Source organism: Xiphophorus hellerii, chromosome 3, assembly GCF_003331165.1.
Source record: "Xiphophorus hellerii strain 12219 chromosome 3, Xiphophorus_hellerii-4.1, whole genome shotgun sequence".
Classification (NCBI taxonomy): Eukaryota; Metazoa; Chordata; class Actinopteri; order Cyprinodontiformes; family Poeciliidae; genus Xiphophorus; species Xiphophorus hellerii.
In genome coordinates, this window is record NC_045674.1 from 25,984,073 (window position 1) to 26,272,430 (window position 288,358).

At 39.4% G+C, this 288,358-nt stretch overlaps 5 protein-coding genes and 2 long non-coding RNA genes across 14 annotated transcripts; 2 read left to right on the forward strand and 5 right to left on the reverse strand.

Moving 5' to 3' along the window:
• The first annotated feature begins 6,237 nt into the window (after positions 1 to 6,237).
• On the forward strand, positions 6,238 to 63,475 carry znf236 (zinc finger protein 236). Of its 3 annotated transcripts, none has more exons than XM_032558759.1 (32): positions 6,238 to 6,341; positions 8,823 to 8,929; positions 11,825 to 11,989; positions 12,067 to 12,245; positions 15,082 to 15,212; positions 16,893 to 17,065; positions 21,156 to 21,278; positions 22,896 to 23,069; positions 23,567 to 23,744; positions 24,100 to 24,372; positions 25,380 to 25,583; positions 25,687 to 25,819; positions 28,025 to 28,285; positions 28,393 to 28,625; positions 29,330 to 29,431; positions 32,445 to 32,587; positions 32,852 to 32,955; positions 33,740 to 33,891; positions 34,075 to 34,251; positions 36,761 to 37,055; positions 38,516 to 38,619; positions 39,276 to 39,713; positions 40,080 to 40,216; positions 44,013 to 44,241; positions 44,333 to 44,488; positions 46,110 to 46,268; positions 48,138 to 48,295; positions 49,759 to 49,887; positions 50,125 to 50,319; positions 51,840 to 51,969; positions 55,135 to 55,308; positions 62,586 to 63,475. In XM_032558759.1, exons 1-32 carry the CDS (start codon positions 6,290 to 6,292, stop codon positions 62,714 to 62,716), a joined length of 5,499 nt encoding a protein of 1,832 aa, XP_032414650.1. In that variant the 5' UTR covers positions 6,238 to 6,289; the 3' UTR covers positions 62,717 to 63,475. The 3 variants fall into 3 exon arrangements, with proteins under 3 accessions (XP_032414650.1, XP_032414652.1, XP_032414651.1); XM_032558761.1 differs by having other exon boundaries at positions 36,767 to 37,055; XM_032558760.1 differs by having other exon boundaries at positions 32,445 to 32,584.
• Positions 63,476 to 68,035: 4,560 nt separating this feature from the next.
• On the reverse strand, positions 68,036 to 87,200 carry mbpb (myelin basic protein b). Of its 5 annotated transcripts, XM_032559612.1 has the most exons (7): positions 86,835 to 87,200; positions 77,638 to 77,742; positions 77,442 to 77,468; positions 76,085 to 76,114; positions 74,232 to 74,303; positions 74,009 to 74,027; positions 68,036 to 69,436 (listed from the first exon to the last, which is right to left on the reverse strand). In XM_032559612.1, the coding sequence occupies exons 1-6, from the start codon at positions 86,952 to 86,954 to the stop codon at positions 74,025 to 74,027; spliced, it is 357 nt and encodes a 118-aa protein (XP_032415503.1). In that variant the 5' UTR covers positions 86,955 to 87,200; the 3' UTR covers positions 68,036 to 69,436; positions 74,009 to 74,024. The 5 variants fall into 5 exon arrangements, with proteins under 5 accessions (XP_032415503.1, XP_032415507.1, XP_032415502.1 ...); XM_032559616.1 differs by lacking the exon at positions 76,085 to 76,114; XM_032559611.1 differs by lacking the exon at positions 74,009 to 74,027.
• On the reverse strand, positions 79,220 to 86,828 carry LOC116717931 (uncharacterized). The gene is made up of 2 exons (XR_004338844.1): positions 79,781 to 86,828; positions 79,220 to 79,556 (listed from the first exon to the last, which is right to left on the reverse strand). It is a non-coding gene; the product is annotated as an uncharacterized LOC116717931 (long non-coding RNA).
• On the reverse strand, positions 87,000 to 162,170 carry LOC116717928 (myelin basic protein). Of its 2 annotated transcripts, none has more exons than XM_032559609.1 (4): positions 161,853 to 162,170; positions 131,115 to 131,173; positions 112,166 to 112,247; positions 87,000 to 87,443 (listed from the first exon to the last, which is right to left on the reverse strand). In XM_032559609.1, exons 2-4 carry the CDS (start codon positions 131,157 to 131,159, stop codon positions 87,145 to 87,147), a joined length of 426 nt encoding a protein of 141 aa, XP_032415500.1. In that variant the 5' UTR covers positions 131,160 to 131,173; positions 161,853 to 162,170; the 3' UTR covers positions 87,000 to 87,144. The 2 variants fall into 2 exon arrangements, with proteins under 2 accessions (XP_032415500.1, XP_032415501.1); XM_032559610.1 differs by lacking the exon at positions 161,853 to 162,170 and adding an exon at positions 157,607 to 157,741.
• Positions 162,171 to 193,017: 30,847 nt separating this feature from the next.
• Positions 193,018 to 209,406, forward strand: galr1a (galanin receptor 1a). The gene is made up of 3 exons (XM_032559422.1): positions 193,018 to 194,474; positions 194,572 to 194,637; positions 205,650 to 209,406. Exons 1-3 carry the CDS (start codon positions 193,806 to 193,808, stop codon positions 205,968 to 205,970), a joined length of 1,056 nt encoding a protein of 351 aa, XP_032415313.1. The 5' UTR covers positions 193,018 to 193,805; the 3' UTR covers positions 205,971 to 209,406.
• Positions 209,181 to 210,183, reverse strand: LOC116717800 (uncharacterized). Its single transcript, XR_004338809.1, has 2 exons — positions 210,064 to 210,183; positions 209,181 to 209,526 (listed from the first exon to the last, which is right to left on the reverse strand). It is a non-coding gene; the product is annotated as an uncharacterized LOC116717800 (long non-coding RNA).
• Positions 210,184 to 221,950: 11,767 nt separating this feature from the next.
• On the reverse strand, positions 221,951 to 234,491 carry LOC116714292 (DEP domain-containing protein 1B-like). Its single transcript, XM_032554771.1, has 11 exons — positions 234,345 to 234,491; positions 231,894 to 232,159; positions 231,492 to 231,636; positions 231,043 to 231,170; positions 230,814 to 230,944; positions 230,672 to 230,719; positions 230,271 to 230,411; positions 230,016 to 230,182; positions 228,590 to 228,766; positions 225,659 to 225,841; positions 221,951 to 224,430 (listed from the first exon to the last, which is right to left on the reverse strand). Exons 1-11 carry the CDS (start codon positions 234,390 to 234,392, stop codon positions 224,266 to 224,268), a joined length of 1,599 nt encoding a protein of 532 aa, XP_032410662.1. The 5' UTR covers positions 234,393 to 234,491; the 3' UTR covers positions 221,951 to 224,265.
• Positions 234,492 to 288,358: the final 53,867 nt, after the last annotated feature.

The following is a 288,358-nucleotide window of genomic DNA, read 5'->3' on the forward strand; positions in this document are numbered from 1 at the left end:
TTAAAGTTTCTCACATGGGTTGTGAAAATCAGTGGTGTGTGGTGTGGATGGGTGGAGGATCCATGGGGAAAATGCTATAATCTGCAGTCAATATAATCTACAAAGCATGGAGGAGAGCAGAGACAGTTTAGTTGTACTTTTTTTTGGGTTTGGAAGTCTTTAGGTCTCCCATATCAGTAATCAACCCACAAGGCACTTGGCGTTGTATACGTCTGCATACCACTAAAATGTTTATTTGCCAAACCTCAGATAAAAGTCACATCTTTTTCCAAATGCCTCATTCATATGTTAATTCTTGCATATTTATCACTGTATTCAAAATAAATTCTCTACCAACAAGGCTCAGAATCGTGACATCTTGGTAGCATACTCTGAGTGATAAGCCTTGCCTTCTCGGTCCCCTGTGAGCAGGGCCACTAGGGAGAATCGTCATGGTGACCACGGCTGTCAGATGGTGTTACCATGAAGCCGAAGAATGATCAGCTTCATGGATCCCGACAGCGCTCCCTGACAGCACGGGGTGGGGGGACACCAGGCCACACCTGGGAGAAGAAATGCTGGCAGAATGTGAAATGTTATTGAACAAGGTCGTTCCAAGGGTCACGTCAAGACCTGTCCGCTCCCGTCTCATCCATCACTGAGGACCACTCAGCCACATTCTGGAATAAATATTTACATACGATGCATACAGAGAAGAAGTGTGTTTATGTTTTCCTTCTGTCTGACATTAAATTACGCTAAACCTTTTACTGTTTTAGGTCCGATAGGATTTGGTATTTGAATTTGCTAAGTTTTAGAATAAAGACACATTTTTCCTCACAATTTAAGAAGTTCTCTAGAATTTGGTGGCATTCCCTTTTACACTGTATGGTTTAAGTCAAATGTGTTGGATCTTGTACTGCAGGGTTCTCACTACAGTTTGTTGGAATTTTGGTCCATTCCTCCTAACAGAAGTAGTGTGACCGAGTCAGGTTCGTACAGGTCGCCTTGCTCACCTACAACTTTTCAGCTCTGCCCACAAACTCTCTATTAAATAGAGATCAAGCCTTTGAGATGGCTACTCCGAAACATTGACTTTTTGTCTCTAAGCCAACCGTAGAGTGACTCCCTTCACTCTACGATAGTCCATATATCCAATATGGAATATCTTCCAATATGGAAGATGGATATCTTCCAATATCCATTTGGAAGATCTATTTGTGCTAAGGCAATATTTCCACATGATGTTCTTGATGCAACCTTCACAGACGGGATGTTGTGATCAGACTTGGAAGCTTCCCCCCCCTTTCCTTCATTGTGGTCGTTCACTTCACTTTCAGTTTCATCAGACCATTGGACATGTCTCCCAAAATGAACACTGTCTGTCCACTTGCAAACTGTAATCTGGCTTTTTATGTTACTTTTGGAGTGATGGGTTTTTCCTCACGGAGTTACCTTGTATGACAGGTTAACTCAGGGTAACTAGTTTCACTAGCTGCACTTCCATTGACCATTTAATTGCCCAATTTGACATGTTGAAAGTAAATTTGATTAATGGAAGCAGGCCAATTAAAAAAACAACGTGTTTTTTCCACTAGGGTGAGGTGGTTGGCTAGCCATATGGAAATTGATTTATTTCACAAAGCTGCAATGGAAACACTTTTTTTTTTACGTCACACGAGTCACATGAGCTACAACCGAATATTACTGCTAGTGCAAACCATGAAGTAGACCACAGGAAGTAGTTTGAGGATCATGTTACTGCATGATTTTTAATGACTTGTATTGTGAAAAAGCATCTTAAGCCAGCATCTTTAGATGGCAGTCTGGTTTTATTCTGGGACTGAGACGCACATTTTGAACCAAAGATTGTTATCGTGTTTATGACTGCATTCCCATTTGAATAAGTGAAAGTGGTATGTTTAGTTATCAGCAAGACCCAAGAATGAGCCAGACTCAGTTCCTCTGTTGCTTTTCTAATGTCTTGCCTGATTTCTTCTGATTGTTCCATGATCTCAAACAAGCCAGCACTGAGTTTGAGGTGCTGCTTCTGGATTCACCCACAGAGGTGCCTCTATTTACCGTGTAAATATAAAAAAAACAAAATCTAACAATTAAATCTTCACATAGACTCAACGACAGTTGCAATAAAAATTGTAAATTTTTATTAAATTTCCATCTTTTCAGTCAAATAAAAGCAGACCCCAAACATAGATACATTGTCAAAAAAACAAACAAACAGTGACACTACTCCCCCATGCTCTCTCTATCTTATGGTTTAATAAATTACATGAATCAACCCCATTTTTATTCGTTTTGACCTGGATGTTGTTTACAATCACCAAACCAAATGAGGGAGTCTCTGTCATGAATTTCATTCATTCTTTTCGTCTGAGGTTTGTGAGGAGTTTTCCAATTCCTCAGAATAAGTCTTCTAGCCATGACACATCCAACCACTACAAACCATTGCCAACAACAACAACAAAAAAACTTTCTAAAATTCCACTAACAAATTTTGTAATTTAACCAGAAGCTTATAAAACCATAATATCACCATCTGGTCGTTCTCAAATGATTTAAAGACATAGTTTGCTTTATGTAAACTTCAAAGATTGAAGAAGGTAATAAAGGATTTCCTCTCTTGATATTGCAGCATTTGGGGAAAAAGAACTACTTTTGATACAGACCAAAAAAAAAGGAACAGTTTAGTTTGATATAATGTGACAAATAAAAAGATTGTGCATCCATTTTTTTTTTATTGCAACTTATGTAAATATCAAGTTTCAGTGATAGAATACTTGGTCTGGATTTTAGAAAATGATTACAATCTGAACCAAAAAAAACCCAGTAATGTGGTCTTTCAGACCGGTAATGTTTCTTTGAACAGTCTAATGTCACCGAGGTACGAAATCAGGTGATAAATCTTTAATTCTGTTGGCCTTTTTCACAGGATACCTCATCTGCAAAGTGCTGCAAACAAGCACCCCATTTCTAAGTCTGACTCACGTCTAGCACCCGGCCTTGTGGAAAAGACCCGACCGGTATCACTGATGTCAGGGCCAGCTGGTGATGCTCGTTAACATGAATGACAAGACGAGCAGAGGGACGGGGGCAACAGCTCGCTCGCTTGCTTTTTGCTTTCTCTCTGCGTGTTTTTCCCAACATGAGACATCAACACATCTCCAGTTCCTGCTGGCCCCACTCCCAGAGCTCATGACAATTGCAATGATTGATCTCCCTCCTCTTGACTGCGGTGCAGAGGGAAGAAAAGAACACCACAGCGCCGAAAGAAAAGGGAAAGGGAGGAAAGAGGGGTGTGAGAAGTCCCCACAAGGTCAGAGGGATGTCCATTCCTTTTGTTTTGGTGCGGGCAGATCGGTGGGCGCGCGCAACCATGGAGGCCCCGTTTGAATAACCTGCGGCCCAGCCAGAGGAACAGATGTGCTCCCAAAATGAGTGTGAATGCTGGTTTACTAATTTGCGAAGAGTGAAGCAGCTGACTTTACCTGTTTGGAAAATGAAGAAAAACACAGGCGAGAGTCACCTGTTGGATCTTATCTCAGAGGAAAATGTTGCTGAGACAATCAGGCTCTAACAATGTGATTTATGTCCCGCAACATCCACATCCACACAACAGATGGGCGTCTATTTATGGCCATGATAGCATGCTCAAGTTGCATTATTGTGTGGCTAAGCATTTTTTTTTTTTTTTATCTGCTCTTGCAGTATAGGCTCATCTCTGATTGGCTGTTTCTTAAATATATTGCTAAAATCCAAGAAGGGATTAAGCAAGCCTCAGTTTGAAAACCAGATTTGTAGAACTTCTGACGCTTTGAAATCTTATTATTTCTCAATCAACGTCAAAAGAGTTCAGACCGAGGTGGAGATTCCATTTCTAGCAGAACAAACAACCTAACTACACAGACTGAGCTACGATGGACTGGTTTCAGTTCATGCACATGATGTGTTTGACTAGCAGAGTCAAAGCCTAGAACTAAATTCAAATGAGAATGTGTCAAGGCTTGAAAATTGATATTTAGAGATGTAGTCAGTTTGCTCGAGCTGTTTTACAAAGGAAAAAAGCATAACGAGACAGGCTGGCAAGTGGTGCAGTTGTTGGTACGTTTTGCTACTTTTTGCATAATCTATTTGTGCATCTGCAGGTTGTCTTCGGCCATTCTGGCTTCTTCCCACTGTCCAAAACATGCATGGTAGGTAGACTGGCCTCTGGTGAATTGTCCACATTGTACCTTACCACTTTCCAAGTGACCACTGGAGATAGGCAGCAGGTCTGTTGATGATCATGAGCAGATAAGCAGCATAGATGATAGATAAGTGAATGGATAATAACCACAACAAAGGCAATTCTACAAACCATTGACCCTTTTCAGATTTGGATTTGTAAAATAGATTTAAAACTTTGCATTTTCCCTCCACTTCAAAGGTATGCACAAAAATATGTTGAGGATCGTGATTATGTTGTGGGAAAATGTTAAGGGAAACAAACCCTCAAGGGAGTGAATACTTTTGAGAAGCACTTTTAGCAACTGTGTGACATATTTTCCTGCAGGCTATGCCTTTTTGTTTACTCTGTCAAGTGTCTTGAGTGTGGAGTTCAGTTTGCACTGTAGGCCTTGCAACAACAATATTTGTGGAACACACCCTTGGGATTTTCTATGTGGCGTTTGCGTGGATTGTTCTGCCCATGTATGTTTTACAAGCACACAGCACACCAGACGAACCTTGTTAACGACTGGCAAAATCACCAGCAGCACACCCTTGTTCACGTTCCCTGCTGCCTGAGGTAAACCAGCCACAGCACCTCAGAGAACAGGATTCGTGAGCAGCAGGAAAATCCTACATCACAAGCAAAGTCTTCTTAGTGGCATTTCCAGGATTGTTGTCAAGTAAATGACCTAACTGGTTTAAAACTCACTGCCTCCCTCTGCTGGTGATAAAAGATAGTGACGTCAATTAGGGATGTCTTAAAAAAAAGTCAATTGGAGTTTGTCTAAAATTGGATAATAGCTAATTGCCATAATTTATTTTAAATTGGTCAGAAATACACAAATAATACATTGAATCTATAATTATTAAAATATGTTTCTGAAACGATTTATTTGATGATAGGTTAAAATTTCCATCACACCCACTCTTCAAAGTCATTCAGCAGCACTACACATGCTCTACTCCTCATTATTGTTATTATATTTCAGAATTTAACATCTGATTATATTGTACTGACATGTAAATAATTATGTAAACTTTACAAGTTACATTTTTACACTGAAATATTAAAAAATATATATTTATTTACATAGTATTCATTTATGAGCTAAAACAATGAGTCTGCATTTTAATTAATGGAATTAAATGCAATGTTATTTATCTGAAGCAGTTATTGGCAAGGAAATAACCACTGATATATTTATCAATAAATCTATTAAAATATTTTTTAACTATGGCATAGCCTATGTGAATATTATTTTCAGAATTTATTTTTTACATTGTGGCACTTTTTGCTCACCCTATGTTCTACAGTACACAGAGATGAACAATTGTACACATAATTTGATGAAAACAGAATTGAATGAAAATATTTTTAAATATGCATATTTCAAATTCATTTAAGAAATTTCATGTTTAAGTTGATCTTTTTTCAGATAAATGTATTTATTTTGTAATTTAACTGTATTACAACAAAAATATCTTTAATGTATTATATTGTATGACTGTGGCACTCTACTCATAGTAGTATTTGTGAGTTGAAACACATCAGAAAATGTTACTTTCTCTTACTGATAAAAACCCAGTTAAAGAACTCATGTCTCCCAATTAAATAAGATTCTTTAAGTTTCAAACACACAATTAAGAAGTTATTGTGTCTAATCGAAAAGCTGTAGAACACTTAAAAAAATGCTTTTCTGAATAAAGTTTTGAATAACATTTGTATCTACATAAAGTTCGTGTTAATTTTCCTTTCAGTAGCCTATAAATATCAAAAGACTTTAAGATAGCTTTCATTTCTTTGATCTTTGAAGTGATCCCATCCCTCTATGAGACCATATTTGAAATTTGAACGTCATTCCCAAATATTTCAACAAGCGCACTTATTTATAGTATAACTATATGCTCATCTCTACAAAGCTTAGCGTGTTTCTGAAACTGCATGTACATTGTGACAAACAGTAGATGTCTCTCTACTCCGTGTATTTGAGAGCCTTCATTGAGTCGCTACTGTCTACAGATGACCGAATCGCCATTTTGGAAGCGAATCGTTCACAGCACAACCGTCTTGAGCACAGGAACTATGCCGCGGGGCCGGCCTCGCAAACTGAACCTAGATAGAAAGGACGAAACAGGTAACAAGTACCAAAATGCAAGAAATAAATAGCACTTATTATGGGCTATCCAAAAAGCCGGGTATTATTTTGCCAAGTATCTCCGCAGCCTATTTATTAACACTTGAATGTAGTGTATATAGTCCCCGGATATAGTATTGCGTGTGGGCTTTGCTTTGTGCGGCGAAGGAGTGATTGAGGCGGAATGATATTAATAACGTTTCGGTGGCTCTTCTTATTGGCTTCCAGTGTAAATTGGTGTCCGCGAGGAGCGGAGCAAGCTGTGGTACCGCTTAGTGTTGGTTAGAGTTAGCCTTTTTAAAGGTAATATTTGTTTATACGGAGTTCGTTGTTAGCCTAATGTTGCTAACTAGCTCGCTATGCCACTATTAGCATCACAGTTAGCACGCTAAACTGTTTGCCGTGGTTAGTTTGTTGCTGTGGAGCGCCGTGGTGAGGCTTTCCAGGTTCTCATGGATTCAGCTCGTTACAAAAAAGTTGTACCAGCCTCAGTTGTCACACCGTGATAACATAAATGTGGAATTGCATTAGTTTAGTCGTCATTTAAGGGTTGTATCTGACGACATGCATTGTTATGGTACGTTTGGCTTTTCAGTTTAAGTGACACGTTAGAGAGGTGATGCAAAATTTAAAGATATAGTCAAATAGACATCCCACGTTAGTGAATACATTAAGATGCAATCGCTTTGCCCGACCAACCTGTTAAAAAAGTGTCGGAAAGCAGCTAAAGTGGGCGTGTTGCACCCGGTGAAGAACTGATACCAAGTTGAATGAGTTCCACCCAAACAGATGATTTGAATAAAGCGATACTCAATATTTGGAGTGCTATTTGTGCAGTTTTTGTGAGCAAGAACAACTATAGCAATAAACTCCATTCACACGTAGACTAAAAAATATTCATCCCGTACATTTAAAGCAATCGTTTAATTTTTCCAACATGCTCTGAAAGAAAATCTAAACCTTGTTGAGTAGCCTTGCTTGAGTCAGGAACTGAAGATTAGTGATGGCACTGAGTAGTTTTATCTTTAGTCTTGGACCTTATTGTAAAAGATAGACATCTAAAAGGGTTTGTCACAACAAGCAAATGCTGTAACACCAATAAAGGCTTATGGTATTTCTATTGCTTATTTAGAGGGGTGTTTGAGATGCTGTGTTTGTTAAAATATAATATTTTAACATGCTTTATCATTTCCAACCATTTTTGGCTGGATCAAGATCATATAAATGTAAATCTGCTTAACATTTTTGAGCCCAACTCCATATAGCATGTTAAAAATGTTAGGAAGTGCAATTTGGTTTAAAAACAAATCAGTTAAGACGCAACAATAGATACATTTTAATACGTGAAATAAGATTTTTTAAAAACCCCTTGAAATTCTAAGAAACATTTGGAGGCACAAAAAAGCCTTCTTTCAAATGTATATGTTTCTGATCGTTTTTAAAGGTGAGAGAGAATTTGCCAATCTGATTGTTTCAGACTGTTACAGATAATTTTTGGCCTAATTGAACAAGATCGCTTACGGTTAGTTTTTAGCTGTTATTTGTGTTGTAGTAGTCGGAAAAGCTTTGACCCTAGGACTTTGCACACACCAGTGTGTGGTGTTAGCAAATCTAAGCTTTGACCAATGCCAGAACAGGCTTTCAAAGAATTGCAAAATCAATTTTGATATTCAGCATTAGCCAATAAATATACACAAAAACGGGTGCCATGTTTTGTACGTTTTTTACAGTAGTTTAAGTAAGAGGTCTAGCTGATGCATTTTGTATCATCTTAGAGGTGTGTAGCGAGGAGGAACACATAAATTTAGAGGAGAAAAAAACATAACTTTCTCTCATTCTCTTTTAGCTAAAATTTACCTGACATTACTGTGGGAAATGCAAGATAAACTGAATTGACAGACTTTCTTAAAGTTTAGATGATTTCATAAATTGGTAGAGGTTTTCACTGAAAAAACCTGAGATGTCCAAGGATTGAACCTTGAGGCACCCCCTACACATTATCTTTATTGAGGATAACTAAAAGTTTTCTGTGGCCACAGTAGAAGATCTATCCTGAAAATCAGATGGAAAAATGTTCTTGGAAATGCCAGCCCAATTATGGAGATACATTTGATCAAACCCAGTGATACACGCTTGATACTGTCCCGCAACAGACACTTGCTGTTTCTGTCCCTGTGCTGAGGTTTTCAATAAATCCAGACTGGTATATTCCTTAGTCATTTCTAGTAGAGAAAGTAGTTTATTGCTCAATAAAGATCTTCTCTTCATCCTTGAAAAGAAAAGGAAGTCTTGAGACTTCCTTTTCGAACTAGGGTCAGATCAAAACGTTGTACTTCTCTTTGGTAAAGTACGCATCTAGTTAATTTAACAAGTAAACATGCTGTCTTTGCCGCATAGATTCATGTAAAAGGCTTTGCATCGCAAGTACTTTATGTGTTCTTCAAAAAGCCTCTTGAACCGCCGTTTCTGTTTCTCTTACAGGTTTCAGTGATGGGTCGCGGGAAAAGAAGTGCACCATTTGCTCCCAGACCTTCACCAAAGAAAGCAAGCTACAGAAACATCTCCGTGAACATGAGCTTAACGATAAGGTATAGCCGCATCTCATGAAGTGTGAGCATTCAGTTACGGGACTGGCCTAACCGTGGGAAAACCACTTGTCTTTTTTAGGTTTGCTCTAAATGCTCTGGGTGATTATTTTGGTAAATATTCACCATACATTCTTACTGGAAAATTTATTTATTTCAATTTAGGTTTTTACGCCTTGACTTTGTAGTTATCATTTGATCATACATTAGATTGCTAAAGTACTTATATCCCCGAGGGGGGTTATGATGGGGCCGGGGCCCACTCATGAATAATGTAGGCCACCCCAGAGAATCGTGTTTTAGATTTTAGATCGACAGACAGAGTCATCTTTTTCAGTCAAGACATAAATGTAAAATCTAATAAACAATCTTATAAAATTAAAAATGCATTTGTAGATGAAGTCACACCCACAAATTCTATCTTTTTTTTTTAGTTGTGCCCCTCACATCTCTTAAATTAATAGTAAATAGAATAGTCCTTTATTTTTCCCTCTGTGGGAAATTTAAGTGTATTATTTTATTCAAAACGCACGTAATAATTGATAACAGTGCTTAATAAAAATAAAAACTACTACATAAAAATTGAACAGTTGAAGGAAATATTTACATTCTTTAAAAAAGATAAAATTGTACCGATAGTGAATCTGTGAAGTGTATATTTATATTCAGGCCCTGAGTCAACACTTTCTAGAAGCATCTTTTTCTGCAATTACATGGGGAAACCTTTCCAGCTTTGCCCGTCTATTGACACTGAAATGTGGCCCACAATTCTCTACCACAGCTTTTGTAAAGTCCACCCTGCATTTCTTAGCAAACTGTACAGCAGGGCAGTATTTTATTGGTGGTGCTACATAAGAGAGTTCTGCTCTCACTGCTTATCGAAGATGTCTGTGGGGGAGTGACTTTGAACTGAAGTGCTGATAAATAAGAGTTGCTTGAGACTTGCTGTGTATCGATGAAAAGTGTGAGAGTGCTGATGTGCCTTTTTGTCAACTGTGAGCTATCACAGTGGCCACATAAACAAAGGAAGAGGGGATTGTCATGTGTGATGTATGTGTCAGTAGCTACCTGAGCCACTCCTACGGGCTTGATATCACTCACTCGGAGGAAGCTATACCGTTACGTGCAGAAAAGCAGCATCTGCTCTCTCTGTTTTTCAGTACCACTCTGAAATAGAGTGGTCAGTATTGTATTTTCGTATTATAGCTCTGACTGATGATGACAAGTACTATTTTTACAGGACTGTTCTGCTCCACTTGTATTTTCCTGAAACAGGATTTCTGTAACCTAAGGAATCCTTCTGACCTTGTGAAATGTGTACACCGTTCAAAGAACCTGTCCTGGACTTGTTAGGCTATTTCAACTCTTTGGGAATTAGTCAAAGGGCGTGTTCACTTCCTCTTTTATTCCCCGAATGTTGTACACTCCTTTCACTAGACTGCAGCAAAATGCTTCTAATTTGTGTCTTCGTATGGGTTGCATATGTATCAACCATCGTTTATAATACAGTATTTCTGAGGGCTGTTTGCTGCTTCCGAATAGCTAACTACGTGAGACCCCATCTAAAAATGCTTATTCAAACACCAAATATATCTTAATATGTATTGCTTGCAGTGGAAACTGTCTTACCACTATCGCAGAAGCTAATGTCTACAATCTTCCTTATCTCCGCTCTGACTGGGGCTGCCGTCAATCAGCGCCAAGGAAAATAAATGGCGTTCCTTGATTGGTAGCTTTGCAGATCTCAGCCAACAGCAATTCAAGGAGCAATGTGCCTAGGTAGTTCAGCTTTCCAAGAGGCATTTTCTTTTGAATATTTAAGATATGCTCTAGGAGAAAGTCCACAAATAGGCAAAATTTCCATGAATAAATAGTGAATAGTAAACCACAAATAGGCTGGGGGTTTAATAACTTGGCTGTATTTAGACCAAAACAAGATTGATGCAAATTTGTGACAGTTGTCCAAAAAGAAACAAAGACAACCTTTCATACATAAAGCACTTTTTAAATGATGCTTTGATTTATTAAATTAAACCTCTTCCACCCCTCCCCCTAAAAAATATAATTACACCCCTTGCTAAATCACATAGATCATAAATTAATGATCTATGTGATTTAGCACATAGCACATTTTTATTTAGGATTCAATTGAATGGCCAGAGTTGAGTTGTTGGAGACAGTGTTGAAAATCCTCCGTTTAGTCTCATCCTTCAGACAGCCTTGCAGTGACTCGTTGAGTCAATCCGGCTCTTCATCTCTTTGGAATCCATAATGTATATTTTTTTAATAGCTTGGCATACCTTGATCCATTTAACTGGCCAGCGGCAACTTTTGCCCTGGGGGTAAAACTTTGTCGTGTCGCATTTAAGTTTTGATCTTCCTCTTTTCATGAACAGCAACGCCCCTTATTCTCTTCCTGAATGCTTGACATCAGGTCCTACTCTCAGTGGCTCAGAAAAACTGCTTGATTGTCTGATTGTTATTCATGTAAAAAGACAGTAATAAAACCCACTCTCCCACTTTGCTTCACATGTACTTATCTGCCTTTTCAAAGGGAAGGACTCCATTTGATTTGAATTCTCTCCAGGCTGAAGAGCGGCAGCCTCGCCGTCTGTCTCTCTGACTGAGACGCAGGAGTCAGTTTAACTGACTGGATTCATAAATGAAGTCAGCCGACCCCACAGATGGAAAGGAAAATTAGTTTTGGTGCCACTTTCACCTCATTTAAAATGCTGCTGTATTATTATTATTATTTTTTTTAAGATACATTTACTCTATCGACTCTTGTCTCTTCCACCTGTTAAGGCAACATGAACTGATTCAGGAAGGAAAACTTGCGAGACTGCTATTGGGCTGCGCTATTGCTATCACATTACAACCTCTGCCTCCTCTCCGCAGCCTCACCGCTGCGACCAGTGCCCGCAGACGTTCAACGTGGAGTTCAACCTCACGCTGCACAAGTCCACACACAACACGTCCGACTTCACCTGCCCCGTCTGCAACAAGAAGTTCTCCCGTGTCGCGGGCCTCAAATCCCACGTCATGCTGCACAAGAAAGAGGAGGTGAGCTCGCCTCCTCCGGTTTGCGTTCAACGCCAAACTTGACTGGTTATTGTTTCTGAGTGCTCTGCTCTTTGCAGAACCTCATCTGCGCGGAGTGCGGCGACGAGTTCGTCCTCCAGAGCCAGCTCTCGCTGCACATGGAGGAGCACCGGAAGGAGCTTTCGGGCATTAAGGTGTACACCTGCAAAACCTGCAGCAAGGAGTTCAAGACGTTTGTGCAGCTGAGGGAGCACACAAAGAGTCACGTCAAGATGAGGTAAGCCGAGCTCAAAACTAAAGCGAGTTTAAAACTACAGATGCACCTGTTCACTTTTTTTTTTTTTTTTTTTACCCCTCCAGGGGGTCGTTTTGTGGGCTCTAGTGTCCCTTATATGATAGTAGGCTGACAGGAAACAGGGAAGGAGAGGGGGGAAGACATGCGGCAAATGTCGTCGGGTCCGGGAGTCGAACCCGCGACGGCCGCGTCGAGGACTGAAGGCCTCCAAATATGGGTCGCGCTATCCACTACGCCACCACGGCGCGCCCCCCGTTCACTTTTTTCACTTCCGATACTGATCCAGATACCCGAGTCTCACCGATACGATCCGACACAGAAAAACAGCTGAATTGACTTAAAATGTTTCTTTTTTTTAAACACAGACTAAATGTAGTGAATTACAAATGTATTTGATAACTCTGGACCAGTACAGTGCACTTAAATACAGCAATAGCTTCACAAGCTTGGTCAAACATGTAAAAGCTGCACAACTTTAATTTGTTCAACCAGCGCAAGTAGGAGTATAAAAGCCAATGTAAAATAAATAATAAAGAAACATGAATGGATAAAAAAATAGGTTGACTACCTTGGTCAAAGATAAACTGTAGCAAACTTTCAAATGGATCAGAAAGTGCAATTAGGAATTTAAAATATGATGTAAAATACATAAAAAAGCATGACGGCGTTCAGAGCAAAAAGCATAGAATTAGACTCAATAGATCTTCCCCTTTGGATTGGACACATTTTCACCGATACACGATCTAGAATTTGTTTCAACATTGATACAGATATCAATATCGTATCGGTGCATCTCTATTTAAAACTCCATTAATTTAAATCTGTCAAGTTTAATAACACTTGCCAATGTCCCTCTCCTGAGTTCTGATGCGTTCATTAAATTTAAATATTTCCGAAAACGTAACTTGTTTCAGTAAATCAATTCACCAAGTGATACACATTATATAAGTGAATTGGTTTTCAAGCCTTTATTTCTGTTCATTGTGATGGTTTTCTGCTTACAGCTAATGAAAACATTCAAGACTAGAGTATCACATCAGACCAATGAAACATTTTGTAAGTGTGCTCTATGAAACGTGTTTCATGCGGTTTCAAAGGTTCTCTTCAGAAGGTACTCCTAATCTCACAAATGAGACTCACTGTCATTCAAGTTATTGAATATGGCGGTACATTAATGTGTGATTTATTTCTCTCTTCATAATGTTGCGATAAGCTGTAAACAGTTTATGATGCCATCCTGAGAGCTGGAGGGCATCTGAGCCCATAGATACTTGTAATTCATCTTGAGTTTTTGACATATTACAGCCACAAAAGTTTGTACATCTTGTGCAAAATTAAATTATGTACATTTATTATTCTAAACTTTTTGAGAGCCACAAACATTACGTGACGTTTTTCTGCAAAAGAGCATCTTATAATTTTGTTAAATATATCTACCGTAAGTAATTTGTTGTAATTTTTATGACCACTACTTTGTTTCCATTTTTAGGTCTTAAAATAAAGGAAAACACACAACTTAAAAGGAATAAAAGACAAATATAAGACGAGGATGGATAAATTGCCTTCCTTGTGACATTTATGATGTTTGTAGATGTTTGTAGAAAAATATGCAAATATATTTTCAAAAGTCTATAAACATTTTCCTGGTGCTTTGAGTGTCTTCCTATTGTAGAAATTCAATGTGATTATTCCATGGAAAAAAACGGGAAAACATGCCAAAACTTCCCTTTAATTTTATCTTAAAAAGTATATATATATATATATATACATATATATATATATATATATATATATATATATATATATATATATATATATATATATATACAAAGTGGTGAATAATTGCAGAATATGAAAGAAAATTTGACAAAAATCTGAAAAGTGTGGTGTGCATTTAAAATCAGCACCACTGAGTAAAGACATCTGCACACCGTGCACCACCATCCTGTGGCACAGATAATGTTTTGGGGGGAAAAACGGGATAATAATCCCGTTTTTCAGTTGTGAAGTTAGTTGTATACAGTTTTTAAAAGCATGTTTCTTTCTTTCTTCAATATTACAAATATGTGCTAGTGTGTTTTGTTCTGCCACATTAAAACATCATTCACCAATCATGGTTTTTAGGGGTGTGAATACTTTTGCAAGTCACTGTATGTTGTCCAGCAAGAACAACATGTTTGCAGAGTAGCTGTGCTAAAATGAGCTCTGGCAAGCAGTAGTTCTGCTTGTTAGCTGTTAGAAATGAGAAAGTAAAACAGAGAATTGGATGGCGCTGAACTCTAGACTTTGCTGAGCATTTGTTTGGCAAGGGAAATTCAATTTGTTGCGACTTGTACATCTATTGTTAGGCTGGCTATTATGTTAGTTCAGCCTTCTTATCGTCCGTGTGAATGCAAACAGAAGAAATGTCCCCTCAGGTATGTGTTCTTTTGGAAAGCAATTCTGGGTTGATATTCTCAGAGTCCCCTCACCAATTGGGTCTAAAAAAGTGCCTGATACAGTGCTAATAAATTTAAACAGGCTACCGAGGTGCCTCACAAAAAACAAACTGTCTTTTAACCATTTTTTTTTTTAGCTTGTGTTAGCATCTAGCATGTCAAGTTATGTAAATAATTAAATCCAAGCAAAAGATCCTGCTTACCCATTTTTTTTCTTTTTATATTAGAGAAAACCAGAAATCAGTATTTGCTTTAAATGGACTTAAAATACTAATGACTGATTGAAAGTTAATGTTTTCTTTGTCAGTCCCGCGGAAGGTTTTTCAAACTGAATGCCACCGAAAACCGCTTACCAATCTTTATATGCTTTTTCTTCAAAGGGCGCTGTCCTCTAGCTCCAGAAACTATAAGAAAAACATCGACCGCAGCGGGTTCACAAACAGCTGCCATCACTGCGGCAAGGCCTTCAAAAAGCCCAGCCAGCTTGTCAGGCACATACGAATACACACAGGTGAGTGGGGAAGCATAGAAACTCGGTAACCTCTGCGCTCACACATCTCTGATCATTCATTTTCAGGAGAAAAAAGCCGCAGGAAAATAGGAGTATATTCATTCACCCACACATGGTGTTTCTCTGAAATGATGAGCTTTCAAGTGTGTTTTCTGTATTGAAAGAAGGATTTATTTCACTTTATTACAATTGAATAAAATGTACTTTATTGATCCCCAAAAGGGAACTTGCTTATTTGTTGTCAAGCTTCTCTATTTAATGTATTAGATATTAGTAAATACAAATATCACCATTAGTGATATAAAATTTATAAAAAGAAAAATATACATGAGTGTCATGTTATAAGTAATTTAAGTATGATCTAAATATAAAATAAATAAAATGCTGTGTATGTACATGGAAATATGTTAATGTATAAATAAATCTACAAAAGAGCCCAGAGTAATCTTGGACTTCAAGACACTCGGGGCGTTGTATAATCAACAACAAATTAAGCAGTTTAACTCAATGTTCTGAGCAGTGGAAACTCTTAAAGTGCCTTGGGAGTGTGCATCAGCGAGACAGCTCCTGTGTGCCTTCTTGTTCACCGTGGTAACAGAGAACAACCGCTGGAGGCGGATTTGGAACAACATCTCAGGGATGAAGGGAGGAAACTGTGTGGGGATCTCCACAGACGGCTGCTTTAAAATGCTGTTGTGTAAACTCCATCTTAATATCCAAGGACTAGTCTGAATGTAACCGGATATCTGGGAAAAGTGCTGCCAGAATTCCTTGTGCAGTTTGCTCAGTTTTTCTGCTCATGGAGAAACACTCCCAAACCCTGCTTATAAATCTCAATCCCTTAAACACAAGTAGCTGCAGCAATGCATTATGGAGTATGTAGTATGTGTTGATAAGAGGTAAATTACCTACTGGCAGGCCGTTTATAATAGGTGGTTAAATCAAAGTTATACACTATTGTGTGTTGGTTCAGAGCAAGTTTAAAGGGTGTGTTAATACACTTTAACTAGCTGCACGTCTTAGAGTGTGGTCCAATCAACCAGATGTATTTTAGCTTCTGATTTATTGCTTTAATTGAGAACTCCCTGAACATAAGCTCAGCCTTCTGCCATGTGAGGTTTGAGACGCTGACACAAATAGGAGATGTGGCAGTTTGTCTTCTTGATTGGAGTCTTTTATGTCCCCATTAATGCAAATCTGGGCAATATCCGACAGAGTAGTCCTGCTCCCGCATCAATGATATTTCTCCCTGACAAAACATCTCAGAGTTAGCCAACTTTTCCTATCCAGGGGTGAAAGACGGCACATGTCTGATCGCTCATCTGCGATGCAAAAAAGCTGGGCGGGCAGAATTTTTATGCGCTGCTTCAGTTGCTCTAAGGGACGTTCATCTGTCTGAGTTGAGGATGATGCTGCCGGCAGCAGCTTTCATCCACATGTTGATTGTCTAGGTGTTAATGGGTTCTGCTCCATAAGCAGCGGCTGTTGAAGCTCAGCATCCAAATCAGCCTGTCAGTCGATGAGGTCTGGAGCTGCTTTGGGATTTCTGCAGAAGCTCCAGCTCTGACTTTTCTCCCATAAAGAGATGCTAGTTATGCTATCGTTGTTCCTTTTGCGTCAGAAATGATCATACTGATGGAAATTATTTACTGTCTGAACAGATTGTCTTCTGAGTTTCAGGTGAAAGACCCTACAAGTGCACCCATTGCAACAAGGCTTTCAACCAGAAGGTGGTGCTGCAGACTCACATGGTGAAACACACGGGAGAGAAACCTCACATGTGCATGTTCTGCCCAGCATCCTTCTCCCAGAAGGGCAACCTGCACTCTCACGTTCAGAGGGTTCATTCTGAGGTAATGCCACCGTACCCACTTCCTATGTGAAACTGAACTGATTCACTTCATCCTTTTTTTCGTCTGTTTTTGTCATTTGTTTAAAAAAGATATACCCGAAAAAGCTACCAATTTGAATTGTCAGGTTGAAGGACACCATCATGCTGTGTACCACAATTTTCTTGATTCTATTTAGTGCAACAAAGTTATAAAAGATGCATCCTGACTGCATATCATAAAATAATTGTTGTTACGACTGTTTAGGAAGATCTTCTAACACACAAAGTAAAGTGCCTGCCTTCAGGTCTGCAGCATTTTACTTTTACATGACTGCTGTGCAACACATTCTCTTGTTAAGTTCAAAGAGGGAAAGGGAAGTTGTGCTTCTTTCTTCTGCATTTTTATTCTTTAATCCGAGCATGACAAAATCCAAGCTAGATTTGCCTGAACTTTGATGATCTGTCAGCTTTTTCTTGGGAAGCGAAACGGGGATTAAGAGGTCAGCAGAGGTGTCAAAAGTATATCCTAGACGCTCCTGAAGAGCAAAATCAGCCCATGAGGATGTTTTCCCCACTTTGAGTGAAGATTCTCAACGTTGTTAGTGGTCGATGCCACAGTGCGAACAGGTTCAGTTTCATGTCAGTGTGACGCACCACGATGGTCTCCATCTGTCGAAGAGAAATAGCATAATTTGCTAAAATGTAACACTGAGGTTCAGTCTTGTGTGATAGCTGATGTGGAAATTTGAAGTGCGTGTTGTAATTTCCTGCAAATAGATGACTTTGCTTGAATATGCTTTTTTCTCTTTAAACTCTGCTTCTTACATTTGAGGAAATGATAGAAATTTGAGAAGACAAATTTAAGGGCGCACAGCTTCACACCAACTATTGTGTTTCACTTTGTGTTTCACTAAACTAGTATGAGCTACAAGCCTAGTATGAGCTAGGCTTGTAGCTCATACTAGTAATATCCATGACTATGTCTGATATTAAGAAATATGTTACAAATATAAAAAAAAAGAATCAAAAGACAAGACATTTAAAAAACAGCTTAATAATGTAACACACAAAAAAAATCTAACTCTGACATCAGCACATAAAACAGTGGCCACCTACCAGACTTGAGAGATCATATGGCATTATTGATCATATGGGATTTTCTGCTAGTGGATTTGACTGCTACTACAGCTAGATTACATCCGTCCATCCATCCATCCAAATTCAGGACTTATTTTCACCATTACTGCCATGAATGTATTTTTCCCATAGTAGCAGATAACAGGCCAAGGTGAGTGGATTATTTCAAGAAGGCAAAACAGCAGGGCCATTTAAATAACACATGCGATTTCCACAAGAGTGCTTCAGCTCTCTTGTTTCAGAGAGAGTTTGCAGTTTAGGATTTGCCGGCCTAATTGATAAATTGGATGCAGGTGTTTTTCTTGCCTTAGTAGCCATATTGAGAGCCCCGGAAACAGTTTCCTGTTTGCATTTGATTAAGTGCTGGTGGTTCTTCCAGGAATGTCGAGGCAGTAATATTTTCACACTTGAAGCAAGAGCTCAGAAGCTTTTTCACCAGAACTACAGGGGCTCCATCAATAAAAGAATAAGAAATCCATTATGCAGATAATGTGTTTCCTGTTTACTCTTCACCTGAGTCATCCCGCCCTCACAGAGGGATGTGGTAGTGCTGTACTTTAATCAGTAATTACATCTGTTACATCAGTCTGTATTTACTGGTCTGATAGGACAGTGAAATAAATTAAATCAAATTTTCCTCAAAGATTTTAGGGCTGAGTTATTGAATTAATTGTCACCCAATTTAGTAATTGATTTTTAGCTGCAGTTGCATCCTCTGGTACAAATGAGCATGCGTACACTGAAAGGAACGCTATGTTATTGCATTTTAGGGAATAAAATATTTATTGTCCTATTTTTAAAAGGAATTTAAGTATTTTTTTTGCATTTTCTTGTGCATTTCCGTTTACAATTGCCAGAAAAAGCGATATAACAGTTGATTGCTAACCCTACTAAATTTGGTTAATCACATTTAAAGAGCATCATATTTTATATCCAGCCCAGTCGGTATGGATAGCTTCTTCCCTTAATAAAGGGAAATGATCACTGCTTTTTTTGTATTTATTCCCTTATGAACACTAAAGTGTGACAAAAAAAGTTAAAATAAATCATAAATGTAGTGGGATACACTCATGGCGCTGTTCGCAGGGCTCATATTATGAACTTAAAACTATACAGTGGCTAGACTAAATGAAGTCTCCTTTTATGGCAAGCTCATCATACCTCTAGTAATGAAGCAATATATCTGCCTCTCTGTAATGGCCACTTAGTATGTTTCTATTACACAGTGAAACCATGAATTTATTTAGCACAATTTTATCTCCTGCTTTTCAGAACAAGGCATTTCTTATGGAACATTTAGTTCATACTTAATCTATTGTTTTCTCAGCATCTGAATTGATTGGATCGGTGAAAATAGAAAAAAAAACGTTCCAGACATTGATAGTTGGTTATTTGACATGTTACCTTCTTGCTTTTTTTTTTCAACCCTCGCTTTGACGTCACGGCAACCACCATACGTGACAAATGCTCTTCCTACGCCCAGCCATGCTCGTTAAAAGTATTTGTTTTACATTTTCACACAGTCTTAACTTAAAGCTGCAAACCTACAATCAAGTCGGTGAGAACACCCCACCGAGTGCCTTTGCCCACTCACTCCAAACACTCTCCCAACGTCTTCCTTTTGGTTTCCAGAGTGCAGCCACTTTACTTCAGAAAACTTTCCCGGCTTCTGAGAGCAGTCTGTCCGCTATCACAGATGTTTTCCGTTTCGATCGTCACAAAAAAGCAATCAGCCCCTTTTTCAGAGTGGTGTGCTCAGCAGTTTTTCCTCCAAAGCCCATCACTTACTCATCATTTCAGGTGTTGATGTCAAGTTTGAAAAGTGCTTCCATTCAAAAGTAATTTTCTCTGTCTCACTTCAGCAGCACATCTTACCTGCTGATTTCGGATTTTACAGCTGGAAGGCGGAGCCTTAGAAATGGCTAAAGACACCAATAAAACATGAATAGTTTTAGTTTTAGTGATTGACTGAGCCGTAATGTACACTGGTAACAATGCACATAAAAGAATTCTTGGCAAAGTAAGAAAACTAAAGCAGATATATTTGTCCTTGGAGAAATGTAGTTTTCCTTCTCGGTAAACATTAAACCTGACACATCACAGTTGCTATAGCTTGCACATTCCCTAGAGTATTTCCCTAGAGATGCCATAATGAATGGATTCTCACAGCAGCCTTCACTTTTGATTAACAGTTGACCAGAAGCCCTCCTCTAACCTCTTTAAAAAAATTAAACCCCTGGGTGAACACACTGATTGTGCTGCAAAAGCAAAATAAAAAAAGGAATTTAAGATTTATTGTCCTGGCAGAATTTCCCATTAGTCAAACATTGGCTATTACCAGGGACCTGAAGATAAAATGTCACATAAAAAAAAGAAACACCACACTCAAAAAGAACTCAAAAGTATCCAGTTGAACAACTTTTGTGTATTCCATTTAGCTTTCCTAATATCTGCTCTAAGTCTTGCTCTCTCTCACTCTCTTGCAATCTGATTAAACCCCAGACATATTTCATATTTGCATTCTCTTTGCTTTCTCTAATATCAGCTCTCTGAATCAACTTTTTACAATAACAATTTCCATATTGTGTCGTTAGCACATGTTAGGAGTTACATATGGGGCAGGCACTGACAAACAAACAATTGGATTTTCCTTTTTTTTTTTTCCAGACTGTGCAATTCTGGTGAAGTGCTGATTTCTCTGTTCGCCTGTAGTGCTTAATATTAGTCTTCCTTCAGGATTAGAGTGTGAAAGCAGCAACGCAAAGCTAGCTCATTATCAAGGTTTCAAATAATTTCCAATTCACATTCCATCAATAGACCAAATTTTGTGTCTTTTTAGACTTCAGGTCTCCATTTAGATCTCCCATAATCATACATTTCCCTTTGAAGTGCGTCGCATTAAGTCACAGAAAGGAATATTTAAAAGCCATTCGCAAGCAGTAACAGAGCGCATGTGTATTCCTTTTATCCCACAGACCAAAGGGGTACCTCTGTTTCCGTGCATGGACTGCAGCTGTGTATTCAAGAAGCTGGGGAGCCTGAATGCCCACATCAGCAAGATGCACATCTCTGTGATCGAGGTGCCGTCCAGCACGTCGGTAAGACAGCCGTATGGAGAAAACACGGGTAAAAACCTTTTCATTCAGTGTTCATCAGATAATAAGCACCGCCTGGAGGTAGAGATACTTGCATTAGTCCAATAAGTGGAATCTCAGAGGGAGCAAGAGGTGAGTTCATTGTAGACTTAGCTTTATGGGTCAGTCCCACTATATTTTTAGAAGCAAATGTACATCTTAAGTGAAGTGTTGTCAGAATATTCGGAGCAGCTTTCATAGACACAAACCTTTGGGACAAAATAGACTTCATATCAGGGTGCATTCATACTAGCCCTGTTAATAGAACTCTACTCTGTCTGCCTATAAAGTTCAGTTCATTTTAGGAAGTGTGAATGGGCAGTCAAACTCTGATGCGGATCACGCTGGCGTACCTAAAAACCTACTGTAGGTCCCTGGCTAAAGTGAACTGTGGTGTGGTTCAAATGTTTATGTTAATGCCAAGTGAACTGGAGACCGCTCCAAACGCAGGAAGTGGACGGTAGTGCAGGGCATTCTGTGAAAATACAGCCAAAACAAATGCTCAAGACTAGTGCTAGTGGGAGAAATAACTCGTGATCTTTGAGCAAAGTCAAAAGAGAAATCTTACAACAGCTAGAATGTGACGCCACTCCATTTTTGTTGACATTTTTTGAACAAGCAAGAAATTGCACTCAATGTCTTGTTCTGAGGTTTGGTGTTGTTTCCTTCAGTAGTTCTTGGTGCAGAAATCCACAGGCGAGGAAGTAAACAGGATTTTCATTTAGCTTGGTTCGTTTTACACGGCGCAGTGTGAAAGCGAACCACACCAGCTGAAAATGGAACAAATGTTGCAGTTTTGGTCCCCAGTCAAACCGAGTCTATCGGACTATCAGGTCTTAAAGCACCCTTAGACTTAGACTTGAGCAATGACTTTATTGTCATTTTTGTGTACTGGAGTACTCAAAAAGCCACTGAAAACAATAAATATAAATATGAACAGTGTTTGTTGCTCTGTAGAACGTAACTCTATAATGTCATTGATTGTGTAAAAACTTTCACAATCTGGTCTGAGCCCTATACTGAAATATGAAGCTATATTTCTCCTCTTCAGTATATGTGTCTATCTTATTAATTTTATTCAATTCACTGCATTTTGGCTACTTATTGACAAATGCATCAATTTTAAAATACTCGGATGGGTGCTGGGAGTAAAAAAAAAAACAAACATCCAGATTGGGACTTCCTTAGTTAAAGAAAATCTAAATTGTGTCTCTTTAAAAAATGGCCATTCTATTTGAATATTGTGAATAATTTCACGCAGATTATTCAAACTGTTTTTATTTGCAGTTAAATGATGTCAGTTTAGCTACCACAAATTAAATTTGTTTATTTAGATTTAACTACAGCCTGGTGTTTATTTTGTTGCCTGTGTTTGCGCGCCAGTGATTCAGACATTGGCATTCTGCTCAGTAATTCCCCGATCCTCGGCTCATTTTATGCTCCGGGGGTTCCTTAATAAAACTTAGTCAGCCATCATACTCTGGCCTCTCTCGGTCCTTTCGTCACGTTGCGCTTTCCTTTTTTTTTTTTCCTCTTTCTCTCTTTTCACTCTTATTCCCTCTCTATTTCATCTGACTGCAGGAGACCGAGACAACAGGTCAGACTGCGGGGGGGTCGGAGGGTGGCGAGGGGGTGACAGATGTCATCCAGCAGCTCTTGGAGCTGTCGGAGCAGGTCAGTGGGGAGACGGCTCAACCTCAGCCTCCGGAGCCAACTATTGCCATGGAAACTGCAATCAACCAGGACATCCTGCAGGTGAGTGAATGGCAGCCACACACATTCAGGATAACAATTAAGAAGTGGAAGGGCCTGGTGTAAAACATATCATATCTATTATTGTATGCTTTATCATAGCAAAGCACATTGAATTATGAGATAATTCAGTGTGCTTTTCTGTAGTGATTGTACGGCAGGGTTTCTCACTGGAGGGGAAACTTCAATCATGCAGTGGAGAAGGGAAGCACATAATGAATTTCCTGCAGAAAGCTTCATCCGTGGCTGCGGCCGTAGAGTTAATAGAACTCATGCATGACAATGTAATTGGATGCAATTATCACTGTGCTTTGCATTGGGATCAGGGCTTCATTTTCATGCCTGGATATGTTCCACTTTTGCAAACCATATCCAAAAACGAATGAAGAGATGATAAGAATTCTCCACTATGACGTTGTGGATTACAGCTTATCCTCTTATTTTTACTTATGACTGCTTTTTGAGCTGGGTTTGGCGGGGCTGTTGTTCTGTGTTTGCAGCAAGCTTTGGAGAACAGCGGTCTGAGTGTCGTCCACCCGCAGAGTGACGCCCCATCCGGAGAGTCTCAGAATCCGAGCACAGAGGGCACCGCTTCACAGAGCAAGAAAGTGGAGTTCCCAGACAAATCACTAAGGGAGAAGAGGAGGAGCATTTTTAAGAAGCCTATACAAATGCCAGGTAGGCTGGAGGTGAAGGTGGGGGTGTGAGATGAGATTTATTAAATTGTGAGAGCTACTGTCAGAGGTCTTCAAAGCTTTCATAGCCAAGAATTCATCTCACGTATGACATGAAACAGCTGGAAATACACATATAGTGCGGTATTTATGGTATTTAGTTGTTTTTGTTCTTTCAGGATGTCCTTCAATTTAGCTCCATTCATCTTCACATCAGCTCTAGCCAGCTTCCTTGTCCTTGCTAAAGAAAAAGCATTCCTGCAGCATGATGCTATTCCAACCATGTTTCACAGTGAGAAAGATATTCATTTAGCATGAATATCTTTGAAGAGCTGATTCAGTTGTTTGCTTTGCTACAGGCTCGATCAGGGAAGAGGACGGTGTGCGCTGGCATGGCTGCCCTTACTGCGCCAAAGAGTTCAAGAAGCCCAGCGACCTCGTCCGCCACATTCGCATTCACACCCATGAGAAACCCTTCAAGTGCAAACAGTGTTTCAGAGCTTTCGCAGTGAAGAGTACCCTCACAGCGCACATGAAGACACACACAGGCATCAAGGCCTTCGAGTGTCAGTGCTGTCTGAAGCGCTTCTCCACTTCAGGCAGCATGAAAGTGCACATGCGGCTGCACACAGGTGAGGATGGCGGCCCGTCTCATGGAGTGGTCACACTTAAAGCCAGTGCTAAGGCTTTTATTTAACTGCATACCGTCTAAAGGCCACACTGTAGATCATATTCAGTTCAAGCATCTGTGGAAACCTCTGGTATGAGTTGATAAAGCCGGACTTTCAATGTCTGCCTTTGTGTTTGTTCTGTGGTTCTTTATATGCTTCCTTTCAGGATTTAATATTTTCTGGTGATGTCTTGTCAGTAAACATTTATCAGATTTATAAATTTTTTCAGGGTGTCCGTGCATCATTAAAAAGTCTCAAATTCACGTATCTAAAATTAAGGAATTAAGATGTTTGAAATTTTATTTTTTTTTTAAAAAAAGGTAAGTTGGCCTTAAAATACGTTAATCACAGGTCTTACATTTTATAGTGGCAGGACTGTTTATATTCTTCATTGTTTTTTTTTCTCGTGGGACTTTTCTGTCATTCAACCGTTTGAGTCACTTCTTCATTGCATTCTGTGACTCGAGGCAATTGAGGTTACTGGCAACTAACTGCTAATATACACATGCTAGCTAGCAAATATATATTAGTGGCTATATTAGTAGGAACTTTTGGTTTTTGCAGTGAAAATGGAGGGAGGAGAAAAACTAGCTAGCTATATAATAAAAAAACTAGCTATAACAAAGTAAGCTAGCTAGTTAGCAAGCTAGCTTTCTTGCATCTACTATGGTTTAAGTGTAAATCTATTGCAGTTTGACCGGACAACGTTCATCTTCACCATTAAATCACGTCTGTTGCCAGCCCATATGATACTATGTTTCTTTCGTACATTTCTGACGTAATACAGAACTTAAATTTCATTGATAATGAAATTTAAGATTTAGAAAAGGTTTTAGAAAGTTTTAATTTGGACTGGGTTGACCCTGCAGAGACCCTTTGTTTGTTATTGCTTTTGTTTCAGATTAATAACTAGAGTTTGTCTGTGGGTTTTTATGTAACGTGACTACTTTTGCTCTCCGTGTCCTCAGGCGTACGTCCTTTTCCCTGCCCTCACTGTGACAAGATCTTTCGCACATCCGGTCACAGGAAGACGCACATTGCGTCGCACTTCAAAAGCCTACAGCAAAAGAAGAACAGATTTCAACGGAAAGCCAACAAAGCCAAAGCCTCCAAGAACATCCTACCTCTGCCCGACATCCCCTTGCAGGAACCCATCCTCATCACGGATTACGGTGCGAACACTTTGTGAATTTTGCCGGTCATAAATGTGTGCATGCTCACCGTTGCACCTTCACGTGGAAGACTTGAAGGTTTTGTGTTCATTTGTTTGACCAGGCCTCGTCCCCTCCCAGAATCCCCGCCTTGCTTTTCAGCAGTTCCTGGAAGTTGTGGGCAACGACAGGCCTTACAAGTGCCAGTACTGCAGCAAGGCCTACAAGAAGTCAAGCCATCTAAAACAACATGTCAGGTATTGTTTTCCTCTTTTATTGTGTTGAGATCCTCTCAACATTGGCAGGATGATGCCATGAATTCCTGAACAAAACTGAAGGGGAACCAGCGAGATGGAGCAGAGTGAAATGGGATGGTGATGCAGGTGACAAATTTGGGTGGAACAGTATGACAGCACCAAGGGAAATGAGAATAAATTGATGTGGAAGGTGGAAACAGAATTGTCTGCTAGTAGATGGTGGAGAAGCAGATAGGATTTACTTAACGTTTGGTAAAGAAAGTCTCCCCTCTTTTTTTCCCCAAAGAAAAAAACAAACATCTTTGAAGTAAACTGGTGATTCTCTCCAATTTTAGTCTTTCTCTTTATGTGTTCCGTCTTCTTGAACTGTGTTTTAACCTAAAGCTTTAACACAGCGCCTTCCAAAAGTATGGATGCCCCATTAAATTTTCTTTTCTTTTTTTTGTAGCTTAGAACTGGCATTATGTAAAATCAAGATTTTTTTCTTAATAGCTTTATAATATGTTATATTGTTATTCACTCATCAAAAACATACCTGGAGTGTTGTTTTGATTATTTCATGCCTGTTCGCATACACAGCTCCTCCAGACTAGCGGCAGCAACAATTAGCAAACACCTGGTGGAACTGTGACTCTGCTGAGCTGATCATATAAACTATTTCTCAGTCCATCGCTCCTAACAACGGTTGTAAATGGCATCAGTGGACCAACGTTGCTGTGATGACTTTCTGAAGGCAGTGTCATAGAGAAAGTTTATGATTCTATGTGAAAAATAAAAAAGATATGAAAAAAGACATATCTATATGAAAAAGACTTAGGCAAATGTTTGTTTGGGTTGATTTTTCTTTCTTTAGTAAATTAAAGCGTCTTTTAAAAACTCCCTTTTGTATTTGCTCATCGTATATTTGTCTTATATTAACATTTTTTAGAAGATCTGAACCATATAACCGTTCAAAAAAAGCACAACTTTTTCCCAGCTCTGTATTACTTTGGTAGCTGTGAAAGATGCTGGAAGGATAATGACAAACCTTTTTTGCCTCTCGTTTTATAAAAAACGTGCCCTGACACAGCAAAGCTTTTTTTTTTTTTTTTTTTTTTTTTTGATGTTGTGGTTGTTTCCGTGGCAACACTATCTTGACAACACATCCGCTTTGATTTTAAGCAGAGCTTTTCATTATTCTACAGCTGTCAGTGTTGTGCTGATCTGCTCCCTCTTGGGGTTTCCGTGTCTGTATGTGATCATTTTCATCTGATACGACTCAGATCCTTCTGGAGGAGCTTAGACATGTCCGCAAGAATAAATCCCTGTTTGCCTGGACGCTTGGCGGAAGTCTTTTAAAAAAAAAATAAAAATGAAAAAAAAAGATTTCTTACATCAGTCGTATCAGTTTCAACTAGATAAGTGGTTACACAGAAACAAAACAAGAAAAAAAAAGAACTGTAGGCCTTATCAGCTATCGCCATGCATGTCAAACAATGTTGCTCCATGAGCTTTGAGCCGACTGGAACTTGGATAAATAATAGTAAATAAAGGCAGGTACTGTTAGTAATTTAAAAGGGCATATCTCAATCAGTATTATTTGTCCTCTATGCTAATCTAAGCAATTAAGGTCAGACATTTTGCCGATAAAGTTCCAAGATAATAACGACATTAAAGTTACTAAATTTCAATGCGATGAATAATTCACAAACTCAAGGGCAGATTTATCTGCAATGCACATTTAAAAAAAATAAAGTTGTGCAGAAGTGTGTCACAAGGCCGACACAAAACTAACGAGCAAGATACCACCGCGAAACATTTTTCAAAAATCCACTCTGTAATGTAGGCTGCCTAAAAGCAGGAGCGAATGAAAACAAAGTAAAAGTTCCTTTAGGAGAAATGGATTAATGGGATTATGTCTCAAGCAGAAGATTAATCCCTACACCAAGAGGCAATTTCTTTCGGATCACCGATTAACTGTAAATGCCACCACGTTAAATATTAATGGGGACTTGATTAATGTCAGCTAAGTAGTACGTTGCCATGACATCCGGACTGCATTGTCTTGGAGGAGGCACTGGAGAACAGTTTGCGCACAACTGATCCGGTTGTTTTCCAACATTTCATCCATTCACAACCTCTGTCTGGCCGAGTCCCACCGCCATACACCATGTAATTGGTGTATGAAACTATAGTTGCGTTGACATTTTGCTCTGTTTGTCCCAGATCTCATACAGGAGAAAGGCCGTACAAGTGCATCCAGTGCAGTCGAGGTTTCGCCTCCTCTGGAGTCCTCAAAGCTCACATCCGAACTCATTCGGGCCTGAAGGCGTACAAGTGTCTGGTGTGTGACACAACGTTCACCACCAGCGGGAGCCTCCGGCGCCACATGACCACTCACAGCGAACTCCGACCTTACATGTGCCCCTACTGCCAGAAGACGTTCAAGTCGTCACCCAACTGTAGGAAGCACATGAAGACGCACAGGTTTGTGGGTCCTCGCGGGTTTTTTGTTTGTTTGTTTGTTTGTTTGTGTGACCCTTTTGAGGATTAGTGTTGTGCTCTGACTTTCTGCTATCGTGCTGGGAAATCAGGTATGAACTGGCCCAGCAGCTGCAACCACAGTCAGGAGAGGATCCGCTGGGAACAGGCGCCGTTACCCATGACATGCCTGTGGAAATGGAGGCGGAGTCTCTTCAGCAGGCTGCCACTACTGCAGCAGAGCAGCAAGGCATGCTGGGACTGGGCCAAGCAGAGGTTGTGAATGGAGGCCAGCAAGTAACACTCAATGCCCCTTTGGCTGACCAGGCACTAGTTCAAGGCGAAGGTAACAGCAGAAGTAAAATGTGTTTTTGGAGAAAGAACAAAGAATTATGAAATAGTTCTAAATGACATTTATATAGAATTCTTTAAAAAATAGATAACTACATTTAGACTTGTTCTCTCTTTAGTAACTATATCAGTCTATTTAAACTTTCTTCTGTGCAGTTGATAGAGATTAGAAAAAATATGTCTCTGAAGTGTTTCAGCACTTCATATGCCAAAGAAGAGTGACTATTAAAACATGAACTGGTCTCTAACAATAATTTGTAGGGTCATCACTGTCACCCTGGATCAAATGAATCAACTTAACTGGACTGTTGAGGCTCATTGGCTATTATTAGACAGCAAGTTTTTGTTTTTCTCGTCTCTCTCTGCTTCACTTCCTGCCCGGCTACTAATGAATAAATTGTACTAGTGCAGCAAAAAAAACTTTATTTTTCTTTCTTTTATATTTTAAAACTAGCCATATACTGAATATGAAAATGTATGCAACAATTTTCAAATTTTTATTTATAAATTTTTTTGAAAATCATTCATTATTTTCAACAAGACTGAGACCCCTCCCTGAACTTTTTTATGGAGTTTAACAACAGAATTCAGTCATATCAACTGCTGTGTTAGCAAATGTTTATAGTCGAATATTTAGAGTGTAAAAGTGCCCTTAAATCATTTCCTAAACTAATGTTTTTTGCATCTTTGCTCTTGCAGACTCGTATGTGACCACTCAACATGCTTTGCCGCAGAATATCAGTCAGTTTGAGACACCGACACTACCTCAGCCTACCTTTGACCAGCAAAGTCTAACACAAGGTAATTCATGTCATTCACGTTGTCTCCACTTTCATCCTGAAGGTTTGAACATTTTTGGAAATTATTTATGTTACATATTTCTTGCTGTAAGCTTGTTCACCATTAAACATGCCGCATGTGTCTCAACCGGCGCACCTTAGTAGATTGGAATACCATCAAAAGGTCAATTTATTACAATATTTCAGTTCAAAAAGTGAAATTCTTATATACATTAATTGCAGTGTTATTCTTCAAGCCTTCATTCTGTTATTTTTCATGTTTACGGCTTACTGTTAATAAAAGTCCAAACATAAGACTATTGAAACGGATTTTTAATTCAGAAAGTATCAGCTTGACATTTGTCCAACAAATGGTTACTGAAACCTTGAACAAGCCAGGTAAGTCTCAAAAGGACATTGCTCAAGAATCGTATCTGTTTAGAGCGCTGACTACAAGCTTATTATTAAAGTTAAATTAAAAATGGGGAGAAGTCATAAGGTAATATCAGCATAACAAGCTAGTAGTGGTGTGGACCGTGGCTATAGTGAGTTTATGTAATTCCTCTCTCTTCTGACAACCTTAATAGAGATAGAGATTTTATTTTCAAACATGACTTGGCATCTGCCTACACTGTTGAGTTAATACTATAATCACTAAACCACACACCTGATTTAATTAGAATGGAACTGATTTGCTTTTTTGGCCAGAAAAATAACCTGACATTACATTGATGATGGAATATTGTTTTTTTTAGCTTCACTATTTTTAGGACAGAGGTAGACATAACAATTTCTATAATAAATCTTACCATAATTTTGAACTTTCAACTGGGAAGCAACTTGTTTCTTGTTATTCATTAGTCTTTCTTCTCTTGCATACAAAAATATATGATTTTCTTTCCACCACATTGTCACCAAGTTGCCACCCTCCCTACCAGCACTTCTTATTTCTGCCCAGTCTGAAAACACAGCTTGGTCTGATGCTACAAACAATTTAACATTCGGTCATCAAACATTTAGCAGATAGGTCCGTCTTTTTCCCCTCTCCCAGGATGTAGTGTGACCTTCACATCTAAGCAGAACAGATGGGAGATCTAATTGGCTAAAGGAGAAAGACACGCGGACCGGTTTGCCATCAGATTTTGAAGGGCACGCGTCTCGTGTATCTGGATAAGAGGGGCTCTTGAACATCAAACCCTGCTTTAGCCTGTTAGCGTGTCACTCCACGCCGTCAGAGCTGGAGTGTTGTCATGTGCTGTGATTGAAGTGTTGCTATTGATGACATGAAGCCCTCTGGGTCACTTGTGGAAACCCAGCATTATTTAGCCACTCACAGCAGAATCTCATTTGGTAAGCTGGTTTATATCCCCAGGTTTTACTGGTGCTTGGATCATGCAGCATTTGGAGTTCACATGTCGCTTCAAAATTAGCAGCTCTTCAAAAATTTAATAACCCCAAAGAGACATGAAAGACATTTTTTTTAAAGCAAACACCTGATTCCTAGAAATAGCAATCTATAAGTTATAGTAATAGGTAACAAAAATCATTTATTGTCATTTTATATCAAAAACTATACAAATCCCTCATAATAAAACAACATTTTGTATCCAATATTGATAATGTAGCGTCTATGATGTCCATCGTCAAGTAAAAAATAAAATGTAGGATGAGGGGCGTTGTTTACAGAGCTCCTACCATTTTGGAAAACTTGGAACAATAAGACTGAGAAAATTAAATTGCTGTATCCTTGGAGATAAATATAAATTGAACGTGGATATTTTTGGATACTAGGGCCTAAAAAGACGAGAGATAACATCAAATTATTACTATTTTTTAAACTTATTTTTCTCTCCTACCTGTTTTAGGTACAGCAATTTACATTGCGATCATAAATGGAAACACTGCCACTAAAAATAATTAGTGCAACAACATATACCTAAACTACATGAAAATTAGGACCGATATCAATATCCAAAGTTAATTTTGCTGTGGCCAATAGCCGATATTTACAATACTATTTATGTCATATATACAGTATGTCCCTACAGTGAAAACATAACTATGCTGTTACCATTGCCTCTGTTAAATACAACACAATCCTCCACTATCATTGTAATATGCCCTAATACAAATAAACACAATTGGCAACCAGATGGAAACACAGTGGACCATTTCCTATTCAGTATTTATGGGTTGTTCTATGGAAAGTAACTAATTTATTTGTGAAAAACTCGCCTGTGTGTTAAGCAGCATTACTTAGGCCTGACATTTGCACTATATTGATTTTCTTTGGTGATGGCTGGCTGTATCATCAACAGCCGACATACACCGTTTTCCAAATTATTATGCAAGTGATATTTTCTCAGATTTTCTTAAATGGTCAATGCAAATGACGGTCAGTATAATTTTCAAGTCATGAACTATTACAGTATAAATCAAATTTTACTGAACAAAGCTCCCCATGAGAACAGTATTTTTTTCAAAAATAAAAAACTCAAAATGCACTGTTCCAAATTATCATGCACAGCAGATTTTCTAAACATTTTATGGATTATAAAGAACATTAAACGGTCATTGTTTGAGTGTGCAGCATTAAGTGGTCACATGTACTAAAATCAAAAGCTATTTCAATGAAAAACATCTTAACAGACAGAGTTACATGTTAACATAGGACCTTCTTTGATATCACCGGCACAATTCTTGCATCCATTGAACTTGTGAGTTTGTGGAAAGTTTCTGCTTGAATTTCTTTGCAGGATGTCAGAAAACCTTCCCAGAGCTGCTGTTTTGATATGAACTGCAATCTCACCTCATCTTCTCTCTGAAATTAATTATAGTGATTCAAAGAGCCCTGACACACAATACCATCTATAAATTTAATAGCACAACAAAAAATTTAATTTTTATGACACTTAAATCCAATTTGCATAATAATTTGGAACACGGTGTAAGAAAGACCATAGATATTAGCTTCTGTGGTTGTGCTAAGAACGCGATTATTCAGGAAATAAACGTTCTCTACTTCCCACACCCAGGCTTCACCATACCCGAGCCGAGCTACAACCAGCCCCAGTTCTCCGCTGTTCAGCAGCTGCAGGATTCCAGCACACTGGAGTCCCAAGCTCTGTCTTCCAGCTATCATGCTCCAAACCTGCTCCACGTCCCCAGCTCAGAGGTTGTGAGTACTCAAATTCTGTAAAAAAACAAACAAACCCAAAAAACATTGTTTATGTCTTTAAAAGCCTTTACATTGTTTAAAAGCCCTTACATTGTTTTGCTTCAGAAACGGTTGAGTGAAGCTGTTTTTTTTTTTAGCTAAATCTCATAGGAGACTAAACTGTTTCAAAAAGCATGTAGTGGAATTTTCCCACATCAGTAAAATATAATCTGATATATTTTATAATTGAGTTGTTGATGTGTTGGTTTTTCTTTGCCGCTGCAGTCAAACGGACTTCTTCAGGAGAGCAGTCAAGGTGATCTCCAGCTGCCTACAGAAGCAGCAGACTACCAGGAAGATGGTGAAGACAACACAAAGAGAGCCTACAGGTTCGTTCCGAGGATCACGAGAAAATCCAAAAAGTTGATGATTCCGAATATCTGGGTGTTGTGTCGAATTTCCAACTTAAAATTGAAGCTTTGGGGAAATTTCTGAAACTGTAAAGTCAAAATTTAACTGCTTGTGTCTAATTAGATCATGTTTCTGTGCATATAATAAATTATATTTGCATGGTGTAATGTTGTCATAACTTGATGATCCCATATAATTAGGCCTCAAAAGTCTATCTTTTCAATAGACTTGAAAAGATACTTGAATAGGAATCAGACCTGTGGACCCGGGTGTGAAATCGACTCGGTTTGCTTATTTTTGCTGACTGTAAAAAAAAATATATATTTCTGGATTTCACAATATAGGCTTAAATTTAGAAAAGTCTAATCACTGTTTAAATTTCTTTTTCACAGTGAATAAAATGAATAAAACATGAGAAAGACAGAAGTCAGCGGATCTGATGTGTGAATAGCTTCGAATAGAAGAAACCTTCAAAAACAAAGAGCGATTGCCTCTGCAGTTTTCATTCTCACTTGTTCAATAGTTGCTCATTGTTCTAATGACTGGCTCTCTCCTTGCAAACATTTTATTTCAGCAACAAAACAAACAAGAAAGAAAGGCTTTGTTTTACCAGCCGGCTCCTCTGGAGACGGGAGATAATTCCTCCTGGCTGAATTCGTCTTAAATTTACATCCCCGAACACTCTGTTCTCATCCATGTTGCATTAAGATTACCTGAAATGATAAATAATTCTTCCCAAACCTGATCCTCCTGTGTCTTCAGATGCAGCTGGTGCTCCAAAGCTTTCAAAAAGTCGAGCCATCTGAAGCAGCACATCCGTTCCCACACCGGGGAGAAACCGTACGCATGTCACCTCTGCGGACGAGGTTTTGTTTCCGCTGGAGTGCTGAAGTCCCATCTCAACACACACACAGGTGAGCTTTCTTTTTAAAGGTGGGAAAACTTTCCGAATCGTTTGTGTATCAAACAGAGATGGCTGTTCTGGAATCCCTCGATGTTATCAGGAACCTCATCAAATGAAATCTGTTTTCTAATTTAGGTTTCAAATACCTAAAAAACTTAAAACACTCAGCTTTGCTCTCACCTCTGCCTTACAGGGATGAAACCGTATAAGTGTGACGTTTGCGAAGCTTCTTTCACCACTAACGGAAGTCTCAGTCGGCACGCGTTTATCCACAGCAAGTCATTCAAATGCTCCATGTGTAACGAGTGCTTCCGCTCCAGTCTGTTTTGTAAAAGGCATATGAAGAAGGAGCACGGTGTGGAAGAAAAAGGTAAGGACGTTGAGACCATATCTGGATTTCTCAACCCTTTATATGATTTTTGTTGTCACAGTTTCTCACATTATGCTCCTTCTCAGTAATTTAGATTTATTTTCATAGGTTTTTTTTCCGCAACAATAATAATGTTTGAAGTTGTATTAGCTGTGTTTTTTTTTCACTTGTGATACAGTTACATACTTAAGAATATTATTAAAGGATTTTATGCACTAGTGGAACATAAAGTCATGCACAATTGCTGAAAATGTAATATAATTTATAAAATATAGAAATATAATATAATAGAAAATAGAGGGCTGGGACTTTAATGCATTCATGTGAATTAATTCATTCCATAGATTTTGAATTGTTTAAAACTTTGACGCAATTTATATGTTGTGGCCGGATCCTTTGTATTTGTGCGTTTCTGGTACGCCTGTGAATTTGACGCGCAAGCGACAACCGAAAACAGCAGCGATGGATGCCAAAGCTGCATCTCTTGACACACTACATGAAAAAAAAAATCAATCTAATGGCACAATAGTCTTCTAAAGACTACAGTGAGAAAGTTGTGCTAAAAGGAGTTCACGTGTCACCGAAGCGATTGAAGCCTAAAATAGCATCTCAGTGCTAAGCATGTTCCACAGACATTCCCAACGCTAAAGTCAGCGTCGACAATCCACACTTCTAAAGAAATATATTTTTCAGAGGTCACATGAGTGATCAGGCATTCCTGAAAAACCTGGACGCTGAATGAACCTGATGATTGAATCACCTAAACAACTGATCAAAACCAATGAATATCTTTGTTGTGGTTGCCACATGTTCAGTATGTTTTGCTAGGATATTCCTTTAGAAGTCGTGTAAGGTAAGTCATCAATAAACAGAGTTGTTCAGTAAATGTCAGGATAAATCCAGGTGTTATGTAAAACTTTCAGAGGATTATTAGAGTACTTTAGAAACCAAACATCACCATGAGACCTATCAACATGGAAGGCAGGTCAGCAATACAGCTGCTCCTGAGTTGATGGTCAGTCAGTTTTATACAATCCAAAGACTTATCAACAAGATTATAACAATTGGTTAGTCCACAGGATGACATAACTTGTTCCTGTCCCCAATAGATACTCCAGTAGCCCATTATCAATTACAGATATTCTCAGTTGTTTCGGCGCATTTCTTGAATCATCCTCGACATTTGCAAAGCATCCCTCGAAACAATTCATACAGACAGCAAGGATTACCTGCAAAAACTAGACTCGTTCTCAAAGTCCTTACTTCATCTCTCAAAAGTAAATATTTGTCAGTGACAAATATTCAGTGCCTCAGACTGACAAACCCTTGTTTCATTGAATACAGATCAGTGTTAAGTCAGTGAAATGATAAGTCATGCTGTCAATATAGCAGGGTACTCCTGAATGGATGTTCTGATATAATCTATGGTTAACATTTTATTGACAAGTACTGTAAATTGTATTTGTGGGAGATTAATGGCAAGAGACTGTACAAAATTCACATTTTACTGTAATTTGTTGACATGCCTCGTCAATGTGACACAGAAAGGAAAAGACAACTCTACAGAGCACTAAGAAAAAATATAAGACAATTTCTTTAAGGAAAACTGTACATGCAGTGCTGTAGGAATTACAGTGCAGTTTTCCTACACTTCCCATTTTAATGCAGAGGAAAAAGAAAAGATCTTCAATGAAGTACAGGATTGAGGAGTAGGATGAGAGGAACTCCATGAGAATCTTATTGTGGGTCACAAACTTATGCTTAAATGTTGTGGAGGTCAAGATCCATAACTTGCCACAAGCAATTGAAAATGTCGGCCATAGCAACTTGCATGGATGTTCAAAAGCATCTGCTTTTGCTTTTGAACATCAGAAACAAGAAACTGCGTTCTTGATGTGCCCAGGTGACACAACCAATTGAAGATTGAACAAGCGGCTTTGAGAATTTCAAATCTGTTCTGAGAAATATACGGAAGCGACTGAGTAAACCCGTAAGACTGTGTGGACTTTTCTGAGAAATGCACTGAGGGAATTATGCTCTCTGTGTGGCTCAGTGTGTGAGTCCACATCAGATCTTTAAGCTTCAGCTGTGCGTGGTGTCAGCCAAATTACCAAAGCTGTCTTCCAGTGTAGGCAGCTGCACTGAGATAACGCCCAAGCTGACCACGTCACTCTGTCTTGACCTGTAGAAAAAAGTACCGTGAAACTGTGGGATTGATAATAAAGATAAAATGATGTGATGTGAATGAACATTTGATGCTTGGAGCCATATTTGAAGATACTTTTAACCCTTTTCATGCGGTTCTCAGCGGAGTCTGTGTGCCAGTCAACTCATTTAAGTTCAGTTCACGTGACTGAAGAGCTTCACATTGATGCTGCACTCCATCTGTCTCTCATTTACCCTTTTTTGTGTTGTTCTGCACCGAAAAGAAACAAAGGTAGACCTTGAAGCAAAGGGTAGGCATGTTCAAACTTCAGGAGGTTGCACTGATGGTTCGCGCGTCTGCCAGTTACAGATTTTGAGCCTCAAGATGGGGAAGACGACGACGAGGACGGAGATCAAAAAACGTCTAAAAGGAGGAGTTTGGAGATCATCACTTTCACCGAGGAGCAGGCAGCCGAGCTGGCCAAGGATCCCGGACAGGAGGCCTCAGTGTCGGAGCGGATCCTCGCCCAGTCGGCGGCCGAGAGGGATCGCATCAGCGAGATCAAGGACAAAGCGGTGGAGCTGGAAACCGAACCCAAGTTTGCCAACTGCTGCAGTTACTGCCCCAAGAGCTTCAAGAAGCCCAGCGACCTCGTCAGGTAAAGGTCACACCTCTGTTTCTGGGCATTTTCCTGTTAAGTCAGAAGGACGTAAGCTTTTGTGGTTGTTCCAATACTTCAGTGTAAAACTTATAAACCCTCAATCAAATTTCAAAGTATAAATAGCTTGAGAATTCCGGCAAACACATCGATTGGGAGAAAGATGAATCCATCTCAGAGATGGACAGTTTTTGGTGTGTAATGTGTGTCTTAACCCCAAAACAAAAAGCAAAAGTCCTTGATGAGATGCTAGCTGAAATTGCTAGCATCATTAGCCCCTTGGAAGCAAGCAGTGTTACTGACGCTAGCTAAAAGACTGATAGAAAGAAACTGTCTCTCCAAAAGCACAAAGTAATTTGCACATGTACTCAGGAATAAATGCCACACCTTTTGGAGGCATTTCAGGCAGAATAAATACAACTAAAATGTAAATCTTTGGTCATAACAAGAAGTTATGTTCAAAGGAAAAACATCAAACCCAGCTGTCAGGTAAAGGGTTGGCAGCTTCATGATGCGTCGGTGTTTTGCTTCAGGAGGGATGGGTGCGCTTCAGGAAATAACGTTGTATAGAAATATTGAAGCACCAGTCTGGAATTTAAGCTGGAACATCAGCTTGAGTTTTCCAAATGAGCAACAATCCACTCCATAAATCCAAATTAGTTACAATACAGGTTTAGGGAGAAGGTCAAAGTCCATCACAAACTCTTGACCTCAGTCTAGAATAAGTTGCAGGCAACGTTTGCCAAATCATTTTAAGGCTCTTGAGGAATCACCTTGTTGGAGCAAGGTATTGTTTTAAACCTCATCAACAGTTGTTTTGTTAAACTAGTGTTCATTTATATGAATAAACAAACTAAATGGAATAAATTGTGCCTCTACAACAAGCTGTTGTTATCAAAGTAGCAGAACATTTAATCTAAAATGGCTTCAATGCATATGTCTGTTATTGTTTCGCAAAGATACCAGCTTTGTAACGGTTGTCTTTTACTTGCTGTCACTTCGGGGTTATTTTGTTTGTTTTTTTCAAAGATTTTTTTAGCTCTCTTTGATCAATTGAGCTACTTTACCAATTATATTGTTAGAAGATCTCTCTCAACAATTTTAGAAGTGGGTAAATAATCCTTAGCGCCACATTTCCTCATCGCAAAAATATTTTGGTGCTAAAATGAAAAACTTTAAGCTCCTGTTTCATGTTTTTGGACAAATCCCAAATTCCTCTGTCAAGACTTGCCTTCAGGCTGTTTTCCTTTAAAAATGCTACAGTGAGCCGTATTTCTCCCTATATTTTCATTTGACTCAGAGACTTGGCAGTTAGTAATAACTTTTTTCTTGTTTTTCATACCTGCTCTTTTTTTTTTTTTTTTGCTGTTATCTCTTTTTCTGTTTTCGCTGGCAGATACAGTGCCTCGTATCTGCCAGCGAGTTATTCTGCATGTGACTAAATCTGATTTCCTATTTAGACACATCAGGATCCACACAGGTGAAAGACCCTACAAGTGTGACGAATGTGGGAAGAGTTTTACGGTGAAGTCAACCCTTGATTGCCACGTGAAAACACATACAGGTAAAACACCAGTAAGGTGTGCGTAGCAGGGGAACAATGCATTAAAAATGATGAGACATAATTATGCAGCATTGGAAGGTTGAAGGTGATTCTAGCCAATTCTGAATTATCTTTAAAAAATGCAAACGGTAACAGAATGTTTTTTTACTATGCCACACATAAATAAAAATTTTTTTAGTTTGTTATTTAAATAACCAACAATTTCTTGGTGCATCTCTCAAAGGCTTTTTACACATACAGAATAGCTTCACCAGTGAAATTCTGAATAATCAACATTTTATTTTAAAGCGTTGTTTTCAATGAAAGAAATGGGCCTGACTATCACAATGTGTTTTACTCACGCTCTAATCAATAGCTTAAGGTGTATAACTTCATCCTTTGGGCAGTACCTGGTGTTTGGATTGTTAAACACAATATTTCAAATATTGTAGTTAAAATTGAAGTCAAAAGAAGAAATCCATCAAAGTGCCGAAGCCATTGTCTTCAGCAGACTCCCAAAACAAAGGTTGTCCTTGTAATTTTCAGGTTGCAAAATATTTTCAACTTTTACAAAAGGTGAGCAGTGCAAAGGAAAAATGAAGTCTTTTCACAGACGTTTGATTTCAAAGAAGCAAACTCGATTTTGAGCAGCGATTTGATTTGCATTATTTTGGCAGGTCAGAAATTGTTCAGCTGTCACATGTGCAACACCTCCTTCTCCACGAAGGGCAGCCTGAAGGTGCACATGCGCCTCCACACGGGCTCCAAGCCCTTCAAGTGTCCCTTCTGTGAACTGCGCTTCAGAACCTCGGGCCACCGCAAAACCCACATCCAGTGCCACTTCCGGCCCAACAGCGACAGCCGCAAATCCAAGCGCTCCTCCGCCGGCCACTCCAGACACAGCCAGGACTCAGGAACCAGGCAGACGGGGGGCTCCGGTCAGAGCCAGCAACAGGCAGCTTCGGAGCCGCTTCAGCCTGTGGGTCTGCTGCAGGCGCCCAGCTCTGACCCCAGCATTTACCTTCCGGCCAGTCAGGTTTTGAGCGGGCAGTTCGACCAGAACCTGCTGCAGCCAGGCCTTGTAAGCCAGGCCATCCTGCCAGCCTCTATGTCAGGTGGGTGTTGTTGATAACAACTGAACAATGAAATGCATTTTGTTGAAGGAAAATGCTTTGCAGAGCAGATATAAAGCACTTAATGTGGAATTTGTTACAAAGAATTGATCTTATCCATTTAAGCATGGCATCTTAGCTAGGGGCGATATGTTGCATTATCCTGAAGAGTCACTTTTATATTGTACATCTCTACTCTGTGATATGCGGCTCAAAATTAATGCTCTAAAGGCGCTGTGTGAACACACAAATCTTGCCAAGTATTTTTAGTCTGATTTGTAGTACACTTGAAAAAAGACAAAACTAACTTGCAAGTAACACTGTAAACCTTTCCAACCCTGTAAAGTTGTACCTGTGTACGTGTTTCAGCTGCGGGAGACCTCACCGTTTCTCTCCCGGACGGCCTGACCACGCTGGATGGCATCCACCTCCAGCTGACCCCGGCCAGCCTGGTGTGCCCCAACGTGCAGATTTCTGGCATCGACACGGGCAACATCACTCTCCAGGTGACTCATCTCCCAGTGAAACCGCATGTGCTGTCCCACAGACCTACAGCAGGCAAACAAATGTTGCTCAGCAGCAATTTATTTTTGGTAGAACGTGTAGCTTCTGCTTAGAAAAAAGGTTTTGTTTTGAAAAGTCTTGCTCTTCTGCAGTGATTTTGATTATTTATGTTGGGGGTTTTTTGTGTGACAAGTGCACCCTAAGAGTTTTGTTCAGTCAGTTTAGGAAAGTGATTAAAGTTTTTTTTTTTTTTTACAGAACACTTGCTCATCAGGAATGGAATCCATTCAGATTCATACACTGCAGAAAATGTGTATTTTTATATTGATACGCCTCAATGGTTGGGGAAATAAAAACCTCATGTACTAAATAGAAAGGATTTTTGAGACTTTGGACCCTTGGTATTCATGGGGTTAGAGGACATGACCGTCCTGAAATCCAATAACATTTGTAGCAAAAACATACGTCTAACACCAATGTGTTAGACATCAATACTGCATTGGGCTAATCTGTTGATTCTGTTTTGGATAAACTGATTAATATTTGGATAGCGAAAGATGCTTAATAGGAGATTTTTATTAATTTTTTTACAGAATTTGAACAGATTGAAGCTAAAACTACGACGAGTTCTGAGTAGAACATATTTACATTTTTTTTTTTATCTTAAATGGCATCCACCTCCAGCAAAAACAAAATATGGTTGTTTTTTTTTGTACAGTTTCGGCTTAATTAATGCTTTATTGATTTTTTTTCTTTGTGTCTGCATACACCAGTTAGTGGTAAATCGATTGCTACTCCAGCTGACGATTATTTCAGCAATCTCGATTAATTCGATTCAACGTTTCAGCTCGAAAAATATATTTTAAAAAATGTACTTTTTTGTGTGTGGTAGTTTAATATATTGTTTAAAACCTTTATCTGTTTGACATTTAGTTAGCAAATTACATCATTTTTTAAAATATTATTTAACGTACCAGCTCTACATAAAGTGTAGAGGAATGTAAAGTAACCCTCTTTACATTCTCACATCGTCTGTAGAGCTTTTGAGGACACTGTCGCTCAGAACGAGTGAAGGTTCGGCATCTCACTGTCTGACACATGATTATGTGATTATGTGTCGTTTCGGGGGGGGGAGGAGGATTAGATCCCACCTTCTGCGATTCTGTGGATGTCGTAAAAGCAGCGAAACTGAGAAAAACAAGGATTGCTGCCTCCCACGCAGGCAGCATATGAGATTTTGTGCGAGAGATGTTGTGCCAAATGTTTTACTCTTGAGGTTACGAGACATTTAGACACGAGCAGAGTTTTCATAATATGCCTCTATATCCCACCACTCAGGATGATGTGGGGGACTTAAGATGATAAGGCAGACAAACGAAAGCAGACAGAAGGGACGTGCTTGTGAATTAATACGAGACTTGAGTGGACACGTCGGAAAAGTAAACTTGTTAGCTGTGTTCATTGGTTTAAAAGTGGAAACTTTGTCTCAAGAAGGAAATAGGGATGCACCGATTCACTTTTATCACTTCTGATACCGATATCAGATTTTTAAACACATAATGTTTCAAATGTATTTGCTAACTCTGCACAAGTAGAGCACACTTAAATACACAAACGGCTTCATAAGTTTTGGTCAAACATGTAAAAACAGCTTTGAACTGTTCAGTCAGTGCGACACGGAGGATAACAGCCAATGTAAAATAAATAATAAGGAAACTGAAACGGACACAAATAGTAGGTTGACTACCTTGGTCAAATCTGTCAAGAAAACCTTGAACAAACCTTCTTTCAAACGGTTCAGAAAGGAATTCTGAATATAATGTAGAATAAATAATAAAGCATGACATCGCTCAGAGCACAAAGAATAGAATTAGACTGAATAGATCTTCCTTTATGGATCGGGCACATTGTCACCAACACCTGAGCTATAATTTTTTTCATAATCGGGACCGATACAGATATTAATATATCGGATCGATGGAGCTCTACCTGGAAACAGGCTCAAGATTGAAATAAAAAAAACCCAACTTTCTTTATTTTGTTTTATGTTGTAATTCCAACGAACGATCGTCTAATGCTTTGATTTTTGAGACTGGTTGGTTTTAAGGCGGTGGTTATTCACCACCATCTCAAGCGACAGTTTAAAACATTTAAACCTACTATTGGATGTTTTCACAAGTAGGAAAGAAGATTTGCTACATAGTGAAGATGTGAACCAAAAGCTTTACCCAAACAGATACTTAAGGCGTAAATAACTAATAAACACAACTTTATACATATTCATGTTATTTATTTATTTTTTTAAGAGATAAAGTAAATTGTATGATATATTTCATGTGCTGAAATAGGTCCAAATTATTGGTTTAGTCATTTCAAATCACCTTAAAACTTTCTTGGAGTTGTGACCTTTCGGGATGCTCTCATGTTATGGCTCGCCATTTCCTGTGATTGTAACTAACGTTGCGCAGCTTTTTATAGCTGATTACAAATAATAGAAATTCTACATTGCAATATATTTGTTTCTTTCTAAAGGGTGTTATACTGTATATATACTGTATATATATATATATATATATATATATATATATATATATATATATATATATATATATATATATATTATTCTTAATCCTCTCAAAAACCATTTAGCCTATTAAGAGTCCCAACGTAGCTCGGTGCGTCACAACCCCTTCCTGTACTTCCCTTTTATACAAAGGAGACAAAAAGCGCTCCGGTTTGTGACCGGAGCGCTTTTTTTCATTGACGTAATTTTTGTTGGTTCTTCACTTGGAATTCAAATGCTAAAAAAGACCATTAGGCATGACTCATTTTGTGCTCGAAATACACATTTTTAAAGCCGTGCGCAAGAGGAGCAAGGTTATTCGTCTGTCTTTCTCCGGCTGTTGTTAAAATCTAAAAAAAAAAAGAAAAAAAGGAGAAAACCTGAAAAAGAAACATGTGCTCACGCTTTATTTACACTTAAATGTACCCGCCCTGCAGCTGCATCAAACACTGCAGGTTGCTGGTAATAACACAAGGTAGTACATTCAATTTCCGATGTGTGATTTGTTTCTGGGTATAAAACCCTCAACACAGAGCTGCATCTCACGTTTAGCTGTTGATATATTCTTTGAAGACTCACATCTGATTCTTCAGTGACTTTGAAGGGTAAAGCACTTGGCTTTAGTGGAAAAAGGTCTTGAGATTGACTTTTTTACCTGTCTCAGATATTTGCTGATTTAATAAAATCATTAAAAAGTTTTTTTTTTCTTTAAACCGTAACTGAATTCGAGCTTTTACAGAACAGGGGATGAAGACAAAGACTGTGTGTAATGATATGTTGCTATAACGCAACAGCGGCTCCGAGCATCAACTATCTTAATGGTTAAGATAGTTGATGTTCATGCAAATTTTCCACTGTATGGACCAACTCTGGATTAAGATTTAGCAATTGTTTCTATTTAAAGTAGAAGGTCTTAATTTTGTCACTCTACAGAAGGTGATCAAAGTTATGAAATGAGGTAGGAAAACGCCTATTACAAACTTTAATGTATTTTATTCACATTTTTTGAAATGGGCGGGAAAGCGATACTCGCTGTTAATGTAGAAAAAATCTGATTACTCAATCAATGACTGTTAAAACTTGTGTATATTGTTGTCCAGACACCTAAAGGTTCTAAAGAATAATCCCAGAAACAAAAAGAAAATTGCTTACTTTTGACAGAAATGAATCTTTTAGTGCTGAGACCAACAGTGGTTGTTACCCCCGGTAACGTGAGGTGATGGTTTCCCACGCAGATCGACCCCGCCCTCCTCCAGCAGACCTTACAGCAGGGCCTGCTCTCTCAACCCCTGAGTGTCGACACCAGCCTGGTCTCTCACTCCGCCAACCAGCTCATGTCGACCTCCGACCCTTCGGTGTCTGCCAACGTCGTCATCCACCCTCTGACCAGCCTGTCCTTGCAGCCGCCCACCATCTCCTCCCCCCAGGTCTCTATGGCCGGACTGCCTGAGCAGGACGTCACGGGTAAAAGCTAGAAGAAAAAAAAAAAATCTAATCGTATGTCGTTTCTTTTTTGAGCTGAGTGACAATCTGTGCTTGAACTTGCTTCGCGTAGGCCCTCAGGACCTGAACCACGTCATGAGCAACGCTGGGCTCGTGGCGGGAGCCAACAGCAGCCAGGAGATCACTCTGACCATCAACAACTCCAGCCTCACGCAGGCCCTCGCTCAGGTCCAGGCTCAGGCCTCGGCGGCCACGCTCACCATATCAGGTATGAGCCGTCAGCTAGAGTTCTCACGAGCTAATTCTGCTCCAGACAAAAATAACAAGCAAGCCTGGACTAAAAAAAAAAAACAAAAACATTCCATACAGAGTGTTTTTTTTTTGTTTTGTTTTTATTTTCATTTCCTTTCTCAGCCAAAACACACTGGTGGGAAATGAGAGAAAAAAACCCCAGTCTTGTCTTTTCGATGGTATTTGCTTCCCAGAATTGAATAAAAAGCAGCAGAAATGGAGTTTTGAGCTGTTTTTTTCCCTCCTTCTCTACTCATCTTTGATGTTCTTCACTGGCTTTCTCTTACCTGGAGGTATACATCTTCTATCAATGAAGTGAAAACATCTGTCTCCTGTCTCTGTTCCCTCTTCGTGCAGATAGAATCTCCTTGAATGAGATGAATCATATCCTGTGGGCGCTATTGAGCGTCTCTTATTCAGCCTTCTGATTTATTTTTGCGCGACTCTAATCTTTCAAACTAAGATGTTTCATCTTCATCCTTTTTGCCGTGCGTTTTCTTTAAGGAATACAGAAGAGTTTAGAGAAAATTCTGTTTTCTGATTAGTCTGAACTATTGCTAGGAATAATCAATAAATTATTGATTTATAATAAACATCTTCCGTTTTCTCTTTTTTTGCATAATGCATGTTTTTCCTAAAAGCAAAGAAGCAAAAAGAAAATCAGGTCATGCTGTATTGTGGTTAGGTTTGGTTACCATGAATATGCAGTTAATAGATTGATTTTCATCCAGTTTTCTGCAAGAGTTAATAATTCATAAGCAAGTTTTCACTGCTTTTAAAAGTTTTAAAAGAGCTTTTAAGGTTTATATACTTTAGGGGACGATGATATGGAGTTAAAATTTTAGGGTACTATTGTGATAATGATATAGGTCATGTTAAAAAAAAAGATTACCAATTTTTTACTTTAACTGTTTGACAGCGTTCAGAGTGCCACAAACACAAATATTTTTTTTTGAAAATCATTTGAAATAGGCTTGTTCACTATGTCATTTATTTAAAAAAAAAAAAAAGGTGCAATTTGTATCACTAAACTCCACACAGAAACTGGATTTAATCACATTTTCAAATGAACTGATATTTAAAGATACTTTTTTGGAACAAACAATAGAGCAAATACCAAAAACAGCATTTCTGATCATACAGCAAGTTTTGTTTTTTATTTACCGTTAACTGAAACTTATGACAGTGATGAATCAAAATAGTGCATGATAAATGATAAACGATGCATTAAATGTCCATCCCTGACACGCAGCGATTTTAAATTGACGTTTGGTATCACTGTCAATTTAACATTTGCTAGTGTGTTGCAAAGGAATCCTGTATTTGTAGTGAGAAAGTGCAATACTTTTGTGAAGTGACGCAAAAAATAATAATGATAAAAATCACCACATGTCCCATATTAGGCCCAGTAGTATAAAGCTAAAGACCGCAGTGCAAGAAACAAAATGTTGCCCCACCATCTGGAATAAATACATTTACATTAAATGGTTTTAAATTAGACCTGGGCGTGCATGCAGAACAAACACCTAAAGCTGTCTTTGTTCAGAATTATATAACAATAATGTGCAATTGCAGTATTTTCCCAAATATCTTGGCAGGTCAAGATCTGCTCCCCCAGCACGGCAGTTCCAACGGCGCAGAGATGAACGGCAGCATCAGGCTGGCCTCGCCACTCAGCAGCCAACCCACCAGCGCAACCATGACCATCACCAACGACCACCTTCTACCTCAGAGCCCAGCCAACACCGGGATGGCAGGTAAGCTCTTTTTAATAATAATAATAATAAAGACTTTAGAGTACGTTTCAAACTTTGTGCGAGGATATTCTTTGAGCAGCGCCACCTTATGAGAGATTCAATTCCCTCCAGATACGTTTTGAACAATCAGCATATACAATTCAGAAGAAAATATGAGTTACAGCAACACTTAATTTCTCTCTGGGGTCGGTAAAAGTATTTTTTGAATTTGAATTAAATTGAATAAACTCAACGTTCAGACATTGGAATGTGTGTAACTGAGTTCTACGTATATTTGCATGTATAAATTATATTTTTTTTCTGTAAAGAGCCTCAACACAACCTTTTTTTTTAAACGTTTTTTATTATTTCAAGCTGAATTGAAGGTTTTAATTAAATTTGATTAATTAATCAAATCAGTTCATTCATTTCAAAAGAAAATATAAAGTGGTGACAGCTGAGCTGAGTTTGAAGGGAGGAAATAAAGGTTTTGCGGACGTTGCTGTAGGGGAAATTGATTGAGGTTACCACCTTACATTTGCCTGATTTGCTTGTCACCTAAAGACGTAATCAAATTTCTATGCTAATATCTCTCTTTATCAATTACCTTCCTCTCTCAGCTCAAGTGGGGGAACAAAACAACTTCCCCCAGACACTGAGAGTATCTCGTCTTTTGTTGATTAGACGGAAGCCGTGTTATCGCTCTGTATGCAAATATGGTTCTGACAGCTCTGTGACCGGGGAACGGTTCTGTGCCGGGCTTATTTATTCAGTTCAAATCACAGTGGAAAAATGACAGGGGCTCCTCTGTGGCCAAAGCAATTTAGCACCTTTTGGTTGGAGACAAAAGCAGCAGAAGAGCCTGAGGGTGAGGACATAAGAGCAAAATGGGCAGATATTTTTTGTCATTACAAAAAAACAACAATAACAACAACAACACCAAAAAAACTCTTACCGCAACATGTCCAACGCTCGGCCCACATTGTTGTTAACATTTTGGAAATTTTACAGTTTAACATGGAGGATTGTGTCTGAAACAATGAAATTATCTCTTATTTTGGAACCTTTCTGGTTGCATAAGCTGTTATCTATAATGGCCAAGTCAAGCAAAAGGAAGATTGGATGTTGTAAATGCAGAGCCTTACGAAGCCATTCGCCCCCTTTGAATGGCACTTTTTGTTGCTGAAAATGTCCTATATAAATAAAATTAGCTTACCTTTGACGGTTTTCGCATTGCAACCACACACATTCACGGTATCCTATTTGAATTTATGCGACAGAACAACATGAATTAGTACAAACCTGTAAAGTAGAAGGAAAAGGTTGATTTGCAAATGCAAGTCTAAAAAATGCAGCGTAGCCCCTTTACCTTTGCTAGCTAGAAAGGGTAAGAGTGGACGATATGGCTAGCTGGCAACAGAAAATGCTAGCTAGCTTACCCCTTATGGCGTTTTACATCCATAAGGGTACGTCCAAATGTCTCGCCTCTCTGCTGGACGACTTTTGTCTTTGACACCGGCGCACTTCTGTTGCCATTCCATACGAAGCTGCTTTCATTCAACACTAGAAAGCTTGACGCTATGTTGATTAAGACAGTAGAGAGCCACACTGAGTGTGCTGCCAAGATCTACAAACAGACCCCAGAAATGTCAAATAGTTTAGATCCCACACCTTAGAAAGATTTAAAAAATAATCCTTACAGCTGCATTCAGTCTGACGGAGCTTAAGGTGTTTTACAAGTACTGTCAAGAAAAAATGTACGAAATTGGTCATCATGCCCAAAACCACTTTACAGCTGTTATTGCAGTGCAACATTTGTCATCTGAACTGTGTTTTTACATGCGATGGTAAGTGAGTCGCTCATTTTCCCCTCTGTGCCATTTCTTCCAGTAACCAGTTTGGCTCCCAGCACCACTTTGTCCCATACTGCTGCATCCAAGAGCTTGGTGATGTCAACAGGGGGTGTGGCCAGCGACGGCACCGTCACCCTGACCCTCACAGACGCTCAGGGCATGCTGGACGGTGTCACTCTAAACCTCAGTGCACAGGTAAAAGGAACATGAACCGTACTTGTGTGTATTTGTAGAGATGTGCTCTTCCAGGGTTCCTGGGTTTTGATTCAATCCAAATATTTGAATTTAAACATCTGCAGATGTCGGTATTTTCTCATCTAAAAGGATTTTTCTTGAAAGTTGAGTGTTGGTTTTGTTCTCGGGTATGACGTAATCAGAGTAATACAAACACTTTGTTATTCTGCTGTAATTTGTGTCCAAATCTTCTCCTGCATCTCCATTTACAAACTGATGACATGATTTGCATCAGAATGATTCTTTGATGCATACATTTAAATTTTTGCTTGCATTAAAGCTGCTGAATCTGAACTTGAGCTTATGAATATGATGCCTGTTCTCTGATTAGCCTGAGCGAGTGTCTCACTATGCATGGTCTTCTCGAAAGCTTAGATGTGATTAACTCAGAAAGGGCATGGATTTCTTCAACTCCCTTAGCTGAGGGCAGAACAAGCAGCGAGGTTGTTTAGAAGGATCTAATCTAAGGTCAGCCTCCTTCAAAGATTCAAAAGGAAAACAAGATAGAACTTCTCAAACAGTAGCAAGGTCCCACATACAGCTTTTCAGTGTCCTGAATTTGATTTTGAACCAGTGTCGTGTGCTTCCTCCAGAAGAATCTCAAACACCAAAACTGTTTTCCTCTGGGATGAACCATGACCAGTAGTGAAACCGAAGACAAAGAAACAGAAAGCAAGGCAGTGAAGATGGGCCGCAGAGGCGTCCAAGGCTTTTACCATCTAGCTAGTGGCTTCTTCTTCCATGTTGTGCAACACCCCTGTTGCTACCTTGAACAGATGGAAACGGATGTTGGCTCTCACTGATATTCAGCGGGACGAGAACCAAACCTGTTCTGAAATGAATGTTCTTTCTGGGTTACCCTGTCACTTCCATGCGTACTGTTAGAAGATGGTGTGAGAGTCTGCGCACCAGCTTTCAAACTCCTTCCACTTTTTGCCCATACAGGAAAGGATGTTGCTGTGATTTCTTCTGGTAAAGATGGCATCTGTCTTTAACCATGAGACTCTGTCCCTTAACAATCCAGCAGAGTACTTTTCAGTCTCCCTTGCCTGTGGTAGCTTCTTCCTGTCAAACTGAGACTTTTTAACCTCTAGCTGGTGAAGCAATGCTCCACCTTGTTGGCCAGAGAATGTCGGGGTCATTGGATTGGGGTGTGCTAGGCCTTTTAGGGACTTTTATTAGTCATTAGCGCTGTTAGTGGAGCTGCCATTGCCAATCGTCAGTCTGGCTCATTGACCGAAGTATGATACCCGATCCACAAATTACATCACCATCAGGTCAGATTGTGATTTTGGATTGAATTTATCCTGTATCTAATTGTTAGTGATTTTAAAATCTGAGCAAGATTCAGCCATTTCTATGAAGACACGTTTTTTTAAATTTTTTAATCAGATGCTTTACAAGACTATCTTTCCCACATTTAGGGTCAGACGTTTCCTGGGGTACTAAATGAGACTGGTATGCCGGGACAATCGTCCAATTCAAGCCAGCAGGTCTTACTGGTCAGCCACCATTCCCAATCCACGAATGGGGCATCTGACAATGGATATTTTGTAAGTATTGTTGTCCTTCGCACAATTTGAGGAAATGCCTAAATGCATTCAATTTCATTAAATTGGATAACACTTGATTAAATCTAAGGAATTTAGCTCCAAACTATAGAAAATCACAACATGAGTGTCATCAACATCAACAAAACCTTCAACGACTAGATGAGAGCGGACCCTTTTGGAGAATTTCCCAATGCAGTGATGAAATGTAAACTCTAATGCACTCTGTTATAAATCCAGAATCCTGCTGATGGGGGAAAAGGTGGGAAGGACTCCCAGTTGGACATGGAAAGCAGGAACCAGTGTTATTACTGCGACCAGCTGTGCGAGAACGCCAACACGCTGCGGCGGCACTGCAAACAGGCTCACGGCAAGGACCGCTGCCACGTCTGCGGCGTCTGCAAAAAGGCTTTCAAGCGAGCTACACACCTCAAGGTCAGAACTGCGACGCACAATCGGCTGCTTACAATCGAGCGTGTCTTTCATTTAACGCAAAGACGCGGAAGAAGTGTTGAAGAATTGTTCCGACTCTGAAGATTTCTCTCCTGGTGACAAAACATTGAGCACAAGTGGCATTTTATTTCCACCGACCCTTCCTCTGTGGTGAAAGCGCTGACGGAGATGTGAGGGTGGAAGGAGGAGGACGCAGCTTAAAGTTCAGGCCCTTTCCCTCCCACGTGTCACTTCTGTTACGCAAAGGCCACAGAGCAACAGGTTTTTCTTTTTGCCTTTTGTAAATGTGTCCCAACAAATGGAGCTGCACTGATTTATCACTATGACTAATGGAGCTGGGATTGGGTGAATGTCACAGTCAGTGACTAAGCCCTTTTCCTCTTCTGGTCCCCTGGTTCCTCATTAGCCTCCATCTAAAACTTGGATGTATACTTTAGATGGTGGGAAGGATAAAACAGCGCTGCTGTTATTTGTCATGTTGTAATGCCGTGGGAAATCAATTGCTGTTTGGTTTAGAGAAAATTGAAAACATGAACGGGATGTTTACTTTATTATTATTATTATTATTATTTTTTTACCTTGGTCGTTTTCTGCGCGAGCAGGCGGCGGAAGATGGATTTTGGGAATGTCAGCGGCCTGAAAAATGAGAAATTAAACCATTTCTCAGTGATAGATCATATCAGGCACTCAAATGTCCCAAAGGCACGGGTTCCAAGATATTGAATTACTTCGGATGTAACGTAAGGTTTTTGGAAGCGGCTTCATTTTTCGGAGATCTTTTCTGCAAGATTGATGACGCTTCTGTCCCAGTGTGACAATTGTTTACAGTCATTATGTAGTAGCCGTAACAACTAGCTCAATTTCACATTATGTTGGCTCAACTTCATAATATTTTGCTGCTGGCAGTCGTTCCATCCTTCCCAATTTTAAATTCTGGATGCGGTCTCTGATAAATCTTTCTCTTTTTGGGGCGAGGAATGAATAAAGTTCAGTCCTAAAAATCAATTTTTCTTAATTTTTTCATAAGCACCGCTTTTTATTTATTTCTAGCTTAAACACATTAGCCAGTCACAATAAGCAATTACAATTTCAATGTACAATTTCTATTCTGATGATTAACAGTTTTTGAAGGGCAGTTTTGCTTAGCGATGCATCAAAATCCATTTTGTTTATGGTTTGGATTCTAAGTGTTTTTTGTTTACATTTTATTTTCCATTTTATTTATTTTTGGAAATTTCAAATATCTCCCAGTTCCAGTGTTAAGTGTTCTTCACAAAATTAGAGTTCATTCATTCTAATGTTTGAGAGGCTTGCATAACAATGCCTCTATCAATATACTACTTGAAAACGACCTTAAAACAATTCAATGCAATAATTACCAGGACACTTTATCGTCCAATAAGATCTGCTATCACGACGTGCCTATGCAGACGCTTTAATTTTGACAGTTTAAACACAGTTTTGCAGGCACATACATTATGCGTTCATGATTTGGTCTGCAGGAACATGAGCGAGTGCACCAGCCGGGCCCCTCACCCAGCTCCCAGAAGCCCAGAGTCTTCAACTGTACGTCTTGTGCGAAGGCGTTCGCAAAGCGCAGCCAGCTGGAGAGACACAACCGAACACACACAGGTGGGAGGAAGTTGAAGTTTATTTTTCACTATGTAGGTCTATAAAATTCACTGTAATGCCAAATGTATTTAAGCAAGGTCCCTTGCTGTTTCAAGGGACCAGTGTACGAATTAAGTAAGGAGTGTGAAAAATCTGCACTGCTCTTCAGAGTTCAGCCTGGTAGAACACCTTATAAGGGCAGAGATTGCGCCTCAAGCTTTGTGGTCCAACATCAGAGTCTGACCTTAAAAATGCACTTCTAGAAAAATGCTCATGAAGCTCCTGTTGCTTTCCAGGAGGGTTCAGGCTTTAATGAGTACAACATCATATTCACCTACATGGATTAAGAATATGTATGATTAAAAGACATTCATTGCTGGGGGTGGGTGGAAAAGTCCTAAGAAATCCAGTGCAGAAAACTATTAGGCTTAAAACATTGAAGTTTATAAACTTGAGCTTTTCTGCAAAACAGAATGGCCATTAAAGTTTGGTCGAACTTTACAAAATGGGGGAAAAAAATTACTTATTTGAAATAATTCCTGGTCATCATTTGTTTAGTGTGAAAGATGAAGCCAAGGAAACAATCTGGCGATGGTTTCATTTTTAGTCGCTCCGCTTCCAGTGTATTTATTGTGCCTCTAAAAAAACATTTCAAACTTAGAATATTTCAAACAACTGCCCTGTTGTTTAGGCAGCAAATTAATTAGCGTGTGATTTATTTCAAATTAAAGATTAACTGTCTGCAATAACAATTTGCTGCAGCAGCAGCTTTTGAAGTGACATTACTGTCCCGCTTATCAAAAGCTAAATGATTTATTAGCTAAATAGTCTATCTAATGAGCATTTCCACCTTTTCAATGGGGCTTATTGAGTTCGAGGTAAGGACACAGTAAACGCTTTAATGTATCCAGGATTTAATGACAGGAGTTTTAAAGTGATTACATTTTTTTTTTTATTTGTTCCGGAAAAACTTCTGATTAAGCTCTAATTCCCGTGCTTTTCATAGCAAAAATCTTAATGACGTTTTGGTCTCCAACAAAATCCCAAACGCCCCAGGTTCTTCTGGATACAGTGATGTAGTTGAGTACTTTGTGGCCAGGACAGATTGATCTCTGTCTCGTTCCCCGACGACACCAAACAATAAAGACTTCATTTGTAACCTTCGTCTCTTCTGATGGAGTCTGCTGCAGAGCTCCTCAGTCAGTATTCTCACCAGGCAGATTCTGCGGCGCTGTTATGTTCAGTTTCGATCATGCTCAAGGTAAATCATTTCTAGCCACTCCGAAGCTGATGTAAGAGACTGAGAGGTAAATGTGTAATTACAAATCTGAAGAAGACCTTCACCTTGTTGTCTGAGGGTGCTCGAAAAGAGAGTGCGACTCAGGTGATCCTGGCTAATCATCTCCTTTATACTGTAGTTAATTTGTATTAAAAAATTGCACTGTGCCATTTTGACATATGTGATAGAGCACAAAACTGCTTTAATTTGTGGGTGGATAATGGCTGGTGGTTCAGACACTTATTAGCAGTGAAGTAAATATATTTAATAATATTGTTCCCAACGTTTTTTTCCTTTTGTACATGATTGAAAACTTGCGCGCTGCCTTTTAAAAATAATAACACAGGTGGATTATTCAGCTCATTGGAAATAACATAGTTTGTGTCATTACTTTCTAAGACAGAGCAGCTAAATGGTTGAATTAGGAGCTGCTGGATATGTTGGAAAAGTGCAGTGGTGGTCACCGCTAACTAAAAACTTAGTCGCGCTAACACTGAAGCACTACACCAACAAGGTATTTGGCGCAAGCTAACATTAAAGAGCTAACTTGAATTTAAATTATATCCGAACTTAAGCACCAAATTAATTTGACATAGTCCTAGAATGCCCTTAAATATTGTATTTGTATTTACATCTTGTTCTCTACTGTCTCTGTTTTATTTTGGTGCTGTAATTTCTGGTTTGAAATAAGGTAAAAAAAAACAACAACAAACAAACAAACAAAAAAAACAACCAAGTAAATTAGCACTTTGGAAATTATCCTAAAAAAATAATTTAAGAGAAGCTAAGCTTGCTAAATGCTTTCAAAGTCAGCAAAAGTGCTACATAAATTAGCTGTTAGCAGGTTAGCAGAGCTAATGTTTTGAGGGGATGCTAGATTAGCTATGAGCCTTAACAGCTAATTTGTGTAGCTATTAATTTGCTAACTTCAGAAAACATTTAGCGCATTTAGTTTCTCCTCAATTAATTTTTCTGAATAAATTCTAACTACTTGAAGAACTCTGAGCAGTCAATAAACAAAACTTCAACACAGACAAACTTTTTTCAACTGAAGTAAACCAAGTAAATCAGCACTTTAACATTTATCTTGTGAAATGTATATAGGAGACACTAAGTTCACTAAATGTTTTCAAAGTTAGCAAAAGCGCTAAACAAATTAGCTATTAGCGGATTAGCTGAGCTAATGTTTTGAGGGGAAGCTAGATTAGCCATAATGCGCTCACCACTGAAAAAGTGAAATAAAATTTCACATATTTCCAAACTCTGTCAGTAATTATAACTGACTTTAACATTGACACATAAGTTGTGACTGTGTGTAAATAATCATGCCTTTCAATTTCAGTTTGTTAAACTAAAACCCCTTTTCCTTATTCCTAGTTACAAAAATTTATGCCAGACCGAAACATAAGATTTTCATAAAAATACATAGAAAAAAAACAACGTTGAAACATTGCACATCAACGCTATTTTGATGTTTAAGGAATCTTAAATGTGGACAGACATCTGTGGGGAAGGAACTGCTGTCTCATTAAAGCTTAATCCTGATGGCAAACTTCTTGGTGACTCATTGTTGACTTAATTATCCACTGAGATGGAGATCAGATTCACAAGTAAAGCACCTCTCAACAGCCTGCCAGTTTTCAAAGTTTAAAAACAAGTTTTGCAATTAGAATGTTATGAGAACTTGGAATGAAAAGTGCTGACTGACATCTCAAACCGTACAGTAAAATTGTTTCTGTCTTACACTGTGTCACATATTCAATATTTTCACGGCCGGCGAATTTAAACGCAGCGGCTTAATCGGACCGACTTGCAAATCAGCACGCTCCCCTCCCCGTTAAAAACATGTTTGATCATCTCTGACGACGACGATGCTTATTCATCTGGTGTCTGCGCGTCCGTTGCAGGCGAGCGGCCCTTTAAGTGCAGCCAGTGCGACAAGGCCTTCAACCAGAAGAGCGCTCTGCAGGTCCACATGGTCAAACATACGGGAAAGAAGCCCTTTAAGTGCGAGGTGTGCAGCATCAGCTTCACGCAGAAGAGCAACATGAAACACCACATGAAGAGATCCCACGGATACGGTGAGCAGCTGAATGAGCAACGGTGATGGAAAACTCAAACATTGTCCCTTTGTTTTCTTTTGGTTTACTCGGGTCCAGAGTTTTTCAGGGCGCTTTTTCATCTGCCGCAAAGCTTGCATCTGTTTGTTTGTCCTGTGGCCACAGTTCTCTAATATTCATCCCTGTTTACACTGAAAACCAGACGGGTCCTTTGAGCCCTTTTAGACGACAGAGTGGGAAAAAAAAGCGCACTCTGCGAACCACCGCCTCCTCTTAGAAGCGATTTCAATGGCGCTATCTCGAGGCTTCTATAAATCACAGAGCCGGGACGTTCTGCTGACAGACAGGTTCACCCATTGCTCATGTTAAGCCTCCTCTTCTGCCAAGACATGATTTATTTTTTTTTATTTTCTCCTGACAGCGTAACAATTAAGATTAAGGCTGCGGGGGACCTTTTCTTAACCCGCATACGCATGATTATTGATCTCATGCGAGCATTCGGCCTCGGCGTCTAACGCTTATTGAAGATGACTGGTGGCGTAGAGCGGAGATATACCTTCTATTTTTAAAGTAGCTTGACAAAGTGCTTCGCTCAGGGGCGCCGGGCGGAGTACGGTGCGGACAATTCAAAATGTCAAGTTAGAGCTGCAGTTGTTTAAAGTGACACCGATAATAAGGGGCCAGACTCCTCAAGGATTAGAAGATGCTGTTTTCAATTTTCCCAGGTTTTTTCCACAGGCATGGATGTCAGGATTTGCAGGAAGGTAAATAACGTTGCCTTGAGGAAAGCTCTTGTGCCCCTAACTCGTTAAACCTTTAATGCATGAATTATGGTCTTCCTCCATGTTTTTAATTTTTTTTTTTTTAGGCATGGAGGGAGCATTTCACAGGGTCATGCAGGACGGCACGCACTTACCACTCGAAATGCTGGTGATAAACAATTGAGCAGTATCAAAGTTGGGTACAAACCATATAAAAATACATAATTGACCACATGTTTGAGCATTTTCTAAAAATGTTCACCACACTTTTCCCTCCCTCATCAGACCTAGAGATTTAAAGACAAGACTAATAAAAACATGCCACGTTTTGTTGGAGAAAATAGTTGTTTAAGTTTAAAGCAAATATACACTACAGACCAAAAGTTTGGACACACCTTTTAATTCAATGAGTTTCCTTTATTTTCATGACTATTGACATTGTAGATTCACACTGAAGGCATCAAAACCATGAATAACACATGTGGAAATATGCACTAAACAAAAAAGTGTAAAACAACTGAAAATAGCCCTTATATTCTAGTTTCTTCAAAGTAGCAACCTTTTGCTGTGATTACTGCTTTGCACACACTCTGCATTTTCTTGATGAGCTTCAAGAGGTCGTCACCTGAAATGGTTTTCACTTCATAGGTCAACCTGCCCTGTCAGGTTAACAAGTGGGATTTCTTGCCTTATAAATAGTCATGAAAATAAAGAAAACCCATTGAATTAGAAGGTGTGTCCAAACTTTTGGTCTGTACTGTATATCGGCCCATCGAAATTAAACTGTCAGCCTCAAAGCAGGCCGAGATCAGAAGTAAAGCAGCCAAAAGCATTACCCTTCACTGGCAGCATTAAGAAAATAAAGGTCCATTATTGGACTGTTTTTGTTGATTAATAATTCCCCCTTTTAGTACACAGAGACCTAAATATATTAGTTATTGTTTGGCTACAGGAAGTTAGCATAATCCGTACGACATGCTGGCTCTCCATGAGCCTGTTTGCTACGCAGCAGCCAACATTTTTTCCAACAGACCCTGTCAAACTTTTTATCCTCTTTCTGTAGTAGTACTGTCATCCAAAATGAAACTTTCGCAAAAACCTCAACGTTTTTGAGGCTGACAGTGAGCTGACAGCTCATATTTGTCACTTTATGTAAAAGGTCACGTTGCTGTCGTCCCGCTAAATCCTTAACCCACCTGGATCTACAGGTCAGATGTCATTCCTCTATTAAATTGATTCCTCTGAACACAATATACGGTAACTCTTGTCAGGCTGAACACTCAGACGTTTTCCAGATGGATGGAGGAGGATGTGCCACTGTGAAACCGAGCACACAGCAAGTTAGATACATAGGAATAAATGCTGAGATGATGATTTTAGATTTTTGTGATAATTTGCATATATTGTTTATGTTGCGCACCCTTAGTTAGGGTAACCAAATCGTGCTTTTATTTTTTTAAGTATTAAAAGGAAACATTTTGTAACCAGATGTTTCCTTACACCTCATGAAAAAAGACGTAACTCAGACTTTTACCGTTTGGTCAGTTTGAATCGATGAAATATTTTCAATTTGCTAAATTTCAGAATGAGAGAAAGATTTGACTTTGAGCATTTTTATTACGTTCTTAAAATTCAGGAGTTTGTTTGGTTTTGGTGCGACCTGTACGTTATCAAGCGACAATGCCCCGCAGTTCCAGCAATAATTGGCAAACCTTCTGCTTTTTCCTCCCCTTTTTCATTTCACTTTGTGTCTAAAATTTTCCACACATTTTCCACTGATCCATTCCAAAGCCCTTAAAGTACCTTGAGTTGTGTCATTCTTACTGAGATTTGCACGTTTCTCCCTTGAAGCTTCTCACAGCTTGACTCTGCCAGACTTCGACAGCTAACTTCCTCAGTTTGCTCAAATCTTTCTGACTGGCTTCTCTCTGCACCGACTCCCATCACTTTTACTTTAGCGAGTTGTTATTTCATTGGAAAGGAGATTGTTCACAACAAACCAAAATATTGTTCCTTTGAGATTATTCACCAGTTTAATTGAAAAATTATTCTAGATATGATACAAATATATGTATATATATATATAAAAAAAAGATAACTGCAATAATACAAAGCACAGCATCTAAAGAGCAGTTTAGCATTTTAGCAGATGCTTGCAGTCCTGTTAGCCTAAATGCAACAGTTGAGAAAGTTCATGGAAGAGACGTTCCTGCTCCTGCAACAACACTGAAACAGATCCTGGACAGAAAATAGAGACAAAAGCCACAACGCAACAACATGAAGCCACAATGCAAAAAAGAAAAACTTACAACGCGACAACAAAAAGCCAAATTGTCTTGATTGGCCCTAATCGGTAATATCCCATCAACAGCACAGTTTGTACTGGAGTCTGTTACTGAGTGAAGGACGGCTCAAAGTTAGCTTTCAGACTGCAAACAAGCAACACCTTCAGAAGCTAACAGGAAGGCTGAAGTCATTCTTGGCATGCTTAAAAATGACTTTAACCCTTCTCAATAGGAAAATCTGCATTGGCATAGCAATAAATAGCTGTTTGCATGTTTCCGTTTGTATTTTGGATTGTTTATCTTTGCACCACTCCACTCTTCAGATTCTCTGTCAGATTCACCTCAGAAACGCTGGGTGGGCCTCTCCAAAATGTCAAACTATTTTCCAATTGGAAGAGCCGTGTTCCCTGCGTGGGGGTGTGGGTAATTTAGGGCTTAACAAAAGCAGCTCATTGATTACATTCTTTTGTTTTCATCTCGTCCTTTAATCGTGGTCCGTCTTGTTCAGTCATTTTGTTGAAAGAGTTGCAGTCGGAGGAGCTCTGTCACTGCTGATGCTTCATGCCACACCACCTTGATTTGCATTGATCTCTTTCTTTGGCTCTTTTTGATTCCTGTTCGGATTTAAGGCGCCGTATGTCTGATGAAGCAACGCAGCCCCCTAACACACCTTACTCTTCTCTCAGTTTCCCAGAGGGAGTGGTGGCTTTCTTCTTTCAAAGGCCTTTTCTTGAATCGAAGCCGATGTGACTTCACTTGGAACTTTAATTTTGTTTCTTCTCTGCAAAGCTTGGCGTGTGGATCACACATTGCGACACGTCAGAATACACACGGGAGACTCTGCCACTGTCTCAGCCCGTCCCCGTCTCTGTTGATTTCTCTTGATAGTACTTCCACGGAGCATTTTCACTCTTGTTTGTCAAAGCTTTTTTCCTCCGACTGCCTTTCGTGTTCGCTTTGTTTTTCTTGGACAACTTTCCGGGTCGCCTGAACACTTAATGAAACTAGAAAAATTGGCGTTTCCTGTGAAAATGCTGTAAGCTGAACTTTTTTTTTTTTTCGATCAAATTTGCAGAAGCATTTTGAAGCATATAGTTGCCTTTTCTGCATGACAAGTTACAAACAAAAGTTATTTTGAACTTTGACTTCTGTCAAACTGCTTTTTTTCCCCCAATATGTTGATGGATTTGTAGGTTAAAGTAAAATCTTAGGATTTGAACCAGTAAAAAAAAAGCAAAAGCACAAAGGCAGCTAAAATCCAAAACATCTTTAGCTGAGTTTTTTTTTTTTTTCTTTAAGAAAACTACTTATTGCTGCTAGCCAAATCTTTGGTCTCAAATTACAAACAGGACGTCTTATGTCTTTCATCCAATAATTGATTTGTTTAGCTCCCAATGAAAACAAACTAGCTGCAGCGAGTTCAAATCTGAAAGTGCAAAAAAAAAAGTATGATTGTTTAAATCAATCTCCCAACTTCACGAATGAAAGCCTGACCTTCGAATGACGCTCCATCGAAATCCTTTCAAAACGGCCCGATTTCTCAAAGTGGAAAACGCAGTCGGGCTTCTCCAGCCGAGGCGAGCTTTAACTCCGCTTTCACAGGAGGAACAATAAAGACATTGTTTCTCCACATGTTTCGTTGGAATTAAAGCAAAATGCTTTGGCTTTAGCTGAGCCGTGGATGGATGCAGTTAGAGTGAAGGCTCTGCTGAATAACTTTCTTGTAAAAAAAAAAAAAAAAAAGAAAGAAAAAAAAAAAAGATGAGTTTGCTGTAGTTGTTTTCTGAGGCTTGGAGCATCCTGCACCCCACTGCTTTCAGTAATGGCTCTGCGGGAGTCGCTGCAGAAACACAGTTCAGTACTCGCCATGCTGGGTTTTCTGAGGCCGTTCTCTGTAGAAGCCGGATTATCTTGTGTTTTGATTAGAAAACGGAAGGGTTCTTACTACAAGGCAACCAGTGCGACTGTTTTATTTCATACAGAATCAGCTTTATGCACAGTAAAAATACCGGTGTTAACTTAACTCCAACAAAGTGACTGTGTGTGTGTCCACACTGGCTGGTGTTAAAATAACATTTGTGAACGTGTTAAAAGATTGACAGCCTTTTTCGTTTTCAATTAAGACCAGACATTGTTAAATATTCAACATTACCGGGTGTCTCCTTGATATTACAGTGTTTTTGGTGTATGGCGTTAAAAGTAACACCCACACCTAAGGAGAATGTAGAGGGGTCAATGAACCTGACAGTCACGTTTCTGGACGGTGGGAGGAAGCCGGAGTACCTGGAGAGAACCCGGACAGGCATAGGGAGATCATGCAAACGCCACACCCAGGCCGGGAATTGAACCTGGGACCTTCTTGCGGCAAGGCAACAGTGCTACCAACTGCGCCGCTGTGCCTATTTGCCTATTTAAGACATTTGGTATTTATGTTGAATTAAGAACGTGAATCTTTTTGGGTAATCTCACACAAAATGCACAGCTTTCTCGAGGTAACGAACAAATAATTAATAAAAAAAAAAAAAGAAGAAAATCCCACATCCTCTTAAGAGGCTTAACATTAGCGGTTTGAAATGGTGGCTTTTTAAATACACACAAAGTGGAACGCACTCTGAAGCGTCGGACGTGTTGGATGCGCTCGACGCGTCTGACGCTCCAAACGCTTCAAATCGCGCCACGCCGGACGCTCAAAATGCGCCTCAACGGGCCCCAACGGGCCGTCAACGCGCCTCCACATAGACTTTGAATGTAAACTAGATGTAGCTGACGCTCAAACCGTGTTTGGGGTGAACGCACCATAACACGAAGACGTGGCTTAAGCAACACCAACCACTTAACACTTGAATTTAACAACACAAATATGACTTCTGTCATTGGCAGTGTTATTTTAAATCTGTGCGGTGTGAAAACACCCACACTTTGTATTTAACACTACACCTAAGATTTTATCACTGGCATTTTTACTGTGTAGAATCAGGATTATGTGCACAAAATCTTAATTTGACTATGGTTTCATGCGTCTACAGAAGTGCGTAGAACGCGCGTAGGAACTGCAGTAAAGCAAATGTAAAATATTTGATTCGGCTCTGCTGGGCGCACACACACGTTTCAAGGCTGTGTGCAGCAGGAACAGGAAGGCGCATAAGCACATCATGTACACGGACCGAAATTTTAGAGGCATAAGTGTTTGTCGACTGCAAAGAGAATTAACGTGCAAGTGCTTCAAACTCCCAAAGCTCGCTGTATCTCACTGCATGTTGAAAGAGATCATTTTATTTGCGCTCAGGTTAAAATAACCGAGCGTGAGAGCCGATTGAAAATAGGGTGTCCAAATTGAAGGAGCCGTTTCAACGGTTTCAGCGACGCAAATCAACAAATAGGTTGTTGTGCTTGGACAAAGATAAGTACGTCAGAAACATAGTTTTCAATCTGTGCTGTAGTTTCAATGTAATTTAGTTTCCTTCTGTATTCAACCAGGAAAAGAAAACCGACCAAAACAAATAGATTTTTTTTTTTAAATTGGACGTTCATTGACGTGGTTGAACAAAGCAGCCAAGAAAACCTTGGAAAGGCTTTGAAAAACCAGGAAATGCCCTTCTGTGCCACAGGACTCTTGTAATCATGTGTCTGTTTGGAGTTATCGCTTTTCCTTGCACTCGTGTTTTTCTGTTTGTTTCTGTTATTCTCTCTCTCTCTCATGCTCCAGAAACATTGCCAAATTGTGAGTTTTGGAGAGTTTCAGATGCTCCACAAAGAGACGACAAAAGCGACTCCCGTTGTGAGACTCCATTCAGAGTGTGGCCCCCCCGCATTATCGCACAAGCGCCGTCTGAACCTCTCAACCCCGAGCCAAACTGTTATTTTATCCTAAACTGATTTTAAGTCGAACGATTCCCGCCGTATTTACAACTTACAAATGAGACCATTTGGCATCCATCATCTGGTGGGAATGGTGTGCTCTGCGCACATTGTGTTCTCATAGGGAGAGGAGGCTTAAAAAAAAGGAAGAATGTGAAATATTAAAACAAATGTTTCAGCAAGGAGAGGAAGATTGCTTTTTGACAGATGGTCTCATTTGCTTGACAGCCTCGATCAAATCGCTTTCAGAGCTGCCAGTGCTCCTCTGCCGATGAGTGTTAACCGGATTCTCTTCCGCTTTACAGAGCTCTTTCTTTTTTGTTTTCCCCAGGGAACTATTTTACTGGAACTGTCATGCAAATGTGCTCTGATTTGGGGTTTTTTTTTCTTCCAGCCACTACAGGTCAATTACAAGACGTGTCCCTCGGCGTGGACGAGCCGGCGCCTCGGGTGGAGGTGTCTCCCGAGCTGGACCTGGAAGTGGTTCCGGAACCCACCGGAGACTGGCACACCGTGTTCCCCTGACTGCGCTCGCAGAGTTTCGCAGCAAAAGTTTGCCGAACGTCTAGCTGGGGATAAAAAAATTCAGACTTTTTAAATAAGTTCCATTTAGAAGGGCGTCTTCTTGCTGCTTTATCACAATTAGCGGTGAAGTGAAGGGAGCGCGCGCCTCTCCCGCTTCGCCGGAAGGGTTTAGTGACTTTTATCTGTTGGGCTGCTCTCTGATTATCAAGAGGTGTGGCTCAATCAGCCAGAGCTTCCCGGAGAGAGATCGGCGCTCAGCAGACGGATGCCCGACCATCGACGAGAACAGCCCCCCCAGAGAAACGGAGTCGGCTCTCTTCAATACCGATGTAACAGAGAGACGGGAGGCAAGCCACATTCGCCGTCACTGCCGACCGGTTACCACTGGTTTATGAAATATTTGTCACTTTTGCTGACATGTTTATACTGTAAATACCACGCCTGGAAGTGATGTCATTTTCAGCTTGTTTGAAGAAGGAGGTCGACCTCTCGGCGATGTCATGCTTGAGTTTGCGGCTGTGTCGTTTGGACCGACATCGGCAGCTTATTTACCGTAGTTACAGCAGCGTTGTAAATACTGTAGCTAGACGGCGTATATTTTCTGAAAAACACTGTGAAAAAGCGGATTGTTTGCATAAATGTAATTTTAGCATATTGTTTTCAAGTAAAGCCAAGATGGTACTCCTTTGTTTTGTTCTTTTTTTGTAGTTTTATTTTCTATTGGTGACTTAAAAAAAACCCAAAAAACTAATTAAAGGACATTTTCTATAATTGTAACTTGTTCTTTTTGCGGTAAAGGAAAGTAAAATGTGGCAAAATGTCAAACAAGACCACAAGCCAGCTCCATAATGATTGTGCTGAGTCATTACAAACTGAAGTGAAACCCAGCCATTAATTAAATCCAGCTCTGTATAAATGCAGCGGTTCTGTAAAGCTCCCAGAGCTGTGGCAAAGAATGTTAGAGAACAAGCAGCAGCACAAAGACTGAGCAGATAAGACAGGGAGAAAGTTTAAAGCAGGGTTGGGTCATAAAAAAATAAAATTGATGTATCTAACATTGAGGCCTTAAAATGTCAATTTTAAGTAAGTTGCCCTTAGATAGGTTAATCACAAGTCTCAAATTTCTGTTTACTCTTATATATTCAATGTCTTTTTTGTATGTCCCATAACAATAATCACAGGATCTTTACGATTAAGGGTAATGAAGTTACCCTAGCAGATCTTTGCTGCTTTCTGTGACTCAAGGCAGTTGAGGCTGCCGGTAAATCCCTGCTAACATACTTTTGTTAGCTAGCTAGCTAGCTTTTTTGGATGAAGTTTGTACACTTCTGTGGCGATATAGGTCTTTTATACCATTCATGATGGTCTTAAATTTGAGTTGGTGAAACAATGCAGAAACTCTGTACCGATACACGGCCGACCACCTTAACCTGCAGGCCGGGTAAGGAAAGCATGGATCAAAGAAGAAGCCAACTATGGAGCAGCAGCTGTGGAAATTCACTCATCAGGTGGGAAAAACTACTGGTTGGCCTTTTCTATAAAAAAAAAAATAGGGTCAGATTTGTGATCCTTTTGGGTGAGTGGCATGAAGAAAACATATTGCTGAAAAAAATCGTTAAGAAATGTTTTGTAGTTCTACACAAGCCATTTTGGGAACACAGTAAAGAAGAAGGTGATCTGGACAGAGAAGCCAAACGTAACATTTTGACCTACATTCGAAACCAGTGCTACTTATTGCCCTGAACACCCCCACAGTGACACATGGTGGTGCCAGAATTGATTGAAAGATGGATGGAGCCCAATACAGGGTGATCCTGGAGGAAAACCCTGCCAGAGGCAGCAAAAACACTTGAGTCTGTGAGGGAGAAAATAAGTATTTTCAGAGAAATGTGTTTCTCAGTATTGATTCAGAGGCTGAATACAAATACACATCATACTTTTGTTGAGTTTTTTTTTCTCCTCAAACCTTTGAAGACAAACCTTTCAGTTTGTCTTCCACTTTATAATTTTTCTGATGTGTGTTGGCCTGTCACATAAAAATCCCATTACATGTGCATTTAAGTTTGTTCAGAGGCTGTAAGTACCTTTCCCACAGCACTTCATAAATTACAAACACATAAACACTGGAAAACAAAATGCTAAAGAACTCTTTCTAGTCATGTAAGAGATTTTCTCTGTAGCATCCGTTCACTGTCAGTGTGTTTTGTCGGTATGGCTCTCAAAGGTTTGCGTGAATAAATAACCTGTTGTAAGCCAGCATGTTTCCTCTTGCTGTACTGGTTCTAGCTAGTTTGGCTAAGCTAAGCTGTGGTTCTGACCACTGCTGTGGTTCTGACTGAGTAAAGTTGCTCTGTCTCCAAGTCATCTGCTTTTTCTCAGTGTGTCAGTCACTAAGCTTCAAGCTTAGTGGTTCAGATGGGGTGAGTAATTTGGAGTTTTGTTTTTGTAGGATGTGACAGTTGTTCTTGCCTCACAATAACATGACCATTCATCCACGAACACCTGGTGATTACATAAAGCAGCAGAGCAAAGTCAGTGAGATAATTATGCCCTTGCATCCTCAAATAATTTTTTTTTTAAAGTCTGACGAAGCGCAAGCTATTATTACGAGTCCTCCTGGCTACGACTGCTTCAAACTTGTTGCGTCTATAACTGAGCATTTACAGTCAGCTAGCTGCCTTTGTTTTGAAGTAGAAGGGAAATAGTTCTTTGTTTGTCCTGTTGTGTTGACAATATTGACCTGTAAAGACTGGACTGTCGGTCCAAACAACACTTGGCTCAAGAACCCCAGCACCGCTTCTAAGGCCTACAACAACATGCTAACTATTAGCTGCAACTGATGCTAAAGTTAGCCTGTTTTAATACATTCTTAGCTGTCTTTGCTCCTGTTCGAAATAAAAACTGCTTGGGATATTCATACCAATAATAATAATAATCTTTATTGTCATTATAGAAAAAAAGTAATAAGTTACATGGATTATAACAAAATTGGGTGATAAATAGGGTATTTAATGCCCTTATAGCTACGAATTCTACACTAAAATAGAAATTATTTAAAACATAAATTTGACATTTCTGAAACATATTTACTTTCTGAAAACAAAAAGATTGTCAATGTTTTCTGGGGGCGTTTATAGAAGCACCTTATATTCACCAAAGCAAGTATATCGCGATACACTATTGGTCAGACCTGAACTGAGACTTTCAAATGCTTTGTAAAAATAAAACACAAAATTCATCAATTATTTCTAATTTGTAAACAAAACAAAAAAAAACGTAAAGTACTTTGTACTTCATTTCTGATTACAGGGAGCAAGGAGAACTTTTAGAGGTGAAATGTTGGAAAGTTTGCTCTCGCACTTTCAACAACAAGGAAGCAGTCTCTGCCCCTTCATCCATCGATCCGTCTGCTGTGCCTCCACATCAATCCCTGTTGGGAAAGGAAGCTGTGGAGAAAGAGAGGAGGGAAAGAGACGTCTTCTCACAGCAAGCTCCAGGTCTCTGTGGACAAAGGTACCAAGTCTCTCTTCAAAACTGTACGAACATCTTACTTTTCAGCAAGGAATTACAGTTGAACCCCGTATCGTCCGTACTCCTGACAGATTTAGGTCTTGGAGTTACGGGATAGAGATAATAACATTATGAAGTGAGTCAGCCACAGTCCCAACTTGTGTCAGAAAAACTATAAAGGAAGCTTATTATATGTCGCTCCAATATGATCAGGTCTAAATATTCAATTGAATTCTGAATATATGTCAATCTTGTTTTTATACCTGAGCACTGGTTATCGGTCCTTATAGGGTTGCGTCTGTTGGAGCTTCTTTACCTGCAGGCAGTGTCGGAAACCTGGTCGCTGCCTTGTGCCTTAAGGTGAAGTCTTAGAGTTAAGTTGCGTTCCTCTGTCTACGGATGTGACGCGGCGTCCGTTGAACCTGTACGGTTTTATATTCCGATGCAAACATTCAGGATTTTGCACACCCCTTTTTGGTGAATTCAACCGATCTTTGATCTATAAAACCGTCCCGACATTTCTCACTGGAAAAGAGGACTAATTACATTCGTGGTGACATGACTTTTCTCTCTTGTTCAAGGTCAAAGGTGCAGTTTGGAGCTCCTCTTTCTTCATCCTTTCTCACGAGTCATGATTGCTTCTACGAATCCGGAGAGAGAAATTCACTTGCTAACTATGCGCCGCGAAGAGCGCTGTTCTTGGAAGATGGCGTACTATTTGCATTAACTTGGCCACTTCCTTTAAATGTGGGCACAGTCCACTAACTAAATCCACATTTGGCTTTTGTGAATCAGACATTTTGTCTGTTTCATCTTTCTTCGTAAAGCTCTAATTGACAAAGTGCTCAATTAATAATAGATATTTTTTCCTCTGGAGGAGCGATGGATCTTCGCAGCTCCAGAGGTACAATGGATCTCCTGACTGCGTCTCTGATTAATGCTCTTCCTACCCGACCCTGTCGGTGGACTGAAATGTGCGGCTTGGTTTGAGGTGCAACACCGTTTCCACTTTCAGATCATGGACTGACCATTGCTCTTTGACCATTTTAAAGCTTGCTTCTCTACGGCTTCATCTCTGGCTCTGTCTGCAGCTCTTCTTGGCATCCAGGAAACTATTTGGTTCTATTTAACCAGCAAGTTGACATCGTCCAAAGGGAACTGGTTCATATGTGGGGGACTGAAGGCAAGACACTTTTCAAATCTTTTATTATTATTTTTATTCATTTTAATTCTGTCACTTCAGTATTACATAAAATCCCATCAAAACGCATTTGTGGTTTTAAGCTATTTCAATGTGGTTGAATATTAAGGCGTTTATTTATGAAACCAAGATAAAAACTCCTTTTTTGGACCTCTGTGTAATACTTAAGATGATTTAGACTGAATCGTCTAGAGCCGAGAAAACTAAACTCTCGTCGAGACGTATTCTGTGATTCATTTGAACTGGAGTGGTTGATGTTTTTGACAGCAGATCTGAAATGAAAGGGACTTCAGTTTCGGCTGCCGCTTCCACTGGGAGCCTTTGTACAAGACATGAAAATGCATGTCCTCTGATTATTCTTTAGCCAGAATAGCGAGCGCTCCTCTCCATCCGCTGCAGCTGAGGAAGCTCGGCATAAATAATTACCGCGCGAGTCACGCACTCTGGCTCCACGAAAGGAAATATGTCGTACCTTTGACCCGACCCAGTAACGTCACTTCCTGTCGCTCGCTATTTCCGCTTCTCGTCTTTATTTCAAAGCTCTGGCCTTTTCTGCCAGTCATTTTTGGGAGAAAGAAAAAAAAGAAAAACTCTGAAAATACAGATGGTGGGGTTGGTTTATGCGTTTTTAATTTTTTATTTTTATGTTCAGTTAACAGGCCAGTCATGTTTTTATTACACGTACAGTAATAAGGGGAGTTGTTTACATTCATTCATGGGATCCATTCAGCAAAAGAAAAGGAAAAAAAAACAACAGAGATGGAGCATTTTTTTAAAAAAAATCATTGGTCTTTGTTTTTTAACACAAAACTCGACACATTCGTAAGGAAAACACTTTATATTGTGTCATTACAGAGTTAATCACAGAGCACCTTTGTGAAAACTGTGTGTTGCTCTCTTTCTTTATTCACTCACCAAAAGGAAACACAGCTAATTGTTGTTTTTTTGGGGGGGCAGTCGGGAGGAAAAGGCACATTTCGGGAACTGAATTTAGCTCTAAGTGTGCGACAGAAACACGGCCAGCAGCAGACGACACGGAAGCATTGAGCACGTCTCCGACATTAGCGTTCAAACTTCACTATCAAGTGACGCGGTTACAGACGTGGGAGGAAAACGTCAAATGTTAGTGAACTAAAGAGGAAATATACGTCTCAGTTTCTTTTTTTCCCCGCGCAAAACTACCAGCTAGCTTAAAAGTTAAAAACATTACATTCATAACAGGACGCTTCACGCGAGGGGGTGAGGGAAGGAAGCACGTGAAAAGACGACGCTAGTAAAATAAGGATAATAATAATAAAAGTTATTAAACTGTTGACAACGCGATGCTTAGAGGAAATGTTCGAGGTAATGACGCGGACAGAAAGACGAGACAGAAAACGACTCCTTTTTTTTAAGAAGAAAAAAAAAATTATTATTATTATTATTATTATTACTTCCAATCCAGAAGCGACCTGGTACTAATCAACCAATCAACAAGCGGCATTAACGGTCAAGTCAGCGGTACTTGCACCGGCCTGCGTGACCCTCAGCTGATCCCGGGACCGCTTCGGGGGTCTAGGCCACCGTTCTGTTAGAAACCCAACAAAGACGAGACTGGAAAAAAAAAAAAAACGTAACCCGTACACACAGGAAGAAAGAAGATCATTCAGGCTGGTCACACGTTGAGCGGCTTCAGGATCTCAGATATTTCACACTTTGCACGACGCTTGGCGGTTGGGAGGACGAGGAGGGCGAAGAAGAGATTGTGTTGCTGTCTGATCAGCCGAATGAGCGTTTGTTTTTGGGGGGCGGGAGGGAAAAGAGGGGTAATAGCAAACATTAGGGTGTTAAAAAAAGGCAGCTCAGTTTGAGGGGATGACGAGACTTTCTCCGTTTTTCCTTTTTTTGGTTTGCACCCCCCCATGATGTGCTCTCAAACATCGACCCTCTTGGTGTTGGAAGGCGTTTTTTTTTTTTTCCGGGGGCGGGAGGGGACTTCAGCGTTTGGCTGGGGAGGCACTCCTGCTACCCTGTGAAACAAACAACACAGAGGTCAGTACACATGAGCAGGAGAAGACCTCCAATCTGATGTTAGTGGTCTGCTCCATCTTGTCCAGCTCTGTGGTCAGTTTCTAGAAAGGTCTGCCATGGCATGTGAAAGGAAATGCAGGTGATTATTATTGCGAGCAAATGATTCCTGCTGATGGGGATTGTTGTTTAGAGTCATTCCCCTCAACAAAAGAAGAAGAAAAAACAACCAAAAAAAAAAAGAAGCTGAGTCTATAATTGCTTCCCGAAGAACGCGTTTCTCTCCGGTTCATCAGTTCGCTCATCAAGCCTGAGAGCCGTGCTCAGATGTCGTTGAGTTGCTCTCGTCTTTTCGGCGGTTATCTGCTCTCCACCTAAATGAGATTATGGGATCCCAGCGCGGCCGGAGCAGAAACCAGATATTTACATATGCTGCGTGTTAAACCGTAGCTTTACTGACTGACATTAAATCGAGCAGGTTTGTTGTTGTTCCAGGACAGGATTACCCAATTATTTTTCTTTTCTTTTTTCTGAGTCAAATGTTTTTTGATTTCCTCCTTCCAGCTTCTTGCATTAGTTTGCTGTAAGTTTTTATTTTATTTTATTTTTTTTTTGATTTTTTGCACTTACACATCGGCTTTGTTGTCCTTTAGCCACTTTGTAACAAATAGGGCGGCATGCTTTGAGTCGTTGCACATCTGGAAGCCTCAGTTGTGCCCAATCCAAAAGTGTTCTGCATAATATTGCTTCCTCCTGATGCAATCTATTTTGGGAAGTGCACCAGCCCCTCGTTCTGCTCGTTTCAGGTCCCCCCCCCCTCTAAACCACTTTTTAATCCGTTATTTTTCTGTCATGTAGGAAATGGGAATAATTTTAATTATCTCAATTCATCTAAATTAAGAAGTTGTTTTCTTCTGATTGAATGTCAGAGGGTGTATGCAAATAGCTTTGTTTCCAGCTTAAAAACAGGAACAGGGACTTTTTTTCAGTTTTCAGAAACTTTCAACCATGTAGACTACTTTTTAAAAGAAAAAAAAAAATCTATATATTGTGCAACTGGGAAAGATAAAAAGGCGTAGTATCTAAACCACGGACTGCAGTTTGTTTGATTGACTTTTAATCTGCTAAAGATCTCCCAGAGAGCGTGATACATATCAGAGCTTTACTTCTCAAAGCCTCGAGATAAAGTTTCTCTTTTTAAGTAAGACGTAGCCAAGAGTCACGGCAACGCTGCATGCTCAATAAAAAATTTTTTTAAAATAATTTAAAGGATTCAAGGATAACTGTTCCATTACTCAGCCAAAAAGTTTTAGATTTAAACTCCCCCGAGGGAATAAAACGCTGGAGCTGAGGAGGATCTTGCATCGTGTTTCACGATTAAGCTGCTGCGTTGGAATAGCTGCTGCATATGACTCGAGGTTAATCATACTGAAACTTTTTTGTATATATATTATTCAGTATTCAATGAAAACCTAAAAAAAAAACTGCTTGCCGTTCAAGGAAAACAATGCAGCAACTATTACTCGAGCTGATGCAGAAACCACTGCCAGTTACATTTCAATATTTGACTCCATCCTTCTGTGGACGGCAAAACAAAAGCCCCCCGTCGAAGGCGAGCGGTCCAAAATGAGCGCGTCTGCATTATTTGGGGCCACAAATCAAACCCCTTTTGTCAGGCCAGATGTCCGCAGAGAGAGGTTATTATCTGTCGTGATTATATTCCAAAAACAAAGAGACAGAATGAATTTATTAATTGGATTAGCGGAGCTGTTTAGACTGCGAGAAAGACTTCTGGAGCCGTTTGCGTATGGATGAGACATTTTGGTTTAGTAACATTATCTGGAATTAGACAATAAAGCTCGAATTCAGCTTTCGGTACTTCGTTACATAGGAAAGGTTTAAAGGTGTGCGCTCTTAAATGAATAGGAAAAAGTAGACTAGAGTGCTGTACTGAAAACACAAAAGCTAAAAGATGAACAAAGTTATCGCTTATTATCTTTTAATTAAAAAAACTGAATTAAAACAGAGGCACTGTTATATTGAAGCTGTTTTTTTTTCCTATTTAAAATTGCTAAAAAGTTTTTCCTAATTATGAGGAAGACCCAGGGAATTTTCTGAAGACTGAAAAGTGATGTCAACGTTCATGAAAAGATTATTAATTCAATTGCTATAAACCGATGAGGAGAAAACTAACAGAAAGAGTGATAGCGTATGCTTGAACTGGACCAATGCGTGTTGTTTTATAAAAATTCTGTTTGTCGATCGTTTTCAGTCAATGAAAACTTCTCTGCTTCCCTGTTGGTGTCCTTCAAAGTTGAATTTTTTTCATTTCGTTTTTTTTCCTCATTCCCTCCAGGCTTTGTTGTTTCCCACGCTCTCACAAAGACTCGAAAGCAACAGCAAGATGCAAGGCAGAAAGATTACACAAATGAGACAAATCTTCACTGATTTCTTAAGAACTCGACCCACATCGTGGGACGCTCGCTAACTTCTCGCACTGGACCGAAGGCTGAAGACGCAGCTTTCATTTCAGTCATTTCATCTGGACTCCATTATCTGTCCTGAAGGGGGGGAAAGGAAATTGAAAAGCTACAGCGCTTTGGAGTTAAACCTGCCGCCAAAAAGCTTCAATGAATAGCAATTGAGCGTGAAGCAAAAGTCAGGACTGGAGTGGGCTGCATTCTGATTTATGTTTAGCATTATGTGGCAGAAAAGGAATAAATGACTCAAACGCCTCGGAGTCCACACCAATTAGCCGAACTGGAGAGATTTAGAAGACAAAAAAAAAACCCAGTCATCTTTCATCTTCCAGATTGATTTCATACGTTTCGGCTCAGATGCTCAGAGTTTAGCCTCTGCTATAAAGATGGAGCCTTTGGGAAATTTGGATTTCTCCATCCGCCGATGATTTGCTATACCGACGGAGTCGGCGGGGCTTTAAAGCTTATAAGGAGCTTATAAGGCGTAGAGAAACAGGCGCTCATGAACTCGACAGAATGACGCAAATGGTAATGATATGAGAAATTGTTTGAATGTTGGAAGACTCCGGAGCTCAAGCGTACGCTTTCCCGGTTTGCATCAGTGCGTCATTCCAGACTTTAAATCGTCCACCTTTTGGACCTGTCCGCTTTTTACTCTGGTGAAATGTAAAACGTAAAGGCACGTTACAAAAACCTCGTCTCTCTATTTGACAAATAAACATATTTCATCGTTTGGCTGTGATTATTGGCTGACTTGTCCAGGATCTACCCAAACCTTTATGTTAAGCTAACCGTTGCCAGCTAGCTTTACACTCTTGTGTTGATATAGAGCAATCAACAGCAAATGGCTTTTTTGTTTGTTTGTTGTTTTTTTTTGATAAAGTACCTTTTAAGCTTTTAGATGCTTTGTGTTAACGGAAATCGTTGAGCATCAGATCAAAGTTTTCAGTGGATAAAAGCAAAGTTTGTATTTATTTTGTTTTGTGTGCTTAGTTAGCCATGTCGATACTTATTAACAGATTTGAATATATTTGCCATTGCCTTGACAACCGACTGGATTAGAGGCCATAGACTGAATTGACCAAAACGTTTATGCAGTGCCTGCATGAAATAAATTTGTCTCACAAGTTTAGAATAATTCGGACCAAACTGTGTCTCACAAATGAAAATCTTTTCTCAAAAATGGTAGATAAATGCAAAATATTTATTTTTAACTCAGCTTTCTGCTTTCTAACCATAGTAAAGTAGACTTTTGTTGTGCCCAAACCTGCTTTTCATTACAACGTATCTCAATACAGCAAGTGCTTTCAGAAGTAGAGTGACCTAAATTTTATTTTTATTGCAAAAAAATAGAATAATTGTTTTAGTTTTCTTTTTCCAGTGGAGCTCAAATTAAATTATGAAAGTGGTTACCTTTCTTTCCATAACGAAGAAATGTTAGCCATTTCAATCACACAATGTTTGAAATGCTAGCCACGCTAACGGCTCACATTTCAGGTTCATATTTTCACTGACACTACTCTTTCACACAGTTTTTTCCACGCACATTATTGTTTGAAATTGTTTCTGGTGCTTCTAAAAATACTCCACTCAAGACTTGGAAGACAAAAACTGGACACAAATGTCCAAAAGGTTCGTTTTCAAAACTTTCCCCTTTGTGTTTTTGCTAACCAAAAGCCAAAACTTACATGCAAGAAAAGTGAAACGATAAAATACGTCGAGCATCCTGGCAGCTATTGTAAAAAAAAAAACAACCAATGAGTACCCGTGCATATCAGTACTAGATTATGCACACACATCAACAATGCATAAGCTGCACCTTCGCAGTGAAGCAGCAGTGTGTTTGTTAGCTGCAGCCAGCCTGGATCCTCCTCACCAGAACTGGAAACTCGCATCGTTCAGCGCGATTATATCAGTGACGCCATAAAGCTTGAAAGATGCCCAGCGATCAATCGCGTGTCTAAAAGCCTCTCATTATTATGCTTCTGGTTGCTGTGGCGATGACATTATGATGTTTTCCAAGCGAATCAATGCTGAACAAATGCGCAGCGAGTTAAGCGCGAGGAGCCCCTCCATCACACGGTATTTACTCACTTTGCTGCTGATATCATCACTGAGGCAGAAAACGAAAATGGAAAGACAGAGGCAGGAGCATCATTAGGGGAGAAATATGTACTCTTGACGCTTTCATAATTAGGAAAAGAAAAGCAGTGAAAGGACATCATAACTTTTATATACTAAGCAGTACAAAATCAAACAAACAAAAAAAAAAAACAGGAGAAAGTAACAAAAAGATTTCTCTTCTTCTTCTTCTTACCATTTTGAAGATCCTAGTCAGGGTGCCTTTGCCGTCCCCAGCGCTGGCCTTCTTGCTTGACTTCTGTTGGCCCTGGCAGGTGGAAAAGAACAGGAATTCAAGTGTGTTAAATAATAATAATAATAAAAAACATAGTATTTCACACATTGTTAAGGGACTGAGGTGTGGCTGACCTTTTTTTTTTTTTTAAGAGAGCCGTGGATTGATTCATAATTCAACCCAGAGTTTCCGTATTAATCAGGAAGCAGCTAGAAGGCGGAAACGACTGATCCTTCACTAGAATATTCTGAAGAGTGACGGATTCGTGTGTTCTCCAGCCACTCCGGTTATTGATTAGGGTGAAATCCAACTGCGCCCCAACTTTACGGAATGATTGCACCGCAACCCCCTTTTAACATTTCTGGTGTTTGAATTATGCATGAGTCTGGAGGCTGCAAAGGAGCAACAAAGTGTAAAAGACTCAGGGTGACGTAATTAACTGACAACTTTTGTGTCCAGGAAAGATGACCATGGCTATCAGAACCCGTTCTCACTAAATTCAACTTTCTGTAATTCCATTTTTTTTTATCTATTTATTTTTTAGGTGTCCTAATTTATGCAAAGCCATCTGTGCGCTCAAGGAATCACTTTTCATTGTCAATGAGAGCATGAGTGCATCTTCAGAAATCTGATTATGGTCAAAAATCTCACTTATTTCATTAATTCGAATCAAAAAGTCAAACTCGTGGAATAATTGCACCTGGAGTGACTTAGTCAAAAGGTTTATGGATTATGTCTAATGAAAACCCCCAAATTTGGTCTCTTGGAAAATTTTAATATCATGTAAGATCAATATATATTTATATATATTAATCCAGAAATGTTGTTAATAAACCAAACTTGAGTTTTCCAGCAAATAGCCAGTGAAACCCGACACAAGGAGGGTAAGCCACAAAGAAGCAAATGGTTCATAGAGAGCCATATCCAACTATAATAATGGAAAGTTTAGTGGAAGGACAAAGTGGAGGCATGTTTTCTTTCAACATATCGGATCTTGTTCTTGCGATACAGCCATTCTTTTGAAAAATAAAGATATTTATAAGAGGATCAGTTTTTTAGCTGATTCATTGATTTTCCCTTTCAATGACACAGGGGTAACAGAGGGTTAAAACCAATTCAAATGTGACAAATAAAGAAAAATTTTCCTCTAAAGATGGCAAACATAACCTTCCAGTAGGCAAAAAATAATGATTGTTGCCGATTTCTGAGTAATTCTGCGCCAGACGAGCGAAACTGTCCAAAAAATGTTCGATGAGGCAGTGCAAGCAAAATGTAAGTTTACATAAAAAATTTAAATCCCTTAATATATTTATGTATTGATACTATTATTAGGACGTAAAATAACCAGGTAACGAGTGCCAATAAGTTTTGGACAGTCCCTTAGCAACGTCTCCGTTCTTCGTAGCTATCAGCCTGGGGCCACATTCACAATCACAACGGTGTTAAAAGACGTGATGCTGCAGGTGGAGGCCACAACAGAGGAACCTTTAGAATGACATAAGTACCATGAAGAAGCGAGTAACGCTGGTATTAACATCAGAGTCGTAATGTGGAAACGTGAGACTGCACCAGTCGCAGGATGACAGTGATATAGTTTCACCAAAGTCTGGGATTAAGGTTTTTATCTGTGATGCATGGGAAGATTAGGAAGACTTAGTGGGGAATGGAAGGAAAATGTAAGAGCAGACGCTGGCGTCGTGCTCGAACGGTTAATTAAGGAGATGAGGTGATTTGATGTTGAAGGAATGAGTCTTTTATTTAAAGGCAAAAAAAAAAATTCTGTCTGATCTTTCGGCCATTTTCAAACCACCTACCAGGCCCATCTTGGCAGCTAGTCCCCTCCACTGGGAGTGCGGAGAAAGAAGAGGCAGAAGGGAGGAAGGGAAAATACAGAAACAGTGTGTTTTGGTGCAAAGGTGGGATGGAGAGGAGAGGAGTTGAGTGGTTGAGGAAGGAAGGGAGGCAGAGGGGAGAGTTCAGGTGGGACATGGAGGAGCAGGAGAAAAAAAACAATGCAGGTGTTCACATCGACACGTGGTGCATCAGATCACATTTGGAAGGGTTGGTATGGATGGTTATGTAATAATAATAATAATAACATTTTTTCGCAAGGTCTTTTAAACTGATTTTGATTACAAATATGTGATGGATGCTGACATAAACTCTAAATGTTTTGTCTCTGTTCCTCCCTGATGAAAAAAAGGCAGAATTCAAGGTCAAAACTTTAGATTGAACCATTAAAAAAAATAAAATAAAATGATGTGCAGTCAGTGCCATCGTAAAACCTTCCCTCCACTTTTTTCACATTACAATCAAAAACTTCAAATGCATTTTTGTAAAAGGCCAACACAAAGTCATGCAAGTGAATGGGGGTCAAGCCTTCTTTTGTTCCTACACCTCCCAGTCAAATCCAGTACAACCAACTGGAGGTAAATCCAGTCAAACTGTGAAAGTTTTAGAAGTTTGTTCCACAACAAATAGCCATATGAAGACATCTGGGAGGTTTTACATGGTGGCAGTCACAGCCTGAGAGAGAGAGAGAGCCAGCAACCTATTATAAGTTTGATGTTTAATCAAACATCCTAATAAAGAATAGGTATGGCACCACCCAAACATGGCCGACCACCAAAATGTAACTGGGCATTTTACAACCCAGAACTAGACAAGAGGCCTGTGGATACTCTGGAGGAGCTGTAGAGACATGTGGCTCAATAGAGAGAGCTGAATACACGGCAGAACCATAAGAAAACCTCGCCTCCCATGAGGGTAATAACCCTGAACCATTTTAGAATTATGTCCCATTATGGCCTCAGTCAATGTTCAGACGTAAATCTGTGGCCAGATTTGATATTTTCTGTTCCCAGATGGTCCCTGTCCAATCTGACAGCAGACGGGTTTTTACTGCTTGACATAAGTCGGGTCTAGCAGGTCTTGAATGCAAATGGACGCTGTGGTTATCCGTTTTTTATTTGTGGAAGAGATGTGAAAGCCTCGTCATTTTTCTTGTACTGGTCCGTCTAAAATACCTTGAGCTGTGTGGTCGTAATGTGGGAACATCAATACTTTTGCAAAGCACTGTATAACTTACCTATCAGGAAAATACCAGACTTTGTTTTTTTTTTTATTTCTATGTGATTACTTGTAGCGTAATAAAAAGTAAAGCAGACTCACCCTAGATTTAGGAGGGGCAGGGGACACCTGAGGAATAGTTAAGAGCAGACAGTAAAGAAAAGAAGGTTTTGAGTTGGTGGGAGGCAAAGAAGACAAAGACAACCAGCAGAGGCAAAGCGTGGTCGGGTAACTGTGCTGGGGCTCTCTGAACCCGAGAGTCTCTGAGGGTTGCTCAGAGGTTTAGCTCGCTACTCACGATCGTGCGGAAGAAGTGGACCACGGCGTTCTCGGCTCCGCGTTTGCGTGGCGAGGTGGCAGACGCTTTCTGAGGGGCTGGAGAGAGAGCACCTCGGAAAGAACCCTGCGGAGAAAAGCAGAGGAGCGGCCTTGAACACGTCTGGGGTGACATGTTGGCTGTGCTAAAGGCACAGGCGCCGATTCCGATTCCGGAGCGCCCGCGTGTGCCAGGCAACCCACACGCGTCATTTGTTTGCCAATGACCACGGCAACAACTCAAAGCAAGCATGGTGAGCAGAGACATAATTTGGCACACATGGATACAGATGCAACGGGCAAATCTTATACCTAAAAACTCGAGAATACATGAAATACAACAAGAGAATGTTGCTTCTGTTGCATTTGTAGCTTGTCCTGTAGCTGAATACAAAGTGCACGACAGATGTGTGTATAGGGTTGCATACCAGGAATCCCTGAATTGGTTTGAAAGAAAATTGTAAAGATTAATAAACTGCTTGATATGAAGTGAGGAAGGTACAGAGCGGTGGACTAAACTATCATCCGTTCCCTTCCTGATTGCAAAGGTCAACCGGTGGTCCAACAGGTGCAAAGGTCACTTAAAAATGAAGAACTTCCACAATAAAGTCTTCAGGTTTTCATGTTTTCTTCTGTTAAATGTGGAACTCTTTGGTTTTTACGTCTTCAGACGGCTTTGAGACTCCTTTATATCTGGAAAGTCATGTCAGTCTAAGAATGGTCCTGAATGTCTTCTCTGTTTAAACGCAATTGAAAGAAACACAAGATCAAGCAATGCAATCATATATATTTACATTTTGATGCTCATTATAACGCAAGGCAGTCAGATTCAGGTTGTAATGATCAAGATCTCCATCCGTCTACTTTCACTAAGTCAGCAAACTGATATCAATTTTAAGGACTGTAAGAAACTCTGAATCTGGACATCAAAACTCAAACAAAAAAATGTTTTGAAGCTTTACTTTTCTTTTTGAAATTATACTTTTACACCCTTGCTTCCTCAAAGCTCTAAAAATGAAAACATTTATGACACAATATATTTTTCCTCAAGAATGTAAATATAAACTTCAGCCTTCACTTTACACAACATTTCTCTGTGTGTGTGGAAATGTCAAGAACCTGCTGCAATACTCATTCTGAGAATTTTACATTCATTTTATGAAAGGTCAGTAAAGAATTGTTTAAGTGTGGGAATGACAATCTTCCTTCTTACAGCAAAATATGAAAATATGTTTCTCAAACAGATTATGAATTCTTAAAAAGGCATAATGGGTCTTCCTCTGACTCAATCTTCTCTCTGTCTTTCTTCTGGACGGGACTCAAACGTCCCAGTGAGGCGTTGGCGTTTTACTGTTACGACCTTTCCCGTTTAAGCGACATCATTTTAATTGGGTTTTGTTGAGACATCAATCTTGTTATAGCGAGAAAGTCTCTCACGATCAAGAGATACTGCTGCTGAATTTATGACCAACCTCTGGGAGTTGAACACTTCCATATTAGAGTCGTCAACGTCTTTTTGTTTTTATTCCTCCCCCCCCCCCCCCCCCCCCCCCCCCCCCCCCCCCTCCTCCTCCAATTCCATACAGTCTTAAGTGTTAGGGAAGAAAAGTGGTGGAAAACAAAAGATATTGAAGGAAAGCGAACGAAGAAGTGAATTTAACATTAGGAAGTGAAAGTAAATGAAAGTTGAAATCAAATTGCAACGGTTGGCTATTAAGAAAATGTAATTTCATTGGGTAAACGCCCAAGGGATGCAGACCGCTCTATCTAGTTTAAAAAGAAAGGTGGGAAATATTATGAAAAACAACTAAATCCCCACAAAACACATGATCTGACCAATTTTTATGTAAAAGGGATCAACACAGTCACAGGTTTGCGTCAAGTGATTAAGTGGGGGTTGACCTTTTTTTTTTTACCCCTCCAGGGGGTATTTTTGTGGGCTCTAGTGTCCCTTATGTGATAGTGGGCTGACAGGAAACAGGGAAGGAGAGGGGGGGAAGACATGCGGCAAATGTCGTCGGGTCCGGGAGTCGAACCCGCGACGGCCGCGTCGAGGACTCAAGGCCTCCAAATATGGGTCGCGCTAACCGCCACGCCACCACGGCACGCCCCAAGTGGGGGTTGACCTTTAACCTGTTCTTTAGCATTGTATATTAAACAGGCATATGAATACCCATAATTACACATTTCTAATCATTCTTGAGTCGCTATGTAATCTATTTCATTAAATTGATTAAATAAGTGTTCACGTCTTCCTACCCGTTTTCAAACAGAAAAGTAGTGGTAAGCTGATTATTTTTCTATGAACGTTTCCTCTTGTCCTACTGATCACTTGTTTTCTTATTTTTTTTTAAAAAAACCTGAAATAAATAAAGAAATAAATATGAAATAAACCTACAGGCTACTAGGTGGACCACACAGAAAGCTGCTCTGTTATTGTGGAAATTTACTCTGACGTGTACTTTCCGTTCGTCTCGTTCACGACCGAGGGACGTAAAACAAACAATTACTTTTAATACGCTGATAATGCTGAAAGCTGGCGGCCGCGGTGGCTCTGAATAGAATTTATTTCCATTAATTCATTGAAGTCAGTAAGATTAATGACAGAGGAGTTCCACCCAGCTTACTGTCCAATATTTGGCCAGAACCTATTAAAAATGAATCTCATTGGTACCAGTGTTAAACCCATCAGCTCTCTTACCGCTGATGGGTTTAACTTAACAAAGAGACCAATTATATATTATGAGGGGGGAAAAAACAACTTTTTAACTCATGCAAACTTTACAGAAACATCAGGTGTAACACTTAATACTTCTAATACCGAAACCTTTCACGTCTTGTCACCTCGTGTATTTCTGTTTCCGACCGGAGCATAAAGGAACACGCGTGTGGGTTTTCTCATAATTTCGTCCCAACAAGGTTTCAGCCGGACGGGCCTTTATTTTCACGGACAAAAGCGAGTCTGCTCCATCTCCGGGTATTTTTGGACACCAGGGGAGGGTGAGGCCGGATTTAGTTTTGTGGGAGCTGAAGGTGAGTGCACAGCAAAATCAATGGAGTGTCCTCTGAAGTCCCGGATACCGGGAGTTTATTTGTAGCGAGTCTGTGTGCGTGTGTGTGTGTGGGTGTGCGTGTGTGTGTGTGGGTGGGTGTGCGTGTGTGTGTGCGTGGGGGTGGGGGTGTGTGTGTGTGTGTGTTGAGGGTGGGTTATGATTCCCATCCATTACCTCACTGCTGCCTGACATCAAAGATGTTTAAGGTAGTAGAAAAAAAGTGGGGAACTTTCACCGCCATCACTGCTATACACATTATGACACGCGCACTCTGAAACCCGGCCAGCCTTTTATGGCTGTTTTGAATTTGGATCTAAGAGGATGGGAAATATAAAAGAGAAAGATGGAGAGGGGGGGAAAAACACCATCATTCCTCGTTATTAGAACTATTTCAAATATTTCTTTGCCTTTGACGTTAGCGAGCGAACTCCAGCTCTGTTCCACAGAGATCCCTTGAAGATGCCATTTTTCCATAAGTGCTCTTCTGCGCGAGTCTTCGCCTGGCTAGGTCCGCACACGCAGAAAATGATGTGGAATGGGAGACGAGGGGAGGAAGAGCTCCGAGAAAACGGTGGTTTTTAAGAAAGCGGAGAGAAGAACGAAACAAGACATCAAATAGTCTCGGAGGAACCCCGCCCGAAAGCCGCCCGCCTCGTTTGAAAATCAGCTGTGTACCTTTGAAGTGAATAGCCGCGTGCTGCCTTGAGAAGCAAAAACAACAGTTTGTTTTGGCCTCGAGAGCGTTCAGAAATGTAGATGGAAGCAAACAGAGTGTGAGAGTGACAGCAAGATGCGCCGTGGTATTTACAATAGTACAATCTTTGGTGAAGGTTTAATCACAAACCAAACAGGAAATGGCCGTCCACCTAAACTGAAAGGCCGGACAAGTTGACGGGTATTTTTCGGATGATCTAAGGTTTTATTGGGCGTAAGCAGAATTTACTTGAAGACCCACTCTGCCATTATAAGACTTTTATGTTTTCTTTACAAAAAGATCAAACAGAAAAATGTTATTTCCTGGGTTACCTACTTAGAATCTGTTAAGTGTTTCTATACAATGCTAACATAGCATTGTACATGTGGCAGAAATTTGCAGATTGACATTAAAATGACTAGTAATGTAACTGTGAAACTTCTTCTTAGTAAATATGTATATATATATATATATATATATATATATATATATGTATATAACTAGTTTTTATAAATATCATGCAGTACCAATAGTGCTCAAAATGCTCTTTTTAAATGTTTTGCTTGGGAATATGTTTTCCCACTTTTTTCCCTTCAGATACTAAGCGAAGGGAATGAAATGGGTTTCGACCCTCATTTAGTTCTAACCTTCCTGTCTTTATACACCCACAATTTTATTTTTATTTAATGATCTCCAAGCATCTGAAGTGAAGCTACAGGTACAGCTACACCTGACTAGGAGTCTGCTTTATTATGGATGATTGTTTTAAATATTTAATCCAAAGATTAGATGATGACATTTTGCTTCATACCAGTTCTCTCTGCTAGCTTCACTTCCTGAATACCGGTTAGGTTGGGATGTAAGATTTAGCTAACGTTCCAAAGCTTTGTGTGTTACCCTGAAATGCCAAACAGAAAACTTCATTGTTTTCAGACGTCAATTATTCACTCCCAGCCTAACTTTTTTCTTGTGGCTGTTTACTCTGGAAGAATAATACGGCTTGTCTACTCTGACTGCTAACTCTGCCGTGTTTAACATTTATCACAGCTGCCTTTTGTTTCAGAGGAAAGAAGAATAAATTCTAGTTGAGCTAGACTTTTTGTTCAACCCACACACACACACGCACACACACCCCCACCCACACACACACACACAGAAATCTGCTGCAAAAACAAAATCAACAAAAAAGATTCATCCACAAATTTTGCCGATACATCTGTGTTTTAAAAGTTCAGTAATAAAGTTAAACTAGAACTGGACTTACAAACTTTTACATGCAAAGTAACTTTAAACTTTAAACCCTGATGATAGATAGAACTTTTGTAGACATGAAAAATTAATATTTCAATATCTCATAATAGTACGAATGCAGTTCTAAGTTATTGTACCAAAATGAGTGGGAGAATTTTGCTGCGTACCATCCGTCAGCTTAATCATTTTAATAAAATCTGCAGAACAGGCAAAAGAAACTTTAAAAAGAAAATGTTTTTGAGACATCGGGGTGGGGGGGGGGGGGGGGATGTTTTCATGCTATTCATTGAATTTGTTTTGCTACACCCTGATTAGTTATTCAAGTAAAACGTCTCTCATTGTTTCCAAAGAATTGAAGTTTCGAAACTGCAAAAAATGTGCACTATACCATTCCCATGGCTTAAATGTGTTAATATAACGATGCAAGAAAGATGAAGCAGTCATATTTCATACTCATACGCATCATACTGGGAGAATGTCATGCCAGCACGTCATGTGTTAAATAATGGAGAACTTTCTCTTTTTGATTCACCCTACATTAAATCACAGTTCCTCTCTCTCTCAAAAAAAAAAGATTTAAATTTTTTTATATGGCGTATTGCTGAAACTGAAAAAAAAAAAACCCACGCTGCAGCCATAACAGCACTTTTGTTGGAAACTTGGACACTTCTGCTCTTTTCAAGTGTGACTGATAAAGCCGAGCAGGGCTGGCAATAATTCAGTAATTCAGCAGTATGAGTCATTTTATTTATTTTTTTAGTTTGCATTTAATTTGCATAAAAATAGATGTGAAATTCTTGCCTTTTCTTTATCATTATGCAGCAACAATTTCCCGGTGCACTCCATCTGTACGAAATACTGAAGTGACCAAATGCCTTTTTATATGGAAAGACTTGCAAACTGCATGCATCTAGAAACTGACTGAACGTTGATTTGAAGTCTGTATAAACTTAATTTCTGGTCGCCGACGTTTTGGGGGAAATCGTATCCCAGAATCTTTTGCCCTTCTTTTGGCACACGAGCTCCAATTGCTTTCTCTCGTTTCCTGGCAATTTCGTCTTTAGGCTCACACAAACAAGCAGAGGCAATCGCCCATTACCGAGCTCTATCAGAGTGGAGATAAACAGTATCTCTGCTTTCCATTACAGCCACTTTGTTCTTCTTTTTCTTGCTGCGAGGGACAGAATATATTTAAACTCATTAAGTCTCAACCACAGAGATGGCGAAAGGCAAAAAAACTTGTCTCCAAACCAAAAGAAAAACAACAGCAACAAATGGAAATTAGAGGGTTTTTTTTCTGGCAAGTTGTTAGCTGTTAATGATTTTTATCGTTCCTTTGTGGTAAGAGAAGACAAAACACATCCAGGCGAGTGACAAAGAAAGCAAAAAATAAAACAAAGAGAGGCGCCGGGGGTTGTTGTTAAAGAATTTTAATCAAGCAGTTTAACCCAAACAGAAAAAACAAGATTATATCAGGAACAGGTCATCGATCGCCACGGATACAGACAGTTACATGACCCCAGAGCAGAGTTAGAAAGCGTTACAAAAAACAAAACTAAACAAAAAAGCAGCTCACAGATTGGGTCAGAGACATTTTAACCTGAGGTGAACAAACTGATGATGAGGGGTCGTCAACTCCCTCATCCAAGACACTGGGGTTAGATTACAGCATCACAGAACTGCGGGAGAGCTAAAAAACAGCCTGACGGACGCAGGAATCAATCCTGGATTTCACTCTGTACCTGTTGACAAATTGTGAATCAGGTTTTTCGAAAGAAAAACAAAAATCCAGTCATTTTTCAGTCTTTTCTTTCTGCTTTAGTAGCTTTAAAATCGCCCCACTGATCTCGAACTCGTTGGCGTTTAGCGTCAGATGTCCCTGCAGACGCTTTACGTTCTGAGACTGGCTGTCTTCGCTCATCTTGAGTGAAATATCTCTTAATAAAATAACTAAAAGTGGCGAAAAACATAAAAAAGATAGGAGAAGAAACCCCGTGTATCCACATGCGGAGGTTGGAAGGAATTAAATATCACTAAAAATCAACATGCAGATTTGTCATTTTGGTGACAAACACTGGCACAACTTTCCTCACTAATACTGCAGCCTATGATGTCAAAGTGTGTGGTTAAGGATGTGTTTGTGGCTCGACAAGAGAAAATACCTGTCTCCTTGATTAAAACTTGTTGGAGAAGTAAATGTTTGCAGCAGGAAGACAGCGTGGCTATTTATTCTGTTTGCTAGAGGCAGCAGAAGTGGGCGAACCTGTCAGTGACTGAAGATTTAAGAACTCGAAGGCAAAACCTTGGTGAACGCAGCGCCGCCGACGTGGATCGGTTCATTTGAAAAACTTTCATCGTTACAAACAGCAGCACGGCAAAAAGTAAGAACGTTTCCACCAGCAGTACTGATGAGCTTTTTTCCCCTGAATGTCTCGACCCACAGCTGTCTCTTAAAATCTTAAAAAAGCAATTTCCTGATTCTTACACAGCGGGGCGGTTCACAGCTAGCATAAGGCGTAGGAGGAATGCATATTTTCAAGCTGGTTTATCTGCAGCGCTCTGATTCGCCAGATGAGGAAGCAGTTAGGCATGGGCCGGTCAAGCTGCCGCTCCGCCGGTTGCAAGAAAACAGCAAAAACAAAACAAATGAAGGCTACTTTTTTGGTCACGATTACAGAAATTAAGAGAAAATCAGCTGTTTCGGGAGCAAAAAACAAGGTCTGTGGGCGGAAAACGAAGGAGCCCCACCCATTTCTCCTGCAGGAGTAATGGGTTTAACTGTTTGAAGATTTAAAAAAAAGTCATGAACAAAGTGAATCTACAAACGACAAGCTACGAGGGACATATCTAAATCAGCTGACAGCAGGCTGAGCAGCAAATATCCACTTCTTATACTCTTATTTCACTTTTTAAAAAACAAAATGTATATTATTTTGCAACATAACCTTGAAAACTTCTACAAGTGTAATTTTAGTGGGTTTTGGCGCTCTATTTTTGCTCAAATCCATGAATTAAACTCAAAATGTAAACATTTTCTTCATTCTTACTGTAATAATGACAAAAACATATTTTAAAGTAGATATTTCTATTTGACTTAATGCGGTCCTACAGTGAGAATCTCAAACCTGGCCCATGCCTAGGAGACAGCGCGTGATCAGAGAGAATATTTCTGTAACCTGCAGAGGGCACTGCTGAGCGCCCGGCCCACAGAGGGGGCGGAGCCAGCAGGTCTGCGCAGACCGTCGCTGTGCCAACCAGTCCATCATGTCTGGAAGCAGAACTGGCAGGGCGCTCCGTGCCAGGAGCCCGCAAAGCATAGCATTTTTCTGTTTTATCTCAATTTTTTTTTTTTTTTTTTGATAAACTCTCTAAATAAAAATTATTTGCATTTTTATTTTACTAGTCATCTAAGAAATAATCACAGACTCAAAAACCCCATGATTAGCTTGTCTGGGAAAAATAAGTTAATCTCTTCTCCCCCCTTACTTTATAGAATAATCTTTCAATATAATTTCACAAAAAAAGAGAGAAAAACACAAAGGGGCTATAAAAACTAATCTGCATTCAACACAATATAAATATTTTTTCGTTGATCATTGTTCCAAGCATAACGTAAGCACTAGCTGAGAAAAAGACATAAACAGCATCAGCAGAAAACCTCCCAAAGCAAAGCGGTGAAATAATCCCGACGGTAATCCACTCGTGTCGCGTCTCAGCGACAAGCGTCCGCTCCCAAGATTTAGGATTAACAAGTGAGGTACCGGAAGTGAAACCCAGCTGTTTGACAAATACTCTACTTTCACCTTAAAACCTCACGACTTAACAAAAGACAAAAAAAATTGCTACAAGTGTCAGTACCATTTATGTAAAAGAAAAACTTTAAATGACACAAAATCATGCCGACTACATGGAACGTAAAAGAAGGCAAACACCTCTGGTAAAGTCACTGTCCCGGGTCCGGTCAGCACCGGATGATGCCACACTTTGCTTCACCGACAGTAAAACCAACACAACAAAAGCATGTCGCGAGAAATTCTTACAGAATGCGTCACACAATCCAAAGTAAAAGAAAAGAAAAGAAAAACGTGGTTCTGGGAGTAAAATCAGCAAAAATAACCAACATACACAGAAGAAGGCCCCCCCCAGCCCCGAGAGGTTGGGGCCCCTCCCTCCTTTCCTCACCTTGCCCTTCCTTTTCTTGTCCCCTCCAAAGAACTTTCCTATCTGATCCAGGAGCCCGGGGTTCTTCTTTCTCCGGCCCAGCCCGAAGGCGGCCTGCGCGGAGCTGCTCGCAGATGCCATGGTTGTAGAAGCGGTTGGCGGTTTATTCGTATTAGTCGAATCTACTTTTTTTTTTCGTCACTCTCTATAATAAGAGAGCAAAGCTCAAAAGAGTGTTGGGGTAGAAGAAGAAAAAACGAGAAAAAAGAAAGTAGAAGGGAAACGAGCAACCAAACGGTAAAATAAAAAATAAAAATAAAAAAAAGTCAGCCTATTCTAAGTCCTGCTCGGGGCTCTCCGACCCGCACTCCGACGCCGCTCCGCTGTGCTCCTGGATGGTCTGCAGCTCGTCCGACTCCGAGGGTCGCTCTTTGAAGGTGTTGTCCTCGCGGCCCGGGGCATCTCGGGAGAAGAGGCGGACCAGGTGGGGGCGTGGCGTGGCGGCGTCAGGGTCAGCTGTGCTGGCCGGGCTCCAGGGCTGGAGGGGGCCCTCAGCGCCCGTGGAGTCAGTCACCGCCGGCTTCTCCGAGACGCAGCCATTGTTCTGCTTCGCATCTGCCTCGACCAGGCCTGCGCAGAAACAACAAGGGTCATCTATGGGCTCGGGCCCGCATGGCACACAACAAAACCCGGAGCGGCACAAAGGGAGCCTTATTTAACTTTTTTTAACATTGCCGGGCCCTTCCTGCTGCAGTGGAGACCAGAACAGCTGATATTTGATTTTTTTTTTTAATCTGGAAAGACGCTCAACTTCTCAGCTGGACAGGCATGTAGCTACAGTATGTTGCCTAGGCAACATATTTACAACCAGGGTTATGTTTATTTAGGTAATTTTTTGGGAAGAAATGTACTTTTAGGAGTACTTTTTGCTTTTATTTCAGTATTATTAATATGAAGTATCGCTACTTTTACTTGTGTAAAATGTAAAATTTGTTTTAACCAAAAATTCACCAGACACACGCCTGCAGTTTTGTTCAAGTTTCAAAACTGTTATGTTGAAAGAAATTCATTTAGAATGAAAAAAGTTTCTTGGCTGATTTTGTTATTTTGTATTTATGTGATTTCTATGAATTATTTTCAATCTGGTCCTTAAAAAAGCATAGTTTCCAAATATTTTGTTCTGTCTGATGATGTGACTTTAAAATATTAAACGGTTGATGTTTTGATCATTTACTCAGTACTTGAACAACCTTTTTACCAAATACCTTTTCTTACTCCTACTTGAGTAATTTCTGCTTTTTACTTGTAAAAGTATATTGAAGTAGTGATACACTTACATGAGAAAAACCTTTGGGTTTTCTACCCACCACTAACACATCCGCTCAAATTAAAACCACAAACTTGCACATAGGTTTGTGATAGAAATGCTCAAGGTATTACATTAAAGAGCACAAGTAAAAAGATATGTAGTTTTGACAGTTTTTTCTCTAATAAAAAGCTCAAAAGTGTGACATACATTTGTTTTCACCCCTCTTTACTCTGCTACTCCTAAAAACAGATGGACCTAAACTGAGGTCCTTTAGTTATCACTAGAGCTGTCCTCCAAAGATGGTCATGGTAAAATATAAGTTAACACAACTCATTAAAACGGTATTTGCCATGCTCATGTTTCTGATTGGCTGAATGTGAAATTTATCAAGCTGCTGTCCTCCAAAAGCTAGCATAGCAGGCGCAAAACAAACACGTTTCTGTCAAGAAAAGGACCGATGGGTTCGTCCAGCAGCACTGCAAAATAAAAAATAAATAAAAACCTAAGAACTCACGGCCAACTAAAATCAGAAGGTATGAAGCAGCATTTATGCTACCCGAATGTTATAAATATTGAATAGTGGATGAAAGTGAGAAAGAAAAACACTGGGCGGTCACGGAGCGGAAAAGTTTGTTAGTGTTTTAGGTCAAAGCATAAGTTACTCATTGAGCCCACTCAATGTCGATACCTAAGAGGACTCTCGATCCAATATGACTCATCCTGAGTTACTTTATAAAGAAGAATGTCAAAACTTTCAGCCTGTAGAGTCACGACCTGATAGAGACACACGGCTAAAGTCTGGGACCTGTAATTGCAGCAAAATGTGGTTCTCATTTGTATTCAGCCCACTGACTGTCACACAGTACCGGGTATTTATTTGTAAATTTTATTAAATAGAAATTATTTCCCTCTTTCCCAACTTAACCCCCCTCCTCCCCTCCTCCAGCATATTTAGGGTTTTCTGCAGCACTTTAAAAAGGAAACAGTCATTCCTGAAATTTCCACTTTTGACAGCCATCGGTCAATCTAGGGCAGCTCCCACAGCAGAGGACATCCAGTGCATGCCCATCCCTCCCCTCCAGCTCCGAGACAATGTACACACTGTACTGACAAGATATGGTGTAGCACTACACGGGGAAATCTGCATGCTAATAGCAACTGGAACACTGGTCTTTTGTCAGGGCTGCATAGTTATTACAGAGAAACAAAGGCCCCAGTGTCACTAAAATAACTCCTATAAGTATGGATTTTCAGCCCGATGCACGGTGACACTTATCTGATTTGGGAGCAGAGAGCTCAGAGGCTGCTGTCCGCGAAGCAGAGGAAGGATTTAGTTCTACAGTGCATGGGATATTACAATAGGATATTAGCTCATCTACATGGAATAATGTCTAAAACCGTGTCAAATGAAATGTAATCCCTGAGTCATATCTGAAGGCTGATTCAGATTATTAAGAAGGAGACTGAAATTTGGTGTTAGAGGAGAAAAGCCCAGAGGAGAGACGCCGGTTTTCACCTCCACGCCTCATTTACAGGAGACAGTTTATAGAAAAAGTTCAGGGTGCTCTTTTAACGTGCTTGCTAGGAAAAAAGATGAGGAAGGATAACCCAGTGAGGGTTTTTATCTGAGTAATGTTGCTTTTTAGCAGGTCACAAGATCACAAGGTTTCTTGTTAAAGTCAAGCGTGTCTCAGAAAGTGGCTGCATGCTACTTTCTGTTAGCATGCAACCTCTTATTTTGAAGTAAGAAAGGAAGTAGTTTTTGTGTTCGCTGGATGGAAACAGTTAGAAAAGTGTTGAAGAGGCTTCCACCTCTTATTAAACTCTGCGCGAGACCATTTTGGATGTTCGGTAAAACGAGAGAAACGCTAAAACAATGGCTAACCGTTAGCTGCTAACAATACTAAAGTTGTCTAGCTTGCTCATCTGTGCTCACCCAGGGGCTTTATTTTTAATGAAACGGGACTGCATTTAATAATGTCTAGATGAAAAAGTAAAACCTTCAGAAAGGATGAACCAGACCTCAATAATCTACATGGAACAGGGATTTTTTTTAAATGTGAGAACACCATAATTCACACAATACAACACTTTTTTTTCGCATTAGGCTGCCTGCCCTCAAAATAAAAACAATTTAGGTTTGGTTAGCCAAATTTAAACTGGAATATTTTTTCGTTTGTGAAACTTACTTGCTTACTTTCCCACAAGTGTTTCCAAAATCTCAGTTTGTTTCTTTACCCAAACACCTGTATTGTTTCGTTTGATGAGCTGGATGCGTCGCTACGCCACAAATGAAAACTGAACTGTGATGTGGAGGTATTTTTCACTGTTGCACAAAAAACTAACATCGGAGATCTTGAACAATCGACTTTTCATTTTAACTCTACAGTCTATTCACTTCACATATATCTTCAACAAATAACACAAAGTTTCTTTTTTGTAAGCCATGGGCATAAAGTAAAACCAAAAACATAAAGTGCAGTTGTCTTGCTTTTGTTGCAACTCTGTAGACTCACTCCGCACTTTTCCTTTCCTGGTGATTTTTTAATGTACAAACTGGCAATGAAACAGATATTAATTACCACTTTTCCACTGGTAAAGTAATTTAAACTGATTGACTTCCTGGAACAGACTTTAAACAAGGCCCATAACATTTCAGTAAGGCGAAAGTTGGAGTCATCCTAAAACCAGTTCTGATGCGAGTTTGAGGTTGTCGGAACACCCAGCCGTGTTTCAAACGTCCAAATGTCGATTCAAGGTGTGTAAGGATAAAAATATCAAACTATATCTAAAATACCAACACCACAGATGAAGAGACAGGCCCAAACAATGATGCTGCCACCACCTGCTTACAGGTAGGTACAATGAACCGCTGGTATTTGTGGGGATTAGAGACCTGCCTTGATAGGTAGCTGCTAATGAATAGCTAAAACCTGCTAATACTCGAAACCCCCTCTAAAAATGCTTATAACTGCCTATTTCAATCATTCAAACACCAAATATACCCTTATGTGCATTAATTAGAAGAGTATAAACAATCTTAGATCCACCACAGAAGCTAACATTAAAAGTTTTCCTTATCTCTACTTTTGGGGGTGCAGCTAATCAGCACCAAACATAATGAATGGCGCTCCTGCTTGGCAAATACCAGCCAGTTGAATTTTCTTCAGATTATTATAAATATGCTCAACAAAAAAAAAAAAAAATGTTTGGAATAATTTGGAGCAGGTTCCACATAAAAATGTGCGAATCCTCGTGTGAAAACTTCACATCGACTTTTCATCGACTTTCTTCTCATCACTTTTGGTCAAACTGCATTTTGTCTGACCAGAAAATTATATTTTTTAGCACCTAGCTTGTCATTGTGAGGGGTCAAGCTTAATAATAATACTTTACACCTCCAAACAAAATTATGATCGATACTATCGAGGAACTCGGGATAATTCTTCCCTTAAATGTTCTCCTCTAAGGAGTTGATGCTCCCAATGTCTGAGTCACTAGTGACTAATCACTCAAAAACACACACACACACGCACCCACACACACACACACACACACGCCCGCCCACACGCCTGCACACGCACACACAAAGAAAAAAAAAAAACAAACAAAAAAGGCTCAACAAGCTGCTGATGTGTTTTCCCCTATCTTTTCTCAGGAGTTTGTGAGCAGCCAGCATTACCTGCCAATCACTGGAGGGAAAGCTGGGCTGGTGATTTCAAAGAGGCTCATTAAACAGAACTGATTGTTCGCAGTGTTCAATGCATCAGTGACATTTACTCTGGGACGACCGCGGAATCAGCCAACCGGACCGCATCGATTGTTTAACGTGCGTTTAAATAGACCTTTCTGAAAACTTTAAAGACTTCTTTGATGGTCCTTTTCCTCCTCATCAGGGACGAAGCGGAGGAATGTCGGAGAACATCAGAGCTCGTGTCGGTGTCTGTCTGAACCACATAATGAGTTTGTTACGGATCCTTCTGAGCAAAACCCTTATGAGCTCCAGGGGAAAAAGGGGGGGAAAAAAAAAATCTAATCCACAAATTATTCACCAGAAATTATCCACGTAAGTGAACAAAGAGGTTCTTTTACCAAGCTGTTCTCACAGCGACTCTTACTCTAACCTGACAAGAAGAATAACTAAGAGAGCTCTTGTTTTTCTACCCTTCAGTGGCCTGCCCAGGAGGCCTCTTAAATTTCCATCATCCATCATCTTGTTGCTCTCTTTCGTCAGCCCGGTGGTGCTGCCATCCACTTCTGGAATACCAATAAAACACAAACCGAAGACGGAGAAACGTCCCGTCGAGGAATACCTAACCGGTCTATAATGGTTCGGCCTGGCCCTGAGCAGGTGAGAACAGGTTGTGTTTGGCCCCACAAAAGGTCACGTTCGTGAGAGCGTGCAATTGGTTAAATGTGCGCTCGGATCCGAACAAGTTACATATACACGTGTTGGGGAGTGACATAACGGTCGACCCCTGCCTCGGTAATGGCTGAGCGAATTAGATTACCATTTTAGGTAACAAAATATTTCTTTAACGAAATCACAAGGTTTCGCTTACCGTCTGCCGAGCACTAATGGAGGACAGCAGATTAAAAAGTGAAAAATAGCCGTTATTAAAGCACTTGGATTGATTGTTTTGGTGTGTCTCCCAAGACTTCTTGCATTATTTTCCACATTCTGTCATGTGAATCCTTCAACAACTTGAATACATTATGCTCAGCTTACCCAAAGGACTTAGCCTGGCGAGTGGGGTGGACAAAAACAAACACTTAAACGAGTCATTTTTTTCCCCATTGCTTTCATTTAATAACAGCAATCACTCTGTGGAACAATTGATCTCTGCAGTCAGTGTAACAACCATTAATGCAAACAAATATGTTTAATAGTTGGTGAAGAACTACTTGAACATGTCTACATTATTCAACAGAACATTCCTAAGGAAAAAGAAAACTTGAAAATGTTCTTTACCATCTATGCATTTCCTTACCAAGGTCAGTCCTGTAGTAGTAAGGGGTAGTATTTTACCCCTGACAGCAAAAATAGGTGAAAACCTTTTATTTAGCGATGACTGGAGTTCTGCAGGGTATCAGGTGAAGGGCCTGAGGCGCTTGGGCTATTTTGCATACTAGTTCCTTCATCATTTGTACCAGGAGTGAGAGAGTTACACCTGCTGCTACTCACAGGAGGGTAAAGGCTGAGTCTAGTCAAGCTTTTCAAAGATTGAGCCGAGGAAGCGGAGCGGCTGTTATTCTTGGTGTGTACTCTGGTGCAGTATTCTCCAAAAAAATGAGCCCTTATGGAGGGATCACGTAAAGGCCGGTGCTCTTGTAGGCAAACCTGTTCTGAAAGAGCACCTTCCAAGTCGTCCAGTTTAATAGAAAGATGCCGCGCAGAGTCACAAAGGTACGGAGGTGCGCGACCAGGCGCTGCATCACCGCTTGAGATAAACATGTAGGGGTGAGGACGGCCTTCCTGGTCCCGCTCAATGCGTCAACTATGAACCTCGTCTAGCTAAAGACGGAGCTGAAAGTAGACAAGCGACCACATACCATCAGAAATAGCTCATGACTTGATCTGGCATTATTAAATAAAATTAATGACTAACTGTCTACAAGTACAATTACCATGCCGTGATCTTCCTCATTTTTGGTCTCATTTATGAGTAGAGGCGCCAACCTTGGATATCGGTAGGATTCTCTATAATGCTTGTGGCAAACTGCAAACTGGACTTCTACAGTTTTCTTAGTGCTTTTTTTAGTGCTCTCTTTCTCTTGCCTCTCAGTTTAGGTGGATGGCCTTGTCTCAGCTCACATATTCAGGTGATGAACTCAATAATACTCCATGACCTGTTCCCTGGAGTCTTTTGGAACCAATGCTTTGATTTTCATGATACTCACTGAGCTCTAATAAATTTCTTATAGAAATACGTTTGCAAAGTACAGAAATGCATTCTGCTGGGAGGATATAGTAATAGGCGATCAGAAGCTCAGAGACTGGAGACGCAGGGTCGTTGGGCCCTTTCAGCAGCTGACAGTGAGAAACGTGAGCAGCAGAAAGGAATAATCTCCATTATTCCACCCAATTTCCCCATGTTCTAGAGAGTACTCCTTACTTGCACAATATTGACATAAAGCTAGGATATTTATGTTCTTCTGAGCCTATAACATTAATCTTGTTAACTGATTTATACCTCAATTATGCATTAAGTATAAAGACATTGTTCATAGTGTGATAACTGGTTGGCTTCAAGGGCGTAGTATAAAACAGATGTATAAAACCTCCTAACTCTGAATTTTTCCATGTGTGAAAGACAAACGCTTCTATAACAGCTTGTCTGCAGAAATGAAATTAATGTATGTCATCATATAGCTCTTTATTTCACTCAATGATCGTTGAAGGACAAGATGTCCAAGGAAGTAAAATCTTACTAGACTTTCTACAGTATGCTTCAATGATCGCATTTAAGTCGTTTGGCAGCATTGGCCTGCCGATGTGGACTTTCTTTCTACCACCAATTACGCATACAAACTTACAACACAGCAATTAGAATGACAAAGACTGACGGCGAAGAGAAAACCACATGCTGTAGGTCCCTTCAGGATGAGCAGGGTCATTGGTTAGAGTCGACATGAAGTTTGAGGTTCAGCTTCCTGCAGAAAAGCTACAATGAAATAGTTTATGTATATTAAAATTGTCCAGTCTAAATTTAAAGGAAAATCTGTAAATAAATGTTAACACAGACAGGAGCTGATTCAGCTTACAGTCTTTTTGTAGGATTAAGGCGATTTTTGGTCACCCATGTGTATTTTTATTTTTTATTTTTAAAGGAAAGACGTGGCAATGGGAGAAGAAGTCGGTCCGCTGAGAAAGCGATGGAGTGAAAACATATGGCCTGTCTGACCGGCCAATAGCAGCATTTAAAAGGATTAATAAATCCCAAGTCATTTCTGATGAGGGAATTAAGAAGGTCAGATATCCCATCTCAAAATCTAGCATTCCTTTGGTCAACAAAACGAAGGGGGGAAAATTTATGGCAGACTTTATGAGTAGTTCTCACATCATGCCGCACATATTTGTGGAAACTCAAAGCTGTCGCCGCTCATGATTTATGAATGATCACACTGTAAAACAGGCAACTGATTCAGAGAGGCTGAACACATGGCCCGTTTTCCATATTTATATTATTGAATGTTTTTGAAAAACACACATTCCTTTTCTTCCATTTGACAATTTGCCACTACCTACTGAGGATACGTCACATAAAATCTCAAGACAATTCAGTAAAAGTGAGCTTAGACTTGCGACTTCAGACAGACAATTTCCAACTAATAGACTGTTCATGATCGGAATCTGACTTGAATTGTACTATTGGTTGCTTTCGTTCGTAATAGTTTGAGTTGTGTTTGTACTAAATATGACTGAACGGAATGGCTTTGAATTGTAGGTCAGTGGATATCCAAAGTTTATTCTCTGTGCAAATTGGTTTATTTTTAATAATGACAAACGATGACTTGGTTGGTGTCAATTCCACAAGTTTTGGCTCTCAAGAGGCACCCCTACTTTAAGAGGAAGCCCACCCTTTAGGTTGTTGTAGCAAGACTCCGTCTGTAGACTTTAATACAATCAGTCGCCGACGTCTTTCATCAACGATTGATGTCTTCCCCTCGACATAGCAGCAGCTGCCTTGATCAAACCGAGAATCAGTCAGCTGCTAACAGAACCTAATAAAAAAAAAAAAACCTGACATATTTCATTAATCGTTACTCCCTGCTCGGCTCAGAGCGACACAGTAATTTGGTGTCACTCATCGCAGCGTTGCGTCCTGCAGTTAGACGTCGCAGAACCTGCAAGGGAACCGTCCTCAGTTTCTGTTTTTACGCCAGTTTCTACTCATGAAAGAAGGAAACAGAAACGGAAGCGGGACCTGTAAACAAAACTAAGGGCCAATTATTTGGCACATCTCAGCGTAGCACAGCTGAGGCGAGCAGGAATCCCCGTGAGAGTTTGCCCGCGCCACTTTGTAGGTTTCTGTATAAAAAATCTGATTTATTCATGGAGCTTCTCAAGGACTTTTTCCTCACTGGACGAGCAGGGGGTGAGGGGCTTAGCCCCCAGACGAGGCAGGAAGGTCAGAATTTTATGACGAAACCCTGGAAAAAAAATATGTAAAAGCATATATAACTCAGGGAGCTTTTTCACATTTTGCAATGTGACAGCCACAAATGTGAATGTATGTTATTGGTATTTCAGGAGAAGGAGAAGCACAAAATCCTTGAAATGTGTGGCTTTCAGTTCGAATACACTGATTAAATCCAGGACAATCGACTCGCTGTAGTCTCAGTACAAATAGAGCTGAGAACAAAAAGATCTCCAGATAGATAAGGTGATATAAGACACCATCCCCACGGCGATGTATAGATGTGGCTGAACTTAAAGACTAACAGCCAGACTATCTCCTTCAAGTGTTTTTTTTTTGCAAGAGAAAAAAAAAAATCCTATTTTGATGAAACGTTAAAAAAGTCTTGAAACTAACCAGGTAGATTGGTAGATTATCAAACTACCAACTTCCTCGCTCGGCTGCTGTTAGTTCTGCAGCAGAAGCAACAAGTTGCACATCTTACCTAAAAAGTTTCACTTTTCACTTCTTGTGCTCATTTTCTGATATTTTAGCCTCCTTCCCGTTGCCAGACAGGTTCTATTAAAGCTGCAGAATGTAACTTTTATATATAAAAAAATATTTTTGTACATATTTGTTAAAATTATTATGTTGTGACAGTTTAATATAAGACAAAAAATTGATGGAAAAAAAATAACACTAACAAAGGCAACTGTCTTCTTCAAGTGCTGACTGCAGAAATACATTGCTCTGTCAGAAACAACCAATCAGAGCCAGGGGGAGGGTCTTAGTGCCCTTGTGCTCACACCTTACCTCTTGCTCCACTACACAGCCTGCCACGAATGTTAAGGCTAGTTAGCATAGCCACAGATGACGGCAGGTAAGCGGTTTTCCTGTAACCTTAAGCTGTTTTTCTGCCATTAGCAAATTTAGTAGCTTGTACCTGAGGATGACTGACAGCATTAAGACCTTCCTACTGGCTCCTACTGGTTGTTTTCGACAGAGAGCTGTGCTCTTTCGCAGATCGCAATAGTAGCGCTACAGGAGAGAGATTTTTCATATTATACTGTCACAAGATGATGACAGATTTAATAAATATGGGGAAAAACATATTTTTGTAAAAGTTACATTCTGCAGCTTTAAAGCAACTGCTTGATTTCAGTAACTAACCTTGTATGGCTTGTTAAGCTGAACAAAAGCACATTTCTTTCATGATTTAAAATTTAAAACAATTCTATTTTCACCGTCTGCCATTCAGAGGAAGCTCCTCAAATAAAATTTTGATTTTATTTCAATATTTTTGCTGATATTTCAGGAGAAACAGACCAGCAGACCGTCCTCTTGACGAACCCATCATTATGTCCAACGTAGCTGACAAGAACCGCCGCGCGCTAGCACAAGCAGCCCATTTGGTCTGCTCAGAGTAAAAACAAAGGAGAAAAATCCGCAAGCAGAAGGAAGGTGGTATGCAGAAAGTGGGCCTCAATCTTCTCATTTTTCCTCCTCTCCCTGGACGCGCAGCCAAGCATCTGGAACAACAACAAGGACTGTGAGGAGACAGAGGCGCGGGAAGCAGTCCTCTGGAAAAACATCCATCGCTATGTGGCCCGATACCAAGCCTCCCACCTGAGGGCAAGCATCCCCCTGCCGCTGCATTCATGGCCAACCCACAAGCTCCGGGGTGGAAAAAAAGACGCTCTCTGTCTCTGACACCCCGACTGGCATCCAGGATGTTTGTCCCCCAGGGATTTTACCAGGAGAGATAAGGACGACAGCAGAAGCTGTGTCCAGCTGCCAGAGAATGATCATGACCTGTGGACTTTACTTCATGGGATGAGTCTGAACGCTGAGAAGTTATAAAGCAGCGCTTCTTCAGGTCGTGTGTTTTTGGAGTGTGTTGCAGCCAGCTGTATCAATAATGCTGCACTGATCAAAGCGACGGTAGCTTCCCAGAACACAATGAAATCCCGAGCCAGGCATTATGCAGAGCCGGTGAAATAGATTTGTTGTCCCTACAGACGGCAGTGAATTCTTTTTACTGTGTTTACTGTTTACATCTTTCTCTACCCGTAAACTTTTGTTTTAGCATTAAGGTTTTTTATTCCCCCCCTCTGCGGGAACTGTAATCAAGATTGTAAAAGTCAGCTTATGTGTCTGACTAATGAGGCGATAACCGAGTTTCCATTTTTCATGTCAGAGTCACTCTGACGGACTTTCTGTCATTTTTGACTTTTCAGAGAGAAAAACGCTTTTTTTTTTTTTAAAGAGTTTGACCGAAAACACAAATCAGAAGGTCAGACTGAAAAAACAACCATAGAAAGAAGCGTTTTGAAACTGGGTAGAGGGAGTCTGATCGGTGGATCTCCAGGTCTCCGAGTTCAGATTGAACAATTTCATGTGTTTTGAAAAATATTATAGGGGGAACTGTTTCTGACTCTGCTGCATCACCGTATTTTTCAAAGAAACAACCTGTAACCAGATGCGATAGGTTGAAACTGGAGGCAGATTCATGTAGAGCCTGCAGTTTTTCGACTGGTCCTCCTCTATCAATAAAGCTACGTTCACACAGCAGTCAAATGCAAACCACAGTCACTTTTTTTTGCCCAGATGTGACCTTTATCCGACTCTTTCACCGCAGTCTGTACGGCCCAATTCCGATCTTTTCACACCCCAAAAAGAAAAAAACATCCAATTAGTGCCTCTTCTATAATGTGCCTTTTTTATTTATTTTTTTTGCCAAAAGTGATTTAAAAAAAAAATAAAAATAAATTTTACAGAAATTATCTTTTAGCAAAAAAGAGGCGGTGAGTTAGGTATTAAAAATGACTTCAGGCCATTATTTTAGGAATGTGATAATATGTAAAACTAATTCAAATACGATTGATGTCAAAGCGTCTGCGGTTATGTTGCATTTTATCCAGTTTTTATACTGATGGGAGAGATGCATCATAATTGGCACACGGGAATGCTTTGGGGACATAAAACGTTCACAGAAGTCTCAATGTGGTTGTGTTTAATTAGCAGTATGAACGACGGCGCCAAAATATTAAAAATAAATGATGGAACTGAGCATCAAAAACTGTTGTTTCAGCAATGGTTCCCATCTGTTTTTAACTGTGGATCTGTTCAAAATAAAACTTTCATGTTAGATGTCGGGTTCAAGCAGTTTGGAAATCAAAAGAAAGTGGGTTATATTTACGTCTGTAGCAAACTGGATGTTTAGTCAAAAAAAATTTGGCCGTGACTGGACATGTTGGTGAAGCATGAAAAGTTGACTGGCAGTCGGCTCGGCAACAGGACAGCAGGACATTGCCGGTCCATGTCAGGGGTGTAATGCTCAGAGAGTTCGTTTTTTTTCCCACCCAGGGAGACGTGAGCGGTCTAAACACATTCAAACACACATTCCAACATGATTAATGTCCCGGAGCGGAGCGGCAGATGGACAGTTGCGTCTAAGGCTTCAACCGAGAGATGAAACTCTGACGTTTGATTGAGTCGCGGCACAAAGAATGGGTCATTCTGATACTCGCTCCCTTACAGCGTCTGCAAATTCGAGAAATGACAGGATGTTAGAGAAACAAGAAATTGCGACACTGGAGTAGTTCGGTACTGCAATTTCCTTGCCGCCCTGTAATTTTCATGATCACTGTTCTCCTTGATGGTCAGTAGAATTGTAAATCATGTCTGGGCTAGCAAGACGGTGACAGTCCAATCAGCTGGAAAATTAATTCCCGGAAAACAGAGCTTGAGTCTCTGACAGCTGAAATATAATACGTCTACTAACAATCGCTACCAGAAAGTTGTACATCGTTGTGCGATTGGATGTTTTTTGCTTGTGTTGCGCCAAAAGAAATTAAACTGTATCTTTTAATTGGCTGAAGTGACCCCTGATGACCCCTGAAAGTCAAGGTTTCACGACACGTGTTGCCGCCTCGAGTCTGACCTGTGTGTGTTCTGAGATGTAATTGGTTAACACATAATTTGACTATTTATGTATATAGAATATGACTGAAAGAAAAACCCATGGGTGAGCTCTTGGTGTAACAGTATCATCCCAGCAGTCCAGCGTGTTGCTTTTCTTCCTCTATTTTGCCAAAATCACCACCAGCACTTTCCAACCCAGCAGCACAATCTACTTATGTATACTTATTTTTGCTTGGCATAAGTATACATAAATATCAGAAGTTTTCTTTTCCTAAATGCACGTCTTCTTTAAATGCAGGCAAACCTCCATCTGCACACAGCAAAACACCTTTTGTTTGGGAGAGCCGTTTTCAGAGCCAAAACGATTCCAGAACAATTAACTCAGGTTGGCAAGCCTTTATCTACCGCTGATAGCTTTGTATTGAGAAATACAGCAATCGCCCGGGCTGTGATTAGTAGATAATACTACGTAACTCAGACAGATATTTCCATTCAAAGCTGATGTGAAGGGTTCGGAATTGGCTCCGGGCTTCTTCTTTGGAAACCGGTCTGCCAGGACCAGCAGCACAAAAAGCAAAAGCGCGCACTGAATGAACCGCAGCTCCTCCGCTGGCGTCGTCACAAAGATTCGAGTCAAAGCGACTGAGATCGCATGAAATCGAAGTAAACTCACCGCACAAGACCTGTGAAGGACTAGTGGCCAGACATTAAACTCAAGGCTCACGCTGAATTAGTCATAAGAGAATAGGCTTTTTAGTGTTTCTCACGTTAAATCAAATACGCAGCAACTGCTCCTTTAAACGGACGGAGATTCAACTGAAAAAAACAAGGCTGTAAGTGATTTGACTCATTTAACCGCTTGATGCTGCGATTAATGTGAGAACAAACAAAGCGGAAAACTCAATTTGTCAAATTATTTAAAGCCCTAATAATGAGAGGATAATCTGGATGTGTGTTTTAGACAAACAGAAAACCTTCAGGGCTACATGAAATAAGCTACGTTTTACAGAGAAGATGTCTTACCAAATAAAATCCATCCATCTGTTACCAGGTTTTGAAGGAGGAGTGTGTAAAAGTTACTGGAGAGAAGCAGGACTGCATTATGCATTCCTTCTATTTATTGTCAAATCATAAGCCGGGAACATCTGTGGTTGTGTACGTGCAGAGATCTACTAAAGTATCATCTGCATTTTTCTGTGCACATGGATTTTACTCTACCTTAGTCAGACTGAGTGGAGGTTGTCTGTGAACAATTTGTTTTCAAAGTGTTTACTTCTGATCACATAACTGTCTGTGGAGGTTTGTTTTCTTCTTTGCTCTGTTTTGCTGACTTATTCTGCTCCATTTTAACATTTACAGTCAGGCTTATGCACTTCAGCTGTCAGGAGAGTTATATTTTAAAACAACAACCAAACTAATGAGTGAAATATTTTAAGATAAGACGAAATTAAATTTTTAAGATAATTTTAGAAGACGAAAACATTTTTAATTTGTCTCAAAAGCCCAGGACAAAAGGAAGCAAAGGGAGAGGATTACCTCTCATTTGAATGAAATCAATGACTTTGTTTCTAATGATGGACGTAAAGGATAGTTGAATGTTACCAAAAAAAAAACAAAAAAAACACTGAAATAAGTGATCAAACATAAATACTGCTTGGCTTTTCTTTGTATGTTTTTACATTTTTGTACTGGAACTCAATGTTTCTTCACCTCTGTGTGGTTTTCTGGAGCTCTGCTCCAGATTTGCGGAGCATAGAAGCTGAATGCTGCTTCTCCGTGTTTGTTTGGTCTGTCAACCGACTCCCATGCGAGCAGTAGTAGGAGCTTTGCACCACTTTGTGTTCAATCGTGTAAAATCCCAATCAAATACATGGACATTTTTGCCTGTGTGTATGAGAGCGAGAAAACAAAAAATTTGAGTGTGTTGATGTTCCACAGATTCTTCAATTTCAAGTTGCTCTGTTTTCCGTTCAGAAGAGAAGCTCTCCAGGACGTCTTGCCCAACATATGGGCTGTATCAGCTCTGCACAGGCTCTCTTGGTTGCTCACTCTCCCCTCCCCTCGGACTCTCGCTGCAACAGACCCAGCTGCTAACTCACACACCACGATTGTCCTGCCAGATGGTCAAGACCGGGTGACGTGCTCTCCTGAGCTCAGGGCCACACACTGAAGCACCCTCTCTCTTCCACCGGGGCGCACCAACATGAAGAAACCCCCCCCACCGATACGTACGGAGGCCCGGCGGTACGGCTGTCGCGCTTCTCAGTTTGTTCATTCGTCTCTGAGACGAGTCTGGAAGAAAACCGAAAGACAAGCGACGATCACAGAGAGGGCAAGAAAGATGAGAGAGGGGACAGAAGAAAAAAAAACAAAAAACGAGGATCTGAACAATGGTGTCAAAGCAAAGAACACTGCTCCAGTGATGGTTGCTTCCCTTTAACAATCAGAGCTTTTGAATTGGGGGTGGCGGAGGGGAGACGCTTGTTGTTGGGAGTGCCAGGGACCGGTACCGGCTCGAGTCAGACTCCGCCACAGAGACAAATAACTGAGCCACTGCACTTCTGTATGAATGATTAAACTCATACAGTTCCCTCCCCCCCCCCCAACCCCCAATCCTGGGCTCTGAACACAGTTCCTGGGGTTCAACCCCATTCACAAAAATACATTTGGATTAAAAAAGAAGTTGCACCGATTAGCTTGCCCGGGATCGGAATTGGCCTAGTCAATGCAAGAGCGGACCGGGTCAGTGGTCGGCCGAGTCGGAAAGTAGAGAAATCCAAGCTATTTTCTGACTGCTAACACGTTGCTTTGCTCTTTGGTGGAAAAGTTATCACAGAAAGTCTGCTATCAGGCTGCAACTAACGATTATTTTAGTTATCAATTAATCTATCAATTATTATGACAATTAATCAGATACGAAAAACATAAGCACATCCTGTTGATTTTTCATGTAAGCCTTTTTATACAATAATAGAAATACATGTCGACTTATTTTGGATAAACTAATTAATAATTAAATGCAAAATGTAAGAAATTTTTGTAGAGTTTTAGATTAATTACGTCTCTGAGTTTGTTGTTCTTTCAGCAAACGGCCTTTTTTAAGTCTGTATTCTCTTGTCATCACGACTGATCATTTCAGGTTGTTGAAACATCTCTAATGCTAATATCGCTAATGCTAATATCTCTAATGCCAACATCTCTAATGTCAACATCTCTAAAGCTAATATCTCTAATGCTAATATCGCTAATGCTAATATCTCTAATTCCAATATCGCTAATGCTAATATCTCTAATGCTAATATCTCTAATGCTAAAATCTCTAATGCTAACATCTCTAATGCCAATATCTCTAATGCCAATATCTCTAAAGCTAACAGTGATTACAAGAGGAATTGGTACTCATTTTTTCCTTGTTTCTGAAATGTAAGCGATGTCATGCAGATGTGTGTATTGCTGTGTAATGTTGCTAGTACCAATACTACTACATATATGTCCTAAAATCGAGAACATCTTACTGTAATAGATTTCTAGAATTACAGAGAGAGCTGTGTAGCTAAAGATTAAATATGTTCCGCTGTATTTTCCAATATTTTATACTCTACTGCATATTCCTGCATGATGCACAATGTTGAGTGCAAGAACAAATGGCGCTGCTTCAGAAAAAGAAAAAAGTAAGATATTTGACTTTTTTTCATATGAAGTTACTGCATTGTTGTCCTGGCGAGGCCAAAACTAACCGAACAAAAGAAGAAGAGTAACACCTCCTTTTTAGACTATTTTAACCACATTGTTAAATAAATAAAAAGCAAAGGAGACCAAAGAGAGTCAGAATGATGGCTGAAGAAAACAACAGGAGGAGAAAGAAAAGCCGTCTCACAGAATTCAGCTCCAACTCCATATGCTCCAAGGGATCACTGGGGGGAAATTACATTTCCAAAGAATAGGTTCTCAATCTGCTCTCATTACGGCTCGATCTCTTTCACAGACTCCTCTACAGTGTAACTAACGAGCATAGTTACATGGATATGGATAAGCATAGGAGCCCCCGCCCGCTCCCCGTCGGCCCGTGAAGAGAAGCCCTCTGACTGAACCGACCAGGCCGGGAGCGAATCGATGCGATCTGCAGCAGCTCGTTCAAACCCTAATATTTCAAGAGTAGCCAGTAGCGTCCAAATGCAATTACGGGGGGGAAGCACATTGAGCTTAAAATAAGTGATTACGGGCTCCGGTCAATTTCCACTCGTTTCACTGATAGGAGTTGAAGTTGGTCTGGACTGAGCTCAGCCGATGTTTGGGGGAAGGGAGGGCGGCGCGATGATCTTATTAAGTTATGTTTGTAGCCACATCAGCAACTGGCTGGCCGTCATCGGCCGCTCTGATGTCGCTGAATCTAAGCTTGGGAAAAAGAAAAGAGAATAGAAATACCTTCGTCATTTATGCCTGACTAAAAGTATGCCAGGGATAAAAAAAAAAAAGTACACATAACTTGATACTGTTTTATATATTCTGGATATGGGTGGGTACTTTCAAATTTACAAGAACATTTCTACATTTTGGAATGTTTGTTTAAAAAAATATAACCAATGTTGAATCTATGGTGTATGGTTTTAATCTGAGGTTAAATCATTTTAAAGGGGCAGTATTATGTGTTTTCGAGTCATACTGGCATTTTATAGCACAATCAAATAACTATGTTACCTTCAGTTGTTAAAAAAATTCAGTATATGTCAAATATGACTTTAAAGAAATTTGACTTTGTAATTTAATGCCTTGAAATTGGGACTCTGTCCCTTTAAAAACTCCTGCTCATTCTGAAACTCTGCCTTCAGGAAGTCATCACAACATCGCTCCGCTATTAACCCTTTAACAATGTTTCTACTAGTGTTGCACTGGGAAGAAGCTCATATAATGAGCTCAGGTGATGCACAGTTCCACTCGGTGTTTGCTAATTGCTGCTGGCTAGTCTGAAGGAGCTGAGCAGCAGCTCTCGGTCCCCTAAAGCATCTTCCATATCTGAATGGTTGCCAAGGGAGACTAAAGGATTTCTCAAACATGCATAAAAGAATCAAAGCAACAATGCAGCTATATTTTGAATGAGTTGAATAACATTACAAGATGATGTAAAGCTCCAAAAGTTGATTTTATACAACCCTGCCCCTTTAAAATTCAGCTATGTGAATTCATTTCTGTTTAATATGGCTGTATGAATAAAGGTCACCTGCAAATGTTATAGTATTAATCCGATAATCATGTGTCTTAATATCACACTATGCTATCCAGACACTCTGTTTGCACTCATGAAAACTAACTCACTTAGCCATGCCATATGCTTGGATTGTACTGTTACATTCTGGTAAAGTCTACACTTCAGACATAGCAGCTTTGTGTTTGACCAAAATGAATCAATTAATATAAGCTGCATGTTTCTATACATCTCAATTTATTTGTAACTATGCAACAAATGCTCTAGGGAAACTAAGGCAGCCTTAACTTAGCAAAGTCTTATTGTAGCCTGAGTAAAGATCAATTTTCATAGTAGCTTATCTTAGGTTTGACTAAATTCCTTCCCACTTTTTAAATCGAAGTGTGTATTTTTTGTACAAGCATTGTAAACATCCAATTTACTGTAAATATAACCAGTGAAGACAGCAGAAGGACACATCAAAAACCAAGAGCAATATTTATTTGCCCGAGGCTGGATAAAAAGGTAATTTAGGTGATCTTATCTTGCATCATAGCTAAATGTAAATCTAGAATTATTCCCTGACACAGGCTCACAAACTAATGCAGAGAGTAAAAGATGTGCATCTGTTCTGTGTCTCCCCATCGACTTACAATACAATAAATCCATCTCTACATTGTCAAGTCATCTTTACTTCATAAAAAAAGCAATTTGATGCTTTAACTTTTCACAGTCTAAAATCCATATCAGCACTGAAGATTCATCCTGAAATATCGGCACTGTGTCGCAGCATCATTTCCTCCTGATTTTGAAAGCATCACAAAGACGTGAATTTTGAATATCCAATCTTTAGTTTAGCGTGGTTCAAAGAAAAACACAGACTCAGTCTTCCACTCAATAGATTTTTTTCTTTTTTAACAATTTGTTTGAGAGAGCAACTTTAAATGGACGGCAGGTAAAATGAAGCCAATCCAGTAATGGGTTTTAAACATGTGCAATTTGAGAAAAACCGTGTTCAGGCCTCGGAGATGAGAACAGTGAAACTTCTTGAATATCCATCCTTTCTTGGTGAACATGTTTATATTCGTGTTTCCTTTTGGATTAGAGCTATTGCCGATTTCCCCCCCACACACCTTTTGTACTTAGGGGTATTAAAAGAGACTGAAGATAAAAACGAAATTAACTGCAAAGTAACTACTCTTAAAGATTCAGGGGAAAAAAAGCAATCATGTTACACATAATACTCAACAGCTGAAGGCTCCTTACCGATTACAAATCTTGTAAGTGGCAGAGAAAATGGGATTTTTAAAAGGTTTGGAGTTCTCAAAATCCTTACAAGCGTTCAGGATTTATAGCAACCCTTTCAATCTTAGACACATTTTTTTATGTCATAAACACAATTGTGAATGTACTTTATTGGATTGGACAGACAAATACAATGTAGTAGGAAAAAAATGCACAGTTTTCAACTTTTTCTTAACAAATAAATATCTAACAGAGTTTTATCCACCAAGTAAAATGGAGTATGGCACACTGCAGACCAATCAAGCAAAGGGCTTGACAGGGTAGGAAAAGAGAGCGCTATTAAAAGCAGCCAAGCAGAGATACACAGGTGAGAAGTCTGGGACAAGAAACCATTTGGTAGTGCACCAATGGGGCTAAAACAGCAAAAGAAAAAGTCTTTGTAGAACAAACGGAAAGTCATGAATCTTCAATTCTAATCCAATCCGAGGATGAAGAAATAAGTGCCCTACGCGCTATTAGAACATCTTGTGATGCCAATAAAATTTGTAAATGGCGCAATCACCATATCAGGTGGAACACATGCCTGTTTCCCTTTTTCCTTTTTATTCTGACCTGTGCTTCCCACTCGATCCACCTTTAGCATTTTTGGTATTGCCATTTGTGTCTGGTTAGAGCATCTGGTGTGGTGAGACTCTGTCCAACTAGCTAAATACCGCAAAAACATGAACAGTACAACTTTATCCTACTTAAAATAAACCAGCCAAATGGTGTTGTACTCCAAATAGTCTTTTCCAATATAGATATTACACACACTGATATTGCATTGGATATATATTGTGCAGCTCTACAAAAAACCAGAAATCTCTCAGTAGTGTTATGTTAGAAAAGAAATACTGCAACCAGGTTAGCACTATTGGTGGTATTGTGAAAATCTTAAAATAAGCTATTTTCTTGCTTACACTGTATATCAGTATGACTCAGTCATGGACACGAACAGGCTGCATATGTCCATGCCTGCCAACACTTCACACCATCCTCCACAGAGATATGCCCAGGAAATGTGATCTAAACGTAAAGTGATCTTTGTGGCAATGCAACACTTGGCGAGACAACCAAACCAAAGTCTGCTCCACTGTTTTTCTGTCCATCCGAGGTTTGTTTCTCCATCTGTGATCGGTCTCTACCCACTACGGCCAGCGATGATGGCAGAGCAGACTGAGCCAGGACGAGAAAGGCAGAGGTCTGGGTTTGTGGCGCTGGGTCCGTTGCGGCCGGCGCAAGGTAATGGATTCATAATAGGCTTTTAACAGTCGCCCAGCAGAAGGAGGTGTTTGCCCCTCGCTGAAAGAGCACAGCAAACAGGAAGCGTGCCATGAAGACATCCAGAAATGTTGGATTTGCTGATATGAGTTACGATTCTTTCTGATGACAAGACACTCCGATAACAGCAGCTGTCCCAGTGGCTGTAAAGAACTCAAACAGGGAGCTATTACTGCCGGACTGGTGGTAATAGCTCCCTGTGAATCGAGTCGACATAATGAAACAAAACTATTAACGGATCCTAATAAATGAGATGTAAGAACAAACAAAAAAATTGCAATGAGGCCAACGTTGTGGCTCAAGGAATTTGACTTCGGTTTCACTTTGCTCTCAGCATTGACTGGTGCTGGCTCTGTCGAACAGTTAGCATAAACGCCGATTAAGGTCAGTCAAGAGTGCATCCAACCAGTCAACTATTTATACATGACACCAAATCTGTAATACTAACAAAAAAAGTTGCTTTTTGAATGGATGGAACAAAAAATGACTGAAGATTACAGCTAGTAAAGCTAACTGAGCTAATCATGCTAATCAGTGAGAAAACATGGTAGGACAGTTTAAAGCGCATTCTAAATCATATTGTCATTTTAAATGCATAAACCCTGCTTACCAGAGTGATCTCTCACACAGTGTGACATCACCTCTGCTCCTGATATATTGATTACCACTCAAGAGAGGTACAAAAAATCTACCAGAGACATTTGATTTACGCATCTTTTGCAAACGGCGCTCAATAAACATGGAGTCTATTTTGAACATCTGCCAATGACAAGCTGCTTTTCGACTCCAGCTCAGAAAAATCAGTTAAAATAACAAACAGGTTGGCCTTTAAGGAGAAGGTAAAGCTTGGTAAAAGTCACTTTGAACTTTTTAAAAGCCGAATGTCTAGGAGCTTCAATCGGGTCGCATTTGTTTGCCAACTTTAAAGATACCATCTGCTAAAACTCCATCCAACTTCGTTCAGGTTTTTATCCCGAGCTGCTAGAAGCACAGCTGTGAAAAAAACAACAAAAAAAACCCAAAAACAAAGACCAAACAAGAAACCTGGATAAAATAAAATCAGAACGTTTTGATTACGTTCACACCGATGTAACCAGGAGCGACGTTATTTCATGCCTTCACCCGAACGATGCTTTGTACGCCTAATGACTCCGTTTTGAACGATCACCCGCATCTGTTTGAGTCTGTTCCTCGCCAATCAAACCCCACCGTTCACCACAGAGGGGCACACGGGGGCAATTAATTACGGGACAGAGCGGATCAATCAGACAGAATCACTGCATTGTAGAACCTCTCTGCTAATAATGACTGAACACAACAAGACAGCGTGGCGACGACTCATTCATTTGCACAGAGCCATGTTCGCTTATTCCGACGCCGCTGTGTTTTAGCGCGCAAAGTTCACACACACAAACACAATCCAATTAGCCAGATTAATTGCCGCTGCATATTGGTTATTAATCTCAAAGGGCTCCATTGGGAACGCAATTAATGACTTTAACAGTGTAAATAATGTGTTATTGTATTTGTAGTTGCTCAACCTGTAGAAGATCTAGGGCCCTAAATCTCAGTAGTCGAGAGAAAAATTAGTGTAAAGTCTCTAATTCTGTCGCGTTGGAACAAAACAGTACCGCTCGTGATTTGCTGTCATTACCATTTTCCTCGAGCGAGGTCAGTGGAGTCACCAGGAAGTTCACGAGCTGTCAGCTATAGTTTTAAGTGTTTCTCACACACCATCAGGCGCTCTGTTGCTGATGTCTCTCCTTGACGCTGTGTAATCAGCGCAGCGACTAGAAAAAAAACCCCTCTGCTAACAGGTCAACGGTCAATCAAGTGCGTTTGATGAACACTTGACTTTTTATCAGAGCGGAAAGTCGTGACAATATTCATCGGCGGTAGATGGTGAGATGTGAGAATGATCCTCTAATTCCCAGGCTCTTGACCTTTGCAGGTAATTCATGTCTTGAAGGCTTCCTTTCTTCTTTCGGGTGAACTCGGTTAGATAATACAATCACAACGTAACGTCGCGACTTCATAAATTCTGTTCGGTTCCCGACTCGTGCATGTGAACTAAAAATAAAAAAATTAAATAAAATTGGGGAAAAAAGTCATTTCCTTCACCCTTGGTGGTGTTTGAAAACAGAGTCTGGACTCAGACTCTATCATCAGAGTTAACAAGCTCTAACGGGAAGCCTCAGAAGCACTGATGCTATCATTAGGAGAAAGGTAAAAAAGTGCCAGGTAATTTTTTTTTATTATTATTTTATTTTCTGTATGAATTACAGAATAGGATTTAGCTAAAAAAAAAAAAGAGTACAGATAAAAAGATTTCAACAAATTTGTGCTTGTAAGTTTTACCCAATTTTATACATTTATGCAAAACATAAAACTATTTTGCTTCTAAAATGCATCAACTAGGAGTCAAACTGCAGACGTCTTCCTCCTGCTTCATCAAACTCTGCCCTCATCTGCTGAGCTGCAGTATTACAAAGGCCCTTTCTAACCTCTGCCCACTACTATACATCATCTCTCTGTGACTCGAGCAGGAAACCTGTTTAAACTGGCTACAGTCTGCTCACCAGACACCCAGATGTTTTGTTTTTTTTTCTCATCTCAGGAAAGACTAAGCTTGCAAAACTGATTGAGCTTCACTCCTCACTGAAATAAAGTAGCTCTTCACTCCATGTGGACTAATGTCGTCACAGTGTCGGATTAGCAGTCTCTGAGTCAGTGTGGGGAAACAGAAACCGTCACAACTGCCTAAGTGTCGAAAAAAAAAAAAAACACAGATGGTGAGTGAAGGTACTGCTAAAAAAAAATGCTGTGTCAGGGTGAATTTACAGCTGGATTTTCAGTTTTCTCTATCTCAGCAACAAGCTTCAGTCCTTTCAACGGCATCAGCAATCAGTTGCCAAACGATTTTTTAAAGCCTGATTGGCCCTGACAGTTTACCCCATTCAAATAGGGCAGCATATCAGGAAATGATGTCACTCTAATGACATTAGTGACAACTCCGATAATGACTGGAGCATCAACCCAGTTTCTGTCATCTCTCTAAGACATTAAACAACATCCCAGTAACTCATCTTTAGCTTCACCACCAAAGCCAGTACAAAAAAGTGAAAAGAAAAAAAAAAGCATCATATGCTTGCATTAAGGTCGGTCAAGAGTACCAACCAATCAACTTTCTTTACGTGACACTTGACATATGGTGATGTGATGTGTTTAAGGATAAATTCAGAGGGAGCAAAAATAAGTAAAACGCGGTCAAAAAGAAAAGAGTTTTCCAGCAAAATCTACTAAACACATGGAGGTTCATGAAGAGTGAGAGAGTGAAAGAGAGTGAAAGAGAGTGAAAGACAGCGAAAGAGAGCGACACTTCAGCAGTTAAAGGATAAATGTTAATAGCAACAGTTCACTTAAATGTAATAGATGTTATATGAATGTAAACTTGATGAAAAGTAAATAAATCCTTGCAAGCTAACAAGCGTCCAAGCTAGCAAGCTAATCAGATGTACACCAGTGTTTTTAGCTAACATCAGCCATTTAAAATCATTGGAGACTGTTGTATAGTTTGGCGCTTTTCCATCCACCACTCCGAGGAGTTACGTGTTTTTCCCCAACATGCTCACGGGAGTATGACATCACTGTACAAAACTTTTACTAAAAAACATATTTCACAGATTCTAACAAGCCCTTTAAAAAGGAAGGCAGGCTTGAATATATGACAGCACCGTTCAATTTTGGGTTTCCCCCCCTTTTGTCTGTTACGGAACATGCTGGATTTGAAAACGTTGATAAGTTTTGGGGAAAAGTTAAGAACCGATATTCTCAAGGAAACTGACGGGGAGTCCATAACTCGAGTCACGCTAGCCATGATAACTGCGCTGATTGCTTGTGTAAGATGCGAGTTTAAAATGTCAACTTGTTTTAAATAGAAATTCCTTATCGACAACAACTGCTCTTTCACACATGCAAATGAACCTTCCTCTGCTCCTACTGCATCTAATTACTGACTGCTCATGGCAGGAAGCCCGGAAGACGATATTTTGAGTAATGTTTCCTGATCTTAAATTGTGACTGTTCGATCGAAATCGCAATAAGCCAAATTGATAAAAGCATGTCAAAGCTATCCTTCTAAAAGTGCATTTAAAATCAGCCACAAAACTCCAAATCATGCCATTGAGGCAGATTATTTATTTATTTATCTGCATGTAAATTCCTACCGATGGCGTGTTTTTAACATCCTTACCAAAAACTTCATCCGGTGATTCGGGATCAGCTGCTTCCTTTGGTGCTGCTGCTGCTGTCGCTTTGGGTTCAGGTGATGAAGCCTTTAATAGGAACACAAAAACAGATTGGAGAGGTGAGGTGGGCTGAGATGCCATGGCAACAGAGCAAAGACGGAGACCAACAGACAGGAAGAGGGAAGAGGAGAAATCACAGAGATACATACAGTACAGCTACACCGATCTGGGCTTTTTAAACCTCATTAGCTCGCAATTATGCCAGCATCCTTTCATTTAACACTCAGGAGGCTGTGCATTATTCCTAATCAATCTTGAGATCAGCTGATTTTGATTGCAGCAACAGTTTATTACGTCTTTGCTCGGGATGGTCGGAGATTTCTGCCGCCTGGCCTTTTCTTTATGAATGCCGTTTCATTTTTGTGCAGTTTCAAAGTCTTCAAAGCAACAAGATGGATTTGATATGATATCTGCATAAACTATATATACTATGACAAACACAGCGAAGCAATTACAGGCTAACTTCCTGTATACTGCTAACATACTTTTAGATTTAGGATTGAAATAGCAAGAAGCTGATATTCATGCCTGCTGTATCACCAAGTTAAAAAAAAAAAAAAAAAAAAAGCAGAATATTGAATGTTTTTACCCAAAAGTAACAAATACAGATCCCACAGAAGATTTTAAAAGCTTTTAAGAGAATCTCTAATATAGGAAAGTAGGTATTTTCCTGTAGTTGTGTTCTGCTTTATGAAGATCAACATGTATAAACGTTCTCCTTAATGCTTTGATCATAGTTGAACAGTAAATCCCATGAATCTCTTAATCCTTGCATAAAGTTGAATTTGTTTGCTCCGGGTCACAACATCACCTATTGGAAATTACAGTTGCGTTTTCTTGTTCACTACTCATATTTGCAATGAAACACACTGTTTTTTTTCGTTAGATAGCTGTGTTCGCTTTATTGCTAACGTTCAGGTTATCAACTTCTTCACTTCCATTGGTTAGAACAGCGCTGCCTACACACAAGAACTCGCTCTCACTGCCCCCAGTGGACAACAGCAGTACAACATGCACATAAACAGAAAGCGGCAGGATACAGAACTTGCCACTGTGCCTTTCAAAGTAAATTAGAAAACATGAACACATAACACAAAATAACTCAAAGATAAGTTAAGACGAGAACATATTCTAACATAGTGTCAAACGGAACAAAAATAAAACCTAAAAAAAAAACAACATTTAAAAGAAACTAAGCTTCACACACACTCTGCGAGGTGGCAGTTTTGACTGCGTTGTGACAGCAAACAGGAAGCACAGGAAGCATGTGTTCTCTGCTTCAGGAAAAGCCTGACATGTCTGTCTCAACTGGGCTTTAAATTGGCTTTAAATAACCATAATCATAACTTAACCAGCAGGCAAGGCGAATCATAACACCCACCTGAGCTGGAGCTACAAGAAACAGTGAAAACATTAAGTAATTAGCCACTGGAACAAAACCACTCCATGTCCTGAAAAGACAACCAGCTTGTTTGTCCTTTAAGCAAAGAAAGCATTTTCCCCCTTTCAGTCATTCCAATCAAGTTTTGTAAATGTGTTTTTTTTTGTGTGTTTTTTTTTTTTTTGTCTTTTTCTGAACCCCTCGCCCCCTGCGGAGATACAGAAGACAAAAGAGGACCGACATCATCTTTTACTGCTCCGGTTTCAAGTCCTGAGTGGGCTCAGCCAAAAACTGAGAGTCGACGCGTGCAGGCGCACAAGAGCTGCCGGCACGTGGTTCCGTTCAGCGCCGAACAGGTGCGCGGTGAAGCGCGGCGGTGACGCAGTCTCCTCGCTTGAGCGGAGACGGAGGTCTGTTGAGCGAGTGGTTGCTAATGCAGATCACATAAAGGCCGATTAAGTGCCATGCCTTTTAAACTTTCCCTTCCGATTTCCATCTAAGCTGAGCGCGAACGTTTAAAAGAATTCAGATTTAATTAGTGGCCCCTACTAATAAAATATCAAAGGAATTCCACTTGAAAGACGTCTTTAAGAGAGAACCACGAAATCTGAGAAATATATAGATATGGATGCCTTGACTCATACTAATCTTCAAAAAAAAAAAGAAGATTAGTTTCTCTGCTAACTTAGCAGATGCCAAAGGGAGCCTGATTAAGTTTCTCCCGCCGACAGTCAGCAATTTAGCAGACAGACTGTTGCGACTTTTTCACTTTAATACAGTCAACACAAACACATGCGAGACTTGTCCAGAGGCATTTATCTGTATTAGACTCAGACAAAGAGATAAACAATAAAAATCCCGCCCCAACCCACCAAAAGCCAAGCCTCTTATCTCAGACACATGAGTATTTATTTTTATTTCTTCTTCAAAAGTGGAGCAATATGTCTTCCCTTCTGTTCACAGAGCCGACAATTAAAGCATGAAGTCAAAGAGGCAGATTTTTTGGAAGGCATATAAACATAAATGTGACACTGATGTGTCACCTGGTTTAATGCTCGACATGATTCTATAGTATAAACATGAGATCTTGTCAAATCAGTTAAAATTGCTTAATATGTCACGTAATTGGCCATGCAGTAACTAAATATCTATTTATTTCTCAGATCAGTGAATGCAATACGCCTAACCGATAATGTCACGTTGGCAAAAAATGCTCTTCAGTGTGGAAGTCGTCACTATGGGAAGACTCTTAGCCATTTTCGGTGTTGGTGAGAAAGATATTGCATTTTCCTTGGAGTCATGTCAGCGGTTCCTGCAGGCTGCCACGTTTGCATAGAGAGGGAGAGTTTGGCTTTTCACCAAACACGGAGAAGCGACATTCAGTTTTTATTCTCCTCTTATCTGGAACAAACTTCCAGAAAACGACAAAACAGTCGAAACACTGAGTTCCTATAAAGGTCAAAAACCCACCTGTTCAGGGTTGTCTTTGACTAGTAATAACTGGAACACTGATCAATATATTTTGATGTATATTTCATGGTGATTATTCTTAATAGTGGCATTTGGCAAAATGTAATGTCTACTGCTGTTTCATAATTGGTTAAATTATGTTTTTATGGTGTGAATATGTCCAGGTATTTTTCTTAGACATAACATAGTCGAAAGAAAATGCAACTTGAGGGACTGAAATATCCCTCAAGGCGCAATTCTACTTAAAACTACGTACAAAGTAAACCCTGCAGAAGCACAATTCGTTATTTGTTTTCTTTGGCACTGATTGGCTGTGCCCCGCACGGCCGAAGATTAGGAACACTGTAGCTGTTAGCTTCTTGCTGTGATGCGGGTATTAATGCATATTAAGACATATTGAGGGTTTTAGCCATTAAAATAGGCATTTACAAGCATTTTTTAGAAGGTATTTATGAATTACGGCTCTTTGGGGTTAGCCGTGTTCGATAACCGCCAAGGCAACTGGGGGGCAACTGCAACTCTGTCCAATTTGGTCTATATTACCAAATATTTAGTAATATAAACAGAGATAACTGTATAAACTTTGGAACTATTTTAAGAACAGTTCAATGTTTTATGACAATTAAAGTGATGCAATCAATGAAAATTAAAATGAAAAGTTTGTCATTTACGGTTCTTAAATAGAAGCGTTTCCCAAATGTAGTAATCTGAAATCGGCAACAGAAATCTCCCACTGGTGCGTCTCTGCTTCATATTATGTTCATCCCAGGTGTGTGTGTGTACAGTATGCTCGTGCTTCAGTTAATTCAATCTTTATTTCCATACCAACAAAATGAATGCATGGAGAGTGCAAAGAAAATCCAAATCCAAACTTATCTGCATCAAATCTTCAATGTAAATTCAAACTACCATGGTAAAAATGACAAACAAATGTATTTTTGACCAATTTCGCACATAATCATTAATGAGCATCGAGGTATACCAGATGGGCATTACTGTGAAACAGCATTTCCACCACTCTCCGATGCATTTTATGTATTTTTTTTTCCCCATCATGAAAGCGTTCCGTATTCATCCTTTGTTGGATTTAGCTCATGCACGCCCACGCACAAAAGGGGGCAGCTTTCTTATCTGTCTTGGCAGCCCTCCGCTTCTTGAAATTAGCAGAGCAGACATCCATCCGTCGCCAAGAGCTGAGCCACGGATGGCTGGACGCTTCCTTAAACGACAACATTAGCTGGCAAAGAGAGCGGCAGGTCATGATCCCAGCTGCTTACGGCATGCAGGAAAACAAAAGAAAAGCCGGACGGTAACGTCAGCAAAAGACGGCGCTGTCGCACTTAAGAGTTTTAGGCAGGTGTGGTCCTGTTCATTAGAACACAGCGATGGAGGACAAAAAGACAAAAAAAGAGAGAAAACGTAACGCTTCCCTTTCACTGACCACCTTATTAAAACAACGAGAATTAGGAGTATATCGTGGAGCATTATTTGTCTGGGTGGCATGTGAAAGCGATCAGGACAGCCGGTCTGATTAGGTGACATTTAATAACTGTTTAGATTTCTCCTGTTTAGCCGTCTCTCCTCCCTCCGCGATTCGTCACTTGCTAATGTGAAACACGACACCACATGGCGGCTGCTTCCCAGCAACTATTACAACTTCCTCAGGACTGGGCAACTTTCAGAGCCACCTAATGATACAAGCATTACCACAGAGAGAATAATGGCGCTGGCTTTTACAGGACACCAGGCCAAACTCCAAGACGAAAAGATTGAGAGGACAGTGACTTGCAAAGTTATTTTGGCCCCTTCAATTGTACCTACATAACAAGAATGCACATCGTCGAACAAAACGGGACCTTTATGCGATGGATTGGACATAAAGTGGGCTTTCTTAGCTGCAGCTATGGCTTGTATCCTCAGGGTGGTCGTTCTGCTCAAAGATGGATCTCTGTCTCAATCTCAAGCCTTCGGCAGCCTCTAATAAGTTTTCTTGCAGCTCCATCCATCATCACAAACCCTAACCAACTTCCCTGTCTCTGCAAAAAAAAAAAAAAAGAAAGAAAGAAATAAAGAAAGAATCACACCAGCATGATTATCCAGTACCACGGGTCACGTTTTCGTGGGTTCGTTGTGATGTGCTCCGTTAGTTTTCTACCCATAGATAGCATTTTGCATGTAGACCAAAAGATTCAGTATAGGGTCTAACCAGGGCAGCGTTTCCAGTGAGTATTGTAATGGTTCACTAGAGGGACCCAGAAAATCAGCCACGACACAGGAGTGAGCAGAAAACTCTGATATTTATTAAAAGGCAGCTTAAACCGGGCACGCAGGATCGTCCGCTGCAGCACTGCGAAGGGGGGCGGAGAGGAGAGATCGGTGACTGGACAAATAGCAACAAAAGGATCTGTTACTGCGTGTGTGTGAAGGGAACACTAACCTGGCTTGGCGATCAGCAACTGAAGTGATCGGCTGAGGAACCAGGAGGAGCGCGGATGCTGCGCTGACGCAGAGCTCGGCAGGAAGTGCCTGGGGAGGGAAGCGCTGATGCAGGGCAGCGTACAAACTAGTTAGGCAGCAGATCCGAATCCTTAGTCAGACGGGCCGAGGTCATGCACGATCGGGGCTAAGGGTAGAATCCGTGGGAGTGGGCGAGAGCGGTGTAACTGAAACAGGCGTGGGTCGAGATCCAGAAGGGCGATAGTAACAGTCCGACAAGGGCAAGGCAAAAGGGGCAGGTCCGAGGAACAAAGCGTGGTCGTAGCTATGAGGGCGAGGTAAGAGTGCTGGAAAACTACTTGCTGAAAGCGTTCGATAATCTGGCAGTGTGGTTGCGACTGAGAGAGGCTTAAGAAGGGAGACAATCAGGAAGCAACACAGGTGTGAGGAATAACGGAAATGAGGGGCGTGACTAGGATTGGCTCAAACAGAAAACAGTACAATGTGAACATCACAGAGTATGATGTGTTTCTTATATGGATTATACCAAACTAACACATAGGATTTCTTTTAGCATTCCTTCCAACTTTGTTCCATAACGACCAGATTTGTAGAGGGCCAAAAAGTTTAAAAAAGGAAATGTAAGTGATGCAACTTCTGAATAGTTTAGTGACCTTGTCGATTATGATTACCATACACTTTTCTTGGTCCTTCCTTAATTTGACGTCAATACAATGTTCCAACCACTCTGTGTGATGTGTCATTAAAAATTTACGTCAAGTGAAGGCACCACAAAGTCTGTCTGACCGGCCAGATAATATATTACTGGGATCAGGATTTGCATGCGTTGTACTCAATATTCTACCAAATCCTGTTTCCAGGATTTAGAAATATAATATAATAGAGATATTCGTCACAATGACATTGTGATGACAGCTGGGAATACATATGCATGCCACACTTATTTGTAAAAAAACATAATTCGTTTCCTTTTACGCAAATCTTTCACATAGGTTGTGAGGCTGCGAACATTTTTCAACAGATACTTTAAATGTTTAAATAATAGATTTAGTCATTATCATTTAGCTTGGTAAGTGTGGCTCACGGGACTTTACTAGAAGCTTCTTTAAAGTTGGAGTATGTAACTTTTAAAAAAAAAAAAAATGTTAAAATTGTGACCATTTGGTGACTGTCTGGTGTGACACAGATAATCAGTGAAAAAGATCGATCTCCTCCACCATCTCCTACTGCTACTACTGCCATCAGCAGAAACGCTCCGCTCCCTGTCAAAAACAACCAATCACAGCCAGGAGGATGGCACTGTCAACCAATGACGAGTATGCATTGCTCAATGACCTAAAGGCAGAGAAACAACTTTGCGTTTCAGGAGAATTGTCATTGGTGTATATGCTGACTAGCTTTAGCATTCACAACAGGCTCAACTGGCGGGAATAAGCACACAGGCATGATTGACACCACTAAGACCCTCCTCCTAGCTCTGATTGGTTGTTTCTGACCAAGCTGAACATTTCTGTAGTTAACACTGGGCAAAGGTAGAGGAACACATTTTTTTCAGATAATTTGCCTGATACTACACTGTCATACTGACAGTTTTAATAAATATTAAAAATATTTTTCTAAAAGTTAAAAAACCCTAGCTTTAAGAAACAAGAGGGGTGCTTTTGTCTATGACAAACTTTTTTTTAAAAAAGCAAAAAAACGTTAATGTGACATGTCCGAGATTACATTTCCTAGAGACTGCAGCACAAACAAAGAGCGAACATTTGCTGCACTGCAGCTGGAGTGCCATGTCTGTTCCATTTCTCCCGCTGGAAACACACAGAGGGGGGAAAGCCTGGCTCGCCCGCCTGATGGCTGTCGGCGACACTCAGCCGTGATGGCTGCCACCTGGGCTCCACTCAGCCCTCTGATCCCCATTCAACGCCGCAGCACAAGAAGGGGGTTCAGTGTTCCTGAGTACTCCTGAGATAGAGATGAAGGAGGGGGACGGGGTGATTGAAACTGTCCGATCTCACACTTTCAAAGGGCTCCAAGTTCATATTGCTGCCTTGTGTTTTCAGGGAGAGTTTCAGAGCTTCATCCTGTCCTCTCTTTGTCAGATGTAAGATGTGGAGAGCAGAGCTTTTTTTTTTTTTACAGGTAAGGCCACTTTTCTCACTGTGAAGTAAAAGGGCGGTGAACCGGCACCTTGGGAAAAAAACAGGGTTAATACTGTAGTGATTTGAGTTTTCTGTGTTCTTATTTAGGTTTCTGTGTTCTGTAGAGTCTCTGTGTTGTCCTGTATACCCCTTGATTGAGTCCAACTGTTCCTTGTTTCCCCTGATTGTCTCTCTGTGTACTTAATGTCACCTGTGTTCCTTGTTCTTTGTCGGGTCCTCGTCTTGTTTACCGGCTTGCCGTGTCAAGTCTGCTGTCAGATGTCGATTGTTTACCAGTTGCTACCAGTTTTTTAAGCCTTAGCCTTCTGCTCATTAATGTGCTGCCTGGACTTTGGACTGTTGTTTCTCTGACAATCTAAATTAGAAATCTGATCACTTCTTCACTTCTTCATTTCAACTGGGTCCACTGCATCTACCTCATCCCCTCACACCGCAACTCATGACAAATACTTCTAAGAAAGTATTCTATTCATCTGCAGATATTAAGGCCTGTCACGATAAGAGATTTTGCTGGATGATAAACTGTCCCTATAATTATTGCAATAATTACTGCAATCTTAATACTGTTATTTTGAGTAATATTATGATAATGACATAATAATGGCATAATAATGGCATAATAATGGCACTCAGAAATACTTAGAGGTGTAACATTTAGTAACAAACTTTGTAAAAAGAAAAAAACACTAAAAGTAACATTTACGGTCAATTCCTAGAAGTCCAATCGTCTCAGCGGCGGTGGCAGAGCTCATCAGTGATGCCGCGGTCGCAGAAGTGTTGCTATGCCTCGGACATGGATGCCTCTCCTGACAGGCCTCACACCGAGGCACAGTGGACACAGAAAGTGACCCGCTGAGCGAGTCATTATGTCCACGCTGCTCTAATTGCTGCGGGCTGATGGCTTGTGAAGGCTGGAGGCCCGCTGAATGAGCTCTGAGCTTCTGAGCCCGTCTGGGGCTTCAATTCAACTGTTTCAGTTGTAAAACTGGATCAGGACAAAGCAACTGCTGGGTGAAGAAATGTAATCTGAAGATTTACTTTTAAGATAATTATCGGCGGGGAACCAATTGGGAGAGGATAACAAGCAGCTTGCCTCTTACAGTTTTTGTCCTTTTTGTCTGGCTGCATGTTACAGAGGTGGGCAACTCCAGGCCTCGAGGGCCGGTCTCCTGCAACTTTTAGATGTATCTCTACTTCAACACACCTGAGTCAAAGAATGAGGCCATTAGCAGGACTCTGGAGAACTTGACTGCACTTAGGAAGTGATTCAGCTGTTGGATTCAAGTGTGTTGGGAGACGTCTAAGAGTTGCAGGACACCGGCCCTCGAGGACCAGGATTGCCCACCTACATTGTAGAGGCTTGAACCGTCGTTGATTACATTCCTTTTAACTATGTGATTTTGTATGGAGACCGAAGACGGACAAATACCTTCCTAAACAAGTATTTAAATGTTATTAATTTATTAAAAGTGGATAGAAATATAGACCACAATATGTATAGAAATAATTTAATAAATGTAAAATTAATTGTGTGTGCCTCAATTGATTTCATTTTGAAAAGTAGATCTAGTTATTTCACAATTTAATATTTTATCATTTATTTAATGCTCCTGTGCAAAGGGTCTCTATTGACACTTTGCGACTACGTCAGTTAGTCACGCGAGGCGCCTTGACGGATGAGAGTGTCCGGTTTGCATCTTTTGTCTGTTTGTGCAGCTGATCACTCATCACCCTACGTCCACTTTTAACAGTGAAATCAGCTAAATAAAATCAATATTAGGCTACTAACTGTCTGTTCTTTGAAACACTTTACAGGAGTTAATGCGTGCATTGGTTGCTCTGATGTCCGTCATGGTGGACTGAGCCTCTTTACGAAGTTCTGAGTTGACGGTTTAAATTAATTCATGATGTGCTTCAGCACAGAGACAAGAAATCATTTATGAAATCATGAAATAATTATATCTAGCTTTTCATATGAAGTCAAAGCATTTCATCGAGGCGCATACAATTGATTATAGATTTAATAAGTCATTCCTGTATTCATTTCCACTCTTAAATAAATTGTTGACACATTTAAATCATTATTTCACACGTTACTCATTTGTTGCTACTTGGCACTCCACACCCTCCATACATCTGAGCCCCGAGCTGACCCCGTGTTTGATCCAGCGGCGCACACCGCCACTAAGTAATAACGACGTCCCGGCCTTTTACACCACGTCACGATGTTGATTGCTGATCTCCGAGATAAGCAAGAAATCAATTCAACTCTCAGCAGCCGAGCAGAAAACATCTCAGCACGAGGCGCCATGCAGTCGTCGCACAAAAAACACGGCACAATCAGATGTACGCCTCGTTGCTGCAGATGGCCGTCAGATTCAACAATATCACTGTGTTAAAAGAGCCCCCCCTTTTTTTAATGCGAACTCAACTTGATCATGCTAAATGCGAAATAATTAGGCGAATATGCAAGAGCGGAAAACAAAAAACCAACTGCTTATGGAGGAACTTGTGGGTTTTGACTGACGTGTTGGATAAAAATGCCGGCAGCTCGCAGATTATCCACCACAGAGGAGAAAGTAACATGTACTTTTTTTGTTGTTACATTGTGGCTTAAAATGTAAGAAAAAACGTTGCATTTCACAAGATTTCAGGTGGAGCCTGCAGAGGTAGTCCACTACACTTTCTCCTTCTTTTTTTCTGCAATAGTCTGAGTGAACAAATTTTTTCCCTCAAGTGCTGCAAGGTGCATATCAATTTATGATCACAGAGTGCCACAAGTTAGTAAAACATGTCCATCACTTTTTAATGAGTACGCCATACCAGCCTTAATTAGTGGCCCATCATTAAAGTGTATGCAATGGGCAGAACGCAGAGTGGCCTTCAGAGCCTTATCAACGGGAACGGCAGCTGTCACAAGCTGCAAAAAACAAAGAAGAAGAAGAAGATACCCTGAATTTATGTCACGTCAGCCATCATCCAGTCTGCTGTTCTGTCATCAGTTTGCTTCATCACCCAACAAATGATCATGAAAGCCCTACATTCATTTGGGGGAAAATGTTATGGATGGCTTGATTCTATTTATTCTGTCTGAACATGGCATGTGAGTAACACTTTATGTAATTGCCTGGTAATAAGATGCAAAAGAGAAGCAGAAACCAATTTCAAGGAAGCGTAGGATTCTATAGGAATTTCACAATGTTGTCTGAAATCTTCCCTATTTTAAGGATTCCTGTTAGTCTTTACCGTAGCGGAGACTATTCTTCCCAGGATCCACATCAACGTCACTATAAGAATCCTTTACAAACATTCCTAAAAAGACATAAACGTAATTCTTAAGACACAAACAAAGTTACATTAATTAATTAGTCATTAACCTCAGTGCATAGACGTCACTGCTAGTGATTTGATTGTATGTTTTTATGCTAAACAATTTTGTTACGGGCCGTTTGGCTTGGCAGACACGTATTCAGGTCACATGTGGCATTAAACTTTTCTTATAAAATGTCCACTCAGTTCCACACTGGGAACTCTTTTGCTAAAAATTAAATTTCAGAAAATCTTCACTTTCAGAAAATCTTCACTTTCTTTGTTCACTTTTGAAGACATAAGGAATTTATGTATTTCTCATGCATAAGAAATACATAAAACATTATGTATTTCTTATGTATACATAATTTCACAAGAAATTATGACATTTCTTATGAAATTTCATAATTCTAGATGAAATTTCATATAGAATATCTGGATTCTAGTTTCTCTGGATTGAAATGTATTGCAAAAGTATCAAACTGTGACTTGACCGAGGTACCAAGTCATGATTTTTGTGCACTCCTAGTTTCCTGTGAAAAACCAGGTCTTATTAGTCAGAGTTTGACTTTTTATTTTTCTCTCCAACAACAAAATCACATGTAACCGATAACCCATGTGAGTGATAGAGTGGCTGGGATTATCCTGAGCTATCGCTGTATTATACAGCTATAAAGGTTAGACTCCTTGTACATGAACTGACTGACATGAATGCCATAGTATGATGGCATTAGCATGCTAACATTTGAATAACGTCCTCGAATTGCACTTACCAACTTGTTCTAGTATTTAAAAAATGACTGACGAAATATATATAAGTGATAAAGATGAACTAGTCTATTATGGGACAAAATTTTGCCAAGGCAATTTAGTACTATTTGATCCCAGAGCATAACTTTAATTACTATTTGGTTCCGTTTTTGCAGAATTTGGGGAAAAAAGGACTTCATGTTTTATCTTAATTACGCTGTGGCACTTAATACAGATACAATAAAAGTGGCGATAACACAATTTTCAAATTTCTCACACAGGCTTTGTAGTTTCTAGAGTGGGAGCAGTAAGAATTAAGGTAAAGGCTCAAAAAAATAAACTTCTCCATTAAATTGATCAAATATTCAATAGGCTATTTCCGCTCACTAGTGCAATTTGCATATACTAACTGCACACTCAGTCATATTTTCAAATATTCTACTATTCATTGATGCTCCAATGGATGAAACTGAAAGTAACAATCCCAAAAGACTAAGTTTTTCTAGCTCAAAACAGTATCATTTAGAATGTATTGTTCAATTATCAATCCAATTCAAACTTTATTAAAGACGCAATATCCTGGTTCATAGTAGAAATAAAAAATAGAAAAAAAAGACAGAAGAGAGAAAAAAGATATATTAATATATATTCTATGATTATAGAATCATTTTTTGAAATACAAAATTATTCAGTAACTCCTAACCTCTCCGTTTTACAGCCTAACGGGTTGGCTTATATTGCCTTTAATGCAATTTCATGCAAAAGAAAGTGAAGACAAAGTATATTCCCTCTAACATCAAATAAGAAACTGGTTTTGTTTGCTGGGACTAAATGTGTATTCGTGAGAGTTCAGATGCTCTGGGATGCCACCGAGGATGTTTTAAATTCAACCTTCAGCCTTTTCATAACCATTTCATCAATAATTCACAGTAACACAAAATGCTTTGGGGGTGGGAAAAGGAAAGCATTCCAGTCGAGGCCCATTGTCGGGAATCTTGTTATACAAAATGTGATTCGTAGCTGCCAAATATCGCCGCCGTTAACATTTCAGCCGGATGAAACAAAGCGTTTGACAGCCGAGGCGCGGCGCAAGAGGCCGGGACGGAGAGCGCCTTTTCTGAAAAGAGAGCGAGATCATGACTCTGACAACAACATCTACAACACGACCTGTTTTAAGTCCGTCACGCTTTGTTCCCGTTGGCGTGTCACTATGACAACGGGCTCTTCGGGAAGACCTTTGAAATGACTTACGAGGTCAACGAAGCAACGGGGAGATACACAAAACAATATAACAAAAAGAAAGAAAATAAAGAATAAAGAATGTTCCTACAGTGCAGCACGCTGACCTAACGGCGCTCCTACCAGCTCCACACTTGACAAATTAATGCACTTCTCTCGGATCTGCTCCTCTCCCTCTGGAGTGTGTTTGGCAGGCGAAGGAAACAAATCATATAAGCTGAGCCATCAGGCTCCCCGCTGGTCTGGGCTCCCCTCTTCCCCACATGATCAATGCGCCAGCCGGGCAGCGAGCCGTAAACCAAACCGCCCAGCCAGTTATGCAGTTCACTCCACGATTACAAGAGAAGAAGCTGCCTTCTTCGGTAAAGAAGATATATAATATCTTACAATTCTTCTTATATAATTATTCTCTTCTCGTCTTGCAGCCCTTGCAGGCTCAGATGGTGAAGTAAGGTCTCCCAACCTATTAAAGTAGATTGGAGTCTCAGCCATATTAATAGAAAGTAATTACATCTAGTGTAATTTTGAAAAGGTGTTACGAAGAGAACTTCAACAAAGTGGTCGGGGGGGGGAAAAAAAAGAAGTATTTGTTTTACATAATTGCAGCACTGACATTTTCAGTCGAGTCCAACCTCTAAGCACAGACAGCAATTTTAAGGACTAACAACTTTGCTACTTCCAGGGTTCCCACGCAGTCTTTGTAAGTTTGGAGTTTATGTTTAAGCATTTTTTTCATAAGAAAACAAAAACTGGATTTCACTCATTACAGCCAACATTTTTTTTTTGTGGCTAACATTGTTTTTTTGTGTGTTTTGAATGCAGAGGCCCCCCATAAACTCTCTTGGATCAGGGTTTTGGACTGAACCTGCCGTTGTTTAACCGGGTCTGCGACAGATGTTCCACAAAACCTTGACAATCAACTGTTTTTTGAAGTTTTACAAAACACAACAAAGATAACTGTACGTGAACGAATCTGTACTGAGTGCAGGGAAAGAAAAATAAAAATCAAGTTTGCATTTAACAACTTAAAATATATATTTAAACTCTTACGGTTCTGTTAAAGTACCTCGCCACACTTGAATCAGAAACCTCTGTGTCGTTTCGCGATATGAAAAGCAGCAAAGACGACAGAAAAATGCAGAAATATCAACATTCTCAGTTTTTATCTACATCAAAGACTTACAATAGCTGATTATTGTTTAGCCTCAAAAAAAAAAAAGATGAAGCTCATTTTTCTTTTTACAACACATTTTTGTGTGGTTCTTGTTTCCATGGAAATTGAAAGTCACAACGTCATTTGGAAACAATGCTCCACCTCCACTGTACGACGCACCACCGCCAAAGTCAGGCTGGTGCTAACTTTTACATACATGTTGAAGAACACTTCACCACGAGCACAACAGCTTTTACACACGCCACATGTAGACCGACGCTGCAGAAAAATGACTAAAATGTTGCAGCAATGACGCAGTAGCAACATTACATAATGACATATCTCAAGATATGCAGTGCAATCAACAAGGATTATGTTCCTTTCATGTCAATATGCTGGAGACTTGAAAGTGGAAGTGAAACTGACCTTATGATCGACTTTCTGATGAACTGGGCTAACAGCTGTGCGACCACAGAGTGGGATTAAGCTCGTTAAAATTTCCTTCTTAGATGGATAACCCTCATAAATGAGATAATAATCAAGATGGCAAAAATTAATGCAGCAGACACCAAATTTCATATGTGGGGGGATTTTAAAAGCGACACGTGCTTCAAACACATGGTAGGACGTAATGCTGAACTCCTTCATTTCTTTATCAGACCTGTTGTTAATAATCCGGCATACATCTGCATCTAGGAAATAATTCATAGGGTTTCATCGTTTTATCCTATAGCTGTATTCCGAAATGGATCAAATAGACCCTTTTCACATGACGTCACACAACTTCCGTTTTGGCTCGAAGCTGTGTATCCTTAGTTCCGGTGTACATAGTAAGTAATGATAAAGTTGTCTATTTCATATATATATATATATATATATATATATATATATATATATATATATATATATAGAGAGAGAGAGAGAGAGAGAGAGAGAGAGAGAGAGAGAGAGAGAGAGAGGTATAAATCTGACAGCATATGTTGATCAGACAGATCACCGGAGCATGGAGTTTACACAGTCTCTAAAACATTTGCCTAAAATAAGATTTGAAGATATATCACGATTTGCAAACCAGTTCTCTCTGACAAAAAAATCTAAATTAGACAAAGGCTACAAATTCTTCACCGAACAATACCTGTTTGACTATGAAGGTAGGTATTTTTGTTTTGCGTAACCGTTAGCTTAGCATTAGTGAATTTTGTTAGCTAGCTACCTACGTGACATAACTGTTCCTTAACCAGAACTTTTTACTGTTTTTGAACTATAACGTTTTAGGCTCTAATCTTGATCAGATTATTAAATTATAGACTGGAGTTGCCACTCATCCCATAAAATAGGGATTTGTTTGTTATAAGCAGAGATGTCCGGTGCCGCCGCTGCTTTGTAATGCCTTTAATCGGACCACTTTTTCGGTAACGAATAATCTAACGAGTTCGTATTTCAAATCCAGTAATCAGATTAAAGTTATTTATCCAAATCATTGCACATTAATATTTTCTTGTGTATTTATTTTTATTCCTTCTTTGCGTCTTTGGGAGAGACTCTGTGACAGTTAGCAGTGACAGAAACATGAACAGTGCATGGAGATGCGCATTTTGTTGCTGGAAAAACAGAAATATCGTCAAGCCCAACTGTTATTTGTGGCTTTTGTCTTGTTTTTTCTAAACTTATAAAAAAGTAATAAAAAAGTGAACCTCTAACGTTACAGCGCTGACAGGCGGCCGTGTATATCTTTCCTAACTGTGGCTAAAGCTGCTGCTAGCTGGTTTACTCATGATCAGAGGCTGGTTCCTTTGAATACAGTTGGAGAATGGTAAATTGACAATGACTTATAACGGTTATCTAGCACGTAAACACTGTTTTATAAAACACAGAAAGTGAACCTCTAAACGTTACAGCGCTGACAGAGAGTATATTTTTCCTAAATGTGGCTAAAGCTGCTGCTAGGTGGTTTACTCTCCGATCGGAGGCTGTTTATTTTATACACAGATAGAGAATGGTGAATTTACAATGATTAGTAACAGCTATCTAACACTTAAATGCTGTTATTATTAAACTTACCTTTTATTATATCCTTAAGATTATGAGAATGCGGGAAGTTTTCAGCTTGGTTCCCAAGGCAAAATCACACCGGAAGTAAAGATACCCAGTTTTGAGTTATGGCGGCCATTGTCTGACGTCACTGTGAAAAGGGTCTATTATTCCTCCCTTCACAACCTTTTCTTTAAATGTTTGATATTTTAAAAGCAAATGAGAGATACAAATCTGAAAACAGTTCTTTGTTCGTCCCCTGCCTTCTCTAATAGCTCAGTTTATTCAGCCTGCCAGCGCAGACCTTCAAAGCAGCAGAATTGCTTTTGTAAGCTTCCACAGACTAATGCTTTAAGACAGTCCTGTCTGGAAAGTCTGCAGACAGTTCCTTTTACTTCGTTCTGTGTTCGTACTCATATATGCTCTGTGAATTACGGGAGCTCATGTAGACAAATGTTTTCCTTTCCAAAATCTCTCCAATTAACCAAATTTAATTGGACTCAGGTGGAGTCCAATTAAATCAGGTGGAGTCCAATTAAACTGTAGAGACATCAGTAGAGACAAGACGCGCCTGATCTTAATTTTGAGCTTTAGAGTCTGGGAATACTTCTGTAAGGGAGATTTCTTACAATTTATTTTTATTAATATTAAATGTACAAAACTCTGTTGTCACGATGGGGTGATGTCTGTTGGCTCTGACGCCGCTTTGTTTCCGTTTTGTGAAGAAAGAAGTTGCGCTCAGACTCTTCTTCACGGGTTTCGGTGGTTCTTGATGCAGCGCACCACAGGCCGCCAGGGAAACAGGTTTTCTTTTTTTGAGGGTTATGTTCTTTTGACACAGTGCAGTGTGACATTGAACCGCACCAGCTGAAAATGAAACAAATGTTGCCATTTTGATCCCCAATCAAATCAAGTCTACCGGACTATTAGGTCTGAAAACCCCCCAGTATTTCCTTTGGTTTCAATGTTTCTTTCAACTTGCTCACCGGTTATGAAGCTCATTGCCATGTTAGACGTTAGTCCAGTTGATCATTTTTCAAAAATACCACATTAGCTGAGATAAATACAAGTTAAGAGGTTAAAGAGTAGCAGAGCCAAGTCCCAGCTGTAGAGAGCATGGTGTCAGTCCTGGTCAGAGCATCGTCTATTCACTCTGACGTTCTGCAGCGGTGTGGCGCTTTCTAGGTAATTTCTAGGGTTTATTACCAGGGGCACACCACGGCTCAGCACGGAGACACGCTGCACTTCAGGTGTCACCATGACAACCGGCTTCAATTAGTGCTTTGACTGCTTAAACTTCATTAAGTCCAATGTTTTCCCATAAAGTTTTGCAGCAGCTCAGTCGATGTGGCAGAACTCAAAAAAGGCTGAGTCATCAGAGTGTGCCAGCGAGTCGGTTTCTCACCTTAAGAGCCCCCTGCATATCTGTGCAGGAAGAGAAATATTCACACCCTCGGAGTTCCACGTCGCAAACGCAAACTTCTTTTGAGACTTATGGAAAAGCTCCTGGCATTTCACAGTGAAAAACTACTACTTTGTGGTTGTCGGCCGTATAAAATTCCCCTTACAAATCAATTGAAACGTGGCAAAATGTGGAATACCTCGAAGGGGGGGGACGAAATTTGAAGGCGTTAAGCTGAAACGTGGTCAGTGTTTACTCCACTACCACGCTGTACGGACTTTTTAAACCTAAAGTCGTTCAAATTCGTGATGCGGTTTTCCCATCATCTCCCCACATGAATAACCCTAGAAATGAAGAATGAGTCAGCGTATTATTCATGGATTGCTGCCTATTAAGACACTTGTGAGAGGAGGGGAACGTGCTGCCTGTGGCTGTGTGATTACCACAAAACCCAGGATTTGTGTTTAGAGCCCGGAGGGTGAGAGTTTGTACTCAGGAAACATATGGCTCAGAAAGGACTCACATGCCCATTAAAGCACGGCAAACACTCTGCGCATCGGGCTCTGCGCGCACACACACAACCCACGTGAAACGCTGCTGCCTTTTCCTATGTGGATTCCTGTCACACAGTCTGAAAAGGGTGAACTGTCCCACTGAAAGCCCCGTAACAGTAATAAATCAGCAGGGAGCGAAGGAGACTGACAGCAAGGCTGCAACTTGGTTCAAAGTCCTGCAGATAAAAGCCAGCGCTCACACTGGTAAGGCTTCAAATAAGCCTTCACGCACACACACACACACACACACACACCCCTGTTCTCGCTCACACATTACTATCATCGCGATCACGCTCACACAACAACAGGAGGAAGCAGGAAACAATTCAGTATTCCTTCTCATAGGTAGCTGCGCTTACATTAACCAAACTCAATGTACGAAAATAAATTCGCTAACTGGAGACAGCAATTTCAGAAAAACTTTTTTGTTTTCTGATAAAAAAAATATTTTGTGGGGTTTTTATGGCCGCAACAAAATACATGTATTTCGCAAAACTTCAATGGAAACATTTTTTTCGCATCACACGGGAAACGTGATCAACAGCTGGTTGTTACTACTGGCGAAAACCACGAAGAAGAAGACAAGAAGTACTTTGAGGATGACGGTTTGTTTTGGGGGTTTTTTCCCAGATGATGTACAGCTGGATACACCAGAACTCTCGCAGAATCGCAGTTCGGAAAAAGTTGCGTGTCGTTCTAAAGTGTCGAACCCATATCTCTTTCGTAAAATCGCAAACTAACGATTTCCCCAAAAAGCTGCAAACGCAGCGGCTAACAAGACGCTGACGTCTCCTCTACGGCTGACAGGTGACGAGTGCCAACGCCATGGCTGAATTACGAGTATATCTCACTTAAGCTTATCCATATGCGAAATGAATATAATTTTGTATTTAATAATGTTGCACCTCAAATTAGGTTTTTTTGACACTAGCTGCAGCAGTGTCAAAGAAACACTGCTGCAGCTATCTTACAAACGGGGCTCTTCTTACCTTGCTGTCTGCAGGTGTCTCCCTCTTTCCTAGATGCTGTCCCATGCTGCTGACAGAGGCTGGGGGGGGAACACAGAGGAAACACCACATTACAAAGGCATCACATACGTTTTCTTATCAATGCAAGGAAAACATCTCCAAAGCCAGAGTAATTTCGTATTCCTGCAGGAACACAGCGACATTAGGGTGACTACATTTTCTAAATAGGCTCGTTATAGATTAGAGGAGTGACCTTTGCTCTTTTATAAATCAATAATAAACAATGTAATCTAATTTCATAAAGTTTATTCAGCACAGTTTGTCCTGACGTGTATCGCCCAGCATTTCTCATTCGGCTGAAGCAGAGGTTGGTGATCTTCCCTCCGGGCTGAGGCAGAACCGCTTGTAGGGAAACTATTTCTGAACCCGATCCTCTGTTTCAGGCTGACCAGCGTTCCATCTCATTTCTGGATCGTTGAGGGAGACGTTTGATTTATGAATAGGTTTAAATTACCAGACTGCGAATCGTGTCCAGCACAGGAAGCGAGATTAAGATTGATTTTAATCATTTTGTTTTACTGAATCACCTGAAATGTGCTTTAATGAGCTCATTTGATAAAAGATGGTTTATCTGGTTGTCAAAGGAAGACATTTATTGGGAAATTCGTCCGGCGCTTTGCATGATTTTATCATAAATACTCAGTGCTGATAGCGAGGATCCTTCAATCATGCAACATAGCAGTACATCACACTAGATGCAGACGAGGTCAGCATTGGTTAGGACGTTTTCCCTTGCTGGCAAGAAGGCGGTACAACAGTTTCTTTAAATCTCTTGTTTGTCAGAGTTTGCACTGAGTAATTGGCTGATCGGAAACTAAAAACAGAGAAGGAAGGGAAAAAAGCTATTTCAGAGTCAGCACAAACAGATAGTGATTGTGTAAATATATTGAACTTCATGATGGAAGCCCACACAGGGACAGGGGTCGCTAATTAGCTATGGCTAGAAACTTGAATGCGTAGCATCTACTTCTTTTTAAGAGGCAATGCTGAAAGTATTTGTCCAAGTTGAATATATATATATATATTTATAAAAATTCCCTTGTCACCCTCCACGGGTGGTCTCTCTCATCCTCTGAGCTCGGGTCCTGGGAGCTTGTATATTCAGTAACCTTCAGTAACAACTTCTTTGGTGTAGAAGTTGTTACTGAAGGAAGGAGACACAATTTTAGGTGGCTTTTGGATCACAGATGCGTTTAAAAACGTAGAAATGGGACGTACTAAAAGTAAAAAGATACTTAAAGGTCAGATATTTTTTAATGGAAACATGTTTTAAACCATTTGTCGACTTCAACACACATTAGACCAGTTGAGCTTTGCTGTGCTGAAACAGCTTACTGGACATTAATGATGGATAATTTAATTAGTCTTCTGAATAGCAACAGGCTGAAACAAATTAGCTGCCACTATGTCTTTAAATGTCTGAGTGCCAACCAGATCCTACAAACAGTATGTGGAAAACAACTGAGGAGTATTTATTTACTTTTTTTACACTGCCAAAATCTGCTGTCCTTTAGACAGAAAGCGGAATCAATCAGTGTAGACAGGACAAACTCTTTAGAAGTGAGATCGTGGAAATTGGCCATGGGAGATGTAATTGGGGTATTTAACACTAATCTGAACACTGAATCACTGCGTTTACTCCTTTTTTTATCTTAGATAAAAAATTGTTTAAAAATCTGCACTCAGGCTGTGAATCAATAATCCTTTTTGTCTGGATCACATCCTCCGACTCTGTAGTCGTCATCTGAACTGAAACAGGAAACTGTGTGACCTGCTGTACGCTGAGCTCTAGTGCGCGTTTGTTCATTACAGTATTTCGCGGTACGTTTTGCCTGCCGTTGTTTCCTTTTCTTCTTCTTCAGGGCACAGGCAGCATTTGATTAGCAGCTACTGTACTTCATTAGAGTCATCCTCCGAATCCGATTTGGTGCCCCAGCAACTTATTAGGTTTCTGTGAGGTGGCACAGATTTAACACTTCCAATCATTATGTGCCGATCTGCACTTCAGGCGTACTTGTCGTGGCACGGTGACAAAAAAAAAAGAGAAAAAAGGGAGAGTACGGATTCCTGTGACATACAGAACGGAGCTAAATTATCAGCACCGATTGAGTGCCTTGATAATGAAAATCCATTCTAATTAAAAGGGGAGAGTGTCAGCGATTCTGACATAAATAGATACAGTAACGACAGAGTTCAGCCAACAGGAAATTATCTCAAGTCCATCTAATTAAGTTCCCATATGTTGAAAAAAACAAAATCAGACACCCAAAACCTCGTCCAGATATGGATAATTAATACTTTGACGATATTTAGAAGTTTAAGTGATATAAATTAACAACTTAGACAAAAAGTGAAGAAATCTTCCATCTTTCTGTGAATAGAAAAAAAATGAAACGTCTGTTGAAGAATCAATTATACCTGCCAAAGTTCAACACGGGCGTATTGAATCAGCGGCACATAAAGAAAGCGTTATTACTCAGCATTTTGAAGGAGGCTTGTCCCGTGGTGAGCTCCAGGCTGCTGAAGTGGGAGTGAGTCTGAGTCCTCCATTAAATAATAGAAAACACAGCAAGGCAGCTGATCTGGTGACGGATTTAAGGAGGTCTCAAAAGAATTTAATACCGGTCCGACCTGGAAGCAGGATGCAGGATGCAGGTCTCCAAAAACCTCAAAATGTCATCATGAGACCTACAGCAGGGACTTGATATACAGTACTTGACAATGATAATTCATGCCTCTATAACCGCAAAAATACTGTATAAGCATGTTTTATGAGAGATATGTAAGAAAGAGATTACTTTCTTTAAAAAAAAAACAACTGAAGCTGAAGTTCAGCTTGCCAGAGAGAATGTAAGCAAAGCCAGGCATTTCTGCAGCCATGTCCTTTAAACAGATGAGTCTAAAATGACTAATTTGAACACCAGTACACAACGGAACAAACACCTAAATACATTATTCAAGGAAAACAATCTCATACTAGCTGGGGGAAGATGTCATGACTTGGGACCTGGACCTTGCCACCCATCCATCGTAGAATCCACAATGAATTGTAAAGTGTACAAGAGGGTGATTAATTGAAATGTAGAAAAGTAACCCTAACCCTAAGGCTATCTAAAAAATATATATAAAAAATGCTGACACTGGACACTGCAAAATAAAAATGGCCCAAAACAAACCAGTAAGGACTGGCTGAAAATTGAGAAATTGGAAAGTTCTCGACTGAGTAAAAGCCCAAATCTCGAGACCCTTAAGTCTTAGGGTGACGGGAAGGGGGAGAACGGCAAATGTCATGGTCGGACAGCGGGGAAGCGGGGGTTTGTCCCACACGAGTGTCAATTTCTGAAGCCATGCAAACAAAACAACCCCTTGCAGAAGCGCGCACGTGGTCGGCGTGATCCCACCGGATCGCGTAAAAAAACTTATGGGGTTTAAATGACCCCATCTCTTAAAGCCGCGGGAAGATTAAGGGTTTTTTTTTTTTACTCCTGAGTTGTTTAGTCCGATTAAAACAAACTTCGGTTTGTTTCCCACCTCAGTGTGGTTCGTTTGTGTAGATGGAAAAACCTGAAAAATGCTACGTTGTGGAGCAAAGCAGTCCCACCCAGACCCTTTGTGGGGGACATGATCTAGGTACGGTTCTGAATGAGCTCTAGAGCGATAAGATCTGACCTCCATCCAACCGACCCCAAGAAAGGTTGCAAGTTAAACTCATTAGCTGATTCAGACTAAAGTAAAGTTTTAAGTGCAGAAACGCCCTGGGCTTGGAGGACTAGAGTTTGAGATATAGAGAAAAAATACTGGAAAAGAAATACTGAACAACTGTTTTTTTTTTTTTTAAGTAGAACTTTTAAGTGAGTTAATGTTTCTAACATAAGCAAGCTGAAATAATTGATGCAATCTCAATTGAAACGTTTAGCCGGGAAATGGAAAGTAAAAAAAGAATGTAAAAGAAAAACATAGATAAAGAAAATGAAGCTCAGCCGCCTCCCAACCAGTCAGTTAAGTGAATATCATCCTCTCCCTCATGGACCATTCACCTTTACTTTCAAATAATTGCACCATGTATTTTTTTTTCTTCTTAGCTTTCAGGGGATTTCTGAAGACTCCCCTAAAAAGGGCCTTTCATCATCTTTGACACTCTTCTTTTTACCATAATCTTTCTCCCTTTCATGTGTGACAGCATCTGCAGGCGAATATCTTAACTCACGCGTCGGCTTAAAAAATGTTTGCTGAAGCACATGTCCATTGATAACACACATGTGAAATGGGCTCCTGACATTTGACAGGAATCACGCAGCAGGATCTTTGCACGTGGAATCCAACGAAATTGAAACGTCAAGAATTCAAGAGTGCAATAAAAAACATTCAGATTTTCCGCCGACGTCAGCTCGCGTAGGAAGAAGATGGGCTCATCACGTATGCAGACACACAACTATTCACCTCACCGCTTGACGCAGCCGTCAACTGAGTGCAGACAATATTGAACTATGTTGCTAAGTCTACCAAACCTCCTACACTTTAGGCAGAGATTGTGAGGTAAAAGGCTCGCAAAGTTTAGGCTCATAAACTTCCCTCGGAGAAAAACAGTGAAATGTTTCACCTGAATGAGAATGTTTTGGATAATTAGGTTTTTCCAAGTAATTGAAAACAATTTTTTTCTCAAAGAAATCAACACTAAATGACTCAAATCTGTCTAACAACAACAACAACAAAACTGTTATATGTACAGTTTGTGTTTAGGAACTCAGTGTTTTGTTTGGATTTAACGCGTTGGCAGCAGAACATGCTGTAAAATAGGGCGATCAAACTTCAGTCAACGCAGAGAATTATCTAAGAGTTGTACAACTCTGTTGGAGTATGCCAAAGAATGTCCCAATAGTCCGATCTCATCAGTATGAGTTAGCCTCATTGCTAAATGGGTGGAATCAGAACAGCTTGATTTTTTTTTTCTTATTAATTCAGTCACCAGGAAACGAGGCATATTTTTTTAATTCAGAAAAAAGTAAGAAAAAAATGGAGATTTGGTTGGATTTTTTCACTGATTGGATCGTACGGGTTGCCATTTGGACGTTAGCTGACTTTTCTTCGGTATCAGTGATTTTAAAGTTCAGCTTCATATTGTTTCAGGTGAGTAATTTAAGTACTTACTGACTTAAACCTGAGTCAATATTTCTTTCTTAACCGTATCTGCGTGAAAAACCTTAATGTTCTCAGTTTACTGAGTTTATAGTTTACTCAGAATCACAGCACAGTTCAGTGACCTTTACGAGAGCTGCATAATATTAGAAAAACACAATATCTTTGAATATCACATCTGTCATTCTGAATGCAATTAGCTTATATTCTTCTCACTCTTTTGTTTTCCCTCATCACAAAACCCAACAATTCTCCTTAACCTCAAGGTTAAGGGTCATGAATATCTGTACCAGGTCCGGACATAGAAACCTAGTCCCTTCAAAGTCAATTCAATTAGCCAAATATATTTTTGGAAAGCAGAGTATAAATGCATACAAATATTACTCGTTTTTAATCGGGCTATTCTTTCCCAGGCCACTGGGGTAATTGATATTCTAAATATTGTGCAGCTCTAATTTTTACTGATCAAATGCCCTGCAGATTCGCCAATGTTAAACTGCAGTGCAGATAACTGAGGAAGCAGATGGGAAAGAGTCAAAAAGCATGTCAATTTACGTGATAAAGCCAGAAATGAACAGAAAGCGTGAGGTGCAACACAACAATGAAGTGGCTACCAGAAGGAAGATATTCCATCGCTTTCCGTGCTTAAAGCTTCTGGAGAGCTACTGCGGTTTCCGCGACAAAAATTGGTACATCGCTAACAAGAATCCCAGCAAAGCATTGATGAGGAGATGAATATATCTAATTAGATCGAAGATTTTAGCCGCCCATTATATCTACTTGTTATTCAGAGCTTTAGTTGGCTTTCAACTAAAGGACGCTGAAACGCAAAGGCGGTTTGCTCAAATAGTCTCTTTTGCTTATGAAGGTCCACGCCTGATTAAAAAAAAATGATCCAAGGCCTAAAAGCTATTATAAGAGCTCATTAAAATCTTAATACTTCCTTTCACGCCAGAGCATCATTCCTATTTAAAAAAAAGACAATTTTGTCCCCTTGGTCATCATTTTCATCCAGCCACAATAATGAACGTTTATGAGGACAGGAGAAGTTTTTTTTTCCTATTGTGCAGCAATTACCCTGATCGTTAAGTAAAATCACTTACGCCGTACAGTCAAAGAAAGCTTAAGCCTGGCATTTGTTAAGGCAAACTGGTGAGAGAACCATACTGGAGAGGCACTGCAGTGGTCATTATGACTCGGATGAAAGTTTATGTGCTCTAACTCAGCCATTACCCTCATTGATGTGAGGTCCTCGACAGAAAACTGCCTAAAACGTCAAAAATAGCAATGGGAACGCATCAATATGTTTGCTGTTGATGTTGACTGTGTTGCCGTTGCCCCACATTTTAACGTACTCAGTAAAAATGCTAGTATGCTCAACCAAGAGTTTGGCTTGTGGATCTCTGATTTTTATTTTGCGGGTCAGAAGCTGAACATTTTAGGAACCACTGCTGAGAGCGGTGTCCCATGACAGGAAACTAACATCTGGCTGCAGTTTTTAGTGGTTCTGTACTTTGGCTTGAGTAACATGGCAATCAAGCAGCAGTATATTTTTAATTTGACTTCGTCATTGTGCAGGTAAGTTGGAGTTGATGCGTTTGCTCTTACATGAGAAAAGTGGCCGTTTGGTCGGCTCTTCGGCCCCTGCTTTGTCCTGGTATGGTCAGCTCGGCAGTGACTCCCTGTGGTGAGGAGAGTCACTGCACTCAGCTCTATAAAAGCTCTAGTCTGGTTGCTAATTCACGGAAGCAAAACTACGCTCCAATTGTTAAGGAGGAAAGTTATTATGTTAGCTTAAATTTTGGAAAAAGCATGGCTCTCCTTTTCCTCCTGTTAGCCGGGTCGCGAGCGGATGTCATCACGGCTGCAAGGAGACGGCAAGGCACGATGACGTCACAGAAATACAGAGTTTAATCTCATACAAAACAATGAACAACAAAACTGCAGAGGAACAGAGATATGCATTTTCTCATGAAAATAAAAACACACAAGGGAAGACAAACGAACACAAAGACAGACAAAGGCGCCCACGTGGAGTAAAAAGATGGAACAAACTCTCCGACTCTCCGGTGCTGTCCTGAAATTTTAACCAAAGAGGCGTTTCCCTATTTAATATATGCAAAGAAGGCGTTCTGCTCTTCGACCAATTAGAACTCCCTCAGGCCCCCAAAGAAAGCTGTGACTTCCTGATTTATAGCAAAGGTGTCTGTTTTTTATCTAAGCAAAGGCGGACCACTTCGTGCCCATCTCCATCCGACCTGGCCGAGAGGCGCCAAGAAGTCTGTTCCCCCTTTTCGGAATGCAAATTTATTGCTCTGTCTTCAGCGGGGGAGGCAAAGGGCCCTGCTTCGGCCTGCTTCTTCAGCTGAATTCCCAAATGCTCAACAGAAAACTGTTCCAAATTAAAATGTTGGCTATACCTTTACACATGTCGTAAGATTAAGTGTATTTTAGCATTAAATAATCATTTTCCTTAGCACAATGCAGGGGTGGGCAACTCCAGGCCTCGAGGGCCAGTCTCCTGCAACTTTTAGATGCATCTCTACTTCAACACTGAGTCAAATAATGAGGTTATTAGCAGGACTCTGGAAAACTTGACTATTCTATTCTTAGGAGGTGATTCAGCTATTGGATTCATGTGTGTTGGACCAGGGAGACATCTAAGAGTTGCAGGACACCGGCCCTCGAGGACCAGGATTGCCCATCCCGGCTCTAATGCTAACTTTTTTAGTCTGCCTGCAATTACAGAACTTATGCAAAAATCATGTGTACAAAGTTTCTGCAAATAAAAATATTTACACACAGGGATTTGTTTATCTAATTGTTAGGATGTGAGCTACAGCACAGAACAAGCAGAGAACAATGTATTTCTCTCCGTGTTGTGCATTAAACAAAAAAGACATTCACAAATAGAGACTGCAGTGTATGTGTCACTGGTCCAGACAGAAATAAAACCCAACGTGACATTTTTCATTCACCTTAACCATGACTTAGAGGAACAGTTGATCTAAAACAAGAACCTGCAACCGTCTGTCTGCATAAAGCGTAAATTCAATTTGATTGCCATCAGTCATGTACCTTACAGTCATGTGTCAAACTCAAGGCCCGGTTGCCAAATCTGGCCAACCGTAGCTTTTTATTTGGCCATCTAGACTCCAAATTACATCAATAACTCCCTCCAGTTTTTCACAAATCCTCAAAAATTCACACAAAATCAGTAGATCTCCACATTTTTTCTGATTTTACTGCAAACGTTTCTCAAGAAAACAAAGGGTTTAATTGATTGCTGCCTCAGCCTTACTTGACATGAAGTTATAGTACGTGATCGATGCGGCGAGTAATAATAAGTCACATTTAACATCATATTAGCGCAAATATTGCAAAAAGTACTTAAAAATATTTCTAAATAAGTATCACAAGGTATGTAATTTTGGATACAAAAGGGAAAAAAAACACAAAACAATCATAAAATCCCAAAGGGACAGCTATTGATTAATATTTGAGAAGTTTCATGGGATTTATCAATACATTCTGGTGCAACCGGCCCTTTAAGAACATTCAGATTTTTGATATGGCCCAAAAATAAAACTGAGTTTGACACCCCTGCCTTAGAGCAAGAATTGATGGAAAGTAAAATCCATGACAGCTGCAGCTCTGCAGCTAACTAGCAGGATTTTCTCTTCAGTCTTCATGTTGTCTTAGTCCGATGACATAGCTGCTTTTTTTCCACTTTTAAAAATGTCAGTGAGGCTTCTATCATGCAAGTTTGCTTATGAGTTGGGAATTTGTTCTTAGAATTGATGGTTGACTCCTTTCCACTTTTCTTTCTGCTTTATCCATCTTGTAAACTTAATTTCCCATAAAAAGCTTCATGGCTAACCAACCCTGCAGGAGCATAAATCCAGTGGCCTGGGAAAGAAGCTGCGAGCAGCACTGCACTGCGACAAGGTCGCAGAGACACTTCTCTATGCTCTCACTCATGCATAGAAAAGCATCGCCTCTCACCAGAGAGAGAAGCGAGGATCGTCTTTCCTGACTCAACCAAGTCGGCCAGTTAAAGTGTCGCTGTCGTGGTAGAGATGAAACGAGTTCGCACAAAGATTCCTTGAAGATTTTGGTCCATATTGATTTGAAAGCTGTAGAACCATGATTAGTTTCTCCTGTTGAACGATGATCTCCCAAAGATCCGCTATTGTCTGAGATCGGTACGTTGTGGTCATGAAGGCGTAACTACGGTCAGCTCCGGTACTTGTGAAGGCTGTTGTGTTTGAACGGTGCGCGATTCAAGCTAAGGAGAACAAAGTTTGCTAGAAAATGATCCTCCACCCTCTTACACCTTCCATACAAGGGACAATGGAGCGTTGCTTTCATGTTGCTTACACCAAATTGTCACTTTACAATCTCAATGTTGCAGCTGCAATTGAGACTCATCAGACCCAGCAACTTTTGTTTTCAACTTTCCAGTCTGCTGTTGGCTAATTTTGGTTAGCTTATGTTGCCAGATCTAAAACTCTAGAAAACACATCACTTTAGTCGCTACATGTACAATTACAAACATTTCCACATTCATTCATCTTCCTTTCTTATGAAGCTTGTAACTTTATTGAATCAAAGATTTTAAATCCTCTCTGAATATCTAAATTAATATCTACCCTAAAGCTCTTTGCTCTCTCACACTAAGGAGTTCTTATCACGTCTTGCTGTCATGCGTTTAGATAAACAGCTGAACAACAACAACTCAAACGTCACTTTGTGTTTAGAGATACCAGGCCGGCACCTGTGTAAGTCTACTTTGACTAAATTTATGGTCTTACACGGCCATTTGAAGTGATCCGCAGAAAGACAGTTGTCAGGGTTAAAGTTGACATTCGATGTGAGTTTTCTTTGTTGCAGGAATGTTCGTGAGACTTGGCTTTTCCCTTGGTCTTACTACACCCTGACAGTTCGGGTTAATAGATTTTTTTGTGGCCTCTAACTTGGAAAAAAATGTCAAGAATGTGAAAGAATTTCTTAATTTGTACGTGCACATTACTGCTTCTCGTCAGGAAATGCAATTTATCTCTTGAAAATATTCAAACAAAATGCTGGAGTGTTAATTTAAAGCTAAGCAGGAGTCCAACATACCAGAGGCGGGTAAAAAGGCAGGTGAGAAGAAAAGCTCTTTTACATGTGAAAAAATAGATAAATGGAGCACTTATAAGATAACAGTTTTCAAATCATGTAGCAACATACAGTAAGTGCGACCTTGAGGTATGAAACAAAGATGATTGGTTGCCAGATCCAAGATGCTTACCACTTTATTTCAGTTAAATAAAAAAGTGCTATATGACGAAACCCAGACGTCCTTGAAGGAAAATAGAATTACTTCGACTAAAAGAAGTGGATGCTTGGCAAGCCGACAAGTTGTCAACTACGGCACATTAAATGGTAAATGGACTGAATTTATACAGCGCCTTTCCATTCATAGCTTTACACTAACATTAAAACAAGCATTAGACGTTATTTGGTTGCAGACCCGTGGTTTGGAAGACATGTCAGGAAAACTGTAGTCTACCATCGCAAACATTTGGAGCTAACGAAGCTTTATCTAGAACTATCCTCCTTTGGTTGGATCAGGCTGTGATTTTTAGCAGTGAACACCAGAAGGTCGTCAGCCAATGCCCTCCAGCTTTACCGATTACATCGGAGCGTCTGTCGTATTCACGGCGAGGTTGTGTTCATCATTTCATCTGGCCTTTTCGGAAGTGAGACGTATCAGAAGTGAGACGTATCACATTAAATAGTCTCAATCTGTCAAAACAGCATTTGTGACATTGATCACTTTTATGCCTTACCGTCTTATGGCTTCATTAAGACAGGCCTGTGAAAGTGACTGAGAACAATTTTTCTCCTTTAATTTGCTTTGATGGAACATTAAGTGATGCGTACCTCTGTGTTTTCTACATCACCTGTGCCTCGTTTCTGTAAGACATATTAATAGTGGAGAAATGCCACTGTTTACACTCCCTTTTCCTTGTTTTATGACCAATACGATTTTGAAACACAAATACAACCAAAAGAAAGATTTCCATGCCAATTATTTTTGGTTGTATTTAGCCAAGCCAGTTACGTTTTTCTAACATTTTTTTCATCATGACGAGAAGTATTTTTTTAAGCACAGGCAAGGTGTTTGTCTGGCCTTTGAACAAAATGTTTTGCTCTGAGCAATTCAGTTGAAGATTCGCTTTGTTTTCAACCTATTCACAGCCAGAGTTAAATAGACACAGACTGAGAGCTTAGCCAGTTCACAAACCATCACTGAGGTAGTCCGGTTGAGACCGTTGAGGTTTCTCAATCAAATGCCATGATGGTTGGGAAAGAAAAGTGGATGGGAAAAAAGACACAGCTCTGCGTTGGCCGTGCTTAAGCGCGATAAGATAACCAGTCTATCCACTGTGCTCCTTCTCCAATGCACATTGGAATTAATTTGTATTCTCCTCTATGCCAGAGTTACTAGACTGAAATAACCAGGGCTAGCAGGAAGGAAAAGGTGAAACTGAAGTGAAAGCCCAGCTGTCTGTAGCATCCAAACAGCCTCTCAGGCTACTTGATGAGGTACAATGATACCGAAGTTCAGTCTCTTCAACGACTCTATGCATTTATTCATGTAGACCCACTGCAGACAACCTGGTAAAGTCCAAGCTAAACATTTGAATGGGGAAGACGGAGGATGACAGGCTGGACCGAGTGTTTCAGAAGCTGCTGAACTGCTAGGATTTTTACACACCACCAGCTGTTAAATTTACAGAAAATGAAGCAAAAAAGGAAAAAAAATAAATCCAATGAGTGGCAGTTATTTGGATAACAATGACTTGTTGAGGTCAGAGGAGGATGAGTCAGACTGGTTTAAAACGACAGAAAAAAACAACAGTATCTTAAATAACCGCTTGTTAAATTTAAGATATGCAGGAAACTATCTCTGAAACCTTGAAGTAGATGCCCTACTGTTACAGAAGACCAGTGAGCCAAGGCTGCAGCTCATAAAGGCTAACCTTCTTTAGCCTTTACTGAGCATCTGAACTGACCTGAATCTGTTCCCTGATCTCAGATCTGATTGGTTGACCAACTTCCAGCTGTCCAGTCCAATGGAGAGGTAAAATATTCTATGTTTGTGCATCCAGAGGTCCAACAAGTTGCGACAGAAGAGCTCTGCCAAGCTTCTTCCTTAGAGCGCCCCCTACTCTGTTTAAACAGACATGATGCAGAGACTGTCTTCTACACATGGACTCCGCGACAGTTCAAACAGCAATGACACGGACCTGCAGTAAGGTGTCATGTAATTTCTATGGTGCTGGTGAATTTGAGGTGTCGAAAAGTAGTTTGGGTTTTTATTCCAATTCCATTTTCTTACAATTCCCCTCCAAGACCAAGGTTAGAGATTAGGATTTAGAATTAGGCCATGAAGACTTTATATGTAATGCCAAAGAAATAATATGATGACTTCCTAGGAATTCTTAAATTTAATTCAGTTTTTAAATTACTACAATTTGAAGTGCTGTTTTACAAGTTATTCATTCTTCTACTAATAAATAAGAGGTTTAAATTTTTGCTGTTTTTTCTGCCTGAAAGGTCATTTTTTTTTATTTCCGTTTTACTTTTTCTCTTTGTTTAAGTTCATCAGTAGCAACTAAATATTTATATATATATATATTTATATAGGTTATTACTGTTTGCACTTTAATTAAAGTACCAAATTGTGTGTTTTGTTTCTGGGACAAATTCTGTTTCTGGATAATATATAATATGGAGGCCTAGAAGGGACAAAAATAAGTAAATTCATCATTAGTTTAATGTACCATGAAATATATAAAGTATTAAATGTTGAAATAGCTTATATAATAGACAATTCATTTGCTAAGTGTCATCAAATTATTAAAATGGAAACTTAGAACACCAGATCCAGATAAGTTTATTGAATAACTTCATGCTTCCTGTTCTGGCATCAAAGAATACTGAAGAGTTGCACATGTTGTTTTTGTGTACTTTGACGTATTTATCCACAAGTTGGCCTTTTGTAATTGAGCCTTCATGCTCCTCTGGCAAAATATGCAGCGATTTTATAAAACTTGAGTAAATCACATACATACAAGCTGTTTTGATTGAAAGGAGTCCGTTAAAAAGCAGCGCTGCGCAGACAGAAATTAGTCTAAAAAAGCCCAAGTGATTTGACACAATGAGCCAATCAGTCTCGTTCTAGCTCCGCGTGGCGGCAGAACTCTGTTTGGCTGAAAGCGAGTTCTTCGCAGGCCGTTTCCCTCCTGTTACACAATCGAAGCCGTCGAGATCCTGCAAAGACTTGCAAGAAGCGGCTGTTGCGTAATACGGTGTGAGGAAAAAGGAGAGGCAGACACACACACACACGCGCCGACAGACAGAGAGGAGAGAGGCGGGGAGTGACGCTGAACTACAATTACATCCCTCCTGCAGTACTTTACAGACTGAAACACATGGAATAATATACGGCCTTTAAATTTCAGACAACATAACCTTTCATTTAAAAAGAGACAGAATGCAACGAAACAGAATGAAACGGTGCAACAAAATGTCAGTTTTAATTGCCCCTTTGCTGGTTGAAGGTATATAAGCTCCTGTTGCTTGCCAGCTGCATCTAAAAACACTTATCTCTGGTTATATTAAATAATCAAGATAGAAAAAGCTTTTATGATATGGCGGCTATATATGCAGGCCAGCACCTGGAAGAATCTATTACCTCTCGAAGCAGAGACAGCAGCACATATGAGCAATTATATCTCTCTGAGCCGTCCATTACTCAAGGCTATTTCAAATCATTATACTTATAAACTCATAATGTTGTTGTTTTTTTTTTACATGGCGGTGATGTGGAAAAACAAATGGGACTTATTAGATTGAAAAAAACCCAGTATGTTGACACAAAAAACAATTCACCATACGGTTTCTCTTCGCGACTCATAAGGGTATGACTCCAACCTTCTGTTCTTTCTGTATATTGAAGGTATTATCTATCAAGACGACAGATCATTCACACACAGATTTTCCTTTCTGAGGTAATGTCCAATCCAATTTTGAGAAAAAAAAAAGAAAAGAAAAAAACATAAATGTGTCGGTGGGGTTGTCAGCCAGACCAATCACGGTGGAGATGGGAGAAGTCCACCCACGATGAAAATCTTCACGGGGCCACCGGACGAAAATTTGGTTCGGCCATCGTCTTTATTAACTGATAAAAAAAGACAATCTTCCAATTTCGGAGGCAATACCCGAAGCTCGGATTTTCATCTCGCTGACTAACATCTTTGAAAGCGAGGAGCAATATTACCTTCTTCTTGCACATAAACATTTTCCCCTCTAAACAGTGGATTTGTTTACCTGTTTCACGGTCGTACAAACATTGCATAGATTTTATGGTCTATGTGTTGGAGAAACAGTTACAGTCGAAATAACAAAAAGTTATGTTCTATATTCTTAAAAGTACCTAACATGAAAAACGTATTTATAAAAGACTTTGGGAAGGGGGAATCAATCAATGTTTTAACGTAGTTGATAATCATTTATTGCCAAAGGTTGGTGTTAGGGAGCCAATACTGAATAAATAAGACAACTTTCAAACAGAACCATTGTTAACCATTAGTCATTTTCATTAGGTGGTTCTGTGGTTTACCTCAGGGATCACTCCTCAGTCCCCTTGTATTCTCCTTTTTAACGCTGCCTTCAGGTCAACTTATTCAAAAAGATTTTATACACTGTCCATGAAGATGACTGAAATAGGAAACTGCAATCTGGAATTGGCTTTTAAGGACAACAAAATCGCGCATGGTAAACAATATTATGCGCACTATGTCTCGACTGCTGCATCTCAAAGTGGAAATGCAACTTTTGTATACCTTCCTACCTTTACTCCCAGTTGGATTCTGTAGCAACATTTACTAGGTCACAATATGTGACAAACGATATTTAGATATTTAAACTCAGAGTATTACTGTTTTCTAACTGTTGAATGTCTACGTCTCTTAAACCACACTTTGGACTTTGGTATATGTGAATGTGACCGCCTTTGAAAGTGTCATAATTTCAATGTTGTGGTAAACATCTAAAAGACAGAATGCACTTGTCCTCACTTTAAAAGTTATATCCTTTAAAAGAAACAGTACACTAATAACAAAAAATAGGAATAACATTATTAATATTTCTTAAAATAGGATGAATACAAAAGAAAAAAAAAAGAATGACCCAGTAACCTAACCTGAAACCTGAAATTGACATTTGAGCTAAGCACAGTCCTTCATATGCGAGGGGATTTCACGACACTAGTACAGCTCCATTTAGCTCTATAACCCCTGTAAGACTTCTTCAAAATAAAGGTTCTATTTAGAGTGCAGTGACTAATAAAAAAAAGTGGATGTGAGGAGTCAAGTAAACAGTGTGGCTCAATTTACTTCTCTTTTTACTGCAGCATCTACATTTTATTGCCTAATTCTTTCCACAAAGGCAAATAATGAATTCAAGGTCAGGCAGTGAAGCAGACAACATGAGACTTCCAACAAGCACAGATCCTCCCTTCCTCTCTGGCAATCAACTTACCTATTTATTTTCATTATAAGGATTTTACACCTGTAGATCCTGACTTCTCTCAGGTGGCTTTATAATACTTAGCTTAGCCGTATTGCAACGCAACCGTCCTTTGAGCTGCCTTTAATTTTCCCTAGTCTGACTTCTCAACCTTTGGAAATTGAAATTTGAGAGATTAGACAGAGCATTAAGTGAGGATGGAGCATAATCATTGGAGATAATTGAATCGTTGCATAAACTACCTAGCGTAACTAGGATTATGAATAACAGTCTTCATATTTTGCCGTATACACAGATTGTCTCTTAATATTTGAGTTAAATCAGTTTAGGGTGGGACTGTCACGGAAGAGAGAGTCAAGTCACAAACATTGTATTTTTCAATGGTCCGATGCTTCATTGTTGCTCTAGAATAGATAGGTAATGCAGGACATTTGAAAAGTAGCAATTTAGAACTCCCATGATCCATTGCCACAAAGGGACGGGTTTTAATCTGTTTGATTTTTGACATCGAGGCCATTTAGGCAGACGAATGTTATAAAGTTATTTTCAAAACTTTCTAACATTTCAGGATAGGATAGCTGTGATGTCAGCATCCCATCATTTTACTTCTACGGATCTACGGATCAACTCGCTATCCACTAATGAAGTTGAAAAACTATTTGCTGGTAATAACTACCAGCTAAGCCTCAAATGAGGAGAAAAGCTGTGCTGGTCTATGCTTTTCAAGGCCACCGAGTTAAGATACATAACCTACGTAAAAATCCAAACATGACGATGACTACCTTATTTACAAGCATCTACTAAACAAACCCTTTAACTGAACAGAAGAAAATGGGCTATTTAATCAGATCTTAAACAACGCAGTGTCAAAAATAAAATGAAAAACTGAAAACAAAGGTGTAGCTACTACAATTGTTGAATCTTGCTGGTCAAACTTTGATAACAGAAACAGGCGCAGTTGTTAACGTTTCCTGTAAAAACACAGAGACCTCAACAAGTTTTCTGTAAACGGGGAAACAGCTACTTAGCAGATTAGATACGTAACAGATTGTTATCAGCATGCGCCCTCATCTCTGAGAATAAGTGAAGGTTAGCATTACGTTTGAAAACAAACGTGGCCGACTATTCTTTGTTATTTTCCACTTTTTTTAAAATAACGTATACATATATTTAAATATGCATATATATCTACATATTTATAGATATGGTTCCCTCTTTGTCACAGTTGCCGTTTGAGCTCCTCGTATCGCATCTTCTCTTTGCATCCCCTGCGTATCTGTGTGAGAGCACACACAGTAAATCACATCGAGCTTCTATAACCGCGGCAAATATGTTCGATTTGATAAAGTCGCTCCGCAGCATATCGCTGCAAAACACGCAGACGGACCCAGTTATCTGTCTGGAACACGTGACCCTCCCGTCTGCCATTGTGTGGCTCCTTTGTTTCGCTCGAGGTTTGCTCTTGTGCCCTTCAAACAACAGCTTATTTTAACCCTCCGACTTGCCTGCAGTTACAGCACCGCGTTAAGAGCTACTGTGGAAGTCGGTTACGTAACGAAAGCGGGGCATGTTTGCATGCGCGTCGGGAGGAAGACAGGGGCCCGGGAGGGACGAGGAGATGAGGAACAACCATCTATTTACACCCAGCAATCTGCAAGTGAAAGTATGTTGTTGGTCTGAGGAGATATGAGGCCAAATGTCAGCAAGTGTTACAATGGAAAGCAACACTGCTTAAACAAACTGGGACGTCAAACCTCAAGGACAGTTTTTATGTTTTTCACTTTTATTCTGTATTTTTCAGTTCTATTTTCTATTTTCATATATATATATATAACTTGCTTTACATGTTTCAAGGTGCGATTTTGAAACTCTTCATGCTTTCAGCATTTTGTGTTGTTTTCCACAGAGGCCATCAGTACTTCATGCACGCTAAGATACACACAAACACGCCTACATGTTTTGGTCTTTTAGCGATGCATTTGTTTGTTCAAATCCTTTTAAATTATGTATGATGTTTGTGATACATTCACAAACATCATACATAATTTAAAAGGCACGTGGTTCATGGCACAAAATTACATTTACAGTGAATTTTCTCTTATCCTAATATTTGGATAAATGTCCAAATTTTCATGTTTCACACTTTTCAGCTACGAATTTCTCTTATTCGTGAAGATGTTGATGTTTTGGGAGAGCTTCTTTGTTAGCAGGCAAACTCTGATGTCAGATTAGCTGCACTGTGTTTCAACATCTGGCCAGTTTCTGATAAACTTGAGCCTTGGTGGTTGTTACATTGTTCCTAAACAGTGTAATCAAATACAGTTCGAATCCGACGGTCAAAACTTGGACACATGGGGTGTTCCCATGAGACGAAGGTCTTAAACAATCATCAAACTAGTTTTGGAGTACGTCTCTGATGGCCTCGCTCAAGCCTCAATCGCATAGAAATGAATGGAATATAGGATAATATTATAGGATTCTTTGCACATAAAGCAACACATTTAAATGAGTTCTATCATCTCTGGTAAAAGTTGCAGACAAATATCCAGACGAAATCAAGCCAAGTTGTTTTTACATATTGGACAGTCAAACTGTCTTCCCGGTCCAGTGTTAAGTGTTCTGTACTAGATTAAAGATTAGTTTAGTCTTTGAAAGGGTGAACTTGCATTCTCATGCCACTATCAATATAAAGTGGTAATAAAACTATAATATTATAGTGTATCGCAATAATTACAATGGCAATTTATCGTCCAGCAAAATCAATTTTCGTGACCAGCCTGCTTGTGCGAGTCATTTCGGTTTTGACGTTTGGATGTTGCTAAAGGAAAGTTGAAAACTGATGATGATTTTCCATGCAGACGAGTTTCTGTACAGCAGCTTTAACAAACAATCTAGTCTGAGTTTCACAACACTTACTTGTTATTGTTTTTTCAGATTCTATCAATAGATATGATCCAGAGCATAAAAATACCCACTCTGCACCAGCTCCACTTGGAGAAAACCCCGGAGCTTGTTTCACAGGCGGCTGAACAACGACACCAATCTGACGGGTCCAGCACAGAGAACAGTGAGCATTAATGAGCGGTAGCTTATCTTCCTAACGAAAGAGGTCCTCCTTGCATTTTAACAATGTTTCCTCTGCGAGTTATTGATCCGTAAAGTTTGACCCCCTGAGGAGGAGATGTGGAGCTCTTAGTGATTTTCAGAGGATGATGTCTCTTTCGTGCTGACTCATATTTGGTGTGCAAGAATAAGCTAACAGTTTAAGACACTTTACAAGCTACACTTTCGCTAAAGAGCCTCCACTGTGACCATGATTTCAGCCTTTTTTGTTTACACGTCACCAATTCTCAGAACAATTGGAGGCGACTCAGCTGATGCTGCAGATTAGGTAGAGAATTGGATGATGAACAGCGTGATTTAACTGCTTTTAATATTTAGAGATAACGTTTCATTATGATGGGAATAATAAGGCAATCAATAGTTGGGAGCTAAATTGTAGTCAGACAGTAATTATCAAAGATTTATTGATTACCATAAGCTTCCTCTAAATTAGAATAGCTCTTAATTTAGCGTCAGAGGTTAATCGCAATAAAATTGTCATAAACCATAGCTGATATATGGCCAAATGTTATTCCAATCGGAGCTCTCGTTTTTTTTTTTTATTGCTTTCCGATTCGTTATTTAAAACTATACACACATACACCCCAAACCGACCTCAGAATACATATATACAGTATATATATATATATCAGTGTTTATATTTGCATTCTAGACTTCGCTGCTGTGGAGGGCAGAGATTTTTATTTATTTATTTTTTTCAGCAGCAGGAGAGAGAGCTGCTCAGCGTAAGGGGATGTAATCTACCTAAACAGCCAAGATGGAAACACACTAAAAGCCAAAGTCCACACACACATAGTAAATATGAATCTTAAAAGGAAAAGACACACCTTTACATGTAGTATTCCTAATAATCTCTGCTTTATGACAAGTTAGTAATAAATATTGCGCTGTTACTACCGCCTACACCATTATTTTTTTTAATTTTGTTTTGATGCATAAGCGAAAAGCACCAGCTGCATTTCGGATCAGTTTTCAAGTAAAAATGCTTATTTTGCAAAAAAAAAAAAAAAAACCCTTTTAACTATTTTGCTTTGACAGAGTAAAGTTGGTGAAACTAACGTTGGCTGCTTAATGAGGCACAATAAGCCTGCAGTCTGGTTCATGACATATATGCAGCTCACTGCTTGTTAGCCGTAGTTTCAAAACAAAATTATTTTAATAAGAGTGATGCGTGGCACCCATTTAAATTCAGTGCCATGACTTATTATGATGTTGTTGTTTTGTCTTGTTTTTTGAAAGCGGATGTATTTCCAAACAGATGAATTTGCCTTTCTTGTAGACGAGGGACTGATGAAGGAATGGCTGTGCTCCATTCGGACAGAGAAACTGCCTGTCACTCCAGGACTTTTTGTACTTCTCTACAAAGAAAAACAAAATTAACTATAGGAAAAGAATATGTTAGCAATTATAAAATTGAAACTCCTGCGGCCAGAAGATGCCTCTCCTTTAAAATAACTCAATAAAGAAGCTGCAAACTTCATTAAATGTCAGGCTTTGAACTTCGGGATGTGTTATACGAGTAAACATTTTAGGTAGCTTCGGGTCGATTTCTGGTTTCTTGGTATACCGACATTTTACAAATTTGGTTTCAAAACGATATCTGTCGTACCGTTCCTTACAGCGAGAACTCAGAAAGTTCCGGAAGAGCCAGAGATTTTTCCAGATGTACGGAGAAGAATAACGCTGCACTTCCCTTCACCTATTTGTTCCTGCCCACAGCTGGTCAGCTGGCTGAAAGAAGGCCACTACACTGTTCCTGTGCTTACAATAAAGGCAGATCTGGAATGGCAGAGAATTATCCTAGTGGTGAAAAACATGGAAAGTCTTCAGACAGAAACTCAATGGATACAACCCATCACTGTCAGGGCAAATCAACCCACCAGCAGACAGACGAACTAATTATGCGAGCTTACACCAGTTTATGTTGCACTATGAAGATCAGACCAGCAAGAAAGGATGATATTCTGAGAAATAGGTACTTTTAAATAGGTGTGATTATAGCCTGTATTTTGGCTCAAGGCTATTATTCAAAAATAACACAACATCCAAGTATCCATTGTCTATAACCATCTGTGTTTTTAAATGAAAAAAAAAATGAGGTCAAATGATATTTTTTTTTTTATTCTGTAATTTATTCATATTTTTAACCTTTACTTTACCAGGATAAAAACCCACTGAGATTAAAAACCTCTTTTTCAGGGGAGTCCCTGCCAAGAGGCAGCAACAACGATAACACACCAAATATTGAATAAATAAAAAATCAAAAAATACCCTGCACTGCGATGGACTGGTGACCTGTTGACTGCTGGAGGTAGGCACCAGCACCCCTCCCGACCCCAATGAGTAAAGAAAATGGATGGATGGAAAATATCCTGAAACTCATATTTTTACCTCACCACTTCATGCCTCTTTTGTCTTCTTGAAGCCACAAACACACATGATGGGCAATTTATGCAATATGTCAGTCACTACCCAGCATTCCTTCTGACACGCACGAGCCACAAAACAACCGGATTAATCGTACAATACAATAAGACCAATCACAACAGGAACAACCACAGTGGGGTTATATTCACACTTCCTGACAGCTTGAACTCATCCTTAACTACGTCAAAGGTTGAGCTAAGACTAGCAGTTAGCTTGGTAAAATATGTACCAAACACAGGAATTGTTTTCTCATTAAATGTTTTGTTTTTTTTACGTATTTCTACTGACAAGAAATTTATATCCAAAGTCAGCAACAACCCAAGGAACTGACACACGGAAAGAAATCAAAGCAAATTACCGCACAAAAGAAGACAGGGGGAAAAAAACTACTGAACATAAGTCAGAAATGCAGTAAGTATTTTGTGGAAAAGCTTCTTTTTGGCAATAATTTCCAAGTACCAATATGGATTTTTAAAATAATTTCTTGTAATTAAGTCTAGAAACTATGCTTCCATCATCTTTTTTGCAAAAAGTGTTATGCTTTTTTTTTTTTTAAACCTACAAATGGAAATGAAATTGTTTCTTTAAACACAGCAAATTTCCTAAAGCAGATATTTATCAAAATTATGAGCTGTCGTTTTTCAGAAGGTCATATAGCGCTTCTTACTCTAAACAAGTTTTATTCAGCTGCAGAGAGGAGAAAGACGTCTCTTTGGACTGTAAAGGTTGCGGACCCCTGGCCGGACCAGGAGGTTCTCACCGCCAAACTTTACTTTTGGCTCCACAGAGTTGGGCTGATGTGCAGAGCTCTTCCTTCTCTAAACATGGTGTGAGAAATAACATCTCAATAGTTTAGCCTTGGCCTACTCTAAACATGGTATGTTCCAATATTTGACTCTACAGACTAAGTCTTCTGCAGCAAACTTTAAGCTTTTCCTTCAGCAGAGGAGTCTTGTGCAGTGGGTGTGGATAGATGACATTATTGTTTTCATCAGAAAAATAGCGCTCTGTGGCTCTTGGACAGTCGTCAATTATTCTTTTGACTTCTCAGACATTTTATAGAGGAGCATCTGGCTGCAGCTGGGTTATGATAAAACGATATCCACTTCTAGATATGGCTCCCAAGGATTTCATTGGAACATTCGGAAATCTATAGAAATCCATCGGTAACCACTGCCTCTGTTAGGTTTGGTGACAGAAAGACTTTTTTTTTATTTTTGATGAAGGTTTCATTTTACCAACCGTACCACTGAGCTACCCTTTTGTAATAAATCAGCTATTGATTTGCACACCACAGCATGAACGATTTGTACACAGTAACAGATTTCAGCCGGTTTTGGTTTTTTGAGTTTTTGTACCTTTGTGCCATGTCACTTATCTTCATGAGTTTAATACTTATGATCAGCGTCAGTCCAATATTTAACCTGTAAATTCATTTATGGACTAATTTGCTTTTAATTATTCATGTGGATTACATGGGGTAGAGACAATTTCAGCATTAACATTAATCATATCACCAATCTCACCAGCGCGATACTTAAATCTAATTTTTTTTTGGTGCAACCGCAAAAATGTTCAACTGCATCACTTGAACCATTTGCCACATCTTCAATAGCTGAAAAAGTTACAGCTCAAGCACGTGCTAGCAATCCTATTTTTGTTCTTTTTAAAAAAAAAATACTTCCTTCAGCATGTTGTGTGGAAAAGCTCAGACAGACAATCATGACTCTGTGAGGAGCACGGCAGAAAATGTGACAGTTTTTGGAATCACACCAGCAGGTTAAGCAGCCAGACCAAACGCCATGTGATAAAACGTCTAAAATCAGCTGCTGCGTCTACGCTCGTCGTGCCAGAATCACTTAATCATCATGGCCGTCGTCACTACCCCTCACGGGTAGCGGCGGTAGTCTGGTTGGAGTTCCACGCGGTGAGTAAGCGAGGGCAGCTGTACGTGGGACCGGGCTGGGGGATGAGTTTCCGTTTCTGTCAGTTTTGCACACTCAGGCGTGACTGACCGCAGCAGCTTCTCTGCGCAGATAAACAATGTTTGGCCCCGCGGGCCGACGCCGTCTGTCTGGAACATTAGAGCGTCTTTGCTCTCTAACCGTAAGGAGATGAGGTTCGCTCTCGTCCAAATCGGTGACGCCGAGCAGACCGTGGTGCTTTCTGGCTCTCCTTCTCGCTCACAGCCGGACGTCTGCAGGAGGAATGTGGCGGACACGCAGCTCTTTGCTCTGCGCACGGTTTTTTGCTCTGGGATATTTTTCGGAGCCCCAGGAAGGCTCAAGAGGAAATTAAAAACCTCGAAGGTCCGATGATGTGTATAGATATTGCTCTGTTATTTCAAACCGATGTTTGCTGTGATTTGTTACTCGCCGGCTCGCCTATCAGAGTCTTGCTGAGACAGCCAGGGACGCAATTCTCTTCGGTGGAGATTTACAGCCACATCAGTCCAGGCTTGCGCTCTGAAAATTCAAACTGTGGCCTCTTGATTTAGATCTGGAGGACAAATAAAGAAAATATAATACTCCTGTACGGTTTTTGTTACCCTTACTCCATGCCACAGAGAGCTGTTAACTCCCACAGTAAACAGTCCTTTGTTTCTGCCTCCCACTCCACAATTACTGCCAAAGCTTTTGCACCTTTGCTGAACACCACGACTGTGAAACTTCTCCTAATTACAGCTCTACAATACACTCGCTAGTTTGGCACGTCACACATGAATGTAGAATGCGTACATTCAATCAGTTTTGGACCAGTCGAAGCAGACGGGGCGTTCTGGGAGTAGTCGATTTTAAAAGACAAGAAACAGGAGGCCCAGTTCAAACCTGGCGTCACTAGGTGTGTAGCAGTACACGAACATCGAAATTCAGTTTGCACGTTTTCTTCCAAGTCGTGGATCGTTCATTTTCGATTTGCTTCAATGAAGAGAAACAAATATGCATATTAAAAAAAAAAACAACAACAATCCAAAACAGAACTGCCTGAAGATGTAAGTTGATTTTTGCAAATTGGAAGAGGTGAGAGCCACAAACTGACTGGATGGACAGACAAATGGATGACAGGAAAAAGAAAACATCTGAAAATTGACTTATTTTGATATTCAGACAATCCAGTGTACAATATGTACCTAAATGAAAAATCCCCTCTGGTCTTTTTGATTCCTAGCAACAGTACAAATCTTTTTTTGTTTTTCTTTTGATTGCTTGAATGCTGCAGACCGCTGGATTTGGACTTGAGCTGACTTTTCTCCAGCGCTAATTAACGCTTTCATTCAGTTTAGTGCAAAGTGAGCTAAATATCGAATGACTGTTAAAAAATTTTTTTGCTTACGTAAAGTTTTGGGGACATCAGCAGGTCAATAACTGGGATTCACCCGAGTTGCATTTTCTTTGGGATTCACCTGGACAGCAAATTTTATTTTTTACAAACTCATTGACGACACTGTGCAAGATGGAAATGTGACAATAAATAATGAGGACCTTTGGTGGGCAGGGATTTGAACCCATATTATGGCACAGCAGTAAAACCAGCTGATGGTTGTCTTACACAAGTTATACAACTTAATGTCACTGGAGATTCCGAATACAGACAATTTGTCTTAATCAAGAGTCACTTTATAATACGGTCTCCAAAGCGGATTCAATCGGCTCGCAACAAAAAGAGAAATGTCCGACGCAGAACAGTAGGATACCGATACCCAGTGGTGAATAAACCACTGACTGCTGACAGAATGCCTTCTCTACTTATTTTTTTTCCAATAAGTAAAACTATTTCATCAGCTGCAAAACATCTTTTGGAGGAATCCAGATAACTGTTTAAGCACTTTAAAAAAGCACCTACCAGCAGTGGTTCATTTATTTTTTTACTCTTCTTAGGCAAAATTCAGAAAATGCCACTGCTTGAGGGGATGTTGAAATCCAGTTCAACTTGGGCTTTGACTGGGCCACTGTAACACACATATATTTGCTTTAATCTAAACAATTTTCCTTTAGGGTCTTTGTCCCGCTGAGAGTTGAACCTCTAACCTAATCTAAAGTGCCTTGCCCCCTCCGACAGGTTTTGCTCTTTGGTGAAGAAGAGCACCCACACATGATACTGCCACCACCATGTTTCACCTTGGGAATCGTGTTAGTTTTACAGAGAATAACTTGCATAGATATAGTCTGCATTTACTAAATAGTTTATTTCTGGAGGTATCATTTTGGGGGGTTTTATAGGCGTCAGAGGAAAAACAGAAATTCCTTTCACTTCACATTTACAGTGAACCCTTGTTTTTTGCGGGGTTAGGTTCTGAAAAGAACCCGTGATAGGTGAAATCCATGAAGTAGTTACCTTTATTTTTTACAACTATTATACAGCATAAATACATACTCTACACTGAAACCAAAGAACGAAAACTGTTTTCAGGCCCAAGCATTTTTTTAAACAACTATAACACTTTCTTTCTTACAAATAACTACAGTAAAATAATCATTTTAGTCATCAATACGAAGTACAGTAGGACAAATTGTGACTCGCGTATTTCACTGTTCCTCTGACTGTGACGCTGCGGCCTGACTTCGCTTTCTAGTGGCTTTTTCTAATGAAGCCTGTGGTGCAGGTGTGTTTTTTCGAGAGAAGAACATATATTATCGGTAGTTGTTGTCGCTCTTTTTTTCTTCTGGGCAAAAACATTTACCAAAATTTACGTATATTTAAATACCATAACGTTATTGGCACACAGGTAGAGAAGAAGCGCGGAGACTGTTTAGCCAATCAGGACGCAGAACACAATGCACTGTGACAAAAAAAAACTGCACAAAAAAACTCCGCGAGGCCGTGAAAGGTGAACCGCGTTATAGCGAGGGTTCACTGTACAACCATATTGAAGTCTGAATTTACAAAACTGTCAAACAAGATCATTTTTACCACTAAATATAAAAAAAATCATGAAACAGTAGGCATATTTCAACCCTACAGCGCCAATAGGTCACGACACGACACAACCAGCGATGGCAAGAAATGCTCCACACAGCACCACACCTTGGGCAAATCCAAACAAAGTCCTCTGTGGCGATACACAGGTGGAGTTCCCGCTGCGCGTAATGCAACTCAACCTGTCTGCCAAGAACAAGAAGAGACGCAGAGAGGGCGGGAAGTGAGCAAGAAGAGGAAGCGTGAGAGCACGGAAGTGAACTAACCTCAGTTTGTCACCTGTAAACGGCAGATGTACCATGTGCACTCGGCGAGCAGGAGGAAAACAAACATCTCTCGGCACAGAAAGCTGAGAACGGGGAGGCGAAGAGGTTTCAACACGACCGCACGGCGCTCGTGAGCAGCAGAGGAATGCCGCGCGAGGCATGTGATTGTGTAAGCACACACCTCTCGACATTCTTCCCGCCGGCTGAGGCAAATCCTGTGAAATTTAGTGGAGAGCATGCCAACGGCCTTCCCCGCTCCGCTCAGGTATCTGTGGGCAAACTATGACGTTCTGCCCCTTCCCCCGCCCTAACTATGTGGAAGTAAGTCACGGCAAACGTTGAACACTTTCAATCATTAAGCCCCACCGACGTGCCACTAAGACGAACAAGGGATCTCTATCTTGGCTCTAGTAAATCTGTGGAGCTCAATCAAAAGCAGCCACTCCTGTGTGAGAGTGCGTTATTTAAAGCACATGGAAAGCAACCGCAATAGACCCTTTTCACAGTGACGTCAGACAATGGCCACCATAACTCAAAACTGGGTATCTTTACTTCCGGTGTGATTTTGCCTTGGGAACCAAGCTGAAAACTTCCCGCATTCTCATAATCTTAAGGATATAATAAAAGGTAAGTTTAATAATAACAGCATTTAAGTGTTAGATAGCTGTTACTAATCATTGTAAATTCACCATTCTCTATCTGTGTATAAAATAAACAGCCTCCGATCGGAGAGTAAACCACCTAGCAGCAGCTTTAGCCACATTTAGGAAAAATATACTCTCTGTCAGCGCTGTAACGTTTAGAGGTTCACTTTCTGTGTTTTATAAAACAGTGTTTACGTGCTAGATAACCGTTATAAGTCATTGTCAATTTACCATTCTCCAACTGTATTCAAAGGAACCAGCCTCTGATCATGAGTAAACCAGCTAGCAGCAGCTTTAGCCACAGTTAGGAAAGATATACACGGCCGCCTGTCAGCGCTGTAACGTTAGAGGTTCACTTTTTTATTACTTTTTTATAAGTTTAGAAAAAACAAGACAAAAGCCACAAATAACAGTTGGGCTTGACGATATTTCTGTTTTTCCAGCAACAAAATGCGCATCTCCATGCACTGTTCATGTTTCTGTCACTGCTAACTGTCACAGAGTCTCTCCCAAAGACGCAAAGAAGGAATAAAAATAAATACACAAGAAAATATTAATGTGCAATGATTTGGATAAATAACTTTAATCTGATTACTGGATTTGAAATACGAACTCGTTAGATTATTCGTTACCGAAAAAGTGGTCCGATTAAAGGCATTACAAAGCAGCGGCGGCACCGGACATCTCTGCTTATAACAAACAAATCCCTATTTTATGGGATGAGTGGCAACTCCAGTCTATAATTTAATAATCTGATCAAGATTAGAGCCTAAAACGTTATAGTTCAAAAACAGTAAAAAGTTCTGGTTAAGGAACAGTTATGTCACGTAGTTAGCTAGCTAACAAAATTCACTAATGCTAAGCTAACGGTTACGCAAAACAAAAATACCTACCTTCATAGTCAAACAGGTATTGTTCGGTGAAGAATTTGTAGCCTTTGTCTAATTTAGATTTTTTTGTCAGAGAGAACTGGTTTGCAAATCGTGATATATCTTCAAATCTTATTTTAGGCAAATGTTTTAGAGACTGTGTAAACTCCATGCTCCGGTGATCTGTCTGATCAACATATGCTGTCAGATTTATACCTCTCTCTCTCTCTCTCTCTCTCTCTCTCTCTCTCTCTCTCTCTCTCTCTCTATTATATATATATATATATATATATATATATATATATATATATATATATATATATATATATATGACATATATATATATATATGAAATAGACAACTTTATCATTACTTACTATGTACACCGGAACTAAGGATACACAGCTTCGAGCCAAAACGGAAGTTGTGTGACGTCATGTGAAAAGGGTCTATAAGCAAATAGGAAACAGCTATTGCCGCCTGTTACGTCCCTGGGCCTTATGGGCTGGGTTGCAGGTGTGTTGATAAATATTTCTTTTTATGCACTTTAACCACTGCATGGTCTCCCGTTTTTTTTGTTAAGACCTTGAGCCAGTCGTAACACCGCCGCTGTTGTTTACCGCATTAAAATCTCAAACGTGATTTTCAGGCGTCGCTGAAAGAGACTCGGATGATTTGTCCCGCTATCAGTGTCATCGCAAGACTGAATTTTAGGCGAATCAAAAGAGCCAGGGTGCGTTCTACTGATGAGTGTTTGTCTTTTGTGTATTATTTGTATAAGTGTTATTGAAAGGTTAGTTTCTCACGGGCTTTACGTCGAACGGACAAGCCTCCCGATTGACAGCAAGCCAGTTTGTCCTCCGCTTGGCACAAACCTGCGCCGTATGCAACAACAATAACAATAACAATGGGTTAGCAACTTTCTAGAAAAGCACAAAAACTGAAGTAGCAATCCACCAATCGACCAGATCGGATCGAAGTCTGTCCATGTTTCCCTTCATCGGCTCAGACTGGAGACTGGCTGATGAAAACACTGAAAAATTAGATTTTTAATTTTTTTTTTGGTAATTCATTATAAGCTTTAAAATTGTCAACTACTTTAATTTCCCGTCTATAAACACAACATTTTAGATAGATAGATAGATAGATAGATAATCAGTTTATAATCTCATGCATACTTATAAAATACAGAATACATACAATCATGTTACTATTTCTTGAATTGACTAATGTCCCACTGATTCAAGCAGTACATTTCTGTGCGTACTCAAATGTACACACACAAATGGGTTGTAATTCTTGAAGAAACATGAATTTCAATGCTTTAAGGGTCTAATGCTAATGCTATGGCAGATTTAAGAAAACAGTATTTAAGAACAAAAGCTAAAGCACCCTTATTAGTGAGGCACAAAGAAACAGACTGGAATCAGACATTTTTTGCTCGAGCGCCTCCAATCTGGCAGTCAGCAGGTCAAACTGTGAAAACTTGGGGTTTTTTTTCTTCTTCTTTCCAGCACATGTGAAATCAGACCATTTGCTGTCTCTAAGACCATCAAACATCTCCAGTGATTTTAAACACTGTCGATGCATGTGTTTAAAATCAATCAGACGTAGGTTAGAGGCATGTGGTCCATTAGAAACACGTAACATATACTTCTATGTATAAATCTGGATTATGTTCAAATTAGAATGGTAAAACCACAAAGAAATACAGAAATTGGTCTCAACTGGGATCAGCCTGATCAGAACATTTCTAGTTCAGATGAAATTGCATATCATTCTGATTATAAATAGAAACACACTCAGAATAATCCATTACGAACGGCTTTTGAGAATAAAACGGACACTGTGTGCATATTGTTTTGGGAAGGCAAATGGCACATGACCAAAAATGTGGGCACCATTGGTTAGAAGCAAAACCAGAAACAACCACCTGAAACACCAGCTATGGTCAGAGTCAGTTTTAAATCTTTCAAATTTAGACGTTGTGAAACTTCACAGTATTATTTCATGACTCATGCTGCAAGATTAATGCCCTGCATGACTCGACCCATAATAATAAAAAAATCGGCACAAGTAATGCTCAAACAAACCTGATTATATTTAATATTACTTGTATTACTATAGCTGATTGTTGGCCCACTTATTCCAGCTTTGCACACATTTCCGGTAGTAGCGAGTCAGGATTCTCTAACAAAACAAGGAAAATCCCCGAATGTAGTCGTACTTCGACGGGTTAAGGTAAGCCGAGATGAAGAAATATATAATATATCCTCAAAAGTCTCTTAGTTTGGCTAAATACGTTGAAGCTCAATGGCAGAGCTTAAACAATCGCTAAACTGTGCGATTTGTTAAGGAGGTTCGGAGCGGAAGTTAAATCTGGGAGGACGACGCTGGCACATGACAGACCAAGCGTAGTGACAGTTCTCTGAGATGCTTAAAGACACTTTACCCAAACTTGTTACGTTTCGAAAAATAAATACATTAGCACATTTTAACAAAACAAAAAAAAAATCCCATTTCGCGTCAGGTTTTTAAACGTCTTCTGCGCTATACGCAAACAAGTCGACGTGAATAACATGTTTACTATGGTTACACCACGTAACCTCCGGTCGTAAAGATGTAAATCTACAACCAAACTGCACTAACATCCCCGTGGCGTGCTTGCATGTGTTTGTCTACAACAACTGCTTTCTCACAACAGTGAATGTTATCAGTTTGTGTGCAACATACCCTTCTCCGGTTAGTCTGTGTCAAATACATCCACAGTTGAGTCTTGCACTGGATGTAAACCGAACTGTAAGTCTTCTTTCAGCAGAGGTTCACAGTGGAGTTATTATTATTATTATTATTATATATGTGTATATTTTTTTCCTTTCACAGCATCGTTCAGAAGAGCGCCTTCCTCCCCCTTCCTCTCTGATTTATAAGCGGCTGCAGCTCTCACCCCCCACCGAAAAAAGTGTCTCCGTTAGTTAAAAAACAGAAAGAAAAACAGCGTCTCCGTGCTTCCTGATTGAGGTGAAGGAGCGATGATGATGTTTTGCAAGGGGTGGGGCGGAATGCAGCGTCGAGTCCGCCGAGAAACGAAGCCCTCAGAAGCGCGTCTGTGCACGTCTGAGCATGACTATTATGACTACAGCCAGGGTTGCGTGTGCTTTGCATTTTCTGTGTAACGTGTAGCAATGTTTTTAACAGGATCTTACATACAAACAGCGCAATCAGCAGCGCGGCGTGTACAGTCACTCCATACCAAGAAGTGTCAGAAGTTGCGCAATACGTCCAACTCAGCAAGACCTTGCCCGTGGGCACCGTCAGGTTAGATGGGGGGGCAGAGTGTTCTCAAACACGCAGACGTGCATTTTCTTGCATCGTGCTACATACTGGCTTGCAGTAAATGATTAAAATAAATGAGACTGCATTGCCTGGAATGAGGGCAGCAGTCGTTTTACATATGATTCGCTTCACTTTCAATTCTAAATTCATAGACTGCAGATTTCACAGAAATTCATGGATGAACTTCAGATTGGATCACGGTGAAACATGTATTTTATTGGTATATTATGTAATAGTCCAACAGTCGTTGCACCATTGGTAGTGCGTGGTCTTCTCTTCCTTCGTCTCTTTCTTTTACAAATGAAAATCTGATAAGTGTGGCGTGCATTTGTGTTCAGCCCCGCTGGTAAAAAGGGCAGTGTTATGTTAAATTTACTCCTTTTTTTTTTTTTTTTAGCTTTAACATCATGTTATAATGTTATTCCTTCCTCAAAAACATACCTGGATTGTTGCCTTGATTCTCTCATGCATGGTTGAGAAATCCTTTAATCTCCATGGCAACCATTCACCACCCAGGTGAATGGTTGCTCCTCCTCGGAATTGCAGTTTCCAAGCTTCTGAGTTTCCGCTTCACAGAGCAGCCCTCCCCAGCGATTCCCCCCCCACTCAGCTCCTTCAGACTAGCCAGCAGCAATTAGCAAACACCTGGTGGAACTGCTCACTATATGAGCTACTTCCTCGTGCAACTCTGGTAAAAACGATGCTAAAGGGTTAACAGTGGAGTGATGTTGTGAAGGCCACCTGAAGGCGGAGTTTCAGAAAGAGCAGACGTTTTTAAAGAGACAGAGTCCCAATTTCAAGGCTTTAAATGACAAAGTTAAATTTTTTAAGCCACATTTAAAACAACTGAAACATAGTTATTGTGCTTTATTGTGGAAAATACATAATACTGTCCCTCTAAGCATTATGTACAACTATCCTTTGGAAGACATGTCTACCAACTTTGCGGATCAAGAAGCAAACATTTTTTTGCCAATCCTTTTTTGTAAAACAGGTCAAGCTCAACCAGAGCGTCTGTGGACAGAAATATCAAACCATGCCTCAACTTACCAATTGGATTTGGGTCTGGACTTTAAATAGGTCACGGTACCACATGGATACTTGATCTCAACCTTCCCATAGTAGCTGTGTGTGTTCAATGAGGTTTGTTTCCTTGCTGAAAGGGGAACATCCATCCCAGCTTTAAGCTTCCGACAGATTTCCTTCCAGAATTTTAATTTTGTTTAACTCCCTTCATCTCTTCTGTGTAGGATTTACCCATTTAAAGTCCTTTCTTCAGAGGCTTCTTCATAATTGCTTTAATACTGACCACTACAGGAAATCTCTTCTGTCCAGTCATCAGTTTCAACAAGTCTTTGAAGAAACTTGACAAATATGGTGTAACATTTACTTTCCCTTTGGGGCCAATAATATATATATATATATATATATATATATATATATATATATATATATATATATATATATACAGTACAGACCAAAAGTTTGGACACACTTTCTAATTGAATTCAATGAGAAGGTGTGTCCAAACTTTTGGTCTGTACTGTATATAATTAATTTAAACTAACTTGAATTGCGTTGTCTTCCCAATATTCCTGCATCTGCTGCAGAAACTTCATTATGCTACCACCACCATGTGTTACCATGGAGATGTTGTGTTTAGGGAGACGATCAGTGCTAGTTTTACCCAAGAAGAGCAGCTATTTACCCCTTTTCACCACGTCCTTTACACCCTTTGTGGAGCTGTAAATAGGAATAGGAATAGGAACCCATGTTTAAAGGCTACTGGTGAAGAGCACACTTAAAACCTGAATCGTTTTCAGGTTCTCCCACTTAAGTCTTACTGAGTTTCACTGAGTAATTCTCTCCTTGTTCAGCCTTGGAAGCTGGAGGAGTGGCAGACGTCCGCAGCTCAGGTGGCAGAATCTGTTGACAAGACACGTATTTGCCACCCACCGCACAAACACGGCTTATTTTGTAAGTGTAGTAAGACAAAAAAAAAAAAAAGGTACTTGGAGAAAGACGTGAGAGTGTCTGTGTGCAGTATTTTTTCGTTTTGTTTTGTTTTAACAAATAATGCAGGGGTCACATAATGGATGCGTTTTTATAAGGAACTCTGGTCAGTTGAGATCAAAGCTCATTTTCATAACCTTCAAAACGATCGCTGTGGCAGAAAACCTACGCTGCATCATCACCCTGAACACACCATCCCACGGTGCTGGCAGCCTCGCGCCTCGGAGACGTTTCTCTTCAGCAGGGACAAAAGACCTGGTCACAAGAAAGAGAGGAATGGATGGGGGGGGGGAAAACAGGGCAAACCTGGAAGAAAATGTATTAGTGGCGGTGAAACATGGGCCTGGCTAGGAGGCTCGCCTTCCCTAAACCTGTTGAGCAAAACAGCTGGGTTTTCTCTGTATTTTTTGTTTTGTTTTCTTTATTTTACACAGTGCTCACAGGAGTTTAGAGAAGTAGGTTTTAAATGTTCACAACTCTTAGTCAAATTTGCCATGCTGTTGTTTTTTTTGTTTTTTACAACATAATAGCAAAACTTGCCCTACAATATAAACCCACGACTTTCCACAGATAGCAAGCATGGCTAATGAGGAAGAAACTGGATGTTAATTAATATAAAATTAAGCATTCATACCTTTTCCTGGTATTTTTTTTACAATATAGACAGGATTTATCTTAAAAGTTTTTTTTGGTTAAATGGTTTTGAAGGTATTTATGTTGCAATTGCAACATTATTATTTAAGTAAAGCCCCAAAAGGCACATTCAGGTCAGATAAGACAAGTGTAACTTTTTTGACCTACATGCAGAATGCTACTTGCATTGGAAAACTAATAATGTAAATCACCTATATGTTAACTGTGGGAGAAGCACAAAGTGTTGGGGAGGATTTTTCTTCAGCCAGAACTGGTAATATGATCAGCAATCCTGGAAGAAAAGCAAGAGGTCCACTTTGGAGCAAATTAAAAACCCCTAAACATGGGGGGCCAGAGCTAAAACACAATAATTTATTCATAAGTTAACATTTATGAATGTCCAGCCAAAGTCAGGCAAAGGTTTTTATTTTCTTAATTTTTTTTAACAGTTTTGGCTTAATTTACTCCCCTGACTGTGTTTTTTTTTCCAGCAAAATTGCCTCTTTTTTTTTTGTCTGTATGCTCAATTTAACGTAATCGATTACTAAAGTGGTTGACAATTATTTCAATAACCAATACTTCACGATTAATCTTCTTAAAGTCGGTGCTTATCAATACCCAATAATGACAGAACGACAACGTGACGCAGTCCAGTAGGAGGGCTTCTGCCTCCCCTTACCTGTTTTAACAGAACCAAACAGCTGAGATCGTTTCTACAACCCTTCTGGACGACCTTCACTTCTAAAAAATATTGAGGCGCCAGCCGTTTCCACAGAAACCTTTTGCAATATGTCGCAGCAGGAAAGAGGACAGTCGGGGATAATTTGTGTTAATGACAGATGATTAACAATTAGATGCTCCACTTTCTGGTGCTGCCGCGGTTCACAGTGGCTGTTATAGATGTCATGAGGGAGGGCTCGACTTTTCACCCGTCAAAACGTACGTAGGGAAAAAAGTACCTAGAACATTTTTGCTTAAGCTAACTTACGCTATTATATTAATTTCCTATCATTCTGAAGATGAAGTTTGCAGTCTAGTCATAGTTGAGAAATGCCTTTAAAAACGAAAGTAACGAATGACTGAGCGTGCCTTAATGCAGAACGGTAACCCTGATGTCAAATTCAAGCATTAAATCAGACTGTAGACACGTCACGTTGGAACGGTTCTTTCTATCTAATCTGATGACTGCGACTCACAACTGAAGAAAATCCAAATTTTCACCGATGAGAAAATGAAGAATCTACATTAGAAACAGAAATGCTGCCGTGGCCTACAACGTCCACAAACAAAAAAAGAGAAAACATTCCATTCCATACCATGAGAGTGGAAAGATGCTTTTTAGTTAAATTTGACAGTTTATGCAACAATCTTGACAGTGAGATAAAACTAAGTCTCTTTCTGCGTTTGAAAAAAATTGAGTCATTATGTTATTGTATTGAAGCGATGTGGCATTGAATAAGGTGATGCTTTGTTGTTGTGTATTCTTTTATATACAGTTCAGACCAAAAGTTTGGACACACAGTTGTGTCCAAACTTTTGATCTGTACTGTATATATATATATACATATATATATATATATATATATATATATATGCACATATATATTTGTATGTGTTGTTTTGCGTAATCAAAGCCTTTAATAGCCGTCTAAGTTGAATAGCAAGTTTTCTCTTCATGTGAACGGGAGCAGATACAAGTTTGTACGTCTTTCTGCTCCTTTTCATTCACAATTTCTTTCAGTTGTTACATGAACTATTCAGGTTTATTATTGAGTGAATGAAATAAAAAAAAAACATGAAATGAAAAACCGTACGCTACAAAAGCTCAACGCTAAAGAGCCGAGTGTTTACGGCGCGCCGTATATCCGATCACGGTCATGGAAATTTGAGTGGGAGAAAAAAAACGGTGATGGCATAAAAACTAACAAACAAACAGCAACTAGAAACTTTACCACCCCAGCAGAGCCACACAAAAAGCAACTCTTCAAACTTTTCCAGGATTTAACTGCATTTACTGAACTTTACATGGACATACATTTTACTTGGTGATATTTATCTACATTTAAATCCATTTTTGGCCTTAGGCTATTTTCAAATTCGAAGAGAAACTGAATGTAGGCCATAATCACTACACTGATCAGAAATACATGCTTGAACATGTCACTCTTTATGTATATTATTACGATTTATTAGATTTACTTTACAAAATAAATCCATTTGTTGACGGTATTCTTGAGATGGACCTGTAAGTGATATGATTTCTCCCGGTTTGTCTCAGCATATTTCAGATGTTCGTCTTTTAACCTCCCAAGATGAAAACCGCCCTGTGTGTGCGCGGGCGTGTGTGTGTGTGTGTGTGATGACACTCTGTTCATCAGAGGTGACAGATTGGTCTTCGTTCCTCTTTCAGCTGCGGCCTCGGCTGGGCAGAGGGGACGTCCCGGGGCAGCGATGGTTAATCTGAAGCTGTCCTAAGTCACGGTCTATCTTGCGGATCTTCGGTTTGAAAACTTGTCCTTGAACTTCGCCGGCGAGAGCCGCGCCGTCTTTGAGGCCAAAGCAAACAACCTTGGGCTCGGCAGATAAGCAGCTATTCCAAGAATTCAGAAAGAAAACTGTTTTCTTTGCCCTTTTTCCCCACTTTTTTCAAATTGTTAGGGTAAAACCTGGAAGATGTGTTTCAGAAAGCAACATTTTTCTTGTTATGCTAAAAAAAAAACCCCAAAAAACCCCCAGTAACATTGTTGTTGGAATAGACATTAAGAGTTTATTTGTTTATAACCATTATTAATGATTATCAAGCTCATATGCAGTATTCCTAATAGATATGGTTTAATGTCACATTTTATTTCATTTATTTCATTTTGAATGATTTATATTCAATAATAATCAAGATACATTTTATTTAGAAATGCCTTACCGAGCGCTCAATGACACTGTACAAATCAATAACAGCAAAATCAATAGGCAATCAACAATTTAAGTTAAATGGGAAACCTCTACGATACATTACAAGCAAAATTGTGTTTCTTTTAGCTTTTAAAAGAAATATATTCGAGGTTTGTAAATAACTTAGATTAGTCATACTTTTATTGGTAAAGTGCCAATATTTGACGTAAGCATGGTGTTTCTAGTCCTATAAATTTTGCCTAATGAGTAAATCAATAAACGGAGACGATGCTTAATTTTAGTTTATTTTTTTCCAAGAGACAACAAACTAAAACAAGAAAAATAAAAATGAGAAGAAACGATCATGGCCGTTGATGTGCAATTTTACATTATTTGTTTGGAAAGGAGCAGGCAGAAGATACGAGATCTTTTGATTTCCTGCATTAAGAGGAGATAATATTTTGGAGAAGACGATGTGCATCGATTTCTGATTCCTTTCAAGGGAAACTGGAATATTATGGATTTGTTTTGATGCAGCATATTATCCTGATCCAGAGGGAGTTATTATAGTCAAGATGCAATTAACAATTGAATTGCGTAAATTGAAATTATTTAACTAAATTCTTTTAATTGAGAAAGAAACTCATGGTTTTTTTTTTGACACAATTTGTTTTGCATGGATGACGTGGTTTTTCAGCCATATCGAAATAGACGTATTTCGCAAAACTGCGAAATACGTCTATTTCGCAGTTTTAGACGTAAAAAAAATCAAGTGTGATTTTTCCCCATCACACTTGATCCGTAGCCAGAGGTTACTACTCCGGCTACGGATCTTTGTGATTTTGTGAAAATCACAAAGAAGACAACAGGAAGTAGTCGGAGGATGATGGTTTTTTTTTTTTTCCCAGATAGCTGACTCACCTTGTGTGTCATTGGATGTTGTTGAATCCAGTGTTGTATAAAGTACTGAAATCTCAGAGTCAAGTAAAAGTACAAGTACCTCTCCAAAATATGACTTTGGTAAAAGTCGAAGTCACTGACTGAAATGTTACTTGAGTAAAAGTCTTAAAGTATTTGAAACTTCTTGTACTTAAGTATGGAAATTACTGTAAAAATGGATATACTCAAGTAATGTAATGAAAAGTACAAGTAAAAAGTAAAACAAAGCAAATGCAGTTTGAATGACATTTTTTATATTTTGGTAAACTTGTCAAATACACTTAAAATAATGTACCCAACCAAGTGCAGGCAAAATTAAACCTGCTAATAGATATACCTGCAGGCATCATTTAGTTAAGAAAATTAGGTGCTTTACCTATAGCACAAGGTTAACTTAACCTGCTTTACAACTGAACCAGCTTCTTAGTAAACCCTCCAGGACAGAAAATACAAAGTTTTTGTAAGCCTTAAGTTTTCCCTTCAAGTAAGGTCAGTGCTGAAAATGAGAAAAATAAATAGTACAGAAAATGCGGCCAACATGAAGAAAAAGAGCTGTTACGATTACTCTACTTCACAAATCAGTGAATCAGTCAATGCTACAGTCAGTAGGTGGTGCACACAACTGGTCATTATGCAAAAGAAAAAAAGAATTGGGAGGGAAATGCAGCTTATTGGCATCTGTAAACCTGGTTTTGAACTTGCATGCCTTTCCTATATTCGTTAAATTTAGTCTAAATTGCTATCGCTATGGCTTCTGTCCCCCCTTGAACAGAGGAGTCTAGGTAGCCTGCTACAGTCAACATTAGGCCTAAGCTAAATACACCACGTGTGGAACTGAAACAATGCCAAACAAAGTTCATTTATGGTCAAGATTTCACAATACAGTAGTGCCTAGTGACCAAGCTATAGTTACTGAAACAGGAGGATTATAACCATTTCATAAGAAGTTACCTCGATGTGTTTCTTCAAGTTGGACGGGGAGTTTTTGTAAGATAGAATTTCCATGTGACTGCTACTGATTGCGAGACTTGCTTTGTGTTTAATGGGAGAAGCGAAACAGGTGTATCCTAATTAAAAGTAAAGAAATCAAGAAATGGCAAAAAATGTGGAATGAAGATAAGAAAGGAAGAAGATTATATGAAGTACAAAAGTCAGTTTGAATTCGAAGCAAACGAAACAGAAGAGAAGAAATAATAATTAGTAGATTAAGAGTAGGTCATACCTACTTAAATGACATGCTTTATAAAATAGGGAGGAAAAATAATGATAAATGTGAGAGATGTGGAGAGAAAGAAAATGTAGAACACATATTGATGAACTGTAAGTCAAATGAACTCGAAAGGGAAGAATTAAAGAGAATAGTTAGAAATATGGGGCATGAATGGAATCTTAAAGGTATATTAGGAAATGAAGGAAACATAACAGATATTCACAAATTAAGGAAAGCATTGTTTATTTATCTTAAGAATACAAAATTAAAAAGTAGAATTTAATAGATATGAAGTAATGCTTCTACACACTCATGTACAGTAGGTGGCGGTATGCACCTTAAAGTTGCTTGTGATCCGCCATAATAGAAAAGAAGAAGAAGAAGAAGTATCCTATGTCCTATTGGTGGTGATGAACAAGCCCAGGCAAGCAGGCTACGGACTTTGTTCGGTAGCCTACTTGCTACTTGCTAATCAGTAGGTGGGATCAAAACACTTGCGTTTCTCTCTCTCGCTTTTTTGTAACGAGTAACTAAACCACACATTGAAAATGTATCGGAGTAAAAGTACGCAATTAAGTTCGGAAATATAGTGAAGTAAAAGTGAAAGTCATCAAAAATTTTCATACTCCAGGAAAGTATGAAGTACTCCAAAATATACTTAAGTAAAGTAGTGAAGTATTTTTACTTCGTTACTATACAACACTGGTTGAATCCGTAGCTCTTCTGTGAAATCACCGACTACAAAATTGACCCAAAACGCTACGCGCGTAGCCGCTCCCAAAGAAGGCGGGGCTTGTCGCTCCAACACCTGAATAAGACTCCGAAGTTTCCTCTGATGGCTGATGGATGATGAGCAGCCAGGACTGAATCATGAATATATTCCTTTAACCATGTAAAGGTCCACATCCATCATTGCCATGATTTTTAATGACTTATCGCGTGATGAGGCTTATTCACGTGTGATTTTAATTTCCTTTCTTATTTAATGGAAACACCTCAACTGCAAATTTATGTTTTTTCGACGTTATTGGCAAAATAACGCCAAAGAATAGCGCACACTCGTAGTGGAAAAGCAGATAACGTCTCTAGAAATTCAGCTTCTCCTCATTGGATTCTTGTTAAATCCAGAACAGACTTTAAAATACTTTTTCTTACTTTAACACCCCTTGATGATAAAGTGCATGTGCAGGTGTGTAGTTCCCAGAGTCTCACAGATATTTCAGTTATTCCTTTTATTTTGTGTCGGTGAGGCAGACACCTTCAAGGCTTTGCTCCTTAATTTGACTTATGCTGAGGCAGCTCCATCGCTATGCGGCTGCTGGGCCACGTTTTCTCATACTTTTCCCCCGTTCTTCTCTCAGGTTATGCATTATCTGCAGTTACTGCTGCCATTAAATCTTAGCCAGATTTTGCAGGAGGTTTTCTGCAGGCCTCCTGCGAAGGAGTTATAAAGGAATTCAGTTGCAATAAAGTATGCTGAAATTAGTGGTAGTGTAACGTGAAATATGGGAGGAGTAAAAGTTTCTGTAGCACGAACACTTTTGCAGGGCACTGTGAAATCGTTTCGAGTCTGTGTGCGTAACAGACCATGGTGGAATTTCTCATCCGATGCCAACATGGCCGCAACAAGGAGATCAAGCCCTTCCTGACCCGGCACCACAGTGCAATCCTCACATCTTCGGCCCGCTTTGTGAATGGGTCCAGTAACAGTTTACTTTCTGAACCTGCTAAATTAGTGTCTACCATCAAAAACCGCCATGTTTTAAAGAATGCTTACGAGTGTTCTGCTCTCTTTACCCAGCTGTATCAACTCCAGATGTCTTCCTTCCTCAAAGCACTCGTGTGAAAAGCAAAACGCGTTTCAACGCCGAAACTGAGTCTGGGTGTTTCAGTGAAATGCCTCTGACTTCCACAACTTAGAGGTCGAACGTCTCTTACCTTTACGTACTCTGCACTGTCTCTGCCTTATCTTTTCATCCTTAAGCAGTATTAGCTTTTTATTCTTTCAGTCACCTCATGGACTTCCAACCCTCGCTATCCAAGTCCCAGTTCATGTTCATCCCCCTTCCCCCCCATCCTGCTCTGCCTACTTTTTCATTCCAACCTGCTTCCTCTCTCCCCAACCTGGCCAGTTTCATACACACAAACTGGCTGACGCATCACAATATCCAATCCAGCACTGCAGTAGGCTGAAAAGAAGAACCAAAAAAGTAAAAATAAAAAAATGCCCCCAAAGCTTCACACATACCAATTTCCAATCTTCACACTTGACGCTGTATTGTTAGAAATGGCTCCCAGAGGCACACTCTCACATATATCCTTTCTTGTGCTCATGCTGAACCCCCATACTGTCCTCCAGATCAGTAATATCATCAGACAAATCACCTTGAAGTGTGGTACAGGGTTTCAGGGGCGTAATGCTCCGCCTGATTATGCAGACTGCTTGCAAAAAAAAAGAAAAAAAAAAGGAGTAAGATTTATGGTGCGAATGTTGGTCCCTGCACAATACACCTTTTGTTATGCAAATCAACATCTACATTTTATGCAAAAATATCACAAAAGATTCTATTAACCTCACCCCACGCGGCCCGTATCATTTAGATGTAATTTTTTCCTGGTTTAAGATTAAAGTGCTTGTAATCATCGGCTACCGAACTTTACGCTTCTGTAAACCTGGTGGAGGCCCAACTGCCTGAGAATGAGTCAAGAACCTAAAATTAGATCCTCGTGCGGCTTGAATCAGTCTTCTTGTTTCTGATGTGACGAAGCTGGAAAGGTTAAGGAAGAGACAAAGAGGGGAAATCTGATTAAAGCTTGAGAAAGATTTGGATCTGCAATTCCTCTTTGGCACTGAACTATGGCATTCTCTTTTTATTTTAATTTCTTTACTCGGTTTGATAAACTCAATATTTCCTGCCTCTAGCAATAATTATTACACTTTCCTTTTTTTTTCAAATTCCAATTTTCTTGAGAGCAATGTAACTATTTGATCATTTTTTTTCAAAAGCACTTCTAAAATGACTACCATAAATTGTTTCCTGCAGATATAAAAAGCAAAATTACATTTTCTCTCAGTTATACATTTTTGCGTACCTGTGCTCCTTAAAGTAATTTTTAAGTTATGCATGTTTTATAATTTTGCATTTAGTTGTTTTTTTTAATGTAACAAATACTTATTTTAATTGTAATTTTTCAAAGATCAACCAACACTTGACTAAGCAGGCAAAGTTGCCTAAAGAAAAAAGAAAAAATCTTCACTTAGTACCATTTTTCCATCGCTCTGCGTCTGAGATTTCCATGGTAACCAGCTGCAGTACCAGCTGATGACAAAAAGCAATCACATCCAGTTGGATACTTAAAAAGATCATCCAGCACATGTTTATCCCATGAGATAACTTTAAAATGCGGTGTTCAAAATATAAATGTACTTTTTTAAGGAACTAGAACCATCCGCACTAACCTGACCTGACAAGTGGTCGATAAAATTCCAGCCGAATTACTCAGAGTCATCTCATCCGGCCAATTCAAACGGCGCTCGTGCCCAGTTGGACGAGCTTTAGGCAGTCCTGCTGACACAGCACCTCGATGACGAGATTTGACAAAGACGTTATCGGATTGTGCAAGGCACTGCACGTAAATTTCATGGCCGCGGTGCGTTTATGTGGCATTTCTTAACTGTAATTTGTGCAGTGGAAATCGCTTTGTGGCACGCGAAAAGACGGAGGAAGCTTGGCTCTGCTGGGGATCCTGGCAGATGCATAAGGACACAATGATGCCGAAATACTTTTTAACTAATGCAACAACCTGACATAGAAATAAACATTAATATGATGTGGGTCAATATAAATAAACTGGATGAGTGTAATTGCAGTCCCATTAAATTAGCATAATGTGTTGCTGCGGTCAGAAGAGAAGTTAGTGCGTTAAAAGTTACACACTTACAACATACCAAAGCAAACATATAAATATTACATGCCAGCACATGAAAAGAAGGTTTTTGTTTTAATTTTAATGAAACTTTCACCATTTTAAAAGGCATATTAATCCATTCTCAAGTTTTCGAGAAGAGGATGTCACGCATTGTCCAGGGATTGGATCAAAACACAGAAAGCACAATGGACGGTTTAATAAAAGATTGACGGGCATGAGAGGGAAGCATCATGGAGAGATTGACGATGCTACAGCAGGGGACAGAGGGGCAGCAGAAGGGCATGTGGAGTAGGTGTAATGAAGGGGATGAGGAACAGCTGGAGGGGAAGCCCAGGCGGAGGAGAGATGAGTTAGAATACAGCTGTGCAGAGAGAGGGGCTGAGGAAAGCAGGACGGAAAAACTGCAAAGGAGAGAGACGTACATCTAAGGAAACGAGTCTAAAGCACAAACGATGGGAATGCATTCACTAAGCGAAGTAATAAACTGAAATTAAAAGATCTAAACCAAGAAAGGATTAAAAAAAAGGAACAGAAGCGTAAATGAAAAGCAAAAGTCTAACACCAAAATCTAAGGGAATGCACAATAACAATAACAATAATAATAATAATAAACTTAGAACTGAACTTAAGGAGGACCAAATAATGTAAATAAGTAAATGGTCGACACCGGAAGCAGAGATGCAACACCCTTTGGTCATGACACAGGAAGTCTGTCTGTGACTGTAACTCCAGCCACAGGAAGAAACAAACAGCTCATTTCAAATCATTTCATTTAAACTGTGATGTTGGGAGAGAACTGTAGAAAGTCGAGCATTAAACTGATACGTGTCTCTCTTTCTCTGTGGCTAAACATTGCGTTACTGCATGTTGTGAAGATTTTCCTTCTAATTGCAGAAAAAAGTGAAGTTAATTTGAGAAACGTTATGATCTATGATTAAACTGTTATCTGCACTATTACTTGAATAGATCATTTTAATGCAGTCAGAGGAGAGACCTTATGAACGAATCTAATGTTTGTTAGTAAAAATGTTTTTATCCACAGAAAAGAAAAAAGAAAACGGACCCCCACCTATTCATAGTTTGGTATGATCACAGATTTTTCTGTGGAACTTTATGCAAAATTATTTGTGGAATAATTTGACAATTTGTTTATCTGTTATTCATAAGAAAATCCATATTAGGAAGCTGAAATCCCCATGTACAATGATACTTGACACGCTATTGGCTGGCATTTGCCAAACAGCCAATCCTGGAGTGGCATTCGTTTTTGTTGGCTCTGATTGGCTGTATCTCCAAAACAGGAGCTAACGAAGATGGAGAATGTTACCTTCTGCAGTACAGTTGATTACCACTGTGTGTACTAATGCATGTTAAGGAATATTCTGAGTTTTAATGATTAAAATAGCCAGTTATAAGCTTTTTCTCTGACCTCCTCCGATATTGTGGATGCATTGTACTTTGAAACTTCTTCACGTTTCGTCACACTGCAACGCCAATACTTTGCAGAGCCACCTTTTCCTGCAACACTTTTGGAGTGTATCACCAGCAGCTTTGCATCAACAGACTGAAAGTTTTGACAGATTTTTAGCAAAATAGCCCAAGGACCCAATCCAGATTGCACTTATGGCATTTTCTTAACAGGGATTTTCATGTTTTTTTCCCTCAGATTGTCAATTGGTCAATTTCAGAACCACTCCGCTGTAGCTCTGCTTGCCTCACCATCTTGCTGGAAGGTGAACTTCTGCCGCCGTCTCAAATCTGTTTGTAGCCTCTAACAGGTTTTCTTGTTCTGTTTTTAGCTACATCTTTCCATCGACTCTGACCAGATTTGCTGTCCCTGGGTGGGAAAAAGAAAGCATCCTCATCGCGTGATGCTAATCCTAGCAAGTTCTGAGCAGAGAGTGTGTGTTTGAGGTGAAATGTAATGCCACTTGGCTGCTTCTCTGATTAAAGTTTTGCCTTTGTCAGTTTAGATTAGAGCTCCTTCCTTTATCAGATAATTGGCTGAGCAGAGCTCCGTGAGATGTTCAGAGCTCAAAACATTGCTCTGCACCCAAAAACGTCTTTAGACTTCTCGCCCGCTTTCTCCCTGACCCGTTTTCGATGTTCCTTGGTCTTCATGATGCTGTTTGTTCACTAATGTTCCCTGATAAACCTCTGAGGCCTTCCATGGACACCTGGATTTGGATTTATAAGTTGATTTAAACATAAACAGGAGGAGTTACTAATGCGTTTGTTTCAGCAACAACAGAGTAATGTGGGCTAGATACAAATACACGCTACGCAGGAACAAAAACCTAGATCACCATCTCTACTTTTTTGTCACTTGACAAGTGTGCAGATGCTTCTGTTGATGACAAATCAATAACCTTAAGCAAGGTAGAACAAATAAAAGTTTTTTTTTATTGTAGACAAATGAAAATCTTTTTATTTTAGTTTATGGGGCACTTTGGACATTATGCTAAAAGGAGAAGATTCTTGATTGTATGATTTCTTTTTTATTCTGGAACTCGTCTCTGGAGAAAAATCCTTTAGAGATTTCTACATTCCAAGTTCAAAAGTCCTTCCACCTGTCCCCGTGGCTCAGAGAACAGACTTTAAAATATACTGCTCAAAAAAATAAAGGGAACACTTTAAGTGTTAAACACCTGTTTAAGTGTTCCCTTTATTTTTTTGAGCAGTGTACTTTTGTTAGTTTATAAATCACTGACAGGTTTAGCACTAAAAAACAGTACAGACCTGCTGTGTTCGTATCAATGCTTCAGACACATCAACACTCAGGTCTCCTGGTTCTGGTTCCGGTTCTGCTCTGCCTCCCCAGAACCAAACATGGAGAAGCAGCATTCATCACAAATCTGGAAGAAACTTCCAGAAAACTGAAAAACAGCCGAAACACTGAGCTCCTTTAAGTCAAGACTGTTTAGAGCTGCCTTTGATTCATCATAACTGGAACATTGATCAATATATTTAATGTATATTTGCTTGATGATGGCATTTGACAAAATGTAATGCTTATTGCTTGTTTCATAATTGGCTGCAGTATGATGTTTTTATGATGTGAGAAAGTGTGAGCCACTTTGTTGCTGCCTTGTTGCTGCAGTGTGCCATCCAAATAAACCAGACTAAATCAATTCATTATTATGTGCATGACAACAACTTAATAGCGCAAAGGACATTTTCTGAAACTCAGCAGCTCCTCAACTCCAACGTTAAGATCTTGTGTTTTGGATCTGTGTACAAGCTGCAGACTAACTCCTGATATCGCTCAACGTTTGCTTGTTACCATGGAACCGCTTCTCCAGCTGACTTGTTGAGATTTAGCACATTTGCTTTTACCCATTCCACCTAATGAGTTTAGCAACGTAGCATGCCGAAACATGGCCCACGGGTTTAAAGGGGGTGCACAGGACGACAGGGGCCTGATTACCTACACAGCATTAAAAAGTGCAAGTACTAAACAGGGAACTTTACGGTGATTGCTCGGCAGTATTTTCTGGGAGACGGGGAGTTCGGTCCACTTTGCCTCAAAGCTCCGTGGTTGTTTCTGTGACGTACGAGTTGTGTTTTATGATAGGAATGAGAGTGTGTGTGTGTGCGCGGGGCGGGGGTATGCTGGCAGCGCTTGCAGTTTGTTTACCGCTGGGTTCAGGCAATGGCACAGAAAATGACTCAACAATGTCAGCTTTAGAATACTAGCCCATTAGTTTAGACCCCAGGGCTGATTTCAACAGAGATACCGTAACACGTTGTCATGGAGAAGGCCAGGCCTCAGTTAAGGTAATGGGGGGCTAAGCTTGCATGGGTTATTCAAAGACAATGGTTGCTGTCTACATTGTCGGAGACGTGGATTTTTTATTTATTTATGTTTTTGGGGTTGTTGTTGCTGAAAGTACGGCGGGGATTCATGTCTTCCTTCATCCGAACTAGAAATAAAAGCTCTGATCCTCTGTTGTTTACTCAGAACATATAGTCCATCATCCATTCTCACCAGGTACAGATGAGGACAGATGGGGACAATTAGGACGTCTGCATGCGGACTTTCAGAAAATCATGTTTTATGTGTCGCCGCATGTTTTCATTGATTACTTAACGGAAATAAATCTGGGTCTTTTCCTCACATCTGTATTTCCCTGAAAGGTAATTATCCTAATTGAAACTATTCATGCCTACATGGCAGATGGACCGCCTTGTTTCTTATTAACATATGTACGCACTCTACTACATTAATTTGTCCTCCATTAGCACGACTCCAAGGTTTGGCCATGTCTGGCTTCAAGGAATAAAAACATATTAACCTAATAATATATATACTATATATATATATACTGTATATATATTTCTGAACTCTAAGAAAATCATTCAGCAGCAATTTCCTTCTAAACCATTGTTAAGAGAAAAAAAGATGTGCATCAAAACATATTTTTTAATCCCACTCTTGACATACTTATGTGTAAAACACATAGGATATGTGTTTTACTTTGTATTTGTATTTTGTAATGATCATTTTAAATGTTTTTTGGGTTGCCCGATGAACACAATCACATCTTACCTTGTTAATATTTCCAAATGAAGAGTAAAAAGTCTTAAACGACAAAAAAAAAACAATAAAAAACACACAACATATCTGGATATATTGTCTCCATAAACAGATATGCCAAGATTTTTATACTCGATTGTTTGTTCATTAAAACATGAAATCTTTTATATTCCAGCTGTTTTCTTGTGTGTTTTTCCATCTCAGTCATTTCAGAGGATTTAAGGGGCAAATTCTGTTAATGTTGAATTCAACAAGAACTAAAAAGAAAAATTTATAAACTCCTAAAAACCCAGTAAGCAACATATCAGTGATAATAACATGTGAAGAATAGATCTTTCAACTCATTCATTGAGTTGCACAAGCGCTGGTAAGCTAGTTAAAGTGTCATGGTTATAACTTAACAATTAATCCACCGCTTGGCTGTAACGTTCCCATCTGTCCTAATTGGCAGCTGTAGGAACGCTGCCTCTGCCAGGCGAGAAATCTCAGCTGGAAAGAAACGTTTCATGGTCAGAATTCCAGCAAACATCGTTTCAACACTCACCAGCTCGACGCTCTTTAAGCCTCGAGCTGGTGAGCTCAGAGAAAGCCAATGAATAATTTGGATTACCTGATGTTACCTTTTCAGGTTTAATCACGTAAAAGCTGGGGGAAAAAAAAACCAAAAACAAAAAAACTGCGATAACATCTGACATTGGCAGCAAAGCCACGAGGCATGAACGCAAAATACAAATCAATTAGACGTTGGCACAAGCTCTGACTAAAAAAGCTGAATGATTTGACATGGAAAAGTCGCTGCTTGGCTGTGCAGCATCTGTGAATGATGAGAAAAATAAAACCCACCATAGCCGAAGCATTTTCTGACTGCACTTAGTCATGCATCACATTTTTGCTCAAAGCCCGAAAGCACAATACAGAAGAGATGATCCCAGTGGATCCTCAGACTAACTGTCATCTGTCATTTTGCTGTACAAACTTTGTGGAGATCAGAGTAGCAGGGGATCTAGAGTGTCCCAGCATCCCCCTGCACACGGAGAGTCGCCGCATACACGACTAAAACCATGTCAGGTTCACCAAAAAACTAGCATGAACGAGTTTGGATTCAGGGAGCAGAGTCTGGAGAAAACCCAAAACACTCAAACATAACACACACCTGCACAGCATATCCTCAAACTAAGGATGTTTTTTTTTTTTTTTCTTTTTACTGCAGGAAAACCAACCAATTATCCCACCATGTAGCCTGGGAGATGCATGCTGGGATTTCTATTTTGTGCTGTCAATCACACTCACCACTTGTTTTAGCAGATTCTTACTTGACTTCCTGTCATGTCTACCTCTGTAGTTTTTATTTTTTTTAAAAAAAGTCACCTCAGCATAATGTTTTAGCTCTCCCTTTCACATTTACAGTATATCCTTCAGCTACTACATCAATAAAGAAATTGCTCCGTTGTTATATCTTCCACCCAGGTGGAAAACCGCCTGTCGACACTTCCTCCGTTAGGGTATCTGGAGAAAGGATTTTGAAATGCTGCGTGAATGGCACGATGAAAAATTTAGCTACAGACAACTTTTTAAAAACTTGCTATGCTTTCACTTTGGAATCTGGTGGTAAAAATGCAAAGAAGCTCCTGGAGTTACAGCCAAGATAATGTGATGCGACTGCAGACATAGTCTAACCTCCGCACTGTTGAACTGGGTCTTGTTCTCTCTAAGTCATTTCAGTCAATCAATCTATCAAATTTTATTTGTATAGCACATTTCAGCAGCAAGGTATTTCAAAGTGCTTTCCATCATATCAAACACAGAAACACAAAGTCATAGAATCAACAATCAAAACGTGACATTAAGTCAAGTTCCATCAATAAATTTGTAATTGATTACGTTTCAAATACAATTTTAAACAGGTGGGTTTTTAGTCGAGATTTAAAGGAAGTCAGTGTTTCAACTGTTTTACAGTTTTCTGGAAGTTTGTTCCAAATTTGTGGTGCATAGAGGCTGAAAGCTGCTTCTCCTCGTTTTGGCAACTGTAATGGTTAAAAGTCAAGTAGCTTGACTAGCAGAGTTTGCTAACAGCGTTTCAGTTTTCAGGAAGGCCTACATAAACAAAAAAAAGAAAATTAAGGAACTCCATAGATTCACACAGTCTCAGCTCTCCAGTGTTATGAAAATATACTACCTACTACCTACTACCAGGTTTCCTCCTGTGTGTCCAACAGTGAGTGTATCTTAACTGCACTCCTCTCAGGTGTTTCCAGTTTCATACCTTACATTCTGTGCACAACCTCATTAATTTCTCTACCAATTTTCTTTCCCAAACACTCTGCCAGCTACCAAATTCAATTCAAAAATACTTTATTGATCCGAAAGGGAAATTAAATGTTGCTGTAACTCATTGATTCCGATTCTTCAAAGACTCATTGCGGACGGTGACAGCGGTTGCGAGGAGAGATCTCTTAGCAGTCTGTATTACAGCCAATCTGAAGAAGCCTCTGACTGAAGATACTCTGTTTTCTCAAGACGGTCTCATGAAGAGGATAGTCGGGGTTGTCCATAATTTTTTTGATTTAAAAAAAAAAAAAAAAATCATTTTACATGTTGGACTTATTAAGATTGTCCACACTGTCTGTCGTTCAGACATTGCATTCACCCCAGTTTAGTGTATGTAGGAAAAAACGCACTTTCTGTTTTGTTGTTTTTCTTCACCTTTTGATAAATCTTGCCTAATGCCTCTGTCTAACTCTTCCCAGTTTCTCTGTCAGGTCATACATTCTTCCTCGCCCGAAGTCCGCTGGTGTTGGTTTGTCTGAATATCGATCTGTCTGCCTGTTCACGTGATATTTCGCTTCTTTTTCTTCCTCCTTCACGTTTATTTATCTACAAACCGTGCTTCTTCTGCCGTGTGTTGTGCATTTAGGTCTTTTTTCTGTGAAGTGGCAGTGAAGAATCCCACTTTCAGTTCAAAGAATTATCTCTGCTTGACAAAAATAAATAAATATTGAGAAAAATCACTAGTTCTTTTTTTGCAGACTGTATGTCTTTAGATCGCAAAAAAGATCTAAAGACATTGTGATTTCGTTTCACAATTGCATAACCGACAAAGGTTCACTTGCATTTCCTTGCTAAATCAATGTGACTTGTGCAATACTCTCGTTGCTTCCTCTGACAATGCACAAAGCAGGAATTGGCGTCAGAGTTCAAGCAAACAGAATATTCTATTATAGTTGTTGCTGTGAACAATGTATTCCGAACCCAGACGTGTTAAACATGATGTGGAAAACAGGAATATCTAACGGAGCATGCCCTGAATATTGCATTATAGATGATAAGCATGTTACAGAAAAAGGCTTGTGGGTTTCTGTTATGAACTTCATGGTGTTGATTTTTTATCTTCAAGACAAAAATACAACAGACTTCAAGTTTGGAAAATGTGTTTTTAATGAATGTCCCATGACGCCGCTGACGTTAGTGTTAGAGAGTTACTGGAAAGTGCTAGTAAAAAGCTAATGGCTTTTATAATGCTCATGGGGAGTTTAGACATTTTCGATTTAGATTTCACAGAGAAGGTTTCGTTAAGCACGGCTTCGAAAGGGACTAAATACGGGAGGGTGGAAATCAGGTTGGAATTCTGACAGAGAAACTTATTGAAAACGAAATCTAGATGCAGGAAGACATAAGCATGACAGGCAGAGTTACGGCTGGACGCTTTGCATGATTAACAAAGACAAAAAGATCTGGCACTAAACAAGAGAGAAATCCACAAATATGTGTTCAGAGGAAGCAAGTTGAAAATGACAAACAAATGTGATAAAGAAAAATTAGACTGAGTGGAAAGATGAATAGAACAGTAAACCTGGTGTAAATGTTTGTGTCGTCCATGTCAATATGAAGTCAAAAGTAAGCATCTGCGTCAGACTGGAGATGTAATTAAGAAAAACTGGGTAACACTTTATTTGAAGGGGTGTGCATAAGACTGACTGGTGTCATGTCGTGTCATTTGGTAAATAATGACACTTTTAATGCAAAGTTGCTTTAAAAGTTGCATTAAAAGTCCATTAAAAGTGTCAACTTTGTATTATTTGGTAAATAGTGACACGTTAAATGCAAGGTTGCCACTTTTAATGGACTTTTAAAGCAAGTTTGCATTAAAAGTGTCCTCGTTTACCGAATGACACTTCAAATAAAGTGTTACCAAAAACAGGGACATGTAACCTAATTTTAGCTCTTGTTTCTTTCCCATGGACCAGTGAAGACAGGCCACACCCCCCACATCCCGCACCTGCAACTGGGTAATGATTAACCTGCTGATAATGAATGGATGAACTACTGTAGCTTTGCTGGTTATGCCTTCAAATGATCAAGCCATAACCAGAATCTGGAAAGGATGGATTTACCAAACTGATAAAAATGTAAAATTCTGGTATTTTAAAGACAACAACAACAATAATAATAATAATAATAATAATAATAATAATAATAATAATAATAATAATAAACATACATGAGTGCAAAATAACAAATTCAGTCAGTTCCAAATCAGCTTTTTTCCCCCCTCAATATCAAACTTATGAAACTAATTATTTCACAGTAGATAACACACACCCGGTGTGTGTTAGAACAGCACTTCCAGTGACAACATACAGTGCTTACTGTATAGTTACTTGATCTCCAAAAGGCACTGCAGGCTCAGCAGATGGAAAAGGAAATTAGAACAAAGCTGGTGTACAAACAGGAAGCATCACTTTGGTTTGTTCTTCTAACAGTAAAGCATGTGGAGAATCCCGAAACGTTAAGAGTTGTACTTTTGACCTAATCAGTTATCCAATTAAATTTGACTGAAAATGTTAACCGATCTTCAGTTTTGAATGCGTGTTCATATTCTCAGCATTATAAAATTTATTTACAACATGGACGTCCTCATTTAGGGTCAAATTCTAAACACAGGAGGCAACAAAGCAACAGCAGCAGCGGCTGTCTTCACGAAAGGCTGTCGAGTGACATGAAAAGAGGGACGGAGGTTTAATAGCTACATAATAAATATAAAAAATATAATAATCTAACATTCTCTAAATCAACACATTTTACAGCTCACAAAATATCAATATTACATCTCATGACATTATGCAATAAAAGTGGATTATTTCCATCTGTTTGCATTAGTTGCCATGTTTGACCTTTGAACAAAACAAATAAACTGAGGATATATACGGCCTAGCATCAATAGACTGATAGCTGCTGAGATGCGAGCGCAGAGATGGACTGAGGGAGACCGGCAGGAGCAGAAAGCAATGAAATCTTCTGCCCTGACTCGTCCTCACGCTTTCTTCTCACCTCTGCTTATTGAGCCGCAACCGCTCCTGTTTCCAACGTAGGCCGAGTCCCACAGGAAGCGAACAGAAACACGGCGTGTCAGAACAGGAGCAGAGAGGCAGATTGTGGCCAGATAAGAGAGCAACATCATACCACTTTGGCATTGCGGGGAATTGCAGTCCACAGCAAAAAGGTTTTAAACCTTTTAGTGGTAAAAAAAAAAAATGTGTTTCAAATTTTCTTTCCCTGACAAAATATGCTAGAAGTTACCAGGGAAACTAATAAAAAAGCTGTGTCTGACATTCAAGGTGTAGCAATTTGTTGTGTATGTACCCTTTATTGGTAATTACGGAAGAGATTTTCTGCAGTGTAAACCTTCGCTTTGGGACTTTCTGGGGGAAAAATATTTACTCAAAAAACCTAAAAAAAAAAAAAAGGGTTAGATTCCAATCTATATAATCCTCTTGAAAACAACTTTATATTCAATGCAGAAAAACGTGTGTGTGTGTGTGACAGCCCAGCATTCAAAAACCGAACATGAAAGAGGACGTAGAATCACATAAAAGAGTCGTTTCTATAAGAAGCTCTATAAGATTTCCCATCTCCATAAACTAAAATGATTTGTAGCGCAGAGGTTATCATTCTGCTGTACAGTATGCTTTTTTAACCCTTTCATGCATAGTGGTCACTACAGTGGACAGCTATCTAAAAGCCATTTTCTTGTGCTTCCTGTGGATTTTTATGTTATAGATGCACACAGACCACTGAAGTGGACACTGATGCATTATAAAATATACCATCAACTACTGGCCATCAGCTGCAAATGCAAGAAATTATTTTTGTTAAATACAATATGGCCGACAGACAAAAAAGCATGAGAACCGACCCGGTCCCTCCTTCTACTGTAGACGACTCTTGCAAGTAAAAAAAATATTGTGACATCAGATAACCCCTAAGGAACAATACTACTGATGTATTTTTCAAATAACAACTTTGTATTTGGACAAAATTACAATTGATCACATAAAAATAAAAAAAAATAAAAAAATTATTTTTACAAAAAAATTTTCCTACCTTTTTTTATGCCTTAAGAAAAATCTTTTTAAAAATGGAAAAAAAATTCGGACACAAAGGATCATAATTCATGCATGAAAGGGTTAATGGCTGGTTTCACCGCTACAACAGCCAGAACTACATCAAAAAGCCATTAAACGAACCCCTGTTAGACTAAAATGTTAGACTAAACAGTTTAGTGTGGAAAACTGTACTGCAAGTGAATGAAATTGTTATTCTTTGTCTTTAGAAAAACAAAGATTTTGCAACTACTTCTTTAGTTGCCAAATCAACTCAGAAGTAGATTTACCAGGGTTCAGATTTAAGATATTTTCTTCTGCTGCAAATACAAAAACCTTTTTTTTTTAATCGGCACAAAGTCAGTCTACGAAAGTGATGAGGTACTAGTCACACGCAAATATTGTTATAATTATGTGTAACATATGTAACATACCAGCTTCACACCCCAGGATGCAGCATTGCAGAAAACGCTGTGGTACGCATCAATCAATCAAGTTTATTTTTATAGCCCATTTCAGCAACACGGCAAGTTCAAAGTGCTGCATATCATAAACGCTGGGCCAAGTCAGTGGAGCTGTAACACAGAACGATGCAAAAAAGAAAATATATACAGTTCAGACCAAAAGTTTGGACACACCTTCTCATTGAATTCAATGAGAAAGTGTGTCCAAACTTTTGGTCTGTATTGAGTACAGACCAAAAGTTTGGACACACAGTTGTGTCCAAACTTTTGGTCTGTACTGTATATATATATATATATATATATATATATATATATATATATATATATATATATATATATATATATATACAGTATATATGTCACAGATCAACATTGAATGGCCATTAGTTATTTGGGAGTGTGAGTCATGTACGGGTTGCAAAAAGAGATAGAACTACGAATGATAGTTTAAAAAAGACCCTCACAGGTACACGCCGACACATGAATGTCACGTTTTTAAAGACTCATGGCTTGAACAAACGTTTTCACATGTGTGTTTTAATTACGTTTCTTATTTAAAGGAAACAACGCAATTGCGAAATTGTGTTGTTGTTTTTTAATCCGCTGAATATCGACAAAGCTTTGCGCACATTTGTAATGAAAACGCTTCTAGTGACCTTAATTTTCCACAACTGAAGACGCAACAGCAGTAAAAATTTTTGCAATATTCAGACCACAATAATTCCACATTTAAAGCCGTTTAAATCCCCTCTCTTCTCCAGTTTGATGTTTAGTTTGAACTTCGGAAGGCTGGTTTTACGTTTAGATGACATGGGGTTGAACGGTTTTCTGTATCTATATATATATTTTAAATCTATTGAATTAGAGTAACTGCATAATTTGCTCAAAGACTCTAAACTTTGTTTGACATTGAAATATGTAAGAGAAATCGGCAACGGTGCGACAGGCTACATTCAATTTAAACCAAATTCAAATACTTTACTATATTTTTGATATCAAAGTAAAATTAAATGCTGCTGTAACTCTGTAAATAAATTTTGCTTCGTGAAAGGTTAAAAGACCCTTTTTCCTTATTTCCCTACTAGCCATTATTACTCTATGAGTAATAAAACTGATTTCATTTATGTATTCAATTTAGTAAAGTGGTCATAAACGAATTATTGACCTTGGTGGAAAAATTATGTTGTTTAAGGATAAAATGGGAAAGAGAGTCTGGTACTTCTCACTTTATCATTGGCTCTGCTCTCTAATAAATAATGAATACAACAGACAAATAAACAAATAAAAACTAAATCAATAAACTGCTTTCTGTCTGCTCCTGTCAAGCTGCCGGGCAAAACATATATTGTTGCCGTGACAGCCGGCCTATTACTGGAGATAAATGTTTTTTTTTCAGTGTGCCGCTCCGGTTTGTTTTCAGTGAACTGTGGTATGATACGGTCAGCGAAACTGTTTTCCCATCACAGCAGACGATAAGTCAAAAGTTCACACATGAAGTTTTTATTGAGAACTCGGCTTGAACTTGAACTTGACCCCGCGAGTCTGCTGGGGAATCTGCAATTCTTGGCCAGCGCCGCCGGTCAAAATCAGTCGGCATTTTTCCTGCCGTTGGAACTGTTTTAGCGAGGTCTTTCGGGAATATCTACTAGACTTTATTCTTTTATGTACAATATAATATGTAAAAAAAAAAAAAGATTTATCTAGAAGTGTTACCAGCGGCATTTGCTTCAAATGTCAGGATCTGTGTTTTCTGTGTTCATTTAGAGTTTTTTGTGTCCTTAAGTCTCTTCGTTGTCCTGTCCTCCCCTTGATTGTTCCCAGGTGTTTCTCGTCTCTGTGATTACCCTCCTGTGTATTTAACTCCACCTGTGTTCCTTGTTCCTCGTCGGGTCCTCGTCTATGTCAACGTCAATGTTAGCTTCAGTGTCGTCAGTGTTTCCGTGTGCCTGCTGTCCGTTGTTTTGACCGGTTCTCATCATTAAATCCTCATATTCATCATTCCTGGGTCCGCTGCATTCTGCCTCATCACTCTCACCACCCGCACTTCATGACAGAAGGACCCGACCATACCGAACGGTGAGGCTGCTAGAGAAATGGACCCAGCTGGAGTTAGGTTCCCTCCAAGAAGGCAGAGCGGAGGGAGGCGGAGATCTGGCAGGGAGGAGACGGAGCTAACCGAAGCCCTCGCCGACCTGCAGCGGGAGCTATTCCGGGGGACAAGACTGGTGTTGGCACCCCCCGGATTCGGCCCCCGTCGATTCCTCCGTCCGGGAAGTCAGCGACGTGAGCCGCCGGTGGACCCGGCCCCTCGTCGCTTTCCGGAGCCGCCACCTCCACGGTCAGCCCGGAGACAGCGGCGTGAGCCGCCGGCAGACCCGGCCCCTCGTCGCCTTCCGGAGCTGTCACCTCAGCTGTCTGCCCGGAGACAGCGACGTGAGCCGCCGGTGAACCCGGCCCCTCGTCGCCTTCCGGATCCGTCACCTCCGCTGTCAGCCCGGAGACGGCGACGTGAGCCGCCGGCAGACCCGGCCCCTCGTCGCTTTCCGGAGCCGCCACCTCCACGGGCAGCCCGGAGACAGCGACGTGAGCCGCCGGTGGACCCGGCCCCTCGTCGCCTTCCGGAGCTGTCACCCCCGCAGCCGGTTCCCAGGCTTCGCTCCGGCTCACCTCCGCTGCCGGTTCCAAGGCTTCGCTCCGGCTCACCCCCGCTGCCGGTTCCAAGGCTTCGCTGCGGCTCGCCCCCTCAGCCGTTTCCAAGGCTTCGCTGCGGCTCGCCCCCGCAGCCGGTTCCCAGGCTTCGCTGCGGCTCGCCCCCGCAGCCGGTTCCCAGGCTTCGCTGCGGCTCGCCCCCGCAGCCGGCTCCGCTCCGGCTCACTTCCAGCCGGCGCACCCGAGGCCGAATCAGCCGGCGTTCCAGCCGGCGCACCCGAGGCCGAATCAGCTGGCGTTCCAGCCGGCGCACCCGAGGCCGAATCAGCCGGCGTTCCAGCCGGCGCACCTTCTGAGACTCCCAGTGTTCCTTCCGAGACTCCCTGCGTTCCTCCTGAGACCCTGACCTCCTGCGTTCCTCCTGAGACCCTGACCTCCAGCGTTCCTCCTGAGACCCTGACCTCCAGCGTTCCTCCCGAGACCGAGACTCCCTGCGTTCCTCCCGAGACCGAGACTCCCTGCGTTCCTCCCGAGACCGAGACTCCCTGCGTTCCTCCCGAGACCGAGACTCCCTGCGTTCCACCCGAGACCGAGACTCCCTGCGTTCCACCCGAGACCGAGACTCCCTGCGTTCCACCCGAGACCGAGACTCCCTGCGTTCCACCCGAGACCGAGACTCCCTGCGTTCCACCCGAGACCGAGACTCCCTGCGTTCCACCCGAGACCGAGACCTCCAGCGTTCCACCCGAGACCGAGACTCCCTGCGTTCCACCCGAGACCGAGACCCCCAGCGTTCCACCCGAGACCGAGACCCCCAGCGTTCCGACCGAGACCCCCTGTGCTCCACCAGAGACTCTGCCTCGGGGGGCTCGTCGTCGCCGTCTGTGGGCGGCCCCCGGGACTCATCGCCACCTCCAGCGCTGTGGACGGCCGCCGGACCGCCTCCGTGGTTCCCGCCTCCAGCGCCGCGGACGGCCGCCGGGCCGCCTCCGTGGTTCCCGCCTCCGGCGCCGCGGACGGCCGCCGGACCGCCTCCGTGGTTCCCGCCTCCGTGGTTCCCGTCTCCGTGGTTCCCGCCTCCGGCGCCGCGGACGGCCGCCGGACCGCCTCCGTGGTTCCCGCCTCCAGCGCCGCGGACGGCCGCCGGACCGCCTCCGTGGTTCCCGCCGCCGCGGACGACCGCCGGACCACCTCCGTGGTTCCTGCCTCCTTTGCCTCCGCCCACCCTGTGGGTAGTTTTTTGTTTGTTTATGGACTCTTGGCCCTTCTTGTGTTTCCGCCCACGATGGTGGGTAGTTTTTTGTTTTTCTGGACTCTGGCCCCCCGTCCAGCGCCCCTCCGCCCGCCCTTGTTGTGTTTTTGTTTTTTCTGGACTCTGGCCCCCCATCCGGCGCCCCTCCGCCCACCCTTGTTGTGGTTTTTTTTTTTTGGGCGTCTGGTAGCCGCCCTTGAGGGGGGGGTACTGTCAGGATCTGTGTTTTCTGTGTTCATTTAGAGTTTTTTGTGTCCTTAAGTCTCTTCGTTGTCCTGTCCTCCCCTTGATTGTTCCCAGGTGTTTCTCGTCTCTGTGATTACCCTCCTGTGTATTTAACTCCACCTGTGTTCCTTGTTCCTCGTCGGGTCCTCGTCTATGTCAACGTCAATGTTAGCTTCAGTGTCGTCAGTGTTTCCGTGTGCCTGCTGTCCGTTGTTTTGACCGGTTCTCATCATTAAATCCTCATATTCATCATTCCTGGGTCCGCTGCATTCTGCCTCATCACTCTCACCACCCGCACTTCATGACATCAAAAGGTTCCAGAAAGGATTTGATCGCGTTTGTTGTGAAACCGATTATCTGGTCGGCCACCAGGATAGAAAACAATCTATCCTGATACAGAATAAACATTACGTACTGTATATCTATTCCGTATTCGGAATAAATATATACGGATACGGAATAAACTTGAACATTCTAAAGAACATTCTTCACCACTTAAGAACAGGTTTCACTTTCTTTGCATCGGTTTGGGCAAATAAAATAAATCTGTAGCATAGCACTTCCTCCCCATCTGTCAAAGGTCTGGAAAAGTCACCTGAAGGAAACTTCCTGACTTCAAAATTAGAATTTTTGGGGGAGGGGAAAAAAAAATCATCCAAGGAAGCCAACAAATGATGGAGTACAGCCATGTGGATGGATCTGCGTGGCTGTATTCCAACATTTCATCCATGGATGAAACAGAAATGTGTCCATCCATCTCCACATCTGTCCAGCTGTCAAACAGAATGGTAGCTCAGCCTGTCGGGGCGGCGTTTCAAACACTGCTATACTATGGAGAGATGCATTTAAGGACTGGATTCAATGTCAGAAAACAGAGGAAACAATAACACAAGTAGCTGTAAAAACAAGAACAGTGAAGCAGTGAGAATAGGAAGGTTTCTGCTTGCAAATACTTGACGTGAGCAAACATCTGTGTGTAATTTTTCTAAAAAAGCGATCATTTTGAATGTCCTGTTCAGAGTTATTCCCGTTGAGAGTCCAGCGAGGGGTGAAATGGGGCAAATCCTACCAATATGGTGGAGAAAGTTGAGTGCAAAGCAAAACAAGGAAAAACTCACAAGAACACACACACACACACACACACCCATGATGGGTTACTCTTATGTTTAAATGCTTTTTCTTTGTTTTTGGACTCTGAGTAAGTTAGCAAAGCCCATGCAGACTCGACACAAAAGGGACCCCAGCCGGGAGTCACCTCCCCACCCCAAACTACAATGCATCTCATCCAGATTCCACGTGGCAAAATTACACTAAATGACTCATAATTAGAAAGAGGAAGGAAAATGATACACGACACTCAACACTTTTGTGTTGTGGTTTTTTTTCTATTTCTGCTTTTGCACTGAATCCGCCTTAGTCGCAACTCGGCAGAACCACCTTTCGCTTCGACTTCATGTCTGTCGGGTTCTGTTGAGAATAAATAATTCTGTCTTTTCCTTCTGTCTCTGTTAGCTAGTTGCAAAGCTAAAGCTAAAAGAAATGACATGTTAGGAAACGCCCTCAAAGCTAGGTAACACCCTCTTTGGGGCGTAACTTAGATAGAGGCTAAACAAAGGAGATCACAACCTCTTCTGGGATGCCATTTCGACTGTTAGCTCTTAAAGGTAGCAGGTCATAATGGACCAGCGGTATTTTGGTATTAATAAATGGAATTCATAAATTCAACCCACTGACTCTTCTGTAACCTCAGACCTCTACAGTTCCTTTTGAATGTGACGCCCCGAAATAAAACGCAAAGCACCCAAGTGTTTTTATAAGTCACATCATTACAGCACATCAGTAATATTCAGAGACGTTTACTCCTGGTCTTTTATGTTTAGACCTGCATACTAACCAGTATGTGTTTAGGGTTGGGGTTGACATAAATCTGTGGTTGTAACATGACAAAATGTGGAAAAGATGCTAGCAAAGAATGCCTTAGCTAGCTACTGCGGCTGTGAACCAGCTGAAGACATTTATTTTCATATTATAAAAGCTTAAGATTAAATCTTAAACATATGTATGTAAAAATCTCACCTACTATACTAAAAATGTTTTGTATGTGAGTTATTTCTTGAAGTCTTCCAGTCAAAAATTGTTTAATGACTGAATGTCTCTTTTATGAGGGATTTAGCTGAAATCATCTCTATCTATTTTTGACTCTCCTTCATATGTGATCAATAAATCTGCAGAGGTAAAATATTTCCCAATGAGAATGTGGGAAAAAAGTTACTTTCTAATGGTCATGTTTCTGTTTTTGTTTGTTTTTTGCTTACACTTTAAAATCACCGTTAAGTCGAGCCAAAAACATCCAGTGAACTTTTTACTCAAAGTCTTTGGCACACCCGTTTATCACACATGGCTAAATAAAACAACGGTTTCCAAAAGTAAGCTCTCGCTTTTGTTACTGGGAGTGAACTAAACTAAAATCCTTTTCTGGACCAGAAGAATAGAAATAATTTAACACCAAAAATGTTTGAAGAGAGCACAACTTTCTTTTATGAAGGCAAATATGAAACTTTCTCAGACCTACAGCAAACCTCCTCTACTTCGTTTCGTTGAAACGCTGCACGCTTAGTTTATTGCCGGAAGGGCAAGAAAGGGGGGAATTCATGGCAAAATTACTTTGCATTTTTAATTGGATAGAAACAAATATGGCCCCAGAACACTTTGGATACTTTTTTTTTTGTGTGTGTGGCCGCAGAGCAATTACATTGGGTTACATTACATTGCAAAGTCGTTTGCACAAACCGCCCTACTCCATTAACCTTTTCAGATTTCAACAATTTTGGGTGGGACTGGATGCGACAGACCAACACAAAGTGGAGTGCAACTGTGAGACAGAAGTGTTTGTTTTTTTTTTTACATGCAAAAACAATAGTACGAATATAATACCTAAAAATATGATACCCCTAAATAAAGTCCCTTGACAAGTCATCCTCACTAGTCCACCTCTGTGTAACTTAATCGAGCTTTTTCTGCAAAACGCCCAAGAGTTGTGTTAGAAATCATAAGCGGTGTCATGAAGAACAACGGACACTGCAGACAGGAAAGAGGGTGAAGGTCATCGTTGAAAGAAAACCATTCATGAACTCTCTGGCTCTCATGCTGAACTCTTTTTATGGTGAAAAAGTAGCACTGTAGTTTTTTTTTTAATACCATAAAAAAAAAAACACCCTCTCCATGCTCCTTTGTTGAGGAACATGGTGGTGCCAGTATCAAGCAGCGGGGAGGATCTAGGGCAGATAGAACAACAACACATCTTTAATGTATTGTGGTGCTGCACCAGTGATTTATAAACTAACACAATATGAAGCCTAAAACTGTGGGAACATGTGCTTTTATTATTATTATTATTATTATTATTATTATTATTATTATTATTATTATTATTATTCTGAAGGCAGCCTCACTGATTCCTTTGTGGCCAAAAAAAACAACAAAAAAACCCCGAAAGAAACCAAAAGAACAAAAAGACAAACTTTCAAATAAAACAGTGGTAAAACGCTCTTCTGTAACGCTCCAGCCCTAACGTCATGTGCAGCTCTTGGCACCGGAGTCTGACTCAGAAACCGGCCTTGACGTCCAGCATCCACATTAAACACGGATGGATTCCTAAATGGGCAGAATGAGACCCATAACAATAACTGTTTCTCTCCCACTCTCCCCTCCTTGAGCAACCTCGCAGCACTTCATGGTTGGTGGTATGGCTGCTGACGCCGACGGTCCAGCCCACTCCCAAGTACCCTCCTCCCCCTCTTATTTAAAGTGCGAGACCGGGTCCAGATGCTGAGAACCGGGAGGCAGACTGGAAGCAGCGAGGCCAGAGCGCGCAGACGCGTCTGGTGCGCAACAGGGGAGGAGACGCAGACCGACCGACGCCTCCAAGGTGCGGCGGATGGTTTGATGCTGCACGGAAGACTTTCCAGCTGTGGGAATATATCGCTTTTTTTTTTTTTTTTTGTTTGTTTGTTTGCGTGTGTGCGTGAGAGAGAGACAGAGAGAGTTATATAAAGTGATGCGCAAAAAGTGAAGCGCGGGATTTCATTTAAAGTGGAGAATCCTGAGGAAGGGGGAACCTAACAGGAGCGCGCATGGAGACGCGTCCGGAGTCGGTGGCGTGAAGTGGAAGAAAGAAAGAAAAAAATTAATAATAATAATAATAATAATAACAACAACAAAAATCTATCATGAACTTGTCAGAGTCCGTGTGGCTCGTGGGAGAGCCGTGGAACCTCAGCGCGCTGGAGGAGGACGGGGAGAAGAAAAACCTGTTCGGGATCGACACGAGCAACTACATCGCGCTGCTGTTTTTCCTGCTCATCTTCACGCTGGGCGTGCTGGGCAACTCCATGGTGATCACCGTGCTCGCCCGGAGCAAGCCGGGCAAGCCGCGCAGCACCACCAACATCTTCATCCTCAACCTGAGCATCGCCGACCTCTTCTACCTGCTCTTCTGCATCCCCTTCCAGTCCACCATCTACGTGATGAACACCTGGGTCTTCGGCGCCTTCATCTGCAAGTTCATCCACTACTTCTTCACCGTCTCCATGCTGGTGAGCATCTTCACGCTCTCCGCCATGTCCGTGGACCGCTACGTCGCCATCGTGCACTCCAGGAAGTCGTCGTCGATACGCGTGGCGAGGCACGCGCTGGTCGGCGTGGTGGCGATCTGGCTGCTCTCGCTGGCCATGGCGGCGCCGCGCATGCACTACTACAACCTGTTCCACGGCGGCAGGAACGAAACCTACTGCTGGGACGTGTGGCCGAATCAGAACCACAAGAAGGTCTACGAGGTGTGCACGTTTGTCTTTGGCTACGTCTTGCCCCTGCTGCTGATTTCCTTCTGTTACGCAAAGGTAAAGAGGGGTGCCCAGGGGGGTCAGTACGCGCAAATGATTGATCAACCATAAGTTCTACCTGGTGTCTGTTTTTGTTGCTCTGTTTTGTTTACAGGTGATAAATCACTTGCACAAAAAACTAAGAAATATGTCCAAAAAGTCGGAGGCTTCGAAGAAAAAGGTAGGTGTTGAATCGATTTGTTACATTTTGTGATTGATTGGCAAACGTCTCATTTGGTTACAAAAGCCGTATGGCTGTCTGCCCAGGGCAGGGAGACGGCCTGGGGGCATCATGAACACTAGAAAAAAAAAAAAAAGTGAGTTGTTTGGTTATATTCTTATTGATTTTTGTCCATTTACTGAATTGTCTCCCTAGTGTTGCTTTTTCTCTTAAGCAACACTACAGAAAAAAAAACATAATAATAATAATAATAATAATAATAATAATAATAATAATAATAATAATAATAAAATGGCAGTACGGCCAGGCTGACTGCAATTTATCAACTTTATTTCAAAATCTAATTTGAAAGTACTTATGTTTTAACAGTGAATGGAAATCTATTAAGCACTGCATAAGATTTATGAAGCTTTTCAAAAATACACATATAGAGCATTTTTATTGTTCAGGTTGAGACGTAAAAACAACAGAGGGGTTTATATCCTGGGATACATTATTCTATACTTGGAATAAATAAAAAAAAGACACTTTTAAAAAATGTTTTATTATCATCATAAAGAGCTAATTTGTTAATTATGACGCTGTACCAGGACAGATATACGTTTCATTCCGGAAATTATCTTCACCTCTCACCTGATTGCCCCCCCCCCTCCCACGACCCTGCATGGATCCGCAGACCTTCACCATGGATGGCTTCCTAAATCTCAAAATGCGTTTTAAAGACTCTGTGCTGATTGCAGAGCAATTCGTTTCCAGTTTGACCAGTCTAAATATATAATATCAATGGGGAATTCTTTACATGTGTAACTGGACTGCATCGAACCCATATCCAAAACATTCGCGAACATAAACCATAATCAAACCCAGACAAATGTTCCAACTACAATACTTGCTGGATTTCTTTGCCATCATTGGGCGGGTATAATTATCGGAATTAGATATGATGGATGAATGTGATTTTATGCCAGAGCATCAATTATTGTATTCAGAGACACTCCCATGTATCCAGATCAGTTTATCCACTGCGGATTGTTCTTCTTTTGGCAAGGCATTTAACTCTTAGATCAGAGTTAAATGCCTTTTGGAAACTCCCCATTACAATAATACCAGACTGTCCAGCATGCACTCAGAGAGCTGCAGGTATTTCTCTACCAGATTCTGCATTCATTTGCCATTTTGGATAGGGGCGATATGGCTTTCTTCCTTGGGTGGCACAGCCTGTTGGGCGCCACGTGGCAAAAAAAATAAACTAAGAAAACATCCCACCTAATGGACGGAAAAGCTGCAGGTCAGTTTGTCTCTCTGCCAATTGGCCTTTTCTGTTGGAAAGGCAAAGGAAGACAGGTTTGAAACAAACAAGACCATAAAGGTACAAAAGAAGAAACATGACCAAATGGCTTTGTCTGCGTGTCGAGTCAACAGGAACGGACCGCCTATGGTGTGTTGAGAGCAAGCGTTTCGAGAAAATACCCCGTGCAACCCACAGGTGGTTGATGAAGCCGTAGTTTGATTGGTGCTTGGATGATTTGGTGCTAAAGTAAAGGGCCGCAGCTGCGGGTTTTCGCTAGGAGTTTGAACTTTGTTCTGCATTAAAAATCGTACACTGCACAAACACAGAAGTATTTTTGGTCTAGTTTCTAGTGCAAATACCGAAGTACACTTGAAATAAAAAAAACTAACTTGCAAGTAACTTTTCAGCAAGCTGCAGAAACTTGTTTTAAGTCAATAATTCCTTATTATTGATGAAAAAGTTCTTGTTACACTGGCAGACTATTTCACTTCTAGTAAGACATTGTTTTCATGTCATAAGTGAAATAATCTGCTACTGGAACTAGTACTTTAAAAAAAATCAATATTAAGGAAATATTGACTTAAAACAAGCTTCTATATCTTCCTGAAAAGATGCTTGTAAGTTAGTTTGATCTTATTTCAAATGTACTACCGTACAGAAACTAGACAAAAAAAATACTTGCTAAGATTTTGTGTTTTTAACAGTGTCCATATTTACTTCATCTACTGGCTGCTTTTGTACTTCTAGACATTCAGCCCTGCAGAAGAAAGAACTTTTTTTTTTTGTTGTTTTCCCCAGATCTCCAAAAGAGAATTATCATTGCCGTTGCGCTTCCTGTTTGCTGTCACACTCCCTCATTATTCTTGGAGGAGGTCATTACTGAAGCCAGTTATCTGCCGTCGCCTGCTCGACCGTTGATCTGTTCCTCGGTGCGTCCGTCGCTCCCCACAGCCGATCAGGCTAATAGCACACATCCGACAGCCACCTACCGCTATACAGCCAGGCGGGGACAGGGAAGGGAGGCTACAGACTTCAGACGTGGCTTGAGAGGGGAATGTAAATGTGCTTTGATGTGATTGCATACGTCTCGGCAAACATGCTTTGCTGTGTGAGGCTTGAAATAACCGGGCGGTGAGGCAGGAATGTCAGATATTCTTGTGATTTACTGCACTTGTTCGGTGCAGAGTTGAGAGAACGGAGCAAAGAGGGGTTATTACGGCTCGGCTATAAACAGTGCATTAAACTTAGACCGTAATAAATACATTTCTGAGATAAGATGTCTCAGATGACATCTTATGTGTTTGGTCAAACTTTGCTGTGTCTCTTTTTGAACCTGTATTTCTATGCATTTGTGGCTCCCTAGCTGAACTTCTCTATTTTTTTTGTCCCGTGTGTTTCATTACAGAAGATTAATCCGCAGTAAGGCATTGCGGACTCTTTGGAGAATCAATGAAAAACGAATCATGAACATGCAGGAAGCAAACAAAACAGCTGCAGTCTCTTACCCATTTGTCTCATTTAAATTGTGTCTGGATGTGGCTTTTTTTGGGGGCGGGTGGGGTTGTTCTTTAAAAATCTATGTGTGGATAAAAGTAATGTAGCCAGACAGCATCAAGCTAGCTGGTGAAAGCTCCTCAGGGGCAGCTTCTTTGTAAAAAGGGACAAAGGGGTGTTAACCAGCAAACAGATTTCACAGGAAAAACAAACTGGCATATTAGTGAAGTTAAAGGTCCGGTGATGACTCAAAGCCAGAACTTGCTCTAATAACCTTTACTCACTTTGTTTTGCAGTCTTCAAACATCAGTAGCCACTGGGTGAAAAAAGTAAAACAGGCCTGTGAATAATCTGCTTCATGGTTCAACTCCTGAGTAAATGTGGTTTGATCCTTTTAGTGAGTTGTAGAAATTCAAAGCAGTGTGGTTGTCTCTTTTTTAAATGAAAAATATGTGTGTTTTGCAGCACTAGTCAAACAGGATTAGTGATGATGAAGAAATTCGCTTTATGTAAAAGTTTTCAACACAGTTTGTATCTACACAAACGTTCCTCAACTCTGACCAAAGTGGCTGCCTCATTCAGATGCTTTTGACTTGTTTTTTTTTAGACTGGTATTCATTTGGTTGCAATTTACAGCTACACCACCGGATGTCACTAGCGATTTAAAAAAAAAACCATTTTGTTTGCAAGACAATGCATGTTTATGAAAATGTTAAAAATCCTTTAAGCAAAGCTAGAAAAAACAACAGCAGTGTTTTAAGTAGCCTTCAAGCCATTCCCGTTTAGTCCACTTTAATCAAACTAGTTTGACTAAGATGTTCATTTGGATGCATTTTCGGACTAAAAGAGCAAACTCTGTTCCACCTAGAAACCTAAGGTTCAGTTCGGTTTAAGTGAACTCTGGTGTGGTTCGAACGCATATAGGAATGAAAAGTGGACTGGAGACTCCAAAAAGCAGGAAATGGTCTAAAGCACAGGGCATTCTGGGTAAATACAACCAAAACAAATGCGTGAATCTAGTGCTAGTGGGAGAAATAGCTTGTGATCTTTTGCCAAAAACAAAAGAGGAATCCTAAAATCTCACCCCACTCCATTTTATTCTACATGTCGTGAAGAAGTTGTGCTCAGGGTTTTCTTCATTTTTTTGTTGTTGTTTCCATCAGTGGTTCTTGGTGCAGCGCCACCACAGGCGAGGAGGAAACATAGTTGTTTCATTTGAGCAGTGTGAAGGTGAACTGCACAAGCTAAAAATGTGACAAATGGTGTCCTTCGGTCCCCAATCAAATCTACTTAACTATCAGGTGTGAAAACACCTGTAAAGAATGTCAGTGTAGAACATTGTTTAACTTCTCTGTATTGCAGTTTTCATGTTTAGTTCTAAGGTGATCCTCATGCCAAAAAGCTTTGAATAAAAATAGTATCCGAGTTTCATAAGTCTCAAATTGTGTTTTAAAGAATATATATGATCAATGTAGTAGATGGCAAGTGAACTTAATTTATATACCAAGTTTCTAGTCACACTGACTCGAAGTGCTTCCCATTATAGCCTCATTTATTCATAAAAACAACACTTATACACCAAAACCCAGGTTGCACATCAGCATGTGACAGGATTTTCAGGAACTAAAGAGGAAAGACTAAATGGTGACAGAGACTGCAGTTTCTTTTTTGGTAGAGTCCTCGGCCTTTAAGTGCCGCCAGCCTTCGTTTGACTTTTGATGTGCTTAATGGCAACATCATCTTCAGAAGCACATCTGATTTTGGAAACCTCCCACTCGCTGCTCTTTGAAATGTTTCCCAAAATTGTGACCTGTCCCTTCAGGGATGAAGTTTTCTTAGCTGATCCACCTCCATCAGAGATGTTTTTACTTTCATCTACTGTCTGAAAGTCCAACTTTTACATATCAAAAAGCAAAGGAATCAAAAAAATATATAATATATAATATATATAAATATATAATAATAGCTGCTTGTGCCACACAGGGGAAAAAAAATAAAAAAATCAACTGGCAGTTTTTGTGGATGGAAAAAGTCTCGTCAGCGACACTGTTAGCTCAGGGAAATCCAACGTGATTGACAGCTGGAAAGACCAGGGTCGTTCCCAGCGCTGTTTGCAAATCCACACATCAAAGGCAGACAGAAATGGTGTGGTTGAGAGAAACTAAAACACTTCAGACAATTCCCACATAATTACCTCGCGGCGCTATAACGTTTCATTGCCGTCCCTGTGTTGTACCAGCTAGTTCAACAAACAGCCGAGTTCAGCCCTGAGTGCTTGTTTCTCAACTACCCAGGCTTCCAGATGGAGCACACAGATGGGTATGGATAATTAGGAAAATGAATATTTGGCCAAGTTAGCCTGAAATTGTCTAGTAGCGTCTATACAGTGAGACAGGGGGACAGGTGATGCTTCTGAGGCCGTACCCTGTTGCTCTCCTCAGCTGAGTGTTAGTGTCCCTTACGAATGAATCAAGTCGCATCAAGAGTTACTTCCCAGTGCAACTTTAAGCCGCTTGACTCACGTGTTGTAATTCAAAATGACATATAAAGCTTAAAATTAAGGTTTAATTGGTTATGTTGCTGAACGTATCGGAAAATGAATCATTTTAACATGATTTTGCTTCTGTAAAGTAACCACTGTGTTCGGTTTTTTACTATAGCGACAATGCCAAACTCAAACAGGTAAATAAATTCATTTTCTTGGCAGCTTTATTCACTTTTTCAACACTTTCCTTCATTAAGCTGGCTGCTTTCGGTAGCAGATAATAAACATTTAGATGATGGTGTTATTCTAATTAATGGTGGAAAACATTCATGTGTGATAGATTAGTCAAACTATTCATATATAATGTAGGCCGTATGACCTGGTCTTCCAATGTTGGGATTTTATGTAAATGTATAAATCTATTCCCATTTCAGCCATAAACTTTAATAGCTTGCATTTAGATTTATTTTTATATATTTTTTGGATTCAGAACGTAAGAAAGGAACCCATATTTGTGAAGTGGATGGAAAAATATAATTTTTTTTAACAAAACCATATGCATTACAGTTTAAATCAGAAGTTAAAATGAGACTCGCCTTTTCTTCACTATCTGAAGTTAAAAACGACCAAACATCTCTTGTTTTAGGTCAGTAGGAATGACCAAAATTCTAAATCCTCCAAGAACGAGAAAGAGAAAGGACTCCAGTTGTATAGATGCGAAGGCAACGTGTTCGGTTCTTTCATTCTTACATCAGACTCTCCTTTATTATATGTGATCTGCTGCAAATCCTAAGCTAAAGCTTCAACTCTGACCTTTCTCAGATTGAGATCGTGCGCACTAAAGTTTTGAAATTCTCCTTCTGATGTGCACCAAATGCTTGGACTATGTTAAACAGACGTAAAAGAGAGAAATGTTTTAAATGTTGGGGTATGATTTCAAATACCAAAACTTGCCGTTTGATTTTGAAAAGATATGCATTTGTTACGAGAATTAATTCATTGTCTTCTCTATTATCTATGCATTACTTTGAACCTTCCATCTTCTTTCTTTAAGTATTAGTGAAGCCATCAGGAAACTGATTAAATGTTAAATAAATCCATCTTTTTATAACTCTAAGAACGTAACGCGCAGATCGAGCCGCATCTCGATCTGTTGTTTGTTTCAAATGATCACTTTTTCTTTTTGTAGCCCTGAGCTTTTCTGACGCTTATACAAGAGAGTATCTGACTTCGAGGGAAGCTTGCAGGGAAAAGAGGGGGAGTTAACTAAATGTGACTGTCATGATATGTGGGCTTCATATGCAGAGAGGCAGAGGTGGCAAGTAGATTTTGTATTTTAATAATAATTTTAAAAAAAACTTACATAAACACCACAGGGAGTCAATGCAGAACAAAAATCATAAATACAAGGAAAAAGCCAGCAGGGAACACTGTGGAAAATAACTGGATTTAACAGGAGGAACCAGCAAAGCATGAGAGGAGCAGAAGTGTTTAAGTACCTGGGCTGATTGGCTAACTGATTGCAGGTGTGCGGCGAGAGAAAGCAACAAAGTGGCACAGGGGACTAGAAAATAAACCTAACACTAAAGAATAACTACACCTAACAAACAATGAAACCAGAGTAACAAGGAACAACTAGAGACAATAAAAAACTAGAATCACTGAGAAAGGTTAAACTAAAGCAAACAGACTGATCTAATCAAAGAAAGAGACTTAGGAACACAGAATAATAAACAAACCCCCAAAACAACATGACGGCGACACATTTTCTGGGGAACCTTTGGCCAGAGTGAAAGGTGATAAAACGGACCTCAGATTTGTGCAAAATCAGACTGTGGTGTCAGTTCTCTCTGTGGTGCAAATTTGGACCATAGCAGGTTACAGACATTCCTGTCTGTGATTCTGCCAACAGAGAACGCACAACCGTTGGTCAAACTTGCTTTTGAAGCTTTACGGATGTGACAGTGAGCAGAACAAGTAGGTAGGGCGAACGAAAACAACACAACCGAATTTGGAAACGCGCGGCTCCGGCTTATCTTTTAATTCTGCACAGACTCTCGTCTTGGTACCGGCTCCACGTCTCTGCGGCTATCAGCCCATCGTTCTCTCTCTGGCTCTCTTTATTGTCTGATTCAGCATTGAGCACACAAAAGAGGATGCACCCGGCGGGAATTTAGAAACGCCTGTCACATCATATTAAGCCACCCATTAGGAAATAGATTGTAAAATAGTATAAATCCTATGGTTTACCTTTCCAGAAAGAGAAAGGTCCAAAATAAAGTAGGAAGAAATGACTGGAGGGAGTGAAAGACTGAATCATGCACTGAAATCAAAGCAAGGCCAAACTGATTTTCTTCCAAAGCTTACTGAATATCTGAAATGGGTCTACGTGAAAAGTTTGCATGTGATGGCATTGTTGCTACAGGTTTGCAGAGTCAAAGATTTCAGCTATCTGCCTATGATGGAGGCCCTTTCAGCAGTATGAAGTCTGCTCATGTCTCTGTGCATGCCTGCATGAGCCTCCATAAACTACAAAACACTCAGAGATTCTATAAAAAAACGACTGAAATTCACAACACTTTTGAGTTTCTTTGTCCAAATTCAAAAGAAAAGAAAACTTTTAGTGCTTAAACTGAGACAAATGTGAAAAACGCAAACACTCGCGGTAGCTTCAACCGCCTCGAGTCACAGGGCGCAATTGTGAAAAACATGTTAATTCAATAATAATACTGAATACCTAAGAAATATTCAGTAATCATGATTAAAATCAACAGGTTGGCCATCTACACGAGCTGGAAATGACTTGATAAAGTTCAAACCGAGCATTAGTTTGGTTTAGGTGACTTTGACTGCCACTAAGGTTGCTCAGGGATTCAGCCAATCAAATTTAAGACCTTTTTTTTTTTTTTTTTACACCTTTTTAACGCCACCTTGAATAAAATGTAAAACCCCCAAAACTATAAACATAGAGGACGGTTAGGGGACTCTGCTGTAGTCCAAATAAGTATAGCAAAAACTGTTAAACTTTTTGTGTTCTGCTCTTGGCAACAGCTTTGTGCTTCTCACTCTGCAAACAACTCGCTACAGCAGGGGTCTCAAACTCCAGTCCTCAAGGGCCGCTGTCCTGCAGTTTGTAGATGTGCCACAGGTACAAAACACTGGAATGAAATGGCTTAATTACCTCCTCCTTGTGTAGATCAGTTCTCCAGAGCCTTAATGACCTAATTATTCTATTCAGGTGGTGCAGCAGAGGCACATCTAAAAGTTGCAGGGCAGCGGCCCTCGAGGACTGGAGTTTGAGACCTGTGCGCTACAGCCTTTACCAAAAAAAAAAAAAGTAAAGTTGTGTTGTTGTTTTTTTCACAGAATGCACCCAGCCTCGTGTGAGTTGGCAACAGACGTGAGTCAGCGGCGTTAGCAAACACCTTCCAGCCAACTAGCAATAACTTTGCACAAACTAAATTTAAGACTTGCGATTAATTCGCTTTTGTTTGTCATGAACGTAAGACATTGTGGCTTTGGACACATGGATTTCAGGCATTTTAAGGATGTGGCTCTTTAAATCTCTTTTAAGTATTCCAGAAAATGTTGGTATTTTTACGCACAACGTTCTTTTGAGTTTACAGAGAAAAAAGAGAGATAATTCACCTGTGCGAACTGAATTGCCTTTTTGATGTCAGAGGTCCAAAGGGAAAGAATTGAAATTCATGGTATGATGAGAATAAAGTCAAAATCTTTTGAGGAAAAAGTCGGACTAATACGAGAATAAAGTCATATTTTTTAGAAAATTTATAATTCTATGGCTTTACTAATATTTTGACTTTATTCCAGTGATATTATGACTACATGGTAACAAGTACATACTTTCCCTGCTGCATGCGGCAGGTAGATAAGTGAGAATTAGACTTTGTGTTATGGTGGACTCTGGTTCCCTCTGCCTTTGCACATCTGAATCCGTGGAGTACATAATTAATATGCAAGTATATACCGAGGTTCTGTTTACTTGAGAGCCATGGGGTGTGTAGAAATGGGGTGGTCAGAAGCTACCCACTGAGAGGTCTGCTTCCCCATCAGCTCTGAAATCCATCTTTCATTGTTTGGCTCACTGTTATGATTTGATTCTCAGCCGCTCGCTGTCTTACAGGCTCGTTCGCAAAGCAGGAGCGCCGCAGCCACTAACTGCTGGCATGCAGGCCAGGAGAAATGTTTTTCCCAAAGGCTGCGGACCCAAACAGAGCTAACAAGAGAAAGAAAAACACCATTTTGAGTCCTATTGTAGCAAGATTTGGAGGGAATGCCGCATCACTGGCTCTGTGCGCATCGTGAAAAAATACCTAAGAAGAATCAGCAGACACATCTTCACTTCAGTGCACCTATGGCTTTATTGTACTGTCTCCCCGCACATTCCCCTCAAAAGATAATGACTATGTTGAATATCTTTAGGGATCAAAAATCTCGCCGTTGAAATGAAATATATTAATTTGTTTTTTCATTAAAAATCAACCCCAATCAGAGAGCTATCGTCCTGAATATTTTAAAGAAACAAATGAGATATGTATGTATTTTTATGGGGCGTGCAGTGGTGGCGCAGGGGGTTAGCACGCCCCACGTTTGGAGGCCTTAGTCCTCAACGCGGATGTCGCGGGTTCGACTCCCGGCGACCTTTGCCGCATGTCCTCCCCCCTCTCCTCGCCCTCTTTCCTGTCTGCCTACTGTCGCAAAATACGAGCGACTAGCGCCGCAAAAAACTCTTTGGAGAAAAAGATGAAAAAAAAGAAATTGAATTTATGTGAATTATAAAAGGACAGTTAGCAATCACACTGACTGTCTTTCTTGTCCTTGAATAAAGTCACGGAACAAGACAAAACATTTAAATCAAGTAAAATGTCTGAGGAATTGATTTAAGCAGATGAAATTCTAGTTAGCTTTTTCAAAATATATTTAATCATTTCTCTTTTTAAAGGGGGATTTGTCCACAGTTTGGAGCTATCATAGTCCCCTCCCCAACTATGAGGGGAAAGTAGGTTCACTTAGACTTCAGAGTGTAATTGATATAATTTTTTTTTTACATATTTGTTGAAACTGTCAAAATCAGAGCCAGGAACAGGTTCTTAGTGCTCTCAATCAAACTTGTGGACGCTCTGCCCATCTCCGCTCTGCGCATCCCCCGCTAGCTCTTTGCTACGTTAGAGCTTCGTCCAGTAGTCTGCCAGGAACGCTCAGGCTAGTTAGCATGGCCACTGATGATGGCAGATAAACAGTTTTCCTGCCCTGGCAAATTGTTTCTCTGAGATTGGCACATTTAGCAACACATACACGAGTATTTTTGACATCGGTAGGACATTCCTCCTGGCTTTGATTGGTTGTTTTTGAACTGGAGGTTCTTTTTGAGTTATTTTGTGAATGTACAGGTCTAGGAGTGGTTAAAAAAATAAACAAAACATAATTAACCAGATTAGAATCACAGCAATTGTCTTGTATGATCTCAGGCACATCATCTGTGTGTAGGGCTACAACACTGTTGGTCAAAAGAGTGAAATGTGTTGAATGTATGCGTCAAGCCAGGTTCCTGATGTCATATGGAAAATAAAATATCAGCATGAGATTGCAAAGAAGCACAAGATAACATTTACAAACTTGAGAAAAAAGCAGTTTTATACCAAAAAAGCTGAAATAAAACTCAAAATTCCCCCTTCCTCCCCTCTAAGAAATAACTTCTCTTCGTCCTGTGTGTTGTCCCAGACCGCTCAGACCGTGCTGGTGGTGGTGGTGGTGTTCTGCCTGTCCTGGCTCCCTCATCACATCGTTCAGCTGTGGGTGGAGTTCGGGAACTTTCCGCTGACCGAGGCCTCCTTCGTGTTTCGGGTGGCCGCGCACTGCCTGGCGTACAGCAACTCGTCGGTGAACCCCGTCATCTACGCCTTCTTGTCGGAGAACTTCAGGAAGGCGTACAAGCAAGTCTTTAAGTGTCAGATCGGCAACGTCGACTGCCCGCTCAACGACATCAAGGAGATGCGCAGCAAGGCGGATACTCCACCCTCCACTAACTGCACCAATGTTTGACTGGCTGTCCCCCGGCAACATGATCACTTCCTGAGCTGAGACACTGAAACTCACTGAGTCATGTCAACTAAGTGATCAGATGGAAGTTGGTGTGCATTTCAATCAGGGTGAGTATATCTAGATAGATAGATAGACTGACTGATTTCTGCTCCCTGGATGAATGGCGCCCTCGGCAGTGAGCCACATTTCCCATGTAAAAAAACCCCACTGGAATGTATGAGGGGATCTTGACAGGTCCTTTAACTTGCTGTAAGAACAGCTTTATCTTTGTGCATCAAAAAATATATATTTCCTATATAATCACTTCCTGAGCTGAGACACTGAAACTCACTGAGTCATGTCGACTAAGTGATCAGATGAAAGTTGGTGTGCATTTCAATCAGGGTGAGTATTTGCCTACTGTCATGTGTTGTGAGTGTGTGGGGTATCTACACCAAGATTGGCACATTTAGCAACACATACACGAGTGTGGTTGACATCAGCAGGACCTTCCTCCTGGCTCTGATTGGTCTGAAGTGGATCAAAGTCTGCTCACGAGAAGAACCTGCAGTGTCTAAAACTCAAGGCAGACAATTAAATATCACATCACGATGTATTTATACAGGTATACAATTCAAATATTCATTTAAAACACTCATTTAACCTTCTGATTTTCAATTTCTTTCATTTAATTTTGCTTTGTACCAAGCTGAGGTATCACCTGCTGATGCTGTGGAACAAGTTTTAAATGTGTTTTTAAGTCTCTGAAGAACAAATGCATTTTTTTCTCTTTAAAACTGCTTCATGCAATTTAAAAACCTGCCTATTCCGCCGTGTTCTAATTTTTGATTTCAGTTGTTTTCAGTGTACATTTTTTAGTACAAAAGAGAAGCTGTTCTGGAAAGCTAGCTCACACGTTTTAGACATCAGAATAACTCTGTTCCCTTAGAAAAAGAAGAACCACAGCATTCAGGCACCTAAAAAACTTCATCTGTCACAAAGATATTGCCAGGCGTGTTGTTTCCTTCAGACTTTTAAATTAAGTTTAGCTTGCTAATGGAACCACATCAGGGTGGACAGAGTGGGGGTTGAATAATAAAGGCCGGGACAATGACTTTTGCTTCTGATTGATATCAAGCTAATCTATATTCTTTTTGTTTCACAAGGCTGGCTTCTTCTCTGTTAAATTGGATAGAAATCCTCGAATTCACTTTCTGAACAACAGAATAGAAATAATAGAAAAATAACGTCAAGCTTTCAGATGAGCTTTTTTTTTCAGATTTTGTTATTTGGTGGAACCGCTATCATTAAATAATTTAAACTGTTGCTAAACGGAGGGATCGGTGTTCTCATCCCAGAACTTTGAAATGTTTAGTTCCTGTCTGTTCCATGCCTGAGATAAATGTTTTGTATAATTTTCTTTAGTAGCCACACATCTAACAGAGTAGCTAGCTCATTAGCTTTAAGCACTTATTCACTTTTTATAAACTCAGTTTATTCAGTTGTGTCAGTATTTGACCGAATTACCGAATACCAGAAACTTAAACTTAAATTAATCAAGTAATTTAAGCTTACATTTTTTAAAATATAAAACAGGTCACTATGTGTGTGTACATATATATATATTTTTGTTTTTCACTAAAAATGCCAAACGACCTCGTGGTATAACTGTTGGACACATCAACATGCCATGTGTGAATACACACACATGCTGCACACTAGGCACGCACTATTTATCCTTCGCAAAGTATTTTTAAGAGTTCTGCTTCCAAAAGCTCAAAAAATGACCTTAGACGTTAAAGTCACTTTAACAGGACACCAGAAAAGGTTCTGTGTGAGAGTAGTTACCTTTGACTTCATGACGACAGCGCCCCTTACCTGTCAGTCACTGGTACTTGTTTCTCTTGCTTACAAGAAAGGAGCACGAGCAGTTTAGAAATTTGTGCTGTGGACGCTGAAGACTAAGGAAAAGCTAAAGCTAAAGGTTCTCAGTCCTGTTCTTCACTGTTACCCACATTTTTGATGTGTCTCCAGAACAACTGATTCAAATTGGTGCATTACCTTCTCAGCATAATATCAAGTAACATGTAATTGGCATGTACTTGTGTAGTGCTTTGTCTGGCCCAGACATCTTCCTACTACATTCAGTCATTCACACATGTAAGCTACATTGTAACCACTAGCAAGGAAAGCAACTTACCCGAGGTCATAGCAACTGAGACAGACAGATTGGGGGTCTGAACCTCCAGATGTGTAAAGCAGGAGGCAGCAGGCTAGCTATCATAGCTCGGCTAATTCGCTGGCTACAGTGAGCTATAGCTAGCCTCTCAGTTGTACTCAGTAACGAGCAGAACAACAAGTTGCCCTTCACTTGTCGCCAAGAAGCAATAATATTCTGCACAGTTGGCACGTTTACTGAAAAAACTCAACTATACTCAGCAGGTGTTCGAGTCCGTATTTTGTACTTCACTCTTCCACTGATGTGTACATCTGTTAAAAAGTACAAATCCTAAATGACACTAGCTTTAAATCTCACTCCGTTAGAAATAAAAAAACAAGCCTGAAAAATCAGTGAGTCATTTCAAAAATATTTGGACTGCATTTTAGGAATGTGTCTGAATCACCTAGAAGAAATAAGTATTGTAACTAACTGCTTGAAATTCAAGCTGAGGGGGAAGAAAATGGTCAAATCATACCCACTGTGTGCACACAAGCTAGCTCTAAGCAAACCTATCTGACAGTAGATTTAAAAGTTCCTCATTTATAATCACTGAATCCTCCCTTTACTGATTAACAGCCAAAGTTAAGACCATCTTAATGCAGGTAATATTGGAGTGAATCTAACTCTTTGAAGGCAGTGTGCGCTTACAGAGGCTGCCAACAGCCTAAAGGCTATCCCGCCTGGGAAAGCTGTTGCCAGGAAAACTGAAGTGCACCGTCTCATCTAATGTACCGCTGTGTTGACACAGAGGATTCAACATGGGGGGGGGGGGTTGTTTTATGAGTTGTTAAAAGGCACATAAGAGCAGTGCTTGTAACTGTAAAGTGTTTGCACATCTATTGTGAGAAAATGTGCTTGTATATATTTCAAACACCAAAGCCGATATTCACACATCTACGAATGCCTTGCATTGTCCATATACTGTAGCTCGCTGCTATTTTGTCGCTTTTGAAGCTGCCTTGCCTAAAATTCCTCCTCTGGATCTAAAACAACCACAGACCTAGTTTTGCTCGACATGCCCAAAAGGGAATTTTTTTTTTTTTTTAAAGAATTCAATCCAAGATCACATGAATTATGCCAAGGTTTTACAGTGCACAGCTTTACCTCAGCACACAAAAACAAAAAAATGACACATGACCTCGATGTGTTAAAACCACGGTTTGTTGGATGTTTACTACCATCCTCTATAATGATATCTGTAGCCGTTGTTTAAGTTTGAACACACACACACGCACACACACAAAAAAAAGATCCAAAGATGTGACGTGAATGTTTAGACAGAGGTTATGCTGGCTCTGTTCTCCACTGCAGTGGATTAAAAGCACCTAATAAATGTAACCAGCGGGCTAAGCCACTCTTCATGTGACCGGTGGAGTTCTGCGTTGTGTGTTGATAGGATAAACCATAAAACACCGAGTCTGGGTTTGGAGGCTCTCCGTTTATTCAGCCTGTCAATCGGGAGATATTAGCATTAGCACGTAGCATGTGCTCCAGTTCTCCAACCCGATCTATACAGAATAATAATGTTAACATGCATCAAATCTTATAAATGCATAATAGCAACTCGAATGAAAATATTAAAACACCTAACATTAATACAGAAGGAAAAAAATAAACATTTGGACAATATAAATGAAAGGATTACAATGGATTATAAAACTTGCCTCTTCCCAGTGGAACGAGTAACAAAAGGGAAGAGGAAATGAACAACTTAACATTTATAATGGTGCTGGAGGACCCCGAACAAAAGAAGAAGAAAGTAGGGCGGAGCTGGAGGACCAAACCCCTCACAGCAGACACAGAGGAACACAAAGACAGACAAGTATAAGAGGACAAATAAATTAAAGAAAACATTTTGTGAAAATATACAACTAACAATATAGACCCAGTTACATTCAGAGTCGAGGATTGTTTCCTAGAGAGTAAGAGAGATGCTGATGATGACTATGCTCGGTGTAGCGCTGGCTGTTAATGCTAACGATAGAGAGAGCTTTCTTGTAATTCAACCTCTAATTGACACTATAATCCTCTGAGGATTTAAAGAATCTCTGAGGTTCTTTGGGGATTGTGCTGTTGGCACCTGCATTTATTTGAACTGAGGTAAGGTCAGTGGCTCAATTGAATAATGTGTCACAATAAGTGTGTGTTTCTTTTTCTCTGCCCTGTCGACATCTACAATACATTCACACATTGTTTCATGTAGTGTGGAAAACCAACGTAGTAAAAACAAGTAATAAAAGTAATAGAAAACAAAAAGTACTTGCAATATTTAGTAATGTTGCAACCACTGACTTTAACACACCTTATTTGGGATTTTACTTTGAAAGATCAACATTTAGTCAAGCTTAACAAGTAGGTAAACAGAAGTTGCTGCCCAAATTTTTGAAATGAGGCCAAATACAAACTTAAAAACTAATACTGCACATCACCCTAAACAGACCAACCACATGGTAGTGGCTGCATCATGCCGTGGGAATGCGATACTTTAGCGAAGCTGGTCAGATTTAATGAGAGATTAGATTTTGCTAGTTCTGCTAAAAACAAAACACAAAAAACAAACAAAAAAAATCATTTCAGCAGCTTCAAATGACCTGAGACTGTGACTAAGCTGCACCTTCCAGCAAGAAAGTAACCCTAAAACACTCTGCCAAATCTACAATGAAACAGAAATTGTTTAAATCAAAAGGATGTTCATATGTTAGAACAGAAATTATGTTAAATTCTGTAGGTCTTGAAAATTGCTATTCATAGACGCTTTTCATCCCGTAAGGGTTTTTTTTATTTTTTTATTAAGAAGATTATAGCCCCATGTTCCAGTCTAGCTGATAAGTTGCAGTGAGAGGTAAAGTGGTTCAAATTCACACCACACTTTTCAGAATTTTACTTGTAAGCCAGTTTGAAAACTCTACCATTAGTTTCGTTCCATCAATGATCCAATAATGCATCAAAGTTTGGTAGTGAGTGTGAGACTGTTTGGCTCCAGAGCTTTCTCCCTGTACAGTAACCGGTGCTGTTCTTTGATTTCTTGCGAGGTTCACTTTCTTCCTTTTCTTTATTTTTTTTTACAATCAAGCTTACTGTCGTGTTGGTTTTAGCTGTGCTGCTGTTATGTAAAAAGAAAAACAAATATACAGTATATTTTCTTGTCTTTTTTTTTTTCTTCTTTCTGCTGGACTGAGATTTAATGTTTTGCTTGGCTTATTTTGTGTATGTAGTGTTATTTGTATTATAAAATAATAAACAGTATTTGCTTCAACAGATTTGTCCATCTCTTTTAAAAAAAGAAAAGTAAAACATAGCATTTTCTAAATTCCTGTCTGTTTTCACAACTGTATTTCTCACGTCTCGCTACGGTTTCTGCTTCTATAAAAAGAGATTTTCCACAACCTCATTTTTACCCCAAATCAGCCGTGACTTACGTCACAGCCAAGAGAAAGAAAGGATCTGTTTAGGTTCCCACCGTGCCTCAGGATTTCTTTTTATTATTATTTTGTGAAAACATGAGTGGTGTGAAAACATTTATTGCCCTCAGATAAACACAGGGATTCTGGATAGAGTCTAACTTAAATATTAAAATTGTGTAGATGCACATTTATCGTCTTTATCTTAATTTTTTTGCTTATGTTCCAGATCGCATCACATCAGATGTAACTAATGGTTGTATGACAGTAAAAACAACAAATTTTAGCAATGTTGGTCAGGACGTCTGTATGGCCAAACAAAACCAAATACGGTACATTTATTAAAATTATTGCATAAACTTCTGTTTTAGAAAAGAAGATATTTAGTGAGGTTTTTATACTCTAAGACAATTACGGGGAAACAATGATTATGAGAGCACTTGGGAATATTTGACATTTTTCTGTGAGGTCGGGTGCTGATGTTGGACACGATGGTCAACATCACGAGGTGTTGCTGTTTTGGGTTGTGGTCAGTGCCCGTCTCCAGACGACGCCATTCTCCACTCCGGAAAACCGGTAAGAAGTCGAGAACATTTGGAAGATTTTCCAGCCTCCCCAAGAACGGATTTACCGGTATGGGCCCGTTTTTACACACAGAATATATGTTGACTGTAAATTTCTCTGATTACCTGAGAGCTCAGGTGTCTACTGTGGAGTAAGTATTTACCTGAACCTGGTTGTGAGACAGTCAATCGAAGCAATACGGTAAAGAAGCAACAGATCGTTCCAAATATTATTGATTTAGTTTTCAAACTAAACTGTTTAATTCTAATAACATGGTAAGCATAAATGTCGACTATTATTATTAATCATACTTGTTCTACCTTGTTTCATTATCTTCTGAGAGGTCTTGTCTTATTTCCTGATAGAAACAAACTCCTGAGTTAAATGAAAATCATTTTAAATCTAAGTCTGGCAGTGGTATGAATCATTGTGGGCCGAACTATAAGTAGCCCAACTGTCAGATATAAGACATTGTCTTATATCTGACCAGGTCAGATATAAGACAAGGTCAGATATAAGACAAGGTCAGATATAAGAAGATTGCTCCATTAACGTAGGTTCTACAACCTGCTAAATTGTTTTATTTTCCCTCACCATTTCTGCATTTCACTTTTTTTTTTTTAGTCGTTAAAGGTCATATTTTTTGTCATCTACACTGCAAACGAATAAAAAGGAAATGATGAGGCTCACATCTCGGCTCGGTACTCAGCCCACTCATGTTTTCAGACGAAAACATCCCACTGTCACTCTGTGTTGTTGTTTACAGCAAAGGTTATATATCCTCCTGTAAACTGACGGTGTTTAGTGTCAAACGGAGAAGAATCATCGCATTTCTTTTGGCCGTGCTCCGAAGCATTACAAGGTGGGCGGCGTGAGGGGGGATAGCTGGCACTGCATGTCCGTCAAGACAAAAATCATGAACTGCTCCATCAGGTCGTCTGCCAGTAAACCTGAGGATCTATGAGATTTATGAGCGGTCGGGTTTTTTTCTTCATTTTTTGACTGGTGAAGTATCGACAGACTTATCACTGTCCTTTATCTTAAGCGTGACCACTTGCCTTCTGGCAGAAGATGCACGGTTCTAAAAAAAATGCAATAAAACAGCAATAAATTTTATGCCTCCCCTCTAAATCTGTCTCCAGGATGTACTCACCCTCGTTGTACGCAGGACACCGACTCCCTCTTCAACCTTGACTTGGACCATGGTTTCTGCTGTGTCTGAATTTAGAGGATCTTCCTGAAGGAAGTTGACATGACAGCGCTTGAGCTTGATAATGTAGACGTTATCTCATGGTAGTACAATGAAAAGTATTGTGTAGTCTGTTGTATAGTGTTAAAGTTGTGTTTACAGCGGTCCATAGATAAAACCTTGAGTTTATGGTGTCTTTTTCGAGCCTTCTCCAGTTCTGACAAAGCACGTCGAAGGAAATAATACTTTAATACTTTAGGGATTTTGCTTGCTGTGCGTGGAGCAATCACACTCCCAAGTCACAAAGCCAATGAAGGAGACGACGGATAGGATCACGACCAAAGGAAGAAAAGTCACTTCTTCTAAAGAAACGCGGAGAGAAAAGGAGCGCAGTTTTCTCCAGTGTTGATAGTTTATCTTTCAGTGACGCCAAGGATACCGAGACTGCATTGATATTCTGACGAGAAATAACTTTATCTATTTTCTTAGGTTATTTCATCTTCTTCTTCTCATTCTCCGAGCCCGTCACTCCTGAGAGGCTGTAGTGGAAACTGCATTATTTCTGAACAGAATAATATCGCTCAGCTGAGTCAAAATAGTGTGAAAAGACACGAGGACCAAGCTGCATGTGTACACATCGAGGAGACAAGTATTCAGGCGACTTGATAAGCATGCTGCAGCTTTCGTCGCAGTAATTAAACCTCTCTGTTTGAAGTTCTTGGTGATTAAATTAATGCAATCCAATGAACCTCAACGTCATTGCCAGCCAGGCCCTGTTGACGCTTTGAATATTGTTTAGTAATCTAAACCTATGCCCAAAACCTCTCCACAACTTTCTCCCTGGCCTTGTCTTGCTGTGTTCCCGGCTCTTAATGATATCCGATGATATCACAGAACTGCTCTGTTTATTCTGAGATAAAAATCACACATATTTGGAGTCTACTTATTGATCAGGTAACCTCTGAACGCACGTGGCTGCACTGCACTTTCAGGGTAAAAGAGTAAAAAGGAGATGAAAACAAACACAAAAACAAACTGAAAAACATGTATGGTTTTGGGCAGAATGGTGGAACGGTTGTTTACTGTGTTACCTTGTAGCAAGACATGTATGTATTGTAAAGGTAGAGGCGATACTGCACATTTTGTTATTGATTCGATACCACCTACATACAGGGCCTGTACTGATACCTGTATCAGTATTGATATCGCCCATACCGATAAAACAAACTTCTGACATTTAGATGTTTTGTGGTTTTTCTTTTTAATTATTTTGTGCATCTGCAAAACACTTTATAAACACGGGAACATGATTTGTGTATATTTCCCTGAATAAATAAAGTCCATATATATATATATATATATATATATATATATATATATATATATATATATATATATATATATATATATATATATATATACATACAGTATATACCAAAAGTTTGGACACACCTTCTCATTGAATTCAATGAGAAGGTGTGTCCAAACTTTTGGTCTGTACTGTATATATATACAGTACATATACAGTATATATATATATATATATACTGTATATACAGTATATGGTAGCACTGTTGCCTTGCACCAAGAAGGTCCTGGGTTCGATTCCCGGCCCGGGGTCTTTCTGCATGGAGTTTGCAGGTTCTCCCTGTGCATGCGTGGGTTTTCTCACCGGGTTCTCCTGGTTCCTTCCACAGTCCAAAATCATGACTGCCAGGTAAATTGGTCTTTCTAAATTCTCCCTAGGTGTGAGTGTGTGTGTGTGTGTGTGTGCATGGTTGTTTGTCCTGGCTGTCTCTGTGTTGCCCTGCGACAGACTGGCGACCTGTCCAGGGTGAACCCCGCCTCTCGCCCGGAACGTTAGCTGGAGATAGACACCAGCACCTCCCAACCCCACAGAAAATGGATGGATGTATGGGTATATAAATATATCAAAAGAAAAATCAGTTTTGAGGTAGAGTTGAGAAGCAACAGTACAAAAACTAGAACTGCAAGCAATTCTGAATGGGTGTCAAGCCCAGTCCAGCAACTAATACTGATCGATTCTTTAGCTCGGTCTGCCCATCTCCAATGGATGGATGGATGATTTTCCTTCTACTATTTTGTGTTGGTTTATCACATAAATCCTCACCAGTATCTGCTAAAGTTTGCCATTGTTCTGTGACAGACTGTGAGAAATTCAAGTGGTACGAATTATTCTTTTTTTTAAAAGAATCGACTTGCATGCTGTCTGGAAAATGCTAAATGAAAGTGTGTCAAAGAGTCCAGACGTCTCACCAAGGTTGTTTCAGACGGTCAGGCTGGGGAAGGAAATAAGTCTTTATTGGTAAATTCGACCATACAAAGTATATGTTGCAAATAACATTCCAGTTTGAGGCCTGTCACCTTGCCGACAGGTTTTATAAATATCTCCTATGACTGAAAGTTTGTTGTGGGTCACTTGGTATGTGAGTGTGGGTTGCTCCCACAGAAGCACTTTCGTTCTGCGAATACTGTCAGTTGTTCGTCACAGCTGTGCTGCCTGTAGCAGTTTTCTCAGTGGAAGAAAACTGCTACAGAGAGCTGAGCCCAGATTTGCTGCCTGAGCTCATGGTCAGATGTCATTATTACACGGGATTAAGCGAAGCAGACCTCACCCAGAGTGAAATAGACAAGAAACAAAAAGCCTGCGATTTGGAAAAGCTTCAAGATTTAACAACTCTGGCACATGACTAAGAAGAAGGGGAAAAAAAGCATAGTGCGAAAATAATATAAAGGATTCATAAGTATCCTTTCATCAAAACTCATAAACTGCTTTTTACCAGGAAGAAACACCCGCCAAATGTTATAGAAAGTGCACGTCCACTGCATAATACCCCAATTTCTGTCTTCCAGAGGAAAAAATTATTTCTAATTTTGCGATGACACCTCGAGCTCAGCACAAAGGCTTCATCCACTCCATCCCACAAGAGGAAGAGAGCGAAAAAAAAAAGAAACACTCTCTGTGCGTGTGGCAGAAAAAAAAAACACGGCCCTCTTTCACTCGCTCACCCAAAAACAAAGATGTTGCTCACACTGCGGAGGTACAGCCAGTGCAGGCCCATTTCTCCTGAATTGGCTGTTATCTAATTGACGTTGATGGAGAGTGAGGTTGGTCCAGAATGAGCCAGGTGCAGATGTGATATCAAAACCAGAGACCACATTGAAAAGTTTGTCCATTAGAGGGGGAAAAAAAGGGAGCGCAGTGGTATGACTAATCTCTGTAATGTATAATCTATGTATGTGCCTGTCACTGATGTTTCCTGTCGACCCTTTTACATTTCAAATGAACCACTTCTGGACCATTGATTGAACGGGTGTGTTCACATCTGATAGTCCGGTAGACTCGGTTCGACTGGGCACCAAAACTGTAACATTTGTCACGTTTTCAGCTGGTGTCATTCCAAAAATGACGTGACTGCATTTGATGCGACTCAAATGGAGACCATTGTGGCCTTTTACCTTTGTGGTAACCATCTCTCCCTCTAGCATTAGACTCTTACGTTTGTTTTGGCTCTTCTGACCTAGAATGCCCTGGGTACGCTATAGTAAATTTTCTGCTTTTGGAGCAGTCTCCCATAAGTGCCAGAGTTCTCTTTAATCAAACCGAGACCTAGGTTTTTTGAGTTTGGTTTTTTGAGTTTGCTTTTTTGGTTTGCGTAAGAGTTTGATTGTGCATTCACACCTCCCCAAACTAGACCAACTTTCCAGACAAATGGACTAGAGTTCGATTAAAGCGGACTAAATATGGCTGGTGTGAATACATCAAGTGTCTGAGACAGGATTATTGCAGTGGATGATGTTCAGAGACAAAATTCCAAATAAAACATGTAAAGGTGGCCCCACAAGAAAAAGGTCTTGGGTTCAGATCTCGGCCTCATTCCTTCTCTGCAACGTTTGTGACCCAGTTTGATTGGTCCAAGAAGCTACGAGATGTAGCCTTGTCATTCTTCACCGACTGCCTTTGTGAACCACCTGGTCAGACATCTTCCAAAGGATGAAATAAACAAATGGTAAGATGGTAAAGTGTTGTTGTATAGTAAGTGGGTTCTGTTAATGGTTTTAGTTTGTTCACTGAAGATAACCTAAACTTTTTTTCCTCCAAATAAGTAGCAGAAGCTATGTTCAACATTCACACTTGTGATTATGTCAATCTGGCAGGCTATTGAGTGTGAATTGTTTGTCAATAAAATTGTTATTGACAAACAATAACAATATTCTGTCATCATTTTAGATGCAGAATCAAAATAACATTAATTCAGAGAGTATTTAGTATCCTTTTTGCATTGCAGGAAGAAGATCAAATCTTTGTATGAACTGCATTGTATGAACATTTGCAAGCCACTGTATTTCTTGCCTTGTTTTTGTTAGACTTGATCAAACGAGTCTTAACATCAGACAAAGATAACCCTTTTTTTAAATAAAATTATGACTTCAATTGTTGATTTAAAAAAAAAAAGCTATCTATACTGATCTGGTCCTATGTGAAAAAATATATAATTGGTTGTCCCACACTTGGCAGCAGCAACTGCTATAATAATTGGCAATCAGGCTTTTATATCTGAATTGGCTCACTCTTCTTTGGAGGATTGTTTTAATGAAACCAATTTGGCAGTTTCACAAACATTAACAGCCGGTTTAAGGTTGTGCTCCAGCATCTCAATCAATTCTGTCCAGACTCTGTCTGGGCCATTACAAAACCTTCATTTATTTTAGCCAGCCAGCACAGCAGCAAGGTGGCCTTGCTGCTGTGCTGGATGCCTCTCCTGTATAATCCAAATGCCCTTTAGCTGAAGGTCACACAGTGATGGCCGGACGTTCTTCTTCAGGTTTTTCCCAGAGGAAAACAGAATTCGCGGATCCATCATTTAGCAAAATTGCCCAAGCTCCGAAGCAGCGAAGCCGGCACAGATCACAATACAATCGCAACGTGCTTTGTATGAAAGGCCATGTTAGTTTGATGTAGAGCGTAAGAGGAGGCACGCCATCCAAAGAGTTTGGCAGGCATTCAAAATTCCTTCAATAAAGTGCATCAACGATCTGTTCTGGCAGCCCAAATTTGCACCAGTCTTAAATTGCGGTTGAACTGCAAGTCTCACAAAATTAACCCAAAGGCCTCTCTTTTGGACAGCACTGCTTTAAATCAACTGGGTTCACATTGGATTCAGGGCTGGATTAACCAAATTACCCAAATTGGATCATAATTATTCCTATTAATCCAAAAGATGTCAGAGGGCACCTGAATAACTTTCCTAAAATATTTCTCATATTCCTTCAGCTGGGCGTCATGTAGGGAAATAATTGTTTAGGAAAAAACACTCAAAGCACAGTAACATGAATAATCAACATCGAAAGTGATGACATTGTGTGTTTTTCATGCTTTTACAGCACAATTAAGTAACTATCAACTTCAGTTGATGTAAAAATGCTGCAACAAACGTAACTTTGACATCGTATTTTGATGCCCTGAAATTGGCCCCTGTCTCTTTAAGAAGCTCCTAATCTATCTTCAGCACGTCATCACAACAGTGCTCCTTTATTATAACATTGGCAAGCATTCTTAGGAGCATTAGATGGAGAGGAAGTTCATAAATGATCAGCAGACTCGCAGTTCCACCAGGTGTCTGCTAATTGTTGCTGCCGCTAGTCTGGAGGAGCTGAGTGGAAAGAGGTGCTTTGCAAGATCAAGCGTTAGGCATCGCCTAATGGCCTCCACAGGCTATTCAAGGATTCCTCAAACATGGATGAAAGAATCAAAGCAACACTCCAGATTTGTTTTTGATGAGGGAATAACTTTATAACATGGTATAAAGCTAAAAAAAAAACAAACATGTAGCACTCCCACCAAGACTTTTATTTAGTAGAAAGAGAAGTTGTGAAATGCAACTATTGTTGCCACTAGCAGCGGTAGTAAATCCTAATCCATCAAATTAGTCTCAGCCATTAAAAATATTTCCACACTTGACAATAGGACAACTTATACATACTTTTTCTTTTTTTTTTCTCCCCCACTTCCCTGTATTTTGTGGCTTCGAGGTCGTCATGATCTAGTGAGACGCGGGCTAGGCACAACCCTCGCAGAGTGAAAACCCAATTACCACCGCAACACATCTGTTCCCAGAAAAGCATTAGGGTAACAGCGTGGTCTTTCCCAACTGGAAAGCGTGGTCTCAGTCACAGAGACACACTACCAAAAAATGTTTCCTGGGTACACCTACCCTTGATAGCTTCATAACAGATCTGAGTGCAGGGCAGAAAGGAACCTTTTAAATGTATTTTTCTCTCCTCGCACAATCAAAACTTCATTTCCTGTTGCGAATCAAGAGGCAACTGTGTGCCAAAAGAGAGAAAACAAAAAATGTGCTTGAGCATCATTGGACACACTGGGATAAGTTGTTTTTTTTGTTTTTTTTAAGATAATTACTCAGTAATTGTTAATAACAATAAATAACACACACAAAAAATCCAAGATAAGAGAATTACTTTAAAAAGGACTTGTGAAACGAGTGGCGGCCGTTCAAAACGCCTCATTTGTTCTCAGCATCTCAGGCTGTTTTCAAGTATGTTCGGGTCAGTTTGCCAGAAGATTGCCTCTCAGTGCCGTTTAAGAAACAAATGTGCTGAGTGGATCTGAACACAATTCTGGGCAGGATCTGAGGCCGGTGTTAGTCTTGATATCTGAAGGCAAATAGCCTGCTTTGTATTCGGGTCAGGCGTTGCAGTCATGGCTACAAAGGCTAAAGAGGTCCCTGATGATGGAGTTAATTCCCACTCCTTCACTCCACTGCTGAGAAATCAGCTAATTCCCCATCGCCCCGAACGGTCACTTACACTACTATCTGTGCACAAGTAGGGCCGAATATTAATCCACTGATAAAGCCTGAGGAACAATGAAGACAAAAGACCAGGTAGCAATATTCATTAGTCATTGCATCTCTTTATAAGAAGATGACTTCCAGAGAGTCGTTAGTCTCCAGTATTGCGTCTTAAACTGCAACCAGCCATCATCATTCGCCTAAAAGCAAAGGTAATTCAATGTTTTGCAAACCCATTAGGTTTGCAAAACATGTGCAGAAGCAGAGCCACATGTAGAGCAACGACATCTGAAACTCTCGTCTTATTTGTCAAAAAAAAAAAAGTTGTTGAGTTTGACCAATTTCGACAAGAAATTAATCTAAGGGTCTCCCCAGGATGACCTTTAGATCTTCCAGATTATCAGACAGGTCAATGTAAGAGCTTTGGACACAAACATGATGTTGGCGTATGAAGCAGAGGCGAGATGCATGTCTTAATGGAAACAACCAGAGGGGTTCATCAGTGAGTGAGCTCTCCTTCAGAGAATCTGACTGCTTTCTAATTAATACCCGAAACACATTTCTCACCAGTCGCTTTCAACTGAGTTCACGGTAATGCATGCAAATTAGGGAGGATGATTATTATATTTCATATAGACAGAAGGGAGGCACGTCAACAGTATCAAGACTTGAATCTAATTGGTAGTCAGTCACCATTAACTCTATTTCTAAGTATTTAGTTTGAATCAGACAGATATTATTTCCACTATTTGATGCTAAACAAAAACGAAAAATCTGACTATGAACCATTAAGCTGTTGATTCACTGACCTAACACGCAACAAGGAAGATCAAATATTTTATCTAAATACGAGAATAGTCACATAAACAAATTTTACTGTTTCTCCTAGCCAACTAGGATTGAAAAATCAATCCTCTGACACTGTCTAGAGCAGTGGTCCCCAACCACCGGTCCGCGGACCAATTGGTACCAGGCCGCGCAAGAAATAATGAGTTACTTCCGGATCTTTTACTTTGAAAAGCACAACAGCAATGGACTCAATACTTACGACCCCCCTTAAGATTTTGCAATCTTAAGAGATGGAGTCCCCTGTTTGCTTTTACAAGGTTTTGTGTGTGTGAATGTGGTTTCAGGAACTGACAGTCTGACAGGACAAACCCCCTTTCTTCACAAAATGTTTTTGAACGTGTATTTTGGTGACAACCTTTTACTCTTACCCAAGCAGTATTATTTTGAATTAAATATGCTCTTACTTTTCTAGAGCTCCTGGCTACTCTACCCACCTCTGGTAGTATGAGATTACATACTACCGAATCATTTGCTATATTTACATATCCATAAATTCTGTAGCGATGGAGCAGATGGGTGTCATGAACCGTGCCCTAAACTTACAGTGACAGTATCAGAGTTTTCCCGTTATGTTAAAAACAAATTTTGCAGCAGCCTGGTTTCACTGGAGAGTCAATTCAAGCAGAAAATCTTAATTCCTCCATTGAGACAAAAAATAAATTCACAACACTGTTTTTGTTTCTGGTAATACCAGCTAGAACCCTGCATTTTAAATTTAAAAATTGCATGTATGTAAAAAACCATATAAATGAGAGCTTGCATTGATGTACTTCTATTTTTATCAGCTGTATCACCACATCATTAAGAATCTATTATCACTCAATTGTAACAAATTTATCCTGAGCATCAGCAACACATTAACTCAGCTCATCAGAACAGAAGCAGATGATATCCTGGGGTAAAATTAGCATCATAAACAATAACATTCAAAATACACACAGCGGTGTTATATAAAACAGTGACATCTTTTTATTAGGAAAATTAGAAATTAAATTTACTTTCCTCCAGTGTTTCCTTTTACTACACTGAGCAGCAATTCAGGTGTAACAGCTATTCCAGCATTAAAAATGATGAAAATCCATATACTGACATTTCAAGTCTCAAATTATGTGAAGAGAAAATTGACTGACATGGGAGGACAAGCAGATATTAAATTGGTAGCTGCGTTTAAGATCATGAGAAAAAAAAAGTAAATGAAATAAGTACCATTTAAGGAAGCAAGACATACTGTATATGCAAAACAAAAAGAATCACATACAGTAAAAACATGAGATGAGGTCTCGACAGTGCAGTTATATAAAAAAACATTAGAAAGAAATGTTCCATATTAATAGTGATAAGAAAACAATACATCTAGACAGTCTAAGTCTGTTTATAAAGTGGTTGTCAAAGTACCAGTCAACTTTTAATCCATTCATGATTCTGTTCTGAGTGAGCAGTTCTACAGAACCATTTGATATGTTCATTTACAGTAGGTAAATTATTACATTATTAAAAATTAGTAAACAATTAAGCAGCCTAAATTCACCATCATTATCATTACAGCAAAAAACATGGACATTTCTGCCCCTAACTAAACCCACTGAGTAACAAAAGCATCACAAATATCTGATATGTAACAGAAAATCATCTTTTTGAAAATTTAGGAATTCACATGATCAATACTGAATGAGGTGGCATAATCTACACACAAAACTTGTCAATACTTTTAAAACTTTTGTCTCAGTAAGTTCAGTTTTTTTGTATCTAGAAAATAATAAAAAAGCATAAATTCAAAATTAAAGATGACTGATAACTCCAGTGTGATTACATCAATTATATCATCACTTCAAGTTTTGGGGGGAAAAAACAACAAAACAAAACTTTTCTCAAAGGGCAAATATCATTCTTCCATCTTAATGTATTTTTATTTAGTATCAAATAAACAAATCATATAAACCTTACCATGTGTAAAAATAGCGTGAAGTCTCCTTTAATAGCTAAACAACATTTTATGTAAATACTAATGTCAGACAGGCTTAATGAGTTTAAGTCATGTGATTGATGATGGTCTTGGAATAACGTTTCGATATCAGCATCAATTTACTGCAGTTAAATGCTGACAAATTTAGCAGGGAGTGAAGAAAATGGGCACTTTCTGCTGCTTCCATTCACTTCCACTGCGCAATTCACTAATGCAAGAGCCTGCACAAGTAAAACCGGTGGCATCTAAATAAATGATGCCACCAACTTACTGCATATCACATTACGCACCTGCTCTGCCACCACAGAAGGCAGCCTCACCCACCGTATGTATTCTGAATGATTCTTACATATTTTTTAATTGAAAAAAAAGATAGAAAGAAAAAAAAAAGCCAGGCAGCTAAGCTAACCTAACTTAGCTGGTACTTTGTGCAGAAACCCTATTTTAGTTTAAATATAAACTGATGGAATTTGATATAGTAGGCAACCTTATGAAATTGTTTTAAATGTTCTATTTGTTTACACTGTCTTTTCCTCTTGTCAGTCAGATAACTTAAACAAAATCTGTAGATCATTTGAAAAGAAAAATTTGTTTCTGAATTTAATGTTTCTGAATCGAATCAGGACCCTAAAATTCGGGATTGCTAGACACTGGAAGATTTGCATCTCTACTTTTAAATGCCTAGATATGTTGCTTGTCTACTAGGTCTCCAAGCCATGGCTTTAAGGTAACCCATCTGACTTTGTTCTCTTAACTGGACAAATAGTTACATCATTCCTTACTTTATGAATTTATATCAAAACTTAAGAGTTTGCCATCAGTACTTTTATCTGAGATGGCTTTTGTGATATGCATCAATGCCAGAGTTTAACATTTTGAACACAATGTAGCCCCATACATATTTTATCTTGACTTGGACGATGAAAATTTTAACATAGCCATTCAGAGCTTAAACCTAAACATAAAAGTTGTAGAAAATATGATACGTGCCCTTAGAAAAAGATCTGTTCACCCTCCCACATGATGATAAGTGCAAGTGTTCATCTGCCAAAATATATTATGTGGAAAGGCAAAAATCCCTTGTGATTATTAAAATTTACTAAATTTGCCTTTATGCCTAACAATCCCACAGAAACCAATGTGATCGTTAAAATAAAACTATAGTTGTTAATAAAATGTAGCAAAACTGTGGCCAGTCCACCCACAGCTAAAGCTACAATTGTAGTGCTTTGTGATTAAATGAGGTTGAGATGGGTTTTGGAGGTCGAAGCAGAAAGAAGCATCAGTAGTGGTGGCTCATGCCCTAAAACTCCAGCTTCTCTGAAAAGGCTGGAATGGTTTCTTGAGGTTGAAGAGCACTAGGTGAGGCTTGAGCCTTGGGGCTTTCTCAGGAATGACAGCAGCTTTACTTTCCTCAGTGGGAAATCGTTTTTGGTACACCTCTGGGTAAGACTTCTGGAACTGAAAGGCGAAGAAATGTAATTTGTTATCAAGTAGAATGTCAAAGAATCTGTGTAAATCGCACCCAGAGTCTCGGCAGAATTTTTGTTAGTCGTAGTTGTTAATGATTTAACATGTCAGATTGAAACAGAAATTCAAAGACAAGACTTTCCTTTTCAGAGAATGCATTTTACCTGGAGCAGAACAGAAACTTAATATCGGAAACTAATGCTGGCTTAGAGTCTAATAAAGTGTATATGGTGTCTTTTATCAAGGTTCAGGACAAAATTGACTCACATTTGGAAGAATGCATCCACAGAGGCCTGTGACCCCCCCACCCCCTTGGAAAGTTGATCTAAATGTTTTCTTAATCTGTCTCGATGTAGTCACCCTTGCAGTCAGCACTATCCATTTATTACCCTTATCGCCTGGGACAAATATTAGCACCAGGCATGAACAGAGCCAACTGCTGTTTGCCAACAGGTTCCATTACTCAAAATTTTCTGGAACTGAAAAATCCAGTCATCACCGAAGGAAAGGTGTTGATCTGATTGGATATCTGAGGGGAAATGCCCTCTCTCTCCTGAAGACTTACATGATAAAGGTAGAAAGAGAAAGATACAGCAGATGAAGATAGACTTTTGTGAGAGATACATAAACACAGTTCATGAACGACAGAACATTTTAATTTTTTTCCCCCTTAGGAATATTCTGTCAAATATGTAAACGTATTCAAGACATTTTCAAGTATTCCTTCAATAGCTGTTGCATTTGTTTGTATTAATGGTCATTACATAGATTACACCAATCAACTGCTCTACAGACTGATTGCTGCTGTTAAAAGAAAATAGGGGGGAGTAATGAAAGAAAAAATAATTGCGTCTCCCCAAGCCTCATGGCCAACCCACTAGAGGAAACACTGCTATGAAAATGCATACAAATGATTTATTATACTCCTATTTGGCTTTATGATAGTTAAGGTCATCCAACAACAATCCAAATAATGTGCACACTTTCTTTTTGCAGTTTCTCTTATTGCACAACAGTTTCTCATTATTATCGCTGGCTAGTGTCCAGCTCTCGAAGATGGATCTCTAAAATGTATTTGATATAGCTTAAAGTTAATTAGGGTCGGATTTTCTGCAGAAGAAAGACCATACAGTGGTTTCCATAATATGCATGTGGAGGAGTTATACTTCCTTCCAGCTTATTGTTTGAGATACATTTTTTTTCCTGTGTATGTTCGTACCTGTTTGAGTCTTTTCCTCTTGTCTTTTGCAGGGAGTTCTTGGTCTGCGATCAGACCTTCCAGCAGCTGCTGCAGTGGGACCTGTGTTCCTATAACTTTCTGCTCCTCACAGTCTACTCTCTTGATCTGTTTGCAGAAAGCCGGTGATGCACTGAAATCCGTATCCGAGCCTGCATATTTGATCTGACGGAAGAAAGAAAAGCAAATGTCCTATAAAATTCTCTGCTAGTTTTTAATTTGAATATCAGAAGTACAGCCGAGGGTGTGGTTATGCTGGACAGGACACCCGAAATAAAACGAGGCTCTACATCTCATCTATTGGTGATCTCATCTATTTTATATAGATCCTTTGTCTTGTCACCAATAATGGATGCAACTCATGTTATGTAATTTTTTGAGTTGCTGTTGGCAGAATGAACCGCTGTTACAGTGATTCTAAAGACGCCTCTGACTTCAGACAGTCTCAGGAAGAGGATGCTTAGGGTTGTTAGTTATCTCATGTTTAAAAAGAACTGTAATGTAAAACAGAAAATACGGTGTTCTAGTGAGAGAGTCAATATGATACCAAGTGAAATTCTGAAAAAGAATACCATTACTAGAAAATTTTTTTGCTTAAAATTGAATTTATACCTGATGAAAACTAATGTCCAGTTCACATGACAATATGATAAAATTGTTGGCTGTTTTTAAATACCTGACAGACCCCACACACGACTATCAAATATTGTTGATAAAACAGGTTTGGTCTAGCAGTATGTGTTGTCCAGCCACACGGCAAAGGCAACACAACTCACCATTCACAAACAGATTTCACTCATGAACATTCAGATATCAGACTGGAAATCTGGCAAACCCTCAAGATCAAACGGAAGTTCAGAACAAAGAAACATGGCAGACGAGGAAGAAGCAGTGATGATAATTTGTGGACTACCTTTAATAGAGAAAAGCAACAAAACATAAAGACGTCTCCGACGTTCACAGGAACTTTCTGGTGCGCCATGGTGGTTGTTCAACAGGCTGCGTTCTTGTTTGTCCTCAGGGAAGAAAACCCGGCATGTTAAATATCCAAGATTTGAGATCAAGAGGTTCTGAGATCCTTCCGAGCAAACCAGATCACTCTAGCCACACCACAGGAAAACCTCATAAAATTATATTTATCACAATAATCGGTGTTAGATTAGAAAAATAACCATTCTATGAACAGCATTAACGCTGCAGCAAAAACAGAGATATGGATTAATTTTTGTTCTGACTCAATGTAGTGACCCTATTATGAGTCTGTAATAAACCTGAAGACGAGCCATCCTCTGAAGACCTCTGCACTGCGTAGCAGCTACTGGACCATAAATAATTACTGATACTCCGGTGTGCAATTAGGTTTAAAATGTTCTTGAGCTCCCTGACAAACAGCAGGATGGTGTTCAGAGGCTGCCTGTCTCTTTTAATTAGCTCTACAAGCTGCTTTCAGGGGCTTAAAGTTTGGTTTTACCTACTGAATCAAGCGAAGAGTTATCTACACTTCTAAATACCTTCCAGAAAAAAAAAGAAAGAAACTCATAAGCAAAAACTCCATCCAGAGTGCGGTTTCAAAGCCCTGCTATTCCTCATCATTAATAGATAAAAGTCAACCATGAATGAATACAAATTGTCAATGCTCTGCCTTCTTGATTCCCTGTGCTCTTGGAATAATATTAATGTGCAGAGGAATTGAACAAAGCTCTTTAGAGGACCACACCTTCTGACAATGAAGCTGTTAGGGAACAAATGAATGATACTTTACGTTAAAGTACGTAAAGTATCAGAGCAAACAAACATGGCAAACGGCCACGGTTTACACAAACACGGTTGTGTAAACATGTGTTTACACAAAGCAACATGTGTTTACATGTTGCACAAAGCAAAAACTTTTCAAGCATAATGCAGTTTTTCATACCACATATATTTAAGAGCGGCTTCATAATTACAACAACCTTCTCATATATGTAACTTTACCACTGCCTGCTCCAACTCTGATTCCCATTAATAAACATTTTGAAAAAATGAACATACAGCATATATGTGTCTAAACCAGGGGTGGGCAACTCCAGGCCTCGAGGGCCGGTCTCCTGCAACTTTTAGATGTATCACTACTTCAACACACCTGAGTCAAAGAATGAGGTCATTAGCAGGACTCTGGAGAACTTGACTGCACTTAGGAGGTGATTCAGCTGTTGGATTCAAGTGTGTTGGACCAGGGAGACGTCTAAGAGTTGCAGGACACCGGCCCTCAAAGACCAGGATTGCCCACCTCTGGTCTAAACAGATTACAAAAATAAAAAAACAATGGATGGCCTTGAATTATTTGGAGTACATTTTGAGGAAAACAATAGGGCCTCTTTTTCTGTAATAATATGTGACATCACGGTTGAATGTTTTATACTTGGAAACATTAGATTGCATCAGCGGAACTACTATGAATTTAATCAATTTTACACCACTTTACACCAGTAGGACACAATCTCAGACTGTTGCTGGATAATGCTGCCAGATTGTGCTCCTGTATTGAGGCGGCCATTTTATTTGAATGATCAATTATCAAGGTGATTTGGTGTTGAGACACATTATGACAGAATCATGTGTTGTTAGTAAAACAAGAAATTTCCTTTTAATTTCTGCTTGACTTTGTCAGAGCTAAGCCATTGTTTTCCTTCTTAGCTCTTATTCATAACGCAATAACTGAATGAATCTAGTCTAAATAGTAATAAAAAAAATACATGTTTTGCACTAAGTTTATGCATTCTGGTATGTAAATTGTAATAGAATTAATTTGAAAAAAAAACCCTCAGTCAGCTCAGTCAGATATTTAATGGGGGAAAAAAAGCAGAACCCAGTGAGTTGAAGTTGGCTTATAACTTCCGTTTCATGTTTGCGTTCTGTTTGAACATGACTGACCTGAGCTCTTTTCAAGTGTGACAGATGCTCCTCAACCTGGCAGCGCAGTTTGGCATTCACTTGGAAGATCGCGCTGTGGTGCTCCATCATGAAGGTCACCAGTTTGGTAGCGAGCAACTCGTCCAAGTCCATGTCATCGGGGGAGCCCAGGACGCAGTGAGAGAACATCTGCACCATCTGCACACGGATCACAGAGGAACAGGAAATGGGCACCGACTTCATTATCAACACAATTACTGTAGCATAGGGACCAACGAAATGAACGACCTATCTTATGCAGCTAATACTAAAGATATTTTGCATGCTTGCAGTGTTTCAGGTGATGCTTACAGTCTATCCCTAAGATGAACAAGTTAGTTTCCTAATTAACAGCAAGATTGGATTTTTAAATACAGGATGTAACTATATAAGTTCTGATATTATATCAGCAGCATAGAATACTGCCTGAAGCATATTGATGGCTGAAATAGGTAAGTGTTTTCTCTGCGACTTGTTAAGCAAAATTAGCTTAGCCTAATATTAGTGGGGTTGTTGTGTATTTAATCAAGCCTGTATGTATAATTTTGACCTAGGTTTGGACAATAAATCAATAACAATTTATATCGCAATAGACATGTGATCAATATCAATAGATAAAACATCTGATAGAAAATTCAATATATGGAACATTCACTGGACTGCAGCATACAGCATTTTGGGACTTGCAGGCAGAGGGAAGGCTTTAGTTGCTCAATCTCTCTTGGTGAGCTAAAAATGGTTGGTGGTGGCATCAACTAACTCACTCTTTGGTTACCTAGCAACAACCTGCTGCGTAACTTGCGCAGCAGCAGTTCCAGGTCTTGCCACTGTGCCTCATAACTGCTTAAAAGTAAAAAGAACGGCATGGAGTGAAAACCAAACCAGTTCAGCAGTATTTCAAATATTTTAAACAAAAAAACAAATCATATAATTAATAATTATCAATCGACTGGTATAAAGCGCATATATCATGACAAGTTTTTCAGCCATGTTGTCCAGCCCTGTTTTGACCCCATGAGAATTAGAGACCAGATATTTAAACTTGTGTTCCCAGTTGTTGTTTTTAACACTGACTATAGATGTATGCTGCTTTATCAATCAACAGTGAAAAAAGGAACAGATCAAACAAATGACTAAAACTATAACAACAATCTCGCCATGTGTGACAGAAGGCAAACTTTTGAACAGCACTGTAAAAATATAATACCTTGATGGAACTAGGTTCTCAAAAGGTCGGAATGAGAACTGTACTTACTGTTGCAAGCTTTTCATAAATATCACCACACATGTTCTGCAACTATCAGAGTGTTCTTATGGGATTACACTGACTTGTAGAACATGTCGCGAGCTCAGTAAAACAGACAGTCTGTATGGTTATACATAGAGATTAGACTGAGGGAAGTTGTACCAGCGTGCGGGTACCAATAGTGTCATTAAGAGGAGGCAGGCGGGGATTGTGGCAGACGCGGGCCATGAGGCGCAGTAAAAGCTGGAGCCGTCTGCGGTTTGGTGGTGGCAGCAGCAGGCAGCTGACTTGAAGGGCCTCTGTGGCTTTATCCTGCTCCTGTAGCAGGCCTGCAAACATGGAAAGAAATGAGTTCTGCTCTCTGAGGGGGGCGAAGACTGCATGAGGTATAGAAAGGCAACAATGTGAATAACTCACTGAGGATGTTGACAAAGACCTCATAAAGATGGAAGGTCAGCAAGGGCTCTTTTAGTCTCTGATAATAATCTGCTACGGTCCTCAGAACATCTCTCTCAAACCCTGGGTACAGCGGCTGTTTGGCGTCGTTGCCTTCAGGCCCTGGCGGAAAAAGTCCAAGAAAGGTTAGCAACATTTTATTTGAGAGGCTGTGTACCTCAAATAAAGATGCACAGCCTTCTCTGTCATAAACAGTGAACCTGTTTATGACAGGTTCACTATCATAAACCTGTTTATGAAAGGTTCACTGTCATAAACCTGGCATAACACCAGGTTTGAAGGAGTCATGAATATGAAGGAATACTTTTTTAATGGTGTCATAAATTGTTACAAGTATCAACTTTACACTGAAAGATACTTACAGTTTGCAAGGCATTTCATTGCAGAGATCACCCAATATGGCATGTCCTCTGGAAATGCAAAAATATGGTTCTTTAATAACCATAACAGTAAATAAAACAGTACATTTTAATCACATGAAAAAGGAATCGTCCAGCATCATACCAGCTTTGTTTTCCAGTACAACTATGCCTGTTTTATTAACATTGTAGATATTGACAACAATGTCTTTCCCAATCACAGGTGCTGGGTTTAAAATTCCATCCAAAGTCTTCAGGCCCAGAACTCTCTGCAAACTAAAGCAACAACACTCTAAAGTTAGCACTAAAAAGCGAAACAAACAACAAAAAAACACAAACACGAATGATGCAAGTCATGTGAAATAAAAACATACTGTGTGATAGTCATCGATTTCCAGATGTGGTCCACTTGTTTGGAAGTTACTTCCCTCCTACGTATGAGCTTGCATTCATGCACATCTCCAATTGCAACGCTGTGTCTTTTATTCCATAAGTCTGAAGTCTTGTTGAAATGAATCCGTAAAAAAGGGAAAAGGAGATTAACGGCAAGCGAGACAGCAATCCAGTAAAACAATCCGATGATTAAATATTTAAATGACAGAGGGAACAGTAATGAATGTATTCTTTTACGGAAATCCATTCAAATAAAAACAAAAGTGCCCCAATCCGTATTTGGGGTGTCAAAATAACCAAAACGAGAAGAATTATTTATCATTTTTTTCTGTATGTACAGGAAATAAAAAGTCGATGAAAGTAATTTTAAATCTCCATATATCTCAATGAAGCCACAGAAAGGAGGGAAACGTTCGTGGCCTTTTCTCACCAGTACTGTAGATTTCTGAGGTGCAACATTTTCTTTCTGAGGCAGTTCCTCGTAGTCATCCCAGCGGATGAGCCTGGGCAGGTCGCTGTCGTCTCTCCATGACGGTCTTGTTGGAAGAGACTTGAGCGGAGACATTGTGGGGAACCTGAAAAGGAAAGATGACAGCATGTAAGCCGGGACGAAAAGTAAAAAACAACGCTGTGAAGTTGGATTTCGGAGACAAGACCCAGGGAAGAGCAAAACAATATTTGTATCCAATTAAAATAAGATTGACATTAAATAGGAAATATATTATTGAGACGCACCTGCACATACAACATTATTGAGTAAGTAGTACTCATACAAATCTTTCATCTGCCAAGTGAAATTACCCGCATTTTTAAAATCCCATGCCTTCGTTACCTGTACAGATGGCTGTTGTCTTCAAAGTCCTCTGTCCCGTGGCGTCCTTTGACGTCTTCAATCACATGGGCTTTAAAGAACTTCCTGAGCAGCTGCTGAGTCTGGTAACGCGTTACCTCGGGCCCAAAGTTGTAGTTGCTTCGGAGCAGCTCATGAAGGTAATCAACCGCCTCCGAACCAGTGAAAGTGCAGTCGTAGCAGCGAAAGTTCGCCCAGTGCCTCCGTAACGGCATACCTCCACGAAAAAGTTTAATGGTTTCATTCCACTGCATTAGAGAAACACAGAAGGTGTTTAAAAAAGAAAAGAAAAGAAAAACGTTTAAAGAAAATCTGCTAAGATGTTAGAGCATCTACTGAGTGGTCATTACTGAGTCAAACATCAAATTTTTGCCACAAGAAATTCTTTTATAACAAGAAATGAGATTCGGTCGTTCCAGGAAGGCTTTGAACAATTCAGTCAGCAAATATGAATCATTTTGCATTGGAAAAGTAGTTGACGGTTGCTATAGATTCAATCATTATAGACAGCATCTTCGACATACATTACAAAATAGTCATAAATATTCTGTCAATTTCAAATGAATACAGCCATTTTAAACCTCTCTAGCTATTCAAATTGCTGGGACATGATAGATCAGCTATATAATCACAACATTTGCATATTTGAGTGTTTTAGTCATTCAACTCTTGATAGAATTAATTGAATGGGTGGGAGAAAAGAATAAAGTCAATCAGATTCAGAGCTGACAGGCGAGGTCGCATAAGCGTCAGTAAAGCTCAACAAGTGCTAAATGTTATAAAAGTATACAAATGAAAATAAATTAAAATTCTTAACACTGGCCTTGGGACGATTGGGGAAAATTAACAGAATCGCTGAAAAAAATTGCAATAAAAGTAACTATCTGCTGTACAGAAGGGAAAACTATATGAGAGATCTCCTTTTTAAAAAGATAGAGAATTTAAGAACAGACTCTATAATGCTTGAAATAAATAGCCCCTTTGAAATAATAGCAAAAGAACACAATAATTTTTCCAGATTTTGTTTCACACTCTTTCTATTGTGTTTACTGGTGCCACAGCGCCAACGCCAAGGACTTTTCAATAGACCTGCACAGCTAATATTATTACTCGAGTGTTTCCCTATTATAAGCAGTCACAGCGTCTGCTGTGTGGGAAGATTTTCCATTGCATGTGATGTGCGAATTGAATTATAATATATTTTTATCTTGGTGTATTACTCAGCCTTTAATATAGAACGACACAATACAATTACAATTAAAATCAATCCTCACGGTCTGCTCTGGTCAGATGTTGATATAAAACCAGCATGGGCCATAAATGGTTTCAATAAGCTAATTTTCCAGGGTTGAGTGAGTTACAACATACAATTTAAGATGTTTTTAAAACGTGAACCAGCTATTTACTCTGAATTTAAAGTGAATTCCTGTGATTTTAAAAATATATATATTCTGCCAAATCTGTCTGAATAAAGATTATTTAAAACTTCTAATCCAATGAGGTTATACATGCAGCATAAATATGAATTCCTGCTCTGTTGTTCCATTAATATTATCAGTGATACTTTTACTATAATGCAGCAGAAATGTTACACTAAGACATTTTGGTCAATCTTAAGATGCTGTATCTTTACTATTAATACTATGGCCATATAGCAAACCTTTCAATAAAACCATCTCAGAATGAAAGTAAGAAATTTCTCTATTTTTTTTAAGATACACTACTCTGTCTGGACTGCATGCTTGCACATTGCTCTACCGTTTCTGAAAAAAATGGCCATATACGGTATCTATCCAGATCAAATTTTTGTAAGTTGTGTTATTAGACCATCTTGGGAAAAACCCAAACGAGAAATGAATAATTGACACCCAAATTTATTGTGATATTAATAGCTTTATGTAACCTTTTAACCAAAAAAAACCTGTGTTTGTTATCAGCAGATACTCAAGTGTAAATGGAGTAAAGTTCTCTTTCAGTAGCGATATTGATTGTTTTGGTGTCAATAAATTTCATATTAATGCAATCTAGTCTTTTAGTTAGAAGTTAGGCTTGTAGAGTGGACATATTATAAAGAGATACTAATAAAAACAAGCTTTATACACCACTGATAATCACAAGGAGAAGATACATCCAAGAAAAGTTGTTTACTAAATAAAGTGTTCTGTAGTAAAGTAAAGTAAAGTGCCTTCGTCACAGGTCTTGAATACCTGAAATTTACTAGCTTGAAATGCCTTTGTAATAACAGTGGCTTGTGTTTTCTGACACTAGTTCTAAAAATGAAATGGTAATACATGTAAATAAATAACCTTTTGGACAGAGACCTTAACCATAAGCTAAGTTTTGCTTTACGTGAACATGGTAAAGTTAAAACTAACAGTTAACGTCAGCGAAAACTTTTCCACCTCAAGTTACCCAGACGAGCAAGAAACTCACCAGCTTCGTGGCCCGGTACGGCCCGGGTCCGATAACTTGGCCTTCCATGCCCTTACAGCCACACCAGCGAAAACATGAAGCTATAAAGTATTAGAAATTATCCCTAAAAGGCGATAAGAGAGTGAGCCAGGGCAACCTAAACGGAGGCGTCGCTGCCAACTTTGAATCTGGTGCGTCACTCGGATTACGCAACGTGACTGGACGGCGAGCTAGTCACGTGACCTACACAGTGACTGGAAGGGGCGATGATTAACGAGACAGACCTCTGGGTTAACAGGAAAATATTTTTTTACAAAGAGACTACTGACTCAGTTTTAGGTTTTAACGTGTAAAATTGTCTGAATTTTGTGAGCGCAACTGTGCACGTTGAATCCCTTCGAGTGGGTAGAACAGCGATACATCCATTTAAAAGCCAATTTATTACAGGTAGATTGCAGATGATTTCTGATTGGTTAGAACATGAAAACAGTAAAATAACGCTTTGTTTTTACCCAGGACTATTGCTGTTAATGCCTCAGTTTCTGTCTATATTAAAAGTACTTATAAATATTTATAAATGCACTGCATAGCCATATATTTATGAGTGAACTGACCACAATCAAAGAGCAAATTGTACCTAGACATTTTGAACTATCCTGTAGTTATGCAATGATGGCAAGCTGCTGGTATAGTCTTTTAATTCAGATTAACGTTTTTTTGGCAAAGATTATATGCACAAACAAGGAATTTGACTTTGGTCTCAATTGCTCATGTTAAGCATAATCAAAGCAACGCTAACCTTTCAAAATAACAATGACTGCGGGTATCTTCAGGATGGGAAAACTGTATGTGTCTGCAGAGGTGACCTTCAAATCAGAAGTGGACCCCTGTGGTAAATAGTCTAAAGTGGCTCAAAGCTACTCAAAAGATGTGCCATCCCTTTAAACTGCTTTAAAAGAGAACCCCTTGGGACAGCTGGAGAGCTGTGTTCACTACAGGTTTTTTAATAGCATACTAACTACATCATATGTAGATTGTTTTGTTTACTCTGGGTAAAATCCAAAGGCCTAATATCTATCCATTAATTTCATTTTCATTTTGCACTGATGAAATAAACAATTTTTCACATCCAGGTTATATGATCAGCAATATGGCTAATGACAGAGGAATATAATGCATAACGAACTGGAGAGAACTACATCAACACCCTAAAATGTTTGATCTCAGACGTTGTTTAATTCTGTCCTCAAAGACGAGCTGAGACCTGTAGAGAAGTTATCGATTTATCACAATTATCAAATATTTCAACATGTCAAAAAAAAAATCTGTGGCAGCCTGGCTTATGTGGTGAACAAAATTGTGTATGCTACAGCGTTAGATGTGCCATAAGGTGATGTCATTTTCTATGATGTCATGTGTTAAAGCAATTAAATCAAAAAGCTGATCCATAATAGTCAGACAGGGGTGTGCATAAGGCTGGCATGACACTGTCATAAACATGACATGACACCTGTCACGAAGATGAAGGAGTCTTCATGAAGTTGTCAGGAAGTATCACTTGGTAAAAAATTAAACTTTTAATGCTAAGTTCCATTAAGACTCACATTAAAAGTCCATTAAAAGTGTCAACTTTGCTTTATCACTGTGAATGACACTTCACGACAACATTCAAAAACACTCATGAAGACTTCTTCATGTTCATAATAAGTGTTATGTCATGTTTATGACAGTGTCATGTCAGTCTTATGAATATCCCTTCAAATAAAGCGTTACCGTCAGGGGTATTTGATTCCTCTACAAATATTTTTCCAAAAAGAAATTGTATAAAATGTATGTTTTTAGGACTCTACTGGTTAAAAACTCAATGCAAAAGCTTTGAGTTTTTAAAGTAAATTTAAGAAACAGACAGTTCTAAGAAATGCTAAGAAAAACACTTTTATTAGTCCTCTAACATCTGCTGAATGGTGTCACGGGGGGTGACACGATTCAGCAGGCTCCACTGATGCTAAGTAGATAAACTTAAATGAGCATCACTGAGTTGATCTTGTTTCGCACTAATGAAGGCGAAACAGCACTCACACTAATAAAGGGGAATAATAAAGTATAAAGAGAAGCAGGAACTCATAATAATCTCTGACCCTCAAAGAAAGTGAATAATTGTAAACAGGGTAAAAAAAAATATAAACGTAGAGGAAGGACTAATTATTTAAGTTTTACCAGACTGTTATCCTCCAATATGAAATATGTTCTCTTTTCTCATGAACCATTAATAGGAGGAAAAAAAGTCAAAGTCTGAGTGGGATAAACCTGGAGTGTATCTTATCCCTCTGAAGTAAAAAAAGAGCTTTGTTTGTAGAGGGACTGAAAAGATGTTCAATAATGTCATCTAATTTTAAGAATTTGTTGATGTTTTATCAGTTTGTCAACAGCTTTTATCAATACATTCTGGCTCAACCGGCCCTTTAAGAGCATTCATGATATTGATTTGGCCCAGAACGAAAAGGAGTTTGACACCCCTGCTCTACATCTGTGTAGCATTAAAAGGAGAAAATCGCAGCCTGCTTGTTGTCTTCATTAAATAGGATAAATCTTTTAGAGTGACCCGACACGATAGCCTGACTACACTGGCAGCAGCATGTTGTACTTTCTAACCATGTCATCTGACAATTATACCTTCTAACATTATTATTGCTTGACATGGCAGCTCCCATGTTGCTCTGAAAGGTCAAAGGATACAATTGGGAGAGGGATAGTTAAGACATTGATAGACTTACTAACAAGTCAGAACTCTGAGACAGCAATCAGTGGCTTCAGCTGAGGCTGGCTGCCTCATATGTATATGTAATGTCAGAAGAAGTAATCGAATTGCCAAGCAAGCCCAATGATGCTTTTAAAACACAACCTCAACATTAGCTCTGGCACGCCTGGAAAATCTGATACAGCTTCTCTAAAAGAAAAACATGTTAAATGCTTGAGATTGAACACATATGGGCTCTTTTTACTAGATAGATGGGTTCCAATGGGTATTGACTGCCCTGGGTTTTATTTGAGGGCATCAGAGTGAAAGGTTTGCAAAGCATACTATTTCGCCACAGGTCTGTACATTTTTCTTTTGAGTTAGAGTTTCTCTACCTTAAAAGAGCAATATTATGTGTTTTCCATCCACATATAATTATTTCATCGCACAATCAAGTCACTATGCTACCCGCTGTTACAAAGATGCTATTTATAGTGAATATCACTTAAACGAAATTTGATTTTGTAATTTAATGTCTCCAAATTGGATTTCTGTCTTTCTGAAACTCCTCCTTCAGGAAGTCATCAGAACATCGCTCCTCTATTGACCTAATAGAAACGCCGTTTTTACCAGTGTTGAACTGAGAAGTAGCTTCTATAATGAGCTCAGCAGATGCTTTGTTCAACCGGGCGTTTGCTAATTGCTGCTGGCTAGCCTGAAGGAGCAGAGTGAGGGAGTCATAGGGCAGGGCTGCTCTGTGAGGCGGAAGCGTGGAAGCTCGAACACTGCCGCTCTGAGGGGGAGTCGTGTCTCAAAGGCGGCGCTCGGTCCACCCAGGCGTCTTTCACAACTGAATGGTTGCCACGGGAGATTAAAACATTTCTCAAATATGCATGAAAGAATCAAGGCGACACTCCAGGTAGGCTTTTGATGAGGGAACAACATTATAACATGATGTAAATCTCAAAAAAGGACATTTAACATAATACTGCCCCTTTAACTTTGTTATATGCTGGGAAACAGACTTTCTCCTTGCTATAACCAGACAAACCAATTCTTCTTTTTATTTCTCTGGTACTACAGTTTTACAGTTCTCGCTGTGCACTGGGTGATATTATCTTAAGCTCATTAGAGGGTGGTAGAAAAAAAAAATCCTCACAGAGATCAAACAATCTTCAGCCAGTTTCGAGACAGTGGCTGTTCTGTAAACCAATTTTCCTCTCTAAGTTTAATTTAGTGGTTCTGAGTTGAGGCTTTGTCAGTGTTTATCGGTGTGTGTGTGTGTGTTCAGAGTGGAATATTTCATGCAGTGCTGCTTGGAGACAGGAGACGTTTGTTTCTTTTCTTTTACGAAATCTCTTGCTGAGTTCTGTTTTCATTCCTCTTCATTTTAGTGTTCCAAAGTGACCCCATCGTTTTCATCCACGCGTAATTAAGATTAACACCTCGTTAGCCCTCTAATAGGTCAGAGATGATTTCATGGAACATGCTCATCTGTTTTCTCTCTGATAATGAGACGCACAGTATTTTAAATGTCAAGATGTAGCCGGCTGCAGGAAGTTCCATTAAAAAGCAAAGAGTAAGGAGGAGAAGAAGAGTCTGGTTATTTCTGAAGATAACAGCGATTAGGTTAGTACTCCCATGCCTGTGGTTGTGCTGTAGTCATAGCTTCTAACACTTCACCACGATAAACAGCGGCTTGACGAAAGACCGACATTAAGCCTTAACGCTAGTTTATGTGATTGACGCTTCCCATCATTTTCAATGTGATAGTTGAGTGGAAAAAGTCGAGATCAGGAAAATGTGAGCTTTTGAATCACGCTGCGTGTGTTTTTTAATAGCTTGAAAATAAAACGCGCAACAGAATAAGGAATAACGACCTTAAAATGGCCTTTTTGATACAAAGGCAAATGAGAGTCAGCTACCAGTTTGACTGGCTCTCCCTGTATTTTTATTTTAAGGTCATGATTTTGTGAAATTTCTAAGGTTCCAACATTCATGATTTAATCAGGATGTATTTAGAGGTTTCTACAATGTGCAGGGCTTATCATGACAAATTATTAATGAAGCTGATGCAGAATATCGGCGTGTGTGTTTAGAGCACGATATTTCATGCAGAAGATGTTAAAAAACTAGACATTTTTATTGAAAAATGACACTCAAAGATGCACTTCAAATAATCTGACTGAGCTTGACTTAGTCACAAATCTCAATCTAGAAGAGCGAAGCAGCTTTTAATACAGTAGGTGGCTCTTCAATGTCCAAGTCACATGTCTCTGATTTTTAAAATTATTATTATGAATAGTCTTCTTCTACTTCATAATTATGCACTATTTTGTCTTAGTCTTTAGCATAAAATGTCTGAAGACATCAAAACTTTGGTTGTAGTGTGAAAAAAAAAAGTTAAAAGGTTCAAGGGGAAATCATGAGATTTTCAAATTTGCAGCTGTGTTTTAGGATATTTTCCAGTGTTTTCCTTGCAAATGCAAACTCCTTGCTTCAGGACATTGCTTGTAGTGTGTTTTAATATTCAGTTTTACTCTTGGCAAATACTTTGGTCGCATACTCAGGAAAGTAAGTCACTTTGGGAAAGTGACATTGTCCTTTCTGAATCTGTGTAGTTGCTGCGGGAGAGGGAACAAAAACTAAAGCCATGCATAAGCAACTATAGTATTCCATTGCTTATTATTCCTGTAATGTGGTACTTAAACAACCTCACAAAATATTTTCATTCTGAGGTATTTTTTCTGGTTTTTTGTTTTTGTTTTTTTTTTTGGTTTTTTGCACCGATTAAATTCATTGCTTAGTTTGTTTATTTTTTTTATTTTTTGGCAGGAAATGTCAGTTATGCAGAGCTTCTTATTTTTATTTTTTTTAAATGAATGTATTATTTACCATCTGGTATGACACAACAAACTCAATAAAAAGACAAATCCAATCAACTGTTTGAATCAACATCCACTGTGAATCATTTAAAACAAAATGAGACACAGCAGAAAGAACAGAAATAAACAAGTGTGTAATTTAGGCAAGAAAAAATAAAACAAACCATGGAAATTCTCAGATTACTTTCGTATTGCATGTGTCAGCAGGAAGCCCCATTAAGCCTGGAACATCCGACTTCTGTTGTCATTTTAATAAGATTTATATGTTGGGAGTTTGGAATCCGGGTCAGTGCCTTGACCACTTATTTGTATTTCTGCTCCCAAAGGTTCTCGCTGTTGGCCGGTCAGATTGTGCAACGTCCTGCTGGAGGAAGTTAGAATAGAAATATCTTTTATTGTCCCCCAGTGGGGGCTGGGATGTAAGTCATTTTACCATGTGAATACATCGATGGTACATATCACAGAAACTTAGAATTCATGAGAGATTGTGACACATTGTGGTTAGACCTAGGGTAGCTTAAAACTTCCACCTCACTTTAAGCTTGACTGCAATTCCTAAATTCAAAAAAAACCCCTGTACACGTCAAAATCCTGCCAACGACGAAGGCAGTCAGACACAAGCAGGACGTCCTCACCTGGTCCACATTTAGGTGTGTTTAGGATCTCTAAAGCAGGACAGCAGCTTCACCGTCTGTGAGAACTTCTAGCTGCTTAGCTCAGAATTAGAAACCCCCCGGGGAGTGTAACCAAAGCAGTCAGTGTGCATCCTCCTGTGTCAGACTGGGGCTGCTAAACACTGCCAGACCAGAGGTATTAAAATTTATAAGCATCCCTCACACTCCAGTAAACTCTGTCTTCTGCCTGCTGATCTCAGGCAAATGATTTCAGAGCCTGATGACCAAAACCGAGAACCATGAAGAGTTTCTCTGCAAAGAGAGAAAAACCCTCAATCAGGATATGCAACAAACCCCAATCACCATCCAAACATTTAACCACCTTGGAATATGTAATTTTGGGTACTTTTTTTTTTATTGTATCACATTATATTAAATATTACATATATAACCTTGTTTTTCCCAATGCTTTTTCTGAAATTGTACATTTCTCTCCTAGAATAATACATTTTTCTCTTAGAATCATACATTTTCCACATCATTTTGGACAGCTAATGTTGTTTGTCATAAAATTCATGTCAAAAATAACTTTAAAAAGCAACACATGTGCAGTCAGGTTCTCCTCTGTCCCTTTCCTCTCATTTTAGGTTGGATTTTCACACTCGCAGCTCATGTCCTCATGAGAGTCATTTTTAATTACCTCGCTCATACAGTGTCTGACATAACATGACAGTGTTGTCTGAGGAATCTGATGAGGGAGCATTCTTCAGCTATTTTCCGTGGGTCGTAGAATAGACGGATTGGCACTTGGAACTCTAAATCGATTTTTCAATCTGTGAAAGAGTATGGTAGTCACAAAGTTTAACCGCACACTTTTTTCTTTTACTTCAGTTGTAACAACGATTCTTGGCTATATATGCGACACTGCTGGAAAGTCTGTCCACTGCGTGTAAATGGCACCAGATTTGGACAAAAATGGATGTGTGAGTTGAGCGGTGAAGCTGTGTATGTGGCTATGGCACTGTTTGTACAAGAGTAGATAGCTTTCTTGAGAAATCTGCAGCTTTCTTGAGAAATATGCAGTGTGTGTCTGCACACTCGGGGTGAAGATAGATCGTAGGATGTCATATCGCAGGGAAAAACCTGTGTGACTGATTCAGTCACAGATCTTTTACCTCACATTGGGGGAAATTTACAACTGCCGCAGTGTCTGGCCTGTTGCAACCTTGAAGAAATGAGTGAAGACAGGGTTACAATGCAAACAATCTGGATGTTTGGCGTCTGTTGGCACAGGGAAGACTGTAACAGTTGCAGCACGCCAGCTCTCGTGGAACAGAGCCTGAGATTTATACTTTTTAGGTAACACAGAATGCATAAAAATGGAAGTTGCTGATATTGGAGTCTGATTAAAAGTGCAATCGGACTCAATGCAAGCAAGGATGACGTACTGACGAGACATGAGTTTTAAAGAAGAAGCCAAAAGAAAAGCAATTTGGCACAGATTTTAAATAGTTAACAATGTAATTAAGACAATTCAACTTGGAAATGGAGAGAATCTCCACAGAATGACAACGCCGTCATTATTTTAAAAGGAAATCTGAAAAACATGAAGCTTTACGGCTTTGTTGTGACAGTTTTCTTCTGTTAATTGCAGCTGGTCTAATTATCAAAGCTACTTTTATAGATTTTGGCATCACGTCTCCGTTGGTAACGCGGAGATCTTGGCCGAGGCTTTCACAGTAATCTGTTGTAGGAGCTGGGTGAAGTTTCTGTCATGTGTGCTTGATTACAGCCTGGAAGAGTGCTGTGTAGAGGTGGAAGGAACAGAGGTGACGCAATCAAGTGTCCTTCTAAAGTGCACACACGATCTTCTGCTTCATGTGAGCGACTGACGGCATCAAATTTGACTGCCCTGCGGGAGAACGCGAAACAAATGACCACTAATTCATTCAATAATTAAAACATCACTTTGTATAATGAGCACTTTTGAATAATGAGCTCAGCAGATGTGCAGTTCCACCGGGCGTTTGCCAATCGCTGCTGGCTAGCCTGAAGGAGCTGAGTGGGGGAGTCGCGACGGAAGCAAGGTGGAAGCTCCGAGACTTGGAAACTGCAGCTTGGAGGAGGAGCTTTGTCCTAGAAGGCGGCACTAGGTCCACCCAGGCGTTTTTCACAGCTAAATGTTTGCCACGGGAGATTAAAGGATTTCTCAGTCATGCATGAAAGAGTGTAGGCAACACTCCAGGTATGTTGTTGATGAGTTAATAACATTATAACATGGTGTAAATCTCAAAAAGGTTTAAATTACATAATACTGCCCCTTTAAAAAGAACTAAGATCCTTTCCTTATCCATAAACTCATCAAGCCTCTTTAGATCTCTTACTAAGATCATAGTGATCTGCTATGCCTGTTAAAAGCTCAAAATCTGAAGGATTCATATTGTACTTTTAAAAAATCTACTGCTGCAAGAAAATGCAGCCAAGTAAGCGCTGTACCACATGTTCTCAAACGCATATTAATGTGACTTACTAAAAAGAGTGTGTTTGCAGCTTTCAGTTCTTCATGTTTATTAGCTAAATGAGACCAGACCATAAAATCATGCCGAATTGAGGAAATACAATATATCAGGTGTGTCCACTGCTACAGTACTGCCTTATTGCAACCCTGACACCCATTATGAGGCTGTGCTCGTGTGTCATCTCCTGACACATTTGTGCTCTATTAAAACCATTAAGTAGAATTAAGTTTTTTTTTTTTTTTTTAATTGAAACCCTTTTCGTCTTTCTTGTGGATGCTTGTTGTCATGGAGACAAAGCAGGTTTGGCAGATCAACATCTGGTTCAGAGTCAAATTATGTTTAATCAGGTCATTCTGGCTCTCTGCCAGCCTCCAGTTCTTTTCCCTGCCTTTATGCTGCCTCTGTTCATCATCCTTAAGCTCCACCAAAGTAAGCTAATGAATAGAGCAATATTGACTCTTTTAGTCAGCAACCGATCTGGCATTATCACAAAGCTGCATCTACATTGAGTCCAACTGCATTTCTTGGCCTTTTGTTTATTTGAGTTTGTCACGAGCCCCAGCTTGAAGTACTTCATTCTTACATTAAACAATGGAGGAAATAAGTACAGCTACACGATGTTTATTTAATTTAATTGTGAATCACTGACGTGAAAGTTGCTAGAAAATGTTTTTTTCTCTAAACTACATCTGCCTGTGTGTCACTTTACTGACAGTGGGATTTATTTTGCAGTGTTTTGGGGACCTCTGCTGGTCAAACAAGTGAAGCAATCTGAAATATTTACAAAGCATGTCAGAAACGTTTATGACAAAAACACAAAACATACAAATAGTGACCTCACTCCCCCAAAGAAAAACACCCACACAATGCAAATCAAATAATTACCACTGCCCATTATATGTTTTTATAACATGAAATCTCATTATGTAGAAAATACATGGCTGCATTTCATCTCATAGCTCACAACATTAGAAAGCATTGAGACCTTTGCTGTATAAAAGTCTCAATGTTTTATACAGCAACCTCAGAACCAGCAAAGATTCTGAGGTCAGAGGTCATCACCTGGATGTCTTGTCAAGGATTAATAGTCTCCATATGTGGAGAGCATTCTACACTGAACGCTGTCTCACATTATTCTCGGTTCCGGAATATTCTTGACAAATATGCTTAGGTAGCATTGCTAAGGTGAGATCCCTCTTTGACAACTGTACAATTAGAATGAGCAGGATCATAACATGAGAGCTCAAAAAACAAATATTAGCGAAAGTCAAAATCCAGTTTGATGATGTCGGTGGTGGGTGGGGCGGATCTGAAAGCAACACAAAGGTGTGAGTTTTGAATCGGTTTGTTGGCTTTTGTAAACACTAGTGTTGCACAAGTAACCTTTGACATGTTCCAAGCACTTTTACGTATTTGACTGACTCATTCCCCACAGTTTACCGCTCTGATGAAGATTATAGCACCACAACAATCAGACAGAGGGAACGTTCCAGCTGTAAGGGGCTCAAGTTTAGTGTGTTTGTCAGAATATTGCTATGTCTTTAACTAGCCATGTGGAATATTAACATTGATGGAGAGGCAGAATCAGGCAGTGAGGAGAAAAATGATTGTCTTCAGGACAAACAGTTAGTGCTCAAGAGATGGAAGATGTAGCTGAGGTTTGGGGGTCATTCTGGTAAATGGTAGCTTTATCATTGTCCAGCAGATGAAAAATGGACTATGTATTGCCTAAGACTTTTTTACTGGCTACAGATGCACAAAGACGTGGTTTCGTACTGTCGTTGCTGCCATGCTGAAATGAATACCTCCTTATCGTTATTGACTTAATGACCAGACATCCAGAGGCTGTACCACTAAAATCGATAAAGACCAATGTCATAGTAGAACATTCTTGGCAGATGAATTGGTTTTGATTGGTCCACTTTTTTTTTTCTTCTATTTTCAACTCTGGTGTTAGCTGAACATTTTGAAGTATAAGAGTCTTCTGCAGGTGGTGTCTTGGTGGTTCTTACAGCCCACAACCTATTTACTTTTTTGCCAAAGTTTTTTAAACATCTCACCAGAGGGTATTTTGTTGGAATCCTATACTTTAATGCTTGTGATCTGAATGCTTTGGTTCTGATATGTGGAATCAGAGTAGAAAAAAAAGCTTGAATCAATATTATTTGTTTCATGAAAAAATAATAAAATTATTGCCAAAAAATATATAAAAACGTGGATTTTTCTGTAAGAAGGGAGGAAATATCCATGAGAAACTCTCCTAAAGTGTTGTGTGAGAAACAATGTGGCGTAGCTACCCTCTGTCTGGTGCTCAAATGTCCTACAACAACAAACGCACCGCCACAAAAAGCGCGCATTGCCTTGATAAGGCTGATGAGGTTCACCTGTTGGTGTGACGCACAACAACGACGGAGAATTGAAAAGAGTACAGAGGGAGGAAATCACTTGCAACCAGACAGAAGGTGTTTATGCGGAGGAAAACCTACCAAAAATAAAACTGAACTGAAAACCTGTCACTGAGCTGCCTGACCAAGGAGGCACTGGACTGAGCTGTTTGGACAAGGAGATGAGAAGCAGCTAAGAAAAATATGGAGGTCCAGGTGAGCTAACCATTACGTTGTTTTCTCATGCCAGTATGTATAGTCATCAGTTCCTGACATATTCCCACACAATAGGGTTTTATTTTAAGAGACAACCATCTGAAAAACTGATTTAAATATTTAAATTTGTTTATCAGAAGGACTTAAGTTGTATTTTGAACAGCTATAGTGGCCATTTTGGACCTTAGCCTTAGCTAGCAATAGTAACTTGTGTAAGCTAGCAATGCTCAGTTGTGTAAGCTAATGCCCTCTGCGAATGATTTACACGTAACTCAAAAGTTGATTTTAGGGTTGTTTTTAAGATAAAAAAAAAATCTAAGCTGTAATATTTTGCTTTTTAGTAAAGAAGCAAAGTAGTTAAAACTAAAAACCTATTAGTAATTTATCACTTTTGTGATAAATTCTCAGCAAATATTTAGTTATTTGGGGAAAAATAACTAAAAATTGTACCCAAAATCTTTTTTAATGCATTACTGAATGTTGTTGAAATTGGCATGGCAAAACAAGTTTAGTTTCGTGATTTGAGGTAAAAAAAAAAAAAAAAAACCTGTCAAACACCGTTTATGCATTTCACAGAACCTTTAAATGTTGGAGAATTGACTGAAGCCTTTGGTCTGTAGGTAAGCTTTATTAGTGGTTGGAGAAGATATTTAGGCAGGCCTTTTCTGGGACTTTTGGGATTTTTATACCCCCCCCCCACAATTTTTGAAATTGAAGTGCTATCCTCTTATCTATGTTGGATATTTTCTAGACTTTTGACGCCTCAGGAGAAATGAGATGCGGGGTGAGCTGAAAATCATGCTGTGGCATGAAATGTAGAAGCACCATAGGACCTTCTTTGGTGCCATTCTGTTATTGACCTTGAGAACTTGCCTCAGAATCCACTTGCTCACAAACCATCCGGACTATTTATTTTTTTATCCTTTGTCTGCTCTGCCGAGAAATGATTTCACCACAACCTCCTTGGTGGTATACAGAATTTATACATCTAGAAGAGAATAAAGGAACCTAAAAGAAATGTAATCATTTTCACCAAACTATCCTTTTTTAAAAAAAATCTGCTCTCCAGAGAAAATGGCTCATTTCTCCTTACTGTGTCTTAAAAAATACTGAAATTGTCATACTGAATAGTCACTCAAGTTTCAGTGTAACTGGCAAACTGACTGGAGCTGTGCCATTATGGGGTAACGATGGGGTAAAATCTGTTTAGGGTTTATTTGTAAATGGAAAGTAAAACTTAAATTACAAAGCAAATGTATTTTTTTCTCCACTATTAATAGCAAACCATTCCAGTAGATCTTCTGACATTGAAAAGATTACCTTTATTTATGTTTTTTTTTGTCCATAAGATGTGGCATATTCTATGCAACAAATGTAAGAAATGGACAGGGGTTATTACAAATCTTTTCTTTCCGCCTTCCTTAAATGACACTATATATTTAACTTTTTTCCTAAATGTTGGAGTTTCTTGTGTACATGAAAACTTGTGTACTTAGTTGGACTTTTTCCCTACTTCTTACTGTTATGTACAAATAAAGTAGTCAGAAACCACTATATTAAGCACATTATAGATGAAACATACAGATATATTTTGTTGTAAAAGTTGCTTGCGATTAATGAGCATTTCCTTTGTCATATGGATTTCTATTTTCCAAGTTCAAACAATGAGGACAGTAATTTCTGCCTTGATTACAATAGATGAATATTGAAATAGAAAAGTTTCCATGGTTTTTGACAGAACAGAGCCCAGTGGTGTTGGTGCATGTGGCGGGCTGGCTTTTTATATGGAGTAGATGGCGGCGCATTTGAGAGTGGAGAGGTTGCTCTTTGAGTTTCTGGTAGTGAGGCGTTGCTGGATGTGGAAGGGAGTTGTGAGATTGTGCCTTGAGATGACTTGAACAGCAAATTGAGGAAGTTTCACTGAGAGGAGGATCCGGGGGAAAACTCAGGATTAGAGTTGCCTCTGTATTTTTGGAAATCTCAGAGGATTTAGGGGTGTTTTTTGAAAAATCCTGGGGGGCTGACCAAAGGTCATAGGGGATAGGGCACATGTCAGCTGAATGGGCCATCCCTCCTTACCCTTATGCCTGACATTCTGAATTTTTAGCACCCATGGTGACCCCATGAAAGCCCACCAAAGAGGGCAAAGTTCACCAAAATTTGACTTCTAACATCCCAGATGGCTAATTTTCTAATAAATCCCCTCATCCACCACCAGGGGGAATAGTTGTCTGACACTGTGGAAATAGCTAGGGTTAGAGTGTTGCATTACAAGTCCACCGTCCTGTCTGAAAAGCATCTCTCCTGGCCAATGTACAGTAATACTGGGATGTCTGTGTTTGCTTTCCCGGCAACCTGGGAGGATTAACCACCATGGCGGCGGATTTCATATGGGATTTTGAGACACATGGGTAACGGGATCTTTCTCTGAAAATAACATTAGGAAAATTCAGCGAGAGTAAGCTTAGCATGAATCCAGGTAATCACAAGGAGATCAACAGAAGAAATGTCACAGTGGGTTAGCTGTACCACATGGATTGACAGTCAGACATCAAACCAGCTGCTCTTAAGCTCCAGCTGACGAGCTTGATGAAAAGCAGGTGTTGGGGAAGATCCACATCACTCATCCTCCCCCTTCTCAAGGGACTCCTGCAGCTCAGTGGGAGAGGGAAACCATAAAAACACACTCCCCAGGTCCCTACCATTCATTTCATGTTTCTAGAAGTTCTAAAATATCTGGTTTTATGAAGGCAAACTTTTACTGTCACAATGATAAATGTTTTTTTCAGTTCAGTCTGGTCATTACCAGATTTAAGGGATACTACATCCAACTTCACTTTTGGTTTTTTTTAATAAACAAAACACTAATGGAATCTGTATTTTTGAGCTTTTCATCACACTTTGTAGCTGTTGGCCAGATATCCTCACATTTTACTCAAGCATGTCTCTGTAGAATTGAATGTCAGAGTAGAGAAAGGCTGACTCAGCTGCAGGATGCCCTGGTCCTGTTGCTACAGAACAAGCCTAAATGATCAGCCCTCCAACACTGGGCCTGACAGCTGGTCTGGGGTGAATGTTGTGATCTGTGTTTGGCTTTTAGTAAGCATGATCAACTGCTATAACTTTCGGATGCCTTTTCTCTAATTCTACAGAAGCAGCAGTGGTGTACTTAGTTTTTGATCATGCTGCTCTTCCAATTGCACTTAGTCTTTACTAAATGAATCCTGGATTGATAGACTCTTCCTGATATTTTTTGTACTTGCCAGTTAAATGCCGCTTAACTCTTACTGCCTCATACCGTACTGAGTTGAATTTGCAAAAAAAATGTCAAGAGTCAGTCAAAAAACCTTATCTGAAATGTTAATTCTATTCTTGTTAAATATGACATGTTGGTGTGGTCCTGTATACTAAAATCACTGCAGTTTAGAGGTTTTCGGTTATATTCACCTTTACTGAGGTGTACAGTAGCTGTTGGTCCTAGCTGTATCTATCTAGGATTGTTGATTTGCCCCAGATCTCCTAAGGTTCTGGGGGGGAAAAAACCATTCAGTTATGATTTTTGTCACAGACAAAATTTGCTCATAATTAAACCAATAAAATAACACTGGGTAAAAGTGGTAAAGTTTTGTTTAACTCTGCCTTCTAAAACTGCCTACAAATTGCCATGCAAAGTATATTGTGTTGATGTACTGAAATCCTGATTAAATGTGTTAAAATTAGAGTTTAAGAAATCTGTTAGTGCAGCAACTTTATTTTCCATAAACAGTAATTACTGTAATATGTACAAGTGCACACTTGATGGCAGCATTGTGGCATTGGAAAAAAGTCAATGCCTCAACATTGACGTCATGAAGTCTACAGGACACTGAGAAACTGACAAATTTACCAACATTCCCAGAGTACTTAAACTTATTCAGCTATTCTCTCATACTGTGAAACCTAATGGTTGCATAAAACACAGCAAGCTTATGCTCATAATAAATGTACATGTATGCACTATTCAGCTTGCTCCTTTATTTAATCCATTTTAGTATTTACATCAGTTTTTTTTCTCCATATTTCATTTTTACAGTGAATTCAAATAATTAAGTACCTGACCTGGAAACTTTAGCATATTGTCTTGTTTCCTGAGCTATTAAAATGATCTTTAGTATACATGTACCACCTCATCTTCACCTCCACTTTCTCAAGGGGAACCTAAATTACTTGGCAACTGTGGAAGTTGCTAAGTGGCAAGCAAGGTGTCCGAAAGGTGACTGTATAAAGTTTGTTGGGATAAAACATTATCAACTTCTAAGTAATAGAATGAGAAACTGCAGTCTTTGACCAACTATTTAGTACCAATGTTTATTAGTAACTCTTTGTTTTCAATAACAAAACAAACTGCCAAAGTCTTATAGTACTGCTGTTTGTATTGTGATGGGTGGATAAAGTTATGATACTGCAAATAACAAAGAACCACAAAATTATACATTTATATATATTTTTATATATATTTTAAAAAATAAATATATACAGTATAAATATATATATTTTATATATATACAGTACAGACCAAAAGTTTGGACACACCTTTTAATTCAATGAGTTTCCTTTATTTTCATGACTATTGACATTGTAGATTCACACTGAAGGCATCAAAACTATAAATAACACATGTGGAAATATGCACTAAACAAAAAAGTGTAAAACAACTGAAAATACCCCTTATATTCTAGTTTCTTCAAAGTAGCAACCTTTTGCTGTGATTACTGCTTTGCACACACTCTGCATTTTCTTGATGAGCTTCAAGAGGTAGTCACCTGAAATGGTTTTCACTTCATAGGTGTGCCCTGTCAGGTTAATAAGTGGGATTTCTTGCCTTATAAATAGTCATGAAAATAAAGAAAACCCATTGAATTAGAAAGGTGTGTCCAAACGTTTGGTCTGTACTGTATATATATATATGTATATATATATATATTTATTTTTTTTTGTTGCTGTAGCTCTGCCAAGAACTGCCAGATCACTTGTAAGTCAAAATCTTGTCAATAGCAAGGAATGTCACTGGTTTTAATCCTTTAGACGTATACCCCTTTTAATTCTTTCATGCCGAGTTGTTTTTGAAGAGTGCTTTTCTCAGACTGAAATGTATTGTGGAAAAATGAAATGGAAAGGGGTATCATGTATAAAATAATAAAAGCACCCATGTCCCGTCTCCATGGTGCTCCGTTATTCTCAGCCAGGAGTGAAGTTGCCTTGCGCCAGTGCTTTTCTAAATCAACATTTCTGTCGTAGACCAGCTTTGTCCTCTGACACGTTTTGCTCAGGCTAAATTTGATGACTCCCTCTCCGTTTCCACTTTCCTCTCGGATGGACCCCTCGGGGTCCAAGAGTGTCACGGACTGCTGCACCACCCCATCCCGATGTCCGTCACCCCCAGCACAGCCTTATGCCTTCTCCCCATCCCACCTCAACCCTGCAGTGCCGCTTTGCAGAGGCAGATTATACTTGATGACTTCATCTTAATCACATTGTTTCATTTTCTTTTATCAGTGTAGCCGTCATGCTACACTGGCTGCAAAATACTCCAGAAGTGGGTTCACACGAGCCTCTTATGCATTCACATGTAGGGGAGAGGAATGCTCACAACCCAGAACTGCTTTTGATTAATTTGAAGGAAAAACTTTAAAGTCAAATGCTGGATGATTAAATTACTTTTTAAATGGCTGTGACTTTTAATCTTTAACCACAGAGGATTTTTCTGATTAATGTTGGAGCAAAACAAAGAAAATTAACAAGTGTTGAATATTTGTGTAAACTAATTTTTTTAAAATTTTTAGCCTTTGTTTCATATTATGTTGTGTGCTCTCACTTAGTCTAATTAAAGATAAGACGCCTATCATTCATGTAGATTGTGATTTTAATTAACTGTTAAGATTTAATAGATCTTTATTGCCATGAGAGGTATGCTGGAGGATCCAAACACAGGCAGAACGGTGACGAAATGCAACACACTGTCTCTGCATTACAAATATGTGCAAAACTTTCAGTATTCTGCCATTGCCAAAAAAAAGCACAATTTTGCATTGAGGTACTTTCAGTAAATAAAAAACGCAATTAAAAAGTCCATGTGAATGTTTGTTAACACTACAGGCCACGAAACTTACTGCATCATCATCATCCTCCTACCACTTCCTGTCATCGTTGTCTTTTCCACCAGCAGTAACATCTGGTAGTTGATCGTGACTGTTGTGATGCAAAGAAAAAACGTTGCCTTTGCAGTTTTGCGAAATACACTAATTTTGATGCAGCACAGAAAATCACTCTATCCTAACAAAGTTTTTTTTTTTTTTTTTTTCAAACTTGCAGTGTTTACATTAAGCAAATCTTTGTAATTCCAATTTTGAGTTTTAATGTCAATGGAAACACAGCTAGAGAGAGTATATAAATTAAACTTGAATGCAGACTGGGCACTAATTATTGTGTAGCAAAAGGCGAGGCAGAACTAGAGGGAGGGATCCGAGGGCAGCTGACCAGGGGAAATAATGACCACAAGAAAACACAAGGGGAAGGCAGTTTTTAAAAACAATAGCACACAGACAGAAAAATAACTTAGAAATACAAAATGGACACAAAACAGCCGAAAAGCCAAAGAACACAATTTAATGGCAATAATAAAAATGAAGAGGGTTGGGTGAAATGACAAACAAACCCCTGCTACTTATTCAAAGCGAATAAAGGAGTAAAATTCTCACTATAAGTAATTTTACACATTAAAATAATAAACCAAATGCAAAGCATAATCTCCATGCTTTCGCTTAAAAAAATCTAATAACTGAATACTTATTGCTGCTAGAGGCTGTATTAAACTGCCTGATCCGTTTCTCAGTCCTGCTTCATGCATCATTGCACAATTAACTTTTTTCTATTATGAAATGTCTAACACATTGATAACATATCTACTTTGTAAATTTTAATACACATAAAATGCCTGGAGAGGAGTTATTGGTAGCATCAGTTGTTAGTTTTTTAACATAAGTTATTTAATCTGAAAATTAAATTGGTACAAAACTACAGGAGCAACTACTTTTTTTAAAGCAGGATTTTTTTTGTTTTAGTTGGTACATTTAAAACAAACAAAAGTCAGCATCTGAAACTGTTGAAGAGCTTGTATGATTTCAAAAAGTGTAATGGAAACTGTAATTTTGTTTACAAATTTCCCCTGAAATTATTCGTACCCTTTGACAGGTTTAGGTTTAAAAGCATAGTTTTTACAACTGGAAGTAATACTGATGCTTTTGAGTAGATGGAGCCAAAGATTAGGGTAATGGCAAAGAGGCTTTTCAGGAGGCTCATCGACAAAAATCAGTGGAAGGGTGCAGAAAATTGGCCAGCAATTATAAAAAGGCCTCAGTTGCTTTAAGGCTAATAAAAATGTTACCATTGATTATTGAAAACTGTTTAATTTTAGATGTGAGCATTTTTAAATAAAATGTAAAAAAACCAAACTTTTATTTTCAGAACTACTTCAATCTTTTGAAAACTGGCTGTCTCAGCTCCTATCAGAAATAAATGTTTTACTTGAATGAAATCAGCTACACCTTGAATCTTATTCAAAATATTCAAACAAATTTGAATAATTTTGGGTTTAATTGTAGCTGTTAACTCACTTTATGTATTGTAAATGAGTTTGGGAATCTAAAAACATTATCGGAAAAACTATGGATGTTAAACGGTTGACGTGTCTGGAACATGCAGCGGCCCTGCACCACTTCGCCCACTTCCAGCAGTTTTGACCTTGCTCTAACTTCAGACACACACTCCCAGAAACATGGGTTTTCTTGGACGTGGCAGGGCGCCAAAATAAATAACCTGCCCTCAGAGCGTCGGCAGAACCGCAAGAAATCCAAAACCAGGTCCCGGCCCCGGCGGCACTCACTCACAGGGCTATCAGCGAATGACTTGCTGAAATTTTAATTGTCCGAATGCATCATGTGGTTTGGAAACAAAATCAAATCAGGACGGATCATCCTTCCTCTTTGACGCCCATCCAAAAGGAGAGTAGCATTTTTGATTAGGGTTTCATTTATTTATTTTAGCCGGCTCTGATTTCAAGGTCGGGTTACACCAACTTGAGGGACAAACAGATGACATTGTATGGATAGGTAATTCAAGAGTCCGCATGCTTTGATCCTCACAGATAAGAGGGAGATAAGAGACAGGTGTCTTGTAGAATAGAGGACATCCATCCAGAAATTCAATCGCCGACGCTCGCTCAAAAAAAAAAAAAAAAATGGTTCCCATGGAATGAAGAGATTGATATCCATTCCTTCCTCCAATTAAGAAGATCAGAATTCCATACATGCTGACGCGTCTTGAATGGCTGCCTTTTCAGCCGCTTTTCATTTCAACCTAAGCACTTCTTTTTGGAAAGCAAAGTTTCTCGAAAGTTTTATATTGCATAGCAAATACGAGTCTTCACAGCCACTGTCTACAGAAATGACTTCAGTTTGCAGCTGAGACATTTCATTCAAAAATAGGGTTTGTTTGTAAGGAGATATTACGAGCAATAAAAATTGAGGTTCTCAACAATTTATGAAAACTTTTGTTTTAAACAAAGATATAATATATTAGTCTGAAATGTTTTTATATTTAACTTCATAAAAGCACAATTGACTTCCAGTGTGGCTTTTTCTTTTTTTTTTTTTTTTACTACTTATTCCAAAAACAAAGAATTAATTTTTCACCTGCACCATGACATCCTGAAGGTACCTCTACCTTCCTACACTGACAAAACTTGATGAGAGATGAGAAGCAAATATTAGTGGATAAACAGCAACAAACATCTGATATCTGAAGTAAAAAGTAAAAACAAATGGAAAAGGAGCTGAACCAAATTTAAAAAAGTCACTGAGAAGCAAATGATTACAAACTGCTGTCATATCCCAAAAGAATTTAACTGCACCGTTGTGATGAAGTTCATATTATAAAAAGAAACCCAGATATGACGATTCGTTTATATAGTTCATATTCTTTAAGACTAAACAGTCTGGTGGCTTTGGAGTGTGCCATCTTTGCTGGTTATTTATTGTATAAACCATTAATAATCATGCAGTAAATATTCATTGCAAGCCAGCATATCATCGCATAAAGGCCATGTCTAGCAGATTAAAAATGCATTAGGAGTAATGGGACTTGAATACCTTAGTGGACGCCTTTCAAATGTGTCAACACAGCAAGAAGCAACTGAAGATGTACAATATGACACTTTCAGCACCAAACGTTGACAGTCTAAGGAAAAGTAGATTTAATTTAATTTATTTTTTGCTGTTTATTAAGAGTCACATTTTAATATCCAAGTTGATGATTCTTAAACAAAGAAACCTATTTTTCCCATCAAATGAGTTATGAAAAAAGGTTTTATAGTGAAGAAAAACTTTACAATACATCGTTCTTAGAAGTCTTTTCATAAATTTCTCTATATTTATGGACAGTCTGAGTCTTTGTTCTCTCTGGCAAACTTCAGTCTGGCCTGATTCATCTTTCAGAGCAAATACTCTCCTTGCAAATGTACCCTTTAGCATCTTGCATTTTGTTTTTAACCTGTCCAGGGTGAACCCCGCCTCTCGCCCGAAACGTTCGCTGGAGATGGGCACCAGCACCCCTGCTAACCCCACTAGGTACAAGGGTGTACAGGAAATGGATGGATGGCGTTCTGTTTTTAGCGTAAACCTGTCGAATTCAGTTGCTTTGAATATCCCCCATTTTGTAGACTGTTCTGTACAATGGAATAATATAACTCTTTAAATCTCTTATCAGTTTGATTGTATATCACATTTCAGTAACAAGGTAGTTCAAAGTGTTTTACATCATAAAAACACACAAAAACTACAACTTGTACTACAGCTCTGAGGAGAAAAAAACTGCAACTAAACTATTTATGAGCATATGTCTGCCAGAATTAAAGCCTTACCCAGGCAAATAAGAACACCATTTCTAACGAACGTGAATTTCGGCTAAACCCAACAAGCAGTTTTCACTTGCCTGAAAATATTTGACTTGGCTAAACTCTCAAAACTCTGAACATTTACCAGGTTCCACAAGTATAAGCAGTGCAACATCATTTTAAAACATATCTTTAAACAAATTTGAATTACCGGAAGTTGACTGTGCGCTGGTAACAGGTAGTTAAGTTCAGTGGGGGCTAAATTATGCTAACATCCAAATCGCATTACTCTAAGCTCTCCATGTTAAACCAGAAATGTTTCAGGCAAGGCTCAGCCATTAAGTATTACAGAATACGCACCATGTGTCCAGTGAGCCGACTGTTGCGGAAATGATCGAGAAGATCTCCTTACAGCAGCACGGAGAAGAATGAACCCAGGTTTGATGTTTTGTTTAAACCAGCATATTAAAAACTAAAAGCGTTCAAATGTATTTTCTTCTGTTTGAATAGTTTAGTAATGTTACTTGGATTTCTCAGTATTCTCAAAATTGCTAGAATATATTTGTGGGAAGCACAACCTTTTATAGGGTGACTTATTTTTTCACAGATGCATATTATAGTAGTTCTGACATTAAATTTAATGAACAGAAATCGAACATCTTGGTGAACATGATCCTAAGGGTCCCTCCCCCCCACCTGCATATGAACTAAGTTAACACAAATGATTTAGTGCATGGTTGTAAAAGCAAACTAACAGCAGTTTTGTAGCTTTGCACCCTTCTTGCTGTAAGCAACAATATTTGACGCAATTGCACTGTTTAAACAAGAATACCCGAGATGACCAGCAGGTGTCAGCTTTGCATAAGAGAACAAGTGACAATTTCTTTCCTGAAACTTGGACCACTGAGACTTCTTTCAGATTACCTTGAATGTCAAGCCCGTTTTGGAACATTTTAATATTAAAAACATAAGGTTCATATTAGAATTTTCTTAATATGGCTATAGGTTAGATTATAATCAGTAATCTTCTACCAAGATTATCAAAGATTATTGAACAATGAGAGATGACATTTGTCCATGTTTTCCATGTGTCTTAGCTTTTCTAAAAAGACATTGTGGAGAGCCCAGAAGATAGGTTAGGCTCTACTTTATTTACAACTGAGCTGCTGTTGGAGTACCTCACAAAATTACACTGTTTTTTCCTCACAATAACTACAGTACAGACCAAACGTTTGGACACACTTTCTCATTGAATTCAATGAGAAGGTGTGTCCAAACTTTTGGTCTGAACTGAGTACAGACCAAAAGTTTGGACACACAGTTGTGTCCAAACTTTTGGTCTGTACTGTATATGTAAACACTTTATTGGAATTTTAAATTAGATATAGTAGTGCACAATTAAGCCTGTACAAAATGTTCTTAGTATTTCCAGGTATTTGGTATTTAGTAGTCTTCCATCAACTGCGACTAGTTTCCTTGCTGTTGCTGAAGAAAAGTAGCATCATCAGATCAGACCACCTTTTTTTTACACATTCACCCCCAACACGACTTTGTGGCAAACTTTAGGTGGGACTTCTTATGACAGTCTTTCAGCATTGACCTTTTTTCTTGGTGTGCTTTCACAAAAAACAGATTTCTGGAGATTGTGGCCAGTTGATGTCCTGTCAACAGCTTCTGACATAATTATTTTATTATTATTACTTTTGATTATATGAGCATACTATTCAATTTTAACAGTACCTGATTATCTACCTTTTGTTTGTGGAAAAAAAAAACTCAACTAAAACATTTACCTTTTTTTTTTTTCTTTTCTTTTCTTGTAGAATCACATTGTCTGAAGAAAAGCACCATCTCAGGTGTCATGTACAAACATTTCACAGTAACAATGGCTTTATTTAATATTCTGAAAGGTATATGGCCACCTTGACTTGAGGTCTAACACAGAACACTGCATGTAAAATAGATCAATCCATCTTTATCTAGCATCAATTATAATTATTTTTAAATTTACGTCTTGGACCCATTTATTGAAACTGTCAAACTTAAGTTGTCTTGAATTACTAATAAAGCAGCTGGCATCAGTCTTTATACTGTCTTTCTTTTTTCTTTAGTTCTCACCAGCTGAATACTTTGTACTGATATCTTGCTAGAAGCAGCAGATTGGGTGATAAATAAGAAGGAAATGTTGGTCAATTTTACCAGTGTAATTATGGGTATGACAATCTGTCTTTGTGTCTGTTCCAAATCTGTTGGTGGCAGAAACTGCACCACTGAGAAACTCCAGAAACTTTAAAGATATGTACAGAAGTAGTAAAATACATGTAATTCATCACATTGAAACATTTCAAATGAAACATTTTCAAAGTCACACATGCCAAAATTTGCACATCTAAAACTTCTTCAAAACAATCATTTACATGTACTTGTATTCAATGAATTAGAATATTGTTGAAAAGTAACTTGATTTACTAAATGACATGCATCATTTAGACTAATTACATAGAATGATGTTTTCAAGCCTTTATTTTTGTCATTTTAACACTATATTTTTTCAAACTTTTTTTTTTTTTTTTTTATGCCAAAATGTGAGTTTGATGAAAAGTATGCTCAATGCCTCCTTACAGGCCATTTTCAAAAACTACTTTTAATTTGACAAACCGGCCTCATCGGAAAGTAAATCTTTATTCAATATGACTAGAACTTACTTTAATTTTATGAGGCTTTCAAGGCATTTTGAATAACTTCCTGTTTTCTGTTGTGTGTAAGCGTATGACAAATAGGCCCATTTCTTTTTGCCACTCTTCAAAGTGAAAAGTCAAGAAAGCATGCCATTGACGTCAGCCAGATATGACTTCATAAGTTAGTAAATGGTAGAAATCATGTTAGTATAGTTAAAATATGTCTAGACTATCCCACTGAAAATGTTTTTATTGCACAGAATAAATGTTCAGACAATGGAGGCTAAATCTGGTACATATTTGGTCTAAAGCAAGATGTTTTTGATTAGAATTTATTTCAGAAGTTCAAATGCAAGTTCTTTGTTCAGACTGACTAAATTGGTATATATGCATTGTCTTGTCAATCTATGTTTATCTAAGTTCTTTCTGTTTATATGAACCAGTACAATAAAATAAACATGTTCCCATATTTATCACAATTCTGACTTTAGCTCCAAAGTGCACACAAATCGAGACTTTTTCTACACTTAATATTTATCCCATTAACCTTTTTTTTTTATTTTTTTTTTTAATCCAGGTCATATGCCTTTGAAAATAAAAACCTCTTTTTTTTTAATGGAGACCTGGTCAAGATAGCTAGCTAACATAGAACAAATAAGATAGGAAAAAAATATGTGAGTTACTAAAAATTTGTGAATGAAATGGATTCATCCTCAAATAGTTATGGTTTGGGTTTAAAATAAGGCTGTTGCAAACAAATATTTTAATAATCGAGTAATCTATCGATTATTCTTATGATTAATCGAGTAATCGGAGTAAAAAAAGATAAAGTAAAACATTGGTAAATCTAACATAACAGTATTACTATCACATATCAACATCAGTCCAATTTTTCACAGTTGAGCTTTCCTAACAATAACTTTTCTGTAATTTAGAAAATTAACTTGTTACAATAATAGCTCACTTTCCAAGTTTACCTGAAGAAAAGTTATACAAAAATCTGAAATTATATTCAATAATAAAAAGGCAGGCTCACAAATACGCTTATAAAAAAATTGTATGCTTCAGCTTTTAGTTTATGCATTTTTCTTCAGTCAATTTAATAGATGAACTCTCACCTTGCCCAGACATTTATAGCTTTTGTGTTCATGTTAGCGACAGGATTTGACACCTTTGTTCATCACACAGAAACACATCTCCCAGCTACTTGCCGCCACGATGAGCTCCGCCACCCATTTGTTGAGACCGGGAGGATATGAAATAAATTTTCCGGTTCGTCCGTAAAGCTACACTTACATTAATTATCTAATGCGCAGCCGTCCGCCGTCGTCAGTTTATCCGCTCACCTGTATAAATACACCCGCTGTTCGCTCTGAACACCGGCCACCAGGCAGCAGCTCCGGGAGGAGAAAAGCTGCCGTACTCCAAGCATTGCGCCAGTCATTTTAAGGACGCTTATTGGTCCCCCAAAAAATGACAAAGACTCAGACATTATCATGAATCAATAAAATCCTCCCAGGTCGAAGTTGAAAACTGAGCGATATCTGCTAACACTTAGCTTTCGTCAACAACTCAGGCGGAAGTGAGAGCTCCGCGAAACGCAAGTAATAACCCGGCCGGAACACGGTGAACTAAATAATAAAATATAATTTAACGAAGCTTCGAGGCAGATGAATTTTAATAATCGAGGTACTTGAATCACTCGAGGAATCGTTTCAGCCCTAGTTTAAAATACTAGATGAAATTACAAACCTCATATAGTGTGAAGAAAGCACCAAATAAGTCTGAGACCTAAGAGTATGACCAGTACGTCACAGAGCTACCGAATCTCAAAGTTAGATCTACAGAAGACTAACAACTGTTACCACAGTCATTTGTGGTTTGTTGACACTTAATTTGTTTTTTCTAGCATGAATTAATATTTAAATGAGGTCTAGGTGTAGCGTTAAGTTTGAAATCATCATCATTAGGTGTTCGGTTTTGGATTTGTACATCCTTTTGTGTGCAAGTTAAAGTCCTTCTGTGTTAAGTGTTGGTCATCTTGTCTCAGAGACTCCTTCCTCTCTCTCACAGCTCAACATCCTTCTAATTAGACTCACCTGGTTCCCATCTCATTGATAATATCTCCTTCATGTTTAAACTTTCTTTGTTTCCATTGTTCTATGCTTGTTTCTTCCATTACCTACCTAGTTCAGTCCTGTTCTCCATGTGCTCTCAATTTCAGTTTTTGCTCTTTGTTACCATTGAAATCCTTTCATTCTACTCATCATGCTGACAGTAGTAACTCACCTAAACTTACATCCCCACTCAAAGTAGTCATGAATAAGTTTAGATCTCATAAACAAGATTGGATTAGTATTTAGCACGCTTTAATTTTAACTCAACATTAAAGCTGAACGATTCGTATTTATCCAAAAACTTAGACAAAAAAAATCAGCCCTGTGTTAACTTCACCACTTTGCCCTATCTATTGTTCATTTATTAGTAAGACTTAACATCAGGTTCTGTAGTGATGAGCTTCAGTCAGTTTCTTTTGTAAGTTGATTTGGAATGGGATGTTTTCGTTTCTGTCAACATAATGTGTTTCTCACGTGTTAAAGAGCTAACATTGTGACAAAAGGCAGATCATTTGTGTATATCAGAATAGAAAAGAATGAAAACATGCTTTGATTTCCCACAGTGGGGAAATTCAGGTCTGCCAGCAGCAACATAAAGGTAAATGGAAGCATGCAGATAAGGTTAAAAAAAGATATCAGATACTGCAGAAGAATAACAAATGTACAACATATTAAAAGTTACACTATACAATTATTAAAAACGTCATACTAGCATATTGTTGATTCAAAAGCAGTCAGATCAGAACAACAACCCGTAGCCATTCTCCATACCTTGGTTTCTTTGCATTCAGTTTAGGCAGAAGGTTTTGTTAATAAAAAATAAAGTTTCCCAGGATTCAGCAGAGATGCATCTGTGCTGCACACTGTGAAGCAGCCATGGAGCCCTGGAGCAAAGGTTCTCACATATATATCACTTGACTGTGTGTCAGGAAGATTACTGGATAAAGATCACAATATGACACTTTTCCTTTTTTGTGCTGGCTCAGTGAACAGGAGGAAAGCTGCCGCAGCTCAGCGCAGCCCTGTCCAGGTTATTGATCACGGATCACACATCTCAGACCGCCTGAGCTTGCAGGGGAAAAATCTGTCCACTGTCTTTTACATCGAAGACACTGCGTCAATGCTCTCAGCCGTAATACAATTACCCTGTTCCGAAGATTAACGTGAAATACCTCTGTTTTCAAACTATGACGTACATTCAATTCTCCACTTTAAAGACATCTTTAAATCAGAATTAGTTTTTCAATACAGTCAAGAATTGTCAATGATACTTTTTTTATTATTTCAAACATTTAAATATTCATCTATAGAAACAACAAATAAGACACCAATATCATTTACATTTTGCGGTGGATGAAGTTTACCTTTATTAAATCCTGCCACCCTCTTAATTTAACAAAGTTTGTAAAGCCATATCAATATGACACAATCTGTCAATATACATAAATAAAAGTTTTACTTTAAATTTGCCAGGAAATTACAACCCTCCTCTCTATCACACAAATATGTCAGAATAGTTACTGGCAACAGTTTGTTGCTTTTTATTAAACATGGTCAGTACTGCTCCGAGTTCATGATTAAAAAACAATTGCTTGAGAGGAAAAAAAAGATTCTTTGTTTGTTCTGATAAATACTGCAGCCGTCATGAACTTCTACATATGTGTTCCCAGACTTTCACAAACCTAACTTAAATATGGAAACACTAATGAGCAGTACAAGACGTTTGGTTTGAGTGTAGGGCTAAAACAATTAATTGGATTAATCGTGATTAATTGATTACTGAAAAATCGTCCACTAATTGATGAATCATTAATTGAGAGCGTAGTAACTCTAAAATATGTTATTTGCTTAAGAACAAAACACAAGAAAGCCAAAACTGAGCAAATATATGTACATTTTGCATTGTGGATGAAAAGCCTTCTTTGACTGTAAATGTTCTACCCAAAACTCAAGTATCAGTTTTAGCAGAACCTGGTTCAAATACTGTAAAATTTTACTGTTTAGTAAATTTTTCTATCCAGTTAATTGAAAAATTGTTCAACTGATCAGCCCTATACTGTACTGAAGTAACTGAAGCACAAGGGGCTTATTCAGTTATTTATTTAGCTGCAGATTCATCCTTTTTTATCCATTTAATTGAGTAATTGATTAAAATATCTAGCTGTGGCCCTGGTGCTTATCTTAAGACTGAAATAGTTTGACTGTTATAATTATGACATAAGAATTCAAGAAAATTTTGTCATCAGTTGTTGCACACAGGAATGGAATTTAATTAACTTTTTTAAGTTTATGCCTTCGTTTTTTAGTATTTTGTTTTAAATTTAGATACAATTTATTTATATCAAGCATTTTTTATATTATGATGCAAATCTAAAGTAGCCAGAGATCTAATTTATTTTAAAATAAATTAAATAACTAAATATTACAAATTGAAACTATGACCATGGTTCTACATTTTTAACCTGCTGGCTAAAATAATGGGGGGATCAAAAGCGACCATGTAAATAGAGGTTTAGCGTCCAGCAGGACAATAACTCAGAGGTACAATAGGATGGGTTAACTTAAAACATTCACATGTTGTAGTGGCCCAGTCAAATTCCAAGACTTTAGAATTACTGTTAAGCTGAAGTCCAAAATAAAAGAAAAGGAATGGACAAGCCTGGGGGGGGGAAACAAAGCAGAGACTTGTTTCTAGGGGAACTCTAAATTCTGAGACACCACCTGAGGAAGAAAGCAAGCTTTTAAATGGAGCCTAAAATACCTGAGTGACTTCAAGCCACAGCCATGAGCACAGAAGACAAAAAACTTCCCTAATCAAACTGCAAGATGCTACTGGTGAAGAAAACTTTGAAATTTACTTTGATTATTGGATATTTTTTTTTGCAGTATCATTGGATTACGGAAGCAGAAGTATTGCAATCTTAACTATTTCTAAGTTTATTATGTTGATCTTAAATAAGAACAAACCTGCATTACATATTACAGTTGTGGTAAAACCTTTCAATTTAGAGATGTTATGTTTATCCAAATTTATTTTTCAATTTATGAAAATTAATTTAGTGAACTGTTTCATTAAGTAAGAAATAAAAATGAGGATGAAATACTGAGTTGTCCCATGTGTCATCAGTCAATCAAGTCTATTCGTATAGCACATTTCAACAACAAGGTTATGCCATACCTTTACCAAGTTTGGGCCGAAGAAACTAATAAAAACTTGATAAATGTTCAGAGATGTGTTTTTAATTGACTTTGGGCTTGACCTATTCTGTAAAGCAACACAAGCAAGAATCACAGTCTTAAACTTTCAGCCAAAAATGTACAGCTTTGATTGCAGCAAAGCCTGTTGAAATAAACTCATAAGAAGATGCAACAATGTACAGCACATCCAATCACTCCCAGAAAAAATTACTCTACTGTAATGAGCGAAAAAAAGAGATGGAAACTCCATGCAGAAGCCAAGATTCCAGCCTGAAGCTTTTAAGCTGCTGTTATTATATTGGGGGTAATTTTTGTGCTGTCACACTTTTAGCTTCCTGTCATAATTTTCATCCATTTTTTTTCTCTCTTTTTTGCTGCGACTGTAACCTTTTAACCATGAAAAGGTCACATCACAAGTATCACCATCTAAAGATTTACGCGTTGGTTGTAGTTCCTATTAGTATGAGTGCAGACTTTAACGAATCATATATTTGACATGTGCGTTTTTTATAATGTCGGTAAACGTATGTTATCCACCCTACTGAGGGTTTGCCGTAATTCTTTTCTTGCAATTTTTTCCTTTTACTTGCTAAGGGGAAACAGAAGCTCAGTGACCCTTAATCTTCCTTTTCCTTTTTGCACAACGACCGAAAACAAATCAATAATGTGAGCAAAAGCATTTTTATATATATGCAGTTATTAGGTCATAAGCTACAGTATGTCGCACTTCATTTTAGCAACAGCTGAGGCTCCTGGTGAGGCCCTGCTCTCTCCCCCTCTGCTCCTGTCCCTGCGGGGACCTTATGAGAATCATAAATAATACGTGCTAATGAGATATGAATTGATTACGTGTTGAGGGAGGAGAGCAGGGGGATGCTTGACGATCTCAATCCATCACGCTAAATGATGTTTAACAATAGATTACCAGCCAATAATTCCTCCAATATGAGATTAAATGAAAGAGCTGTGCAGTTTTCAGCAGGCTGCCGCCACCTCCTCCCCCCCTTTTCCTCCCATTTTCCAACGGCTGGAAAATAAATCTGCTCAATTACTGTACCGCCAATCCGTTTTTCACCGCTAAGGACATTATTATTTCATTTAGAGCTTGTTCATGCATCATAGATTATTTCATTTTACTCAGTCAATACGGAGAAGTGCAGTATTTTATTTTATCCACTGGGGCATATGGGGAAGTGGGGTTTTAATGGAGTACACTTGGCTCAGAGAGAGCTGCTCCACTGTAAGTGGAGAGAAATGTGGTTATCTCCTGGGGGGGGGGGGGGGGATGGAGTCAGATAAAATAATCCAAATGTTTATATTCATGCACTCATATAAATTTTTTTTTTCTGGCAGATGTATAAATTTGCTCTAAGCTTTCCTCAGGCTCCCGACAGACAACGAAGGAAAATGGTTCTCCTTCAAACCTGTGATCAATTGAAACAGCATTAGCTGTGCCTATAAGATGATTTGGAACATCACTTCAATCCCAAAGAACAATGAAAATTGGATAACACACATGCTCACTGGGCCCTAACTTGGCTGCAAATCATGTTAAGGTTTTCAGTGCAGCCAAAGTTGTGATTGGTTATTCCTCCGTTAACTGCATCAGGGCCGTACCTTTGAGGGTTTGCTTGTGATGATTTGTGTTAATGCGTGTATTTATCGCCCCTCTATGGCTCAAAGACACACAGAGCTGGAAACAAACATCGTAGAGAAGCAGGAATACTTGGAATTTATTTCCTAATAACAGATTCGGATCGTTGGTCGGTGACTTGAGCCCCAGCGTTTTTCGGTTCTCATCCGACTTTTTCTTTTCACCTACAAAGCGATGACGCTGAAAAATTAAAAAGACAGGTTTTAGTAAGAATGGCGCTGGATACGTCTTTATCAGAGAGAAATGCAAGAGATGCGAGCAAGGCTCACTGATCCTGTGACTTTACTTCTCCTTGATGACCCGTCTCTAACTGCTCCGGTCCTATCATGTAATAGACAATCAAACTGCTGAGTAACTCTGAAATTGCCGTTTTAGAAGTTCAACATTATATCTGGTATCCTAATGAGTCAAAGAGCTTAACTTCAGCCAGTCAGCATTAGTTCAAATATCAGCCTGCCCACTGCTCAGTCAGGATTCATTATTTTAGCAAAATACTTTAAATATAATTTCTTGTTTGTTTATAATCTGCTTATGATGTTGCTGCATCTGTTTTGCATAGATCTAAATGTGAGGTGTCTTGTGAAACAAGTGCTGTTTGTACATATCACATTTCTTATCTTCATATACAATTAATGAACAAAAGAGAAGACATTAATGTCACCATCTTGTTTACACAGTTAAGCCCACAGGTATTCATAACTCTGGCAGATTTAGGTGTAAGATTGTTTTTATTTAACCATACCTTTTGTTAGCGACGGGTAAGATAATATACCTGTAAAAGGAGCATCAACTTTGGGGAGTGACTTTTTTTTTTTCTCCTGTTTTTTATATTAAAAAATTTAAAAAAAATGTATACCCTTCTCAGTAATGTGCTGAGAAAGCTTTAATGGTAATACAATAATTTTTAAAAACCCTTCACATATTTTCTGACCAGCTTTTTGAATATTTCCACTAATATTTTGATGATTTTTCTTTGGCTATGAGCTTCTAGTCTCTAAAGCTGGAAGGCCTTCTTACCATTATCTTCAGCTTTTTCAACAGATTTTCCTATCAAATTCAAGTTAAGATTCTGACTGGGCCACTCTACAAAGTTGGTTTCCTGTCAAAAGAGACACATTGTTAAAATATAGTGATTTTATTTTTTTATTTTATTTTATTCTAAACTGTGATTGCCTCATCACTACTGGAAGTTTAATGTATCTAACAAACCAGTTCTTCCAATTTTTCCAAGTAAATATTACAGTGCTTGAAGTTGAATGTGAAACTGGTAGCACAACCTACTTTCTGATTAACACAACTACCTGACCGCTTTGAGGCACTCTTCTTTAACAGTTTATCCTTAAGTATGGAAAAAAAAAAAAAATGAAACCAGAAAACGATGACATTATTGTAAATAAGAACTTGTTCTTAATAGCTTACCTTATGAAATATAGGTTGAATGAAAGGAGGATGTTGTATCCCGATGTAGCAGAACACTGACTTTTCCTGCTGTTGATGCAGCGATAAATCTGCTTAAAATAAGTGACAGGACTTGTTTGATAAAGTTTCTTTTTTTCCTTTTATGCTTGGACCCATGTTGAGCATGTTTCTCAATATGCCATAACATGGCAATAAAGTGAAAGAAGGTAGCTGTTCTGATGGGTTGCTATGGTTGGCAGATTCAACCAACACAACTTCACATACTTAATCTGTTGTGAAATTGTACACTGTCGGTAAAATAGTGATTTGAACATTTTTAGTTGACTTTTGAAGAGCTTAACTCAGCTACAACAAGTGGTTATGACTAGCCGTTAGCCCAAATTACTTCAAGGACTTCATTTCCAAAAAGCTTAAAGAAGTAGAACACCATAGTACTACAGTTAAAGGAGCTATTTTAAGTTTTATTTTCAACCTGTCATCTCCAGCAATGCAGCAATCACAATCATTATCAGAGAACCAAGAAGAAGCCCAACAGTTTTACTTCCACAAGTGGGGCATTACAACTTTTGAGGGCTACCTGGATATCAGCTGACATCAGTGGTGAGTTCAGGGCGATCACTTGACTAGCTGACAATTTAAGAAGTATTACTTTACCCAGAAATTGATCAGTTTCTTATACTTACCTTTGAAAAACCCAAACTATCAAGTAAGTATATATTTATATATATATAAACTAACTCTCTAATATTAAGTAGCTAGCATTGCCAGGTCATTGTGTAGAGATTTAAGTAGCACCCTTGCAAATGTCACAGCATCTGTGTTTAGGTGAAGTGTATCTAACATATCTATTAGAATTATGCAGAATTATATTATATATAGAACTTTTAATGTCAAAATTTTTTGGCAGGGGCGTGCCATGGTGGCGTAGGGGTTGGCGCGACCCATATTTGGAGGCCTTGAGTCCTCGACGCGGCCGTCGCGGGTTCAACTCCCGGACCCGACGATATTTGCCACATGTCTTCCCCCCTCTCCTTCCCCGTTTCCTGTCAGCCTACTGTCATATAAGGGACACTAGAGCCCACAAAAGACCCCCTGGAGGGGTTAAAAAAAAAATAAAAAATTGGCAGGCTTAGCTGAACAGCACATTAACAGCTACAGTGTCAGATGTGTAAGCAGGTAATGCTGGAGTGTTAACTCTTTATATATAATTCAAACACCAGACAGATTTAGTCCCCAAAGCTACTGTCCGGCTACTTTTAGATGCATCCCTTCTCCTATTACTACTCATCTTCATTTGTTTTATTCAGTGCAAATAGTTGTGTACAGTAGTAGTAGTTGTTTTGTGAACAAATTTGCAAAATATTTGTAGATTTTTTTCATTGTCTTCATGCTTTGCCCTCAAAACTTTAGTTTGCCTTTGCATTTTGATTTTACGTGACAATAATTATTGTGCTTCTTCAATTGCACTGATGGAGGGACTCCAACCAGACTTGTCATCTATTATGCAATTGACAGGTGCTGGTTGTGACTAGAGTGGGAAACAGTACACCCTGAGATGTGACCACATTTGTCTACACTATTACATTAAAACGGAACTCGAGAGGAGTCAATTTATCTACTGTCCACGGTGCTTATAACTGTAGCCATGGTACAACAGGAGATATTTAAGGCATCACAGTAATTGTTAGGAATATAAACAAGACATCTGCAGGTTTTTGGTGAGTGGTTGTCTTTACTGAGCGTTATCCACCAAACTATATTTATATTTACTTTTAATGTCTTGCACCATAAGTTGAGGTAGTACTGGATGGCTATCTCCAGGTCAGAGAGTGTGAATTAAACCAAACAGGGGAGCTGATACACAGAATAGAATATTTAATCTTTAAAGCTTTGACCTGCTGAAAATAATTTGCTTTAAAATTTCTCTTAAAAACTATTGATATAAGATTTTTAAAAAACATGAAGGTTATCATTTCTAGCCTTTTTGCCATGAGGAGTCATTTAATATTTATATGAAGCATTAAGGTGATGGTATGCTGCAGATCAGTAGCTGTGAAAAAAGGGTTTTCTGTTTTTAAATGAAAGAAATTAATCTATACATTAACATAGGATTTTCTTTAAATGTATACATTTTGTACATATTCTTCATGTATTAGCAATTAGTGAGCATTACCATCCTAGACTCTTAAAACCTTTTCCTAAAGATTTTCTATATTTCTGAGACTCCTTAATGAACCTCAAACTTTCTTGACATGTTGTAGAATCAGAAACTAGAATTTCCTTTTAAAAAGCTTCTTGCATCGTCACTTGATTTGACTTCAAACTAAACTGATGCTGATTGCTAGCTTCTTCACTCTGTCACAGAACCCACACCAAAGAGTGTTCAGTTGTGTGATTGTGAAATTTAACACAGTGAAAACCAGTGAAAGTTGTCGGATTCCAGGCACCAGTCATGCAAACCCATTGAGCTTTGGAGTTGGAGACACTACCTTGGTCAAGCAAAACATATAGAAAGTGTCTAGAACTCCTAAGTTACCAAAATCTATGCTCTAGCTGGTGCTGGTTGATTATCCTGATGGCAAAATCAAAAAAAAAAAATTTTGTTTTTGAGCTGCACATCACATACAATGTCAGTCCTTACTTTGGTACGGTGGGATAAGATGTGACAGTTTGTAGGTTGGGGCATGTGGTGCAAGTTGTCAACTTGCTAACCCATTTGTAATGAAATCCATAATATATGGACATCATAATTGTGAGCATTGGTATTACGAAGATTTCTGTACCTTGAATGTTTACATGAATAGTTTTTATTCTGCAGAATCTGTGACCTTAGTTGAGCTTATGCATCACTTGCAATCTATACATTTTTGCTGCAACATTCCACAAAATTCTACACGTCTTGCAATGTTCATGGGTTTTGATCTTGTTGTGCATGCCATTAACCAGTTTGTACTTTTCTTCTTAACCTCAAGAACCAATCACAGATTCTTTCATTTCTGTTCTCTACATCTAACCCCAAGCTTTTGTGCCATTTTTTTCATGTTTTGACTTTGTATCATTCCTTCTCATTCCCTTTTTATCCTGTCTTCACAGTATTCATTTGATTCTCTTCTCCCTCTGTCTCTTTGCTCCCTGCGTGGGCTCCTCAGGGTAAGGAGTTGAGTGGGCTTGTCTCAGGGCTGAAGTCAGGGCTGGATAGGGAAGAGGTGACTGTCACAGTGTCTGATTAATGACTCGTCGGTTGGGTGTCCAGCCACATTAGGGCTCCATGTATCTACCAGCGTCCACATGGGGCGAGGGGCTTTGTTCTGGGAGGAAATGGTGTCAGTGGCCCACAGCCGTTTGTGCTTATAAAAAGATAAAGATTTACTGTCATCAAAGGGCAGATTAAAGCCCACAATGGTGACATTGATTTTTTTTTCTTTTTTTTTTTCCTCAAACCAAAAAAAAAAAAATTCACATTTTGGAGGGGGGAAACCCATTCCAGGTCCAGAGAGAGATATGATCAGCTTATTTGGAAAGGATAATATGGAATCGTCTCTCCGAATGAACTTTGAAAGAAGTAAATTGTAAATATTGATTTCTGAAATGAAGTGTCAATCTCGGTTGGGCCGAGCTTATTCCTATCATCTGGCTTAACCTCCAGCAAACGATGAATTCAAAACTGCTGACAAAGTGGAGTGTATAGGATTTCTGTTAGAGGCAGTCGGCACTGCTTTACCGCTTGGCCGGCCTGAGCCCCTACCGGTAATGGCTGTTCAATTTTATCAGATAACAGAGGAGATCTCATCAGAGGCGAAAAATGAAATGAACTGTGACTCTGAATCAGGATCCCTGCTCTTATCCCGGCAAAAATCATCGGCGCGGGGCCCAGGGCTTTCCATTATTTCAGGTCACTTCATTACGGCCCTGCACACAGGACCCAATTGCTACAAACAAAGCGGGCCCTTCCTGTCTCACCCAGGGGTCGAATGTGAGGGGCAGTTTGATAGGCTCTTGACGTGTCCAGGGTTATCCTATTACCACTTAAGAGGGTTTCTTGAAAGGCAGCAAATCTCACCCACTTGTTTGTTATCCTCACCCTTTTGTGTCATGAGAGGTTTTATTGCTCACCTTATTTCTTGTGATGGAAAATAATTCATCTTTTTCCAGTCGAGGCTTAAAATGGAGTTTTGTTCTTAAGATTGCCCTACAAGTTTTATTCCTGCAGAAACTTTTTGTACAAAAGGTGTACCGATGGCATTAGTGTAACAAAATGGTTATCATGTAGCATAAAAGGTATTTTTTAGCTCAATTTCTATCCCTAATCTGAATGGAAAAAGGCTAAGATTTGGATAATTATACGGGGGGAAAATATCTATTGTCACTTGCTATTGACGTTACTTTGAGATTTTATATCTGCTTATGTTTCTTTTTTTCTCACTTGCAATAATTAATTTTTGTTCAAGCCTTTATATGCCTGGTATCGATCATTTAGAGCAGTGGTTCTCAAACTTTTTTCAGTGATGTACCCCCTTAAAAATATATTTTTAGTCAAGTACCCCCTGACACGGGCAATACATTTTCGGAATAAAAAGAGGTACAGAGATCGTGGACGTAAATCCCATTAAAACATACTTTTCCATGTACGTTCTGTACTTTGTCGGCTCTGGTTTTGCCTTCTTTTTCACTTTATCTGTACTTTCAGCAGCATTGCTGCTACGCTTTAGCCACGTCTCCATAGTTACAGTGTAATCATGATAACGACAGGTCGTTGACGAGTGCCCTGGGTCCGTGGGTCAAACTAACTTGGTGGGGGGGTCCGTTTTATTTTAAAGGATATTGAAACTAAATACTGAATATAAAATTCAGTGCATGAACACACATTTATATTTTATCGAACTTTTTACAAAATAATTTTTCCCAAGACTTATTATGAGGAGCCTACTGATTTTTTTAAAGATATTTTGAAAAGCTTCACGTACCCTCTGCAGTGCCTCCACGTACCCCCAGGGGTACGCGTACCCCCATTTGAGAACCACTGATTTAGAGGATGGGGGTTGATACACATGGGGATGAGGGAACAGGGGTATTTTGCAACCATCAACGGAGAAAAATGACTTTGGCTAAGCAGGATGAGAAGGTGAACTAAAGGTAGAAAAGAAAATTGAGACTTGTAAGCATCACTAGACTACAGTATTGTTAAGTTTAAGACAGTAAGATACTTCTTGGTGGTTTTACCTGGCTGAAAATCGACCCAAGATAAACTAAATCCAATGTTTATTAATAATTAAGTGACGTAAGCACTTCTCTGAACACTTTCTTTTTTTACACTGCAAAATCAGTTGGAACGTCAACAGATCTTTTACAATTTTAGCTGATCTATAGATCAAATGTGGAAGTTTTAAGATAATTTCTAGAATATTCTGAAAAACGTTTTCCTCTCCGATCTATTTATACACTCTGTCATAAAATCCTAAACGAATGTTTTAAAGAGTCATTTCGTAAGGTATTGCTGTGGAAAACCTAAATGGCTTGTGAACACAATGTGCGCAACACTGTCAATAATCCACCAATGTTGAAAAATTACAAGTTTGCAACTGCATTGTTTCCATTAAGTAAAACTGCAATTACAATCACACGTGAATAAGCCAGTTCCATGATTCCCCTATTACTTCCTGTTGTCTTCTTCATGGTTAGCGCCAGTTGTAATATCCAGATGTCAATCCTGTGACTCGTGTGATGCAAAAAGAGTTTCCGTTGCAGTTTTGCGAAGTAAACCAATTTTGATACAACCAACAAAAAACTTTCATCCTAGCACCAAAACTTTTTGTCAGAACAAAAGATTTTTAAAAATTGGTATGTTTCCATTAAGCAAATTTATTTTCGACACGTCAAATTATGCTATTGTATCTTCAATGGAAATGCAGCTAGTGAGCCAAGAATTGCATTGAAAATATGTGGAAAGATTTGAAAACACCATCGTGTCAATGTGATGTTTAGAACCTAAGATCACTTGTATAGTTTTCCTGGGTCAAATTACCTGTTGGCAAAGGCAGATGTGACATTGTTGCTTTTTGGCAGAAATTGCTGCCAAAACAGTTATAGAAATTGTCATATTTAGTTAAAACAATTAAAAGCTAACTTTCATTTGTGTTTTAAAAAAAAGACCATACATGCAATGTTAAAAAAAAAGTATTTGCACCCTTGCAGAGTCCTTCTGTTTTTTGCTTTTTGGTTGCATTTAAATGTCGGATCATCGAACAAATTTTTTAATAAGTGTATATCGAAACACGCAGGCATAAACAAAATAAAACAAAGGAAAAGTTGATAATGGTTCTTGTGTAATTTAAAAGACCTGTGCTTGTGTAATCCAATGAAATGAAGAAAAATCTATTGCTTATTTCAATAGAACAAAAAGTCCCACTGGGCAAATAATCTGGTTAATAATTACTTTAAATGAAAATAGAAAATGCTTTTTGTAAATTGAGACAACAAATTTGGATTAAAATACTTTATAAATCTTTTTTTTTTCATGGTATATGTGTAGTGGTACCAAGCTGTGCTTTTTCCTTGTGCTTAACAAATAAACTGTAGGTGCAATACTGCCACCTACAGAGCTGGAGTGTAAATCAAACCGTAATTGGTGATCTTGATTTGCATGCAATGACAAAGTTGGAGAAAAAGAGAGCTTTTAGTATGTGGCCATGCAAAGGAAACAGGTGAGGTTAATCATTAAGTTGGAATCATCTGAGACTACAGGTCTGAGGGCAACTAATGGAAGGGAATAGCTGAACAGAAACAGACCAGAAGACTAAACTAACTCCAATTGTAAAACCACAGTTGTCTGACAAATATAACAAGTAAAACTCCATTATATACTTTTTTATTTTTTTTCTACATTTTGCTGGAGATGTGTCTTATTTAGGATGTAAGAATACAAATATAGACTTTGAGGAAATGTTTTAGTTGTTTAAGGCCTCAAAATGAGTTCAAGAGCTCATCTGTCGAGCTCGAGTTTTGAAAATGAGCACAGCTCTTGTTCTGTCCATGTGCTCCACCGTTATCCCAGCTAAAGAGGAACATCCAGAGAGATTCCTCCATCTGAAAGACATATGCCACATGCAGGTCCCTGTAGAGATCGGCTTTCACCTTCTAAAATTGGCCCGCATTGCAAATCCTCAGGTCTGCTTTCTCTTCGGATGCTCCAGCGCGACCACGCTCGGGACGGCTACAACAAAAAGAAAATGGCCTTATTCCCCTGTCCTCCCTCTCCCCTGCCTGAGTAACACAAAGTTGACATTAATAGAAAATAAAAAGGGGGGTGGGGCGAAAAAGGGAAAGTCTTGAAACAAAGTTGAAGCCTTCGGTTACGTTTCAGAGCACAGGGCAATTTAAAAGCTTGAGATGTGGAATTAGAGAGGATTTGATGCGTTTCAAATTGAATGGACGGGGACAGCGTCGGTGGCGTTTGCACCTTCAGGCATTATTTAAGTAATGTCTTGTGGCACATTTGAGGCATTGGAAGGCAAGGGCATAGAAATGAGGGATTTATGTAGACACCGCCACAGCTATATCTCCCTTCTTGAGGCTGAGTGCATGCTCCGTCGAGTAAAAATAAAAGACAAAAAAAAAGACATGCAAGTAGATTCAGATAGTACAGTTTTGTGTGTTTTAGCTATCTGGATATTCACTTTAAACAGCATCTAAATCATGCATTTCTCTGCGGACCTCATCCGCTCCTTATCGAAACCCGGGCAGCAGGAGATAACTTGATTTGCTTAAGGAACGGAGGAGATATTAACAGCGCTTTGACTACGGCAGCGGCCACCCTACCAACCCCCTCCACCTCTTTTTCCGTTCCTTGTATTAAACCCATCCAGCACTTCATTACGCCTCGAGTCTCTCGAGAGTCTCTGCGTACAGTCTCCCCCTTTATCTCTTCTTCTCTCCCGAGTTTTGCTCTCCTCTTTCTCTCTCTCTCTCTCTTCCCTCTCTGGCTCGTGATACGAGCAGAGTCCCGGTAAGCAGACAAGAGCAAGAGCATCATCAACATGCGCAGTGTGCCGGTGTCATGCAGATAGCCTCCGTGTTGGTAATGGAGGGAACAGCGATCGATATGAGGCAGGAGATGGCTGCAGCTGAGGGGCCTCTGTTTGGCTAGCCCTAATCCTGATGAGTAATGTTGCTGTCATAATAGCAGGGGATAATTTAACGCTGACACTTAACTCCGTGATGGATGGCCCTGTCGCCGAGCGAGGGCCGAGTCAAGCCGTGTGTCAACTTTTGAGGCATTAATTTCATTGCGGATTCACAGACAGTGCCATAAACAGGGTTTCTGGTTGAGTTCAGAGTGATTGGTCAAACTATTCAAACTGCAGCTGCCCTTGTTTTGGAGAAACCTCCCAGAAGTCATACAAATTGAATTAAGTTTTTCCTCTTGCTTTGAATGTATAAATGCAGTTGTTTTGGTCAGATGATGGTAAAACTCTTAGTGGTGACAGACTTTAAAAATTATTTATCATCTTAGGAAAGGACATAGTTGGAGAAAGCTTCGATCACACAATCTGGACGTCCCGATCCAACCTGTGTCATCTTCTGGGGTTCAGGATTTTTTTGTGTCGGCTACATGTTTTGCTCATTCCTTGTGGAAGGTCGTGCACAACTTCATTATGTTTCAGGAGTAACTAATTACCTGTCATGGTTTCATATAATTAATTTCTTTAAAAAAAAAAAAAGCTGCTGATTTACTTGCACTCAAAAAATAAACAAAATGAGAAGTTTCCAAGACAACTCTGAGTGCACTTTCTGTTGATAAATCAATGCTTAATACTCTCCACGATAAATATAATTAAAATCTTTGTTTCAACTGAGAATTGTTTTAACACTACAACTCACTTGAGTGTTGTTGATGACCATGTCTTTCTCTTTACGACCACAGTGCACTCATCACCTGAAGGCTACTTCCAGCAGGATAATGCTAGCCTGGCCATCGCTTTCCTACGTAAGTCTGCTTGATTTTAATCTCCCTTCGGTGCTCTAACTGGGCTTTCTCACATTGAAATGGATTTCTCCAGTGGAATTTCTCGGACAATCGGTGAACAGAAGAAGTTGTGAATGGTGAAGATTTTTCTGTGCTGTTTTAGAATTGCAGTCTGCCTGTAGCTTTGCCAATGGCAGCGTCGGAGGTGAACAAAGCCGTTCAGTCTGTGTTGGTCAAGCTTTCAAACATTGAATTAACATTAACAGCCATTTTGTTCAGTTCAGCACTTCTCTCCTCGCAGTGCAGGATTCATGTTTACAGTGCACTCAAGTTTCCTGTAACGCTCTCGGTGCCGAACTGGTGGATTACATACGTTATGGAAAAATGTTAGTAATTGCGTAAAATTTAAACCTCCTTTAACGAAACCCATATAAGCAAGGTGTACCTAATGGCATAGCCGCAGAATGTATAATGAAAGTACTCAATTTCTTTTTCACAAAAATGTCATTCTATTTCCATATATGTGCTATTATATGAATTACAGCTACTATGTTGGTAGAACCAATTACAGATTATCAATTTTTCTTTTTCATTTAAAAGTTATTGGTATTATGTCTTATTGCACTCACAAGATTTTGCTTTCTCATTTTCAAAGAAATTCAGGTGTTTGTCTTTTAGTTTTACTACACAGAACTTTGATCCCGTATAATTTCTGTCAAGGAGTAGATTTTTTTTAAAATTATTTTTCTTTTTGGTGTGGACTTCCCTCACACTAATGCATTTACAGTGACTTCATGTCGAGATGGTTTTGATACTCGAGCTGTTTGCAGGCCACACTGGGACCTTATGTACAGAAAACTAAATTGATTTGATTCCAACCTCCCTTATCTATAAATGTTTAGGAACAGAGTAGTTTTTTTATGATTTATTACTTGAAAGCCATGAAGTCTCTTGTTGACACACAAGCAAAGAACTCACTTTCTTCTTATCCGGCCCAGCCTATCTCGAAGGCCACCGCGTTTAGGCACCACAGCTGCACTTTCTTTCTTACGGGACTCAAAAAGGCATTTTGATTTTGTTGACAGAGGTTGTGGGAAGAAATAATGGAAAAGATAAAAACTCCAATTATGATTTTTTTTTTTTTCTTCTTTTCTGGCAGCATGCTTCTGTATGACTGATTGTGTGATAAATGACATATTTGAAAAGTGGTTGTTGTTGAAGATGTGGTGATTTCTTGAGTAGCAAATAGGTTCCTTTGACCTTTTTTTTTCTGCAATGCAGTTGTTTGGTCCCCTGATGCTGTGACTGTTTTGGAAACAGGAAATGATATAAAGTGGTGCCACATAAAAAAAAACACAACTTTTTTTTTTTCTTCTTTATCTTAAAATTCTAAATGTTGCTTTATCTCAGAAATCATCAAGCAGGCAAGTCTTTAAGTCTTCATTCTGAAGTTGCACAAGTTTACACAGAAACCTTTCCTGGCTGTGTACATAGTTCCTGCTGACACTTTAAGACCAATATAGCTAAGCTTTAATAGCCTAATGCAGCCATTTGACCTTGTATGGCCTGTTTGCTCCAATGACACAGTCTAAATATTTACCTGTCATTGTTGATAATGCTCCAGGCTACATTGCCATTAATGGTTTTGATGGAGGAGCTGGGCTGTGCAGGTGATGGAATTGCAAAATTAAGAGCGGTGGATTGGGCTACATCTTTTAGGACACTGCGGCTGTAATTCTGTGTCTTATACAACAAATGCCCTAATCTGTGAAAGAAGATTGAAAACAACGTGTCAGCCGCCTGAGTTTTAACCTTGGAGAGGACAGGTTTAGTGGGTCTGAGGTATGAGGAGTTTCAGGTGTGCAGGTTCCGACCACCGCAGAGGGAATGTTGTCAGAAAAGAGGCGGCTGGATGTCACGGCAGAGGTTTGCAGGTCCAGGCAAGAGGGGAGAAAATCATTTCATAAAGTATTCGTACCTCCTTTTACTCAGACCACCTCTAAAAATGCTTTAACACCAACTGTAGGTTAATATGCATTAATGTGTAAAGTGGAAATGGTCTTAAAGCATTACAGGCAATCAGTGCCAACGAAACTCAACGGAGCTCCTATATTGATTGTTGTGTGCATCATGTAGCATTGGGCCTAAGCATTTCAGCATCCAAATGCATTTTTTTGAAAAACAATTTTAGATATATTCTACGTAACAATCCGCTAAACATGCAGATTTTCCACAAATAACAGAAAAATCTGCAAATAGGAGAATTCGGAAATCCTGAATTCGTGGTCGGGGTCCACTGTATTGTAACATTCAGATAAATTTAGTGCTACTTTTTATTATAAAGTAGAAATAACATATTTTTCAAATGTTTAAGACAATTCAAAATTGCAGAAGTGCTGCTTGCATTTGTGTTCTGCCCTCATGTCAGTAACTTTGTATACGGCTAGAAGATTTTTTTTTTTGTAGCAGTTTATGCACAGATAGCTCATTCTTTCTTTCAAAATAGCTCAATATGGCGCAAAGATTCTCAGTTGGGTTTTTGCCTCCATCTCTGCCCCATTCCTAAGTGTTTTGCAACTTCTGATTTTCTTTCTGGATTATTCTGTATTAAGCTCCATTCATCTGCCCATCTACTCTGACCTGCTTTTTTTTTTGTTCCTTATTTTAAACAAAGCTTCCCCCATATCATGATACTGCCACAGTCATGTTTCACTGTGGTTAAGGATATTGAGGTAAGCTAAAGTCTCTGTTTGTCACGTTGTGCTTTTACTTCTCTAGAAAAGTCAAATTTCTTCTTCCAAGGAAAGAGCAGTTTAAACACAAATGCCAAAAATGGCTCTTTGTTTTTCTTCCCCATGTAAATATGTAAAACTTTTATATTCCAAAATGAGACCAGACTTAACTGGGCCTTGAATTGCATCCTCTTGAGAAATATTTTCTGTTATCTATGACAGGGGAAGGGGATTCGTAGTCAGATTTCATTCTACTCAAAATGCATCATATCCAGCTGTTGGCATCAATTGAGATGTCAGCCATGCATATCCAAAGAAAATGTTCCCCTTCTTGGCAGCGCGATGTCTGAAACATGGTGTAGCTGCTGTGGGATTTGATTCATTTTGAAGAAGGAAAAACATAAGAAAGCAGGCTACTGACATGCCACGTTTTGTTTAGCTTTTTCTAAGCCTCAAACTGATTGGGCTGTATCGAATGAAAAAGAAAATAAACACCGCATGGTAAGAGCTGAAAACATTAACATAGCATTACCATAATAACCTCTCTGGGAAAATAATTTAAGCTTAGGTAGGTCACAAACTAAGGTAGATGTCCTGAAAGTATATGAGAACCGCCTCATAGATGTAGAGTTGTCTCCATGGTGATGAAACTATTTTTAACTTGATCCTTTGTCAAGGAACTCTGGATCACCGTTTAAGAAGCTGAGAAAATGAGAGGTTTCTGGAAAGATGGAAACACCAATTTTGAAAAAAAAACCCTCCTGTTTTCCAATAAAACCTTTTGCTCTAGAATGAGGTGGTTGTTACAATTGTTGTATTTCACAAAACTGCAATGGAAACACTTTTTATTTTCTCGCATCACACAAGTCCAGTTTGCATGCAGTAGCAATACGCTTCTTTGTAGGCTCTGGCATCATTGGACAGTGCACTGCTGGCTCCACCAGAGGTCTAACAACGTCACACAGTTCATCAGAAGTTGAGTTTGTTATTTGAAAGTGTTGAATCCAAAGCTCTTCTCACAATTTCTCAAAAACGCCCCATAAGTAGCTCCCAGTGCCTTGATAAAACTCTTACAACTTGTCCAATGGAGGATGATGACATATTAATCTCTTGTGTCTGTATCTCTCTGGTACATTTATTAATGATAATGCACAAACTTAATCACTTAATGGAAACACTGCAATTGTGAAGTTGTCGGTTTGCACGCATTTGCAATGGAAACTCCACCGATTTTGTGTGGGGTGGGGGAGCAGACTTCTTGGTACATCTCTACTTGGGACCAACCACTCCATGTTTGGCAACTAAGCCTGTCCAGCTGATGCAAACCGACCCGGAGGTTCTCCATTTACCCACTGTAGCTGTAATTACTGGGAATACTGGTTTTCCCAAAAGCCAGCCCTCGGAGGGGAAAACCAACAGCCATCATGTCCAAGTTGGCCTCCTCCTCTTCCTCTCCCTTCCTCCCTCCACTCCCACCTCCCCTACTACTCTTCCTCCAGACTCAGCAGGGTTTAAACTCTGCTGCTTTGAGTCTCATAGCTACGCACCAGAGGGATTGCTGATCCCCATTTCAGATACTGGCCCTCAATCTCTTATCATTTACAGCTGTCCACCAGTAAACAACGGAACCAAACAAAACAAACAAACAAAAAAAAAATGATGGAAATAGTTGAAAGGGGGTGGGCAGGGGGAAGGTAAGTTAAGGAGAGAAATCCTTTTATTGCTTCAGAGATTTTACTCCCTCACTGCCTTATCAAGATCGCCATCGAAATCATAACTGTTTACACCGTTGTCACAGCCTTATCCGTGCGCTGCAAGTTTTTCAATTTAAAGATTGACTCGTTTCAGCTGAATTTACCTTTTTCAGAAAATACGGCAAAAAAAAAACAAAACAAAAAAAACAAACGAACAAAAAAACTTTAGTTTTGTCCTAAAACCTTCAGCTTCTTCTGGACCGTAGATGACTGTCATGTATTTGCACAAGGCCAGACTATGGCTCAGCACGAGCCACACTGAGCCCATCTGGCTGATATAATAAGGTAAAGTAATACATTTTTATCCTTCTCTAATTGGCACAGTCGTTTCATTATTATAAATATTAGGTATCCATAATGGGGAACACTAATTCCTTTGACTAGACTAAAGATTCCCGCCTTCAAATAAGCGTGCTAATCTAATTAGAAAGCTAGCGGAGCCGAACGACTACATTTTCTCATACTTAGCGTTGGAGGGCCGGGGCTTTGTGGAGCAGATGTGCTGTGAAATTAATTTCCTCTGGTGTAACCGGAGACGCTCTCCGCGCGCTCTCTGTTATGAAATTTCCATTTCACAGATGATAACCTATTATCACTTTATTCAAGGGAGACGTGTTAATGGCCAGGAGGAAGATTGAATTATTCATATTTGCTCATTTCTATTCCGCGGCGCGGCCCTGCTCTTTTCATGCACTGAGAGAGGGCTAATGTAAACATGACCAGAATCCTTGTAAATTGGCTTGTAGAGGAGGCTGTTAGCATAGCGCCTGGGGACTGATGCTAGACGGGGATAACAGCTGATATCTGTAAAGTACAGGCTCTGGGTGTGTGTATGTAGGGGTGTGTGTGTGAGAGAGGGAGAGAGTGGGTGTGCATGTGTGTTTGGTAAGGAGGGGTGAAACGGAGTGTGTGTGAGGGAGAGAATGGGGAGGATGAATGAATGAATGAGGATGAGATGTGAATCATGTAAAGCTGTGTGCCAGCAGTGTAACAGAAATCCTAGTCACTGGAAACAGAAACTAATTGGGCTCAGAAATGATGAGGCACATGACTTTTAAAATGAGTACCATCTGATGCATTTGTAAAGGGTCGCCAAAAGTATTACTACCCATGACTGCTGGTTTGTTTCTTTTTTACCTGATTTTTATTTTCTTTTTAATCCTTTTTATTTATTTATTTTTTTTTACAACCAAGACTGTTTCTTTTCCCTCAATCTTTTTGCCCTGGTAGCCTTTGAGAGTTTTGAGACAGAAGTGTGTAAAGAGAAGAGGAAGGAAGACATGCACCGAAGGTCTTCAGGTTAAGCGTCAAACCCAGGTTGGCTGCCTTTATGTGTCCCTTCTTTCTGGTTGTTTGTAAAAATCTGAAAAGTTCAGCACTTTTTTCTTTTTTTCACCCCATTTACTCTTGTAACTCTAAATGAAATCAAATTCAAGCAATTGATATGCAAGTTTATTTGTATAGTGCATTTTAGTAACAAGGCAGTTCAAAGTATATCATATTATATATATTATATCATAAAAGCATAATGGTGACCAACTGTTAAATAAGCAATAAAGATTCCATCTTGTCACATGCCGTCATCAAGAAAATATATATCCAATATATTCATCAATGCTCCAGTTATTAATCAAAAGCAACTCTAAACAGGTGTAGATTTAAAGGAACTTGATTATTCAGCAGTTTTGCAGTTTTTTGGAAGTTTGTTCAAGATTTGTGGCACATAGAAACTGATTACCGCTTCTCTGTGTTCGGTTCTGTAGACTAAAACCAGTCCCATGAAAAGTTCATAAAGTTCAGTAATATATATTTTAACCCAGCTGTGCTGTGAAAAGCCTCAGAAGCTCGTAGAGCTTGTTTTATTAATATTCTCTCACAAAGCTTCATCATCCAAAAATGGAAAGACTGTAGAACACCTTCAGACATGCATTAAAGATGTGGTAGCTTTGGAGGTCCTGCAGAATAACTATTAGATGTCAACCTGAATACACAATCCCCATGATGAAACACGGTGGTGGCAGCATCATACACTGCATCCAGAAGGAAGAAACTGGTTGGAGGTAATAGAAAGGTAAATTAAAATATTGTGGTTAGCAAACTGGTTCAGAGCTGCAAATATTAGATATGAATAGTATTAAATTTTAATAAGTATCTACAACAGAAAATCTGTTTTTAAAAGAACTGTTTTATTTCTGTGTTTAGGTTTTAAAATGCAGAAAAACATGAAACCTTTTCTAAAAGATAATGGCAACATTTTCTTATAAGCAACGCTGATATTTGTGCATAGTTCCCACCCTAATAAGGCAAATAGATCAAAAATAAAAATGACTGGCAACACTGCTGAAGAAATTAAATGTAATTATTCCATGCAAAAACTGAAAAATAGCTAAAACATGAGCTTGTTCTTATATCCATTTCTAAAACTTAGCCATGTCAGAGGGTTCAAAGAGCCACTTGTGCCTCTGGAGCCACAGGTTGGTTTATGAACTGTAGCGGCCCAGTCAAAGCCTGGACCTAAATCGAATTGCCAAGAATTGCAAACTGGTGTTTACAGTTGCCGTCCATAAAGTCTGATGGATTGTTTTTTTGTTTTTTTTTAAATAGACTTTGCTCCATCTGTAGCTGAAGATAACTGTTTCTGAAAAATATTATAGCAAAGTATTGGTGGCTAAATACAAACGTGTGCCACATTTTTCAGAATTTTATTTGTAATAATATTCATGTATCCTTTTGCTTTCAGTTTCAAATGATCTATTACTTTCTGTTGGTTTGTAACATAAATTTCCTGTAAAATACTCACGTTTGTTGTACAATGCAAAGAATTTCCAGAGCTAAAGTTGCTATCACAAGTTACTGTGTGCTTGAAATGTGATTGTAATGTCACACTTTCCCCAATTTTACCTCAAAGTCAAAGACTCTGAACAAGATTCCGTTCTAGAAATCACATTGGGGTTGACAAACTTGTTTTGTTGGATAAATGTTTTCTACGGCTGAACCGCAGGGAACGAACGAACATATATTTATTTCCAGTTGGCGGCTTAAAGTGCTTCAGCATGGCTGAACAGGAAGGAGCTCATTCACAAATAATGAGGCGCCCTGCCCCAGTGACGTAGCCGCTTGCTGCTCATTCACCAAACAAGTCTGACCCTCATAGGACGCGAGTGCCTCTTGTGCACACTGAATGTGTGTCTGCGTTGTCTGTTCACTCAAAGTGATGTTGTGAGTTAACTTTAGTTTAATAACCTCTTTTTCATTTAAATGGGTCGGGAGTTGTCTTGTTGTGCAGCCATGCCATAACTTCTGAGACGTTGATGCGCAAATCTGATCGACTTAATTTGAATCAATCATTTCTTCTAGCAAAAATAACATGCTGCTATAGTTTCTTGATAAAACGTCATCATGAATCCAACACAAAATTAAAAATTATGAGAATCACACACGCATCAAAGTTGGATTCAAACTTTTATCTGACTTTTTCTAAACTTTAAACAGAATGCATCGAGACATCCGTCATTAGATATTGTCTATAAATCCAAAAAATAAACAAGATTAACTTTTCTTTCAACAGTCACGTCAACAAAATCAAGAAAAAACCTGTCAAATCTTTTGCTTTATTTTTATCGTTTCCTCCATTCTCAGTCTAGTAAACGGAACAGTTTTTGCAAATCTTTACATTTGTACTTATATTATTATTGTGGAAACATACAGTATGTTATATATGTATAAACTGACAATAATAACCTTAGTTTTCCATGTTTTGTACATAACTAGATATTCTGAGTGCTGTTTTCAACCTTTTTATTTTGATTCATTTGTTTAAAAAATTATGCTACATTATAACCCTTCAGGCTGAAATTAAATCAATTTTAGCAGTGCACGAAGATGGGGTTTTTTTTTTACCTGATCTACTGTTTCTGATTTTAATCATTTAATTTTTTTTTCTAATTCTTGAATACATTAAACAGAAAAAAGTGCTGTAGGTTCCTGGATAGTGTAATTTTCATATAATTTATTAATCAAAATGAATATTTGTACCTTTCAGATTTTTAAAAAATCCGTAATAAACATTGTAATTCAGGTTGTTTGTTGCTCTGTTTACAAAACAAAAATGGAGGGAGTTTACTTTTGCTGCTTCTAACAAAGGGGAGAGAAATCACATATTTACATTTTCTGACCTTCCGTTCACTGGTGGGAGCACATCAAGCAAAACAAATAAAACATTTTCAACACATTACGCCTGTTTTTCAGTCTCCACTATTTTATGAGAGAAATTGTAACAGGAGTCCAGAGTAGTATGACTATCAGAGGTTGAAATGTTCTTGATTACTCAGCTGAAAACGAGATTAAATTCAAGCTAAGTGTGGCTGCTCTCTGTAGGTCTGGTTTGAAACAGCATATCCTTTCCCAAGGGAATAAGTTTTCAGGACATTTACATTACCTCTATTTTACATAATGCCTCTGCCATAATGCCTCTGGCATTATGGCTATTGACTCCGTGGTGCATAATTTGGTCATAAATACAAATATCTGTATAGCTTTTAAATTGCATTGATTTAGATCCCTCTATGGTGATCATTTTGTTGATTCACTCCATAATTAGGGTTTCCATTTGACATAAATCTGCTACTTTCAAAACATTCTGACTCAAAATGCTGTATTAGGTGCCACATGGTGGGACATAATAATCCATGAGCTTGGGTGTAATATTGAAATGCTCACTTATCACTAGGTGGCAGTAGAGCATGCTAATATTGGATATATGCATATGGCTCAGACTGAAGGCCTGTGATGTCATGTGACCCTGAGGTTTACATGGCCTGTCCCTTACTGGAAGAAACGCACATTTAAACTTTCAGTTTAGTCCTTCTCTCTGTAAAAGTGTAAATCTGTGGTTCCTTAAAAAGTTTTTTTTTTAAGTCGTTTTTTTTTTTTGTTTTTTTTTATTTTATAAATGGCATTTAAAAAGCCAAAATGAAAAGGTTATTAACAGACTGTTGTGACTCATATGTTGAAGACAATGGGTGTTGCAATCTGCTCTGATGCGTTGCTTTGACTTATTTATTTTTTAAATGATGGGAAAAGAGAGGGAAAAAACCTCCAATAAATTTTCACTTTATTGAAATGACCAAACTTCAGAGGAGTCAAACTCTTCTAATAAAGTCTCTCTGACCGCAATCCTTTTTGAGGACCTCTCTATTATACTGCTGCTTAACGCAATCCATAGCAATCCCAATCCTTATCAATATCAATTTACTAATATCAATAAAGAGCAGGCTCCCTCTGGATCAGTTCTCACTGGCATCTGTCTGACATTGCAGGACCCTCAACACACCCAGACTACCCCCTCCCTCTTCAACACACACACATGCATATACATACATACACACACGCCATCCTTTGACTTTGGCGTCAATAAGGCTGACCGTCTTTGAGAGCATATCGACAGTTATCAAAAAATGCCCTTGATGTAATTTCATGCCTGTCGACACTCGGCGGCCATATGCTGAGGATTATGGGATGCCTGCGATACCGCATAAGTAGCTGAAACTGCGGAGCCAGGGCGCCCGGGCCCCTTGGCCACTTTACAGGAGCCTCTTAATGGCTCCCACTGCCGGTGTTAGCGCCACGGTGACCAAAGTACGGTGGAGTGTCCGCTGGGGACTACCATCAGCTCCACAGCTGCAGAGCAGCCAGGAAGTCCCACCCCTCCCATTCGTGACACTTATCACTTACAAACGTCCGCAGTATCACAGCATATGTCGAGTGCCTGTGTTTGAAGCGTTTAACATCATAAAACCCATTTATCTGTTCGCAAGCGCACAGTGAAATGTGGGGTATTGAGTGTTCTGGTGGTTTTTATGTATGTAAAGCTTTAATTAGGATGGGCACAATGCAGCAAAAATGGGTTTTGCACTTCTTTAAGCTGAATATAATTATTTTTGCTAAATGAACTGCCGCCATGCACCTGAATGTAATTAATAGGTTTTAGTTTCATTTCTCTGCTGCGTTTTGCTCCTTTACAAAGAGAAGCCAAAAGATTACATAATAGTACATAAGCAGAGTTGTTTATTTTAAAACATTCTGAGTAATTTAGCATAATTATGAGTATAAATGTGAAAAATGAAGAGCCACATAGTCAGACGTGACGTGGTTAAACGTGGCACCTATTGACACACATGTATGCCCCTTTCCCTCACATATATTTACTGTGATGAAAGTTACGCTGTCCTGCTACGTCAGGATATGGTGCTTTGCTTTTTCTGTGATTTCACCATCTTGTATAATATTTATTTATTTATTTATTTTTTAGCATACTGGTTGATTTTAATATGGAGGTTCAGTGTCCTGTACACTGTCTACAATTGGTTAGGTGGTCAAGCAGTGATTGGCTGAGCTGATCGAAAAGCAGGTCTGGCTACCATAAGAGCTGCTCTGAGCATTGGATAGCTGAGATGAGTAAACTTTCATCAGTGCAGACAGCGTGTCTGCATAGCATAGCATGAGATCAAATGACATCTTTGAGTCATTTGACTGTCGCTTGAGTTGATTCTGTAGCAGTGGTGCATATTTCCTGCGAGGGGTGAACATATTTTCATGTGTGGTTATGTCGCCATTGACCTTTTAAAACTGCGTAAATTGGAACTACAAAAATAAATTTGCTTAATGGAAACGTGGCAATTAAATAAAAATGAAGAATATTGACAGTTTTATGCATGTTTTGTAACAGAAACCCACCTTCTGAACGTGAGCAGCTTGGACAACCTGCATTCATACAATTTCTAGCACAGTTGAACTCCAGCGTGCCACTTTTAGAAATGCAGTTTTCACAAAGAACGATGATGTACTGGTTTGTACACTGTATCCTCAAATGGAAAGATGACAAGAATAAACCAAGTGTTTGGTTTCTGAGAAATCATTGTAGGTATTTTGTCCAAAACGGGTAAAAAAGGCAGAGCTCTCTGGATTTCTTAGAAACCAGGTTCATATTCAGTTTTTTTTTTTCATTCTGCTGATGATCCGAATGTCAGCTCTTACGTCTAGAACTGACATAACTCTAGATATAGAGCTGTTATGTCAGTTATTTTTCCTTAATTACTGAGTGTTTGGTGCCACCTCTTGAACGGGAGTGATACTGTCACAGTCATCGTCTGGCACTGCAATCTGGATGACAGAGAGTTGGGGTACAGTCTGTACATACATTTTAACATGTACCGTAAATTCGAGGAAATTCAGTTATGCAGGCTTCACATTTGTATGGACAATTAGTGCAGACTGGACTGTCTGACTTTAACCTTCAGAGATTAAATTTTGTATGCAATCCTCCCTTAAATTGGGAGACTTGAGCCTTGACTACATTTACTTGCGCCAGTAGCAGGAAAGGCTTTTGTTCGTACTTTTTTACTTTTGCGCTGTTATGATGCTTAACCATAGCAACAAGGTGTTTTTTTTACTCTGAGCAGCTGATTAACATTTCAGAAAGCTTAAATAATACCTGAACTATGACCCCAAATCCCAAAGGAGTTGAATGGAAAAGGCTTGATGGATGCAGAGCAGAACCCTCTCCATTGATCACAATGGGAAAAAAAAAATCTAATCCCTGACTCCAAAGTCTCTCTGCCTGGCATTTTGACTGAACACCCAGACATAAATGGTTGCGGCATAAGCGAATGAGTTGGATCAGCAGTGCTTGTCAACAACTGATGGAGTTATCTAGGACATGCTGCTGTGAAAAACAGTCTTTATTACTTAGATATAGAGCTGTAATGTCATGAGTTGCTATGTTAAATATCAACCATGTCTTCAGTCAGAGGGCTTGTCAGATTCACTGCAAGAGAGACTGCTACTGGAGATCCTTCAATTCTCATTGCCTTTTTGAAGAGATACTTGGTTGACATGTTACAACATTCGATTTCCCTTTGGGATTAATAAAGTATCTCTCGACTGAATTGAAAAACATAACAAAATTATGACAGTAGAGTACATATGTACAATTTTTAAAAGTATTTCCACAAAACTAGATTGTTTTGGTTGGTGAAATTTCCTGCACTTACAGCTATAAATGATAAATTCATATTACCAATCTAGCTAGTAAGATGTTTTCTCATTGGTAACAACTGCAATGCAGCACAATGTGCATCGATGATGTCAAACTCCATTTACAATCGAGCACGAACTGAATACTTTATTTATTTTTTTCTTCCAGTGTTTGTATGTTTGCATGCTTTTCCTACCTTGGAT

Coding starts and splice junctions, on each gene's coding strand:
- znf236 (XM_032558759.1), top strand. CDS start 6,290: ATGCCGCGGGGCCGGCCTCGCAAACTGAACCTAGATAGAAAGGACGAA. Junction 33,892..34,074: donor CCATCTCAACACACACACAG/GTGAGCTTTCTT, acceptor TCTGCCTTACAG/GGATGAAACCGTATAAGTGT. Junction 46,269..48,137: donor AGCCAACACCGGGATGGCAG/GTAAGCTCTTTT, acceptor CATTTCTTCCAG/TAACCAGTTTGGCTCCCAGC.
- LOC116717928 (XM_032559609.1), bottom strand. CDS start 131,159: ATGGGACAGCATCTAGGAAAGAGGGAGACACCTGCAGACAGCAAG. Junction 112,248..131,114: donor AGACACCTGCAGACAGCAAG/GTAAGAAGAGCC, acceptor TTCCTATTAAAG/GCTTCATCACCTGAACCCAA. Junction 87,444..112,165: donor ATCACCGGATGAAGTTTTTG/GTAAGGATGTTA, acceptor GTTTCTGCGCAG/GCCTGGTCGAGGCAGATGCG.
- mbpb (XM_032559611.1), bottom strand. CDS start 86,954: ATGGCATCTGCGAGCAGCTCCGCGCAGGCCGCCTTCGGGCTGGGCCGG. Junction 77,743..86,834: donor ACAAGAAAAGGAAGGGCAAG/GTGAGGAAAGGA, acceptor TTTTCTCCGCAG/GGTTCTTTCCGAGGTGCTCT. Junction 77,469..77,637: donor TCCACTTCTTCCGCACGATC/GTGAGTAGCGAG, acceptor ACTATTCCTCAG/GTGTCCCCTGCCCCTCCTAA.
- galr1a (XM_032559422.1), top strand. CDS start 193,806: ATGAACTTGTCAGAGTCCGTGTGGCTCGTGGGAGAGCCGTGGAACCTC. Junction 194,475..194,571: donor TTTCCTTCTGTTACGCAAAG/GTAAAGAGGGGT, acceptor TTTTGTTTACAG/GTGATAAATCACTTGCACAA. Junction 194,638..205,649: donor CGGAGGCTTCGAAGAAAAAG/GTAGGTGTTGAA, acceptor GTGTTGTCCCAG/ACCGCTCAGACCGTGCTGGT.
- LOC116714292 (XM_032554771.1), bottom strand. CDS start 234,392: ATGGAAGGCCAAGTTATCGGACCCGGGCCGTACCGGGCCACGAAGCTG. Junction 230,945..231,042: donor AAATCGATGACTATCACACA/GTATGTTTTTAT, acceptor TTGTTGCTTTAG/TTTGCAGAGAGTTCTGGGCC. Junction 230,720..230,813: donor TGTACTGGAAAACAAAGCTG/GTATGATGCTGG, acceptor TTGCATTTCCAG/AGGACATGCCATATTGGGTG.